The sequence below is a fragment of the Somniosus microcephalus genome, chromosome 9, assembly GCF_052327205.1.
Source record: "Somniosus microcephalus isolate GS21.2 chromosome 9, FLI_Smic_1.0, whole genome shotgun sequence".
Lineage (NCBI taxonomy): Eukaryota > Metazoa > Chordata > Chondrichthyes > Squaliformes > Somniosidae > Somniosus > Somniosus microcephalus.
In genome coordinates, this window is record NC_140995.1 from 96443722 (window position 1) to 96732079 (window position 288358).

The following is a 288358-nucleotide window of genomic DNA, read 5'->3' on the forward strand; positions in this document are numbered from 1 at the left end:
CTAATTTACGCAATTCCAGCAAATAATCAGCATTGCTTTCATGCTGTAGCTGCCTTCTGTCGTAAAATTTAAATCGTTCCGCTAGCATCAGCGGCGTGGGGTTTAGATGATCTTTCAGGACAGTAACAATCTCATCGAACGTCTTATCCGCCGGTTCATCTGGTGATAACAGGTGTTTCAATTGCCCGTATGTCTTCGCACCCATTAAATTTAATAATGTTAGAGCTTTATCTTGGTCACGAATTTTATTGGCCTTACAATAATTTTTTACTCTTTCAACATATATGGCCCAATCTTCGAGGTCACTATCAAAGGTGCTAATATTCCCGTGTTTAGGCATTGTAGATTTGCAATTTCTCAGATTTTTTTTTTTTTACTGCTATCCAAGATGGCGGCTTCCCGCTCTTGCCGTCGTCCTCCGCCCACAAAATGGCGGTTTTCCCGCGCTTGGCGGTCTTCACCCGTCCCCCAACGCCGTCTCCCTTCAGCCCCCGAGTGCGGCCCTTATCTTCGCCACGATCGCCCGAGTGCGGCCCTTATCAGCGGATGCGATCGCTGGATCGCGAAGCGGCTCTCGGCTCTTATCAGGAGATGCGATCGCTCCGTTGAAACGCCTCCCGCTCGAAGCGGCTCTCGCGCCCTATTCCTCCAGCTCCCCCAGCCCCGTTCGTGCGGCCAACGCGGTCGACTGCCTGTCGCGTCGCTGCCCGGCTCAGACAACGGCTTACCCACCACCAAGCTGGAGAAGAAGCTGACGGTCGCCGATGGAGGCTCCGAGGTCAGGATGTCTTCCAGTGGGGTGGAGAGGGTGGAAACCTCTCTGCAACGTCCTGGCTGTGGACGAAGCTGCCGTGGAGTGACTGCCGCAGGGTCCGAATCAGACTCGTCGCCAGTGTTAAATCTGTGAGTTGTTCAAGTAATTAATACTCAGACTTAATCAGTAACAATAAAACAGGTCTTTACTGGTTGGAGGTAGGGACTATACGTAGGTCTTTACTTCATGCCCACAGGCGGGAACTGAGGGGAGATCAGTACCCACAGTACTATTTATACCCCTATGGCCAGGAGTGGTACTGCGTATCACTACGCCCAACAAGTAGTGCAGTCCTGTCCATAGGTTCAAAGTAGCACACATATTACATACACAACAATGGGGGCTGTACTGACAGTCCCCCTCACACTTGAGTATCTTAGAGAGAGGGAGGGGAGGCTGTGAAGAAGAGGAGAAAGTGCTCGCAGAGGGAGGAGGAAGAGGGCCAGGAGGGCTCTCAACAGGAGGCCTTACCCACCTAGGGTCTTCCGAGAGCACTTCTCTTATATTCACTTAAGTGAGGAGCAATGTATTAGGATGCTCCACTTCACCAAGGAGGTGATCACAGAACTCTGCCACCTCCTGCAACCAGGCCTGCAGCCTCAGAGCAGGGTAACCACGGCTCTCCCAGCAACCCTCAAGGTCACTGTGGTACTCAATTTCTTCGCCAGCGGATCCTTCCAGTCTGCAGCAGGAGACATAGCTAACATCTTCCAGTTCACCATCCATCGCTGCATCCGAGGGATCACTGAGGCTCTGTACTCCAGGAGGAGAACATAAGAACATAAGAAATAGGAGCAGGAATTGGCCACTTGGCCCCTCGAGCCTGCTCCGCCATTCAATATGATCATGGCTGATCTTGGGCTCAAAGCCAGTTCCCCACCCGTTCCCCATAACCCTTCACTCCCTTATCTTGCAAAAATCTGTCTATCTCCACCTTAAATGTATTTAATGACCCAGCCTCCACAGCTCTCTAGGAAAGAGAATTCCACAGATTTATGACCCTCTGAGAGAAGACATTCCTCCTCATCTCAGTTCTAAAAGGGCGACCCTTATTCTAAAACTGTGCCCCCGAGTTCTAGATTTCCCCATGAGGGGAAACATCCTCTCTGCATCTACCCTGTCGAGCACCCTCAGTATCTTATATGTTTCAATAAGATCACCTCTCATTCTTCTAAATTCCAAAGAGTATAGGCCAAGCCTGCTCAACCTTTCCTCATAAGTCAACCCGCTCATCTCTGGAATTAACCTAGTGAATCGTCTCTGAACTGCCTCCAATGCAAATATATCCTTCCTTAAATAAGGAGACCAAAACTGTACGCAGTACTCAAGGTGTGGTCTCACCAATACCCTGTACAGTTGTAGCAGGACCTCCCTGTTTTTATACTCCAACCCCCTTGAAATAAAGGCCAACATTCCATTTGCCTTTTTGATTACTTGCTGTATCTGCATGCTAACTTTTTGTCTTTCATGCACAAGGACCCCCAGGTCCCTCTGAACTGTAGCATTTTGTAATCTCTCTCCATTTAAATAATAATTTGCTTTTTTATTTTTCCTGCTAAAATGTATAACCTTGCACTTTCCCACATTATACTCCATCTGCCAAATGTTTGCCCACTCACTTAGCCTGTCTATATCCCTTTGCAGATTCTTTGAGTCTTCTGCACAACTTGCTTTCCCACCCATCTTTGTATCATCCACAAACTTGGCTACACTACACTCCATCCCTTCATCCAAGTTATTAATGTAGATTGTAAATAGTTGAGGCCCCAGCACCGATCCCTGTGGCACCCCACTAGTTACCGTTTGCCAACCGGAAAATTACCATTTATCCCGACTCTCTGCTTTCTGTTAGTTAGCCAATTATCTATCCATGCTAATATATTACCCCCAATTCCGTGAGCTCTTATCTTATGCAGTAACCTTTATGTGGCACCTTATCGAATGCCTTCTGGAAATCCAAATACGCCACATCTACTGGTTCACCTTTGTCCACCCTGCTCGTTACATCCTCAAAGAGCTCCAGCAAATTTGTTAAACATGATTTCCTTTCATAAAACCATGCTGACTCTGCTTGACTGCATTATGATTTTCCAAATACCCTGCTATTGCTTCCTTAATGAAGGACTCCAGCATTTTCCCAATGACAGATGTTAGGCTAACTGGTCTATAATTTCCAGCTTTCTGTCTCCCTCCTTTCTTAAATAGGTGTGTTATATTTGCGGTTTTCCAATCCGCTGGGACCTCTCCAGAGTCCAGGGAATTTTGGTATATTGCAACCAATGCATCCACTATCTCTGCAGCCACTTCTTTTAAGACCCTAGGATGCAGGCCATCTGGTCCAGGGGACTTAGTCCCATTATTTTACCAAGTACTATGGGGGAGAAATTTGGTATCACCCCGTTTGGGGCGCTAGTATTGGCAGTGCGCAAAGTTTAGCGCCAGGCACAATTTATCGCCACCTTGAGCAATATTGGGTTGCAGCGCCCCTGAAGGTGATTGCGGCGCTAAATCAGGCGCTGCACGATAGTCTTAAGGCGCTAACCCGGCGGTGCGACGCAATTTCTCCGCGGGTGGGCACAGCGCAGGTGCTGTCAATTATCGATTTCACCCAGACACGCTGGCGCCGGCCAGCTCTTAAAGGGGTGGATCGATTATCATCTGCAGCCACACTCTGCGCCTTGTAGGCCTCAAAATCGGCGGCAACCTACCTGTGGCGGGCAAAACTTCAACCACATGGAGAGGGCCAGGGGGAGAGCACAGTGCTTCAGCGAGGGGGCATTAGATGCTCTGGTTGACGCGGTGGAGTGCCGGCGATCTGTGCTGTACCTGGAGAATGGCAGGAGGCCTCAACACACCGAATACCGCAGAGCTTGGAGGGAGGTTGCCCAAAGAGTCACCTCCAGCAGCATGGTTCCGAGGACTCCTGTGCAATGCAGGAAGAAGTTCAACGACCTCACTCGGATCGTCAGGGTGAGTGCCTTTTTCAGAATCATCTTCATCCCTCCATCTGCACCTCACTTTATGGCCAGAGGGTGTGCAAAGCCCCAATGGCCAGCTGTCATCCAGCACCCATGGCCCTTTCTGGAAACACACATGCACATTCAGCTCAGTGCATAATATAAGGGAGGCATGTCATGCCAGATCAGGGCAGCGTAATGTAAGGGCTATTCGACCATGGGAGGCATGTGATGCCAGATCAGGGCAGCATAATGTAAGGGCTATTCGACCATGGGAGGCATGTGATGCCAGATCAGGGCAGCATAATGTAAGGGCTATTCGACCATGGGAGGCATGTGATGCCAGATCAGGGCAGCATAATGTAAGGGCTATTCTTCCATGGGAGGCATGTGATACCAGATCAGGGCAGCATGTTTCATCACACCCCGTCCTTTGTCTTGCAGGCCAAGCTGGCGAGTAACCGCAGGCAACAGCTTCGGACCGGAGGAGGCTGGCCTCACCTGCAGACCCTTACAGACCTGGAGGAGCGAGTCCACCAGATCGTCGCAAGCCGGATGAGTGGCCCCGTCGCCTCTGGAGATGCCGACCCCAGTGTGGACAGCGATGGTAAGGTCATCACCTTTTTGACCTCTCTCCTTCCACTTGTTCCCCACACCAGCATGCTTTTTCACTCTCGACCCAATTCAGAGCGTTGCAGCACTCATGCATCCTTTGCTGCCACCCTGTCCTTTCGCTAAAGCCACTCTTGAACCTCCCTGCTTTCAGATGCTGCATCACAAGCTCGGGAGGCGGGCCCTCAAGCTGCCACTGTGACTGACTCCGGAGGCGACGAGGAGGAGGAAGCCGGACCATCCGTTCAACCCTCAGGCGAGCCAGCCCATCTCCAGACTGGGGAGACTCCTTCCCTGGCGGGGAGCGGGGGTGAATGCTCTGAGGAGGATCCAGCTCCAGGACCCAGCGGCCTGCAGCAACACGAGGGAGGTAGGGAAGCTCGGGGGCTGTCTCCCCGGAGGGCGAGTTGGGCCACGAGTGCTGCTGCACAGACTGCAGAAGAGATGCGTGCCCTCGCTGAAATGAGCGCCCAGGCTGGGCTGAGGCACATTGAGCTCATGGCTGCAGTGGGAAGGATGCCCGAATCCACTGAGACACTGGCAAGGAGTGTCCAAGACCTCGGCGTAGCACAGGCAAGGAGTGTGCAGGACTTTGGCACAGCACTGGCAAGGATTGTCCAGGGCTTCAGCAAAGCAATGGCACCTGCCACGCAAGTGCTGAGTGCTGCCACGCAGTCACTCGCTGGTCTCATGCAGACGTAGATTGAGGCCACGTGAGCACTGACTGCTGCCACCCTTGCTGGATCGGGCAGGATTCCCCGGGGCCCTTGCCACACCACAGCAGGCCAGCAATCTGTGCGCCAGCCGATTGCTGCGCATGCTGCAGTGCTGCCCCGTCAGAGTGCCAGTGTGTCGGCCGACCAGGGAGCTGCTGTCCGCTCTCAGGATGACAACATTCCTGATGCCACCACTGGCACTTCTCCACTGCAGCTGCCACCACCTGTAGGACAGACTGCTGCCGCCCATGCAGAGTTGGAGCAGTCAACAGCCGGGCCCTCCAGGCCCAGAGCTCGTCCAGGCCGTCCCTCAGGGGCATCTGCAGTTTCGGACAGTCAGCAGGCCTCCCCCAGCCTTGCTGCAGCCACTGGGGTCCCATTACGGAGGAGCTGCAGGGCGAGAAGGGGCCAATGCCGAAAGGGAAGCAGATCACCATCGAGGGAAAAAAGTAGAAGGTGCTGCTGATTCCTGTTATTTGTTTCATTCAAGGCTGAGGATGTCTGAATGTTAGTTATGTTTTGGACAGTCTCCTGGGTGTGAGAGCCACTTATGTTTTGGACAGTCTCCCAGGTGTGAGAGTCACTTATGTGGCAGTCTGTTTGTTTTGCTTTTTGTTGCCATTGCTTTGTCATGCTGGAAGGAAGCACATTTTGTTAAATAAACAACTTTCTTTATTCACAATGGCCATGTCTGTTCTTTGCACAAATTTTGCCCTTGACCAGCTTAGGGTTGGCAGAACAGTTCCATTCATGTTCTTGGAATGGCAGCAAGCATTCCCTGAGAGGGGCCTAGAAGCGACTTGCTATAAGCCTCTGACGGATGGCCCTTGCAGTTTGTGCCTCCCTCCCGTCTTGGTGCAGCTGCTCCTCCTCCTCCTCCTCTGCTGGTGCTTCAATGTCTGGTGGCATTGGCTGGGTCCTGAGGATTGCCAGGTTATGCAGCATGCAACACACGACCACGAAGTGGGAGACTCGCTCAGGTGAGTACTGAAGGGCTCCTCCGGAATGGTCCGGACAGCGGAACCGTTGCTTCAGCACGCCGATTGTGTGCTCAATGATGTTCCTGGTCGCTTGATGGCTCTCATTCTAACGTTCTTCAGAAGGGGTGCTGGGCGAACGGAGCGGGGTCATCAGCCAGGGGCACAGAGGATAGCCCTTGTCCCCGAGAAGCCAGCCTCCTGGGTGAGCCGGGGCCTCGAAAAGGTCTGCCACAGAAGTCTGGTGCAGGCTGAAGGCGTCGTGGCTGCTGCCTGGAAAGTGGGCATTCACAGTGAGTATCAGCTGTCGGTGGTCACAGACCAGCTGCACATTCAAAGAATGGAACCCCTTTCGGTTGCAGAAATCCTCCGCATTCTCTAGAGGTGCCCACAAAGCCACATGCGTGCAGTCAATGGCGCCCTGCACCATGGGGAAGCCCACTATCCTTGCGAAGCCCTCTGCGCGCTCTCGCTGCTTGTCCGGGGTCATCGTGAAGGAGATGTACTGCTGTCTCCTTTTAAAGAGGGCATTAGTCACTTGACGGATGCAGCAATGCACCGCGAACTGTGAGATGTTGACAATGTCCCCAGTAGCGGCCTGAAAGGAGCCGCTTGCATAGAAGTTTAGAGCCACAGTGATCCTCACAGCCACCGACAGAGATGTCCTGCACCTTAGTTGAGGCTGCAGATCTGGCTGAAGCAGGTGGCAGAGCTCAGTGACCACCTCCTTACTGAAGCGCAGCCTTTGGAAACACTGCTCCTCCGACATGTTGATATATGAAAACTGCTGGCGGAAAACCCTGGCAGCGTAAGGTCTCATGTGGCGATGTCTGTTGGCCCTCCTCCATCTGGCCATGCCTGCCACTCTATCCCTGCGTCTCTGTGCCCTGTCAATATGATTGAGAAGCATGACGTTCCCATCCAATGCAGCCCCCATAGTAAGTGCGCACTGAAAGTTATGCTGTTTGAGGAGCTCACCAACTGCAAAGTGATGTTCAGAAGGCTAAAGTTCCTCTGCCAGTGCTGGCTCACTGCAGAAATGGCTCTCCGTGTGTAGCTGAGCAACTCTCTCTCTCAAAGAAGTTGTGTTCCAAAAATGGCTGCCACTAATAATCCAGAACAGTCCCCTTTAAATAGCGCCCCCCCGAGCCCGACAGTGACTGGGAAACATTCCAGGTAACCTGTCCTTGTTAGCGCCAGGTGGAACGGAGGGGGGCGCCACTGAATTTCCGGTCCGGGGCGCCCCAAAGGCGTTGCACACTGAAATGATGTCATGATCTGTGTGCGCCGGTGAGCGGGCGCTACGGTTTAGTGCTGGCGCTAAATGTCCGCTCAATATGGGAAGAGACGCAGGGTTCGCTGCGCCCGGGCACTAGTTGGTTAGCGCCCCACTTCTCAACCTCTTTAGGCGCTAATGGGTGGTGCAACCAACCGAATTTTTCCCCCTATTTCCCTAGAGATAGTGATTGTCTTTAGTTCCCCCCTCCCTGTGGCCCCTTGATTATCCATTTTTGGAATGTTGTTAGTGTCTTCTACCGTGAAGACAGATACAAAATATTTGTTCAGAGTCTCTGCCATTTCCCCGTTCTCCATTATTAATTCCCCAGTCTCATCCTCTAAGGTGCCAACGTTTACGTTAGCTACTCTCTTCCTTTTTATATACCTTTAAAAGCTCTTACTATCTGTTTTAATGTTTCTTGCCAGTTTTCTCTCATAATTCATCTTCTCTCTCTATTATTTTTTTAGTCACCCTTTGCAGGTTTTTAAAAATTTCCCAATCCTCTGGTCTCCCACCAATCTTGGCAAAATTGTATGCCTTCGTTTTCAATTTGATACCATCCTTTACTTCCTTAGTTAGCCACAGATGGTGCTCCCTTCTCTTAAAATCTTTCTTTCTCACTGGAATTACATTGTCTTCTCTCTGAACAGAGAGAAGCAGGACAAGCGTACATGTGGCTTTGCCAGGATAGCGGGCTTCCCCATGGTGCAGGACGCCATCGACTGCACCCACGTGGCTTCACCAATACTGAGATCTTCCGTAACCGCAAAGGCTACCGCTCTCTTAATGTGCAGTTGTTGTGCGTCACGCCCAGCGCATCATGATGGTCAATGCCTGCTATCCTGGCAGCAGTCATGATGTCTTTATCCTGCATCAGTCTAGTGCACCAGCAAAATTCCAGCCATCGCATCAAACCCAAGTGTGGCTGCTCGGAGACAAGGGCTATCCGCTCTACACCTGGCTGATGACTCCCCTCTGTAAACCCATCACTCATGCCCAGCAATCTTATAATGAGAGCCATGCTGTCACCAGGAACTTCATCAAGCAGACCAACGGGCTGCTGAAGCAACGCTTCCGCTGCCTTGACCACTCAGGAGGAGTGATCCAGTACTTGGCTGAGTGGGTGTCCCACTTTGTGGTGGTCTGCTGCATGCTTCACAACTTGGCCATCATGAAGGTGCAGCCCTTGCCACCAGGGATTGCGGGACCACCTCAGGAGGAGGAGGAGGGAGAGGAAGAGGAAGAGGAGCAAGGGGAAGAGGACGAGGAGGAAGGGAGGAGGCAGGCAGCAAATCCCTCTTCTAGACGGGCTGTCCGTGACCACTTCATTAGACTCCGATTCGAGTGAATGAAACCACAGATTCCCGTTGCTCACCACATCCCCATCATACCATCCCTCTATCTCAGAACATCACAGCACCCTCCTGGGTACAAAGCTGAAATAAGAGCCACCACAAAACAAACATTCCAAACAAAATTAATAAATTCATCAGTATTCAATTAACATTACAATATGAACTAATCACCCTTGTGCAATCCCATAGTGCCTGTTGTTCGTGTGCCCTTTCCTAGTCCAGTGCTCCTACACAGTGCTCCCCCCAGTGACTGTAGCATAGCTGGTGGAAGGCTGCTGAGTTTATGCAGCCACGATGGCAGCAGTCTGAGCTTGGGTGGCAGCAAGCTAAGATTGCATGAGAGCAGTCTGATCTTGCATGGCAGCAAGCTGAGTCTGCAGGCAAGCAGTCTGCACTTCCTCTGCAGCACTGAAGCATTGGGTCATTTCCACCTGTGCTGCAATGGAAGCCACGACATCGCCCATCACACATAGCATCATGGCTGGTTCAACAAGGTCTCTCCTAGAGTTGTCCAGTCTGGAAATCAAGGGCTCCAAGCTCTGCACAAAGCCCTGTCCAATGTTCGGACCGGATTCCTCCTTGCTTCTTGACATTGCCGAGAGGCTTGCTGGCAGGCTTGCCATTGCATCCAGCAATTCGGTATGCATGGCCATCACCCTTCTACTGAAGGCTGCCCCATCAAGGCCATCATCTGAGTCATGTGCAGCAGAATGCATGCGCAAACTTGCCCTCCAGGGAGCTGGCCTCCACGCTATCCTTTCCCCCTGGCCTTGCTGCAGCCCAATTGTGCCCAGTGCCTCACCATGTGCAGATACCACATCTATACTACCCTCTACATTCTGCACAGTGGCAGTTTCTGAGCTAATATCTGCGAGTGCCAGATAGAATCATAGAAGTTTACAGCACAGAAGGAGGCCATTCGGCCCATCACGTCTGTGCTAGCCGAAAAAGAGCTATCCAGCCTAATCCCACTTTCCAGCTCTTGGTCCATAACCCTGTAGGTTACGGCACTTCAAATGCATATCCACTCTATCTAGGCCCCTCATAATTATATACACCTCAATTAAGTCTCCCCTCAGTCTCCTCTGTTCCAAAGAAAATAACCCCAGCCTATCCAAACTTTCCTCATAGCTAAAATTTCCCAGCCCAGGCAACTTTCTCGTAAATCTCCTCCGTGCTCTCTCTAGTGCAATCACATCCTTCCTGTAATGTGGTGACCAGAACTGTACGCAGTTCTCTAGCTGAGGCCTAACTAGTGCTTATACTGTTCAAGCATCACCTCCCTGCTCTTACTGTCTATGTCTCGGCAATAAACAAAAGTATCCTGTATGCCTTCTTAACCACCTTATCTACCTGTCCTGCTACCTTCAGGGATCTGTGGACATGCACTCCAAGGTCCTACTGTTCCTCTACACTTCTCAGTATCTTACCATTTATTGTGTATTCCCTTGCTTTGTTAGCACTCTCAAAGATTTTTTTCTAATTCATTCTCGGAACATGGGCATCACTGGCAAGGCTGGCATTTGTTCCCCGACTCCAATTGCCCAGGTTTTGATGCAACTGAATGGCTTGCTGGGCCACTTCAGAGGGCAGTTAAGAGTCAACCTCACTGGTGTGGGACTGGAGTCACGTAGAAGCCAGACGGCATAAGGACAGCAAATTTCCTCACCCAAAGGACACTAGTGAACCAGTTAGGCTTTTACAAAAATCCAACAGCTTCATGGTCGCTTTTATTAATACCAGCTTTTTATTTTCAGATTTTTAAAACAGAATTCAAATTCTCAAACTGCCCAGGTGGGACTTGAGTTCACTGTATTATTAGTTCATGGTGTCAGGATTATTAGTCCAGTAGCATAACCACTACACTACCTTATCCATCTCTAAAGTAAGGTCCTGCTGGGAGTTGAACCCAGGATCTCCTGTTTACTTAGACAGATGCAGTGACGTTGTGTCTTCTTCTTCTCCACTCTCCTCCATGACTTCGGGGATATGCTGGCCTGCTGGCAGTTCTTGGTTATCTGAAAGCAGAAAGGCACAAGAGTCGGGTTGTGGTGAGGGGAGGGGGGAAAGCATGATATCCATGTATACACCATCAGCAGCTTGTAAGTGAGAAGAGATTGTGGGATGAGGGGCAATTGGAATGTGAGAAGAAGGATTAGGAATGACCATACCATTATTGTCACCAAGGGCTTCAACTTCACCCATTGCCACGGCCTCAGTGACATCCCCGCCAATGATATAGAGCACACTCTCCTCCAGTTGGTTCAAGGCCTCTGAAGTGGCGTGGTTGCTTGCTGTCTGCCGCTGCTCCTGGCCCACCTTGGCCTGCAAGAGAAAGGGAAGTGTGTCAGTGAGTGTGGTGCAATGTGTTTGGGTGATGCGCCTGCCATAGTTGAATATCTGTCAGTATGTGCAAGGTGTGAGATGTGGGTATGAGTTTTGCAGCAGTGGTAAGGTTGTGAGGATGAAGTAAAGCTATGATTGTGAGGTATGAGTGGTGATAGGTAAAGATTTTTGGTAGGTAAGTGACGGGGGTGTGGTGCATTGAGCAGTGTGTGAAGCTTGTGGTGTAGATGGTGGGATATGGCATTTGCTGAAGCCTTCACTCACCTTGACCTGCCATGTGATGTTATTAAACTTCTTTCGGCACTGTATCCAGGTCCTCGGCACGACACTGTTGGCCATGATGTAGGCAGCTATCTCTTGCCAGAGCCTTCTGCAAGTGGGCTGCGATGGCTTCCTGCCACCCTGTGGAAACAGGCCAACCCACCTTCTCTCCACTGCTACGACCAAAGCCTGAGAGCCGCATCTGAGAACCTTCTGGCTCATTCTCTGTGTTGCTGTTGTTGTTGCTGTGCCATGGCTTCACACTGCAATGTCAATGAGGTGCTGCTGCATCAAAGTAGTGGAGTGAGACTAGGCCAAACATTACTGGCCATTAGACTGTACCTGATATTGGCCCACCTGTTGAGCGCTAAGCCAATCAGCAGCATGTTTAGCGCTCAGATCAGCACTCCAATCATGTAAATGAGCAGGCAGCATGAATTTTGTGTGCTAGCTGCACCACTTTGAATGGGCGCAGGGAAATAGCGCTGGCCCTGGACACCGCGCTTTTTCAGGCTGTATCCAATTTCTAGGCCATTGATTTTCTGATGCTCTCAACTCAGGAACAATGCAGAATGCGGAATTGTTTCTGTGTGACTTCTCTGGCTGTTACTTCTGGGTTTGGCTCTCATTGGGCCATAATTTGCGGCACCTACGGGTGCATAAGAGGTGTGTACGCGCCCATAAGGGCAGTGCAAGTTCTGGGTTTTCGCGCACAAAGGGCATGCGCGAAAATCCAGAACTTGCGACCTGTCAAGTCTTGACAGATCATTCACATCCCCGGGAAAAGAGCAGCCATGGGCAGAGAGTTTCTGCCCAGCGAATGCCCATGAAATTCTTACGCCTGCTTTTTCTAGCGTAAGAGTTTAAAAAAACATAAAAATACATTTTTATCAATAATTTATACATTAAAAAACCTTTACAATAAGGTAAGTTTGTATTTAGCCCATTAAAACATTTAAATTTATTTTTCAAAAAAATACATTTTTGTTTAAAATATTTAATTAAATGGCATTCTAATTAATTTTAAATATGTATTTTTTTTATTTATTTATTTGATGTGTAGATGTATTTTGGGGGGTATTCCCATTCATGCTTATGGGGTTTCTGTGCATACAGAATCCCCAAAAACATGAATGAAGATCCCCTTCTTTTATTGGTTGGGCTGGCCCACGTGATCTCAGGGGTGCTTGTGAACCACATGCACCGCTGGGATACATGGGCTTCTGCCTGTGGGTACCCAGAGAGGCCCAGGACTGCGAGTCTCTGTACCTCCCGGACCACCAGGTATGCAGGCATTTCATTTGCCGATCGGAGGCATTTCCCTGCAGGAAGCCTCCGACAGCAAATTCAGGGCCAATATATCAGTCACAAACAGTGCAAGTTCCAGCCGTACAGTGGACTCGCTCTGAGACTTCTTGGTGGGGAAGCAAGACTTTGTGTGGGGCAGCAGCTATTCAAAGACAAAGGTGTGAAGGAATAAGCCATATAACCTATTCAAAAAAATACACTATCTTACGAAAGAATTCTGACCTTATTAAAACATGAAAACTGGGTTTGGAAATTTAGAACCCTAACTATGAAATAGCTATGAAAGAATTCTGGCTATTGAGATAAGACAGTTGTTGACCCTGAATAAATAACCTTATTGAAACAGAAGGTGCATGGCTCCGACAGGCTGACCTTTGGGAACAAAAACAATGGTTCACTCTGGATAAGGTGTTCGAATTTAAACTTCGTAAAGATGGCACATAAGATAAGGAACATCTGCCCTCGTAAAGATGACATAAAATAAGGAACGCCTGCCTTTCACACAGTTCTATATGGTGACCCTAGAACACTTGGAGATGAGACAAGTTTCTGGCTGATGTAGCAGTAAGAATTGCAGAGGTCGGCAAAAAGATGATAAGTAACTTGCATCAGCAGAAACTTTAAAGGAAATACAACTGGAAAAGGTTATAAATATTGAAGCTTCAAATGGGATATCAGACTCGCTTTAATCGGGCAAAGTGATTCTCAGCTTCAGAGGCGGCTCTGTAGTCTCCAACTCTTTGTACCTCGGGGATCAAAGTTATTTGATATTGATGGATATCCTGTATAGAAACCTTTAAGAACTGTAATACTGTAGCGAAGTTAAGATTTAAAAGTAAGATTCTCTGCTAAAAAGATAGTATTTTTTCTCTTTTTAGAACTGTTAACGTTGCGATTGACTGATTCACCAACTGTAAATTGCATGTCAGTTCTTTAATAAATCTCTATATTTTTAGAATTGTCTCACATAAGTCTTCTGTATCAATAACTCGCAAACTCAATTTCTGTACACTCTTTGGTGAAGAGTTACAGAATTCTGAGGGAGTTTTCCGGACCCTCATAATATCCGGGATGTTACAGTCGAGCTAAAGTTATTAAAAGCGCTATCTGGAGGATGGTAACATTCTCGCGTTGTTCCTTTCCTTTAGGGAGAGATAGCCCAGACCTTTAGACCCAATTAAGCATCTTTAGGATTCGGCTACCTCAAACTTTAGTTGAAAGTGAAAGTCTGAGAAATACGCCTGATCCAGGGTAGCCCTAAAGGGGCTAGGACTAGTAAATATCCCCTCAAAGGAACCATTGAAGTTTTTATTGTAGCCTGCATGCCAACCCCACAGGCTCTGCTGCAGAGTTCCTAGTGGCAGAGATCCTAAGCTCAGTTTTAGTCATGAATATTCAGACTTCTGCCATAGATACTCACCTGACTGGCATCAACGCCTCTCTCCACTGCTGCTATGGCCACCTGACAGGCATCAAGTGGGAAAATAACTTCTCTCCTCTTGGTAACATGCTCTACCAGGACTATCGGCAAACCTGGGAGCCCTGGCTTTAATTATCTTCATCTCTGACAGTGGAAAAACTATTCCAATGTTGAACTATGAAAAAGTGCACCTCACCTTTAAATCACATAAGTCCCGCCAGACATCCTGTCCTCCCAATGGACCAGCTGCCAATGTAGAGTGCAAATCACGCTGACACCTTGGCCTAGAAATTCAGTTGGGCGCGCCAGCTGTTAGCGCCTTAGGAGGAGTAGATCTCGAGCGCTAGGCACTTAGCGCCCGGGTGCAGCGCGATCTGCGCCTCGCCCCAACTTCAGTACACATTTAGCGCCGGCGCAAAGTCTTAGCGCGCGCCCTGCTGCGCGCGCAGATCATGACGTCATTTCGTCGTGCAACGCCCTTTGTGCGCCCCGAACTGGAACTTCACTCGCGCCGGCCCATTGTGCGCCGGGTGGCCCTAACGACTGTGAAGTGGAACGGTACACAGCCGAGGCGGGCCGCAGGGAGCGCTAATTAAAGGGCCATCCTGTACTAGAAATGGTACGGCTGGCTGGCTGGGGAAGGAGGAGGAGGAGGAGGAGGAGGAGGAGGAGGACGACGACGACGAAGACGACGACGACGACGTCGTGTGCCGGGAACACATAACAAACTGATGCAGAGAAACCCTCCCCAAAACCACAAATACACCAGTGTCGGCCTTTGAAAAAAACAAATCCACCCTCCCCCTTTAAGAGCTCACCGGAGCCAGAGTGTCTGCCGTCAATCAGCAGCTCGCCGCACCTGCCCTGCGCCCAACTTCCGGTTTAGCGCCCCGGCCCGCCGGCTTAGCGCCTAAAGAGAGGCATGCAGCGCCAGTTTTAGCACTCGAGCAAACTCTTAGGGCGAAGCTAATGAATATCGGAGAAGTGGCCTCGATTTGGCGGCGGGTGCAAACTTTAGCGGCCGCCCGACTTTACCGCCCCAAAAGTGGCTACAATGAATTTCTAGGCCCTTGTCTTTGATATTAAAATGAGGCCCACCACAAAATTGGTTCGGGCCTCCCGCTAACATCATTGGGCTGGAGGTTACAAATGCCCCGCCCACCATCCGATATACGCGGCAATACAAAATCGGCCCCTCCATTTATCCACAGAAGTTTTATCTTTTGATGTGCCCTTTTTTCACGCTATAGGGATATAACTATTTGATACTCTATTTATTGGTAGTTTGTATACAAACTTCTTGAAAAGTAAATCATCAAGGTATGAGTGACCTGAACTTTAAGTTATATTTTTGAGATTACTGTAACCCTATTTTTAGTGAAGTCCATAAAAGACTGCAGTATTTGTGATAAGAATAAAGCTGGTACATCTCCAAATTTTCATCTACTTATTTGTTTGTTTATTTCCGTGTATTTATTTTTAAAGTATAGTTAAGAAAGGATTAATAAGGGAGATATTTTGAAGGTGTTTTGTATCTTTTTCATAAAGTTATCCAGCCGTGTTATCCTTACCGCCTGGAGGGAGCTGTCAACACACAACATCTTCTGTCATGCTGCCTTACTCTCTTTGCCTCCGCGCATTGCCGTTCCACCTCTTCCTCCATAAGGATGACATAGAGAGGTGAACCTGAAAGGATAATTACTAATCCTAGCCCCTTTAGGGCTACCCCGGATCAGGTGTATTCTCCAGACGTTCATTTTCAACTAAAGTTTGAGGTAACCGAATCCTAAAGACGCTTAATTGGGTCTAAAGGTCTGGACTATCTCTCCCTAAAGGAAAGGAACAACCTAAAAATGTTACCGTCTTCCAGATAGCACTTTTAATAAGATTAGCTAGACTGTAACGTTTTGGATATTATGAGGGTCCAGAAAACTCCCCCAGAATTCTGCAACTCCTCACCAAAAAGTGTACAGAGATTGAGTTCACGAGTTTGATACAGAAGTATTATGTGAGACAATTCTAAAAATATATAGATTTATTAAAGAACCGACATATAATTTACAGTTGGTGAGTCAATTGCAACATTAACAGTTCCAAAAAGAGAAAGCTTTACAATTCTTTTAGCAGAGAACCTACTCTCAAACTTTGCTACCGTTTTACAGTTCTTAAAGTTTATTCAGGATAGCCACCAAAATCAAATACAGAACCTTGATCTCCAAGGTACAAAGAGTTGTAGATTTACAGAGCTAGCCCTGAAGCTGAGAATCGCTTTGCCCCTTTAAGCGAGTCTATTATCCCATTTGAGAGTTCAATATTTATACCCTTTTTCCAATAGTATTTCCTTTAAGATTTTCTGCTGATGTCAGCTAATTATCTCTAGTCATTTTTCTGTTGACCCTTTGCAGTTCTTACAGTCACCTCAGCTGGTAGCAGTACAGAACTATGCCTCCTCTCTAGGTGTTCTAAATTTATCAATAAAAAACGGCATAACAGCAGGTGCGCTCCACCCAGTATCACCTTTACGAAGGCAGATGTTTGTTACTTTTATGTGTTCCTTTACAAGGTGTAACTATTGTCTTGTTCCCAAAGATTCAGACTCCCGGGAGCCTTTAACCTTCTGTTTCAATAAGGTTATTGACTCAGTGTCAACAACTTATCTTATCTCAATAGCCAGAATGCTCTCACAGCTTTTTCATCATTGGGTTTCTAGATTTCCAGACCCAGTTTGTCATGTTGTAATAAGGCCAGAATTCTTTCATCGAATGGTGTCTTTTTCTGAATCGGTTATTTGGCTTATTCCTTCACAAACCAATGGGGAATGCTCTACCTTCTCCAGTCATAATGAATATTTGGGGCAGTGGAGGGAGGTGAGGGAGTCGAAACTGTAGGGATGAGGTGAAACTATAGCAATATGGGAGGGGGGGTCAGGTCTAAGTCTCCATGAGAAAGACTGTGAAAAATGGGTTCAAAAAACATCTGCAGCCAGAAATCAGCAAACAAAGCTTGTTTTCTTCAAAGCTCTCAAACTCCTCACTTCCACTTGAATCAGTTGACTGGGACAAGCAGCTGCTCCTGTTTTATACGGGTCTAAATTTCCCAGAGTGCGGTAGTGGCATAAAAGCAGGAATTCCTGGACATCATGCCACCAGATGATGGCACTCCTGTGCAAGTGAGGCTCGGGCAGGCGGATCAGCAAAGTTACCAAAAAGGCGGAAGAATCTCCCGCCAAGTGCATTAATGGAGCATGAGTGGCGCAATACGCTAAACGTGAGTTTCCTAGATCTTTTTTAGCAAAATAACGGTGAAAGAAGGATGTAAGATTGTAAGGAAATTCAGGGCCATGTACTCTTCAGTTTCATGAACTGGGTGAAGAGAAACAAGCTGCTAGGTGTGCATCTGCAGTCATTCTGAGTTTGCAGAAGGTTTGTTGTGGGAGCCTTAATTATTTGACATTTCCTATTGAATTAAGACTGTTATATTAGATCTACAGAGCAGTCAGTTCAGCAGTTTTAAGTCTTACAAGGGTCAGTTTTCCAATTGTTATCAAAATGCTTTGTGCTAGAAATTGGTATGTGCTGTGCCTGTTTTTTAAGTAAAAAATGGCACAAAGCATAGCAATTTAGCAGTGGGGCACCTGTGCGCCACCTGCACAAGCATTGGCCCCACTGCCAAGTTCATGGAGCCCATATTTAGGCAGCCCAGGCGGGGTGCCTGCCACAGTTGAATAGCCTGCCATTGATCTCTGTCTAGATTCACACAACAAGAAGCATCTGCAACCATCTTCAGCCCGAAGTGCCGAGTGGATGATCCCTCTCAGCCTCCTTCTGAGGTTCCCACCATCACAGAAGCCAGTCTTCAGCCAATTCGATTCACTCCACGTGATATCAAGAAATGGCTGAGCGCACTGGATACAGCAAATGCTATGGGCCCCGACAACAGCCCAGCCTTCGTGCTGAAGACTTGTGCTTCAGAAATAGCCGCACCTCTAGCCAAGCTGCTCCAATACAGCTACAACACTGGCATCTATCCGACAATGTGGAAAATTGCCCAGGTATGTCCTGTCCACAAAAAGGACAAATCCACTCTGGCCAATTACCACCCCATCAGTCAACTCTCAATCATCAACAAAGTGATAGAAGGTGTCATTGACAGTGCTATCTAGCAGCACTTACTCACCAATAACCTGCGCACCTATGCTCAGTTTTGGTTTCACCAGGACCAATTCAACTCAATTCAATTCAAATCGCTTTATTGGCATGACAAGTTACATCTTATGTTGCCAAAGCATCGGAAAACATTCATGTTTGTTCACAAAAATACAGATCTATCCATACAGTGTATAAACAGATATATCCCTGAGTGTATAAATATACTTTCATATAATTTATATATACTCTTATCTTATCTTTAGTGTTTATGGCAAGCTGTAACATAGTGTGCCGCTAGTGTTACACAATTTCTCTCTTCCCCTAGTAGGTATGGGAGTTTTTGGTCGTCATTCAAATTTCTGAATTCCGGGCATATTTTTGTAAATTTTGGGTAGAAATTCTCCCTTATGCCCTGATATTTTCTACAAGCTGTGAGGAAGTGCATCTCTATCTCCACCATTCCCTGACTGCAGTGAGAGCATATCCTGTCCTCTCTTGGTAGCCGGGTCTGCCTGTGTCTACCTTTTTCGATCGCCAGGCTATGTTCACTAAGTCTGTACATTGTCAAGATTTTTCTCAGTTTGCTGTCCTTTACCATGGTCAGGTAATCAGCTATGTTGTATTGTCTGTTTAGGGCCAAGTAGCAATTGAGTTTGCTTTGGGTTTTTGTTGTTTCTGCCCAATATGTCAGATATTTTTCCTTTTGCTTAGCGACGATTGTGTTGGGTCGAATTCTTTGTGTTACGCTGTCACTGTCCTGGGGCTGGTTATTGTTAGTAGTGTTAGTAGTTACTTCACTGAGTCCCAGGACTAGTTGACTGAGGGTATTCTTCTTTATGGTCATCTCTTGGCATTTCAGGGCGTCGTAGTGATAGCATTGGGGGTTGCTCATTTCTAAGTGTTTCCAAAATTTGGTGGCTCTTTTTTGGATAGTGATTATTAATGGATATTGGCCTAGTTCTGCCCTGCATGCATTGTTTACTGTTTTCCTTTGAGTCCGGAGGATACTTTTACAGAATTCTGCATGTAGGATCTCAATTGGGTGTTTGTCCCATTTTGCAAATTCTTGTTGTGTTAGCGGTCCCCACACCTCACTGCCATAGAGTGCAATTGGTTCAATTACTGATTTGAAAATTTTGAGCCAAATGCTAATTGGGATTTCTATTTGGATTGATTTTTTAATGGCATAGAAAGCCCTTCTTGCTTTCTCTTTCAGTTCATTCACAGCCAGTTTGAAGTTTCCCGTAGAACTGATTTTTAAGCCCAAGTATGTGAAGTTAGTGGTTTGTTCAATTTTGGTTGTTCCTATTATGAAATTTATTTTGGGTCCCTGATGTCTGGATCTTTGCTGGAACACAAGGACTTTGGTTTTTTGGGGATTTATTGTCAGGGCCCAAGTCTGGCAGTACGATTCCAGCAGATCCAGGTTCTGCTGTAGACCCTCCTTAGTTGGTGACAGCAGAACCAGGTCATCTGCATAGAGGAGGAATTTAACCTTGGATTCATATAGGGTGAGGCCGGGTGCTGTAGATTGTTCAAGTAGGTTTGCCAATTCATTTATGTAAATATTAAAGAGTGTCGGTGAGATTGGCGAGCCCTGCGTCACCCCCCGCCCCTGTGGGAAGTATTTTGTTTGTTTGTCTCCAATTTTAACTGCACATTTGTTGTTTGTATACATTGATTTAATTAATTGGCTCCAGACCTCATTACAGCCTTGATTCAAACATGGACAAAAGAGCTGAATTCCAGAGGTGAGGTGAGAGTGACTACCCTCGACATTAGGGCAGCATTTGGCCAAGTGTGGCATCAAGGAGCCCTAGTAAAATTGAAGTCAATGGGAATCAGGGGGAAAACTCTCCACTGGCTGGAGTCATACCTAGTGCAAAGGAAGATGGTTGTGGTTGTTGGAGGCCAATAATCTTAGCCCCAGGACATTGCTGTAGAAGTTCCTCGGGGCAGTGTCCTAGGCCCAACCATCTTCAGTTGCTTCATCAATGACCTTCCCTCCATCACAAGGTCAGAAGTGGGGATGTTTGCTGATGATTGCACAGTGTTTAGTTGCATTCTCAACTCCTCAGATAATGAAGCAATCCATGCCCGCATGCAGCAAGACTTGGACAACATTCAGGCTTGGGCTGATAAGTGGCAGGTAAGATTTGCGCCACACAAGTGCCAGGCAATGACTATCTCCAACAAGAGAGAGTTTAACCACCTCCCCTTGACATTCAATGGCATTACCATTGCCAAATCCCCCACTATCAACATCCTGGGGGTCACCATTGACCAGAAACTTAACTGGACCAGCCACATATATACTGTGGCTACAAGAGCAGGTCAGATGCTAGGTATTCTGCGGTGAGTGTCTCACCTCCTGATTCACCAAAGCCTTTCCACCATCTACAAGGCACAAGTCAGGAGAGTGATGGAATACTCTCCACTTGCCTGGATGAGTGCAGCTCCAACAATACTCAAGAAGCTCGACACCATCCAGGACAAAGCAGCTCGCTTGATTGGCACCCCATCCACCTCCTTAAACATTCACTCCCTCCACCACCGGCATACTGTAGCTGCAGTGTGTAACATCTACAAGAAGCACTACAGCAACTCGCCAAACCTTCTTCGGCAGCACCTCCCAAAACTGCAACCCCCACCACCTAGAAGGACAAGGGCAGCAGGCGCATGGGAACACCACCACCTCCAATTTCGGCTCCAAGTCACACACCATCCTGACTTGGAAATATTTCATCGTCCCTTCATCATTACTGGGTCAAAATCCTGGAACCCCCTACCTGACAACACTGTGGGAGTACCTTCACCACACGGACTGCACTGGTTCAAGAAGGCAGCTCTCTACCACCTTATCAATGGCAATTAGGGATAGGCAATAAATGCTGGCCTTGCCAGTGACGCCCACATTCCGTGAATGAATTTAAAAAAAATTGGCCACACCACTGAAGGGCTACTGGCTCTCATGGAACTGTATCCAAGAGAGGAGGAGGAAAGAAAAGAGCCACAAATCTTAGCAACTAAGGGAATAAGAATTTAATTTTACTGAGAATAACAAAGTGCTTTAAAATCTTTGCTGTGCTATCTTGATGATATCATGTAGCTTCAGTACAAAACCATCTTGTTTTGCACAAATTCTGATTAGACACTGGAACAAAATGCAGTGAGACTCCTGGAGGAGAAAATCTCACTCCACTTCACTTCGGAGTCACTTTGGGCCTCCACGCTTCATTTACATTTCAAGTGTAGCATTGATGCAAAGTGGCTTTGGCCTTAGATCAATGCTAAGCATGTGGAGTGTGAATTTACTGTGAACCATATGATTTTACTACATGGAGGGGTTGTGAAAGTAGTGCGTTTGTTGCAGCAATATCCCTCACATGTTAAATGTGTCACAACATAAATACTATTCGACTAACAGATCAAGTTTTGTTGTAATGCGGCAGTTCTGAGAATTTGAATTTCTACCCAATGCAAACATCTGTCCTCAGAAAGAAAGATTATATGAAGAAATGCCAGACAGAGTAACATCAAATCGAAGGCAGGATTCTCAGGGCCGGTTCTCCAAAGTTAGCAGATGTAGGTCTTGATGAATATAAATACTCTCAGTGTAGCACTGAGTGAGTCATACATTCGGCAACAGGTGTGTTGCATCAAAGACAGCAGTTTGGCACTCTTTACACAATGAAGGCATGTATGCAGCTGTATAGAAAAAGCAATAAGCAGCAGAAAGTACTGCAGGCTGCATGTTTTATATATGCCACTATTGTTCTAACATGCTGTGCATATTAAATGTGATCAAATGGTCCATATACAATGCTGACATTTTGCTGCACTATTCTTTGTTGATGACACAGTTCCTTTAGGTTGCTGCCATTGTTGCATTTGCCTTTCAGCCCAGAGACTGTCCATGGCAAATACTTGTTATAAATGCATTTTACCTCTTTGCTATTTGATTGACTTGGCTGTAAGAAGAATGCTTATCATACATCAAGAAGTCTAAATAAATAATATTTCTACATTCTGACTGTTTTCATTTTAACTACAGGAGCCTATCCTATACTTATTATGGTGGTGTGCTGTCCATATTACAGAACTTAAGAAGAGTGCAAAATGATCATTGGAGTGATACAGGAACCAGCTTTAATATGTGAATATGCTCTGTGGAGAGAGAAGCAGAGTTACAGGCCCCGATATTTACGGGAGGCGGAGAAGAAACGCATTTGTGGGGAGGGGGGTAAACCCGGTAATGCCGGGACCACAGAGGTCCTGTTGAATTTAACAGCAGGACCTCATTATCATCTTTTTACTCCATTTCCCGCTCGGCAGCCAGCCAGATTGAGAGGTTGGCCAGCTGCCGGGTGGGAAAGTCTGTGATACAAGGCAGCAGCCGAGGACCATTGGGGACGGTCCCTGGCAACCGGGAAACACCGCGGATTGGTTGGGGGTGAGTCGGACGAGCAATTAGGAGGGGAGGGGGGCTGGGAGAGCTCACAAGTTTGCGGGGGGGGGAGGGTTGACTGATCGCGGTAGAAGTTTTGCTTGAGGGGCCCTGGGAAGCACTCCTGCTCCTCCTGACCCACAAGCAAGGCTATAAAAAGCACTTACCTGCTCGTTCCGGCTGCTCCCAGCACTCTCTAGCTGTCGGCTTTCCCAAGCCCTGGGAAACCCAGACAATCAGCATTAAATTCAAATGGCTGCTAAAATCTGAGGGTCGAAGCCTCATTAATATAATGATGGACCTGCCTCTCCAGAGCAGATTACTCAGACACCCCCAAACCCACCGCAATTAAAACGGAAGTAGACCCGTTCGCGGCGGGTTGTGGTCGGTGTTTGTAGATTTGCCAATTTAACCCGTCCCCTGACCCTCTCACACCCGCTGTGGGGGTATTAAATGTCCCCCCAATGTTTCAGTTCGATGACCTTTCATCAGCACCAGCTCAGAGACTGGCACCATACGTACTTTAGAGGTGTCTTTATGTGGTAAATCACCTGGTAAAAGTTTGCAGGAATCAGAGCAGGGGGATATGACCCCACAGGTACCGGCTCATCGGAGGGCGAGATCGCATATGAGCTGTGCTGCAGAGGATTCAATTCAGACTTCAAGGGCCCAGTCTACTGAGGAAGGCTGATGGGAATACACCAAGCAACACTCGGTTCATGCAGAGCATGGAGACCATTCTTTGTTGGTGCTCAGCTCCAACAACACCACAGTGGTGGCCCCCATGATGGAGTCTCTGCTGACAGCTCACACTGCTGCCATGGAAGTTCAGACATCTGCCACCTTAGCTCTAGGAGCCAGTGTTGATAGGGGCTTCCAGAGTGTCACATCACTCCTGCACTTTGTTCTCGTACAGAACCGAGGAGTGCTGAGGCACAGCCCCAGGAGAGTGGCCTTGGCTCCATTGGAGAAGCACCTGATGTCCTTTAGCAGAATGACAACATGCCTGGTCCCCCAGCACCCATTCCACCAGTGCCCTTGTTAGTGCCAGCTGAGCACACTGCCCCGAATCATGCCAAGGTGCTGCAGCCTGCAGTCATCCCTCAAGGCCCAATGCTGTTTGAGGTTGCCCAACACCGTAGAACCCTTATTTAAATATCATAATTAGCATTTTTATTACTTCCAGTGTGTTCCCTGGAAGCCTATGGAGGAGCCCAATCCATCATGACGCTTAGCGCACCTCCGGCATGGAATGAGTGTGTGCACGCCGCCAGCCATGTTGGGACCTTAGGCTCCCATATTATGCCTGTAAAATGAGCGCAGTTCAATCGAATTTCTTGGCCAAGGTTTGTATACTGATGAGCGTTCATAAAAATAGAATGAATTTGTCAGTAATTGAATAAATAAGGCTAGTTGATGATCAGGTTATTGATCTAAAGACATAAAAGTGTAAAAAAGGAGAAGCCTTGGGGCACATCTGAGTTAATGAAAAGAGTCAGAAGGTGAGCCATCATCAACAATGTAAATAAAGCAATTTGACAGGAAACTATAAAGTAATTTAAGCTGCTTTGATGGGAGCCTATATCCTGGCAATGTGTTTTGGTAATGCCAGACTTTATCAAATGCTTTGGAGATGTAAAGGATAATGACCATTGATTCACTAAAGTATTGAAGAGCAGACTTATGAAACCTAGGCAACAAGGTCACCAGTGGAACATTTTTACACGAGACTAAAATTTCCAAGGTGATGGATCATTTGAAAGTTAATTGCAGCTTCCAGAACTTTAGAAATTAACATTATAAGGAGAGTGGGGATGGGGGTATATATTTAAAATCTGACATAGTCTGCACCAATGCTCAGGCAGTTCATTCCACATCCATACCTGCCAATGGTAGATGGAAACTTCTGATTCCTGAATGTTCTTGGTCTGATTCTTCCTTATTCTTAAAGTTGACCTGCATTCATGTTTCACGCAATTATAGCTGTGAGCAGTGGCCTAAACTCCCTAACAATCTATGGAATTGAGATTATGAGGCAATTCATGGAATTGGGTTTAGATTTTGGTTTTGCTAATACAGACGTTTTATGAGTTCTGAAGCCAATACTAAAACCCAAAATGCTGTGTACTCATGTTGAAGGTTAAAAGAATGGCCAATCATAGAATACATTTTTACTAAGGTATCAGAAACTGTAAATTCTAGATCTGTTAAACAGTCCTTTGAAATCTTTGGAACAAAACACACATTTGCAGAATGAAGTATCAACAACATTGTTTTGGGATGGGGAAAAGTCCTACAAATTCCTCTGATAATCCAAATTCTAAGATCTTTGGAGCCAAACACAAATCCTTGAAAACTCTGCTGCTCATTTCACATTCATTATTTATTGCATTATGATTAGTAATAGTACCCCGATCAGCTGAAAGACTTTGGCTGCAAAGTTAATGTAGGAGGCAGGATGGTGGCAGGAGAGCTGCTTTCCGGGTTCCAGTCATGAACCTGGCTGCAGCCACTCTGTAAACGGGATTTTCCCTTGATTGGCCTTCTTAAGACCGCCCTGCAGGCTTCCCAGCCAATTAACAGGAAGTGGGTCTAATGACGTCATTTGAAGGCGTGTCATCAGCCGGTTTCCTTAAAGGGACAATGTCCACATGGAGTTTGACAGTTGTTCTGTCAGTGTTTGACAGCATTGAGGTGCTGCAAACACTGGCAAGCACCGCACAAAGGTGAACGCTTGCACGCAAGCTCTCCAATGACTCCTTCCATATGCTTATGGAGGGAGTCACAGCACGCAGGGAGGTTCTCTTCCCTTCCAAGGGCGGAAGAGACTTCCCCAGGAGACTAACACAGCCTGGTTGCACATTGCACAGGAGGGCAAAAGCAGGGATGTCGTCAGGGGTCCCTGGCTCCAGTGATGCCAACCTTTCAATGATCTCAGTGGATCATGAAATGTTACTGCAAAGCCACACTCAAACTCACCCTGCTGTGCCACTCAACACACCCCCATCACTCTGCCTTCCATACCCTTCTCCTGCACATCTTTACTCACACCAACTTACCTTGCACCTCCACCTAACTCTCTCTATCTACTTTATCACTTCCCCATCTCACTAGCCACCCCTCGCACTCACCCTCAACCTACTGCAAGCATACCAAATAACAACACACAAGGGTAAGCACTTGAGAGGTTTAGCCAATGTCCATGTGAAGTTTCTGGTGATGTGTTGTCATACAGTGAAATCTATTTTTCCAAAACTGTGCCTTATTGGACAGATCTGAGCGCACCTTGAGAAGTGCCTTACTGAGTTCCAGTGATTGTTCAGACATAACTTCCCCCCATTACCCCACCCCCCGCTATCATGATGAGTGTGCATGGAATGGCTTGGACATTAAAGGGATGCTTCATGGTGCTAGTGTGGGATGGTGTCAACCTGACACATCATGTGGCAACCAGAGTTTACAACGTCAAGTGAAGAAAATCTGGCCATGGTGATGCCATCGCTGGCCTCCCGGGCAGCAATTTGTCAGGGGATGATGCCCTGTGTCCAGTGCCGCATCAAGTGATGGCGGAGAAGGTTGGTGATGTTGGTGTTCCTGGTGATGTTGGTGTTGGGGCTGATCGTGGAAGGATTCAGAGGACCAATTTCTGATTTTTTTCAAGGGCACCGATGTTGCTGAACTAGATGGCATCTGCAAGTGAGACGACAGAAGCGATCTGTCAATGGTGAGAGAGGTTGTTCCAATGAGGTGGCACTGGACATATAGTTGGCTCTAAACACTTGCAAGCTAAAGAAACCTCAATATGTATTACAAATGCAGTAACCAACAGTTTCTGCGCTCTGAAACTGACCATCTGCAAATTGGCATCCTTTACCCCACTTCTGCAACTGTCAGCTTATCAGAAACATCAGAGAATATAAGAACATAAGAAATAGGAGCAGGAGTAGGCCATTCGGCCCTTCGAGCCTGCTCTGCCATTCAATGAGATCACGGCTGATCTTCTGCCTCAACTCCATTCACCGGCCTTATCGCCATACCCCTTGATGCCCTTACTAGTCAGAAATCTATCGACTTCTGGTTTGAATATACCCAATGACTGAGCCTCCACAGCCCTCTGGGGTAGAGAATTCCAAAGATTCACCACCCTCTGTGTGAAGAAATTTCTTCTCATTTCATTCTTGAATGGCCTACTCTTTATCCTGAGGCTGTGGCCCCTGGTTCTAGACTCCCCAGCCAAGGGAAACATTCTCCCAGAATCGACCCTGTCAAGGCTGTAATAATTTTGTATGCTTCAATGAGCTCCCCTCTCATTCTTTTGAATTCAAGAGAATACAGGCCTAGTTTACTCAATCTCTTCTCATATGGCAGTTCCACCATCCCAGGAATCAATCTCGTGAACCTTTGTTGCACTCCCTCTATGGCAAGTGTATCCTTCCTTAGGTAAGGAAACCAAAATTGTACACAGTACTCCAGGTGTGGTCTCACCAAGGCCCTATATAATTGGAGTAAGACTTCTTTACTCCTGTACTCAAATCCTATTGTAATGAAGGCCAGCATACCATTTGCCTTCCTAAGGGCTTGCTGCACCTGCACATTCACTTTCAGTGACTCATATACAAGGACACTCAGGTCCCTTTGAGCATCTGCATTCCCCAATCTTTCATCATTTAGGAAATACTCTGCCTTTCTGTTTTTTCAACCAAAGTGGATAACTTCACATTTATCCACATTATATTCCATCTGCCATGTTCTCGCCCACTCACTGAGCCTGTCAAGATCCCATGAAGCCTCTTCACATCCTCTTCACAACTGACACTGCCACCTAGCTTTGTATCATCAGCAAATTTGGAAATGTTACATTTAGTCCCGTCATCCAAATCATTGATATAGATTGTGAATAGCTGGGGCCCAAGCATAGATCCTTGCGGTGCCCCACTAGTCACAGCCTGCCATCCTGAAAAAGACCCGTTTATCCCTACTCTTTGTTTTCTGTCTGTTAAGCAATTCTCAATCCATGCTAGTATATTATCCCCAATTCCATGTGCCCTAACTTTGTTCACCAACCTCTTGTGTGGGACCTTATCAAAGGCCTTCTGAAAATCCAAATACACCACATCTACTAGTTCCCCTTTGTCTACTCCACTAGTTGCATCCTCAAAGAACTCCAATAGGTTTGTCAAACAGGATTTCCTTTCATAAATTCATGTTGACTCTGCCCAATCTTACTATTAGTTTCTAAGTGCCCAGTTATTGCATCCTTTATAATAGATTGCAGCATTTTTCCCAACTACTGATGTGAGGCTAACAGGTCTGTAGTTCCCCCTTTTCTCTCTCCCTCCTTTCTTAAATAGCGGGGTTACATTTGCTATCCTCCAATCTGCAGGAGCTGTTCCAGAATCTATAGAATTTTGGAAGATGACAACCAATGCATCCACTATCCAAATGGCCACCTCTTTCAAAACCCTAGGATATAGGTCATCCGGTCCTTGGGATTGATTTACTTTTAGTCTCATTAATTTTGCTAGTACTGTTTTTTTACTAATAATAATTTCTTTATGTTCCTCATTCTTGCCACACCCTTGGTTTTCTCGTATTTCTGGGAGGTTTTTTGTGTTTTCCTTCATGAAGACAGAAACAAAGGGCTCAAATTTCCCAGAGCCATGGAGGTGGGAATGGAGGCGTGTGGGGTGTTAAAATTGCAAAAAGTGGCGGGCGGGCCCAACCCCACCTCCAAGCAATTTTCAAGAAATTGTGTTTACTGCTCCCGTCTCCGTCCCGCCTCCAAGAGGCAGGATAGGCTCTTAAGGTGCTTAACAAGCACTAAATTGCCTCTATTATCCCATTTTGAAAGGCACTTGTGATTTTAACCCTTTTCCCATGTGAAGCACTCCTGCTCTGAAACACGATGATGAAACCTGGCGGGAGCACAATTGGATTGCTGACTATTAGCTGCAGCTCCACCATTAAATAGGATATTTGATCAGCCATCATTTGCAGGTGGCAGGACTTTGTTGTCTCAGGTCTGGGGAACTTTTAGAAGGCATAACCACAGCTGTGGATGTTTGGAGCCTGACACCCATCTCCAGTGTGACCTCCTGGGAAACCCCTCTCGCCACCTTCACTGAGCGCTTCCTCAACTGAGGCATATACCAGAAGCATGGGAGCCATTTATTTCCTTCCCTTCTGGACATCAGATGAGGACGAAGAACAGCCACGGCACCAGCAGAACCCTGAACAACAGCAGCACCAACAACAGCAGCACCAACAGGAGCACCAGGCTGCTGCTCACTCACCTGAAGCTGCACAGGCCAGAAGGGGCCAGCGCATGGAAGCCCATCGGCGCAGGAGATATCCCCCAAACAGGGTCTGCAGACGCAGGGTCAGTTACCTCAACATGTCTGAGCAGCAGTGCCAAAGGCGGCTCCGACTTTCGTGAGAGGTAGTGGGTGACATCTGCGCAATGCAGCAACAAGACCTGGAGCCCAGAGGACCAGGTGGACACCCCTTACCAGTGGCCGTCAAAGTTGCCACCGCACTCAACGTTTTTGCCTCCGGCTCATTCCAGGGATCAGCAGCAGACATCAGCGGCATCTCCCAGGCGGCCGCACACACTTGCATCACGCAGGTAACCGATGCCCTCTTTGCCATTGCGCACAATCACATCCATTTCACCAAGGATCAAGCAAGTCTCAAGGTGCGTGCGTTTGGATTAGCTAATCTGGCAGGCTTTCCAAGAGTGCAGGGCGTCGTTGACTGCACACATGTGGCCCTTAAGGTACCCCATCGCAATCCAGTTATTTTTGTCAACCGCAAGGGCTTCCACTCCCTCAACGTTTAGCTGGTGTGTGAGCACAAGAAGGAAATTTTGCATGTTTGTGCCAAGTACCCTGGCAATTGCCATGACTCCTTCATACTGCACCAGTCTAGTGTGCCTCCGCTATTCAGGCCGCCAGACCAACTTAACGGATGGCTACTTGGAGACAAGGGCTTTCCCCGGAAGACGTGGCTAATGATGCCATTGAGGAGTCCATCCAACGAAGCTGAGGAGAGCTACAACTCCAGCCACATTTCCACCAGATCCATAATCGAGCAAACCATCAGTTTGGTGAAGATGTGCTTCAGATGCCTGGATAGATCAGGTGGAGCCCTGCAATACTCAGCATCCAGGGTCTCCAGAATCGTCGTGGTTTGCTGTGCACTTCACAACATGGCACTGCATCGTGGCTTGCAGATTCCTGAGGACCAAGCGGCTCCTCACATATCCTCCTCAGATGAGGAGGAGGAGGAGGAGGAGGAGAGCAAAAACGAACATCTTGAAGAGGTCCATCAACCAGTGGCTTTTTAACATTAAACATCAAATTTCACCCAAGTGACTACCCTTGTGACTATTTGTGCAGTATCTTTCTCTTACGCATGCTCCTACGTGGTGCTTCCCCTGTGGCTTCAGCAGATGTGGAGGCCCCTTGCTCAGTTTCTTGCTGCTCCTGTCTTGACACCTTTGGCGGCGTCCTCTGGGGTTGCGAACCTGTGAGGGCTCGCCAACAGTCTGCTGCTCCTGCGGCTGTGCAGGGGTTGAGACGCCAATCTCAGTTGGGTGGGGACTCTGGTGGGGCTCTGACCGAGGGCTCTGCAGTTGCATGGAATTGTGAGTGCTTGGAGAGGAGCCCCCACTTCCTTGATGTCTGCCACCAACTTCCCTCTCATGAGTCAGGTCCCCCTCAGCGCTTGCAAGTGGCTTGAGAGCACCTTGCTGCACATCAGGGGGGCCATGGGGACCTGTATCTGCACTGGCAGTCCTACTCAGAAGGACTTCCATGAAGGTCTAGTTTCTCTGTTCAGTAGATGACCATCGCTCCTCCAGAGATGACATTATATTCAGAATACTCACCATGTTTTCTGCACTCTGGCGACTTATCTCCTCCATGGAGGTTGCCATCCTTTCCATGGTGATACGTTCATGCGCCAATGGCTCCACAAAGGCTCTGCTCATGCTCGCAATGGACTCCTCCATTCGCTCCAGACTTGCAGCGACCCTGGAGACAAAACCTGCCAGAGACTCCTGCATCTGTTCCTGGAGTTCCAGCACCGCTGATCTTATGGATGGACCCAGAGGCAGAGGGTTGACATGCAGCTGAGCCGAGCTGGGAGAGTCCTGTGCCCCCCGACTAGAACTCTCCTCTGCTGTCCCTGTCCGCACAATCTGCTGATGCTCACTTGTGAGTTGTGATACACCAGGTGACAACACTGCACTGTCTCGCGAAGGTACCACCGAGGTGTGAGTGTCTGCGCTGGTGCTGGGTGCACTGCATTCTGCTGATGCTGCGCCCTCAGATGTTGCAGCTTCCTCTGAGGAGTCTGGATGCTCAGGCTCTTCCTCCTGGCTAGTGGGGACGGGTGCTTGCAATGGTCCTGTGGGGGAGTAAAAGAAAGAGCCAGAGATGTGATGCCAAGGTTACATGCACATTTCATATTGCAGATGATCCTAAGTCCATCTGTTAGAGCTTCAGAATCATTATCAGCGACTCATGCAATGTCAATGAGAGAGATGGAAAACTATTCTGTCACCAGCTTGCTGTGATGCACCCGTCTGTCCATCCCCCACTTGTGTATCGTCCTCCACTCCCACGATCTCCAGGACCGCCTCCTCCCAGGGGGTGAGCTGGGCTACTGATGGTGGCCCTCCTCCTGTCCTCGCTCTTTCCCTCTTATTGTGAGCTCTCTTTTCCTGCAATGAGGGCAACAAATGGAGCTTGAGTGATAATGAAGGAATGAGTGTAGAAAATCCATAGAATAGATGCTTAGAAGGAGACAAAGATGGAGTAAGGTGGCGAGACCAAGGGCCCTCCCTGTGTGTTGTAAGTTGTTTTCATAGCATCACAGATAGGGAGTGTGAGGGCCGCATAGTCGAATAGTTAGGTGAATGTGAGCATAGAGAGAGAGGGAATGGGTAAGGGTGCATGGATGTCAGTGTCAAGTGGGATGTGGAGGAAGAGATTGCTAAAGCTGAGTGCTGGTGAGGAGAGGCAATGGGGATCAGGGTGATGGGAAATTCATACTCACTTTTCCAGTGCGCAGAAGGTCATGAAACCTCTTCCTGCACTGAAGCCAGGTTCTGCGGGTTATCGACAAAGAGTTGACCTCCTGGGCCACCTGGATCCACACAACCTTGGTCTGCTGGGGAGACTTCTTCCTCCCTGAAGATGGGATGAGCACCTCTTTATTGGCTCTTGCTCCCTCCACTAAAGCTTGCAGGGCAACGTCATCAAACCTGGGAGCAGACCTAGGTCTCTCACTGGTCATTCTGTCTCCAGGTCCCTCTAAAATGAAAGGCCAAAAGGTTGGCAGTCTGCAGAAGAAGCAAGGCTTGTTGCAGACCTTAAATGCAGCAGCAATGATGACGTCATCGGAGGCGAGTTTCAGACTGAAAAAACTAATTGGGCCATGTGTTCCCATATGCTGGAACTCAATTGCCCACTTAAGTTAAAATTGCATCATTCTCCCACATCGATTTAGAATTGGGTGGCTAACACAAAAAGTAGATTACACGACCCTAGCCTGCCCCAGTGACAAAATCCAGCCCAAAGTATTTATTTAATTTCTCTGCCATTTCCTCATTCCCCATTATAAATTCTCCCGTCTCTGACTGTAAAGGGCCTACATTTACCTTCACCAGTCTTTTCCTTTTCACATACCTATAGAAACTTTTACAATCCGTTTTTATATTTTTCGCTAGTTTGTGCCCATATTCCATTTTCCCTTTCTTTATCAATTTCTTGGTCCCCCTTTGCTGATTTCTAAAAAAATCCCAATCCTCAGGCTGACCGCTTTTTCTGGTAACTTTTTAAGCTTCTTCCTTTGACTTAATACTAGCTTTAATTTCTTTTGTTAGCCATGGTTGGATCACTTTTCCTTTTGGGTTTTTATGCCCTAGAGGAATATATGTTTGTTGCAAATTATGCATTATTTCCTTGAATGTTAGCCATTGTATGTCCACCTTCATACCTTTTAGTGTAGTCTCCTAATCTACTATGGCCAACTTGTCCCTCATACCCTCATACATTTCCTCTGTTTAGATTGAAGACCTTAGTTTCAGATTGGACTACATCACTCAAACTTAATGTAAAATTCAATCATATTATTGTCACTTGTCCCTAAAGGCCCCTTTACCACATGATTATTGATTAGCCCTTTCTCATTACACAGTACCAGATCCAGTGGTTTCTCCACATACTGATCCAGGAAACCATCTCGCATGCATTCCAAGAATTCGTCCTCCACACCATTAGTGGTAATTTGATTTGCCCAGTCAATATGTGGATTAAAGTCCCTCATGATTACCGTGTTGCCCTTGTTACATGCACTTCTAATCTCTTGTTTGATACTGTGCCCTACTTTACCACTACTGTTTGGTGGCCTATACACAACTCCCACCAATGTTTTCCACCCTTTGCTGTTTCTTAGCTCCACCCAAACTGGTTCCAGTTCTACATCACGATCTGCCAAGCCAAGATCTTTTATCTCTACCGTACCGATCTCATCCATTATTAACAGCGCTACGCCACCTCCTTTTCCTTTTTGTCTCTCCTTCTTAAATGTTGAGTACCCTGGAGCATTCAGTTCCCAGCTTTGGTTACCCTGCAACCATGTCTCTGCAATGGCAATTACATCATACCCATTTACTTCTATTAGGCCATTAATTCATCCACCTTGTTGTGAATCCTACGTGCATTTAGATAAAGTGCCTTCAACATTTTTTCAACTTTGCCTGCTTAATATTTTTCTGCACTTTGACCCTCTTTACTGTTGGCCTTTGCTTCTGCTCCCTACTAGTTTTGCTGACTACTTTTCTAACTTGCACTTCCAGCTTTGTTTCTCTCTGTTCTGGGCCCACACTTAGGTTCCCAGCCCCCTGACAAATTAGTTTAAATCCTTCCCAACAGCATTAGCAAACCCCCCGCAAGGATATTGGTACCGGTTAGGCCGACGTGTAGCCCGTCCAGCTTGTACACGTCCCACCTTCCCCAGAATCGGTCCCAATGCCTCAGGAATTTAAATCCCTCCCTCCTACACCATCTCCCCAGCCACACATTCATCTGGCACTCAGAGCACTCAATTCACACCAGGGTGAGCTGGCGAGTTCCCCAAGCAGCACGTAAAATTGGTAGGAAGCTTCAAAATAGCATTAAATTGGCTCTTAACAAGCCATTTAATGAGCTCAATTGTCTCCCCCGCTGCTTGGTGTCGGGTCAGTTCCCAGTTGACAGACCGACACCTGGGAGACAGCGGACCCGCCTCCAAACCCGCCTTCTGAGCGCCGGCAAATTCGCAGCCTTGTCTCCACACTTCATATATGAATCGGAATAGTAATGAACAGCAACCTATTTAACCATGGAAGGTATCACAGCTGAACATGGATCCTGTCCTAACCCACCATCCACACATTACACTTGGCAGCAATGGTTGCATTTGGGAAGCAGGAGTCCTGCTTAATTTTCTCCCTCCCTAGCACAGCAAAAAATGCCTGCCATGCTTGACACAGACTGCAAATTGATCCAGGGGCTTTCTGGAGGGCTAAGCCCTCCACTCCAACCCCAGCAAAGAACTGTCACTATTCACACAAATTAGAGTTTTCTGTTTGCTTCAAAATGGAGCTGTAATACCTGAATTTTCTCTCCTATTTTAGAGTAAAAATGCCATTATCTCGATGGATAGAATTCAGTGCAGGATCTGATTATGCCGGGTTCTGTCTCTTTATCTGCCCATGCAAAGTTCCACTGATAGCGGTGGTTGGGGCACGTTACGTCTGCCTGTATATAGATGGTGTATTAGGATGCCATGCAAATGAAAGAAATACATAGTATTTCCCCATCATTTATGACAAAACTACAAAGGTGCCTGTGCACCCGTGGCATCCAGCATTGCTAAAAGCGTCACTGGAGATTTGAAATTTAAACGGCTGGTTTTAGTAGTGAAATTCACTGAATTAGCAAAACTAACAGAGCCAAAAAGTGGGCATTTAAAATTGGAGTTATTGCTATTCCAATTGCCCTGCGGGCTCACTTATTCTACGGTAAGCAAGTTCCTTCACATCACCTGAGGCAGGAGCACAGCTGGCACCAGTGCCCACTCAAAATATTTAAATGCCTCTGACTCAGTGGGCTGGATTTTCATTGAGGAGTCGGGTAGGAGGCGGGACTACAACTTTCGGGGTTGTGGTCCCGCCTCCATCGAGTTCTAGCCAACCCACACAATTTTGACTTGATTGACCTTGTTGAGCCCACCCAGCAGGCTCAGCAGGCCAATTAAGGGCCACCCGGCAACAGGCGACGTCACAGATTGATATTTCATCTGTCAAGACCTTTTGCCAGATGAAATATCAGCGTTTCACAGCTGTTTGAAGCTGTCAAACACTGACAATCTGTACTCCAGGTTAATTCCTCCCTCTCAGGCTGCTTTAAAGATCTCCCCGGAGCAGAAAGCTGAATGCTGCAATTTTTGACAGCTCGCAGCCATTCTGCTTTCTGTGCCGGTGAGATGAGGGACTCCCGAGACCTGAAGGAAGGAAGGCTGTAAAGGTAAGTAAAGGTATGTAAAACTTATTTAAACACTTTACACACACCAAACACACTCACCTTTGCACTCATGCACCCATCACTCACCTGAACACCGAACATCTTGACCCCTCCAAGCCCTTCATCCCGACGGTTCGCCTCCTCTAACTTGGCATGGTTTGGAGTCGTCCGGAATCCCAAACTTCACCATTAAAAATAGGGATTAGGCTAAAAACTGCCTGTTAACTACCTGTTAACTGCCGCCGTGATATCGGCCATCTCCATTTCTCTGCTCCCCTCACTCACTCCAACCTACCTCCCTCTGAACTTGCAGCACTCCATTCCCTTAGATCCAACCCTGACATTGTCATTAAACCCGCTGGCAAGGGTGGTGCTGTTGTTGTTTGGCAAACTGACCTCTACCTAGCGGAAGCTGAACGCCAACTCTCCGACACCTCCTCCTACCTCCACCTGGACCATGACCCACTACCGAACATCAAACCACCGTTTCCAAGGCTGTCACTGACCCCAACTCCTCTGGAGATCTTTCCCCCGCGGCCACCAACCTCATAGTTCCCCAACCCCGCACAGCCCGCTTCTACCTCCTTCCCAAGATCCACAAACAGGACTGCCCTGGTAGACCCATCATTTCAGCCTGTTCTTGCCCCACAGAACTTATCTCTTACTATCTCAACTCTATCTTTTCTCCCCTGTCCAGTCTCTTCCCACCTACATCCGCGGCTCTTCGGCCGCCCTCCGCCACTTTAACAGTTTCCAGTTTCCTGGCCCCAACCGCTTCCTTTTCACCATGGACGTACAATCCCTCCACAACTCCATCCCCCACCAGGATGGCCTGAGGGTGCTCCACTTCTTCCTTGAACAGAGGCCCATCCAGTCCCCATCCACCACTACTCTCCTCCGCCTGGCTGAACTTGTTCTCACATTGAACAACTTCTCATTTAACTCCACTCATTTTCTCCAAATCAAAGGTGTTGCTATGGGTACCCGCATGGGTCCTAGCTATGCCTGCCTTTTCGTGGGATATGTGGAACACTCTTTGTTCCAGTCCTACTCAGGTCCCCTCCCTCACCTCTTTTTCCGATACATTGATGACGGTATCGGTGCCATTTCCTGCTCTCGCCCCGAACTAGACAATTTCATTCACTTTGCCTACAATTTCCACCCTTCCCTCACCTTCACATGGTCCATCTCTGATTCTTCCCTTCCCTTCCTCAACTTCTCCGTCTCCATCTCTAGGGATAGTTTATCGACCAATATTCACTACAAGCCCACTGACTCCCACAGCTACCTGGACTACACTTCCTCCCACCCCACCTCCTGTAAGGACTCTATTCCATTCTCCCAGTTTCTCTGTCTCTGCCGTATCTGCTCCGATGATGCCACCTTCCACACCAGTGCTTCCGACATGTCTTCCTTTTTCCACAACTGAGGATTCCCCTCTACCATGGTTGACACGGCCCTCGATCGTGTCCGTTCTATCTCCCGCACTTCTGCCCTCAACCCTGCCCCTCCCTCCTGGAACCACGATAGGGTTCCCCTTGTCCTCACCTTTCACCCCACCAGCCTCCACATTCAACGGATCATCCTTTGCCATTTCCGCTACCTCCAAAGTGGTCCCACCACCAAATGCATCTTCCCCTCCCCTCCCCTTTCAGCATTCCGTAGGGACCGCTCCCTCTGAGACACCCTAGTCCACTCCTCTATCACCCCCAACAGCCCTTCCCCTTCGCCTGGCACTTTCCCGTGCAAGCACAGGAGATGTAACACCTGCCCCTATACCTCCCCCCTTCCCACTGTCCAGGGCCCCAAACACCCCTTCCAGGTGAAACAGCGATTTACTTTTACTTCTTCCAATCTAGTATACTGTATTCGCGGCTCACGATGCAGTCTCCTCTACATTGGGGAGACCAAACGCAGATTGGGTGACCGTTTTGCGGAACACCTCCGTTCAGTCCGTAAGGGTGACCCTGAGCTTCCGGTCGCCTGTCATTTTAATTCACCGCTCCATTCCCACTTGGACCTCACCATCCCTGGCCTCTTGCATTGTTCCACGGAAGCTCAACATAAACTCGAGGAACAGCACCTCATCTTCCGATTAGGCACTTTACAGCCTTCCGGACTCAATATCGAGTTCAACAATTTCAGATCATAACCTCGGCCCCCATTACATTTTTACTTATATTTTTTTCCACCCCTTTGTTTTGGGTTTTCCCTCCCCCACCTTTCCTTTTTTTTCTCTATCCCACATGGCAGCTGTCTCTTATCCTGCCAGTACACTTCACACCTAATCTGAGCCGTCTTTTGTCTCCACTGTCCTATTAGCACCTCGTCTGGTTTTGAATACCTCTTCATGTCTCTTTTACTTCTTTTGTTCTATCGCAGCCCTGACTTCGATCTATTTTATTTCCTTTCCAGTTTTTAAAAAGGGCTTCGACCCAAAACGTCAACTCTAATTTCTCTCCACGGATGTTGCCTGGCCTGCTGAGTTTTTCCAGCATTTTCTGTTGTTATTTAGGTTCGATTTTATGATCATTTTGCTGGCTAAACGAGAGTAAAATGGGTGTAAATGAATGAATCTCCCCCCATTTAGCACCCCATTCATTTCTGCAGTTAGGTTGTCAAGTGGCGCCAGAAGCATCCACCAGTTTCCCATTTCAAACCATTAAATGATGTCCTGATTACATTATTTAGATGTCCCTGCAATTTCCTGGAGTAGCATGGATTCCTAAGGGTTGCCTGAAGCTTGCTTACAAGTGGAACTACGTGCAAAGAGGTCTATGAGATAACTTACTGTGCATGCTGAATCTGTTTGTCTAGCTTTTTCAGTGTTTTCCCCTTTTTTTCCCAGTCAGCACTTAATTGCTCAGGAGACAATACAGAACAAGAACTTGTACAAAACCTTAGTTAGACTGCCACTGGAGCATTGTGTGTATTTTTGGACATACCATTATGAGAAGGGTAGAAAGATTTAGGGCTCGATTCAGGTGCGGGGAGTTGTCGGGTTCCCCGAATTCGGTGTTTCCCACATGAATCTAAATGGGTCTGTGAGATTGATGCAATTTTCACCCAATTGGCCAATTGATTTCCAACATGTAGGAAGCCTTGGCAATTGAGTATTTCCAGTCAGAAAGTTGCAGAATATGACGTCATCATTGCTGCTGCTTTTAGGCACACAGCAAGCCTTGCTTCTTCTGCAGGCTTCCACGCTTCACCATTGAGATGGCACAGGAGCCTGTAGGAGCAGTGGCCAGCGGGAGGGCAAGAGCTGCCCCTAAATTTGATGAGGCTTCACTCCAGGCATTGCTGGATGGTGCTAGGGCCCACAGGGAGGTCCTGTTCCCTTCTTCAGGGAGGAAGAGGCCTCCCAGTCAGACCAAGGTTGTGTGACTACAGGTGGCTGGTGAAGTCAACTCCTTGGGGCTCACACGGCGCACCTGGATGCAGTGCAGGAAAAGATTCCATGACCTTTATCGCATTGGAAAAGAAAGTACTGTATGAAGTTTCCATCACCCTCAATCTGATCCCCATTGCCTTTCCTCACCAGCACTCAGCTTTAGCAATCACATCCATGCACCCTTAGCCATTCCCTCTCTCTCTATGCTCACATTCACATAACCATTCCACCATGCAGCCCTCACACTTGCAAGATTCGCGAAATTTTCAGTAAATAATCACGGAGGAAAATAGGGTTAATAAAACAGCTTTATTGACCAAAAGAAGCTTATACAGAGAAACCTTTGATAAAAGGGCACACAAAAGGCCGCCAGACCTCGTGACCAGCTTCTGGGACCATTTGAATTTCTGTTACTGCAAGCCAGACAGGCTTGTGGATTGAGGGCATTAAAAGCCCGCGAAAACCAGTTTCGGGAAGCCGAAACTCATGGAACTAAGCATACATATTGATTAGATTACAAGTACAGGACAAATTTGGGTGGCAGGATGAGACCCATCAAGAAATGGGCGGACAATTGAACGAACGCTTAAGCCCATTACACTGTGATGTAAGAAAAAGGAGGCTTACCATCAAGTAACTTTAAAGTAAGCTTTAAGTAACTTATAAACACACTATATACAAGAGAGGTCTTTACCATGCCTCTGGTAGAAGCCTCTTACAATACTGAACAGACCAGTATTTATACCAGTCCAACAGGAAGTGACACATGACAGGAAGTGAGGTATGTACACAGTTCATAGTTCATAGTTCACAGTTCACAGTTCACAGGAAGTGATGACATAACTTCCCGGAAGTTATTATTTTTATCACATTCTTCCCTCCTGCAGGTTTAGGAGGCTGTGGTCTACCTTTTGGTCCGCAGCCGCCGAACAAGGAAGAGTCGCACCCGTTTGGATTCCCGTCGTAGAGGGTCGCTGGTCCGCTTACATGCGGTTGGCCATTGGCCAGAGTCCGTGTGGCCTGGATTGCCCTGTGAAGGGTCGGGGAGATCATGGCTTCGAGTACGAGCCCCAATAGGTTCAAAGTCAGACTGCCTCTGTTCAGAGGGAGGTGCAGAGCTGGTCTGTGGCAGACCAGTACTTTCATGCGTGGTACTGGGAGGGTCGCAACCTTGAGCACGGGGTTCTACCGGCACCAAGCTAGTTGGTGTCCGATCAGGATCCTGGAGAGGGGTACCCGATAGGTCCCAAGAGTTTCCTGGTGAAATGCCATCACCCGATGTCCCACTAGGTCCTGGTGGGCAGGGAGCCAGATCCCGTAATGATACGGTAGATTCTCGGCCGTCGGAATATCGTATGTTTGCATAGGTGGGGTTGGCATCGGTTAGTTCGACCTCATCTACAAGAGGGTCCAAGTCCAGACGAATAGGTCTTAGGATTTTCTCCATGATGGGTGGTTCCCTGGATCCTTAATTCCGAGTTTGTCCGAAGGTCTAGTATTCGTGAGTGTAAATACTAAGTTACTTAAATTGATGTAAGAAAAAGGAGGCTTACCATCAAGTAACTTTAAAGTAAGCTTTAAGTAACTTATAAACACACTATATACAAGAGAGGTCTTTACCGTGCCTCTGGTAGAAGCCTCTTACAATACTGAACAGACCAGTATTTATACCAGTCCAACAGGAAGTGACACATGACAGGAAGTGAGGTATGTACACAGTTCATAGTTCATAGTTCGCAGTTCACAGTTCACAGGAAGTGATGACATAACTTCCCGGAAGTTATTATTTTTATCACACACTGTACAAAGAGAAGCCGTTTAACAGCCATCCAGGGCAATCTCCAGACCGATCAATATACAAACCAAGTTACGGTCACAAAGCAAAGACATTATCGGCACAGGAAGGCCAGTTCAGCTATCACCGACTCCCGTTATGAAGACAAAACACCCCTGCAGAGAGTTCTGCCCGCCAAAATTATTACAAAGACAGGACTATGATTTGGCGGGAGATAAGAATGTTCCAAAAAGGTATAACTGTGGATTGAAAAAGTCCATCAGGGGCACTTCGGTTCGGACCTTCGGAACAATTTCGGTTCGAACGTGTTCGGTGTTCGGCCAGGCAAGGCCCGGCCACAACGGGAAGACGACGAGGGAGGCCCGGGTACTTTTGTCGGGAGATCATCGACGGCCCAGGCCGGAGAAGAAGGCACTCAGGTCCCGGAGCCCAGGATCCAGTTCTTCAACATCACATCGGTAATGGATTCATCCGTGTGCATCCAGTTCTTAAAAATCACATCGGTAACGGATCCATCCGTGGCGAGCGCTCACCAAGGCTGTATCGGCTGCCCATCGCAGGAGAACCAAGAGGAAAACAAGCTGCGCAGCTGCGCCAGAAGCTTCCAAACCCACGTGACGACGGAAAGCTGTGTCGAAAGGCTGCAAAGCCTTTTTCGCAATTCTTAAAGTGGTGAGCATGATCCCGAGTCCCTCAAATCGAAACTTAGTTAGGTTTAGGGGAGGGGGTTAAGGGTAATTGTAATGTGTTACCCCTTTCACGATGTGCCGTGTGTTCCCCATTTCTATAGAGTTAAGTTTATAGATGTGTGCATGCTTGTAGTTGCTTTAATCTGTGCATATGACATGTATTTTATAATGCTGCAAACTGTTCAATAAAGGCATCCATTTCGTGCTATTCGAACTGGTCTATTGAGTTTTTCTCTGCACTACAGCTCCCTGCACCTAAGTCCAAGGTCTAGAACCGTAGGGGCGAGTGGGTCGAACCACTCATGGGTAATTATTGCAAGAAGCCTGGCAGGAGACCAGAGCAAGCAAGAGAAACCCCCTACAGAGATGGCGACCGCGGCAGGACCTTGGCAGCAGGAATGTAGTGTTTTAGATCAAGGTCTGAATAAACGAAATGTGATGGATGAGAGAATAGCGGATTATGTTTTTGGGAAGGTAAACCTTACAAAACAGTGGATATCTGACCTATTAAGAGATAGGCGCCTGCTAGACGCAGCCATCAAGTGGACAGAAAGCAAAGAGCACAAAAGATCTGTAGAAAAAGCGGTCTGGCTGATGTGCTACAAGAAGCAAGTCCAGCTTTTGGACCAAGTCGTTGTAGCACAGACGGCCCAGATCAAACGGTTACTAGCAGAAGTAGAGGAAAATGTTGCAGAAGGAAAGAGACTGATTGCATCGCTCAATGCGCTGAATCAGGAACGCCACTCCGTAACCAATCGCCATGAGACCAAGATAGATTACTTGGAGTGTCAGGTCACTGAGGCCAAGACCAGTGAAGGAAGAATAAGAGACAGGTGTGTCCGCCTAGCTCAGCAGGTAAAGGCACAGGAGGAGAGTATTCTGGGAGCTAGAGCAGCGTACAAGATGGCCATCGAGGATAGGCCTGAGAACGCCGACCATAGCGCTTGCCAAAGGGAGCTAGAGGACCTGAGATCGGCCCTAGCGAAGGCAAACGGCTTGGCGTGTCTCATAAACCCACCAGCGAGCCATCTACAGTTAGCCAGGGAATCCAAAAGACTGATTCCGTGAGAGGCAGTTGGGGTACCAACCACCGAGCCCTCGGCACCTCCCAGCTATGATGAGTCTTGGGTTGCGGGGGAGGAAACGGTGGAGTTAGTCGAAGCGATTCCTGAGGTAGAGCAACCCCAGGTAGTAGGGTCGAAGCCGGCACCGATGTGTCCCGCTCGACACCGGAGGCTCGGTCCGGACGAAGCGAATGGTGATGACGGACCCCTCATGAATCAGATCATAATGCCCCACAGCGCACAACAGCTAAGGGCAATGATAAGCCACATCCCAAAACTCTCCGAGTCAGGAGATCCCTCCGTCCATTTTAGGGACGTGGAGCAGACCGCAGCAGTTAATAACTGCGACAGGGTAGAGCAGACCAGAATGCTGCTGTTCTCCCTGGACAGCTCGATCCTCCAGTGTCTCTCTGATGAGAGCAAGAGAGGGCACAGGGAGTATGAGGTTTTACGGGACGAGGTCCTGGAGGTTATGGGGGAAGATGACGGAAGTCTGTTCCTCCGATTGGGTAGGGCGGTACAGCTAGAGGGAGAGCCCCCACGGGTTTTCGCCAGAAGGTTGTGGCCAGTGTATCGGCGCAGCTGCCCGGGCGGGCCGGCCCGGGATGGGCTGGACGCTGGTCAAAGGGCTCATTGGCTCCGGTGCCTGGTCACCAATTGCTTGCCACAGGTGAGGGAGCAGGCCAAAACATGGTTTGACCCCAATAACCCCCGCTCCACAGAGGAGATAGTACTTGATCAGCTCACGATAGGTTACAGGAACAGCAGGAGTAAGGAAGTGCCTCCCCTGAAGGGAAAGGCCTGCAGCTCCTGTTAAAAAAGAGTGGCGTCAGGAGGAGAATCGCCCTCCCCAAGCCAAGAATAGTTGTTACGGGTGTGGGAAGGAAGGTCACTGGCGCCGGGACTGTAAAAATCCCTGGAAGGATTTAAAGGGAAAAGCTCCCTCAGCCCCAGCCCAAATGCCCATCCTGGAGAAAGGAGCCGATGTGTCGATCCATCCCGCTGCGGTCGAGTCAGTTTTAGAGGCAATGCGGTCTCTAATGACCTTGCAGGGGAAGGTGGCAGTCGCCAACAGCCCTGTTGCTCCCCCAGCCCCAACCGCAGCGCCCCAATGACTAAAGCCCGCGCAGCCCGTCTACCTGTGTCCGCTCCGATATGACGCGTGGAGAAGACCCCTTGTGGAGATGGAGGTAGAGAAGGAAAAAGGTAGTTACCTGTTGGATACGGGGGCATCATGTACCGTGATCCACACAGCTAAACCTTTTGCCTCACCTCTGTCTACCCAGGCTCCATTCTCATTAGCGAGTTTCACAGGCAAAGAACAGGCTGGCGCGTTCTCCATCCCGCTCTCCATTCATTTGGGAGCACTCCACACCACATGGACGTGTATCCTGATGAAGTGGAACAAGGGGGGTGGTAAAGGCATCCTCGGGTCTGATTTCTTGGTGGAACACGGGATCCTCGTGGACCTTAGAAATCACTGTCTCTGGGGAGCCGAGAATGGGTTAGGCAAGGTAGTCGTGATCCCAGAGAAGGGAGGAAAGGGGACCCTGTGCACCATGAAGCCGTCAGGAGGTTACGACCTCGAGCTTATGGTCGCGGACGTCCCAACGGACTTGCAAGCTTTTGTGTCGGACAATCTGACCGCATTTGCCACCCACAAGCACGACTGTGGGAGGGTCACCGGGTTTGAGGTCAGCATAGACGGGGACCCCATGATCCGACCCCAAAAGCAGTATAACTTCCCCAAGGAAGCAGAACCCGACATGGAGACAGCAATATCTTCATTGGTGCAGCAGGGCGTGTTGAGGCCAATAGCCACTCACGTGAACTCCCCATTATGGCCGGTAAGGAAGCCGGACAATTCATGGAGGGCCACGGTGGACTACAGAGTCCTCAACAGTAACATCCCAGCCTGCGCGCCCACGGTAGCAGCAGTTGCCGACCTAATAGGGAGTATTCCAGCAGCCGCGACCACGTTCACGGTGCTGGATATCTCGAACGGTTTTTGGTCCATTCCGTTGCGGCGGGAGGATCAGTACAAGTTTGCCTTTACTTTTAAAGGGCAACAGTACACTTGGAACTGCTTGCCACAGGGTTTCCACAACAGCCCCAGCACTTTCCATCAGTGCATGGCAGGAAGTTTAAAGGAATTTAGCCAGCCCAATCAGATAGTGCAGTATGTGGACGACTTGCTCCTGTTCACGGATTCAAGGGAGGAGCACGGCCCACTATTGGCCGAATTATTGGAGCTACTGGAAAGGAAGGGTTTTAAAGTAAACCCAAAGAAAGCACGGATCGGCCAGCAGGAGGTGAAATTCCTGGGTCTGACCATCCGCGCTGGGGAAAGAGCCATAGATAAGGCTAGGCGGGAATCGGTGCAAGATTTGCTGATTCCTAACACAGTAACGGGTGTGAGGTCCTTTTTGGGACTGACCGGGTACTGCAGGGATTTCATCGAGGACTATGCAGCCACAGCAGCCCCGCTACTCCGACTCTTACACAAGGGAGTCGAGCGGTCTTGGGATGAGGGTTGTCAGGCAGCATTCGAGAAGTTGAAAGGGGACCTGCAGACCGCGCCAGCCCTAGGGGCCATAGATGGGGGGAGGAGTTTTTCCTGGAAGTAACCGCCAGTGGAGACAGCCTGAGCGCCGTGCTGCTCCAGGAGCGACACGGCAAGCTGAGGCCGGTTGTCTACTCCTCCAGGGTGCTTACGGATGTGGAGAGGAGTTTTTCCAATTGCGAACGGCATCTCCTGGCCACGCATTGGGCTGTGAACAGATCAGCGATCTTCACAGGAACCTCTCCCATCACTCTCCTCACCCACCACACACCCACAAAGATGCTTCTGGATGGAAGAATTAAGGATGGGACTGTAAGCAGCGCTCGGATTGCGCGCTGGACCCTCCTCCTTTCCCAGATGGATCTCAAGGTTAAAGGTCTTTGCGAGCCGAAGCTCGCGGCCAACGTGGTATATCCCGGAACAGCCCATCGGTGTTCCGTCGAAGGGGTATGGGAGGTCAACATAGGTTTACGGGCCGGGATACACCCCACAGGCCGCGAGATCTACGTAGACGGTTCCAGCACGGTATCTGCTGGCGAACGACTCACAGGGTGTGGAGTTTATGACCCCGCGGCAAACATTGCCCTGGCGATTAGGCTCCCCCGCACTATGAGCGCACAGCAGACTGAACTGTCCGCCGTGGCGTACGTGGTTACCCACCCCGAGATCTTCCCAACCCCATACACGATTTGCTCGGACAGCATGTTCACATGCAATTCGTGTACGGAATACCTGGCCATTTGGTCTCGTCGCGGATATACCTCCGCGGACGGACGACCTTTAACAGTTAAGCCCTTGCTGGAAATGATCCTGGCAGCAGTGGGGGAGGAAGGGGAGGTGTTCATCCACAAGGTGAAGGCTCATTCCACCACAGAACCCCGCAGTCAGGGTAACCAGCAGGCGGATGTGCTAGCCAGGGAGGGTGCCCGCAATGGCATTTTCTGGGACCCCTATGGACCCGGACCCGTGGCAGCGATCCGAGGCAGGGAGGGGACTCCAGGGAACACAGGGGTGACACCGCCCCTAGACCTAAAGACCGTCCAAACCCTGGATCCCGCCCTGAAAACAGTCATCAATGCTATTGCTGAGGGCAAGCAGGTAGAGGGTCCGTACAGTACGGCAGCCCTCTCCGTCAAGGAAGGCATGTTGTTGCAGGAGGAACAGTGGGTTGTGCCGCAGCAGCATCAGAGGGAATTCCTTCAACTGGCCCATGAGGGTCCAGGGGCAGGACACCCCGGGCCTGAGGTTACCTGGCAATGGGTAGAGCAGGCGGGATGGTGGCCGGGACTTCGAGACGATGTCCGCGAGTTCTGTGCAAGCTGTCTTGTGTGCGCTGCAAACAACCCAGACCCCCAGAAAAGGAAGGTGCCCATGGGGCACATCAGGAGGGTAGAGGGACCATGGCAGTCGATACAGGTCGACTACATAGGGCCCTTGCCCACCGCCCAGGGAGGCTATAAGTACTGCCTTGTCCTGGTGGATGTGTTTACCAAGTGGGTAGAAGCCTTCCCGTGCAGAACAGCTACGGCGCTGGGTACTGCCAAGATCTTGGTACGGGAAGTGTTCTCACGGTGGGGGCTTCCCCGGTTTGTTGATTCCGACCGAGGGAGTCATTTCACCGGCCAAGTGATGCAGAACACCCTCATGCTCTTGGGCATTGAAGGGAAGTGGCACGTAGTGCACAATCCCCAGTCATCCGGGATTGTTGAATGCATGACCCAGACCCTCAAGGAAAAGCTGAGGAAAGAGGCAATGGGCTCGCCCCAGAAGTGGGTGGAGATCCTGCCTCTAGTCCTCATGGGGATCCGGGCCAGCCAGTCCAAAAGTACGGGGCACTCCTCGCACGAGTTAATGACTGGGAGGATCATGCGAACACCCACCCATGTACTAGCCCCGGTGCTCACTGAGGGCCAGCTCCAAGAGGTGAATCGGGACAAGTTCGTCCAAACCCTTTTGGAGCGCCTGAAACAGGTTTATGAGCAAGTGGCTGGGAACATGGGGAGACAGCATCAGGGCAATCGACTGTTGCTGGAACCCCGTAAGAAGCAAGAGTGGGAAGTCGGAGACCAGGTCATGGTTAGGAACTATGCCCGAGTAGGGAGTCTAGAACCACTGTACATGGGGCCCTACAGCATTGTAGACAAGGCCAGCCCCATGGTGTACGCAGTGAAGGTGCCCCGACGTACTAAATGGTTTCACATTAACCAGTGTAAACTGTTTAAGCCGGGTGCACGAGGGCCAACAACATGGGCCAGGTCTGAGGACAGAAATCCTCAGCCTGAGACAGGGTCACAGACCACACAGGCTGGAACTGTAGCCTGCGTGAGGGGAGGAGTCATCCCATCGGAGTGGGAGGTCTCCCCGTTAGTTTGGGATTCGGACGAGGAAGAGCCCGAACAGCTCGACCCCGCCCCTGACCCGATCACGGAGGAGGAGTCGGAAGACAAAGGTCCCGCCCCCCACTCAAGCATAGGGGAGGTAGGGATTGGGGGCGGAGACTCACTACCTGTAGGGACAGGTGGGGTGGAGTCGGATGCCACGGATCCCAGCCCCAGGGGGGCGGAGCCTGAGGGAAGGGAGCCAGAGCCGGCAGCTGTGGTGGGACCACAGGCTGAGACAGTGGAGGTCCCGATCCCCGGTCCATTAGCCCTGGGAGCCTCGCCCAAGGTGCCCCCTCGTAGGTCGGCTCGGACGCCTCAGCCCAGAAAGTTTTGGTCAGATTCTCCTTACTTCCCCCAACATCGATCCAGGGTAGCCCAGGAAAGACACGATTCCCGTCCAGCAGCGACAGGCTGCGGGGGATCAAAGCCGAAGGTCAGTGCAGCCACACCACAGGGAGCGGCACGCTGCAGCCCTCACAGGAATTAGGTAGGCCGCCCGAAGGAGGGCGGCACTGTACATAAGTTTAGGTATGTTAAGTTTAGGTAATGATAAGTTAAGTTAAGTAATTTTAATGTTAGTTTAAGGCATGTAAAGTTTAAGATGATGGGGATGTTTTAAAAGGTAGTTTTCGAAGTCTGCCCAGTATGTGTGTTTGTTTGGAAGCGGGGTCAAGGGACCCCAGCGTCCGTTTAATTAGGCCAGCGCCTATTGGGAGCCTGGCTACATCATCTTGTCGGTTACAGAAACCAGGAATACAATGGAGAGAACGCTACGTACGAGTGGGTGAAGAGACCCCCGCTTAGGCTGCTATGTATTAAAGGATAAAGCGTCCCTCCACTCTTGGTTTTGGTTACTATATGATTTAAGTGTATGAATACTGTTGTGTTATAACCGTTGATCGGTTTTCTATTTTTGATTAATAAAATGTTTATGCAGGTGGTATAAGGGGTATCGGCCCCTTTCACATCTGAAAGATGAATGTGTTATAGTTTGAGGTAGTACTGCCTATGGTTGTCCAACTGTACACAATGTATTTTTCTGAAATGGGAACTGCATGTGTCGTGGGGGTCATAGATAGTTAATTACCAGGAATGTTTGGATGTAGGGAATCAGGGAAAATTTGCTCACCAAGGGTTATTGATATTTAAGCAAGCTATCAGTATCACAGGAAGGACTGCAAGATTCGCGAAATTTTCAGTAAATAATCACGGAGGAAAATAGGGTTAATAAAACAGCTTTATTGACCAAAAGAAGCTTATACAGAGAAACCTTTGATAAAAGGGCACACAAAATGGCCGCCAGACCTCGTGACCAGCTTCTGGGACCATTTGAATTTCTGTTACTGCAAGCCAGACAGGCTTGTGGATTGAGGGCATTAAAAGCCCGTGAAAACCAGTTTCGGGAAGCCGAAGCTCATGGAACTGAGCATACATATTGATTAGATTATAAGTACAGGACAAATTTGGGTGACAGGATGAGACCCATCAAGAAATGGGCGGACAATTGAACGAACGCTTAAGCCCATTACACTGTACAAAGAGAAGCCGTTTAACAGCCATCCAGGGCAATCTCCAGACCGATCAATATACAAACCAAGTTACGGTCACAAAGCAAAGACATTATCGGCACAGGAAGGCCAGTTCAGCTATCACCGACTCCCGTTATGAAGACAAAACACCCCTGCAGAGAGTTCTGCCCGCCAAAATTATTACAAAGACAGGACTATGATTTGGCGGGAGATAAGAATGTTCCAAAAAGGTATAACTGTGGATTGAAAAAGTCCATCAGGGGCACTTCGGTTCGGACCTTCGGAACAATTTCGGTTCGAACGTGTTCGGTGTTCGGCCAGGCAAGGCCCGGCCACGACGGGAAGACGACGAGGGAGGCCCGGGTACTTTTGTCGGGAGATCATCGACGACCCAGGCCGGAGAAGAAGACACTCAGGTCCCGGAGGATGCACCCAGTTTCTTCAACATCACATCGGTAACGGATCCATCCGTGGCGAGCGCTCACCAAGGCTGTATCGGCTGCCTCCATCGCAGGAGAACCAAGAGGAAAACAAGCTGCGCAGCTGCGCCAGAAGCTTCCAAACCCACGTGATGACGGAAAGCTGTGTCGAAAGGCTGCAAAGCCTTTTTCGCAATTCTTAAAGTGGTGAGCATGATCCCGAGTCCCTCAAATCAAAACTTAGTTAGGTTTAGGGGAGGGGGTTAAGGGTAATTGTAATGTGTTACCCCTTTCACGATGTGCCGTGTGTTCCCCATTTCTATAGAGTTAAGTTTATAGATGTGTGCATGCTTGTAGTTGCTTTAATCTGTGCATATGACATGTATTTTATAATGCTGCAAACTGTTCAATAAAGGCATCCATTTCGTGCTATTCGACCTGGTCTATTGAGTTTTTCTCTGCACTACAGTTCCCTGCACCTAAGTCCAAGGTCTAGAACCGTAGGGGTGAGTGGGTCAAACCACTCACGCGTAATTATTGCAAGAAGCCTGGCAGGAGACCAGAGCAAGCAAGAGAAACCCCCTACACACTCCCTCTCACTCTGATGCTTTTAACACAACTGACAACACACAGGGAGGGCCCTTGGCCTTGCAACCTCACTCCATCTTTGTCTCCTTCTAAGTATCTATGCTATGCAATCTCTGTACTCACTCCTTCATTCTCACTCAACCTCCACTTGTCTCCCTCATTGCAGGAAAAGAAAGCGAGCCAGGAGAGAGCGAGCCAGGACAGGAGGAGGGCCGCCCTAATTAGCCCAGCTCACCCCCTGGGAGGAAGGCGTCCTGGAGATTGTCGGGGTTGACACAGATGCGGAAGTTGGGTAAGGAGAGCCAGGAGCATACCCGCAAGCTGGTGACAGAATAGTTTTCCATCTCTCTCATTGGCATTGCATGAGTTGCTGATAATGATTCTGCAGCTACATCATATGAACTTATGATCATCTGCAAAATGCAATGTGCATGTAACCTTGGCATCACATCTCTAACTTTTTCCTTGACTCCCCCACAGGACCATCGAGGGCCCCCGTCCCCAGTGTGCAGGAGGAAGAGCCTGAGATGCCAGACTCCTCAGAGGAATCTGCAACCTCTGAGGGCGCAGCGTCAGCAGAAATAAGCGCACCCAGCACCAGCGCAGACATTCACACCTCGGTGGGACCTTCGGGACATAGAGTAGAGTTGTCACCTGGTGTATCACAGCTCACAAGTGAGAATCAGCAGATTGTGGAGACAGGGACAGCAGTGGAGAGTCATCGTCGGAGGGCGCAGGACTCTGGCAGCTCGGCTCAGCTGCATGTCGACCCTCTGCCTCTTGGTCCATCCATAAGATCAGAGGTGATGGAACTCCAGGCACAGATGCAGGAGTCTCTGGCAGTTTTGTCTCTAGGGTCGCTGCGAGTGTGGAGCGAATGGAGGAGTCCATAGCGAACATGAGCAGAGCCTTTGTGGAGTAATTGGTGCATGAACGCATCAACATGGAAAGGATGGCTACTGACGTGGAAATGATTTCTGCCTCCATGGTAAGGCTGGCTACGGTAGAGGAGAGGAGGGCTATGGCCATGGAGGAGGTTAGTCATAACCTTGGCATCACATCTCTAACTTTTTCCTTGACTCCCCCACAGGACCATCGAGAGCCTCCGTCCCCAGTGTGCAGGAGGAAGAGCCTGAGCAGTCAGACTCATCAGAGCTTAGGATTACTTGCAGTTGTCAGGATGCTGGTCAAATAGCTCGGAATCTGCAGGGTTTGGCCATTGTCGATGCTCAGGTAAGAAGCTGTGAGGCAAAAGAGTTTGATTTACTAGGCTAAGCAAATCTGGCCAGGGTGAGTGTGTTCCTTGCATCCTGGGCAGCAATGTTCTCGCGTAATGCTGCCACTGGTTGATGGGCCTCTGCAGGATGCTCGTTTTTGCCCTCCTCCTCCTCCTCCTCCTCCTCATCATCATCATCTGAGGAGGGTATGTGAGGAGCCACTTGGTCCTCAGGAATCTGCAAGCCACGACGCTGTGCCATGTTGTGGAGTGCACAGCAAACCACGACGATTCTGGAGACCCTGGCTGCTGATTACTGTAGGGCTTCACCTGATCTATCCAGGCATCTGAAGCGCATCTTCAGCAAGCCGATGGTTTGCTCGATTATGGATCTGGTGGAAATGTGGCTGGAGTTGTAGCGCTCCTCAGCTTCATTGGCTGGCCTCCTCAATGGCGTCATTAGCCAAGTCCTCAGGGGATAGCCCTTGTCTCCAAGTAGCCATCCGTTAAGTTAGTCTGGCAGCCTGAATAGCGGAGGCCCACTAGACTGGCGCAGTATGAAGGAGTCATGGCAGCTGCCAGGGTACTTGGCACAAACATGCAAAATCTCCTTCTTGTGGTCACACACCAGCTGAACATTAAGGGAGTGGAAGCCCTTGCAGTTGACAAAAATACCTGGATTGCAATGGGGTGCCCTAAGGGCCACATGTGTGCAGTCAATGATGCCCTGCGCCCTTGGAAAGTCTGCCAGATGAGCTAATCCAACCGCTTGCGCTGTCACATTTGCACGATCCCTGGTGAAATGGATGTGATTGTGCACGAGGGCATCGGTTACCTGCGTGATGCAAGTGTGTGCGGCCGACTGGGAGATGCCGCTGATGCCTGCTGATGATTCCTGGAATGAGCCTGAGGCCAAAAAGTTGAGTGCGGTGGTGACTTTGACGGCCACTGGTAAGGAGTGTCCACCTGGTCCTCTGGGCAGCAGGTCTTGCTGTATCATTGCGCAGATGTCAGTCACTAACTCTCGCGAAAGTCAGAGCCGCCTTTGGCACTGCTGCTCAGTCATGTTGAGGTAGCTGACCCTGTGTCTGTAGGCCCTGTTTGGGGGGTATCTCCTGCGCTGACGGGCTTCCATGCACTGGCCCCTTCTGGCCTGTGCTGCCTCAGGTGGGTGAGCAGCAGCCTGTCGCTCCTGCTGCTGCTGCTGTTGCTGGTGCTGCTGTTGTTCCTGGTTCTGCTGCTGCTGCGCCTGGTGCTGGAGGTCCTATAATGCCAAGAAGGGAAGGAAAAAAATGCTTCTGGTAGATGCCTCAGTTGAGGAAGCACTGAGTGAGGGTGGCGAGCGGGGTTTCACAGGAGGTCACACTGGAGAAGTGTGTAAGGCTCCAACCTTCCACAGATGTGGTTAAGCCTGGTAAAAGTTGCCCCAGGCCTGAGACAACAAAGTCCTGCCACCTGCAAATGATGACTGATCAAATCTCCTCTTTCATGGTTGACCTGCAACTGATAGTCAGCAAGCCAATAGTGCTCACGCCAGGTTTCACAGGTGTGATCCCCACCAGGCGCGTTTTACGTGGGAAAAGGGTTAAACAGGCAAGGGCCTGTTAAAATGGGATTATAAAGGCCAATTAGTGCTGTTTAAGGGCCCTAAAGTCCAGTCCCACCTGTTGCAGGCGGGACTGATTCGGGACCATCAAATACGCCGGGGTTAAAATGGCTAGGTGTCGGGAACCAGGCAGGGGGGGGTCCCAACCCCCAGGTTTTGCAATTTTAACCCCCCACACGCCTCAAAGCCTGCCTGACGGCTGAGTTAAAATTGAGCCCTTAGTGTGAATTCACTAGGGTGTTAACAGGATGCAGAGTTACAGTTATAAAAAGAGACTTGAGAAGCGAAGACATTTTGGTGAGAGCTCAGAAGGTGAAAAATTGCTCCAATGGAGTCTTTGAGGTGATGATAAAGGAATTTATACAGTGGGTAATTAGAATGTCGAAATGTCTGCCATCAATCGTTTTAGAAGCAGAGTTCTTTTAAAACCAAATGTTTCTTGTTGAGAAGGAATATTGAAGAATATGGAGAGCAGAATTAGAATAGATGATTCATGTGGAAAAAGAACATCAGTGCAGACTTGATGGGCTGACTGGCCTGTTCCTGTATTATCACATTCTATAATTGAAAGGTCTGAAGTTCACAACAACAAATGCTGGAGTACTTGCATCACTTCCCAGCTTGGGCCAACAAGAGGCACTCCCAGTCTCACTGACTGCTGCCAGTGCCTTTTAGTAATTTCCTAGTGAGTTGCATTCAGGTTGAGGCAAGTCAGCTTTTATTTTTACTTTCGCCGAATTGAAACCTTCTGAAAACTGCTTCATTGAGCATCATCTCAGGGAACAGGCCAAACTCAACTCAGTTCTATTCGATTCAGATTTAGACAACAACAGGGTTCATTTTAACCTAACCCGCCCAGTGTAAAACTGCTGACATTGAAGTCAATGGAACGTAAAACTGGGCGGGTGTGAAATGGGCGGCTGATCCAATCCCGTCAGTTTCCCGCTGGGCGGGTTAGACTAAAACTACCGCCGCCAACCCCCCACCCCATCAGATTTCAAACATTGAGTTGCTGGTTGAAAGGTAGAAGCTCTTCCTCCACGCTGGTCAGCTGTCTGCTGTGTTTTCTGCATGTCATTTATGCTTTATATACAAGGATTATTACAACTAATTAACACAATTTGTAAGAATGGCACTTACAAGTTGGAAGTTGGAAATTCATTTGTTGTTATATTTCACTGTTCAGCCAATTAGCCTTGACAGAAACAAAAGCTGTGAATTTTAACATTGACACCATCATTATAACAGTATTAGATTTCTTCATTACAGTATAGGAGTGGAATTCAAGGCTGCTGAAAAATCCAGATTGCACATTCAAGTCATGGCTGTACATGTTTCTTTAACAACACATCCTGTTCAAATAGGTGTCCTGTCAATGCATTGCAATTTTATGCAATCTCATGCAGAAATTAATGTCTTTTGATTCCATCAGCTACAATCAAAGCAATTCATTTTGAGCAGATTGAACATTTTGCCATATTCGCCCTCAGTGATGTGGCTAATGCACAAGCAATGATCCAAGGGTCACATTCCTCTTCATGTAGAACACAGCAGTCACCTGTTGTCAATTATGTTCGAGGGGTGCATTTACAGTGCGACTGTAACTTTGGTGAAATGTGGTTTGACTTCGCACTGACATTGCAGTTATTGTGCAGATGCAGCTTGAATCCAGAATCTTTGCCCCACCTGCCCCTGCAACCAAATGAAGTTACACTCTGTGGAGGAGACTTGGTTCAAGTAAGATGTCCTGGGCGCTGGCACTTCCCCTTCCCTGCACCTTAAAAATCAAGAGATTTGGTATAGAAATGCTGAGTTGCTGTTTGTTTCAAACAGATACCAATATAGATTGACAGTTAGTTTATAAACCTCATTAGTGGTTCTCTTAAGCCACTCCACTCCACTCCGCTCCACTCCGCTCCCACCCTCACCTCACCCTCTTCAGCCGCTCCTCTCCCGGCCTCATCTCGCCCTCTTCAGCCGCTCCGCTCCCAGCCTCACCTCGCCCTCTTCAGCCGCTCCGCTCCCAGCCTCACCTCACCCTCTTCAGCCGTTCCGCTCCCAGCCTCACCTCGCCCTCTTCAGCCACTCCGCCCCCTGCCTCACCTCACCCTCTTCAGCCGCTCCGCCCCCAGCCTCACCTCACCCTCTTCAGCCGCTCCGCCCCCGGACTCACCTCGCCCTCTTCAACCGCTCCACTCCCGGCCTCACCCTCTTCAGCCGCTCCGCTCCCAGCCTCACCTCACCCTTTTCAGCCGCTCCGCTCCCAGCCTCACCTCGCCCTCTTCAGCTGCTCCGCTCCCGGCCTCACTTCACCTCGCCTCACCTCACCCTCTTCAGCCGCTCCGCTCCCAGCCTCACCTCACCCTCTTCAGCCACTCCGCTCCCAGCCTCACCTCGCCCTCTTCAGCCGCTCCGCTCCCAGCCTCACCTCACCCTCTTCAGCCGCTCCACTCGCAGCCTCGCCCTCTTCAGCCGCTCCACTCCCAGCCTCACCTCGCCCTCTTCAGCCGCTCCGCCCCCGGCCTCACCACACCCTCTTCAGCCGCTCCGCCCCCGGCCTCACCTCACCCTCTTCAGCCGCTCCGCCCCCGGCCTCACCTCACCCTCTTCAGCCGCTCCGCTCCCGGCCTCACCTCACCCTCTTCAGCCGCTCCGCCCCCGGCCTCACCTCGCCCTCTTCAGCCGCTCCGCTCCCAGCCTCACCTCACCCTCTTCAGCTGCTCTGCTCACAGCCTCACCTCACCCTCTTCAGCTGCTCCGCTCCCGGCCTCACCTCACCTCGCCTCACCTCGCCCTCTTCAGCTGCTCTGCTCCCGGCCTCACCTCACCTCGCCTCACCTAACCCTCTTCAGCCGCTCCGCCCCCGGCCTCACCTCGCCCTCTTCAGCCGCTCCGCTCCCAGCCTCACCTCACCCTCTTCAGCCGCTCCGCCCCCAGCCTCACCTCACCCTCTTCAGCTGCTCCGCTCCCGGCCTCACCTCACCCTCTTCAGCCGCTCCGCTCCCAGCCTCACCTCACCCTCTTCAGCTGCTCTGCTCACAGCCTCACCTCACCCTCTTCAGCTGCTCCGCTCCCGGCCTCACCTCACCTCGCCTCACCTCGCCCTCTTCAGCTGCTCTGCTCCCGGCCTCACCTCACCTCGCCTCACCTCACCCTCTTCAGCCGCTCCGCCCCCGGCCTCACCTCGCCCTCTTCAGCCGCTCCGCTCCCAGCCTCACCTCACCCTCTTCAGCCGCTCCGCCCCCAGCCTCACCTCACCCTCTTCAGCTGCTCCGCTCCCGGCCTCACCTCACCCTCTTCAGCCGCTCCGCTCCCGGCCTCACCTCACCCTCTTCAGCTGCTCCGCTCCCGGCCTCACCTCACCTCGCCTCACCTCGCCCTCTTCAGCCGCTCCGCTCCCGGCCTCACCTCACCCTCTTCAGCTGCTCTGCTCACAGCCTCACCTCACCCTCTTCAGCCACTCCGCTCCCAGCCTCATCTCGCCCTCTTCAGCCGCTCCGCTCCCAGCCTCGCCCTCTTCAGCCACTCTGCTCCCGGCCTCACCTCGCCCTCTTCAGCCGCTCCGCTCCCAGCCTCGCCCTCTTCAGCCACTCCGCTCCCAGCCTCACCTCACCCTCTTCAGCCGCTCCGCTCCCGGCCTCACCTCACCTCGCCTCACCTCGCCCTCTTCAGCCGCTCCGCTCCCGGCCTCACCTCACCCTCTTCAGCTGCTCTGCTCACAGCCTCACCTCGCCCTCTTCAGCCACTCCGCTCCCAGCCTCATCTCGCCCTCTTCAGCCGCTCCGCTCCCGGCCTCACCTCACCCTCTTCAGCTGCTCTGCTCACAGCCTCACCTCGCCCTCTTCAGCCACTCCGCTCCCAGCCTCATCTCGCCCTCTTCAGCCGCTCCGCTCCCAGCCTCACCTCGCCCTCTTCAGCCGCTCCACTCCCAGCCTCGCCCTCTTCAGCCACTCCGCTCCCAGCCTCACCTCGCCCTCTTCAGCCGCTCCGCTCCCAGCCTCATCTCGCCCTCTTCAGCCGCTCCGCTCCCAGCCTCACCTCGCCCTCTTCAGCCGCTCCGCTCCACTCGCAGCCTCGCCCTCTTCAGCCACTCCGCTCCCAGCCTCACCTCGCCCTCTTCAGCCACTCCACTCCCAGCCTCACCTCACCCTCTTCAGCCGCTCCACTCCCAGCCTCACCTCACCCTCTTCAGCCGCTCCGCCCCCGGCCTCACCTCGCCCTCTTCAGCCGCTCCGCCCCCAGCCTCACCTCGCCCTCTTCAGCCGCTCCGCTCCCAGCCTCACCTCGCCCTCTTCAGCCGCTCCACTCCCAGCCTCGCCCTCTTCAGCCACTCCGCTCCCAGCCTCACCTCACCCTCTTCAGCCGCTCCGCTCCACTCGCAGCCTCGCCCTCTTCAGCCGCTCCGCTCCCGGCCTCACCTCGCCCTCTTCAGCCACTCCACTCCCAGCCTCACCTCGCCCTCTTCAGCCACTCCGCTCCCAGCCTCATCTCGCCCTCTTCAGCTGCTCCGCTCGCAGCCTCACCTCACCCTCTTCAGCCGCTCCGCCCCCGGCCTCACCTCGCCCTCTTCAGCCGCTCCGCTCCCAGCCTCACCTCGCCCTCTTCAGCCGCTCTGCTCACAGCCTCACCCTCTTCAGCCGCTCCGCCCCCAGCCTCACCTCACCCTCTTCAGCTGCTCCGCTCCCGGCCTCACCTCACCTCGCCTCACCTCACCCTCTTCAGCCGCTCCGCTCCCAGCCTCACCTCGCCCTCTTCAGCCGCTCTGCTCACAGCCTCACCCTCTTCAGCCGCTCCGCCCCCAGCCTCACCTCACCCTCTTCAGCCGCTCCGCTCCCGGCCTCACCTCGCCCTCTTCAGCCACTCCGCTCCCGGCCTCACCTCACCCTCTTCAGCCACTCCGCTCCTGGCCCCACCTCGCCCTCTTCAGCCGCTCCGCTCCCAGCCTCACCTCACCCTCTTCAGCCGCTCCACCCCCAGCTTCACCTCGCCCTCTTCAGCCACTCCGCTCCCAGCCTCACCTCACCCTCTTCAGCCGCTCCGCCCCCAGCTTCACCTCACCCTCTTCAGCCGCTCCGCTCCCAGCCTCGCCCTCTTCAGCCGCTCCGCCCCCAGCCTCACCTCACCCTCTTCAGCCGCTCCACTCCCGGCCTCACCCTCTTCAGCCGCTCCGCTCCCAGCCTCACCTCACCCTCTTCAGCCGCTCCGCCCCCGGCCTCACCTCGCCCTCTTCAGCCGCTCCGCCCCCGGCCTCACCTCACCCTCTTCAGCCGCTCCTCTCCCAGCCTCACCTCACCCTCTTCAGCCACTCCGCTCCCAGCCTCACCTCACCCTCTTCAGCCGCTCCGCTCCACTCGCAGCCTCGCCCTCTTCAGCCACTCCGCTCCCGGCCTCACCTTGCCCTCTTCAGCCACTCCACTCCCAGCCTCACCTCGTCCTCTTCAGCCACTCCGCTCCCAGCCTCATCTCGCCCTCTTCAGCCGCTCCGCTCCCAGCCTCACCTCACCCTCTTCAGCCGCTCCGCCCCCGGCCTCACCTCGCCCTCTTCAGCCGCTCCGCTCCCAGCCTCACCTCGCCCTCTTCAGCCGCTCTGCTCACAGCCTCAGCCTCTTCAGCCGCTCCGCCCCCAGCCTCACCTCACCCTCTTCAGCTGCTCCGCTCCCGGCCTCACCTCACCTCGCCTCACCTCACCCTCTTCAGCCGCTCCGCTCCCAGCCTCACCTCGCCCTCTTCAGCCGCTCTGCTCACAGCCTCACCCTCTTCAGCCGCTCCGCCCCCAGCCTCACCTCACCCTCTTCAGCCGCTCCGCTCCCGGCCTCACCTTGCCCTCTTCAGCCACTCCGCTCCCGGCCTCACCTCACCCTCTTCAGCCACTCCGCTCCTGGCCCCACCTCGCCCTCTTCAGCCGCTCCGCTCCCAGCCTCACCTCACCCTCTTCAGCCGCTCCGCCCCCAGCTTCACCTCGCCCTCTTCAGCCGCTCCGCTCCCAGCCTCACCTCACCCTCTTCAGCCGCTCCGCCCCCAGCTTCACCTCACCCTCTTCAGCTGCTCTGCTCCCAGCCTCGCCCTCTTCAGCCGCTCCGCTCCCAGCCTCACCTCAACCTCTTCAGCCGCTCCACTCCCGGCCTCACCCTCTTCAGCCGCTCCGCTCCCAGCCTCACCTCGCCCTCTTCAGCCGCTCCGCCCCCGGCCTCACCTCGCCCTCTTCAGCCGCTCCGCCCCCGGCCTCACCTCACCCTCTTCAGCCGCTCCGCCCCCGGCCTCACCTCGCCCTCTTCAGCCGCTCCGCTCCCGGCCTCACCTCACCCTCTTCAGCCGCTCCGCTCCCGGCCTCACCTCACCCTCTTCAGCTGCTCCGCTCCCGGCCTCACCTCACCCTCTTCAGCCGCTCCTCTCCCAGCCTCACCTCACCCTCTTCAGCCGCTCTGCTCACAGCCTCACCTCACCCTCTTCAGCCGCTCCGCTCCCGGTCTCACCTCACCCTCTTCAGCCGCTCCTCTCCCAGCCTCACCTCACCCTCTTCAGCCGCTCCGCTCCCGGCCTCACCTCACCCTCTTCAGCCGCTCTGCTCACAGCCTCACCTTGCCCTCTTCAGCCGCTCCGCTCCCGGCCTCACCTCGCCCTCTTCAGCCACTCCGCTCCCGGCCTCACCTCACCCTCTTCAGCCACTCCGCTCCTGGCCCCACCTCGCCCTCTTCAGCCACTCCGCTCCAAGCCTCACCTCACCCTCTTCAGCTTCTCCGCTCCCAGCCTCGCCTCACCTCACCCTCTTCAGCCGCTCCGCTCCTAGCTTGGCCTGGCCTCGTCTTGTCTCATCCACTTCAGCCACTCCACTCCGCTTCTGGCCTCGCATCATCTCCATTTTAAAATAATTTACTCACACACTATCAAAACTCATGAAGCTACCAAGTACTGCAAAGTCCTGGCCAAGGGCCTCCAATGGACGGGTAACCACTCTTCCCTTTACAGATGACCAGCAGCAGTAAAGTCCCCAGATGCAAGACATAAATTTAAGGTTTAAATTAACCAATCTAAGGAGTACTTTCTGGTCACGTGTGGCCAGTTTGAACATGGCCCTGTACCCTCCTGCGCACAGCACTGTTAATTTACGAGATTGGTTAGTTTATGAGACGTTGTGCGGCGATTTGAGGAGGATCACGTCAATCATTAGCAGCAGTTGGCGAACAGTAGAAATTTTGTCATGCGAGTGATGGTTGAAAGTGAGGAGGCGCTCAGAGGAGTCACTGGTTTCTGGACATGTTGCCGACTGCGCTTATTTCGCGGACCCTTTGCGGACCACTGGAACGTCTTTGTGGATCGCAGTTTGAGAACACTGGTTTAGCCATTCATTGTCTGATCTAGCTGGACCACATCTAGCACTACTGGGCCCTGTTCTCCTCTGCCAAAATGCCTTACCATTCCAGGAGCAATGCAAGGATAACCTGTGGCTTATTTTCTCCATTATTAACAGACTGCTGAAACTCCTCTACCCTACCCCCTCCACCCTCACCTCCAAAAAGCACGAGGAGGTCATGGACTTCTTTGTCACTAAGTTTAGCAGCCTCTGCTGCTTCCCCCCTTTCTCTTGCCGACCAGCCAAGATTTCCTCCAAGATTCCCCCTTGCCCTAGCCCTGCAGCCAAATCCTTCTCTAGTTACTCTCCTATCTCCCTTCATTCCCTCTCTGAGCTCACCTTGTCCATGAGACCCAGCTCCTGCTCTCTTGATGCTATTCCCACTAAACTGATGACCATTTAGCTACCCTTCCTGGCCTCCATGCTAGCTGACATTATACACAGACCCTTTCCTCACAGACTGCCCCCCTCCCTTTCAGAACTGCTGCCATCGCCCCCTCCTCAAAAAATACAGCTTGAACTCTTCTGCCCTTGCAAACTACCACCACATCTCCAACCTCCCTTTCTTCTCCAAAATCCTTGAACGCATTGACGCTTCCCAAATCCGTGCCCAATTCCACGTTTAAACCTCTCTAATCAAGTTTCCGCCACTGCTATAGCACTGAAATGGCCATAATCAAAGTCACAAATTACATCCTCTGACTGTAACCCTCCTCCTCCTTCTCAATCTCTCTACAGCCTTTGACATGATCAATCACACCATCCTCCTCCAATGCCTCGCCCCCAATTGTCCAGCTTGGTGGGACTGCCCTCGCTTAGTTCCACTCTTACCTTTCAATCGTAGTCAGATAACATCCAGCAATGGCATCTCTTTCCACCGATGCACCGTTACACCTGGAGGATATGTCCTTGGCTCTCACCTATTCCTCATCTATATGCTACTCTTCAACAACATCATCGGAAGGCATGATGTCAGATTACACATGTACGCAATCTACCTCTCCACCAGCTCTCTCAACCTCTCCACTGCCTCTGTGTTGTCAGACTGCGGTTCAACATCCAGTCCTGCAAGAGCTGCAATTTCCTTCAGTTAAACATTCTGAACACTGAAGCCATTGGGCTGGATTTTGTTAGTGTGGGCGGGCTGGGGCATGTTAGGTGGAAATAGTGTCAGGACCCCGACTCCTAAGTGAATTGTTGAAAAAGTGGGATTTTCCCCTAATTGGGCAATTGATTTCCTGCCTGTGGAGCCCCTGGCCCAATGAGTCTTTTCATACAGAATGTCGCCTCCAATGACATCATCAATGCTGCTGGATTTAAGGCCTGCAAGCAGCCTTGCTTCTTCTGGAGACTGCAAACGTTTTGCAAATTGTATGAAGGAGTTGATTTCCTGAAATTGTCCACGATCAAGCAAAAGTGTGCACCTCGGTTTGATGAGTCCTCCCTCCAAGCTCAGGTGCACGGAGCCAGCTGTAATAAGGAGGTGCTCTTCCCTTCCTCAGGGAGAAAAAAGCCACCCCAGCAGACAAAAGCTGTGTGGCTGCAAGTGGACGAGGAGGTCAACTACATTTCAAAGAGCCGCAGAACCTGGCTGCAATGCAGGAAAAGGTTTCATGGCCTTCTCCGCACAGGAAAAGTGAGTGTGACTTTCCCATCACCTTCAATCTGATCCCCATCGCCTCTCCTCACCAGCACTCTGCTTTGCCAACCTCTTCCTCCACATCCCACTTGACACTTACAGCCCTGCACCCTTACCCATTGCCTCTCTCTCTAGGGTCACATTCACCTAACTATTCGACCATGCAGCCCTCACACTCCCTATCACTGTGATGCAATGACAACAACAACTTACAACACACAAGGAGGGTCCTTTGTCATAGAAACATAGAAACATAGAAGATAGCAGCAGGAGTAGGCCATTCGGCCCCTCGAGCCTGCTCCGCCATTCAATGAGATCATGGCTGATCATCCAAATTCAGTACCCTGTCCCTGCCTTCTCCCCATATCCCTTGATCCCTTTAGCATTAAGAAATATATCTAACTCCTTCTTGAATATTTTTAATGAATTGGCCTCAACTGCCTTCTGTGGTAGAGAATTCCACAGGTTCACCATTCTCTGGGTGAAGAAATTCCTCCACATCTCTGTCCTAAATGGCTTACCCCTTATCTTTAGACTGTGACCCCTGGTTCTGGACTCTCCCGCCATCGGGAACCCTATTGTCCCGACATCTCTGAGAGGTTATTTGTGTCCTCCTTTATGAAGACAGAACCAAAGTATGTATTTAATTGGTCTTCCATTTCTTTGTTCCTCATTATAAATTTCCCTGATCCTGACTGCAAGGGACCTATGCTTGACTTCACCAATCTTTTTCTCTTCACATATCTATAGAAGCTTTTACAGTCAGTTTTTATGTTTCCTGCAAGCTTACTCTCATACTCTATTTCCCCCCTCTTAATTAATCCCTTTGTTATCCTTTGCTGAATCCTAAACTGCTCCCAATCCTCAGGTTTGCTGCTTTTTCTGGCCAATTTATATGTCCTCTCCTTGGATCTTATGCTATCCCTAATTTCCCTTGTTAGCCACGGTTGAGTCACCTTTTTTGTTTTATTTTTATGCCAAACAGGGATGAACAAATTCTGTAGTTCATCCATGCGATCTTTAAATGATTGCCATTGCCTATCCACCGTCAACCCGTTAAGTAATATTCCCCAATCCATCCTACCCAACTCGTGCCTCATACCATCATAGTTTCCTTTATTTAAATTCAGAACCCTGGTCTCTGAGTCAAATACTTCACTCTCCATCTTAATGAAGAATTCTATCATATTATGATCGCTCTGTCCCAAGGGGCCTCGCACAACAAGATTGCTAATTAATCCTTTCTCATTACATAATACCCAGTCTAAGATGGCCTGATCTCTAGTTGGTTCCTCAACATATTGTCTCCTTCTAAGCATCTATGCTATGGATTCTCTACACTCACTCCTTCATTCTCACTCTAACTCCACTTGTGGCCCTCATTGCAGGAAAAGAGAGCCCACAATAAGAGGGATAGAGCAAGGACAGGAGGAGGGCCACCCTCAGTAGCCCAGCTCACCCCCTGGGAGGAGGGGGCCCTGGAAATCGCCGGGATCGAGGATGATACCCAAGTGGGGGATTGACAGGCGGACGCATCACAGCAAGCTGGTGACAGAATAGTTTGGCATCTCTCTCATTGACATTGCATGAGTCACTGATAATGAATCTGATGCTCAAACAGATTGACTTATAATCATCTGCACTATAAGCTGGTCTTCGTCTGAATCTGATGTCCAGGAGGAAAGGAATTAAATGGTCGCCATGCTTCTGGTATATGCCTCAGTTGAGGAAGTGCTCAGTCAAGGTGGGGAGAGGGATTTCCCAAGAGGTCACACTGGAGATGGGTGTCAGGCTCCAAACTTCCACAACAATGAGTAGGCCTGCTAAAAGCTCACCCAGACCTGAGACAACAAAGTTCTGCCACCTGCAAATGATCATCTGTGAAACCTCCTTTGTAATGGTGAAGTTGCAGCTGTTAGTAAGCAATCCAATTGTGAGGCCGCCAAGATTACCTGGCGTGTTCCAGAGGAGGCGTGGAGGATGCGGGAAATGTCTAAAAATCAGAAAGGCCTCTCAAAATGGGATAATAGAGGCAATTAAGGGGCTGTTAAGGGCCTTAAGGGTCTATCCCGCCTCTTGGAGGCGGGATGGAAAGGGGGTCAGAAAACACGCATTTGGGAAAATTGCTCAGAGGTGGGATGGAGGAGGGATTGGGCCCGCCATTTTTGGCGATTTTACCACCTTGCCGCCTCCTCATGCTTGGCAAAATCGAGCCCATTATCTTTGCTCCCCCTCTCCCCGCACCACAAACTCGCCGCCAATTCCATCTCTCTCCATGGCCACTGTCTCAGGCTGAAGCAAAACATTTGCTATCTTAGCATTCTACTTTATCGCGAGCTGAGCTTCTGATCCCATATCCTCTCCATCACAAGACTGACTACTTCCACCTCTGTAACATCGCCCATCTCCACCCAACTGTTGCTGGAACCCTCAGCCATGCTTTTGTCACCTCCAGACTCAACTGTTCTAATGCTGTCGTGGCTGTCTTCCCATCTTCCACCCTGCATAAACTTGAGTTCATCCAAAACTTTGCTACCTGTACCTTAACCTGTACCATATCCCGTTCACCCATCACCTCTGTGCTCGCTGACCTACATTGGCTCCCAATCCACCTATGCTTTCATTTTAAAATTGTCATTCTCATGTTCAAATCCCTCCATGGCCTTGTCCCGTCCTATCTCTATAAAATCCTCCAGCCCTACAACCTATGTTCCCTATAATTTTTTTTGGCCCTCTGCAGTGCCTTTCAGGGTCTGCGCGCACCATTCAAAATAGTGCGCATGCGCGTATTTTACATTGAAATGTCAGCAAGCTGGCTGCATGGGTTCCCTGGAGCAGTGTGTGGCCACACACCTTACAGGGAACACTGCCTACAACCCTCCAGGAACTCTACATTCCTCCAACTCTGGCCTCTTATACAGAAAACTTTGTGCTATCCGGCACCCACGGGACCGAGCTGCTGCCATTGCCTAAAAAGTGCCGTACTCTCCAGAGTTAATGTTGAGAGATACGGAGATTCTTATCTCCGTATTTGACAACAAACACTGTTGCTTAGCAACAGCTTCTAAACACTCGGGTGTGGCCCTAAAGCTCTGTAGCTGAAGCTGTTGCTATAGCTACAGACCTTGCACAGCTTGACTGTTCAAACAAAGCAAAAAAACAAACAAAAAGAATAAAAAACGGCTGCTGATTTTTGCCGGTGGCTCCAGATTGCCGGATAGCTCACCTCCGGATAGCACAAAGTTTCCTGTACATCCTCCACTCGCTTCGTTCCATCATTGGCGGTCATGCCTTTAGCCATCTAGGTCCAAAACTCTGGCCCTGAAACCTCCCCACCTCTCTCTCCTTCTTTAAGACCTTCCTCTTTGACTAACCTTTTACTCACACCTCCTAATATCTTCTCCTTTGCCTTGGTGTCAGTCAGCCTTTGTCTGATTATATTTCTGTGACATGCCTTGCAACGTTTCCCTCCATTAAAGACACTAGACAAATGTGAGCTGTTATTTTTGTGCTTTAGTGTTCTTAGCATGGTGCTTTGGTTGATAGAGGCATGTATCAGGATTTCAAGTGTTCAATTTGCAAGACACATGCCTGATGTGCACTCCTGCCATGTGAAGCTCTGTGTTGGGAACAATAAATCATAAAATTTACAAATAGAGAGGACAATTTTCACTTGTGAACTATCCAAGCAATCTCATTGGGAAAACACAAACTACATTTTATCCCATTCCAAGACTTGAACACATATAATGTTGGCTCCAGTGTAAAACAAAGGAAGTGCTGCATTGTTGGAGATTCAGCCCTTCAGATGAGATATCAAACCGTGGCCCTGACTGCCTGTTCTGGTGGCTTAAGTGGATGTTAAAGGTCCCATGGCATTATTTAAAGAAGAGCTTTTCTCCTCACGTTGTGGCCAATAGTGTTCGCTCAACAAATATAACCAAAAATGGGTGAATTAGTCATTCATCTGATTGTTTGTGGGATCTTGCTTGTGAAAAATGGCTGCCAGTTTCTTGACATAACAACAGCAATTGGCACTTCAACATTCATTGTATCTGAAGGGCTTTGAGACATTTATGAGAAATGTATTTAAGGCATTATGTAATGCAAATCTTTTACATGACTGACAATGACAAATTACATTTATTCAACAGATTTAACAGTATTTCTAGAGTAATTTGTTATATTTTGCCTATTTATTTACCTAATCTGACATTCATTTAAATGATAATCATTAAGTGTAGGTGAAACAATAACAGGCCGCCTCCTTCAAAGGAGTGCTTAGTCACTACGTTCAAAAATCCCTGAGTTGGGATAAATATAAAACAGACTCAAATACAGACTATATATACATGCAGATATATACAGTATTTCAATAAGTTGTCATGGAATAGTTCCAGCTCAGTGCATGATTACAGCTTTATCCAACTGCAAATGAATGTTAAAACTGTAGAGAAAGCTTCAGCCTTAACATTTATATCAAAAAGATTCACTTTCAAAGGCTTGTTATTGTGCCCGCTTTAACTTCAAACTGTATGGTAGCCTGGCAGACAATATATTTACAAATATTAACAAGAGAAAAGAAATAAGATGTTTACAGGTATGTCTCCTGCTCCAGTCATATACATTTGGTAGATCAATCAATGTCACCTTGTCAACTTGTGCTTTAATTACACATTCGGCCTTGCAGTGCCCATTTTCTGGGCGCTGCCTGGTCTACTAAGCCTTCGGTATGGCGGGCAGGAAGTGTGCGCACATTTCTGGTTGGAATTGTACTGCCCGCCATATTGGGATAGGACCAAAAATAGGCATCCTTTACCCATGCCTAAAGCAGGTGTTAGGCCTCCGCTTCAAGATTGGTTTGCAGGCTGCACTCAGGCAAACCAAACCTTGGGATCACCTGCAAGCTACAAGGTAAGTGTTTTACATTTGCTTACCTTCATGTGTAGCTTAGAGGAACAGGAGTGCTCATCCCGACTCCATCTTTAACAAAAGCTCGCCGCCGCTCCTACCATCCCCACCACCAATCACCGCCACTCCCAACGTCACCCAATCGCCAATGCTCCCGACCCCCGGCCTCCTCTCCTGACCACCGATCCTCTCCCCGAATGCCCAGATCCGACCCCCAGCACAACCTCCATCCCCGGCAAAACCCCCGACCCCAATCCTGGACCCATGGCTTGACCCCAGCTCCGACCTAGATCCCCAACCTGCTTACTTGAGGGCCGTTGCTAGCATTGCAGTGGTCCAATCTTGGTCTTCTTTTCACCGGTAGGCTGTTGCGCCTCGCCGGCTCCATTATAATGAGGCCCGAGGCCCAATATCGGAGGTGCCTCGGGCCTCACCATTCAGGACCCTGCATCACACATGTCCAAAAATGGATGGGCCCAAATTTCTAGTCCATCGATTTTGTGTGAGAATAAATTGTGGAGCTGCAAATGCTGTCTATTGAATAAAAATTGTGTCCATTGCTGAGAAAAAAATCAGAGGTAGACAGAGAAAGCAAGTGGGGCCCACAGAGACTAACAACATTAAGGGCAGGCACTAATCCAGCTTCCTATATGCAGAATTTAAAAAAAGGAAATGGGATAAAGCATAATGAGGTAATGAGATTGTCTTACCCATTCCAGCAGCAATTAGTGCTGATTGGAAGCTCCATTGAACATGACTGAAGTATAATGATGATAGTGTTGATATTGTCTCACTATCAGCACACTGCAACTCATAAGGTTGAAATCTCCATATTTTAATCCCTGACTGCTGATGACATATTGATAGCAGTTTATCATCTTCCCCTTCCAGAATATTTATGCACCAAGGTTTATTTTCAATATATATCACCAATACCTTGAAAACTGCTTCGAAGTAAATGACATTTAGTCATGCATAGTCCAACACACACAACCAGAGTTATTTCATGTTAATAAAGAAAATATTTGCAGTTGGTTAGCCCGTCTTTTTTTTGACAGTGAAATTGATGCACACACAAAAACAAGGAAGGGCAGCAAATATGTAATTTTGCATTCCTTTTAATTTTAACCAAGCACTATTTTAGTTGTAATAACAACAGGCTATTAACAAAGATGCCTTTGTGGAGCTGAGGACAGATTGTAGGTGCAGAGACTGGGAGCAGCAAGTTCTTTCTTTAATCTGAATAAGGCCTTGAAACTCAGTGTCAGTCTGTGATGTATTTATAGAATTTCCTGTTATTTTAGTGAGTGTTATGGTTCAGTTTAGGATTTTTTTTTATGCCTGTCTTTTTAAGTTGGGAATTAACTCATTTGGTGAGTTGGTTGTGGAGACAGCTTGTATTACCTGGTTTTACAAAGAAAGTTTGAGTATGTGAGCAAGTGTCATCCTTTTTGAAGTGTTAGGCATTTTTCTTTTCTCCTCACTCTCCCATTGTCCTGCTGTAGAAGAGGATTTTGGGATGTGTTATAATATTTCCTTTAATTTACAGCAGCTGAAACAAATATTCTTGCTGTCAGTTATCGTCTGGAAGGAACGGAATTGGTCGCGGGCTAAATTCCTTAAATTTGTTCACCTCTGGGTGGTCCAGCACTGCAGGGGTTTTGTGAACAACATCATATGGAATTTATTCATTGCAGCACATTTCCACTAATTCTGTACATGTCTTGGAAATATTGTTTTTTAATGGCACAAAGCTCTGCCTGCTTCCAGCATTGTTTCCACCCTTGTCCATCATTGCCGGATCTACATTGATCTGCTCTGTTGAACGTTCAGCAGATTGCTGAGATAACTGGGACTGAGAGGCACCGTCAGGGACTTAAGAACATAAGAACATAAGAATTAGGAGAAGGAGTAGGCCATACGGCCTTTCGAGCCTGCTCCTCCATGCAATAAGATCATGGCTGATCTTCTACATCAACTCCATTTTCCCACCCAATCCCCATATCCCTTAATTCCCCTAGAGTCCAAAAATCTATCTAAGCCTTGAATATACTCAACAACAGCATCCAAAGCCCTTTGGGGTAGAGAATTCCAAAGATTCACAACCCTCTGAGTGAAGAAATTCCTCCTCATCTCAGTCTTAAATGGCCGACCTCTTGCCCTGAGACTATGCCCTCTAGTTCTAGACTCTCCAGCCAGGGGAAACAACCTCTCAGCATCTACCCTGTCAACCCCCCTCAGAATCTTATATTTTTCAATGAGATCACCTCTTATTCTTCTAAACTCCAGAGAGTATAGGCCCATTCTACTCAATCTCTCCTCATAGGACAACCCTCTCCTCCCAGGGATCAATCTAGTGAACCTTTGTTGCACCGCCTCCAAGGCAAGTATGTCCTTTCTCAGATAAGGAGACCAAAAACTGTGCACAGTACTCCAGGTGTGGTCTCACCAACGCCCTGTACAATTGCAGTAAGACTTCCTTACTCTTATACTGCAATCCCCTTGCAATAAAGGCCAACATAGCATTTGCCTTCCTAATTGCTTGCTGTACCTACAGGCTAACTTTCTGTGTTTCTTGTACGAGGACACATAAATCTCTCTGAACACCAACATTTAATAGTTTTTCACCGTTTAAAAAATATTCTGTTTTTCTATTCTTCCTATCAAAGCGAATAACCTCACATTTCCCCACGTTATACTCCATCTGCCACCAAGGACATTAAACTAGTAAATGGGTGGGGGGGGAGGGCTCAGGGGGGAACTTGCAGTACAAATAGTAGTTGAAAAACAAATGAAAGGGAAGAGAGTAGAGTAGTAGACAAAAATTGTGCTTTATGCACTACAGGGTAAAGTGAAAACTAAAAGATGTAAAATGATTAAACCAGGAGAGAGAAATAAGAAACATGTGAATAAAACATTAGAGCTGAAGGACAGGCTAGTGTGTGTGGCCCAAATAAGCGTTCTTTATACAAACACACAAAGTATAAGGAATAAATTGAATTAACTGCAGGCACAAATTCAAATTGGAGGGTATGACATGGTAGCCATTACTGAGACATGGCTGCAAGATGGCCAGGATTGGGAACTAAATATATCAGGTTATAAGGTCTATAGGAAAGATAGGGAAGATGGCAGAGGGGGAGGAGTAGCTTTAGTGATTAAGGACGAAAACACGTCAATGATAAGAGAGGATGCAAAGAGAGGTAAGCAGCCAGTGGAGACCTCATGGGTTGAATTAAGAAAAAAGAAAGGATCTAAGACTGTAGTGGGAGTTGTGTATAGGCCTCCTGGTATCAGCTCTGAAGTGCTAGATTGTATAAATGCAGAGATTAAACAAGCATGTAGAAAAGGCAGAGTGGTTTTAATGGGGGATTTTAACTTTCATATAGATTGGGAAAAGTAGACTCCGGGATAGTTTTCTACAACAATATGTCCTAGAGGCAACAAGGGGCATGCCCTATTAGATTTAGTAATGAGTAATGAGCCTGATTTAGTAAACAGCCTAACTGTGTGTGAACATTTATCCAATAGCGATCATAACATGATCGAGTTCAATGTAACGTTTGAAAGAGAGAAAAGCGAAATAGCTACTAAGGGGTAGATTTTCCTTAAGCTGTCGGGAAGGAGGCGGGACTTCAACTTTCGGGTTTTAGTCCTGCCTACATCGACATCCGGCCAATCTGCACGACTTTCCCTTGATTGACCTTGTTGAGCCCGCCCAGCGGGTTCAGCAGGCCAATTAAGGGCCACCCGGCAACAGGTGATGTCACAGACTGAAATTTCATCTGTCAAGAGTTCTTGACAGATGAAATATCAGTGTTTCACAGCTCTTTGAAGCTGTCAAACACTGACAGTCTGACTTCTAACCTGAGTCCTTCTACACAGACTCAGTTAGAAGTCTCACCGGCAATGAAAGCTGAAGGCTGTCACTTTTGACAGATCGCAGCCATTTTGCTTTCAGTGCCGGCTGAGTGATGGACTCCCGAAACCTAGAGGAAGAAAGGCTGTTAAGGTAAGTACAGGTAATTTAAACTTCTTTAATCACTTTAGACACATCAAATACACTTACCTTTGCACTTATGCACCCATCACTCACCTGAACACCGACATCGCGACCCCTCCAAGTCCTTCAACCCGACGGACCGACTGCTCTAACCTGGTGTGGTTTGGAGCCGTCGGAAATCCCACATGACACCCCTCAAAATAGGGATTAGGCTAAAACTGCCTGGCATTAATCCCTTCCCGCCTCGGGTCGGCGGGTCCCAGTGTGGGGCGGGTACCCACCTCCTGTGAAACTTACATGGAGGCGAGTTTTGGGAGGGATGGTGTCGAGGCCCCTGATTTTGGGATTTTCCCCTCCCCACATGCCTGAAACCCCACCTGATGGCTCGAGGAAAATCTACCCCTAAGATTCTAGACTTAGGTAAAGGCCGACTTTAACAGGATGAGGCGGAGGCTGTCCACAGTAAACTGGGTAAATCTGTTAATGGGCAAAATGACAGGAGATCAGAGGGAGATGTTTAAAAAAGAATTGAATGTGATACAGAATCTGTTTATTCACCTGAGGGGCAAGAGCTCTACTTGCCAAAAATACAGCCATGGTCAACTAAAGAGGTAAAGGACAGCATAAAGCTCAAGGAAAGGGCATACAAAAATACAAAAAATAGCACAGATCCTGGCGAATGAGTACGATACAAACATAGAAACGTAGAAACATAGAAGATAGAAGCAGGAGTAGGCCATTCGGGCCCTCGAGCCTGCTCCACCATGAAGGGGGTGGTGTGTGCCCAGTCAGCTCTGCCCCTGACTGTCTCTGAGTGGTTCGAATCGCTCCCACACCCCTGGGTTCTGGACACCGGACTTAGGTACAGGCGGCGATACAGAAATAGAGTGGACAACTGGTTTGGTACAAGAAAACCATAATTTTATTAAAAGGCACAACAATATTACAACACTGGAAAAATCACTAGAATAATTACAGGCATATAAAGTTACACTTAGTTGGGAATGGGGAACACACGGCACAACGAGGGAACAATCACGTTAATAATCCCCCTACCCTTGTCCCACCCCCAATACCTAACTAGATTGAGCTAAGAGGGGCCAGGGATTTATGCTCACCAATGGGGTTTCCTTGACAGTTCGATTAAGCCGGTTGTGGTTTTGGGGTTCGCTCTTTGTGTCCTTTGGGGCCTGCCATTGTCACATGGTCCCAGGGCGCGGCAGTGGAGTCATCCGAGTAAAGTACCCCCTTTTTCCTCAGCTTAAAGTGTAAAGTCTTTGTTGGGTACTTTACCTTGCAGAATGATTGTTCTTCTGGTGGTAGTCTGGCCGTTGAAGGTTTTGTTGTGGTTGGGGTTTGGTTGGCAGTCTATTTTGTTACCGCGGTGCTCGTGGTCGTCAGATGCCCCTTCTATCCATGCATCGAATGTCAGCTTACCGGGGTTTGTGCCCGCTCATCCCCAATGCTTCTTTTTCGCTGCCCTTCTCTGCTTATCGGCCTTGCCGTTCATCTCGTCTCGCATGCCCGCGTATGTCCCCCGGTGTTGCAAAGGGCGTCCTCGGTGTTAGAGCGGGAAGAGAAGAGCAAGCGGGGAAGAGAGCGAAGAGAGACCTTGGCTACCGGTGGGCCTGTAATTATACCGGTTCTTCAAAACCCCTATCTGCGCGCCAAATCAGGTCAGTTCTTTGTTTAATTTTGGCGGGCTCGTCTAAAGTGATTACAGTCATCCACTTTAACTGCTTTTGTGGCGGTTGCCTCCTTGCTTAACGGCTTCAATATCCTGGCTGTTTGTCATTTATGAATGTTTAATCGTCTTTTCCTGGCTTGGTGGCTCCTTTGAGCGGTTACCGGTTATGTATGCAAAAAGTTAATGGCCTCAAGATTATGTCTATCCTGAGTTAACTGTTTCGAGATGAAGGATGTATATTGTATGTTTACCTCGCTGTCTGGCTTTAGAAAATGACAAAGTCTTCCACACAGATCCATGCATGTTAAGTTTCGTTTCAGGATTTGAACGGGCCTGCCTTTTGCAGGGCTTTGCTTTTTATAATCCTGCAGGCCTCGGTCATGAGGTTTCAGAAGCCATTTTCTTTGGGTACCCCTTTTAATAACTTGTCCAAAATCAGGGTCCCTTTCTTAGCAACTTTTGAGGAATGTGGGAATTTTGAGAACCCTACACTCCCCCCTGTTGATACTAAACTCGCTTTAAGTATCATACTTTCAAGGTGAGCAAAATTCCCGACCCTCCATAGTCAATCTTCCCTTGTAATTACCTATCTATGATCCCATGACATATGCATTTCCCATTCTTTAAAAATGTAGTGTACCTAAGCATACATAGGCAGAATTCAGTCATTTACACACATCCAAGCATGGAGGGGGTCCAACACCCCTGCACCACTTGGTACACATACATCTTTATTAAAAACAACACGTCGAAAATCTTTATTAAAAATAACAAAAACACAAAGAAAAAAACAATCTTTATTCAGAAGCACACAAAAAATTCAAACAGGCGTATCTCCTTCCACCTTGACATAATATTCCTTCCAGGTCCTTTGGTTTCAGAATTCTAGTATTTGGCCTTTTCCCTTGCACTGAGTGCACACTAGGTACAATACTATTCCCAGCTGGCAAACCACGAGGATGTGGGAAGCCAGTCTAATCCATGAAGGGACCTCTATGTTCTCAAAAATGTCCCATCAGGGTGGGACCACAATATCCAATATTTTGGCCCCTATCTCTACCATCTTCTGCTCCAGAGTGTAGAAATGTTTCTGTGAGACTATTACTGCTTTGAGTATTTTGGTAAGATGTTCTAGGAGAGGGGGGGTTTCGTAGCCGAAATGTGCCACATACTTTTGTAGGTTGGTGAAATTCTCTTTTACAGTGAGGTGAACAGTGGAGGGTTCAGGAATGGGGGCAATCCGTTCCTGGGCCACTTGAACTTCTGCCTCGGGTTTAAAGCAGAAACTGCTGTCCCTTACCGGACACCAGCTATGCTGTCCATGCTGGTAGTGGGGTGCACCTGTGGTGACACAATGGCCCAGATATTCAGGTCCCAACGCATGAGTAAGCACGGAGTACTCACGCGTGGACCCGATGGAAGTGCCGGTTTCTTGCATGCACTACGCATGCGCGGGAAACCGGCATTTCCAATCCTCTGAACGAAGGGGTTCAGAGGTCGAACGCGTGCGCGCGGGAGTCTGCGCGTGCGCGTTGAACTTCCTTTTTTTTTACAGGTTTTTCCGTGCGTGAAGGCCTCTACATTTTACACATTTAAAAACCAGATGTGAGGACTTCATTTTAAAAGGTAAGTGGTCAATTAATTAAAATTAGAATTTTTTTTCCACAGGTTTATTATTTTTAAAAACTTTAAAGTAAGGTAAGTGTATTTTTAGCCCTGTTTTTTAATAAAATTATTTTTTTCAAAAATTTAAATTATTGTTTAAAATAGTTATTTAATGTTATTTATAGCTTATTTAAAAAGTGTGATTTTTAAAAAATATTTATTTGAAGGGTAAGTACTGTTTTGGGGGCCGGAGTTTTCATTAGTTTGACAGTTCTTTCTGTCAATCTCATGAATGGGCTTTTCCCTCCTCCGATTGGTTGCCCATGGCTCACGTGATCCCAGCGGACGCATCGCACTAACTACGCCGCTGGATCACGCAAGCACAGCGCGCCGGGAGCTGGACAGGGCCACAGAGAGGAAATCCACGCAGGCCCAGGCCTCAACTGCTGGTGCGCTAGGTAAGTGTAGGTCGGGGGCTTGCACCCGCGGGAAGCCCCCGACATGAATTTCTGGGCCAGTATGTCCCACCTCCTATATATGCTACCTGTGGGGGAACATGGTCTTGTGCCATTACCTCCATGGTACAGTTTATATGGCGTGCGCCAGCAGCTTTAAACCCGCACTGTGGTTTTGAATAGGCGTTCAAGTGCTAGGGACACAGTATTAAGTGTGCTCCCCAGCTCCGGCACCCCGAGAGGTCAGTACCTGTCATAGCGTGCTCCCACTTTATGACATAAGGTGGGACCGCTGTAAAACGGATGTGTGCACCCCCTTGAATGACTCCAGTGTTCTCTACCCTGTGTACCGGTGTGGGTCGGGCTGTCCCACTCATGACCGGCATCCTCACTACTATCCCCATGATGGTGTGGTTAGAGCACCCACATTCTACTAGGACAGGGTAGGCCTCAGAAGCTAGCCGGAGTTGACACGGGCTCAATGCATTCTCAAATGGATGGAGGGCTGCGAGGTGCTTGTTGCTGATCCAGGAGGGGACTAAATCCTGTTTTAAATCCTCCAGGTTACTGCGGCCCTCGCCTAGCAACCATGCCCTGTACAGTACACACACCTCGTTCTGTGCAGCCTGATCTGAAGCATTTCTGTCCTCTCTTATAAGGGCATTCACAGTCTTTGCGTGCTTCTCCATCTCAGCAATGATCTCTTTTAAATGGACCGTCATGGCCTAGTCCTCATGTAACTTTGAGCCTAATACCTTATTTTCATCCATTAGGATTTTCCTCAATTGTGTTTTTAGACCGTTTATCTGTGTCTGCAATTCTATGGCATCCAGGCTGTTTATAACAGAGGACCCTGTGTTAAACACTGTGAAAACATCATTCCAGGCTCCCCTTCTTTGTCTCCCCGCATTACCAAAAAACTCATGGTGTGTGGTGTACAGTTCTGTTTTGTCTACATTGGCAAAATCGAACTCGTAGAATTTCCTAAACATCTCTTTTAACAGGGCCGGTATAGCTGTTCTGTCTCTTTGAGGCACCACTCTGGTAAGTGTACCTCGGTGAGGTTTAAAATCACGGAGGCTACCGCGTAGTGTACCCCTTGGTATAGCACCTGATCCGTCGGCACTACTACCAGCCCATTCCCTGGTCCCTTGGTGGCGGCAGGGCACCCCTCCCTGTGTGGCCTTGCAGCCTGGGTCATGGGCAGGGGCTTTCGGGGGCGGGTCACAAGTTCAGTGGCATTCACTGGGATCGGGGAGTATGGGACCGCGCACGCCTTCAGGCTGGAATCCCACTTCACCCCCTCCCCGGCATCTTGCCATTGCCGCTGGAAAATGATGGATATGCCTATGGGGCAGACCTTCTCTGACCCCCACATACAGACATAAATCCCCTGATCCGGCTCCCACCACTTGTCCCAGCACACACTCAATCACCCGTGAGTCCCTGTAATCGTCCGATGGGTATTGTTCCTCAACCATTCCCACTCGACTGCGGGGTTTCCCATATCCTTGCTCCGTTTTCTGAGCCACCACCACCTATCCAAAGGAATCTGTCCCTTGCATGTTAAGTATACACGTTTCCCTATGGTGACACTGACATGTGTGGCAACGACCTGTACCCTGGGGCACAGGAGGGAGGCCTCCCCGTACGTGAACCCGGACTGGCTGGAGTACTGAGTCGAATTGGACCCCAGACACCCTGGCCACCTTCCCTCGTGGAAGTAGATGGCGAGCTCCTCCGCATCCCGTTCGCCACCTCCATCGGTAACGATCGGTGGTCTCTCTCCTGAGCACCCATAGACGTGGGAGTCCTGTAGGATTCGCAAAATTAATATTGTCAGATAAGGGTCCTTTGGCAGAAGAGGCCTTTACTTTTAAAAGACTATTTTAAAAGAAGCCCAGAAAAGGGACACATAAAATGGCCGCCAAACCCTGTGACTAGCTTTCTGGACACTTTAAAATGGTTCCTGCAGTCCCCAGACAGCCTTTGTGGATTCAGCCCACAGTAAGTTCTGGAAGGCCGTTTCGGAGAAAACCAAACCAGACACAACCACATACATATGGATTGGATGCAGATCCGGTCAGATCGGCCTGTAGATAAAGGCCATCTAAATGTTTACCCAGACAAAGGGAAACAGTTTTATATTCATAAGGGGAGCATCAAAGACCCATTAAAGACATCAAGAAGACATTCAAAACAATACGAGGTCATTCCAGACCAGAGATGGCCATCACCGGCCATCCCGAAAGCAGTTTAAATATAATGACTACCCCGTTGTGATACAAGCCCGCCAAAAGTTAAACAAAGACTAACCTTGATTTGGCGGGAGATAAAGGCTTCTTTGAGAAGTATAACTGGAGTCCCGGGTAGCCATCGGAGCGAGCAGCCTGACGCGCTTTTGAGCTTGTCCTTTTGAGAACCGTGGAGGAACGTCGATCCAGAGACCGAGAAGGTGATTCGAGTCTGCGTCCCGCCCCGGGGTAACCATCGGGAGATCATCGACAAACCCCGGGCCGTTGACGAGACAAAGGACCGCAGCCCTACAGAAGAAATCTAGCTGAAAATGGTAATCAGCTAGACTCTGCGAAGAGACCTCTTCAACCATGGTCAAACAGGTGGTCGCCATCCCCGCCGACGTCCAGGCCTGCCAGTGTCCAGCCTGTCCATGACCTTCACCTCGAGGAAGAAGAGAGAGTGTTGCAGCCCGCAGCGCTGGCCACGTGGAGACATGACGCCTGAAAGGATCAAAACGCAGACCTGTTTCAAAACTCTATACTTTCCAACTGGATTGGTGAGCATGTTTCTGGCCCCTCACAATCTGATCTAGCTAGGCTTAGGGGGTGGGCATTTAAGGGGTAATGAGTTGTTGTCCCTCGATGTTCCGTGTGTTTCCCCATTTCATGATGACTTTTGTAAAGTATAATATGCCTGTATCTGTCTCAGTTAGTAATGTATTATGAATTTGTTTTTCCCTCCCATGTACCCTTTTATTGACTTGCATTTGATTTGTTTTACTCTATGCAATAAAATTTCATTTTGTTTCCATTAAACCTGGCCTAGCGAGTATTCTCTACATTGTAGTTCCTGCATCCAAGACCAGTGTCTAGAACCTAAGGGGCGAGTGGGTCGAACCACTCAAGGTTTTACTGTGCAAGAGAGAGAGGCCTCTAGAGAGAGAAACCTCTGTGATCTAAAACCCCTTACAGTCCTCCACGTCACCTCGCTTTCCAATGCTCATTCCTATCAGGGTGAGTAGGAGTACGCCCTACTTCATCCTGAAATCCTCTCCTGCAAAGAGACACAATAGCATACAGCCAGGTCCCAAGGAGATTCTCTGGCTTGGGTGAAGCATAGTCGAGTCTTGCGACCTCGACTCAATACAAACACTCTTAACAATACTACTACTTATATAAACTACCAATCACCTCGTTTAAACTTAAACTAAACACCCAAACTTAACACTATCACACTTAAATTACGTAAACTATGTACATCCGCCGCCCGTCTCCGGGCGGCCAGCCTAATTCCTATTCGGGCTGCGGCACACCGCTCCCTTCGGTGTGGCCGCACTGTCCTGTACTTTTGGTCCCTCGCAGCCTGTGGCTGCTGGCTGGGGACCTCTGCCCTCAGACCGATCCCTGACTCGAGAGGCTGCCCTTTTAAAATGGGGAGCCGGTGACCACGGTTTCCTTGGCTGGGGCGTCCACGGGGACCTTCTGGGGACTTTGGCGGGTGGGGTTTTTCTGGCTGGTGGTTCTTTAACCTGAGCCACTGCCCCCTCCAGTGCGGTCTGTGGGTTTTCCACTACCGCTGGCTGGGGATCTTCCTCCTCAGGCTTTACCTCTCCCGAACCTGGGCGAGGGGCAGGTAACTCTTTGCAGCCTGGTGCTGCAGGCTGAGGGTCCCCACCTTCAGGTCCCACCTCATCTAAACCTGGGTCAGGGGCGGGGTCTCCATCCTCGGGTCCCTCCTCATCTAAATCTCAGAAGAGTGGGGGAGTGTCCCAATCGGTGGGCGGGATGGCCCCTCCCCTTAAGCAAGCCACAGCGCCTGTCTGTGCAGTCTGTGAACTTGCTCCTGCTGCAGGCTGAGGATTTCTATCCTCAGACCTTATCCCAACTGGCTGTTCTCTCCTCTCGGGCTTAAACAATTTACATTGATTAATATAACTAGCAGCCTGTTTTAAAGCCTCGTCCGCTGCCCCGAACAGGCCTTCTATGGACTCCCCATTCTTTCTCCTTACCAGGGTGACCTTAAGGATGGGATCTTGTGCTTAGGTCCGGGGCCAAGACTACCCCCTGTGTGCCTCCCTTGTCCCGGATTGCGACTACCGAACCTGTCTGACAGGGGTCCCAAGACTCCCCTTCCATAGCGCTCTGCTTGGCCACCTCATTGGTCCTTTGGTTACCCTCCCACGTGGTAGGGAAGGTTCCCAAATCTATGGCCAAAGGTTTGGCCATTCCCCAGCCTGCTCGTTCCCTGTAAATCCCATTAGGCTAAATGGGACCTTGTTAAACCTGGGTGGATTGTTCGGGTCTTCCGAATGGACCACCGTGCTGGAAGCTCCAGTGTCCACCGAATATCTCCCCTGCTCTGTCTCCACCTGCATCTTAACACAGGGCCTGCTCCCCTCGTCGTTTTCAGGGGGACACAGGTCGACAGGCTGCGTTGGTTCTAGTCAGGACCGTGGGTTGGATGGGGCTGATGGTGTCAGAGCACCAGTAGTAGCTGCTACTCTCCCTTGGCCCGTCAATAGGGTCCTCATCGCGTCCAAAAATGACTCCACCGTGGCGGGAGGGATCCCTAACTGTCTTTTGGGCTGGGGCTGAGGAATTCTTTCCTTTGTTATCCTTCATAGGGTTTTTGCACTCCTTCCTCCAGTGTCCATCCTTCCCACACCCGTAACAATTGAGCTTTGTGCTTGAAGGGTTATTCCCTTCCTGATGCCACTCCTTTCTACCCTGTCCGGGTTTTGCCTCATGCACCTTCCCCTTAGGTGGGTGTGCATCGGTTCCCCTACCGTTCTTATAGGCTAGGGTCAACTGTCTGATCACCGTATGTTCGGTGGTCAGGGGATTCCTAGGGTTGAACCAGACTTTCGCCTTGGCCCGGACCTGTGGGCAAGCTGTTTGCCACCAGGCAGCGGAGCCAGTGGGCCAGCTGATCCCGGTTCGGGAACGCCCGGTTAGGTGCCCCAGGACAGGCACTCCTGTACAGCAGCCATAACCTGTCCGCGAAAGCCTGCGGGGTTTCCCCTGCGAGCTGCCCTGTCTTCTCCACACGGGAGAACGGACTTCCCTCATTCATCCCCGTGGCCTCCAGTACTTCATCCCTGAGCTCCTCATACCCACCCTGCCCCCTCTTACACTCGTCAGAGAGGGATTGGAGGAGCTTACTCTCCAAAGACAACAGCAGCATTTTGACCTGCTCAGCATCATCGCATTCGTTGATGCTGGCTGCCTGTTCCACTTCCCTGAAGTGGACCGAGGGGTCCCCTTTCTCGGTGAGCCTTCGGATATGGCTCACCATAGCCCTAAGCTGTTGGGTGCTGTAGGGTAATAGGAACTTGTTTTGGAGGGGTCCTTCTTCCTCGCCATTAATGGGTGGGCCGAACCTCCGATGCCGGGCTGGGCACATCGGTTCTGGTTCCAGCCTCTCTTGTGGGGGTTGTTCCACCTCCGCTTCTACACCTAACTCCACCCCCCCTTGCTGCCAGACCTCGCTAAAACCTGGCGCTACAGGTGGTGGTCGTGGGACCTCCTGTTCCTCAACCGGGTCACCCCTTGGCACTACGTGTGGTGTCTGAACCGTTCTCCCCTCGTTCCCTGTAAAATCCGCCTGGCCTGCCTTCGGGCTTATGAGGCACACCATGCCCTTTGCCTTACTTAGGGCCAGGCTCAGATTCTCTATTTGTTCCTTGCAGGGGGCATGATCTGCATCTTCAAACCCCTGTTCGCTTGCCAACTTATAGGCTGTCTTTACTTCTTTTACTTTCTCCTCCTGCTCTCTTACTTGTCTCGCTCGGCGGGCGTTCTTTTCCCGTAACCTCAACTCACTGCTCTTGGCCTGTAGGTATTCCAACCTGGCCTTATGTTCCCCCATTAACTGTACCCTTTCCTGGTTTAGGGCCTGCAAAGCTACCAGTAACTTCTCCCCTGCTAGAGCCTTGTCCTGGACCTCCAGGGCTGACTCCCTTATCTCGGCTGCCTGTGCTGCAACGAGCCTGTCCAAAAGCTGGACCCGCTTCTTGAAGCATATCAGCCAGACTGCCTTCTCTAGGGATTTCTTGTGCTCCTTCCCTTCTGTCCACTTAGCTGCGGCATCTACCAGACACCCAGCCTTTAACAGATTGGTGATCCACTTCTTCGTGATATTCACCTTACTAAACACATAATCAGAAATCCTTTCCTCCATCATGGTTTGCTCTTCCGAACCATTGTCTACTGTATCGCACCCCTGTTGCCGGTATCCTGCCACGGTCACCATTTCTGTAGGGGGTGGCATGTGCCCAGTCAGCTCTGCCCCTGACTGTCTCTGAGCGTTTCGAATCGCTCCCACACCCCCTGGGTTCTAGACACCAGACTTAGGTACAGGCGGCGATACAGAAAAACGAGTAGACAACTGGTTTGGTACAAGAAAACCGTAATTTTATTAAAAGGCACAACAATATTACAACACTGGAAAAATCACGAGAATAATTACAGGCATATAAAGTTACACTTAGTTGGGAATGGGGAACACACGGCACAACGAGGGAACAATCAAGTTAATAATCCCCCTAACCTTGTTCCACCCCCAATACCTAACTAGATTGAGCTAAGAGGGGCCAGGGATTTATGCTCACCAATGGGGTTCCTTGACAGTTCGAAACCTGTCGATTAAGCCGGTTGTGGTTTTGGGGTTCGCTCTTTGTGTCCTTTGGGGCCTGCCGTCATCACGTGGTCCCAGGGCATGGCGGTGGAGTCGTCCGAGTAAAGTACCCCCTTTTTCCTCAGCTTAAAGTGTAAAGTCTTTGTTGGGTATTTTACCTTGCAGAATGGTTGTTCTTCTGGTGGTGGTCTGGTCGTTGAAGGTTTTGTTGTGGTTGGGGTTTGGTTGGCGGTCAATTTTGTTACCGTGGAGCTCATGGTCATCAGATGCCCCTTCTATCCATGCATCGAATGTCAGCTTACCGGGGTTTGTGCCCGCTCATCCCCAATGCTTCTTTTTCGCTGCCCTTCTCTGCTTATCGGCCTTGCCGTTCATCTCATCTCGCCTGCCCGCATATGTCCCCCAGTGTTGCAAAGGGCGTCCTCGGTGTTAGAGCGGGAAGAGAAGAGCAAGCGGGGAAGAGATTGAAGAGAGAACTTGGCTACCGGTGGGCCTGTAATTATACCGGTTCTTCAAAACCCCTATCTGCGCGCCAAATCAGGTCAGTTCTTTGTTTAATTTTGGCGGGCTCGTCTAAAGTGATTACAGTCATCCACTTTAACTGCTTTTGTGGCGGTTGCCTCCTTGCTTAACGGCTTCAATATCCTGGCTGTTTGTCATTTATGAATGTTTAATCGTCTTTTCCTGGCTTGGTGGCTCCTTTGAGCGGTTACCGATTATGTATGCAAAAAGTTAATGGCCTCAAGGTTACACCTATCCTGAGTTAACTGTTTCGAGATGAAGGATGCATATTCTATGTTTACCTAGCTGTCTGGCTTTAGAAAATGACAAAGGCCTAGAAATTCAGTATAGCCACGTTTGGGGCGCTACAGCATGGCGTTCGCTAACTTTTGCGCCCGGCGCAACTTAGCGCCACCTTCGCTGATATTCAGTTGCATCGCCCCAAGAGGTTGCTGCTGCGCTAAAGCAGGTGATGCACGACTATCATTAGGTGCTAAGCCGGCGATCCGGGGTGCAAACACCGAAGGCGGGCGCAGCGCAGGTGCGGCGAGGTGCTCATTGAGGGCAGACAGTCAGACGCCGGTCAGCACTTAAAGGGGGTGGGTGGAATGGCTTGGCTGCCACGCCCTGCACACTGCAGCCCTAAGGCAAGGCCTGAACACTGGTTCTGGAACAGCTCCACGCCCAGGAGAATGGAAAAGGCCATGGAGAGAGCGCAGCGCTTCGGCGAGGGTGACCCGAGGCTGCTGGTTGGCGCAGTGGACCGCAGGCGCCATATCCTCTTCCCTGAGGGTGGCAGGAGGCCGCTGCCCGCCGAATATCGGAAAGCATGGAGGGATGTGGCAAACAGGGTTACGTCCAACAGCGTGGTTGGCAGGACACCAACCCAGTGCCGGAAAAAATTAAACGACCTCACTCGGATTGTCAGGGTGAGTACCCTTTCCAGTATCCTCCTCATCCCTGCATGTGCACCTCACTTTATGGCCAAACAGGTCTGAAAGCCCTAATGGCCAGCCCTCATCCAGCAACTATGGGACTGTCATGAAAAGCACTTGCGCAATCAGGGCTTTAGACACTGTCAGGGATATTCGACCATGAGAGGCAGTGTGGGCAAGATCAGGGCCTGACACTGTCAGGGCTAATCGAACATGGGAGGCAGTGCGGGCAAGATCAGGGCTTGACACTGTACTTAGAGGCGGTCCTTTCTCTTGCAGGCCAAGCTGGCGCATAACAGAAGACAGCAGCGACAGACCGGGGGAGGCCGTCCTGACCTGAAACAGCTAAGCGACCTCGAGCAGCGAGTGGAGCGGATCATGGCAGGCCGGCTGAGTGGCCCCGTCGTCACTGGAGATGCTGACCCTGTTCTGGGCACCAATGGTAAGGTCATCACCTTTTTGACCTCTCCCTTTCCACTTGCGCCTCACACCAGCATTCTTTGCCACTATCGAACCAATGCAGTGCACAGCAGCACTCATGCCTCCCTCGCTGCCGCCCTGTCCTCACTCTAAAGCAACTCTTGTGCCTCCCTGCTTTCAGATGGTGACTCGCCAGGTGAGGAGGCGGCCCCTCAAGCTGGCACTGTGTCCGAGTCAGACATAGAGGAGGAGGAAGAGGAAGCCAGCCCATCAGGGACACCCTCAGCCGAGGCAGCCCATGGCCATGGTGGTGACACGTCTTCCCTGGAGGGGAGCAGGGGGGAAGGGTCGGAGGATAGTGAAGCTCCGGGGACCAGCGGGCTGCAGCAACGCAGGAGGGGTGGGGAAGCTCGGCGGCCTTCTCCCCGGAGGGTGAGTGCGGCCTCCAGTCCTGCTATGGTGAGCGCAGAGGAGGTGCGGCTCATAGCGGAAATGGGCGCCCAGGCTGAGCGCAGGCACACTGAGCTCATGGCTGCAGTGGCAAGGATGCCTGACTCCATAGAGTCACTGGCAAGGAGTGTGCAGGAATTCGGGGCAGCACAGGCCAGGAGTCTGCAACAATTCAGTGCAGCACAGGCCAGGAGTCTGCAGGACTTCGCGGCAGCACAGGCTAGGAGTCAGCAGGACTTCGCTGCTTCACAGGCGGCTTCTAGCCAAGTGCTCAGTCGTGCCGTGCATTCACTGGCTGCTATCATGCAGACACAGACCAGGGCCACACGGGCACTAGCTGCTGCCACACTCGTTGGATCGGCCAGGCATCGCCGGGGCACTCGCTGTGCCGCAGTAGCCCAGCAGTCTGTGCCTCAGCAGATTGCTGCACATGCTGCAGTGCTGGCCCGTGCGCATGCCAATGTATCAGCCGACCAGGGAGTGCCTGTGATCTGTCAGGTTGGCAGCACTCCTGCAGCCAACACTGTCACTCCTCCATTGCAGCTGCCACCAGCTGTTGGACAGACTGCTGCCGCCCAAGCAGAGTTTGAGCAGTCAGCAGCCGGCCCCTCCAGTCCCAGAGCTGGTCCAGGCCGACCCCCAAGGGCATCTGCCGTCTCATCATCTGACCCTCAGCAGCCTTCCCCCAGCCTTGCTGCAGCCACTGGGGTCCCATTGAGGAGGAGCTGCAGGGCGGGTAGGGGCCAGTCACGGAAGCGAAACGGATCACCCTCGCAGGGGAAAAAGTAGAAGGTGTGGCCAAATGTTTTGTTTTACTTATAAAAGCCGAGACTGGTGTATTTGTTTCATGTATAAAGGCCGAGACTGCTGTATTTGTTTCATATTTAAAGGCCGAGACTGGTGTATTTGTTTCATATATAAAGGCTGAGACTGGTGTATTTGTTTCATATATAAAGGCCGAGACTGCTGTATTTGTTTCATATTTAAAGGCCGAGACTGCTGTATTTGTTTCATATTTAAAGGCCGAGACTGGTGTATTTGTTTCATATATAAAGGCCGAGACTGGTGTATTGGTTTCATATTTAAAGGCCGAGACTGGTGTATTTGTTTCATATATAAAGGCCGAGACTGGTGTATTTGTTTTACTTGTAAAGGCCGAGACTGGTGTATATGTGTTTTTGGGGGGGGTTTGTCTCCATTAGTTTGTCATGTGGGAAGGGCACAGAGGTATCACAGTAAAAAAATTTCTTAAATCGCACTGTCCATGCTTTCTTTTGGAAGTCCTGGTTGCCCTGCTCGGCTGAGGGCTTGTGGAGCGGCTACATTCATCTTCTGCCATTGGCACAAGCCATTCCCTGAGAGGGGGCCTAGAACCGACTTGCAATAAGCCGCCGACAGGCGGCCCTTGCACTTTCTGCCTCCCTCCTGTGCTAGTCCTCCTCCTCCTCCTCCTCCTCCTCCTCCTCCTCTGGTGGTCCTCCAATGTCTGCTGGCAGTGGCTGAGTCCTGCGGATAGCCAGGTTGTGCAGCATGCAGCACACGACAACGAAATGGGAGACTCACTCAGGCGAGCACTGTAGGGCTCCCCGGAACGATCCAGACAGCGGAACCGTTGCTTCAGCACGCTGATTGTTTGCTCAATGATGTTCCTGGTTGCTTGATGGCTGTCATTGTATCCCTCTTCAGCAGGGGTGCTGGGCGCACAGAGCGGGGTCATCAGCCAAGTGCACAAAGGATAGCCTTTGTCCCCGAGAAGCCATCCTCGTGGGTGAGGCTGGGCCTCAAACATGTCTGCCACAGGAGTCTGGCGCAGGATGAAGGCATCATGGCTGCTGCCTGGAAAGCGGGCATTGACAGCTAGGATGAGCTGCCTGTGGTCACACACCAACTGCACGTTGAGCAAATGGTAGCCCTTCTGGTTGCGGTAATCCTCGGCATTCTCTAGAGGTGCCCGCAAAGCCACATGCGTGCAGTCAATAGTGCCCTGCACCATGGGGAAGCCCGCTAATGCTGCAAAGCCCATTGCACGCTCTTGCTGCTTGTCAACGGTCATGGGGAAGGAGATGAACTGACGTCTCCTTCTGAAAAGGGCATTGGTCACCTGGCGGATGCAGCAATGTACCGCAAACTGGGAGATGTTGGAAATGTCCCCAGTAGCGGATTGGAAGGAGCCGGTGGCATAGAAGTTGAGAGCCACCGTCACCTTCACTGCCACCGACAGAGATGTCTTGCTCCTCAGCTGTGGCTGCAGATCTCCGCGAAGCAGGTGGCAGATCTCAGTGCCCACCGCCCTTCTGAATCGCAGCCTCCGAACACACTGCTCCTCAGACATGTTCGGATATGAGAACTGCTGGCGGTATACCCTGGGTGGGTAAGGCCTCCTTTGCCGACGCCTGTTGCCCCTTCTCCGTCTGGCCATGACTGGCACTCTCTGACGGTGTCTCTGAGCCCTTTGAATGCAATGGAGAAGCCCAACGTTTCCACCCATTGCAGCCCCCATTATATGTTTCCAATCAATGCTATGACACTGAAGTTAAAGACAAGTGCAAAGCTGTGGCCTGAAGCCACAAGTACCTGTGCGAGTGTTGAGCCAAACCAGAGAGCTCTCTACCTTTGTCTCTCTCCAAAAATCCGTCTCTCACAAAGAAGGAGTGGTGCAAAATGGCTGCCATTTATACTGCAGGAGGAGTCCCCTTTAATTGGCGCCCCCCGCGCCCCGCAACGACTGGGAACCATTCCTCTCTACCAGTCGCTAGGGGCGCCAGGCGCACAATAGGCCGGCGCCACTGAATTTCCAGTTCGGGGCGCACAAAGGGCGTTGCACCATGAAATGACGTTAGGATCTGCGCGCGCAGCTGAGCGCGCGCAAAGGTTTTGCGCCGCCGCTAAATCTTAACTGAAGTTCGTGAGAGGCGCATATCGTGCTGCGCCCGGGCGCTAGCCGCTTAGCACCCCACTCCTCCTCCTCCTAAGGCGCTAGCGGCTGGCGCAAACAACTGAATGTCTTCCACACAGATCCATGCATGTTAGGTTTTGTTTCAGGATTTGAATGGGCCTGCCTTTTGCAGGGCCTTGCTATTAAAATCCTGCAGGCCTCGGTCACGAGGTTTCAGAAGCCACTTTCTTTGGGTACCCCTTTTAATAACTTGTCCAAAATCAGGGTCCCATTCTTAGCAACTTTTGGGGAATGTGGGAATTTTGAGAACCCTACAGCCATTCAATGCGATCATGGCTGATCATCCAAATTTAGTACCCTGTCCCTGCTTTCTCCCCATATCCCTTGATCCCCTCAGCCTTAAGAAATATATCTAACTCCTTCTTGAATATATTTAATGAATTGGCCTCAACTGTCTTCTGTGGTAGAGAATTCCACAGGTTCACCACTCTCTGGGTGAAGAAATTCCTCCTCATCTCTGTCCTAAATGGCTTACCCCTTATCCTTAGACTGTGACCCTTGGTTCTGGACTCTCCCGCCATCGGGAACAGCCTTCCTGCATCTAGTCTGTCTAGTCCTTTTAAAAATGTATAAGTTTCAATGAGATGCCCTCTCATTCTTCTAAACTCTAACGAATATAAGCCTAATCATCCCAATCTCTCTTCTTACATCATTCCTGCCATCAGTCTGGTGAATCTTCACTGCACTCTCTCCATGGCAAGAACATCCTTCCTCAGATAAGGTGACCAAAACTGCACACAATACTCAAGGTGTGGTCTGACCAAGGCCCTGTACAACTGCAGCAAGACATCCTTGCTCCTGTACGCGAATCCTCTCGCTATGAAGGCCAGCATACCATTTGCCTTCTTAACCGCTTGCTGCACCAGCATGCTTACCTTCAGCGACTGGTGCACAAGTACACCCAGGTCTCGTTGCACTTCCCCTTTTCCCAATCTATTGCCGTTCAGATAATAATCTGCCTTCCTGTTTTTGCCACCAAAGTGGATAACCTCGCATTTATCCACATTATACTGCATCTGCCATGCATCTGCCCAATCACCCAACCTGTCCAAATTGTACTGGAGTTTCTCTGCATCCTCCTCACAGCACATGCGCCCACCCAACTTTGTGTCATCTGCATATTGGAGATATTACAGTACATCTAGTTCCCTCATCTAGATCATTAATATATATTGTGTATAACTGGGGTCCTAGCACCGACCCCTGCGGTACCCCACTAGTCACTGCCTGCCACTCGGAAAAAGACCCGTTTATTCCAACTCTTTGCTTCCTGTCTGTCAACCAGTTTTCTATCCAAGTCAGTACCTTATCACCAATCCCATGTGCTTTAACTTTGCAAGCTAGTCTCTTATGCGGGACGTTATCGAAAGCCTTCTGAAAGTCCAAGTACACCACAGCCACTGGTTCTATTCTACCAGTTACAAACTCAAAAAATTCCAGTAGATTAGTCAAGCATGATTTACCTTTTGTAAATCCATGTTGACTTTGTCCGATCCTGTCACTGTTTTCCAAGTGCTCTGCTATTACATCTTTTATAATGGACTCCATCATTTTCCCCACTACTGATGTCAAGCTTACCAGTCTAAAATTCCCTGTTTTTTCTCTACCATCTTTTTTAAATAGTGGGGTTACATTAGCTACCCTCCAATCCATAGGAACTGTTCCAGAGTCTATAGAATTTTGGAAGATGACCAACAATGCATCTACTATTTCTAGGGCCACTTCCTTACGTACCCTAGGATGTAGATTATCAGGCCCTGGGGATTTATCGGCCTTCAATCCCGTCAATTTCCCTAACACCATTTCCCTACAAATACTGATTTCATTCAGTTCCTCCCTCTCATTAGACCCTATGTTCCCCGACATCTCTGGGAGTTTATTTGTGTCCTCCTTTGTGAAGACAGAACCAAAGCATGTATTTAATTGGTCAGCCAAGTCTTTGTTCCCCATTATAAATTCCCCTGATTCTGACTGCAAGGGACCTACGTTTGACTTTACCAATCTTTTTGTCTTTACATATCTATAGAAGCTTTGACAGTCAGTTTTTATGTTCCCTGAAAGCTTACTCTCATACTCTATTTTCCCCCTCTTAATTAATCCCCTTGTTCTCCTTTGCTGAATCATAAACTGCTCCCAATCCTCAGATTTGCTGCTTTTTCTGGCCAATTTATATGTCCTCTCCTTGGACCTTATGCTATCCCTAATTTCCCTTGTTAGCCAATGTTGAGTCACCTTTTTTGTTTTATTTTTATGCCAAAAAGGGATAAACAAATTCTGTAGTTCATCCATGCGATCTTTAAATGTTTACCATTGCCTATTCACCATCAACCCTTTAAGTAACATTCCCCAATCCATCCTAGCCAACTCGTGCCTCATACCATTGTAGTTTCCTTTATTTAAATTCAGTACCCAAGTCTCTGAATCAATTACTTCACTCTCCATCTGAATGAAGAATTCGATCATATTATGATCGCTCCGCCCCAAGGTGCCTCGCACAACAAGATTGGTAATTAATCCTTTCTCATTACTTAATACCCAGTCTAAGGTGGCCTGATCTCTAGTTGGTTCCTTAACATATTGGTCCAGGAAACCATCCTGTATACACTCTAGGAATTCCTCTTCCACAGTATTGTTACTAATTTGGGTAGACCTATCTATATGTAGATTAAAGTCACCCAGGATAACTGCTGTGCCCTTATTGCATGCATTTTTAATTTCCCGTTTAATGTCATCCCCAACCTCAGCATTACTGTGTGGGGGTCTGTATACAACTCCCACTAATGTTTTCTGCCCCTTGGTATTTCTCAGCTCAACCCATACAGATTCCACATCATCAGAGCTAATATCCTTCCTTTCTATTGTTAATCTCCTCTTTAACCAGCAATGCTAACGCACCGCCTTTTCCTCTTTGCCTGTCCTCCCTGAATATTGAATACCCCTGGATGTTGAATTCCCAGCCTTGGTCACCCTGGAGCCATGTCTCCGTAATCCCAATTATATCATATCTATTTACAACTATTTGCACAGCTAATTCATCCACCTTATTATGAAGGCTCCTTGCATTAAGACACAAAGCCTTCAGGCTTGTTTTTTTTAACACTCTTAGACCTTTTAGAATTATTGTTTACTGCGGCCATGTTTGATTTACACCCTTGGTTTCTCTGACTTCCATTTTTGCTTTTCTCCTTCCTGTCTTTTGCTTCTATCCTTGCTTCCCTTTCCTCTGTCTCCCTGCACAGGTTCACAACCCCCTGCCATTTTAGTTTAAACCCTCCCCAACAGCACTAGTAAACACTCCCCCTAGGACATTGGTCCTAGTCCTGCCCAGGTGCAAACCGTCCAGTTTGTACTGGTCCCACCTCCCCCAGAACCGGTTCCAATATCCCAGGAATTTGAATCCCTCCCCCTTGCACCATTCTTCTAGCCATGTATTCATCTGAAATATCCTTCTATTTCTACTCTGACTAGCACATGGCACTGGTAGCAATCCTGAGATTACTACCTTTGAGGTCTTATTTTTTAATTTACCTCCTAACTCCCTATATTCAGATTTTAGGAGCTCATCCCGTTTTTTCCTATATCTTTGGTACCTATATGCACCACGACAACTGGCTGTTCACCCTCCCCCTCCAGAATGCCCTGCAGCCGCTCCGAGACATCCTTGACCCTTGCACCAGGGAGGCAACATACCATCCTGGAGTCTCATTTGCGGCCGCAGAAATGCCTATCTATTCCCCTTACAATAGAATCCCCGATCACTATAGCTCTCCCGCTCTTTTTCCTCCTGTCCCATGCAGCAGAACCACCCATGGCACCAGGAAGTTGGTTGCTGCTGCTTTCCCCCGATAAGTTATCCTCCCCAACAATATCCAAAGCGGTATATCTGTTTGAGAGGGGGATGTGCACAGGGGACCCCTGCACTACCTGCCTGCACCTATTACTCTGCCTGGTGGTCACCCATTCCGTTCCTGCCTGTGGAGCCTTTACCTGAAGTGTGACCAACTGATTAAACGTGATATCCATGACATCCTCAGCATCGCAAATGCTCCAGTATGTATCCATTCGCAGCTCCAGCACCACAATGCGGTCTGCCAGTAGCTGCAGCTGGATACACTTCCAGCACACATGGTCGTGAGGGACACAGGAAGTGTCCCTGATTTCCCACATAGTGCAGGAGGAGCATGCCACAGGGCTGAGCTTTGTTGCCATGATTTACCCTTTAATTAAATTAAATTAAATCAATATCACCAATTATACTACAATTAAATGATATACTCAAGGGCCCTTGTTTCCTAGCACTCCCTGCTACACAACAGAGACCTTAGATACTATAACCACAAAATTAAGACCTTCTAAACTTTATAAACTATGAACCTTGACTGTCAAACTATAGAGTAGTATAAGTACTCACCCAATCAGCTGCTTCCTCCTGCCCGCATCACGTTTTGAATCATGACATGGCTCTGGAATGCCGCCGCTGGTCTGCAAGATTGGTAAGCCTCTGTAAAAAAGCCCGTAAAAATGAGATTAAATACTCACTGAACCTCCACTCTCACCGCTCCCGACATTGGCCTGTGAAAAACAGCCTGCAAAAGTGAGTTTAAATACTCACTGAACCTCTGTTCTCACCGCTGCCGACACTGGCCTCTCAGCAAAGGGGCACAAAAGAGCTACAAAAAGGGATTATGAAAAGAAACTTGCAAGGGATATCAAAATCAATACAAAGAGTTTTTACATTTACATTAGGAAAAAGAGCGTAGTCAGGAGCAATGTTGGTCCCTTAAAAACTGAAAGTGGTGATATTGTCAATGGCAATGGGGAAATGGCGGACATGTTGAATAATTACTTTGCGTCAGTATTTACAGTAGAAGAGGCTAGCACACCGGAAATCCCAAAGAAACTAATATTGAATCAGGGACAGGGACTGTAAATTAACAGTAATGAAGAAAATAATTTCACTAAAGAGTGACAAATTGCCAGGACCAGATGGTTTCCATCCCAGGATTTCACAGGAAGTAGGTGAGCACATTGCAGATGCCCGAACTATAATCTTCCAAAGTTCTCTAGATTCAGGAATTGTTCCTTTAGATTGGAAAATTGCGCATGTCACTCCACTTTTGAGTGGCGACAGAGGAAAATCAGTGAATTATAGACCAGTTAGCCTAACATCTGTTGTCGGGAAATTGCTAAAGCCTATAATTAAGGATAGGGTGACTGAACACCTCGAAAATTTTCAGTTGATCAGAGAGAGCCAGCATGGATTTGTAGGTCATGCCTGACAAACCTGATTGATTTTTTTGAATAGGTGACTAAAGTAGTGGACTGTCATGTCTATGGATGTTATTTTTTTTTAATTCATTCACAGAACATGGGTGTTGCTGGCAAGGCAAGCATTTATTGCCCATCCATAATTGCCATTGAGAAGGTGGTGGTGAGCTGCCTTCTTGAATACAACTGAATGGCTTGCTAGGCCATTTCAGAGGGCAGTTAAGAGTCAACCACCTTGATGTGGGTCTGGAGTCACATATAGATAAGGATGGCAGATTTCCTTCCCTAAAGGACTTTAGTGAAACAGGTGGGTTTTTACAATCCGGTAGTTTCATGGATCATCATGATCATCAGGAGCAGCACCAGGCATACCTAAACATGAGGTGCCAACCTGGGGAAGCTGCAACACAGGACTACATGCATGCTAAAAATTGGAACCAGCATGCTATAGACAGAGCTAAACACTAAGCAATCCCACAATCAACGGATCAGATCAAAGCTCTGCAGTCCTGCCATATCCAGTCGTGAATGGTGGTGGGCCATTAAACAACTAATGGGAGGAGGAGGCTCCAAGAATATCCCCATCCTCAACAATGGTGGAGCCCAGTATGTGAGTGCAAAAAACAAGGCTGAAGCATTTGCAACCATCTTCACCCAGAAGTGCCAAGTGGATGATCCATATCACCCTCCTCTTGAGGTCCCCACCATCACAGAAGCCAGTCTTCAGCCAATTCGATTCACTCCACGTGACATCAAGAAATGGCTCAGGGCACTGGATACAGCAAAAGCTATGGACTCTGACAACTTCCCGGCTATCGCGCTGAAGACTTGTGCTCCAGAACTATCCACGCCTCTAGCCAAGCTGCTCCAGTACAGCTACAACACTGGCATCTATCTGACAATGTGGAAAACTGCCCAGGTATGTCCTGTCCACAAAAAGCAGGACAAATCCAATCCGGCCAATTACTGCCCCACCAGTCTACTCTCAATCATCAGTAAAGTGATGGAAGGTTCATTGACAGTACTATCAAGTGGCACTTACTCACCAATAACCTGCTCACTGATGCCCATTTGACCGAGTGTGCCATCAAGGAGCCATAGAAAAACTGAAGTCAATGGGAAACAGGGGGAAAACTCTCCACCTGCTGGAGTCATACCTAGCGCAAAGGAAGATGGTTGTGGTGGTTGAATGTCAATCACCACAGCCCCAGGACATTGACAGTGCTATCAAGCGGCACTTCCTCACCAATAACCTGCTCACTGATGCACAGTTTGGGTTCCGCCAAGACCACTCGTTTCCCGACCTCATTACAGCCATGGTCCAAACATGGACAAAGGAGCTGAATTCCAGAGGTGAGGTTAGAGTGACTGCCCTTGACATCAAGGCAGCATTTGACTGAGTCTGGCATCCAGGAGCCCTAGTAAAACTGAAGTCAATGGGAATCAGGGGGAAAATGCTCCACTGGCTGGAGTCATACCTCGCACAAAGGAAGATGGTTGTGGTGGTTGAAAGTCAATCATCACAGCCCCAGGACATCGCTGCAGGAGTTCCTCAGGGCAGTGTCCTAGGCCCAGCCATCCTCAGCTGCTTCATCAGTGACCTTCCCCCCAACATAAGGTCAGAAATGGGGATGTTCGCTGATGACTGCACAGTATTCAGTGCCATTCACAACTCCTCAGATAATGAGGCAGTCCATGCCCGCATGCAACAAGACCTGGATGACCTTCAGGCTTGGGCTGATAAGTTGCAGGTAACATTCACGCCACACAAGTTTTTTTATTTTTTATTCATTGATGGGATGTGGGCATCGCTGGCTAGGCCTGCATTTAGTGCCCATCCCTAATTGCCCTTGAGAAGATGGTGGTGAGCCACCTTCTTGAACCACTGCAGTCCATATGGTGTAGGTACACCCACAATGCTGTTAGGAAGGGAGTTCCAGGATTTTGGCCAAGCGACAGTGAAGGAACGCGATACAGGTCCAAGTCAGGATGGTGTGTGGCTTGGAGGGGAACTTGTAGGCGGTGATGTTCCCATGCGTCTGCTGCCCTTGTCCTTCTAAGTGGTAGAGGTCGCGGGTTTGGAAGGTGCTGTTGAAGGAGCTTTGGCGAGTTGCTGCAGTGCATCTTGTAGATGGTACACACTGCAGCCACAGTGCGCCGGTGGTGGAGGGAGTGAATGTTGAATGTGGTGGATGGAGTGCCAATCAAGCGGGCTGCTTTATCCTGAATGGTGTCGAGCTTCTTGAGTGTTGTTGGAGCTGCACTCATCCAGGCAAGTGGAGAGTATTCCATCACACTCCTGACTTGTGCCTTGTAGATGGTGGAAAGGCTTTGGGGAGTCAGGAGGTGAGACACTCGCCGCAGAATTCCCAGCCTCTGGCCTGCTCTTGTAGCCACAGTATTTATATGGCTGGTCCAGTTCAGTTTCTGATCAATGGTAACCCCCAGGATGTTGATAGTGGGGGATTCAGCGATGGTAATGCCATTGAATGTCAAGGGGAGATGGTTAGAGTCTCGCTTGTTGGAGATGGTCATTGCCTGGCACTTGTGTGGTGCGAATGTTACTTGCCACTTGTCAGCCCAAGTCTGAATGTTGTCCAGGTCTTGCTGCATATGGACACGGACTGCATCAGTATCTGACGAGTCTCGAATGGTGCTGAACAGTGTGCAATCATCAGCGAACATCCCCACTTCTGACCTTATGATGGAGGGAAGGTCATTGATGAAACAGCTGAAGATGGTTGGGCCTAGGACACTGCCCTGAGGAACTCCTGCAGTGATGTCATGTGATTGAGAGGAATGACCTCCAACAACCACAGCCAACTTCCTTTGTGCTAGGTATGATTCCAACCAATGGAGAGTTTTCCCCTTGATTCCCATTGACTTCAGTTTTGCTAGGGCTCCTTGATGCCACACTCGATCAAATGCTGCCTTGATGTCAAAGGCAGTCACTCTCACCTCACCTCTTGAGTTCGGCTCTATTTGTCCATGTTTGGACCAAGGCTGTAATGAGGTCAGGAGCTGAGTGGCCCTGGCGGAACCCAAACTGGGCGTCAGTTAGCAGGTTATTGCTGAGTAAGTGCCGCTTGATAGCACTGTCGACGACACCTTCCATCACTTTGCTGATGATTGAGAGTAGACTGATGGGACGGTAATTGGCCGGGTCGGATTTGTCCTGCTTTTTGTAGACAGGACATACTTGGGCAATTTTCCACAATGCCGGGTAGATGCCAGTGTTGTAGCTGTACTGGAACAGCTTGGCTAGGGGCGCAGCTAGTTCTGGAGCACAAGTCTTCAGTACTATTGCCAGAATGTTGTCAGGGCCCATAGCCTTTGCAGTATCCAGTGTCTTCAGCCGTTTCTTGACATCACGTGGAGTGAATTGAATGGGCTGAAGACTGGCATCTGTGATGCTGGGGACCTCAGGAGGAGGCCGAGATGGATCATCCACTCGGCACTTCTGGCTGAAGATAGTTGCAATGACTGTCTCCAACAAGCGAGAGTCTAACCACAGCCCCTTGACATTCAATGGCATTACCATCACCGAATCCCTCACCATTAACATCCTGGGGGTCACCATTGACCAGAAATTTAACTGGACCAGCCACATATATACTGTGGCAACAAGAGTAGGTCAGAAGCTAGGTATTCTGCGGTGAGTGTCTCACCTCCTGACTCCCCAAAGCCTTTCTACCATCTACAGGGCACAAGTAAGGAGTGTGATGGAATACTCTCCACTTGCCTGGATGAGTGCAGCTCCAACAACACTCAAGGAGCTCGACACCATCCAGGACAAAGCAGCCTGCTTGATTGGCACCCCATCTACCACCTTAAACATTCACTCCCTCCACCACCGGCATACCGTGGCTGCAGTGTGTACCATCTACAAGATGCACTGCAGCAACTCGCCAAGACTTCTTCGGCAGCACCTCCCAAACCCGTGACCTCTTCTGCCTAGAAGGACAAGGGCAGCAGGTGCATGGGAACAGCACCACCTCCAAGTTCCCCTCCAAGTCACACACCATCCTGACTTAGAAGTATATCGCCGATCCTTCATCGTCGCTGGGTCAAAATCCTGGAACTCCCTCCGTAACAGCACTGTGGGTGTACCTTCACCACACGGACTGCAGCGGTTCAAGAAGGTAACTCACCACCACCTTCCCAAGGGCAATTAGGGATGGGCACTAAATGCTGGCCTTGCCAGAGATGCCCACATCCCATGAACAAATGTTTAAAAAATCATTACTGATACTACCTTTTTGATTTTACTCCAGATTAACTGAATTTAAATTTCCCAGTTACTGTGGCAGAATTTGAACACCTGCACTGCAGGCCTTTGGATTACTAGTCCAGCAACATAACCACTATGCTACCGTTCCCACTATATGGACTTCCTGAAGGCATTTGATAAAGTCCCACATAAGGGACTGTTCGCTGAGATAGAAGCCCATGGAATTGAGGGCAAATTATTGACCTGGTTAGGAAATTCGCTGAGCGGCAGGAGACAGAGTGTAGGGTAATGGGTAGGTACTCAAATTGGCAGGAGGTGACTAGTGGTGTACCGCAGGGATCTGTGTTGGGGCCTCAACTATTCACAATATTTATTAATGACTTAGATGATGGCATAGGAAGTCATATATCCAAAATTGCCGATGACACAAAGATAGGCGGCATTGTAGGCAGTGTAGGTGAAAGCATAAAATTACAACAGGATAGAGTAAGTGAATGGGCAAAACTGTGGCAAATGGATTTCAATGTAAACAAATGTGAAGTCATCCACTTCGGACCTAAAAAGGATAGAACAGGGTAATTTCTAAATGATAAAAAGCTAAAAACAGTGGATATCCAAAGAGATTTGGGGGTTCAGGTACATAGATCATTAAAATGTCATGAACTGGTACCGAAAATAATCAAAAAGGCTAATGGAATGCTGGCCTTTATATCTAGAAGACTAGAATACAAGGGAGTAGAAGTTATGCTGCAGCTATACAAAACCCTGGTTAGACCACACCTGGAATACTGTGAGCAGTCCTGGGCACCACACCTTAGGAAGAATATATTGGCCTTGGAGGGAGTGCAGCGTAGGTTTACCAGAATGATACCCGGACTTCAAGCGTTAAGTTACGAGGAGAGATTACAAAAATTAGGGTTGTATTCCCTAGAAATAGAAGGTTAAGGGGTGATCTAATCGAAGTTTTCAGGATATTAAGGGGAACAAATAAGGTAGATAGAGAGAAACTATTTCCGTTGGTTGGGGATTCTAGGACGAGGGGGCATAGTCTAAAAATTAGAGCCAGACCTTTCAGGAGTGAAATTAGGAAACATTTCTACACCCAAAGGGTGGTAGAAGTTTGGAACTCTCTTCCACAAATGGCAATTGATGCTAGATCAATTGTTAATTTTAAATCGGAGATTGATAGCTTTTTGTTAACCAAAGGCATTAAGGAATATAGGCCAAAGGTGGATATATGGAGTTAGGTCACAGATCAGCCATGATCTCATTGAATGGCGGAATAGGCTCAAGGGGCTGAATGGCCTACTCCTGTTCCTATGTTCCTATGCTACTGCCCACTCACTTAAACTGTCTATATCCCTTTGCAGACTCTTTGGGCTTGATTTTAACGCAGCCGACATGCGGGCTTTTAGGCGTGCGGGGGGTTTAAATCGCAAAACCTGGGGGTCGGGACCCCCCCCCGCCTAGTTCCTGCCTCCACACCATTTTAACCTAGGTGTGTCTGATTGGCCCAAATCAGTCCCGCATGCAACAGGCGGGACTGGTCTTTAGGGCCCTTAAACAGCACTGATTGGCCTTTATAATCCCATTTTAACAGGCCCTTGCCTGTTTAACCCTTTTCCCACGTGAAATGCACCTGGTGGGGATGACGCCTGTGAAACCTGGCGTGAACACTATTGGCTTGCTGACTATCAGCTGCAGGTCAACCATTAAAGAGGAGATTTGATCAGCCATCATTTGCAGGTGGCAGGACTTAGTTGTCTCAGGCCTGGGGCAACTTTTACCAGGCTTAACCACACCTGTGGAAGGTTGGAGCCTCACACACTTCTCCAGTGTGACCTCCTGCGAGACCCCTCTCGCCACCCTCACTCAGCGCTTCCTCAACTGAGGCACCTACCAGAAGCATGGGAGGCCTTTTTTTCCTTCCCTTCTTGGCATTAGAGGACCTCCAGCCCCATTCGCAAAATGACAGATGCCACAATTGCAGAAGTTGCCATCAGAATTTTTATGAAAAACAAACAACTGATGGCACTTTCACAAAATACACAGCATTTCACCCAAGTGACTACCCTTGTGACTATTTGTGCTTTATTTTCCTCTTACGCCTGCTCCTACGTAGTGGTTCCCCTGTGGCTTCAGCAGATGTGGAGGCCCCTTGTTCACTTTCCTGCTGCTCCTGTCTCGACATCTTTGGCGGGCGTCCTCTGGGATGGCGAGCCTGTGAGGGCTCGCCGGCAGTCTGCTGCTCCTGCGGCTGTGCAGGGGTTGAGACCTCTAACTCCGTTGTGTGTGTACTCCGGCGGGGCTCTGACCGAGGGTTCTGCAGTGGCATGGAAGTGTGAGCGCTTGGAGAGGAGCCCCCACTTCCTTGAGGTCTGCCACCAACCTCCCTCTCATGGGTCAGGTCCCCCTCAGTGCCTGCAAGTGGCTTCAGAGCAGCTTGCTGCACATCAGGGGGGCCATGGGGACCCGTATCTACAATGGCAGTCCTACTCAGAAGGACTTCCATGAAGATCTGGTTTCTCTGTTCAATAGATGCCCATCGCTCCTCAAGAGATGTCATTCTATTCTGAACACTCACCATGTTTTCCATACCCTGGCGACGAACCTCCTCCATGGCCGTAGCCCTCCTCTCCTCTACCGTAGCCAGCCTTACCACGGAGGCAGCAATCATTTCCACGTAGGTAGCCATCCTTTCCGTGTTGATGCGTTCATGCGCCAATGACTCCACAAAGGCTCTGCTCATGTTCGCTATGGACTCCTCCATTCGCTCCACACTCGCAGTGACCCTAAAGACAAAACCTGCCAGAGACTCCTGCATCTGTGCCTGGAGTTCCATCACCTCTGATCTTACGGATGGACCCAGAGGCAGAGGGTCGACATGCAGCTGAGCCGAGCTGGCAGAGTCCTGCGCCCTCCAACGAGGACTCTCCACTGCTGTCCCTGTCTCCACAATCTGCTGATTCTCACTTGTGAGCTGTGATACACCAGGTGACAACTCTACTCTAAGACCCGAAGGTCTCACCGAAGTGTGAGTGTCTGCGCTGGTGCTGGGTGCGCTTATTTCTGCTGACGCTGCGCCCTCAGATGTTGCAGATTCCTCTGAGGAGTCTGACTGCTCAGGCTCTTCCTCCTGCACACTGGGGACGGGGGCTCTCGATGGTCCTGTGGGGGAGTCAAGGAAAAAGTTAGAGATGTGATGCCAAGGTTACATGCACATTGCATTTTGCAGATGATCATAAGTCCATATGATATAGCTTCAGAAACATTATCAGTGACTCATGCAATGCCAATGAGAGAGATGGAAAACTATTCTGTCACCAGCTTGCGGGGATGCTCCTGCCTGTCCTTCCCCAACGTCCACATCTCGGTCAGCCCCGGCAATCTCCAGGACGCCTTCCTCCCAGGGGGTGAGCTGGGCTAATGAGGGCGGCCCTCCTCCTGTCCTGGCTCGCTCTCTCCTGTTGTGAGCTCTCTTTTCCTGCAATGAGGGAGACAAGTGGAGGTTTAGTGATAATGAAGGAGTGAGTGCAGAGATTGCATAGCATAGATGCTTAAAAGGAGACAAAGATGGAGCGAGGTTGCAATACCAAGGGCCCTCCCTGTGTGTTGTCAGATGTGTTCAAAGCATCAGAGTGAGAGGGAGTGTGAGGGCTGCATGGTGGCATAGTTCTGTGAATGTGAGCGTAGAGAGAGAGGGAATGGGTAAGGGTGCATGGATGTGAGTGTCTAGTGGGATGTGCAGGAAGAGATTGCTAAAGCTGAGTGCTGGTGAGGAAAGGCAATGGGGATCAGATTGAGGGTGATGGAAACATCATATAGTACTTACTTTTCCAGTGCGAAGGAGGTCATGGAATCTTTTCCTGCACTGCAACCACGTTCTTCATGTGAGCCCCAAGCAGTTGACTTGACCTGCCACCTGTAGCCACACAGCCTTGGTCTGGCTGGGAGGCCTCTTCCTCCCTGAAGAAGGGAACAGGACCTCCCTGTGGGCCCTAGCACCATCCAGTAATGCCTGTGGTGAAGCCTCATCAAATTTGGGGGCAGATCTTGCCCTCCCGCTGGCCGTTGCTCCTGCAGGCTCCTGTGCCATCTTAATGGTAAAGTTTGGGAGCCTGCAGAGGAAGCAAGGCTTGCTGGACCTTAAAAGCAGCAGCAATGATGACGTCATATTCTGCGACTTTCTGACTGGAAATACTCAATTGCCAAGGCTTTCCACACGCTGGAAATAATTTGGCCAATTGAGTTAAAATTGCATCAATCTCATAGACCCATTTAGAATCGTGTGGGAATCACTAAATTCGGGGAACCCGCCAATTCCCCGCACCTGAGATAAAATCGACCCCAAATGCCCTCCTCACAGCTTACTTTCCCACCTAGCTTTGTATCGTCAGCAAACTTGGATACATTGCACTCGGTCCCTTCATCTAATCATTGATATAGATTGTAAATAGCTGAGGCACAAGCACTGATCCTTGCAGCACCCCACTGCCAAACGGAAAATGATCCGTTTATCCCTACTCTCTGTTTTCTGTCCATTAACCAAGCCACTATTCATACCCCCAATCCCATGAGCCTTAATCTTTTGTAGCAACCTTTTATGTGGCACTGTGGCAGAGCCACCAAAGGACTCAGAGCGGTTGTACATAATTCCTTTAACAGCAATGTAGTTACTGCCTGTGCCTGTACCTTTAATTACACTGTTTGACTGTACAATGTCTAGTTACCTTTACAGCGCGGTTTCAACGTGATGATGTCATGCCGTTAGTCACGTGATGCCCCAATGGCGGGAAGAACGTGATGACGTCATGACGTCAGTCTTCTGACCAGAGGATCAGTCCTCGTGGAGCCCTCAAGGAGAGTAGACCTGTTATTGATGTGTTCTAGCAGTTTCCAGTTTAAACTTGTTTCGTTTCATTAAAGTTCATTATTTTAATTGCCTGAGTCGAACTCAGTCTTTTTGATAGGAACCTCCGTTCCTACATTGGTGACCCCGACTTCTACGAACGATTTTTGTGGAAGATTCGACATGGACACGAACGCCGTCACGCTGAAACTGCCACAGTTCTGGGAGCAACAACCAGACGCCTGGTTTATCCAGGCTGAAGCCCAGTTCGCCATTAGGAACATCATCACGGATCAGACCCGTTATTATTACATGGTCTCCGCCCTCGACAGCGCAACTGCATCACGGATCATCAGCCTCCTCGGTAGTCCTCCTACTCACAGCAAGTATGATGCAATTAAGGCGCGGTTGCTTCAGGTTTTCGGGCTATCAAAGTCGGAGTGTGCTCGCCGGCTCATCACGCTGCCCGGCTTCGGGGACTCCAAACCGTCCGAGCTCATGAGCCAAATGCTCACGCTCTTGGGTGCTGAACCGGAATGTTTCCTCTTCCGGGAGCTTTTCCTCTATCAACTGCCTGAACAGGTTCAGGCTGCCCTAGCCAGATCCGACATTATAGACTGCGCCAAGCTTGCGGCCGAAGCTGATAAGATTTTCACGGTTACCCAGCAGTGCTGCGCGGCCACGAGGCGCCCATCCCCCACAGACGCGGTCCCGGTTTCTCCTACAGCAGGCTGGTGCTCCTACCACACCCGTTTTGGCGCGAAAGCACGAGGCTGCCGTTCCCCCTGCAGTTTTTTGCCCAAAGAAAACCCAAGAAAGCGCAGGCGGCGTCCCTGGCGACGGACGACCAAGTCTAACGGGCGTTCCGCGGTGGCGATGGCCGTCGGTTCTACGGGGAAACTCCTCTATATCACCGATTCCCCCGTGGGCTGCCGTTTTCTTTGTGACACCAGGGCGCAGTGTAGCATTCTACCTGCGTTGAAGCTCGACATGCAGACCAGGAACCTCGGTTTTTCCCTCGTAGCGGCTAATGGCGCAGCAATTCGAACGTTCCGAAAGTGGCGGGTCGAAGTCTGTTTCGGCGGTCAGCGCTTCTTTTGGGAATTCGTCACGGCCACAGTCTCACAGGCTATCCTAGGGGCGGATTTTCTGTGTGCCAACAGCCTACTCGTCGATGTCCGGCACCGCCAGCTGATCAACGCGGCCACCTTCCACTCGATTCCGTGCTACCACGGTTCCTCCGTGGCGTGCTCCATTGCCTGTGCTTTCCCTCCTCCAGATGACTTCACGCGGCTCCTCGGGGAGTTTCCGGAGCTGACAAGGCCCACCTTCTCCTCTTCGGCGACGAAACATGGTGTGGAACATCACATCACCACTACTGGCTCCCCGGTTTATGCGTGGGCTAGAAGGCTCGAACCCGGCAAGCTCGCAGCTGCGAAGGCGGTGTTCGACACGATGGAGCGGCTTGGGATCATTCGGTGATCCAAGAGTCCCTGGTCCTCGCCTCTCCACATTGTGCCGAAACCAGACGGCGGCTGGCGGCCATGCGGTGACTACCGACGCCTCAACGACGCCACCACTCCAGATCGGTACCCGATCCCGCATATCCAGGATTCCTCGGCCCATTTGGCAGGAAAGTCTATCTTCTCTAAAGTCGACCTCGTCCGTGGATATCACCAGGTTCCAGTGCACCCACAAGACGTCCCGAAAACCGCAGTCATCGCCCCTTTTGGCCTCTTTGAGTTCCTGCGGATGCCATTTGGCTTAAAGAACGCAGCACAGGCGTTCCAGCGTTTAATTGTCTCCGTTCTTCGAGACCTGCGTTTCATCTTCGTCTACCTTGACGACATTCTCATCGCCAGTGCCAGCAAGGAGGAGCACATCTCTCATTTGCATTCCCTCTTTACGCGCCTCAGCCAACACGGTTTAATCATCAACCCGGCCAAGTGCCAGTTCGGCCTGCAACAGATCGACTTCCTGGGACATCGCATAACATCGGACGGCGCCGTCCCTTTGTCGACGAAGGTTGAGGCGGTTACCTCTTTCCCGCAGCCGTTGACAGTCAAGGCCTTGCAGGAGTTCCTGGGGATGGTCAACTTCTACCACCGTTTTGTCCCCAAGGCGGCTCAACTCATGCAACCTTTGTTCAGGGCCCTCAAGGGCAAGTCCGGTAAAGATCCAATCAGCTGGACAGCTGAGATGGTCCAGGCATTCGGTGACACCAAGAACGCTTTGGCCAACGCAACCATGCTGGCGCATCCACTTCCAGGTGCTACCATCGCCCTTACCACCGATGCGTCAGACTACGCCATCAGTGCAGTGCAAGAACAGTGGGTCAACGGCACGTGGCAACCGCTGGCGTTTTTCATCCGTCAACTACGAAAGAATGAAAAAAGTACAGCGCCTTCGATAGGGAGCTACTGGCCCTTTTCCTCGCCATTCGCCATTTTCGGTTTTTATTGGAGGGGCGTCCCTTCGCGGCTTTTGTCGACCACAAACCCCTTACGTTCACCATGGCCAAGACCACCGAACCGTGGTCCACTCATCAACAACGTCACTTGACGTTCATTTCCGAATTTACCACGGACATTCAACATGTGTCTGGTAAGGACAACCTGGTGGCAGATTGCCTCGCCCGTGCGACGGTCCACGCGGTGTACCTGGGGATCGACTACGCCCTCATGGCTGCAGATCAGGCCTCAGACTCGGAGGTCCAATCATATAGAACCGTTCCCTCTAGCTTCCAAGCGACCGATGTCATCTTCCAGGCCACAGGTGCCACGCTCCTTTGCGACGTTTCCATGGGATTTCCTCGATCTATCGTGCCAGTCGCATGGTGCCAGAAGGTTTTTGATGCCATACACGGGTTGTCGCACCCGGGGATGAAGGCTTCGCAGCGGCTTATGTCGGCTAAGTTCGTCTGGAAAGGTATGCACATCGATGTCCGTGACTGGGCTAATACCTGCGTCGTATGCCAAAAGGCCAAAGTCCAGCGTCATGTCAAGGCTCCAGTGGCTGCGTTCACTATTCCGGAGCGTCGTTTTGACCATGTGCATGTGGACCTCGTGGGGCCGCCTCCGCCTTCTTAGGGTTATACTCATCTCCTCACCATAGTGGACCGCACCACTAGGTGGCCAGAGGCAATTCCTTTGGTTTCCACCATTTCGGCAGACGTCGCCAGAGCTTTCATCTCCTGTTGGGTTGCCCATTTTGGGGTACCAACGGACATCTCTTCTGACCGCGGGCCGCAATTTTCCTTGGAGCTTTGGAATGCTGTGGCTCAGGGGCTCGGCACCAAACTTCATCGCACCACCGCCTATCATCCACAGGCAAACGGCCTTTGCGAGCGATTCCACAGGTCGCTTAAAGCCTCTCTTCGGGCCAGTCTTCAAGGTGCAGGATGGGTGGACAGACTCCCATGGGTCCTTTTGGGTCTTCATACGGCGCCCAAAGACGACCTACAATTGTCTTCAGCTGAACTCGTCTATGGCCAGCTGCTCCGTTTACCAGGGGATTTCCTCCTTTCTCCCACAGAGCCATGGTCTGCCTCCCAGCAACTCGTTCGCCACCAGGAAGCGGCCAGATGCTTCGCTCCGATACCTACGTCCAATCACGGTTTGCAGAACTCCTACGTGCCACCGGGACTGAAGAATGCGGAGTATGTCTTCATCCGCCACGACGCTCACCGGGATCCGCTCAAGCCCCCTAACACTGGTCCTTTCCACGTCATCGAACCAGGAGACAAATCCTTTTCAGTCGACGTCGGAGGGAAGCCGGATCACATCTCGGTGGACCGCTTGAAGCCGGCTCACCTGGACCTGGACCACCCTGTCGTAGTCGCTCAACCACCCAAACGTGGCCAACCGCCCGCAGCCGCCGCACCAGATCAACCAAAGCTGCCTGCCAACTCGACCGCACTCGCCGCGCCTGCTCAGCCACAACCGACTGCCAACTCAACCACCGGTCGTCAACTTCCTCTACCAGGGTATCGAAGTCGATCGGACAGGCTTGTCAGGCCTCCTCCTCGCCTCACTTTTTCCGTTAAAGACAATTCTGGGGGGGCGCATGTGGCGGAGCCACCAAAGGACTCAGAGCGGTTGTACATAATTCCTTTAACAGCAATGTAGTCACTGTCTGTGCCTGTACCTTTAATTACACTGTTTGACTGTACAATGTCTAGTTACCTTTACAGCGCGGTTTCAATGTGATGACGTCATGCTGTTAGTCACGTGATGCCCCAATGGCAGGAAGAACGTGATGACATCATGACGTCAGTCTTCTGACCAGAGGATCAGTCCTGGTGGAGCCCTCGAGGAGAGTAGACCTGTTATTGATGTGTTCTAGCAGTTTCCAGTTTAAACTCGTTTCCTTTCATTAAAGTTCAATATTTTAATTGCCTGAGTCGAGCTCAGTCTTTTTGACAGGAACCTCCGTTCCTACAGCACCTTATCTAATGCCTTTTGGAAATCCACTGGTTCCCCTTTATCTACCCTGCTGGTTACATCCTCAAAAAACTTAAATAAATTTGTTAAACACGATTTCCCTTTTGTAAAACCATGTTGAGTCTGCCTGATGATATTATGATTTTCTAAGTGCCCTGTTACCACTTCCTTAATAATGGTTTCCAGCATTTTCCTAACGACTGATGTCACACTAACTGGCCTGTAGTTCCCTGTTTTCTCTCTCCCTCCTTTCATGAATAACGGGGTTATAGTTGCTACCTTCCAACCTGCTGGGACCATTCTAGAGTCTAGGGAATTTTGCAAGATCACAACCAATGCATCCACTATCTCTGCAGCCATATTGTCCTGTGTGGAAACATTAAGACACTTCTGGTATAACGTATGTGTGAATTTTAAATTTGGGGGCTGGAATTTCTCAAATGACAGGAGGACATTTTATAGCCCCAAAATTGCTAGGCTTGTGATTCCAGCATGATTCCGGCGGTTATGCTGCAAACATGTCGAATGGGTCCCTCCAATGCTGACACCTCTGGAGTTTGCTGTTTCAGTGAGAGGGCACCTCATTTGCATGGACCAGGCAGGCACAAGCACTAATTGGGACACATTTCCAGCTCGCACCTGCCCATGCACCTGGAAACCCCAGTGCCTGCCCATCCGTTGGGGGGGTGGGTTTTTGCCTCAGTCCCCCAATCCCCCCATAATATCTTTAGCTCCCTCAGCAAGGGAGAAGATCTGCTAATATATCTTTTTAAATTAGAAGCCTGATATGCCACCACTCACTTGCATAACTTGCCACCACACAAATATTGGTCCTGACTGTGTAGCAGGAGTGGGAACTCACAGCTTAGGGAGTCCCCGCCCCGGCCATGCCTCCTGCCCATCACTTTCCTTACAAGGGAGAGACGATGTTCTGGCAACAAGGAAACCTCCAGATCTAGCGGCGACCCAGTGTAACCAGGGATCCACCATTTCCCTGGGGTTCCTGCCCATCTCTTGTCGGAGTCATGGTGCAAGGCCAGCAGAACTTGCGTGCAATTTCAACCTCTATTTGTGGCTGTAATGGCTGGGCTGACATAATCAAGAAATTGAATAAAAATCCCAAAAGAAGAATAGCTCTGGTCACTATGTGTAGTAACACTGTGAATTCATTGAAGCTGAATGTGCTTATGATTTGGGCATAGGCATAGCAACAAGGAAATGTAGGGAGAAATTGAATTACCTTAAAACTTCGGCATAACTAAAGGCAGAACTACTAACTTTTTCCCCCAACATGTGTGGGGCTGTAGCTCTTAACAAAATCTCTGTTTACACCAGTCAGGAGAATGAGCCTCCTATTCCAAAATATGAGTGAGGAGACAAACTCTACGTGGGGCTCGGATCCATGGTTATTGGCAGGAATCCCTCCTCTACCTTATACAATTGAATATTCTTGACAGTCCAGACAGTGGGGGGAAATTACTTGTGGTGAATGGACAGTGTATTAAATTGGAATAAAATTCTGTCTGCAGCCTTTGACACAGTTGACCAAACCAGCCTCCTCCAACACCTCTCCACCGTCGTCCAGCTGCGTGGGACTGCACTCGCCTGGTTCCATTCTTATCTATCTAATCGTAGCTGGAGAATCACCTGCAATGGCTTCTCTTTCCGCTCCCACACTGTTACCTCTGGTGTCCCCCAAGGATCTATCCTTGGCCCCCTCCTATTTCTCATCTGCATGCTGCCCCTCGGCGACATCATCCGAAAACACAATGTCAGTTTCCACACGTATACTGATGACACCCAGCTCTACCTCACCACCACCTCTCTCGATCCCTCCACTGTCTCTAAATTGTCTGATTGCTTGTCCGACATCCAGTACTAAATATTTGGAAGACCAAAGCCATTGAGCTGGATTTTGCTTGAGGAGGTGTGTCGGAGGCGGGACTACAACTTTTGGGGTTGTAGTCCCGCCTCCATCGAGTTGTGGCCAACCCACGCGATTTTCACTGGATTGACCTTGTTGAGCCCGCCCAGCGGGCTCAGCAGGCTAATTAAGGGCCACCCAGCAACAGGTGACGTCACAGATTGACATTTCATCTGTCAAAAGTTTTTGACAGATGAAATATCAGCGTTTGACAGCTGTTTGAAGCTGTCAAACACTGACAATCTGTACTCCAAGTTAATTCCTTCCTCTCAGGCTGATTTAGAGATCTCTCCAGAACAGAAAGCTGAATGCTGCAACTTTTGACAGCTCGCAGCCATTCTGCTTTCTGTGCCGATGAGATGAGGGACTCCCGAGACCTGAAGAAAGGAAGGCTGTAAAGGTAAGTAAATGTAAGTAAAACTTCTTTAAACACTTTACACACACCAAACACACTTACCTCTTCACTCATGCACCCATCACTCACCTGAACACCGGACATCTCGAACCCTCCAAACCCTTCAGCCCGACGGCCCACCTTGCTAACTTGGCGTGGTTTGGAGCCGTCAGGAATCCCACACTTCAGCAATAAAAATAGGGATTAGGCTAAAAACTGCCTGTTAACTAGCTGTTAACAGGCAGTTAAATGGCACTAATCCCCTTCCCGCCTCGGGGAGGCGGGTCCCAGCACAGGTCGGGTATCCGCCTCCTTTGAAACTGGCATGGAGGCGGGTTGGGGGCGGGATGGGTTCGTGCCCCCCGATTTTGAGATTTTAACCCCCCACACGCCTCCAATCCTGCCTCCACGGCCCAATGAAAATCCTGCCCATTGTCTTTGGTCCCCGCTACAAACTCTGTTCCCTAGCCCTGCTCCATCCCTCTCCCCGGCAACTGTCTGAGGCTGAACCAGACTGTTTGCAACCTTGGTGCCATGTTTGACCCCCAGATGAGCTTTTGACCACATATCCGCACCATCACTAAGACCGCCTATTTCCACCTCCTGAACATCGCCCGACTCTACCCCTGCCTCAGCTCATCTGCTGCTGAAACCTTCATCCATGCCTTTGTTACCTCGAGACTTGACTATTCCAACGCACTCCTGGCCAGCCTCCCATGTTCTACCCTCCGTAAACTTGAGGTCATCCCAAAACTCTGCCGCCCATGTCCAAACTCACACCAAGGGCGCTAACAGGAGGTGCAAAGCAACCAAATTTTTAGGCCCAGGTGTATTTAGGTGTGCTAAAAGGAATAGAAAGCTAAGTGAGCAATCTGAAAGCATTTGCAAAGCTAGCTAAGCAGCCACTTAACCAGTTTAAGTTTTCTGTTGTGCGATGGTCCAATTGTGGAGTGCACGATTCATGGAAGAAATTGAGGCAGTCAGAAACCTTTATTTGGAGATGAAAATCTGCAGGTTACAGTTGATGTCATTAATGGTTGTTTTAGTCCTGTCCTAATAAAGTTGATCAGAACTATACATCAGTATGCTAACATTATTACTTCATTGTATATTTATTTAAATTGCTAATAAATTAAACTCTGCTCTTCGTTTGTTAGTTCTTGGCAAGTGCATCTAATTCAGAAAACTCAAATGTGCATTGTTAGAAAATCAGATTTGATTAGTATCTACAACTGGATCACATGGTCTTATACAACCACATTTATTGCTGAATTGGATGAGTATATACTTGGATGTGTTTATACTTTCAAAATCTCTCCTGCCCAATTCATCAATCTCTATTTCAGCAAATCACATAAGTGATTCTAAGAACTCTGGAGTTGTGCTTTAGTTATTTACAAAACACAAGTGATAGAATGTAACTTCTTGACCGCAGTTCTATAGAAATTACACGTGCACTAATGCAGTTCTAGGGAGAACACTCTGGGGGCAAAATTCCCCCAGAGGGCCATTTGGGGAGCTAACTGGAAAAAGTTTCAAAAGTTAGCGCCCGGCGCGAATGATTCTGAGCCTCACCTAATTTCCCTGACATTGCCCCAGGAAGGGAGAGGGGACCTAAATCAAGCGCTAATGTCGTCAGTGGGGCGCTACAGGGGCGCTAACACCAGAGAGCTGCCGAATTTCAGGTGAGTTCCAAACAGATTTGATCACTCGCACTGCTTCTTTGCAGCTCTTAAAGGGGAAGTCCGATCATTCACCAGATGCTCATTTGCAGCTTTGCTTGCTTCGAGGAGAACAGACACAGACTGCAGACCCTTTTCATTGCTCTGAGAAGAACTGCCTGATAGCCAACAAATCACACCCTAATGCAAAGGAAGATTCCTTATTCAGCAGCAAACTCTGAAATCTCAAAACCACTTCCAATAATCAAAAGGGCTCTTTGCTTTTGAGCAGCAAAAAGTTTGGTGTCCTGGCCGACACAAAAAACAACTGGAAGTGGACGCCTTTATTAGCGTTCCTCCACAGGCCTCCCGACTGGAAAACGCCTGCCGAACCTGTCGCTAAAAAACAGAGGCAGGCATAAAATGGGAAATTTGCATGACGTCATGATCTCCAGACGCAGAAGACCGGGGCGAAAACCGGCAGTGCCGCCGCTATCCTCCTGCCGGATTTTGCGGGAGGCGCGGTTATTGCCTCGGCGCGGGGGTTGTTTGGGGGGCGTTGGTTGGGGGCACAAAGCCATTTGCACCCTGTTAGCACCTCCCATCAGAGGCACAAATGAGGGGAATTTTGCCCCCTCTGAATCTTGCAATCCACGCACACATGATGATTCCTCCAATTACGCTGATGTTGCACTGGAGGGAACTTGAAAGAGTATTTGAATCTTTAGGGCAGACATTGCAGTTTCTATTTAACAGTGAAAAATGGTAGGGCTAGAAATTCATCTACTTACCACCGCTACATAACGCCATGAAATGGCGATAAAATGGCGGTCACCGCTCTTTCGCCAGCTGATGGCGGTTCCTGCGCCTTGGAAAAAAATGGCGGCGGGGTGACGTCAATTGGTGTGCAATGCCGACTTAACATCACCAATGATAACTTTGACCATAGCGATGAATTTAGCGTTACATAGAAACATAGAAGATAGGAGCAGGAGTAGGCCATTCGGCCCCTCGAGCCTGTTCCGTCATTCAATGAGATCATGGCTGATCATCCAAACTCAGTACCCTGTCCCTGCCTTCTCCCCATATCCCTTGGTCCCTTTAGCCTTAAGAAATATATCTAACTCCTTCTTGAATATAGTGAATGAATTGGCCTCAACTGCCTTCTGTGGTAGAGAATTCCACAGGTTCACCACTCTCTGGGTGAAGAAATTCCTCCTCATCTCTGTCCTAAATGGCTTACCCCTTATCTTTAGACTGTGACCCCTGGTTCTGGACTCCCCCGCCATCGGGAACATCCTTCCTGCATCTAGTCTGTCTAGTCCTGTTAGAATTTTATAAGTTTCAATGAGATCCCCTCTCATTCTTCTAAACTCCAGCGAGTATAAGCCCAATCGACCCAATCTCTCCTAATATGTCATTCCTGCCATCCCAGGTATCAGCCTGGTGAATATTCGCTGCACTCCCTCCATGGCAAGAACATCCTTCCTCAGATAAGGCGACCAAAACTGCACACAATACTCAAGGTGCGGTCTCACCAAGGCCCTGTACAACTGCAGCAAGACATCCTTGCTCCTGTACTCAAACCCTCTCGCTACGAAGGCCAACATACCATTTGCCTTCTTAACCGCCTGCTGCACCTGCATGCTTCCCTTCAGCGACTGGTGCACAAGGACACCCAGGTCTCGTTGCACTTCCCCTTCTCCCAATCTATTGCCATTCAGATAATAATCTGCCTTCCTGTTTTTGCCACCAAAGTGGATAACCTCACATTTACCCACATTATACTGCACCTGCCATGCATCTGCCCAATCACCAACCTGTCCAAATCATACTGGAGTTTCTCGGCATCCTCCTCACAGCACACACACCCACCCAGCTTTGTGTCATCTGCAAACTTGGAGATATTACATCTAGTTCCCTCATCTAGATCATTAATATATATTGTGAATAGCTGGGGTCCTAGGACTGATTCCTGCGGTACGCCACTAGTCACTGCCTGCCACTTGGAAAAAGACCCATTTATTCCAACTCTTTGCTTCCTGTCTGCCAACCAGTTCTCTATCCAAGTCAGTACCTTGCCCCCAATCGCATGTGCCTTAACTTTACACGCTAATCTCTTATGCGGGACCTTATCAAAAGCCTTCTGAAAGTCCAAATACACCACATCCACTTGTGCCCTAAGCAGGCCAGGTTAACCTGCCGTGCAAGCAGGCTGACAGTGGCGATGTCTGCAGCTGTTAAAGGGACACACGCATCATTCAGGTAAGTTTGAAGTTAAGGGTTTGGACTGTTATTTTTTATTATATTGAATTCGTGGCTTGCTGCAATAGATGTGTAAAGTTTTTTAAGTGTGTAGGGAGTGTTGCTGGATGCTTGCAAAGGCTGGGATGGTAAATGAAGGCCTATGAGAAGACAGAGCATGCTGCGAATACGCAACTGGTTACGCAATATCCGTGGAGAGAAAAACAAAGTTCACATTTCAGGTCGACATGCTGCCTGATCAACTGAGTATTTCCAGCATTTTATGTTGTCATTTCACATTTACAGCATCCACTTGCAGAGGAAGACACAGAAGAGGAAGAAGCCACAGAGGAGGATTCAAATGAAGGATACACCCCAGCCAGCCCCTTTGTGGCCGGGATATCTGGGATGGAATCATCTGCTTATAGTCCCACTGGCTGGACAGGCTGCCTTTTCTTGTTTACCCTCATGTGAAATGAGGAATGCATAAGGGTGGAGTTGTGCTGACAGAAGGGCGGGAAAGCAAGAGGTACATGCCAGAAGGAGGATAACGTACGAGGACACCATCATCTTGTATCCTTTCAGCCTCGCCGCTGGCCAAGGGCTCAACCATGCCCCTGCCAGGAATGGCCTGCACCGTCCCCTCCAAAGGGTGAGGAGAGGCTAGGAATGGGAGATGTGCCTCGTCATTGGTGCAGATTGTTGTTAGGTGAGTGATTTGGGGTCCTGCATTGAGCAGTGTGTGAGGCTAGTGGTGCAGTGGTAGGTGACAGCTTTTGAAGATGCATTCACTGACCTTAACCAGTGGTCTGAGGTCATGAAGTTTCTTTGGGCACTGGAGCCAGGTCATGGGGGCGAAACTGCTAGCAGTGACTGCCTTAGTGATGCACTTCCAAATTTTTTCCTGGAGAGCCTCCTGGCCCCTGTGGGTAGAGGGCCGCTCTTGCAGTGTTGACCCCCTGCACAAAGCTGGAGTGCTGCATGTCAGATCCTCGCTGCCCCTTCGCTGGCTTGCTGAGCCATTTATGTTAGTGCTGAGGCAGTTTTCCCATTTGTTGAGGTTAGGAAGATAATTCAGCTTTAACAGCTGAATATTCGCATTTGGAACTTCTTTTAAATATTGACTATTTCTTAAAAGGCAGAAAGGGCTGAAACATGTATTGATTCACTGCATTTTATTTTGTATTGCTTCTGTGTGCATGGCCCCTTTAATTCTCAGACCTCTTCATTACCCACAATTCCCTGTGAGCTTCACAGCTTCGCTCACAGAGGCTGTGGGAAGCTGCAATGTCGGACCTGGACACAAACTTCACCTTGAATCCCTCCAGCAACACCACCAGGACAGCATTGCATGGAAGGTGAGCGCTGCGCCACCTATCCCCATGCCCCCCAGACCGCTTGGTTAGCGTTGCAGCCATTTCCAGCAGCCGTTAACTGTAGTTGCCGATAACACTGCAACATTGCTGCCGAACACAAATCTTTCCCCCCCATTTTTGAACAAGGCAAGGGAATACACAATGAATGGTAGGACCCTAGGAAGGACAGAGTATCAGGGGGACCTTGATGTGCATGTACATAGATCCCTGAAGGCAGCGGGACAGGTAGATAAGGTGGTTAAGAAGGCATATGGGATACTTGCCTTCATTAGCCGAGGCATAGAATATAAGAGCAGGGAGGTTATGATGGAGCTGTACAAAATGCTAGTTAGGCCACAGCTGGAATACTGTGTGTGTATTAATTTCTTTGTGGGTTCAATGATGAGACATTTATGAAAGAGAATGGCCTAGAAATTGAGGTTGCGCTGCGCCGGGGCTTAACGCCGGAAATTTAGCGCCGGTGCTAAGTCGCGCTGTGCGCGCCAAAAATTCAGTAGCGCCGCGCCCAAACGGCTGCCGGCGCTACTGAAGGCTGTTTGCGCCTGAAAACTGGCGCTACGCGCCGCATTGCGGCGCTATTCCGGCGCTGCGGCGCCCGATGCGGTGCGGCAGGCTCGGGAAGTGCAGGCCTCCTCCTTCAGTTAAGGAGGCGCTGCCTGCACCCGCCCGCTGGCCGGTAAAATCTTCACAAAAATGAGCCCGGCACCTCGGGGAAGTGCCGGGCTCGCAGCCGAGAAGCATCTGTTCCGCGGGGGGGTGGGTGGGGGAGTCCGGGAAGGGAGGTGCGGGCAAGCGGCCGGCGGGAAAGCGGCCGGCCGCCGCTCCACCTTTATGCGCCGGCGCAAAGTCGTACAAGACTCTGTTGCCAGAGTCTTAGTTGCGGCTGCCACGGGCGAGGCGGCCGCAACTGAATTTCGGCGCTGGGGCCCGTCACCACGGCAACTGGGACGCTGCGCACACCGATGACGTCATCGGTGCCGGCGCAGCGCTACCGGTGTAATGCCGATGTTGGGCCCTAGTCAATTTCAAAACCGGCTGTAAGTCCAGCGCAATGCCCTCTAGCGCCGCAAAATGGGCGCTAAGCCCACTCAATTTCTAGGCCAATGTCTTTTAATCTAAAGTCTGTTCAACTCTTTCTAACAGCATTTACAGGAGACATCAAGCTAGTGATGCATCTAGAACGAAACTGAAACTAAACACCTGCTTGTCTCTCACATGACCTCTGCTGGTCAGGCATAAGTAATCAATACATGCAACTATGCTGGTAAGGCATGATAATCAAAAAGGCAAATAACATCACTATTTGCTGATATCATTACATCTCCCTTTCTTAAAACAAAAGTATTTTACTTTTAACTAACAACATGTTTTCTTTGTATTAATCTGCATTTTAACTGTAACACTTAATGAACTTACATTATCATTATCATGATCAAGGTTTTTTAACCTTGCTTTGTGTGTTCACATGAAATATGTCAATACACTAGAACTTGAAGAAAGAATAAGATAACATTACTTCCTTCTATAACAATAGTCCTTAAATTTGCTCAATGAGTCTCTCAGGAGGCTTCACGTGTCTTGAGGATTTTCTGATTGATTGTCCTTGAATCTGAGTCGTTGCCTCAGATGATTGGTTCTCAGCTGTGTGATCAGGTTGTTCAACAGTATCAGTCTCTTGACCTGCTGTGGCTGGTCCCATGAGAAGATCTCGACGATTTCTTCTCAGAACAGCACCCTCATCTGTCTGAATGGTGTATGATCTTGGTTGAACTTCACTCAGGACAGTTCCCTTCTGAGTCCATGTGTTTGTTTTGTCTTTGAACCTTACTTGGTCACCAGTGTGGAGTTCAGGTAGGTTTTGTGTTCCTCTGTCATAGTAGTACTTTTGCTTTTCTTTCTGTTGCTCTTTGAACTTCCTCACTTTCTCCCCCTCTTTTGTTTTCAGGAGGTTCTCCGGGATGGGTCGGTTTGACCTTAGCTGACGTCCCATCAGGAGTTGGGCTGGTGACATACCATACTCGAGCGGTGATGTGCGGTATACAAGCATGCTCTGGTAGAAGTCAGTTCCACTGTCTTTTGCCTTGTACATCAGTCTTTTCACTGTGTTTGCGGGCTCTCCTGGGTCAACAGCTCTGGACAACGTGTCTGCTGTATACATCAGCTTACCCGGTGTGTACGCAACATTCAGTTCATCATAGACTGTCTCTCCTTCGCTTTCCACAATGAGGACTCTCTTTACCAGGTTCAGTCTCTCACAGGCTTCTAAACCGAGTATGGCTTGCACCTCCTTTGTCACCACGATTAATGCTAACGTGTGCTTTCTGTCCTTGTGTGTCACTTTGACAATGCATCTTCCTTTCACTGGTATTTCAGTATCTGTGTATCCTGTCACTTTCACTTTGATTCCATGTATCTTTGGTCTGGGTCTAATTTTCTTAAAATCAGTCTCTTATATCACATTAACTTGTGCTCCAGTATCCAATTTAAATGGAATGTGTATGTCATTCACTTTTAGTGTCAACATCCAGTCTCTTTCTTCTTGTTTGTTTTCAGACACCACATCTACATTGAACTCCTCTATGTCGCTTTCATCTACTGCATGGACCTTGCTTTGTTGCACTTGGTTCTTGCAGCAACAGGCATAATGGTTGTTTTTGTTGCAACTATTGCCTTTTTACCATATGCTGGACACTTTTTTGGTGGATGCTGTGTACCGCATCGAATACATGACTTTCGATTATCCCTTTCATTTTCGTTCGCTGGCCACGCCTCTTTTTGCACATTGGCGCTCGTTTTGTTAAACGGTTTGTATTCGTTCTTTCTCACTGCATCCACGTTGCAGCTATTGTCACTGAACAGCTCCTTTGCCTGCAACTTCACAGTCTCTGTAGCCCTACACAGTGCTATGGCTTTTCCCAGGTCTAGATCTTGCTCTCTTAGCAGTCTTTCCCTTAGACCATTATCTGGAATACCACACACCAGTCTGTCTTTTATCAGCGAGTCTGTCAGTCCCCCAAATTCACATGTTTTGCTTTGGTTTCTCAGTTCAGTCACATACTGATCAATAGTCTCACCCGTTTTCTGTACACATGTGAAAAATCTGTGCCTCTCAAACGTCACGTTACGTTTAGGTATGCAGTAGGCCTCAAACTGTTCCATTATTTTATCTAGCTTCATTTTGTCTCCATCAGCAGTGAATGTGAAGTTATTATACACCTCCAGCGCTTCATCACCCATGACATGTAAGAACAGTGACGATTTATTTTTATTACTTTGCTCGTCAGCTCCAATTGCCGCTAAATACAACTCTAAACGTTGTTTGAATCTCCTCCAATTTTCAGCCACATTACCTGTTAACTGAAGCGTCACCGGTGGGTGTAATCCTTCCATTTTTTCACTTCGTTAGCTATTCTCCAAGGTAAGTAACGATTTTCTCTTTTGGCTTGCTAATATGTGGAGAGCTGATTTAACTTCAGATTTTTTCTCTTCATCTCTTTCAATCACTTCTGACACCATGTATTGATTTCTTTGTGGGTTCAATGATGAGACATTTATGAAAGAGAATGGCCTAGAAATTGAGTTGACGCCGCGCCAGGGCTTTAGCGCCGGAAATTTAGCGCCGGCGCTAATTCCCTTGCGCGCGCCAAAAATTCAGTAGTGCCGCGCCCAGACGGCTGCCGGCGCTACTGGCGGGCGTGAGTGCCTCCCAATGGGCGCTGAGTGCCGCATTGCGGTGCTAATCCGGCGCTGCGGCACCCGATGCGGTGCAGCAGGCTGGGGAAGTGCAGGCCTCCTCCTCCCGTTAAGGAGGCGCTGTCTTCACCCGATCGCTGGCCGTTTGATTTTTTCAAAAATGAGCCCGGCACCTCGGACAAGTGCCGGGCTTGCAGGCCAGACGCATCTGTTCCGCGGGGGGGGGGTGGAGGAGTCCGGGGAGGGAGGTGCGGGCAGGCGGCCGGCAGGAAAGCGGCTGGCCGCCGCACGACCTTAATGCGCCGGCGCTAACTTGTGTAAGACTCGGTTGCCAGAGTCTTAGTTGCGGCTGCCACGGGCGAGGCGGCCGTAACTGAATTTCGGCGTTCGGGCGTGTTGCCACGGCAACCGGGACGCTGTGCACACCGATGACGTCATCGGTGCCGGCGCAGCGCAACCGGCTAACGCCGATGGCAGCGCCGAAGTGAATTTCAGAAACGGCTATCATTGCGGCGCTAGGCCCTCTAGCACCGCAAAATGGGCGCTAACCCTACTGAATTTTCAGCCCAATATCTTTTAATCCAAAGTTTGTTCAACTCAGTTCAACAGCATTTACAGGAAACATCATGTTAGAAATCCATCTAAAGCGAAACTGAAGTTAAACTCCTGCTTGTCTCTCACATGACCTCTGCTGGTCAGGCATAAGTAATCAATACATGCAACTGTGCTGGTAAGGCATGATAATCAAACAGGCAAATAACATCACTATTTGCTGATATCATTACAGTGTGCAGTTCTGGTCACGACACTATAGGAAGGTTGTGATTGCATTGGAGAGGGTGCAGAGGAGATTCACCAGGTTGTTACCTGGGCTGGAGCGTTTCAGCTATGAAGGGGGACTGGACAGGCTGGGGTTGTTTTCCTTAGAGCAGAGAAGGCTGAGGGGGGACCTGATTGAGGTGTACAAAATTATGAGGGGTATAGATAGGGTAGATAGAAAGGAACTTTTCCCCTTAGTCGAGGGGTCAATAACCAGGGGGCATAGTTTCAAGGTAAGGGGCAGGAGGTTTAGAGGGGATTTGAGAAAAAACTTTTTCACCCAGAGGGTGGTTGGAATCTGGAACTCACTGCCTGAAAGGATGGTAGAGGCAGGAAACCTCACAACATTCAAGAAGCATTTAGATGAGCACTTGAAATGTCATAGCATACAAGGCTACGGACCAAGTGCTGGAAAATGGGGTTAGAATAGTTAGGGCTTGATGGCCAGCACAGACACGATGGGCCGAAGGGCCTCTTTCTGTGCTGTATAACTCTTTGACTCTAGGATTCGTCAATAGTTATAAAAGTGTCTCTTACCTAAATAACTTAAAGCATCAGACCTGCAGTTCCTCCTCCAGTTGTGCCGATACCTTGTGACTTCCGGTACTGCTGCACTTCAATTGCATGGGGTAAATCTATGCCAGTGCATTACTGCATAAATGCAGGAAACTCTCATGAGCTGGTCTTTTGCATGGGGGCGGAGCTATGTAGATTCGCACGCAACAATGTTTCAGCGTAAAAACTGGCATAAATCAGTTTGCCATGAATTTCCTTGGCAAGAAAATGGCACAACTTCACTCTTGCACGTTAGTTGTGCTAAAAAGTCCTGTGAAATTCCAGGTCTGCATGCCTTATCTACATGATTGTGTTGCAAATGTGATGCACCGTGAAATGTGCATTTATAGAGAATTACACAGAAATTACAGCACAGAAACAGACCGTTTCGGCCCAACTGTGTTGGTGTTTAACCTCCACACAAGCAGTAGCCCTAATCCCATATGCTCAGCCTGTTCCCATATCCCTTTAAACCCCTTTCCTTCAACCACATCATTCATCTATTCTTAAAAGTTGACATGGTCTCTGTAGTGTTTGTAACCTGTACCAGCTTAAGAGGATACCTTAAGGTGATGGACTACTTTTTGATGGCTCCTGTACATTATAGTACCGGTGGTGACCACACCGGTATATAAACCCTGTGGAGCAAAGTGTATTCCAGTTCAGCCCTGACCCTCAGTTACTAAAGACCTGTTTAAGTATTTCTGTAGTCTGTGTCCAGTTATTCAGCATAACTACATTTGAAAGCACAGACTCAACAGTGGCGACGAGTCTGATCTTACCTAGCGGCAGTTGCATCAAAGGAAGCTTCGCCTCTGAAACGGGCGTCGAACAAGGACATCCACCCTCAACATCCTGCTGGGCACTGCATAGCACGGGAGGCAATCGGGAACCCGGGTTGGGTTCTGGCCACGAAGTCTAACATCAGTAAACATCCCTTCGACGACAGCGGCGGGTAAGCCCGATCGAGCGGCACGGGGGGGAAGTCGGCCGAGTTGTCAGTAAGAGAAGGGGAGGGAAACGACGAAAAGGGCGGAGAACACGACCGCAGCCGGTGTCAGGGGCCGGACTGCAATCGGGGCAGAGACACGCAGCAGCCAGAAAAGCATTTATGTCCACAAGGACCGCGGGAGCGGCGGGGAACAAAAGCAGCAGCGTCGGGGAAAATAAAGGACCGCTGGGAGGCGAGAACGGCAACAGCGCAGTAATCGCCATTTTTAGTCGGCGGGGGAAGAAGACAAGTGCGGGAAAAGCCGCCAAGCGCGGGAAGCAGCCATTTTGAAAAATAAAATAAAATAATAATCATAATCCGAAGGAAAGGAAACTCAACAAGAATGCCAACAACGGGTAACATCACTGCTTTTGATAGCGATGTGGAAGATTGGGCCACTTATGTGGAACGCGTTGAAGTTTACTGTACAGCGAATGAGGTACCGGTGGATAAGAAAGCACTAACCCTATTAAACTCGATGGGTGCGAAGATGTACGGGTTATTAAGGAACCTTGTAACACCAGATAAACCGGTAGGAAAGAGTTTCGCGGATATTGTTACTATCCTGCAAGAGCATTTAAACCCCATGCCGCTGCTGATAGCGGAATGATTTAAATTCTACATAAGAATTCAACTTAAAGAGGAAAGCAACGCTGAATTCTTAATCGAACTGCGCAAGTTATCAAAGTACTGTCAGTTCGGTACAGGACTAGCAGACGCACTGAGAGATAAGTTTGTGTGCGGGCTCCTAAGGGAAGAAACCCAGAAGCGACTGCTAGAGGAAAAGGATCTTACGCTGGACAAAGCTTTCAGCATTGCAGCATCGCACGAGGCAGCAGCACGAGGCACTGCAGAAATGCAGCAAAGGCCATTGGAATTCAGCACCAATGAAATGGCATTGGGCGCAGTAAAGTGCTATCGTTGCGGAAGGACAACGCATGACCAGAACCAGTGCTGGTTCAAAGATAAAGAATGCAGGCAATGTGGCAAACTTGGTCACATAGCGAGAGTATGCCGGTCAGGAAAGAAGACCAGCAGCAAAAAGTCGCCGCAGGAGAAGTACAAAAAAGTACACAAGGTGACAGAGAACAGTTCGGATGAACAGAAGACGGATTCAGACTCCAGCAGTAAGGAACTGGGTTGTCTAAAAATACATAATGTGGGTAACACAGCAGACCACCAAACTATCTGGGTCATGCTTCGGATAGCAGGAGTCCAAGTGAAGATGGAATTGGACACTGGATCGGCATTGACGGTCATGAATAAGCAAGATTACAAAAGGTTATTCTCACACATTCCCCTGAGGGATACGGAGATTGTATTGAAAACATACACGGGGCAAAGAGTATACCCCATCGGAAAGATAAAGGTAAATGTGGTCTACAATGGTAAAGAAAGTCAGGAAATGGACTTGTATGTGTTACCTGATGGAGGTCCGCCACTACTGGGACGGGAATGGATCCGGAGAATAAATGTGGACTGGCATTCCATACAAGCACTAACTGTAGATTCCTGTAAAGAGGACGACGTCAAACCTAAATGACTGTCCAAAATATTGGACGATGCTAAGGAGGTGTTCCAACAGGGACTGGGAACACTGAAAGGAATTACGGCAAACATCAAGGTTGAAGAACATGCAAACCCAAAATTTTTCAAAGCCAGACCGATACCTTATGCGATACGACCTGTTGTGGAAGCAGAGCTGGAAGGGCTAGAACGTTCAGGAGTACTGTCAAAGGTGGACTGGAGCAAATAGGCCACACCCATTGTTCCCGTCATGAAGCGTTCGTTGAGCAACAAGCCGGGGGAACCTGGGAAGGTTCGCATCTGTGGCGATTTCAAGATCACTGTTAATCCGGTTCTTCACACGGTGCAATATCCGCTTCCGCGGATTGAAGATATCTTCGCTTCGCTGTCTGGCGGGAAACACTTTACCAAGATAGACCTGGTGCAGGCGTACCTACAGATGGAAGTTGATGAAGCGTCACGCCAGTATCTCATGATCAACACACATAAGGGCTTATATCGGTATAATAGACTGGTTTTTGGAGTGGCATCGGCTCCAGCGATTTGGCAAAGGGCCATGGAGCAGGTATTGCAGGGAATTCCAGGCACACAATGCTGCCTGGACGACATTCTGATTACAGGAGATGATGATAAGGAGCACCTCGCGAATTTGGAGCAGGTGCTCACCAGATTGAAAGAATATGGACTCAGAGTTAATCGCCAGAAATGTGAGTTCTTTCAAAAGCGAATCTCGCACTTGTAATGATATCAGCAAATAGTGATGTTATTTGCCTGTTCGATTATGATGCCTACCAGCATGATTGCATGTATTGATTGCTTGTGCCTGAACAGCAGAGGGCATGTGACCGAGAGAAGCAAGGCAGTTAGTTTAGTTTCGGTTTCGTTCTAGATGCATCACAGCATCGTGTCTCCTGTAAAAGCTGTATAAAAGAGTTGAACAGACTTTAGATTAAAACTCATTCTCTTTCATAAATGTCTCGTCATTGAACCCACAAAGAAATCAATACATGGTGTCAGAAGTGATTGAAAGAGATGAAGAGGAAAAATCTAAAGTGAAATCAGCTCTCCACATACTAGCAAGCCAAAAGTGAACATCGTTGCTTACCATTGGAGAATAGCTAACGAAGTGAAAAAATGGAAGGTTTACACCCACCGGCGACGCTTCAGTTGACAGGTAATGTGGCTGAAAATTGGAGGAGGTTCAAACAACGTTTGGGGTTGTATTTATCAGCAATCGGAGCTGACGAGAAAAGTAATGAAAGGAAATCGTCACTGTTCTTACATGTCGTGGGTGATGAAGCGCTGGAGGTGTATAATAACTTCACATTTGCTGCTGATGGAGACAAAATGAAGCTAGATAAAATAATGGAACAGTTTGAGGCCTATTGCATACCTAAACATAACGTGACGTTTGAGAGGCACAGATTTTTCACATGTGTACAGAAAACGGGTGAGACTATTGATCAGTATGTGACTGAACTGAGCAACAGAAGCAAATTGTGTGCATTTGGGGGACTGACAGACTCGCTGATAAAAGACAGACTGGTGTGTGGTATTCCGAATAATGGTCTAAGGGAAAGACTGCTAAGAGAGCAAGATCTAGACCTGGGAAAAGCCATAGCACTGTATAGGGCTACAGAGACTGTGAAGTTGCAGGCAAAGGAGCTGTTCAGTGACAATAGCTGCAATGTGGATGCAGTGAGAAAGAATGGATACAAACCATTTAACAAAACGAGCGCCAATGTGAAAAAAGAGGCGTGGCCAGCGAACGAAAATGAAAGGGACAATCGAAAGTCATGTAGTCGATGCGGTACACAGCATCCACCAAAAAAGTGTCCAGCATATGGTAAAAAATGCATTGTTGCAACAAAAACAACCATTATGCCCGTTGCTGCAAGAACCAAGCGCAACAAAGCAAGGTCCATACAGTAGATGAGAGCAACATAGAGGAGTTCAATGTAGATGTGGTGTCTGAAAACAAAAAAGAAGAAAGAGACTGGATGTTGACACTAAAAGTGAATGACATACTCATTCCATTTAAATTGGATACTGGAGCACAAGTTAATGTGATATCAGAGACTGATTTTAAGAAAATTTGACCCAGACCAAAGATACATGGAATCAAAGTGAAAGTGATAGGATACTCAGGTACTGATATACCAGTGAAAGGAAGATGCATTGTCAAAGTGACACACAAGGACAGAAAGCACACGTTAGCATTAATCGTGGTGACAAAGGAGGTGCAAGCCATACTCGGTTTAGAAGCCTGTGAGAGACTGAACCTGGTAAAGAGAGTCCTCATTGTGGAAAGCGAAGGAGAGACAGTCTATGATGAACTGAATGTTGCGTACACACCGGGTAAGCTGATGTATACAGCAGACACGTTGTCCAGAGCTGTTGACCCAGGAGAGCCCGCAAACACAGTGAAAAGACTGATGTACAAGGCAAAAGACAGTGGAACTGACTTCTACCAGAGCATGCTTGTATACCGCACATCACCGCTCGAGTATGGTATGTCACCAGCCCAACTCCTGATGGGACGTCAGCTAAGGTCAAACCGACCCATCCCGGAGAACCTCCTGAAAACAAAAGAGGGGGAGAAAGTGAGGAAGTTCAAAGAGCAACAGAAAGAAAAGCAAAAGTACTACTATGACAGAGGAACACAAAACCTACCTGAACTCCACACTGGTGACCAAGTAAGGTTCAAAGACAAAACAAACACATGGACTCAGAAGGGAACTGTCCTGAGTGAAGTTCAACCAAGATCATACACCATTCAGACAGATGAGGGTGCTGTTCTGAGAAGAAATCGTCGAGATCTTCTCATGGGACCAGCCACAGCAGGTCAAGAGACTGATACTGTTGAACAACCTGATCACACAGCTGAGAAACCATCATCTGAGGCAACAACTCAGATTCAAGGACAATCAATCAGAAAATGCTCAAGACACGTGAAGCCTCCTGAGAGACTCATTGAGCAAATTTAAGGACTATTGTTATAGAAGGAAGTAATGTTATCTTATTCTTTCTTCAAGTTCTAGTGTATTGACATATTTCATGTGAACACACAAAGCAAGGTTAAAAAACCTTGATCATGATAATGATAATGTAAGTTCATTAAGTGTTACAGTTAAAATGCAGATTAATACAAAGAAAACATGTTGTTAGTTAAAAGTAAAATACTTTTGTTTTAAGAATGATATCAGCAAATAGTGATGTTATTTGCCTGTTCGATTATGATGCCTACCAGCATGATTGCATGTATTGATTGCTTGTGCCTGACCAGCAGAGGGCATGTGACCGAGAGAAGCAAGGCAGTTAGTTTAGTTTCAGTTTCGTTCTAGATGCATCACAGCATCGTGTCTCCTGTAAAAGCTGTATAAAAGAGTTGAACAGACTTTAGATTAAAACTCATTCTCTTTCATAAATGTCTCATCATTGAACCCACAAAGAAATCAATACAGTACTGTGGCCACGTCATTGACCAGGAGGGGCTCCATAAGTCACCTGATAAGATCGAAGCTGTTGTGAAAGCTCCCACTCCGGAAAATGTATCCCAGTTGAGGTCGTTCCTTGGGTTGGTTAACTATTACCACAAGTTTCTTCCAAATTTATCCACGGTGTTACACCCGCTGAACACTCTTTTGCAAATGGGAGTACCATGGAAGTGGAGCGAGGATTGTAAGCGGGCTTTTCAAAAAAGCAAGGCACTGATCACCTCTAAGGAAGTGTTGGCTCACTTTAACCCAACGCTGCCTATTCGCTTAGCTTGTGATGCTTCTCCATATGGTATCGGGGCAGTGCTCTCACATAAGTTGCCAAATGGCTTGGAAAGGCCAGTCGCGTTTGCATCCAGATCATTGACCTCCGCAGAGCGCAACTATGCTCAGATAGATAGGGAGGCTCTCAGCCTCGTGTGGGGAGTTAAGAAATTTAACCATTACCTGCAAGGCCAAAAGTTTACGCTGCTGACAGATCACCAGCCATTGGTTTCCATTTTTAACCCTAAGAAGGGTGTTCCGGTTATGACGGCACAGAGGCTTCAGAGATGGTCCCTTTTCCTAGGGGCACATCAATATGATATCAAATTCAAAGGTACAAAGCAACATGGTAATGCTGATGGGCTGTCGCGCCTGCCACTACCTACAGCGGAAGAGGCACCGGCAGTTGACCCTGTCGAGATATTTCACTCGACCATCATCGAATGCTTACCAGTCACCAATGCGAGTATTGAGAGAGAGACCCGAAACGACCCGACACTGTCTCGGGTCTACGATTTGACAGTGAAGGGATGGCCAGCACATGGCGACCCACTGTTACCAGCATTCTCAGCCAGACGAGAACAGCTGTCCGTCTGTCAAGGAACATTGATGTATGGAACAAGGGTGGTTATTCCTCCTAAATTAAGGGAGAGAGTTCTGAAGGAACTGCATGAAGGTCATCTGGGGGGAGTCAAGATGAAAAGCCTTGCTAGGGCTTATGTGTGGTGGCCAGGTATCGACAAACAAATAGAGGATCTGACTAAAAGCTGCTCAGGGTGCCAAAAAGTTCAAAACGCACCTCCAATTGCACCGCTGCATCCGTGGGAATGGCCTTCAACCCCATGGCAACGTGTGCATATCGACTTTGCAGGTCCATTCATGGATTCCATGTTTTTGATAGCGGTAGACGCACATTCTAAATGGCCAGAAGTGATTAAGATGTCGACCACTACCTCTGAAAAGACGATCGCAGTTCTAAGAACCATATTTGCAAGGAATGGGTTGCCGGAACAAATATGTTCAGACAACGGACCACAGTTCGTGTCAGAAGAATTCCAGAAATTCATGAAAAAGAATGGGGTGAAACACTATACATCTGCCCCATATCATCCGGCTACCAATGGGTTGGCCGAGAGATTTGTACAAACGTTCAAAAAGGCGATAAAGGCCATGAGCGAAGACCATATTCCACTACAACACAAGGTGGACAATTTCCTGATGGCATATCGAAACGCCACGCATGCAGTGACAAATCAAAGCCCTGCCATAATGTTCTATAACAGGAGGTTGCAGTCCCGGTTGGATTTGTTAAAACCCAATGTGCGTAGGGAAGTCGAAAACAAGCAATTCCAGCACGTAAATAACAAGGCCACTCGGAGTTTCGAAATAGGACAACCAGTGTTGGCCAGGGACTATAGGAATGATAAATGGCAATCCGGAACAATTCGTGCCCGAAAAGGACCCTTGATGTACACGGTAGACGTTGGAGAGAACGTAATAGGACGTCATGCTGACCAACTTGTGGAATCGAGAACAAGGGTCGACCCCATGTCTACGGCAGAGACACCAGTTGAAGAAGTTATTGAGCCTGTAGCATCTACCTCAGACTCGAAAGTACATGATGATGTTCAATCCATAGGAGATCAAATGGATGAGTCACCCCAGCAACGAGAACCAGAGACCCCTGAAAGGCGTTATCCGGCCCGGATCAGGAGGCCTCCTCAGAGACTGAATCTTTGAACAGTTTTGTGTGAAAATTGTATATATGTTATCCATGTAATGTTTAATTTGGGGTGTACACTGTTAAGCTAAAAGGGGAGGAATTGTAGTGTATGTAACCTGTACCACCTTAAGAGGATACCTTAAGGTGATGGACTACTTTTTGATGGCTCCTGTACATTGTAGTACCGGTGGTGACCACACCGGTATATAAACCCTATGGAGCAAAGTGTATTCCAGTTCAGCCCTGACCCTCAGTTACTAAAGACCTGTTTAAGTATTTCTGTAGTCTGTGTCCAGTTATTCAGCATAACTACATTTGAAAGCACAGACTCAACAGTCTCTGCTTCAATCGCTTCACTCGCTGGTAGTGCATTACACCGCCTCACAACCCCAATATGGCAAAGTATGAGCGTGTGCTCATCGGGTTTCCTTCTCTACTCCTTACTAAAATGTATGAACCCACAGAAGCAGCAAGCTGAGCCCTCTCAGCAACAAGCCTCACCGCAGCACGAAGCTTCATCGCTCCTAGAAACCGACACCAGCCCAGAGACACATATATGGGGTTTCATTGATTAAGAGGAAAAAGCGCTGGGTGGATGACTTCATTTGCATGTGGAAGTGGAAGAGGTAGAGGCTGAAGAAAAACTGGCAGCTACTAGGTGGAGGCCTAGCTTTGGCACGATGTCTGTTAAGTTCCTTCATGATGTTGGTCACATGGGGGCTTGCTATAAAACAAAGGATGCTTCAGAAACATGAAACGGTGCATTCATCACTTGTCTTTTTACAGAGCATAATACTCCCTAGGCTCACTATCATCAAATACTCATTTATGATGTTAAACTGAACTGAAATGGATATTGAGAAAATGAAACTGAGTGATAAAAAAATGTATCCAATGTTCCAACAACTGACTGCAGCATTCTACATTCAATTCTAAGAAAACAAAAAGTCCGAAACATACCTTCTATTACAAATTACTTAAAATGTTACAATATATACAATCCTCGTAGAGGAATAAATAATATTGTTTACTATTTATTAAACTAAAAGACATAATTGGGTAAAAATTGGACCTCGTGCCTGTTTTAAGGGAGTAAATCAAGGCCCAATTTCGGGGAACAATGTCCTGTGCCCCAAGGACTCCTGAAAAACGTCTGACCCGAAATTGGGTTGGGCCACTTTTCAGGCGTCCCTGGTGGCTGCTTAAAACAGGCGTTAGGTTTCTTACATATGTCAACAAGAGGCTTAATGACTGTTTTAGGTCCTCTCACAGTGAGCAGTGATGAGCTGATCAGGCTCCTCCTGCTCTGTTCAGGACTCTTCAGTGGGTGCTTCGGCCGCCAACTAAAAGTACATGGGGGAAACATTTGGTTGTTCTGCGCCTCCGGTTAGTGCCCTAACGGGGCGCAAAGCAACTAGCGGCCAGGCGCGGCGATGTTTGCTAAACACTACCGCCACGATCTCCTGCACCCGCAGATCATGAAGTCAGTTGAGTGTGCAATGCCCCGGTAGCGCCCCGGACCGGATATTGAGTAGCACCCCCTGTCTTACCGCCTGCCGCTAGCAACGACAGGTTGAAGGGAGTGTTTTGCAGTCAGGAAGAGACTGGGGGAGCGCTATTTAAAGGCGACCACTTCCTTCCTTTTTTGTCAGCGACATTTTTGCACCACGCATTCTGAGAGAGAGAAAGAGACTTCTGGAGAGATTCACTGCTGTGTGAAGGAGTTTTGGGTACTAAGCAGCACTTTGCAGGTTTATTTTGATTTGATCTTCCTTGCATCGATTTAGAAGAGACTGTGGGTCTGCACTCTGAGCTCTTTCCCTGCATCTCTCCATTGTTCTTTCCAGCAGATTTGATGTACAGGTCTCTCCAGGCCGAGATTCAAAGCTGCAATGAGCAGGGTGTGGATGGAGAGCAAAATCAACCCGCCCCTTTAAGAACTGGTCGGCGCCAGTGTGTCTGTGTTCCATTGCTGACTGACATCACATGAGCTTCGTCAGCGCTCTGAGGTAGCGCCTTGGTCCTCGGTGTTAGCGCCTTAAGAGAGGTGCGTAGCGCCTGATTTAGCGCTCAAATCACCTCCTGGGGCGATAGAGGCCAAGTTTGCAGTCAGAGGTGAAAATTAGCAACAGGTGCTAAACTTTGCGCCCGGCCAATAATTGCGCCCCAAACGGGGCGATACCGAATTTCTCCCCGCATATTTTTAATGTAAATTTTTACATAAACCTTCCTGTGGAGCCAAGAGAAGCAAGAGTTCTCCCCCAACTCCACAGTCATTGCGATCGGCACCCCGCCACCCCCACTGCCCGCTCCAAGCACCTTCCTGGGACTTACCTTCAGGCCTCTGCTGGTGAAGCAAGCAGCCCGGCACTCCTGATCTACAAATGCGCGTGCTGCCTGGAGAGGCGTGACAGGCCTTGGACATCTTGGTTGGTGCATTGCTGAGTCTTGGCCTGGGAACAGGCCTAGACACATTTCTACCTCAATATATGTTCAATGGAACAGTGATACAAAGTGCTGGCCAATAGAGAGGTCTGGGGTTATAGTGGATATAGCCTTCGGGGATTTTTCTATGTTAAAGGTGCTGCACATTTGCATGATGTTGTAAATCTATAAAGTCAACAGTTCAATGCCTAGCTGCAGTGAAAAAGGATAGATAGGTACTGGGTTTCATTAGCAGAGGGATATAGAGTATAAATCTTTCTTATTAGTTCCTGTGATGTGGGCATCGCTGGCAAGGCCAGCATTTATTGCCCATCCCTAATGGCCCTCGAGAAGGTGGTGGTGAGCCTCCTTCTTGAAACGCTGCAGTCCGTGTGGTGAAGCTGCTCCCATAGTGCTGCTAGGGAGGGAGTTCCAGGATTTTGATCCCATGATGATGAAGGAACGGCGATTTATTTCCAAGTCTGGATGGTGTACGACTTGGCGGGGAACTTGCAGGTGATGGTGTCCCCATGCGTCTGCTGCCTTTATCCTTCTAGGTGGTAGAGATCGCGAGTTTGGAAGGTGTTGCCGAAGAAAACTTGGCAAGTTGCTGCAGTGCATCTTGTAGATGGTACACACTGCAGCCACGGTGTGTCAGTGGTGGAGGGAGTGAATGTTTAAGGTGGTGGATGGGGTGCCAATCAAGTGGGCTGCTTTGTCCTGGATGGTGTCAAGCTTCTTTAGTGTTGTTGGCGCTGCACTCATTCAGGCTTCAGAGATGCCTTGCAGATGGTGAAGAGACATTGGGGAGTCAGGAGGTGAGACACTCGCTGTAGAATACCCAGCCTCTGACCCGCTCTTGTAGCCACTGTATTTATGTGGCTGGTCCAGTTAAGTTTCTGGTCAATGGTGATCCCCAGGATGTTGATGGTGGGGGATTCGGTGATGGTAATGCCGTTGAATGTCAAGGGGCGGTGGTTAGACTCTCGCTTGTTGGAGACAGTCATTGCCTGGCACTTGTGTGGCGCGAATCAAAAGAGGTTGTAGTGTTGCTGATGATCAAAGGTGTCTTGGCAGTTAAAGTTCATAAATAATACACTTGCCAGACACCATCTGGGGTATTATGTGCACTTCTGTTCACCTAACTATAGAAAGGATTATTATTGCCTTTATGAGGTTGCAGAGATGAAACATAGAAGATAGGAGCAGGAGTAGGCCATTCGGCCCCTCGAGCCTGCTCCACCATTCAATGCGATCATGGCTGATCATCCAAATTCAGTACCCTATCCCTGCTTTCTCCCCATACCCCTTGATCCCTTTAGCCTTAAGAAATATATCCAACTCCTTCTTGAATATAGTTAATGAATTGGCCTCTACTGCCTTCTGTGGTAGAGAATTCCACAGGTTCACCACTCTCTGGGTGAAGAAATTCCTCCTCATTTCTGTCCTAAATGGCTTACCCCTTATCTTTAGACTGTGACCCCTGGTTCTGGACTCCCTGACCATCGGGAACATCCTTCCTGCATCTAGTCTGTCCAGTCCTGTCACAATTTTATAAGTTTCAATGAGATCCCCTCTCATTCTTCTAAACTCCAGCGAGTACAAGCCCAATCGACCCAATCTCTCCTCATACGTCATTCCTGCCATCCCAGGTATCAGCCTGGTGAATCTTCGCTGAACTCCTTCCATGGCAAGAACATCCTTCCTCAGATAAGGTGAGCAAAACTGCACACAATACTCAAGATGTGGCCTCACCAAGGCCCTGTACAACTGCAGCAAGACATCCTTGTTCCTGTACTCAAACCCTCTCACTACGAAGGCCAACATACCATTTGTCTTTTTAACCGCCTGCTGCACCTGCATGCTTACCTTCAGCGACTGGTGCACAAGGACACCCAGGTCTCGTTGCACTTCCCCTTCTCCCAATCTATTGCCATTCAGATAATAATCTGCCTTCCTGTTTTTGCCACCAAAGTGGATAACCTCACATTTATCCACGTCATATTGCATCTGCCATGCTTCTGCCCAATCACCCAACCTGTCCAAATCATCCTGGAGTTTCAACACAGATTATTCTAGATAAAGAATTGAGGGACAAATCTCCTCGGCTGTTTCTCTAGAGTGCCACTGTAACTCTGGTGGTCTTTTGAGATCCAGACCTGATTTGGGAATTCCTGCTTAGCCTTGTAAGGGATGGAGCCTCAACCCACCCCTTACAAGGCCAACCATGCCAGCGGAGGCTGGGCAGGGGGAGACCACTTCCTGCGCTAAAAGATTATGCTTTGCCAGCCCTTAAGGGACTGGTGTATCTCTAGAGACTGGAACGCTGAGTCAGATGAGGTTGCCAGCCTCCAGGAGGGACAAACAGAGCCACATCATGGTGGTGGTGGTGGTGGTGGTGATGGACGGAGGCTGGGTGGGGGTGGCTGCAGGGGCGGTGGGTGAGGGTGGTGGGGGGGTTGGTCACCGCCTCCCGCTGACAACTGGTGGGTGCTAGAATTTCTGGGAGCTTGAGGCAGATACATCTATAGTGATGCATTTGTGTCTGCCAGCCCCATGCCAATATGGTGCTTCCTTTTGACCCCACCACCTCTGGTGGAGTAAGCACTGGGAGGCATCTGTGGGTGTGATTCCAGCATAACTGTCGGGATCATGATCCATGGATTTTCAGCCCTTTTACGTTATGAGAAATAATTTAATAGAGTTGGACATCCTTTCTTTGGAAATGAGAAATCTTCTCGGTATCAAAGTGATGAAAGGAATTGAAAAATTGGTCAAGAAAATCTTTTCACTGTGGTGAAGGATTCAAAAAAGGACAGGGGGCATCAGTTAAAATTAGCAATCAGGAGTAGGGGTAGTTAGGCAGACCTTTGTTTGATCCACAATATAGTAGACTTGTGGAATACGTTACCGAGGAAGGCAATTGAAGGGGAAGAATTATATGAGTGTAAGATACAAAGAGAGAATAGATTGAGGAATGTGATGAGAAGGTGGGGTTGATCTATGAAAAAAGGATGGGTTCACTGCTGTCATCTCTAAAAGCAGTTCAATTGGGATTGGCAACCTTCTAGGTTTGTCCTGGAGTCTCCAGGAATTAAAGATTAATCTTCTGCTGAGAGCAGCCCAGGAGAGATATCATAGAGTCATAACCAAAATAAATCATTTTCTTTGAATACTTTTGTTTATTAATTATAAAAATATTGGAGATGCGGAAAAAGCTGTTTAAACCTATAGTCAAGAATCATCCAATCGGATATAAAAGAGTCTGTTTGCTTTCCAATTGGTGTAGGGAGGCAGTGTGCAGCGTGGATGGGCATATGGGGCAAACAATGACAGGAGTGCGAAATACATCCAACCAGAGTTGGCAACCCTAGCTTGAATCTAAAAACAAGTTCGATGTTTTATTGCCTGTTCATGTGGATGTATGTGGTCATAGACAAAAAATCCAAATCCAGTATAGCTAGGCTATATCTACCAATCCATCTGTGTGAATTTGATATACTGAGTCTCACTTTAACTATGATATAAATGTCAGTTTAGTTTTAGACAATTGCAGAAAGCAGGCCCGAGGCAATCAAGAGGTTGTATTTTTAACTGCACTACCTCTCAAATATCTGGAGCAATCGACACATTGTTAACTGATTCATGCCGCAGGAGAATTTTTGCAATAGCGAATAAACTATTAATAACTACATTTATCATGTGAGTTGTCCTAGTTTCAGCCTTTCCCATATATAGCAGCACTCACAAATGCCACTTACTGTAGAAACTTCCACTTGTTGAGGAGACCGTGTTAGGCGGGGGGGGGGGGGGGCGGGGGGGTAGGCGGTGGGGGAGAATTTCCACACAGTGAGTTGTGCCACTGCTACAGCATTAAAACAACATTTGCGCCTGTTATATTTTCCTGGCTCAGCTCAATTGCATAACAATCAGAGTAGTCATTGGCATAATCCCTGTATAAAATGGGTGTGGTATATTGCAGGGTATGGAAACTGGGGTGTAGTCTTTAAAAAGGCAGATCAGCCTGCACACTTCAGCAGCAGACTGGGGTGACAATGAGGTAAGGAATGAGCACTGCTTGGCTCACTTACTTGATTCTCAATAAACTTCATTGTGTGTCTCATCATTTTGTTAATCACACTTTTTAAGAATATCTACACCAGAACCATCTAGAGCAAGCAGCCAAACAATGCACCCAGACACAGAAGTATAACATAAATTAATCTCCTTTCATTGGTCTTAGTGTTACTCTTCCTCGCTGAGCAACATGGAGGCATACTTTGCATAACAGCAACATGCCACATAATAGCTTGACATCTTGGCCTAGAAAATAGATAGTGAGTTTGAGAAAGAAGCACTGGATTACACACAAGTTACAAGTGGGGAGCAACAAACTGAGGTGGTACCAGAAGAACAGGAAATGGCAGGCCATAGCATTAGCCCCAAGCATTTTCCTGCTGGGTGGACCAGGGATTGGTACCCCACTGGCCTACCTTCAGTAGGGAGTTGATGGGTGAGCAAAAGAACTTCACGATGTCTTTTGACACTGTTCTGAACATCTTGCAGTGTCTGTGCAGTAGTGCACCTTCAACATCTGTGTAGCCAGATGTGGCAGATTCACACAATTGCAATGCACCTTGATGCATCTGCAGTAGATTGCCTAGGTACAGAGTGATACAGTTTCCCGCATGAACACTGAGTGAAGCTATTAATATCTTGGGCTCCAACTTACAGAAGTCCATCAGTGCCCATTTGGATAAGCTAGGGATCGGTATATTCACACTATTCAATGATGCCCTTCACATTGTCTGTTCCACTTAGAACACTGGTCATTCTATTTAGGTGCTGTTCAAGGATTTCTCAAGAGAGTTATCAGTAGGGCTGATGAGAGTAGCCTTGTCTTTTTATCAGCCATTCAGTTTTCCTCATCCATCAGATAACCTAGACATAATGGACTGCTGCATAATGAAGGTACCATGTGTGCTCCCTGGATAATAGACATTTATTTAAATTATGATGTTTCCGTGGGCAGATAGTGCCTGAAGATTAATTAAATAACAGCTCTGTTCATGTAGGCAACAGGGCTGATGTGAAGATCACAATGACCACATAGGGACCATCTGCCTCACCTTGGACTCTTAGCAACCCTGCCAACTGATGAAAACTCTGTGCCCTGTCCAACTGATGGCTCCTTTCCATAGGGTAAATGATGAAGGTAATTCTCTGTGTAAGCATGGCACTTGTCACTTGCTTGATGTATCTATGGACATCGGATGGGCTGGTATGACCCCATGTGCTGGCTTGGAATGATGCGGTGGCATAAAAACTGCATTGGGGACCTTCACAGGAAAAGCTCATCCTGTTCTCAAAGTTATCAGCAGGTAATTCTGGAGGAGATGGTGGAGCCTCCCTTGTGAAGTGGAAGCAGTGAAGACAGTGTAGTGTATGTACCCGTCTACCTTTAAGAGAACTATTGTATGTAACCGTCCACCTTTAAGAGAACTACTTTAGGTGTTGCACTACTTTGTTGGCTTCTGTATACTGTAATACCGACGGTGACCACACCGGTATATAAGTGCTGTGTCAAGATTTATTGGGCAGATTCACCCGGACCTTCGAATAGTAAAGTCCTGTTTTAAGTTACTCTGGTAGTCTGTGTATTAATTAACTAAACAACCCACAGACTTTACAGTGGCGACGAGTCCGATCGTACCCTGCGGCAACAATACTTCCGAAGCAGTTAACGAGCGTCGAGAAGAGGCAACCGCCCTCGTCATTCTGCTGGGAGAAAACTCGAGTCTACAGAGCTGGAAAGGAGGAAGAATTCAGAGACAAAGACTTCCAACAGCAATAGGCACTGACTGTCCCTTCTGCCACGGTGAGGAGTGAGCCGATCAGCACGAGAAGCAAGCCGGCCACGGTGACTGTGAGTAAGGGAAAAGTAAAAAGAATAACCGGAGGATAACGGCGGTGCACTCGACCACGGTCGAGGGGGAAAGGAGCCGGACAGAAGTCGGGCCCAGAGGCGCTGAGACTGGGGCAGCGTGGAGCAAGGAAGCCGCGGTACAGACAGGCTGGGGACGCAACGGCGTCGTGAGACAGCTAGACCGCGACCGGCGAAAAAGGCCGGGCAGCGACCGAAGCCACGAAGCGCTGCGACCTGGAGCGTAGGCGCGGGAAGATATAAAAACTCAGCCGCAGCCGGGGAGGGAAGCACCGGACTGCGAGAGGGCTGGGAGGCGTGATTGGGAGCCGAGCGAGCGGGAGAGGCAGAGCCGACCAAGGGAGACTGAGCGAGAGCCAGTCCAGCGGCTGAAACTGTTCGCCGTCAACGGGGTGTACCCAGCGCCGGTAGAGCCGAGCGAGCGGGAGAGAGACAGAGCCCGAGCAAGGGGAACTGAGCGAGAGCCAGCCCAGCGGCTGAAACTGTTCGCCGTCAACGGGGTGTACCCAGCGCCGGTTGCCCTGCCGAGAAAAGGGAAAGCACTGAAGCCGACGCGCAGGCTGTGAACCTGAAAGCCAGTGGCCGTCGCCCGTGGGGAAAGTGTACCCCTCCCGCCAGGGGAAGAAACGCGGGAAGCCGCCATTAGGCGGAGAAGACAGAAGCAGGGAACCACCGTTGAAGTGGGCGGGGAGAGAAGATAAGCGCGGGAAACCGCCATTTTTCGCGGGAACCGCCATCTTGAAAAAAAAGAAAATTTAAAGAAATAATCCGTGGTGTTATCAGGAAGAGAGGAAGATGCCTAAGCGTGGTAACATCAACGATTTTAATTCCGAGGTAGAAGACTGGGCCACGTATGTGGAACGCATTGAGATCTATGGTGAGGCCAATAAAATAGAAGAAGATGACAAAGCTATAACCTTGCTAAACTCGATGGGCGCGAAGACATACGGGCTCTTGAAGCATCTACTAGCACCAGCTAAACTGGCGGATCAGACTTTCGATGATATTGTGACTGTTCTGAAGGATCACTTGAACCCCACACCGTTGATGTTGGCGGAACGATTCAAATTCTATGCGAGAACGCAACGGAAAGACGAAAGCAACGCAGAATACTTGGTCGAACTGCGTAGACTAGCGAAACACTGCCAGTTTGGAGGGAATCTGACAGAGGCATTGCGAGACAAGTTCGTGTGCGGGTTGTCAAAGGAAGGAACGCAAAAGCGACTACTCGAAGAGAACGACCTTACACTTGACAAGGCTGTCCTTATTGCTGCATCGAACGAAGCCGCAGCGAAAGGAACGGCGGAAATGCAGCTAAAGGCAGCGGCACTCAGTGTGCAGCAAATTATTTCGGGTACAACGAAATGCTATCGTTGTGGGAAGACAACACACGACCAGAACCAATGCTGGTTTAAAAACCAGGAATGTAGGAAATGTGGCAAGCTCGGCCACATAGCTAAGGTATGCCGGTCAGGAAAGAAGACCAACAATAATGAGTCACCACAAAAGAGGTACAGGAAGGTACATGAGGTGACTAGGAAGAGTCCAGATGAACAGAATTCGGACTCAGACTCCAACAGCAAGGCAATGGGTAGTCTGAGGAGTCATAATGTGAGTAAAGAAGCTGACCGACAAGCTATCTGGATCACACTACAGATTGCAAAAGTCCAAGTGAAAATGGAAGTGGACACCGGATCAGCGTTGACGGTCATGAATAAGCATGATTATAAAAAGTTATTCAAGCATATTCCCCTACGGGATACGGAACTAGTATTGCAGACATACATGGGGCACAAAGTATACCCCATCGGAAAGATAGAAGTCAAGGTGAGATACAAGGACAAAGATCACCAAAGGATGGACCTGTATGTGTTGCCTGAGGGAGGTCCACCACTTCTGGGACGGGAGTGGATCAGGAAAATAAAGATAGACTGGCATTCACTAAACACCATGACGGTAGATTCCGGAAAGGAAGATGTCAAACCTGAACGGTTGTCCAGAATATTGGACAAAGCTAAAGAGGTATTCCAGCAAGGACTGGGAACACTGCGAGGAATTAAAGCAAAGGTTAAGATTGCAGAACATGCAAGCCCAAAATTTTTCAAAGCCAGATCGGTACCTTATGTGATACGACCTGCTGTGGAGGCAGAACTGGAAGAACTTGAACGATCAGGGGTACTGTCAAAAGTGGACTGGAGTGAGTGGGCCACGCCCATTGTTCCCGCCATGAAGTCTTCACCAAGTAACAAGCCAGGGGGACCGGGGAAGGTCCGCATCTGCGGAGACTTCAAGATCACAGTGAATCCGGTACTTCACACGGTACAATACCCGCTTCCGCGGATTGAAGACATCTTTGCTTCGTTGGCTGGAGGGAAACACTTCACCAAGATAGACCTGGCACAGGCATACTTACAAATGGAAGTCGAGGAAGAGTCGCGTCGGTACCTCACCATCAACACACACAGAGGCTTGTATCGTTATAATAGACTGGTTTTTGGGGTAGCTTCGGCTCCAGCAATTTGGCAGAGGGCCATGGAGCAGGTATTACAAGGAATTCCAAGCACGCAGTGTTACTTAGACGATATCCTGATTACGGGACAAGACGAGGAAGAACACCTCACAAATTTGAAACTGGTGCTCACTAGGTTGAAGGAATATGGCCTTCGAGTTAATCGCAAGAAATGTGAGTTCTTCCAAAAACGGATCTCGTACTGCGGTCATGTCATTGACCGAGAGGGGCTGCACAAGTCACCTGACAAGATAGAAGCTGTCGTGAAGGCCCCCGCTCCGGAAAACGTATCACAGTTAAGATCATTCTTGGGGTTGATTAATTATTATCACAAGTTTCTGCCGAATCTATCCACGGTGCTGCATCCGCTGAATGCTCTGTTGCGGAAAGAAGTACCATGGAAGTGGAGTGAGGAATGTAAAAAGGCCTTTCGCAGAAGCAAGGCGTTGATTACCTCTGAAGAAGTGTTGGCTCATTTCAACCCAACGTTACCTCTTCGTCTAGCTTGTGATGCTTCCCCCTATGGAATTGGAGCAGTACTTTCACACAAGTTACCAAATGGCTCGGAAAGGCCAGTGGCATTCGCGTCCCGATCATTGACCTCCGCGGAGCGAAATTATGCTCAAATAGATAGGGAGGCCCTCAGCCTTGTGTGGGGCGTAAAGAAATTCAATCATTACCTGCAGGGCAAGAAGTTCACATTACTGACAGACCACCAGCCGTTGGTGTCCATATTCAACCCTAACAAGGCCGTTTCCACCATGACAGGGCAAAGGTTACAGAGGTGGTCCGTGTTACTTGGGGCACACCAATATGACATTGAATACAAAAGGTCCAAACAGCATGGAAATGCTGATGGGTTATCGCGCTTGCCATTGCCGATAGTAGAAGAAGCGACTACAGTGGACCCAGTAGAGATGTTCCACTCATCCATAGTGGAATGTCTACCAGTAACAAATTCGATGATCGCAAACGAAACAAGAAATGACCCGACTCTCTCACGAGTCTATGATTTAACGGTGGAGGGATGGCCAGCACAGGGTGAACCAACGCTGCCAGCATTTTTGCAGAGAAAAGAACAGCTGTCAGTGTGTCGAGGAACCCTGATGTGTGGATCTAGAGTGGTGATTCCACCCAAACTTCAACAGAAGGTGTTAAAGGAGCTGCACGAGGGACATCTGGGTGGAGTGAAAATGAAGAACCTAGCAAGAGCGTTTGTGTGGTGGCCAGGCATTGATGGGGACATCGAAGAAATCACTAAGAGCTGTCTAGGATGCCAGAAGGTCCAAAACGCGCCACCACAGGCTCCTCTGCATCCATGGGAGTGGCCCTCATCTCCTTGGCAAAGGGTACACATCGACTTTGCTGGTCCATTTATGGACTCAATGTTTCTAATAGTGGTGGATGCACACTCCAAGTGGCCGGAGGTAATAAAGATGTCCACCACCACTACGGAAAAAACCATCACAGTGTTAAGGACCATGTTTGCTAGGAATGGGCTGCCGGAACAGATCTGTTCTGATAATGGACCGCAATTTGTGTCCGAAGAATTCAAGAAATTCTTAAAGAGCAATGGGGTTAAGCACTACACGTCAGCCCCATACCATCCCGCCTCCAATGGATTGGCTGAAGGGTTTGTCCAGACCTTCAAGAAGGCCATAAAGGCCATGGGTAATGAAGTCATTAACTTACAACATAAGGTGGATAGCTTCTTGTTGGCGTACAGGAATGCAACACATGCGGTCACAAATCAAACTCCCGCCATGATGTTTTTTAATAGACGACTAAGATGCCGGCTGGATTTGCTTAAGCCAAACATCAGAAGGGACGTAGAGAACCGGCAATTCCAGGGCATGAATGAAAGGCCAACTAGATCTTTTCAGATAGGTCAACAAGCTTTGGCCCGGGACTACCGTACCGAGAAATGGCAGCCTGGAACTATTGGAAAAAGGCTAGGGCCGTTGATGTATACGGTGGACATTGGGGACAGTATAATAAGGCGCCATGTTGACCAGATCATAGGGTCAGCCACAAATGGCCAACCTACTCCACCACCTTACACGGTTAATGTTGAGACAGAGATACCCAGAACACCTACCTCCGATCTGGTAATACTGGAATCAGATGAACCTGACACTGTCCTTCAAGCCGAATCGACCTTGCCAGAAGCACCTACTACCCCACCGGGAGTTACGACACCACCGAGGCGTTATCCGGACAGAGTCCGGAAACCTCCAGAGAGACTGAATCTGTGAACTGTCTTGCATAAAGTTGTATATATGTTATAATGTATGTTTAATGGGGAATCAGTATGTCGTAAGCTAAAAAGGGAGGATTGTAGTGTATGTACCCATCTACCTTTAAGAGAACTATTGTATGTAACCGTCCACCTTTAAGAGAACTACTTTAGGTGTTGCACTACTTTGCTGGCTTCTATATACTGTAATACCGACGGTGACCACACCGGTATATAAGTGCTGTGTCAGGATTTATTGGGCAGATTCGCCCGGACCTTCGAATAGTAAAGTCCTGTTTTAAGTTACTCTGGTAGTCTGTGTATTAATTAACTAAACAACCCACAGACTTTACAGACAGTTCTCCTCTGAGATACCCAGGTAGGATCGTCTGGGACAGTAAATGCAGATCCTGGGGTAAGGATGGATATAAATAACACATGCCTTTCTAGTGCCTTCAAGAAGTTAAATACTTCATCTAAATCACATAGTGTTGTTGGCAGTCCCCAAAAAATTCCCTTCAAAACATTTTGACTTGCTATAAGTTAAATTGCAACTTACAATTACCTTATGAAAAGGAGTGGTAAGTAAAAGCCTTGCAATACAAAGATCTGCCCTGCACAACAAAAGAACTTAGTTCCCAGAGGGAAATGCAGAATAAACTAAAGGCCCTAAATTCCAGAGTTATTGCTCCACCACTGGAAGTGCAGCAGAGCAGGACACCCAGCTGCTGACTTCATAGGGCGTTGATGCCATCTCAAATCACAGGGCCGAGGTCATTTGAATAATCAGGGTGGATGGCCTATGCCTGTCGAGGCACTACAGAAGTGCCTGCTCTGAAGGCATCCTGGAAAATAGAAGCAGCACCCTGGTACTCAAAGAAGGGAGCAAAGTCACTTAACGGGCTGAAGATTAAAGTCTCAAAAATTACATTCTCTATGAGGGAACAACATCGGTTATTATTTCCCTCCGCTGCGTAGGGTCATCCTAAAGCCCGGTAGAGAACGCACATCTGCTCTCAGCAGGTGTGTGTTCCACTGGGCCTATTGGATGGGATACTGGCCACGATTCCCAGGGTAGCCCAGGAATGCCCCCAGACCTGTCCCTAAAGTCTTGCTTATACACGCTGGGCGTGGGTGGTCACCTCGCCCACCTTCCCCCGACAATAATTTGAACCACACGTTTCATAGGACAGAACCCTTGTGGACAGGGGTTCAGCTCCAAATTTCTACCCAATCATGAATGATCTATCCATTGTTCTCCCTCCCCCACCCCAGGAATTTCCGCCCCTAAGATTTCAGTGATAAAAATGAAACTTTACAACTAACAGTCAAAGGGGTGTACAGCTTTAAGAAGTTTACTTCTATGGTCAGACCAGCCAAAGACTATGTGCCTTTTCTATATGGGAGAGCTGCACTACAGAGAAGGAGCTGGCCATACAATGTGAAATTCAGTGTGGGACCATTTATCATCAACTGTGAAACTATAGTGAGGCTTGCGCTAGACTCCAGGGCAGCCTTCTCTACACTTCTTCACTGCAAAATCTGCTGCACAGCGCATTTGCACAAGGGCCTGTTATACCCATGACCAGTCCTCACTAATGTGAGGCTCCATGTCACCAGTGGAGGCGAGCAACATTGGAGCTAATGTGTGTTGGCAGGTTATTTGGCCATGAAGAACATCACAGGCAAGCCCAGTCCATTACTGTCCTGATCGGATATTTATATATGCACTTTCCAGCAAGACGTCATTGGATGGTGACTAGGTGTGGTAACCGGGCTGATTTTGTGCACCTCTATGATGATGTTTAAGTTCTATGATCACCCTTCCTGAGATTAGCTCAGACTGAGGATCAAAGCTGGGATCTTCCTGATTATCATCACAGCCGCAGTGCATTTATATACTGAGCTATCGAGGAAGGTATTACATTGTTTTTGAAACTATTGTCAATCTATAGTTGCTCTGAGTCACCATCTGATGGTATTTTAGGCAACCAGTTTGTTTAGTATGCAGGGGAATCATCAAAGAATGATGATTCCCCTGTTTATTAAAGATTGCTGGCTTACAACTACAAAAACGTGATCCAATTGGCTGATGGCTCCATCCTGATTTTCTATCACACTGTATTGCTACCTTTTGATTTTTGCCAATAGAGGGCACCCTTTCATTATCCATTACCCTACTTCAGTCACTGCAGGAAAGACTATCTATTAATTAGAAATGGCTCAATAATCTTATTTGAGCCTCGGTCTTCTCCACATTAACACGTACCGCAAACCGTGCAAAGAAAGCACTCGGCTGAAGAAACTGTGCTGTTTCTCACTTCCAGTGGTGACTGTTATAAAAATGAGCTGTTGGCACCGAAACTAACCTACTGCTTTGCATATTCATTAACACAACCGGTGAATGTTTTGTTTAATGCAGTACATAATCTATCACTGCTGACACAAGTAACAACATCGCCACCTCATAGTACAAATGGAAAGAAAGAATCTGCACATGTTGGAAATCAGAAAACAAAACCAGAAAATGTTGAAAAAATGCAAGGGGTGCAAGAAAAAATAACTAATGGAGAATGCCCAATTAGTATTTTTTTATAGTTGCATAAACATGATTTGTGATGATTATCTCAGTAAAGCAAAGAAAATTCATTAAGGCAATAAAAGTGCATGGCAATTGCTGAGTAGGATGGAGGTGGAAAAACAGAGCCGTTTGGCAAAGCACCTGATCTGCATTTGGTCTCCCAGTTAGAGAGAAGTCCACACCCCGCCACCTCCACATTTGGAATGATCTCCCGAGATGTGCTTGGTGGTAGAAATTTGCACAGAAAATGATGAGAAATGATTTGGAGAATCCAGAGTATGGATATTCAGCTCTTTTCACATCATTCTTCAGGCCTCCAATACTCTTTCCATGTGAGACAGCAATTTATGTGTACTTCTTCCAGTATACGGTATTCACTGATCGTGGTGTGGTCTGCTCTACATTAGGAAGACCATATGCAGATTAGGCAACCATTTTGCTGAAGGACTCAGGCATTGTAATCGGATAAGAATAAGGCAATCAAAGCCCTATCAAACCAGCATAGTCTGCCTCATTAACATTTGGGGGCTGTTGCCCAATTAGGGAAATCTGTGTCACATAGTTGACATAGTTGTACTCAATGAATCATATCTTTCAGCCAACATTCCAGACTCCTCCATTACCATTCCTGGGTATGCCCTGTCCCACCTGCGGGGTAGAGTAGTATACAATCAGATGGGCTTGGCCCTGGGAGTCCAAAACATTAACTTTGGATCTCATGAAATCTCATGGCTTCAGATCAAACAAGGTCAAGGACACCTCCTGCTGATCACTACCTACCGTCCTCCCGCCCCCACCCCAACCCACCAGCCACCTCAACTGAAAAATTAGTACCTTCCATATTGAAAATCACTTGGAGAAAACTCTGAGAGAAGCAATGGATGGCACAGAATATACTCTTGGTGGGGGGCTCCAATGTCCAGCAGTAAGAGTGGCTCGATAGTACTATCATTGATTGAGCTGGCTAAGTCCTGATCAACATAGCTGCCAGGCAGGCAGGGCCTGCGTCAGGTAGCGATGGAACCAATAGGAGGAAATAACCTACTTGACCTCACCCTTGTCAACCTACCTATTGCAGACATGTCTGTCCACGATAGTATTGGTAGAAGTGACCATGACATAGCCCTTATGAAGCGAAGCCTTGTCTCCACTGTGGGGACATCCTCCAGTGTGTAGTGTGATCCCTACCACCATGCTAAGTAGGAAAGATCTTGCAGTCAAAACATGTTCAGCAACTGAAAACAAGCAAATCCTGTGAAACATGTCTTGCCCTTCACAAACTCACTCTGCAAAAGTATCTCACTGATAAATGTTTGCCAAAATAGCCAAAAGATTGCCCCCAAAGCACCCTAGCAGCTTAAAACGACTAACCAGTGACTTATTTAATGGAGGTGAGGACTCCTTTAAATACTGCTTGTGAAAGCTGCTTGCCAACTGTTCTCATCATGATTTGCTGGCCGGGTTAAGGAAATGACGTTTCAGGAGTGCACGAACACCAATTTAACAAAAGGGTCCTATTTCAGATGTAGGACCCTTATTAACGCATCTAAATGCTGCCTGCATTTGTTTCTGACGGCTGCCAGGGAAACCTATAGACTGACCGAACCAACATGGCATCACGTGCACTTCCAGTATCATTCAGACGTGGAACATTGCGTTGCAGAATGCAACTTGGTGATGCCCGTTTTGGACCCGGCCCATCGCTACCGCACGATGTAAATGTGAATATTTGGCTAATTACCATCCTATCAGCCTACTGTGAATCATCAGCAAAGTGATGGAAGGAGTCATTAACAGTGCTATCAAGCTGCATTTATTCACCAATAACCTCCTCACCGATGTTCAGTTTGGGTTCCGCCAGGTTCACTTGGCTCCAGACCACATTAAGCCTTGGTCCAAAATTGTGGACAAAAGAGCTGAATTCCAGAAGTGAGGTGAGAGTGACTGCCCTCGACATCAAAGCAGCATTCAGTCGAGTATGGCACTCTCTGTGCTTTTGCATCCAGATCAGTTTACGTTGCAGTTTACTGTAGCAGGTACGACTGTTCATTATTTTCTATGTTAGCTGTGGCTCAGTTGGTAGCACTCTCACCTCTGAGTCAGAAGTTTGTAGGTTCAAGTCCTACTCCAGAAACTTGAACACAAAAAAAAATCTAGGCTGACACTCCAGTGCTATGCTGTTGGAGGTGCCGCCTTTCAGATGAGATGTTAAACCAAGGCCCCGTCTGCTTTCTCGAGTGGATGTAAAAGATTCCATGGCACAGAGGAGCAGGGGAGCTATCCCCAGTGTCCTGGCCAATATTTATCCCCAATCAACATCTCTAAAAAGCAGATTATCTGGTCATTATCACATTGTTGTTTGTGGGAGCTTGCTGTGCTATTTCCTACATTACAACAGTGACTACACTTCAAAAGTACTTCATTGGCTGTAAAGTGCTTTGGGACGTCCTGAGGTCGTGAATGGTGCTATAGAAATGCAAGTCTTTCTTTATATTCCGAAGAGAGATAGTTAGGCCTGTAGCTACCAAAAAGCTACATGGTTCACTTATCCATTTACTGGTTAAAAAATCTGGTTGGCAGTTTCTTGCTTAGGTGACTGTCTAGTGAAGTGCCTTCAAGGAAGATAATGTGAGGACATATGATATAGCCAGTGTTGCAGCTTGACCAAACAGTAATGCAGCACGCTGGCATAGTGGTTAGCACTGTTGCCTCACAGCGCCAGGGACCCGGGTTCGAATGCGGCCTCGGGCGACTGTCTGTGTGGAGTTTGCACATTCTCCCCGTGTTTGCGTGGGTTTCCTCCGGGTGCTCCGGTTTCCTCCCACAGTCCAAAGATGTGTGGGTTAGGTTGATTGGCTATGATAAATTGACCCTTAGTGTTAGGGGGATTTAAATACGTGGGGATAGGGTGGGATATGTGTTGGTGTAGTGGTTACGGGGATCGGGTGGGATATGTGTCGGTGCAGGCTCGATGGGCCGAAATGGCCTCTATCTGCACTGTGGGGTTTCTGTGATTCTGTGAATAGAGCAGACTGAATGTACCTTTTACTATTTACTGAGTAAATGGGTGGACATTACAGCACATTGTCTTTCACTTTCAGTTTCGGGTCCTGCCATGCAGACAAAGTAAAACCGAGCCCCCCAGCACCCCCTTCAGGTAACACCCGGGAACTGGGACAAACTTAATTGAAGCAAAACTCAAAACACAACACTCCTTTCCCCCAGATAAAACCCCTTAGTCCTCCAGGTGTCTGGGACGGAATCTAACCCAACTTGAGCGCCGCTGGACAGGCATAATCGGGGTGCCACTGCTAGCCGCAGGATAACCTTCCTCCATGGCTGATGACTCCGTGACACCTTCTGTCGATGTGGCTTCCGTCGTTGTTGCAGGAAGCAGGCCATCACTGCCTGGCAGAGGTGGCGGAGACAATGGCCTAGCCTGTGACGTCTCTGTTACTCTCACTGGAGTACGACCCCATAGCTGGTCTACGTGGTGTCTGTGTAACTGGCCATCAGGTGTATGGACGCTGTATGACAGGGGACCCGTGGCCTGCTCCACCACGGCAGGCATCCATTTGTCTCCTCCTGCATAGCAACGGGCAAACACAGTCTCTGACGGCTCGAACTGCCTGGTGGTGCCCTGGTGCTTCTTAGCCAGCTCTTCTTGCTTTGTGTGCATCTCATCCCTGTAGTCCGGGTGTAGCCGGTCCAGTGCAGTCGCCAGCCGGTGACCCATCAGCATCTCGGCAGGGCTCTTCCCTGTTGCTGAGTTTGGTGTGGTATGCTGTGATAACAGGAACCTGGCCAATCTGGTTTGCCAGTCCCCCACCGATATCCTCACCAGTGCCTCTTTTGTGGTTTGCACCATCCTCTCTGCCTGCCCATTAGAGGAGGGGTGATAGGGCGCTGTGGTCACGTGGCGGATCCAATTTCTGCCTGCAAAAGCCTTGAACTCCGCTGACGTGAAGGCTGCTCCATTGTCCGAAACCAGCACGTCGGGGACCCCATGTGTGGCAAACAGCAAACGCAACGCGTTGATCACTGCACTGGATGTCATGGAGCTCATGATAGCCACCTCCAGCCATTTCGAATGAGAATCCACCACTATCAAAAAGACCTTCCCCTGAAATGGCCCTGCAAAGTCAATGTGGTGTCTTGACCATTTACGAGTGGTCCACTCCCAGGGGTGAAGGGGCGCCTTGGATGGGCTATGGCGAGTCAGCTGACATGTCTCACAGCTCTTTACCACCTCCTCCATGTCTCGGTCCAACCCCGGCCACCAGACGTAGCTTCTCACCAACGCCTTCATGTGCACAATCCCAGGGTGTGAGTCATGCAGCATTTTCAGCACCTCCTCTCTTGCGGCGGCAGGAACCACCACACGGCTTCCCCAGAGCACGCAGTTCTTGTGTGCAGACATTTCATGGCGCCTCTGAACCAAGGGCTTGAAATGCTCCTCCTGGACCTCGGAGGGCCAGCCATGCAGCAGCCAGCGTAGCACCCGTGATAAGACTGGCTCTTTCTGTGTGAGGCTGCCAATCCGCTGGGCATGGAGTGGGGCCTCCGGAACCTCCTCCAGTAGCAGCACCTCCAGGGGTGGTGGCATCTCAGCCATCGGCCGGTTCAAAGGCAAGCGACTCAGAGCATCAGCATTAGCCAGCATCTTCCCAGGCCTGTAGCAAAGTTCATAACTGTAGGCCTCCAACATCAGACTCCACCGAAGCATACGCGGTGATATGATCTGGGGCATGGGCTTGGAGTGATGCAGGAGCCCCAAGAGTGGCTTGTGGTCTGTGTAGATGATGAACTGTCTCCCTAACAGGTACTGGCTGAACTTCTTTACCCCAAATATGATGGCTAGGGCCTCCTTGTCAATCTGGGCGTAATTACATTCTGTTGTTGAGAGTGTTCTTGAGGCAAAACTGATAGGCGCTTCCCGGCCATCTGGCTCTATGTGACCCAACAGAGCTCCCAGCCCGTATGGTGAGGCATCACACACCAACACCAATGGCTTGTTTTCATCATAGTGTGCCAGAACCTTATCTGCTTGTAGCAGTTCCTTTGCCTGTCTGTAGGCTGTTTCATGAGCTGAGGTCCAGTTCCACACTGTTGCTTGGTCTAACAGCCTGTGCAGTGGCTCTAAGATTGTGGCTTTGCCCTTGAGAAAACAACTGTAGAAGTTTAACAGTCCGAGGAATGCCTGCAGTTCGGTCTTGTTCTTGGGGGTGGGAGCGCTCCTGATAGCCTCCACCTTCTCCGTAGTCGGATGCACACCGTCTTTGTCCACTCGGAATCCCAAGAACTCCACCCCATTGGCAGCGAACACACATTTCTCCTTCTGAAGGCATAGTCCTACCTCAGCCAGCCGGCGTAGTGCTTCCTGCAGTCGCTCATCATGGGCTTCCTGTGTCTTGCCTGTAATCAGTATGTCATCCAAGTAAGGCTGAACTCCTGGAACACCAGCCAACAGGGTGTCCATGAACCTCTGAAAGATTGCCACAGCCGTAGACACCCCAAACTGCAGCCTTGTGGCTCGGAAAAGTCCTCTGTGGGTGTTGATTGTCAACAGCTCGGCTGACTCTTCATCCAGGACCAGTTGCTGGTATGCTTGCTTGAGATCCAGCTTGGTGAACAGAGTGCCTCCAGCCAGTGTTGAAAACAGCTCTGTAACTGTTGGTAAGGGATACACATCTGGTAACACAGCAGTATTAACCGTACATCTGTAATCTCCACAGATTCGCAGGCCCCCATCCTTCTTTGCAATGGGCACGATAGAGGTGGCCCAACGGGAGTTCCTTCACTGGCAAGAGAACCCCTTGGTTCACCAGCTTATCCAGGGCCTCATCCACCTTCTTGCGCAACGCAAAAGGAACTGGTCGCGCCTTGAAGAACTTAGGCGCTACCCCTGGGTCCACTTTGATTGAGGCTGGCGGTCCCCGACAGGCCCCGAACTCACCAAAAACCTCTTCATAGTTCTCCAACATAGGCATTATGGGCGGTCGCTGTACCGTGTGTACTCTTGTCACTTCAACACCGAGGGGCTCAAACCAATCTCTGCCCAGCAGGCTTGTGCCCTGCCCCGCCACCACATAAAGTGGAAGTGTGTCCTTGACTGCCTGATACTTAACTTCCACATGAATCATACCCAGCACCTGGAGTTGAGCTTGGGACCACTGCCGTAGCACGCCACTGACCTGAGCCATCGCCGGGGGTTCACTTGACCAAAGCCTATTGTAAGTCTCTTCACTTATCAACGAACACGCTGAGCCTGAATCCACCTCCATGCAGAGTGGTGCCCCATTCATGATCACATTTGCTGAGTATCCCCACCGTCTGTGGGGTAGCTGCTCAGCTTCTGTGGTATACACTGTGTACTCATCGTTGTCCTCCAGTGTCAGGGTGTGTGTCTGCGATGCTTGTGTTGGCTCTGCTGCAGCAGCCTGAGCTTTCTTCATGCAGACACGAGCTATGTGTCCTCTTTTCTTACAGAAATGACATACCGCTGACACAAATTTGCATGTAGTGGAACCATGGAGAGCCCCACAGCGGAAACATTTTCTTCCTGTCTCTTTAGTTGCCTCCATGTCTCTCGCAGCAGCAGCTGCGTGTGTGGTCTTGTGCACCTCCTCGGTGGCCTGAGATGGTGCTGCCTCTGTACGGAGCATACGTGTATTCATCGATGCAGCCTCTGCTGCTAAAGCCTTCTCCTCGGCCAGTCGGAACGTCAGGGCCTTCTCCGCTAACAGCTGTCTCTGCAATGCCGAGTCCAGCACTCCACACACAATCCGATCATGGAGCATATTGTCTAACTGGTCACCAAAATTACAATGTAATGAGCGTTTCCTCAACTCAGCAATGTAACTTGAAATAGATTGTCCAGGCTGTTGTTTACAATTGTGAAAATGGAAACGCTGCACAATCTCTGAGGGTTTTGGGTTAAAATGTTTCTGCAGCTTCTCAATCAAATCAGCATAATCCACCTCACTAGGTTTACGAAGAGCCACCAATGAACGCAGGACGGAGTAAGTAGCAGCTCCGCATACACTTAGCAACACTGAGCGCTTCTTCTCTTCTTTGTCAATATTATTGGCCTCAAAGAAACACCCCAGTCTTTCTGCATATTCCTCCCATGAACTGTCCTTATCCCCAGAGAACTCTTCAATACATGCCAAGGTCATCATAGTTTTAATGTGCACTGTCCCTTTAAGATCCACGGACTTTTTTCTTTTTTTAAAAATTATTTTTCTCCTCCGGCCAGAGTTACAGTAGCTACACTCATGGTAGTTGCCTGGCCCGCACAATATTCTGTCCGCCGTCTACGTCGCAGCTAGCCAACTATCAAAATGCCGTTGATGTTGTTAGCTGAGTGGCCCACTCGTCGCAATTTCCAATATCACGGCTGTAGGTTTGCATGTCTATCTCCGTCCTTCTAGAGAGTTCAACAGCCGCCTCGTCGCCAATATTGCATCTTGACTGAACAGTAATGAATAGAGGAGACGGAATGTACCTTTTACTATTTACTGAGTAAATGGGTGGACATTACAGCACATTGTCTGCATGGCAGGATCTGAAACTGAAAGTGAAAGACAAAGTAAAACCGAGCCCCCCAGCACCCCCTTCAGGTAACACCTGGGAACTGGGACAAACTTAATTGAAGCAAAACTCAAAACACAACAGCCAGTAGCTGAAATACAGCCATTAGGATTTTCTGTTCAATCCATGGGCCTGCTACAAAGTACCTAGATATTGAGCATGGATACATAATTTCCAGGCCATAGGGAATGAGGACTTATCTCCGGGGTTGGTCTGAGACACTGAAACCAAGAAAAATATCTAGAGTAAAAACCTAAACACATAACAGCTCAATTGTGGTTGGTAAGGGGTTTTAGCTTTTGCATCCCAACTTAAATCCCGCCAAGGTGGTGCCCGTTAAAGACTACCTTTTGTAAAGAAAATAATAACACAAATTGATTAAGAAATTAATAATAAATAGTTGATCAAGATATAATTTTGCAGAGAGATGCAAAGGCTAGACAATAATGTGTATATTGCCAGGTCCAGGAGAGTAATCTCTCTAATACCTACCTAACTGAGGATGGAAAAGCAGAATACTTTTATGCCTATTAAGCAGGTGAACCAGTGATATAGCACCATTATTGCAAGATTGGCTGTGAATTTTGCATTCCTACAAATGCATTAAAAGAATAACTTTCATTTAATGCACTAAAGTAAATTAAACTCTTTTGTTAAATAACTGTAAGAGAGGGCACATTCAGGTGTAACTTAACAGCCTATGAAGTCAAATGGCTGATACTTCCTGCTGCATCGTAAATGTCAGAATGTATTTGGCTTGCTGAGAATTGTGCCCAGTTATTTGATTATACTGTAATCACTGGAGGTTTACACAAATCCTGGTAACAAAAACGGGTTATATTTATATGTGAACAAATAGGCTAGTTAATATTTCAGTCGCTTATTTGTGGAAAGGTATGATTGACTGAGAAGACCTTAAATATTTCTCATTTTGCCATTAAAAGAAGCAAGGTAGTTTTATAAAAAAATATAGGGTGCTAGATTTCACAGATAGCCTTCCAATGCATATTTAATATTTCTTCTTAATTACAAAGATGCTACCTTATTGAAAATAACTGCAGATAGTACTCCAGCAATCGTTCACCATTTTTCTTATTTTTCCTTAACTCCCCCAGCAATACTTGCTCTCTCTAATTGAAATATTTATTCATTCACAGGATGTGGGCATCGCTGGCAAGGCCAGCATTTATTGCCCATCTCTAGATGTCGTTGAGAAGGTGGTGGTGAGCCGCCTTCTTGAACCGCTGCAGTCCGTGTGGTGAAGGTACTCCCACAGTGCTGTTAGGTAGGGAGTTCCAGGATGTTGACCTAGCAACCTTGAAGTAACAGTGATATATTTCCAAGTCAGGATGGTGTGTGACTTGGAGGGGAACTTGGAGGTGGTGGTGCTTCCATACGGTTGCTGCCCTTGTCCTTCTAGGTGGTAGAGGTTACGGGTTTGGGAGGTGCTGCCGAAGAAGCCTTGGCGAGTTGCTGCAGTGCATCTTGTAGATGGTACACACTGCAGCCCTGTTGCACTGGTGGTGGAGGGAGTCAAATTGTAAGGTGGTGGATGGGGTGTCGATCAAGCGGGTTGCTTTGACTTGGATGGTGTTGAACTTCTTGAGTGTTGTTGAAGCTGCACTCATCCAGGCAAGTGGAGGGTATTCCATCAAACGCCTGACTCGTGCCTTGTAGATAGTGGAAAGGCTTTGGGGAGTCACAAGGTGAGTCACTTGCCACAGAATACCCAGCCTCTGACCTGCTCTTGCAGCCGCAGTGTTTGTGTGGCTGGTCCAGTTAAGTTTCGGGTCAATGGTGATGCCCAGGATGTTGATGGTGGGGGATTCGATGATGTTAATGTTGTTGAATATCAAGTGGAGGTGGTTAGACTCTCTCTTGTTGGAGATAGTCATTGCTTGGTATTTGGGGGTGCGACTGTTACCTGCCACTTATTAGCCCAAGCCTGAATGTTGTTCAGATCTTGCTGCAGGCAGGCATGGACTACTTCACTATCTGAAGAATAGTGAATGGAACTGAACACTGTGCAATCATCAGCGATCATCCCCACATCTGACCTTATGATGGAGGGAAGGTCATTGATGAAGCAGCTGAAGATAGTTGGGCTTAGGACACTGCCCTGAAGAAGTCGTACAGCAATGTCCTGGGGCTGAAATGATTGGCTCCAACAACCACAACCATCTTCATTTGTGCTAGGTATGACTCCAGCCAGTGGAGAGTTTTTCCCCTAATCCCAATTGACTTCAATTTTACTAGGGCTCCTTGATGCCACACTTGGTCAAATGCTGCCTTGATGTTGAAGATAGTCACTCTCACCTCACCTCTGGAATTCAGCTCTTTTGTCCACGTTTGGACCAAGGCTGTAATGAGGTCTGGAGCCAAGTGGTCCTGGTGAAACCAAAACTGAGCATCATTGAGCAGGTTGTTGGTGAGTAAGTGACGCTTGATAGCACTGTCGATAACACCTTCCAGACTTTGCTGATGATTGAGAGTAGTCTGATAGGGTGGTAACAGTAGCTGCTGATAAATGGAAATTGCTTTCTGAGCAGGACTGTCTGCATGAATCACTTGAATCTATGCAAAATACTCTGACGGCTCTGTTAGTATGAAGGTGTTAGTCACATCTGTGCAGTCGCTGATGAATGGTTGTTTACACTACAGCATTACAGTCTACCGTGAGCATCTGCAACACAAGGTTTGCACTAATCCAAAGCTGGCAGCAGCCTTCCAACTTCTCCATGTCCGACAGCATCTATGAACTTGCTTGAAAATTAACAGAACTCCTCATCTGGAATTAATAGATGTATGTTTGGGGTTCTTGTTCTTGATCTGTCTTCTCATGCAGTGAGGGTACATTAAGCGGGAAGTTCCTATAGTTATGTTGACACACAGTGATACACATATGTCAACATGCAGGCCTTTGCAGCTGTCATGTCATTTACATACATCATGCAGCTTAATTAGATAGGAGAGATATTTTGAGATGCATGCATGTAAGTATGTGAGAGATGTAACAGTCCAAGGTGATGACTAAGGGGGAGAAATTCCCCTCCTTTACACCTACCGTGGGGGGCGCTAATGGGGCGCAAAGGCCTTTTCGCCCGGACCTCCCAATTATCATTTCCATTGACTTTAATGGTGGAATTGACTGCATCCTGGTGTAAGTACCAGGGCCTCCACTGCTGATCCATGATAAAGTTCCCAGGGTCAGGGTGAAATTACTTGTTTTATAACAATGGGATGCGTCCACATCACTACAGGCAAATCTAGGGCACCTACCTGGTTAGAGAGGCTGGAAAGTCTGATGCATGTAGCCAGTTCCAGGTGCATGCAGCATCTCTTCTGGAAAGAAGTTATTGGTTCCCGCCACCACCCCATCACCCACCCCCAAAGACCCCTTTGTGAGGGAGCTACTTTAAAAAGTTTTTCTTTTAGAAAGACTTATTTCTTCAGGGATCCTGCCCATGATTCCATGCTGGACCCCCAAGTTGGCTTTACTTCAGTTATTTGGCAGATAGGTAGGCCTGGCCTCATGAGATGTACCTCCACTGGTAGGAAGAGAGAAAGACACTCAATTGAGTACAGTGGAGGGTGTGGTGGGGGGAGAGGAGAAAAACTATTTCAGGGCAGCGAGGCATCTTGGACTCTGCAAAAAGGAGTGGGATAGTTGATTAGTTAGCTGACGTTACAAAACAGCCTACCATCTGATTTTCCTGAGCAATGTCATGGGAGAACCACTTGCATTAGAACAAGTGGCAAAGATCAGAACAAACTTTTAAGTAGAGTTACGAAAAGGGGAAGATCTCATTTTATAGAATCTGCATTATTACACGTGGCACACCACATGTGTGAGGCAATCACATCTGCACATACATGTGGATGTTAGTGTGGAGATTTCACTTGGCATAACATATGTCCCAGAATAGAATCGCACAAGGAGATATCTTTTTAATTAAACTTGAAAAGTACTGTATAATATTAACTACATTGTGAAAGAAGCTTAAGGAGAAAAATGATGTCATCAGATTTTCTGATCTGTGTGACTCACTGTTTTTTATATAATATTTTTATCTACATAAAGTAGAGTAATAAGATAACTTACATCAAAGTATTTGGGTCAGAACATACAGGATAATGGATGACTGCCAGTGAGTAACTAATTCAAGGGTTTTTCTTACATCATAAACTGTAATGTCTAAGTTCAGAGTGTGGCAAAACCACCAATGATCTTCTGTACAAATGCATAACTGTCTTTAACCCAATGCTACAGCATCTGTGTTTGTTGGCTGAGTGTAAATAAGCTTTCTGTAAAAGCCCTGAAACAACGTGATGACGTCATCACATTGGTCACGTGATGCCCCGAACGGCGGGAAACGTGATGACGTCATGACGTCAGAGAGTGGGAGGTTCTAAGACCAGACCTCGTGTAACAAGCTGCTGAAAAGACCTGTTTGCTGTTGCTCCTGCATGTTTTTGTTTTGTTCACTTGTTTGATTAAATTCAGTTGAATTATTGAACTGACTCGACTTCAGTGCTTCAGTTAGGGATAGATCGATTCCTACATTGGTGACCCCGAAGCTTCGCGGACGATTTTCGCGGAGGAAAGTTCGAGAACAAGATGGATGTGAACGCAGCGAGTTTGAAGCTCCCTCAATTTTGGGAACGACAGGCAGCCTCCTGGTTCGTGCAACCGGAGGCTCAGTTCCAACTTCGGAACATCGTGCTGGATCAGACCCGTTACCTTTACGTGGTCTCCGCACTGGACAGCTTGACGGCTTCCCGAATCATCAGCCTGCTGGAGAACTCGCCCGTGGATGACAAGTATGAAACGCTTAAGGCGCGCCTTATGCAAATATTCAGTCTCACAAAAGCGGAGCGCGCACGACGTTTGCTCGCACTCCCCGGGTTAGGCGACACTAAGCCTTCCGAGTTGATGAGCCAAATGCTCACACTCCTCGGGTCTGAGCCACAGTGTTTTCTGTTTCGGGAACTCTTCCTGAGCTAGCTCCCTGAGCAGGTACAAGCAGCCCTCGCCAGGTCGGAGGCTACGGACGGCGTAGCGCTCGCGGCCGAAGCCGACACCATTCACGCGGTGATGCAACAGTACTGTGCCACTTCGAAGTGTCCCGCCTCGAGGAACCCCGCCTCGGCACCTCCACAGACCGGCCTCTGTTACTGCCACGCCTGGTTCGGACCGAAAGCCAGATACTGCCGACTCCCATGTAGTTTTGTGCCACCGGCACCGAGAAAGCAGCAAAACCGTGCGCGAGAACGGAAGAACGACACTGAGGTCGGGTTCGCGTCCACAATGACGGTTGGTGATTCCGGGAAATTGTTGTATATCACCGACTCCATTTCGGGCCGGTGGTTCTTGTGTGACACGGGCGCCCAGTGCAGCATCCTCCCCGCTTCACCCCTCAACGTCGGGTCCGGGAGGTGTGGTACTCCACTACAGGCCGCCAATGGCAGCGCTATCTGTACGTTTGGGATGCAGCGAATCCGGTTGTGTCTCGGCGGGCAACACTTCCACTGGGAGTTTATAACCGCCAAAATACCACTAGCAATCCTCGGCGCTGACTTTTTCTGTGCTAATAACCTACTGGTCGACGTACGTAATCGCCGCCTGATTCACGCCGCCTCATGGGCCCCCATCCCCTGTTTTCGGGGCTCAGGCGTGGCCCCCGCGCTCGCCTGCGCTGAGTCGAGGCCCGACGACTTCACCCGCCTGCTCAAGGAATTTCCGGAGCTCACTCGGCCCACCTTCTCGGCGACGACCGCCAAACATGGTGTTGAGCACCACATCGCGACGACCGGCCCCCCGGTTTATGCCCGCGCTCGATGTTTGGAGGCCAGTAAACTCGAGGCCGCGAAGGCGGAATTCTCTACCATGGAGCGGTTGGGCATCGTTCGCCGGTCCGATAGTCCCTGGTCGTCTCCGCTGCATATCGTGCCAAAGCCAGGCGGTGGGTGGCGGCCCTGCGGCGATTATCGGTGCCTCAATGAGGTCATGACTCCGGACCGGTACCCGATACCGTACATCCAGGATTTTTCCGCTCATTTAGCAGGCAATTCGTTTTTTTCCAAGATCGACCTCGTCCGGGGGTAACACCAGGTGCCCGTCCACCCACAGGACGTCCAGAAGACGGCGGTCATTACCCCGTTTGGACTTTTCGAATTCTTACGAATGCCTTTCAGTCTCAAAAATGCGGCGCAGGCGTTCCAACGCCTCATGGATTCAATGCTACGGGACCTCAAATTCCTTTCCGTGTACCTTGATGACATCCTCGTCGCCAGCGCTTCAAAGGAGGAGCATCTACGACACCTGTGCATCCTTTTCCGCCGCCTCCAGGAGCATGGCCTTATAATTAATCCACACAAGTGTCAATTCGGACTGAGGCAAATCAATTTTCTGGGCCACCGCATCACGGCAGAAGGGGCACTGCCACTCCGGGCGAAAGTGGCAGCCATCGCTGCGTTTCCACAGCCACAACCCGTCAAAGCGCTCCAAGAATTCCTCGGCATAGTAAATTTTTACCATTGATTTGTCCCCCGGGCCACACAGCTCATGCGGCCGCTCTACGAGGCACTCCGAGGGAAGCCGTTGAAAGAACCTGTGTCTTGGACGCCAGAGATGGACTGCGCTTTTGGGGACATGAAGGAGGCCCTCGCTAACGCGGCCATGTTGGCGCACCCACTGCCTGGCGCCACCATCGCGCTCACGACGGATGCGTCGGACTACGCCATCGGCACCGTGCAAGAGCAATGGGTCAATGGGACATGGCAACCGCTGGCATTTTTTAGTCGCCAGCTGCGTAGTAACGAACGTAGCTACAGCACGTTCGACCGGGAGCTGTTGGCGTTGTTCCTGGCCATCCACCACTTTCGTTTTTTATCGGAAGGGCGCCAATTCACCGCGTTTGTCAATCACAAGCCCCTGACGTTTGCCATGGCCAAGACGACTGAGCCACGGTCAGCCCGGCAGCAACGACAACTCACCTTCATTTCTGAGTTTACCACCGACACCCAGCACGTGGCTGGGAAGGATAACGTAGTTGCCGACTGCCTCTCACGTGCGACCGTCCAGGCCGTCCAACTGGGGCTCGATTATTCGCTCATGGCAGCTGACCAAGCGACTGACCCGGAAACGCAAGCTTTCCGCTCTGATTCGTCCTGCCTGCAGCCAGCAGATGTGCCTTTCCATTCGGCCGGCACCTTCTTGCTCTGCGACGTCTCCCTGGGAGACCCACGCCCGATCGTTCCGTTGTCCTGGCGCAGGAAAGTATTCGATGTCATTCACGGACTTGCACACCCGGGCGTGCGGGCTTCACAGAAATTGTTAACGTCCAAATTCGTCTGGAGGGGAATGAGAAAAGATGTGCGCGACTGGGCCAAGACCTGCGTTGTGCGCCAGAGGGCGAGGGTACAGCGCCACGTCAAAACTCCTGTCGCCGTTTTCGAGGTACCGGAGCAGCGATTCGATCACGTTCATGTCGACCTCGTGGGCCCACTACCGCCATCACAAGGGTTTACGCATCTTTTGACAATCGTCGACCGTACCACCAGGTGGTCGGAGGCCATTCCTTTAATGTCCACCACCTCCGCGGATGTCGCCCGAGCTTTTCTTTCATCCTGGGTTGCTCGTTTCGGCGTTCCATCGGACATTTCGTCGGACCGTGGGCCGCAGTTTTTGTCTGCTTTGTGGAACGCCGTTATTATGTCCGTGTATGATTGAGACACGGACAGCAGGAGTTGAACAAAACAAGTCTTTACTGAAAGGAGCCAATCGGGAAACTGAAACTACAGAGGCTGACTAGCGCCTTTTATACAGGGGTGGTCACTGCCGATACTGCAGTCTGAGACCAGTTATTCTCTTAAAGGTACATACAAAACAATTCCTCCACTTTTAGATAAATAGTGCATAACATTCATTTAACAACTAAATGATAACTAATTACAATCACAATTACGGTTGCTAGATACATTGGTTAAGTTTAAGCAATTATAAGTTCAGTCTTTGAGGAGGCTTCCTGATTCTGTCTGGATAACGCCTCTTTGGGGTATCAGGTTCCTCTAGCAAGGTTGAGTCAGGATCAATGTCGTTGTTTGGTTCATCTGCTTCCAATATCACCGATTCTGCGGTAGCTGCAATTGGAACGTCGATTTCATTACCAGGTGTATCAGATCGTGGTGTGGAGTTGCCGTTTTCCAGTGACTGTAGAATCTGGTCAGCATGGCATCTTACAATGCTCTCCCCAACATCCACGGTATACATGAGAGGTCTTTGCCGTGTACAAATCATTCCTGGTTGCCATTTCTCAGTGCGGTAGTCCCGGGCCAAAACTGGTTGACCTATCTTAAAACTCCTGGTCGGCCTTTCATTCATATTCTGAAACTGCCTGTTCTCCACATCTCTTCGGATGTTTGGCTTAAGCAAATCCAAGCGGCATCATAGTCTTCGATTGAAGAACATCATGGCTGGAGTTTGGTTGGTAACCGCATGTGTCGCATTCCGGTAGGCAAACAAGAAGTTGTCCACCTTGTGTTGTAGGGGTATATCTTCATTACACATTGCCTTGATAGCCTTCTTGAATGTTTGAACAAACCTCTCGGCCAATCCATTAGTGGCTGGATGATATGGGGCAGATGTGTAATGCTTGACACCATTGTTCTTTAAGAACATCCGGAACTCTTCAGACACAAACTGTGGTCCATTGTCAGAGCAAATCTGTTCAGGCAGCCCATTCCTGGCGAATATGGTTCGTAAAACTGTGATAGTTTTTTCTGTGGTGGTTGAGGACATTTTTATTACCTCTGGCCACTTTGAATGTGCATCCACCGCAATTAAAAACATCGAGTCCATGAATGGACCAGCAAAATCAATATGCACCCGTTGCCATGGAGATGAGGGCCACTCCCATGGATGTAGAGGAGCTTGTGGTGGGGCGTTTTGGACCTTCTGGCATCCTGCACAGCTCTTGGTCATCTCTTCGATTTCTCTATCGATTCCCGGCCACCACACAAACGCTCTGGCTAAGTTCTTCATTTTTACCCCACCCAGATGACCCTCATGAAGCTCATTGAGCACTCTATCCATCAACTTAGGTGGAATTACTACTCTGGATCCACACATCAAGGTTCCTCTGCACACTGACAGCTGTTCTCTTCTCGGCGAGAATGCTGGTAGCAGTGGTTCGCCTTGTGCTGGCCATCCCTTCACCGTTAAATCATAGACCCGTGATAGTGTCGGGTCATTCTGTGTTTCCTTTTCTATGTTTGCATTCGTCACAGGGAGACATTCGACTATGGTCGAGTGGAATAACTCCATTGGATCCACTGCACGGCCTTCTTCTTCCACCGTCGGCAACGGTAGGCGTGACAATCCATCAGCATTCCCATGCTGTTTAGTTCCTTTGTACTCGATGTCATATTGGTGTGCCCCTAGGAAAAGGGACCACCTCTGCAGCCGTTGCGCTGTCATTATCGGTACGCCCTTCTGAGGGTTGAAAATGGAGACAAGAGGTTGATGATCGGTTAGTAGAGTAAATTTTTGACCGTGCAGGTAGTGATTGAACTTCTTCACCCCCCACACTAGGCTGAGGGAATCTCTGTCAATCTGGGCGTAGTTACGCTCGGCAGAAGTTAACGAGCGTGACGCAAAAGCTATCGGCCTCTCTAAACCATCAAGGAATTTATGTGACAGTACCACCCCAATGCCGTAGGGAGATGCATCACACGCCAGTCTGATTGGCAGTGCTGGGTTGTAGTGAGCCAATACTTCTCTTGAAGTGATTAAGTCCTTACTCTTCTGAAAGGCCCGCTTACAGTCATTGCTCCATTTCCATGCTACTCCCGTTCATAGCAGGGCATTCAGTGGGTGCAGGATTGTTGACAAATTCGGCAAAAACTTATGGTAGTAATTCACCAATCCGAGGAATGACCTCAGTTGCGACACATTTTCAGGCGCTGGGGCCTTAACAACTGCTTCAATATTGTCAGGGGACTTATGTAACCCCTCTTCATCAATCACGTGGCCACAATACGATATCTGTTTCTTAAAAAACTCGCACTTGGGGCAGTTGGCTCATAGCCCATGTTCCTGTAGTCTAGTGAACACCTGTTCTAGCTTGTTAAGGTGTTCACTGTCATCTTCACCTGTCACAAGGATGTCGTCCAAGTAACACTGAGTCCCCGGAATCCCTTGCAGGACTTGTTCCATCGCTCTTTGCCATATCGCTGGAGCTGATGCTACTCCGAATACCAATCGATGATACTGGTAAAGACCTTTGTGAGTGTTTATCGTGAGATACTTCCTAGAGGATTCTTCAACCTCCATCTGCAAATATGCTTGTGCTAGGTCAATTTTTGTAAAACGCTTCCCTCCAGACAGTGAGGCGAAGATGTCTTCTATCCTTGGAAGAGGATATTGTACTGTGTGAAGGACTGGGTTCACCGTCACCTTGAAATCCCCACAGATGCGAACCTTCCTTGGCTCCTCAGACTTATTGCTTAACGTTTTCTTCATGACAGGAACGATGGGTGTCGCCCACTCCCTCCAGTCGACCTTAGACAACACGCCTGCCTTCTCCAGATTCTCCAGCTCTGCCTCGACGGCTGGGCGAATTGCATATGGTACCGGTCTTGCTTTGAAAAACTTGGGAATTGCATTCTCTTCTATTTTTATCGAGGCGGTTACACCTTTAAGAGTGCCCATTTCTTGTTGAAATACCTCTTTGGCGTTAGCTAAAATTGTTGACAATCGTGCAGGAGTGACGTCTTCATCTTTTTTACCATCCACCGTCATTGCATAAATGGAGTGTCAATCTAAGCTTATCTTCCTGATCCATTCACGTCCCAATAACGGTGGTCCACCATTTTGCAGTATGTAGAGATACAATTTCCGTATTTTCTTGCCGTTGTATTCGACAGGCACCCTTATTTTTCCTCTGGGGTATACTTTTGCCCCGTATACGTCGTCAAGATGATGGATGTCTCTCTCAAGGGTATGTGTGAGAATAGCCGCTCGTAGTCTCATCGATTCATGACGGTTAGCGCTGATCCTGTATCCAATTCCATTTTAACTTGGGACCCTGCTATCGTGAGGGTGACCCAAATGGTTTGGTGATCCTCTTTTGCGATTACATTGTGAAGTTTGAGACAGCTTAGCCTCCTGTTCCCGGATTCACTATCGCTCATCTGGTCTTCGGAACTACTGTCCGTCATCTTTTGTACTTTCTTGTACGGTTCCTTAGTAGCCTTTTTGTTGTCGCTGGTCTTCATCCCAGACCTGCAAACTCGTGCAATGTGTCACATCTTTCCGCATTGCCTGCATATTTTGTCCTTGGACCAGCAGTCCTTCTGGTCATGGTTAGTTCTGCCGCAGCGATAACATTTTGCAAATCCCCGTGTCATTTCGTGGGTGCCGTGTTCCTGTGGCTTTTGTTGAATTACCGCAGCTCCCCTGGCTGCTGCTTCATACGATACTGCCACGCTGAAAGCCTTATCTAGCGTCAGCTCTTTCTCTGAGAGTAACTTCTTCTGTGTTCCTTCACTCAGGAGTCCACAGACAAATTTGTCCCGTAGTGTATCTGCCAGTCCTGCTCCGAACTGGCAGTGCTTTGATAGCTTGCGTAGTTCCGTAAGGTACTCAGCATTGCTCTCATCTTTATGCTGAGTTCTCCTGTGGAATTTAAATCTTTCGGCTATCAACAGCGGTGCAGGGTTTAGGTGTTCCTGCAGGACAGCAACAATTTCATTAAAACTCTTCACCTTAGGTTTGGCTGGAGTAATCAGGTCCTGCAATAGGCCGTACGTTCTAGCGCCCATTAAGTTTAGCAATACCGATGCCTTTTTCTCATCGGCTATTTCGTTTGCCTCGCAATATACCTCCACTCTTTCCACATACGTGGTCCAGTCCTCTATTGTGTTATCAAAGGCAGTGATACAGCCAGTCTTCGGCATCTTGAAAATCTAAAATGGCGCCTCCCGCGCTTTGCCTTCTTCCCCGCTGATTAAGATGGCGCCTCCCATGCTTTTGCCTTCTTCCCCGCTGTTGCTAGCGCTGCTTTCCACGGTTTCCGTTGCAACCTGCAGCTCCTCGCGGTTTCCTGCGCGTTTAATATTTCTTTTTTTTTATTATTTTCCCGTCGTGGAACAACCCTGTGGGACTCTTGCCTCCCTCTTCTCGGGTCTGTACGCAGCCCGGCTTCGTAGCACCGGCCCCGCCCTGTGTGCTCCACCCTCTCTTTCTCCTCTTCCTGACAATGCTGCTCGGCCCCGTTGCAAGCCACCCGCTCGAGTTCGCGACCACCGCAGCCCAGGAAGGATCAGTGTACTACCTGCCACCAGCCCGATTAGCTGAAGCACCGTCGACAGGAATCAGGCCCCGCTTTCGACAGCTTCTCCAGCAATCTTCAACTCCGCTGACTCAGGGGCGGATGCCCATGGTCGACGCCCGTTTCTACTGCTTCTTTCTTCCTTCTGGCCTCGACCTCTGCTCACTTCGCTGCAGGAATGGATCTCAGGAGGTGGTGCAGACTGTAGGTAAGTTCGTATCTGCTCGTCGCCAGTATTATGTCCGTGTATGATTGAGACACGGACAGCAGGAGTTGACCAAAACAAGTCTTTACTGAAAGGAGTCAATCGGGAAACTGAAACTACAGAGGCTTACTAGCGCCTTTTATACAGGGGTGGTCACTGCCGGTACTGCAGTCTGAGACCAGTTATTCTCTTAAAGGTACATACACAACAGCCGTGGTTTCAGGTTTGGGCACCAAGCTCCATCGGGCCACGGCTTATCTTCCGCAGGCCAACGGGTTATGCGAACGCTTTCACCGCTCTTTGAAGGCGTCGCTGCTGGCCACCCTCCAATGGACCGCATGGGTGGATAAGCTGCCATGGGTGATGCTCGGGTTGCGCACAGCGCCTAAAGAGGACCTGCAGGCATCGGCCGCTGAACTAGTTTATGGCCAGCCGCTCAGGGTGCCCGGCGACTTTCTTCTGTCACCGACGCGTCCGTGATCAGCAGCTGAACAACTGGGGGCTCACCGGGCTGCAGCGCACTCTTTCCGGCCCATTCCGACTTCACAGCATGGACTGCCCACATCACATGTTCTGCTGGAGCTTATGAGGGCTAAATTTGTTTTCGTCCGACAGGATGCCCACCGTAGTCCTCTCATGCCTCCATACGCAGGCCCTTTCCGAGTACTGCAGGCGGGCGCCAAGAGTTTTCTAGTGGACGTCAGAGGTAAACCCGACCACATTTCCGTGGACCACCTCAAGGCTGCACACCTGGATCTCAAACAACCTGTCGAGGCAGCGCAGCCGCCACGTCGTGGCCGACCGCCCGCGAGCGCCGCGCCTGGCCCGTTGGCCCCGCAACCCAGCTCATCTCCTGCACCATCCATTCCTCTCCGGGAATATCGGAGTCGCTCCGACAGGCTTGTCCGACCTCCTCTGCGATTGACCTTTGCGATTAAAGACACTTCTGGGGGGGGGCATGTGGCAAAACCACCAATGATCTTCTGTACAAATGCATAACTGTCTTTAACCCAATGCTACAGCATCTGTGTTTGTTGGCTGAGTGTAAATAAGCTTTCTGTAAAAGCCCTGAAACGTGATGACGTCATCACATTGGTCACGTGATGCCCCGAACGGCGGGAAACGTGATGATGTCATGACGTCATAGAGTGGGAGGTTCTAAGACCAGACCTCGTGTAACAAGTTGCTGAAAAGACCTGCTTGCTGTTGCTCCTGCATGTTTTTGTTTTGGTGTGGAGATGCCGGAATTGGACTGGGGTGGACAAATGTAAGAAATCACACAACACCAGGTTATAGTCCAACAGCTTTATTTGAAATCACAAGCTTTCGGAGCGCTGCTCCTTCTTCAGGTGAAGTGGAGAAATGCATAAAGACACAGCTTATATAGTCAGAGAATCATGTCAGATGTTTACAGGTAACCTTTCCAACTGCCATTAATCACACCTCGGCAGAGAGATAATCACAGCAGTCAAAGGTGTGAATGGTGTCCAAACAGGTCAGTCAGGGAAACATTACATCAAAGAACAATGAGGTGGGGTCACAAGGGGTCAAATATTGCAGATGCTGGGGTCTGTATGAAAAACAAAAAAACAGACAAAAAACATTTTTTTTGGCTGGAAATCACAGCAGGTCCGGCCGCATCTGTGTAGAGAGAACAAGCCAATGTCGACTCGAGTCTGGATGACCCTGCATCAGGTGGGGTTACATGTAGCGTGACATGAACCCAAGATCTCGGTTGAGGCCGTCCTCATGAGTGCGGAACTTGGCTATCAGTTTCTGCTCGACGATTTTGCGTTGTCGTGTGTCTCGAAGGCCACCTTGGAGAATGCTTACCCGAAGATCGGAGGCTGAATGTCCTTGACTGCTGAAGTGTTCCCCGACTGGGAGGGAACACTCCTGCCTGGTGATTGTTGCGCGGTGTCCGTTCATCCGTTGTCGCAGTGTCTGCATGGTCTCGCCGATGTACCATGCTCCGGGGGCATCCTTTCCTGCAATCGTCGAGCAGAAACTGATAGCCAAGTTCCGCACCCATGAGGACGGCCTTAACCGAGATCTTGGGTTCATGTCACGCTACATGTAACCCCACCTGATGCAGGGTCATCCAGACTCAAGTCGACATTGGCTTGTTCTCTCTGCACAGATGCGGCTGGACCTGCTGTGATTTCCAGCCAAAAAAAATGTTTTTTGTCTGTTTTTTTGTTTTTCATACAGACCCCAGCATCTGCAATATTTGACCCCTTGTGACCCCACCTCATTGTTCTTTGATGTAATGTTTCCCTGACTGACCTGTTTGGACACCATTCACACCTTTGACTGCTGTGATTATCTCTCTGCCGAGGTGCGATAAATGGCAGTTGGAAAGGTTACCTGTAAACATCTGACATGATTCTCTGACTATATAAGCTGTGTCTTTATGCATTTCTCCACTTCACCTGAAGAAGGAGCAGCGCTCCGAAAGCTTGTGATTTCAAATAAAGCTGTTGGACTATAACCTGGTGTTGTGTGATTTCTTACATTTGTTTTTGTTTTGTTCACTTGTTTGATTAAATTCAGTTGAATTATTGAACTGACTCGACTTCAATGCTTCAGTTAGGGATAGATCGATTCCTACAAGAGTAAGGCGAAAACCACAAATGCTGGAAGTCAGGATATGTTAAAGAGCTTAACTCCATCATGCACGCTTCCCTAGCTGCTCATAACTGCGAGTGCACCCACAAACTGTAGGATATACAAACACTGCTGGTGGTAGAGAAAGGAAGCAAAAGTTTCATTCAAATATTAAAATCACAGTTATTAGTATGCAGATAAGTTCTTATGCAATGTCCCACGCTTGTTGCCAGGAATAGACTGCAGGAAGATATCAATGGAATGGTCAGGTAGGTAGAAAAGTGGCAAATGGAAGTTCAATCTGGAGAAGTGTGAGGTAATGCATTTGGGGAGGGCTAACAAGGCAAGGGAATACACAATAAATGGTAGGATACTGAGAAGTGTAGAGAAACAGAGGGACCTTGGAGTGCATGTCCACAGATCCTTGAAGGTAGCAGGATAGATAGATAAGGTGGTTATGAAGGCATACGGGATACTTTCCTTTATTAGCCGAGGCATAGAATATAAAAGCAGGGATGTTATGCTTGAACTGTATAAAAAACTAGTTAGGCCACTGCTAGAATACTGCGTGCAGTTCTGGTCACCACATTACAGGAAAGATGTGATTGCACTAGAGAGGGTACAGAGGAGATCTACGAGGATATTGCCAGGACTGGAGAATTTTCGCTGTGAGGAAAGATTGGATAGGCTGGGGTTGTTTTCTTTGGAACAGAGGAGGCTTAATTGAGGTGTATAAAATTATGAGCAGCCTAGAGAGTGAACAGGAAGCATCTATTTCCCTTAGCAGGCAGGTCAAAAACCAGGGGGCATAGATTTTGAAGTAATTGGTAGTAGAATTAGAGGGGAGTTGAGGAGAACATTTTCACCCAGAGGGTGGTGGGGATCTAGAATTATCTGCCTGAAAGGGCGGTAGAGGCAGAAACCCTCATCGCATTTAAAAAGTACTTGGATAGGCACTTGAAGTGCTGTAATCTACATGGCTAGGGACCAAGAGCTGGAAAGTGGGATTAGGCTGGATAGCTCTTTTTCAGCTGGCACAGACATGATGGGCCAAATGGCTTCCTTCTGTGCCATAAATTTCTATGATTCTATGAATGCACTGCACTTTAGTCTCACCTTAAGGTGGGCCTTATGGAGCAATTGTGGGGAAGCGGTTATTGCCTTTGACAAAAAAATCAGTATTTAAAGGGAGTATTCTAAGTGCTGCAATTTGAAACTGGAAATTAGAATCATAGGCCTAGAAATTGAGTTTGCGCTGCGCCGGGGCTTAACGCCGGAAATTTAGCGCCGGTGCTAAGTCGCGCTGTGCGCGCCAAAAATTCAGTAGCGCCGCGCCCAAACGGCTGCCGGCGCTACTGAAGGCTGTTTGCGCCTGAAAACTGCCGCTACGCGCCGCATTGCGGCGCTATTCCGGCGCTGCGGCGCCCGATGCGGTGCGGCAGGCTCGGGAAGTGCAGGCCTCCTCCTTCAGTTAAGGAGGAGCTGCCTGCACCCGCCCGCTGGCCGGTTAAATCGCCACAAAAATGAGCCCGGCACCTCGGGGAAGTGCCGGGCTCGCAGCCGAGAAGCATCTGTTCCGCGGGGGAGGGGTGGGGGAGTCCGGGGAGGGAGGTGCGGGCAGGCGGCCGGCGGGAAAGCGGCCGGCCGCCGCTCCACCTTTATGCGCCGGCGCAAAGTCGTGTAAGACTCTGTTGCCAGAGTCTTAGTTGCGGCTGCCATGGGCGAGGCAGGCGCAACTGAATTTCGGCGCTGGGGCCCGTCACCACGGCAACCGGGACACTGCGCACACCGATGACGTCATCGGTGCCGACGCAGCGCTACCGGTGTAACGCCGATGTTGGGCCCTAGTCAATTTCAAAACCGGCTGTAAGTCCAGCGCAATGCCCTCTAGCGCCGCAAAATGGGCGCTAAGCCCACTCAATTTCTAGGCCATAGAATCATAGGAACTTACAGCACAGAAGGAGGCCATTTGGACCATCGTGCCTGTGGTGGCTCTTTGAAAGAGGAGTCGTGCTTTAGTCCCACATCACTGCTTTATGTCCGTAACCCTGTAAGTTCCTCATCCTCAAGTACCTGTCCAACTCCCTTTTAAAATTATTTATTAATAATTCAGCTTCCACCACCTTTCAGGTAGAGCGATCCAGATCACAACAACTCTGAGTGAAAAAATGTCTCCTCATCTCCCCTCTAGATCTTTTGTCAATGATTTTAAAACTATGACCTCCGGTTATTGACCCACTTGCCAGAGGAAATCGTTTTTCTTTATCTACTCTATAGAAACATCTCATCATCTTGAAAACCTTTATTGGGTTACCTCTTAACCTCTGTTCTAAGGAGAACAGTCCTATCTTTTCCAACCTTTCCTCATAACTGAAGTCCCTCATCCCTGTTTGTAGTGTATGTACCCGTCTACCTTTAAGGGAACTATTGAATGTAACCGTTCACCTTTAAGAGGACTACTTTCAGGTGGCACTATTTGTTGGCTTCTGTATACTGTAATACCGATAGTGACCACACCAGTATATAAGTGTTGTGGCATGATTGCTGGGGCAGATTCGCCCGGACCTTCGAATAGTAAAGACCTGTTTGTTTGTTACTTCTGAAGTCTGTGCACAACCCACAGACTTTACAGTGGCGACGAGTCCGATCGTACCCTGCGGCAAGACTACCAAAAGCAACGAAGAGCGTCGAAGAGAGACAACCGCCCTCGTCGTGCTACCAAAAGAAAACACGAGGCTGCAACAACAGAAAGCAGGAAGACTAACAACAAAAGCTGTATCAGCAACAGGCACTGACTACCCTTCTGCCATGGTGTGGAGTGAGCCGACCAGCAAGAAACAAGGCGGCCGACGAAACTGTGAGTAGGGGAAGGTGTAGAAGTATCCGAAGGATAAGGGCAGAGCACTCAACCTCGGTCGAGGGGGAGCTGTGCCGGCCAAAAGTCGGGTCCAACGGCGTCGGGTGACAGCCGGACCGCGATCGGCGGGAAAACTCCGGGCAGCGACCGCAGCCACGAAGCGCTGAGCCTGCGAGTAGGCGCGGGAAGAGAAACCCAGCCGCAGCTGGGGAGGGAAACACCGGTCTGCAAGAGGGCTGGGGAGGCGAACGGGAACCGTGCGGGTGAGAGCTGGGTGCGGAGAGAGAGACTGCGAGGAGCCAGTCCAGCGGCTGAGCTGTTCTCCACCAACGGGGCACTCAGAGCCGGCAAAACCGAACGTGCGGGAGTGGGAGAGAGACACAGCCGAAAACGGGGTGAGAGACTGCGCGAGAGCCAGTCCAGCGGCTGAACTGTCCTCCATTAACGGGGTGTACCCAGCGCCGGTAGAGCCATGCGGGCGGGAGAAAAAGACAGAGCCGAGTAAGGGGAGCTGTGCGGAAGCCAGCCCAGTGGCTGAACCTGTCCGCTGTGGGGAAAGCGTACCCCTTCCACCAGGGAAGAAACGCGGGAAGCCGCCATTAGGTGCGGAAGACGATTGAAGTGGGCGGGGCGAGAAGGAAAGAGCGGGAAACCGCCATTTTCGCGGGAAAACCGCCATCTTAGAAATAAACAAATAAATAAGAATACTTGAAGAAATACTTGTGTTGTACCCAAGGAAAGAAAGATGCCTAAGCGGGCGGACATCAACGAGTTCAATTCGGAGATAGAAGACTGGGCCACGTACGTAGAACGTATTGAGATACATTGTAAGGCTAACAAAATAGCTAAGGAGGAAAAAGCTTTAACCTTACTTAACATGATGGGTGCGAAAACATTCGGGGGGTTGAAGAATCTTCTCTCACCAGCTAAACCGGCAGATCAGACTTTCGATGATATTGTAGCAGCGCTGAAGGATCACTTGAACCCCACACCGTTGATGCTGGCTGAACGATTCAAATTCTACGCAAGAACGCAGAGGAAAGACGAAAGCAATGCGGAATACTTGGTCGAACTGCGTAGGATAGCGAAATACTGCCAGTTTGGAGGGAATCTGACAGAGGCACTGCGTGACAAGTTCGTATGCGGATTGTCCAAAGAAGGAACGCAGAAGCGACTACTGGAAGAAAATGACCTCACACTGGACAGGGCTGTCCTCATAGCTGCATCGCATGAAGCTGCAGCGAAAGGAACGGCGGAAATGCAGCTAAAGGCGACGGCACTAGGGGTGGACCAAATTACTTCGAGCACAACAAAATGCTACCGTTGTGGGAAGACAACACACGACCAGAATCAATGCTGGGGTAAAAACCAAGAATGCAGGAAATGTGGCAAGATCGGGCACATAGCTAAGGTATGCCGGTCAGGAGCAACGTACAACAATAAGAAGTCACCACAAAAATGGTACGGAAAGGTACAAGAGGTGACTAAGAAGAGTCTGAGGGAACAGAAGTCAGTCTCACACTCCAAATGCAAAGGACTGGACAGTCTGAGAATTCACAACGTGAGCAATGAAGCTGACCGACAAACTAACTGGATAACGCTACAGATTGCAAAGGTCCAAGTAAAAATGGAAGTGGACACCGGATCGGCGTTGACGGTCATGAATAAGCATGACTATAAGAAATTTTTCAAGCATATTCCACTACGGGATACGGAACTAGTACTACAGACATACATGGGGCACAAAGTATTCCCCATCGGAATGATAGAAGTCAAGGTGAGATACAAGGATAAAGATCATCACCGGTTGGACCTGTATGTATTGCCTGAGGGAGGACCACCACTTCTGGGACGGGAGTGGATCCGAAAAATAAAATTGGACTGGCAGTCCCTAAACACCATGACGGTGGATTCCGAAAAAGAGGATGTCAAACCTGAACGGTTGTCCAGAATATTGGACGAAGCTAAGGAGGTATTCCAGCAAGGACTGGGAACGCTGCGAGGTATTAAAGCAATGGTTAAGATTGCAGAAAATGCAAGCCCAAAGTTTTTTAAGGCCAGATCAGTTCCTTACGCAATACGACCAGCTGTGGAGGCAGAACTGGAAGAACTTGAACGATCAGGGGTTCTGTCAAAAGTGGACTGGAGTGAGTGGGCCACGCCCATTGTTCCCGTCATGAAGTCCTCACCGAGTAATAAGCCTGGGGGACCGGGGAAGGTCCATATCTGCGGAGATTTCAAGATTACTGTGAATCCGGTGCTTCACACGGTACAATACCCGCTTCCGCGGATTGAAGATATCTTTGCTTCGTTGGCTGGAGGGAAACATTTCACGAAAATAGATCTGGCTCAAGCATATCTACAGATGGAGGTCGAGGAAGAGTCACGCCAGTACCTCACCATCAACACTCACAGAGGCTTGTATCGCTACAATAGACTGGTCTTTGGGGTAGCTTCGGCGCCAGCAATTTGGCAGAGGGCCATGGAACAGGTGTTACAAGGAATTCCAAGCACGCAGTGCTACTTAGATGACATTTTAATCACGGGAAAAGATGAGGAAGAACACCTCACGAATTTGAAACTGGTACTCACCAGGTTGAAGGAGTATGGCCTTCGGGTTAATCGCAAGAAGTGTGAGTTCTTCCAAAAACGGATCTCATACTGCGGTCATGTCATTGACCGAGAGGGACTGCACAAGTCACCCGAAAAGATAGAAGCGGTTGTGAAGGCCCCCGCCCCAGGAAACGTATCACAGTTAAGATCATTCTTGGGGTTGATTAATTACTATCACAAGTTTCTGCCAAATTTATCCACGGTACTGCATCCGCTGAATGACCTGTTGCGGAAAGAAACACCATGGAAGTGGAGTGAGGAATGCAAAAAGGCTTTTCGCAGAAGCAAGGAGTTGATTACCTCTGAAGGAGTGTTGGCTCATTTCAACCCAGCATTACCCCTTCGTCTAGCTTGCGATGCTTCCCCGTACGGAATTGGGGCAGTACTCTCGCATAGGCTACCAAATGGCTCGGAAAGGCCAGTGGCTTTCGCGTCCCGATCATTGACACCCGCGGAGTGAAATTACGCCCAAATAGATAGGGAGGCCCTCAGTCTTGTGTGGGGCGTGAAGAAATTCAACCATTACCTACAATGTAAAAAGTTCACATTGCTGACAGACCACCAGCCGTTGGTGTCCATATTCAACCCAAATAAGGCCGTTTCCACCATGACAGCACAAAGGTTACAAAGGTGGTCCGTGTTACTTGGGGCACACCAATACGAAATTGAGTACAAAAGGTCTAAACAGCATGGAAATGCTGATGGGTTGTCACGCTTGCCATTGCCGATGGTAGAAGAAGCGAGTATAGTGGACCCAGTAGAGTTGTTCCACTCATCCATAGTGGAGTGTCTACCGATAACAAACTCAATGATTGAGAATGAGACAAGGAATGACCCGACTCTTTCACGAGTCTATGATGTAACGGTGGAGGGATGGCCAGCACAGAGCGAACCAACACTGCAAGCATTTGCACAGAGGAAAGAACAACTGTCAGTGTGTCGAGGAACCCTGATGTGTGGGTCTAGAGTGGTGATTCCACCCAAACTCCAAAAGAAGGTGCTAAAGGAGCTGCACGAAGGACATCTGGGGGGAGTAAAGATGAAAAATCTAGCAAGAGCATTTGTGTGGTGGCCAGGCATTGATAGAGACATAGAGGAGATCACGAAGAACTGCCTAGGATGTCAGAGGGTTCAGAACGCGCCACCCCAGGCTCCTCTGCATCCATGGGAGTGGCCCTCATCGCCTTGGCAAAGAGTACACATCGACTTTGCTGGTCCATTTAGGGACTCGATGTTTCTGATAGCGGTGGATGCCCACTCCAAGTGGCCGGAAGTAATTAAGATGACCACCACCACGACGGAAAAAACCATCGCAGTGTTAAGGACTATGTTTGCTCGGAATGGCCTGCCGGAACAGATCTGTTCTGATAATGGACCACAATTTGTGTCCGAAGAATTCAAGAAATTCTTAAAGAGCAATGGGGTTAAACATTACACGTCAGCCCCATACCATTCCGCCTCAAATGGATTGGCTGAAAGGTTTGTCCAGACCTTCAAGAAGGCCGTAAAGGCCATGAGTAATGAAAATATAAGTCTGCAACATAAGGTGGATAGCTTTTTGTTGGCATACCGAAATGCGACACATGCGGTCACAAATCAAACTCCCGCAATGATGTTCTGTAATAGACGCCTAAGATGCCGGCTGGATTTACTAAAACCAAACGTCAGAAGAGACGTAGAGAACCGGCAATTCCAGGGCATGAACGACAGGGTCACTAGATCTTTCCAGATCGGTCAACGAGTTTTGGCCCAGGACTACCGTACTGAGAAATGGCAGCCTGGAACTATTGGGAAAAGGCTGGGGCCATTGATGTACACCGTGGACATTGGAGACAATATAATAAGGCGCCATGTTGACCAAATCATAGGGTCCGCCACAAATAGGCCACCGACTTCACCACCTTATCCGGGTGATGTTGAAACTGAGATACCCAGAACACCTACTTCCGATCTAGTGATACTGGAGTCTGCTGAACCTGACATGGCTTTTCAAGCCGAATCGACCTTGCCAGAAGCACCTCCTAGCCCGCCTGAAATGACGACACCACTGCGGCGTTATCCTGACAGAATCCGGAAACCCCCGGAAAGACTGAATCTATGAACTGTCTTACATAAACCTGTATATATGTTAGAATGTATGTTCACTATGGACTTAGTAAGTAATAAGCTAAAAAGGGAGGATTGTAGTGTATGTACCCGTCTACCTTTAAGGGAACTATTGAATGTAACCGTTCACCTTTAAGAGGACTACTTTCGGGTGGCACTATTTGTTGGCTTCTGTATACTGTAATACCGATAGTGACCACACCAGTATATAAGTGTTGTGGCATGATTGCTGGGGCAGATTCGCCTGGACCTTCGAATAGTAAAGACCTGTTTGTTTGTTACTTCTGAAGTCTGTGTATTTATTAACTGCACAACCCACAGACTTTACACTGTTAACATCCTGGTAAATGTCCTCTGTACCCTTTCTAAGGCCTTTACACCTTTCCTGAAGTGTGGTGCCCAGAATTGTCCACAATACTCCAGCTGAGGACTAACCAGTGATTTGTAAAGTTCTAGCGTGATCTTTTTACTTTTATCTTCTTTCTCTATTTATTAACCCAAGTACCCCATATGCTTTTTTAACCATCTTATCAACTTGCCGCGCCACTTTTAAGGATTTGTGTATATGGACACCAAGGTCGTTCTGCCGATCTACAATTTTCAAATTTGTGCCATTTATAGTATACTGTCTTTCCATATTAATCCCCCCAAAGTGTGTCACTTCACACTTCTCTGCATCGTATCCACCTGCCACGCTTCTGCCCATTTCACCTGTCTATGTCATCCTGAAGTCTATAACTATCCTCATCACTATCTACTACTTTTGCCAAGTTTTGTATCATCTGCAAACTTTATAATGCTGCTCCCTTCACCTGAGTCTAGGTTGTTTATAAAAATTAAAAGAGGAATGGACCCAAAATTGACTCTAGTGAAACATCACTGCAAATGTGAGTGCAAATTTGTGGTACAGTGTATTTTTGCTGCTCTTTGTGTGCAAGGTTATTTTTCTAGGTTTGGAACAAGAGTTTTGTTGGAGATATTTTTAGTTGCATCACCTATACTTTGTAACTTGGACATTCCAATGGGAACTTCATTACTTTTGTCATATTTGGAGGAACAAGAGGAGGAAAGGGGACGTGAGATTGCACCTGAGATGGACTACTCACATAGGCAAAGGGACACCTGTCTTGGTTGATCTGAGGAAAATTGTCTTAGTAGACTATGTTTCACTCAAGAGGTAGTGACCGAGTTTTACCATTCCCAGTTTTCACAACAGGGATGGCATTGCCAGTGGCTTTCAAGGTCACCACAAAATCAGGGCTTTGGTACCTGTTACCTGTTTTATTCATTCATGGGATGTGGATGTCACTGGCAAGGCCAGCCTTTATTATCCATCCCTAATTGCCCTTGAGAAGGTGGTGGTGAGCCGTCTTCTTGAACCACTGCAGTCCGTGTGATGAAGGTACTCCCACAGTGCTGTTAGGGAGGGAGTTCCAGGATTTTGACCCAGAGATGATGAAGAAACAGCAACATATTTCCAAGTCAGGATGGTGTGTGACTTGAAGGGGAACTTGGAGGTGGTGGTGTTCCCATACGCCTGCTGTCCTTGTCCTTCGAGGTGGTAGAGGTCGCGGGTTTGGGAGGTGCTGTCGAAGTAGACTTGGTGAGTTGCTGCAGTGCATCTTGCAGATGGTACACACTGCAGCCACGGTGGTGGAGGGAGTGGATGATTAAGGAGGCAAATTTCCACAAAGGTGGAACTTCAATGGAAGAGCTGAGGATACTCTGAAGAAATTATGTAAACACGGCTTACACTGTTTTACCGGGTTTCCATTGCTCTTCTGTTGAAGCTATGGCAGCTGCGTAAGAAAATCCCACAAAAGTTCATCCCTGAAATTCCTTTCATGTTAGTTTTCCAATCTAAACCAGTAGGCACAAAATAGTATTACTTTTTAATAACTTCAAAAATATTATTTTTTTAAAATGATGCTCAAGTTTCAGACATGTAAAGCCAGTAGCCATCCAGCATCAGGGCGTGAAATGTAGCAATGGTGACATATATACAAAGGTCCTGCACAAACAGAGAGATAGTTTGTCATGTGTTTTACATTTTACAGGGTACATCAACTCAGGAAACATATGGGTATTTACTTTTTAAGTATATGTAACTGTGCTCTATATAATCACCAATCTTGCATCTAGCATGAATTCATAAAGAATGGGAAAGTGTTATGTCAGACTTTAAAGTGTCACACTTGCAAAGCAGCTGGCAAGGTGGGAAGCAGAATGGGTGTTATTGGCTGCACTATAGTAATGTAAAAGTGCCTAAATAAGAATGACTCATGGATTAGATGTCATTGGCCCAGTAATTCCTGTCAAAACGCGTGAGTACGGACGGGGTACTCACGCATGTGACCGGAGGAATTGCCGGTTTTCAGCATGCACAACGCATGCGCTGAAAACCGGCATTTCCTGTCCTCTGACCCAAGGGGTTAAGAGGCAGAACGCGTGCGACTGCACAGGCAGCGCTTGCGCAGTGAAATTCCTTTTTTTTTTTCAGAGTTGCCCGAGTCTAAAGGCCTCCGGTTTTTACGCGTGGAAAAACCAGATGTAAGTACTTAGTTTTACAGGTAAGTGAGCTTTTAGTACAATTTAGAAAAAAAATTTCCACAGGTTTATTATTTTTAAAGAATTTACAATAAAGTAAGTTTAGTTTTAGACCCTATTTTTAAAAAATTTATTTTTTTCAAAAAATTGATTAATTGTTTAAAACATTTTTTAAAACTTATTTATAGTTAATATAATCAGTGGGATGTTTTTTTAAATTTTATTTAAAGTTTAAGTAGTGTTTTGGCAGCCCATACTTTTCATGAGTTTGACAGTTCTTACTGTCAAACTCATGAATGAGTTTCCCCTCCCTTGATTGGCTGCACAGTGCTCACCTGATCCCAGCCGGCACATCGCACTAACTACGCCGCTGGATCAGGTAAGCACATCGCGCCGACATCTGAACCGGGCCAGTGACAGGAAATGCAAGCAGGCCCGGGCTTCAGATGTCGGCGCGCAGGGTGAGTGCACATCGGGGGCTTGCACGCGTGGCAAGCTCCCGATCCTAATTTCAGGGCCATTGTTTGAAGGAATCATAGAATAGTACAATGCAGAAGGAGGCCATTCGGCCCATCAAGTCTCTGCTGGCTCTTTTGAAGAGCAATCCAGTTAGTCACACTGCCCCGCTCTTTCCTGATATCCCAGCAATTTTTTTTCCTTCAAGTATTTATCCAATTCTCTTTTGAAGGCTACTATTGAATCTGTATCTACCATCATATCAGGCAGTGCATTCCAAATCCTAAACACTCGTTGCATAAAAAGTTTTTCCTCATGTCGCCTCTGGTTCTTTTGCCAATCACTTTAAATCTGTGCCCTCTCATTATCGACCCTTTAGCCATTAGAAACAGCTTTTCTTTATTTAATCTATCTAAACACTTCATGATTTTGAACACCTCTATCAAATCTCCTCTTAGCCTTCTCTGCCCTAAAGAGAACAACCCCAGCTTCTCCAGTCTATTCACGTAACTGTATTCCCTCATCCCTGGAACTATTCTAGTAAATCTCTTCTGTACCCTCTCCAAAGCCTTCACGTCCTTCTTAAAGTGTGGTGCCCAGAATTGGACACAATATCAGGTCTATTTGTTATAGTCTGTTACCCTTCTAGCATACTGATTGCAGAGAAAGTGATGATTTATGTTTATATAATAAGAATCAGCCACTCAAACTGTGTGAAAGCACAATGTGCACTGCACTTAACACCTCTGCACTAAAATGTCCCCAGAGCCTTGTATGTCCATCACTGTAACACAAGAGAGCAGCAACCTGATAGATTTGATTGTAACCTGATCTTCTAATAACACATCAATGCCATTTAAAGATAGACAGATTTCAATTCCTCAGAGATCCTGGTTTGTTATCTTCTGATGCTTCGTGTCTATCTGACACATGCTCTGCGGATTATTACAGCTTAGAGCAGTGTATTTCTGTGAAAGGAATTCCACTCACCAAAAACTATAAATTGAATTTTAATCAGATGCAGTCAATCAAATAAATCTTAAGACAAATGAACTATGACTTTGTTACAGGCCAGGACCTTGTCAGTATAGTAAGAAAGAACAATAATGGATGTGAAGGATCACAAGAAGTAAGAAAGCTAAGAAAGAACTGATAAAGCAAAAAAAATATCAGTTAATAACTTATGATATATAATATACTAATTATGCTGCAGGATGTGTATTGGATTTCAGCTTCATGAGGGGCAGCTGCCGTGTACAGAGGACAGAACGTAAAGGTCTCTGTCTGAAGATATGGTCAACAGAGTGACCTAGCTATAGGAAATGATAATCATTATCCTTTTAATATAAAAATGAATACAAAATCCAAACTGTCCTTATGTTTTGAATGAATTGAATGGAGCAGGACATGTTGTTGGAATTTTCCTCATCGGTGCCATTGCTGATGTAAATGTGGCAGTTGTTGCTGACCCCAGTGAATGTTCTGTGGTCAAATGAGTGACTGTATTTGTCCCTTCCCACTGTCCAGGGCCCCAAACATTCCTTCCAGGTGAAACAACGATTTACTTGTACTTACTTGTACTTCTTGCAATTTAGTATACTGTATTCGCTGCTCACAATGTGGTCTCCTCTATATTGGGGAGACCAAACGCAGATTGGGTGACGGCTTTGCAGAACACCTCCATTCAGTCCGTAAGGGTGACCCCGAGCTTCCGGTCGCCTGTCACTTTAAGTCTCCGCTCCACTCCCACTCTGACCTCTCTGTCCTCGGCCTCTTACACTGTTCCAATGAAGCTCAACGTAAGCTCGAGGAACCGCACCTCATCTTTCGATTAAGCACTTTACAGCCTTCTGGACTCAACATCGAGTTCAACAATTTTCGACCATAACCTCGGCCCCTATCATTTTTGTTCTCTCTCTCACATGGCAGCTGTTGATCATTCTGCCATCGCCATTTACATTTCATCTAGAGCCATTTTTTGTTTCTTAACTTGTCCCATTACTATCTCCTTTTGCCTTGCACCATCATCCCTTTTGACCCTTAGGGGGAAAAATTCGGTTGCTTTACGCCTCCCGTTAGTGCAAAATTCAGCGGGAGGTTAGCGGCAGTGGTAACCGTTAGCGCCACCGATGATGACATCATCGCCATGCGCAGCGTTCCGCTCGCGCCCCGGACACGATCTTCGGTAGCGCCCCCTGGCTTACTGCCGGACACTATGTTCGACGGGGTCAGGGAGGCCTACCTGCGGCCGGGGCGGCGCTATTTAAAGGTGAGGTGCCGGGCGGCCATTTTTGTCGCTGGCCGCCTGCCAGCACCTGCCTCCGCTGCCGAACCTCGGCCTCCTGGTCCGCCCCCCCCTGCGGAGTGCCGGCTGTGCTCCGTGAGCCCAGCACTTCTCTTGAGTGCCGGGCTCTTTTGCTGGCACTCTGATCCCCGGTGGCCCAGTTGGGCCCCGGGTCATGCTGATCAAGGCCCCTCCCCTTTAAGAAGGGGAGGAAGGCCTGCAATACCACGATACTCAATCTTTCCCCCTTAATCACTCCTGCCTTCCATCCTATCACAGACCTTCCCTTTTGTTCTTTTTTCCCCTCCTCCCTTTCCCTGCCCCTACACTTGCTTAAAAACCTGTTACATCTCCAACTTTTTCCAGTTCTGATGAACGGTCATCGACCTGAAATGTTAACTCTGTTTCTCTCTCTACAGATGCTGCCTGGCCTGCTGAGTATTTCCAGCATTTTCTGTTTTTATTTCAGATTTCCAGCATCCACAGTATTTTGCCTTTGTATGACTGTATTTGTAAGTAGACTTCTGGCAGCATTGCTGCTTCTACTTGTGGACTCACAGTTTGGGGGAAGGCAGGACTTGGATGCCTGAAGCAGCATAAAGAGACAGACGGCCTCACAGAATAACATGTTGGTGCCTCTGAGAACCTTGCAAAAATTTACTACTGTGTAAACCCTCAGCAATTAGCCCTGCTTTCATTTAAATGACTTTTAAACTTTTGGACATGTAATGCATTCCCAGTAATGCAGGGGTTGTTAACGCCCAGCATTGCTGAGGCAGTATAGATGGAAAATGCAACATCGTTATATGATGTCACATGGGCCAGGATTTTGCAGTAGGAATAATGGTGAGGCTATCAGCGTTCACTGTTATTAAGGAGTAAATCGGACAGCAATTTCCAGCATCCGCATCTGTGCATTCATACACAGAAATCAAGAAGTTGCTGTCCAATTTGCCCTGCTCCTCCACAAGCTTCACTCGATAGACTCAGCATTCAAGCACATGAATAGCTTGAAGTTGCGATACTTATCCACTGGATATCCACTAAACAAGCCCAGAAAAGGTTAGGGCTTGTCCATTCGAGTGTAAATGAATTTCTAACAACATGATAAATCTTAATTACTGCTAAAGAACATCGCTAGCCCTGAAAATTTATTAATTCCTTCAGATTTTAATTATTGTTGGAAATTTTAAAAAAAATGAAAATAAAAACTTTTTTTTACTTTTTCTTTCTGTCTCTTTATCTCTCTCTCCTACTCCCATTTTTCTTTCCCTCTCTTTATTTTGCTTTCTGTACATGATTTTGGTATTACAGTTCCTGGTTTAGACTCTGTGTGCCTCAGTAAGGATTCTTCAATCTGATTGGTTGAAGCAACACGCTGTTGCTTTCCCTGTTCACACAGGTCCCAGAGCCCCTGTAGAGGGTGCTGCACTGTTTCGGATTCCCAGTGACCTTAAGTTGCTGCTCAAAAGCCCACGAAAAGTCTGTGGGCAGCTGTAAGCATAATGAGCGCCGTTCATTCGCCTCTGACTGCAAAATCCGGGCCATCATCATTACCATCTCACTTAAGTATTGTATTTGGGCAGGCATTTCCAGTGTCCAGCGGCAGTATCACTGAAAAAATGGCTGATTCAAAAATGGGCGGAGATCCAACATGATGTGTTCCCACTCAATTTTTCATCTCTGCCTGTCCAGTACCACCACAAAGCCAGTGGTAGAGAAGAGGAAAGTCCTGCCTCCTGTATATTCAACCTTGCTATTACAGCTATTGACATTGTGAGCCTCTATCTAGCTGAATATTGTTGTGTATGTAATATGTGTGCTACTTTGAACCTATGGACAGGACTGCACTACTTGTTGGGCGTAGTGATACGCAGTACCACTCCTGGCCATAGGGGTATAAATAGTACTGTGGGTACTGATCTCCCCTCAGTTCCCGCCTGTGGGCATGAAGTAAAGACCTATGTATAGTCCCTACCTCCAACCAGTAAAGACCTGTTTGAGTTATACGTTTAAGTCTTTGTGTTAATTGTTCAATACAATACACATACTTAACACTGGCGACGAGTCAGGTTCTTACCCTGCGGCAGTTGAAGAGAGGTTTCAAACATCACCACCCCACTAGAAGCGACAGGCTTTAGGACTCTGAAGCCTCCATCAGCGACTGAGCACTGGAGTGCAGCAAACATCCTGACAGCTTCCAGCGACTGACAGAAGTCTTTCTGCAGTTTCCTTGTTCAACCTAGGTGGTGGGGTAAGCCGTGCAGTGTTGGCTGCAAAGACAGGGCTGGGGAAGTTGGAGAAGATAAGGGCGATCGCAATCCCTGATAAGAGCCGCGGTGAAACGCGCGAGCGGGTGAGCCAGAGGCCGGGAGCCGCTTCAAGTGCGAGGCGCAGCGCGGGCCAGCGATCGGAACCAAAGATAAGGGCCGCACTCGGGGGCTGAAGGGAGACGGCGTCGGGGGACGGGTGAAGACCGCCAAGCGCGGGAAAACCGCCATTTTGTGGGCGGAGGACGACGGCAAGAGTGGGAAGCCGCCATCTTTGATAACAAGTAAACAAAATAAAATCTGAGAAATTGCAAATCTACAATGCCTAAACACGGGAATATTAGCACCTTTGATAGTGACCTCGAAGATTGGGCCATATATGTTGAAAGAGTAAAAAATTATTGTAAGGCCAATAAAATTCATGACCAAGATAAAGCTTTAACATTATTAAATTTAATGGGTGCGAAGACATACGGGCAATTGAAACACCTGTTATCACCAGATGAACCGGCGGATAAGACATTCGATGAGATTGTTACTGTCCTGAAAGATCATCTAAACCCCACGCCGCTGATGCTAACGGAACGATTTAAATTTTACGACAGAAGGCAGCTACAGCATGAAAGCAATGCTGATTATTTGCTGGAATTGCGTAAATTAGCGAAATATTGCCAGTTTGGAACGGGACTGACAGAGGCACTTCGAGACAAATTTGTGTGTGGTTTATTTAAACAGGATACACAAAAGCAACTGCTCGAGGAGAATGAGCTGACGCTTGAGAAGGCGGTCACTATGGCAGCAGCACACGAAGCTGCAGCGAGAGGCACGGCAGTAATGCAGCTACGGTCACCGGAGCTCAGTGCACACAAATTGGGTGTGAGTTCTGGCAAATGTTATCGTTGTGGAAAGACAACGCATGATCAGAACCAGTGTTGGTTTAAAAACCAAGAATGTAGAACTTGTGGTAGGCTTGGACATATAGCTAGAGTATGCAGGTCAGGGAAGAAGACCAGCAACAAGAAGTCACCGCAAGGAAAATATGCAAAGGTACACAAGGTGACCGAACAGGAGTCCGATTCAGATGCTAGCAGTAATGAACTGGCTAGCTTAAGCTGTAATGAACTGGCTAGCTTAAGAGTACTCAACGCTGGTAAGGGTGCAGACCTCCAGACAATTTGGGTCACTCTTCAGATAGAAGGAGTCCAAGTAAAACTGGAATTGGACACTGGATCGGCATTGACGGTCATAAATAAGAAAGATTACGGAAAGTTATTCCAACATATTCCCCTACAGGATACGGGGATTATATTGAAAACATACACGGGGCAAAGAATGTACCCCATCGGGAAAATAGAGGTTGCAGTGGTCCACAAGGGCGAAGACAGTCAAATAATGGACTTATATGTGATATCTGAAGGAGGTCCTCCACTACTAGGACGGGAGTGGATTAGGAAAATGAATATGGACTGGCATTTCCTACAAACAATAACGAGTGAGAACTCGGTGAAGATAGTCGGCCCAGACTCTGGAACGGATGATGGTAAGCCCAACTCAGGTGCAAAAGACAAAGTTTCAGCACAGAATTCCACTGAGCAACAACAACATAGTTTAACTGTGGATTCTGAGTCTGGCAAGTCTACTGATGTGCCCATTTCTGAGGGACACCGGGCTCGAACTCAACTCCATTTCAAACTACAACAGCAATTAGAACAAATGCTTCGCCGTTGTGAGCAAGAGTTGAATGCAACGAAAGAGTTCTTTGATATAGAGTTGGAGAATCTGGAAAGACAACAGAAGCAGCTGATGGAGAAAATGGAGCAGGAGCACACAAAACGTCTGATGTCAGAGGAGTTAACGGTCAGCCAACTCCTGCATATGCTGAAGGACAGGACTCTGAAATGGGAAAAACTTGAACACGAACTTCAATATTCAAACGAAAGGGGTTCGGAGCTCTCAAAGGTTATTGGAAGAGCTGAGGTGGCAACACAGACTGAGATGACTGCAACAGAGCAGCCCTTGGATGCCAAAAGTACGCTGACTCACGTCAACGTAGAACAACAGACCGCTGAAACAGCTGCTCCGGTAGAGGGATTGAATAGTCCGATCAATCAATCTCCAAAAGAAGTTGAAGTAGTAAAATCTCAAATGAGGTCATTAGTAAACGACTTGCTGAAAGCCCAGAAAAAGCTGGATGAAGAGGTACGCATGAAGAAGTCTCTTCAGGAAAGATGTCTGGACTTGGAACAAAAGCTGGCTAACGCCCAGCTGGGTATGGAGGAAATAGAAGACCCTCTCGCTGGCCTAGATCAGGACGACACCGAATATTACTATGTCCTGTCCTGCCCAACTTGTAACTTCGACTCCCACCATACAGAAATCATGGAGGAGCACCGAAAGTCTACGGAACATCGGGAGAAGGTGGCTCTACTACGGAAAAAGGAGGGAGAGAAGGAGGAACTGCGCATGCAGCTGGCAGCTGACAGTGGAGCCCAGAGAGTCTCCAAGAAGCAGAAAAGGAAAAGTCGAAACAGAAGATGACCCATCTGAACCATTATTACCTCTACCAGATCACACACGTGGTCCCTCCGAACGGAGCCAATTCAGTTCGGAAGTTCAAACTGTTAAATCCATGGAAGGACTATTGAATGAGTCACTCCAGCAACGTGAACCGACTCCACCACAGAGATTGAATCTGTGAACTGTTTTCCGCAGAGACTGAATCTGTGATCTGTTTTGACATGAAGTTATCTATGTATCTATGTTATTCTGTTATGTAAACCTGAAGTTATATATGTATATATGTTATTACGTTATGTTAAATGGGGAGATGACTGTAAAGCTAGGAAGGGAGGAATGTTGTGTATGTAATATGTGTGCTACTTTGAACCTATGGACAGGACTGCACTACTTGTTGGGCGTAGTGATACGCAGTACCACTCCTGGCCATAGGGGTATAAATAGTACTGTGGGTACTGATCTCCCCTCAGTTCCCGCCTGTGGGCATGAAGTAAAGACCTATGTATAGTCCCTACCTCCAACCAGTAAAGACCTGTTTGAGTTATACGTTTAAGTCTTTGTGTTAATTGTTCAATACAATACACATACTTAACAAATATGTGTTAATATATACTTACATTTAAGTCTATTATAACTCTGCTTGTGCTCTTCTCATTGTAAAAGGGTCATTAAAGCCTCACTGGCTGATGCACATTCTTCTCATTATTGGGAGCTTTGTTTCAAATAATGGGCATCCCTGATTCCAGATTATATACCATCAATTTAATACTTGTTTACACAGTTGCAGAAGGGTTTGTCTCAAAATGTGATCCCAGTTCTCACTATAACCTATTCAAATTGTTGTGTTGAACATATGCATATGCCTGCAAATATAAACGAACCAACTTTTAAAAAGCATAATAATTAAAGAAAGAAAAAGACTTGCATTTATATGGCGCCTTTCACGATCACCGGATGTCCCAAAGCGCTTTACAGCAATGAAGTACTTTTGAAGTGTAGTCACTGTTGTAATGTACAACTCTTTAAAAGTGTATGAAGTATTTTCAGACATTTTGATGTGAGAAATTGCTATATAAATGCAATCATAATTTTTTTTTAATTTTTATTTTATTTTAAGGAATGCATTTCTGAATGTATGTACATTTTGTAAGTGCATAATGCCTAACACATGCATGATTGCAGCATGCATATGTGCAAATGTACCTTTTTAAGTGTAATTATTCAGAGGAGCTGTCTCATATGTTTTTAGTTCTGAGGTCGGGTCTTACACCTGAAATGTTAATCTGTCTTTTCTCTTTACAGATGCCAACTGACCTGCTGTGTATTTCCTGCATTTTTTGGTTCTATTTCAGATTTTCGACATTTGCAGTTTTTTTTCTTTTCATTTCCTCTGTTTAACCTTGGCTGGCTGCTGTCTATGGTTGATGAGAAAGAAAGACTTGCATTTATATAAAGTTTTATCTCATCTTTCACATATGTCTCATAGAGCTTCACAATTACTTTGACAATCAGTGACTGTTGTTATGGAGGCAAACCCTCATCTACCCCAGCAGCATTCTCCCGTGGGGAATCTGATCTCAGTCTATGCCTACACTTAACTTTCAACTCTGTTTCCAAACAAATATTTACCTAGCTTTTCCTTGAAGGAGTTAACCAACCCAGCATTAATCCCTTTTGTTGGGAGTCTATTCCAGCTAGCTAATATTTCAGGTGGGTAAAGGTTCCTCTAATCTCTCGTCTTGGTTGAGGCTAGTTAATTTTACGTGGAATCTGCCAGTTATATTGAACTATAGAAATTTACAGCACAGTCGGAGGCCAGTCAGCTCATCTGTGCTGTCCTTTTGCTAGAAAAATCCAGAATTAGTCCCACCACCCTACTCTCTCCCCATAGTCCTATATCTTCCTATACTAAATATGTATCTATTTATTTCTTTAAAAATGCAACTGTTTCTGCCTGTGGCAAAACATTTCATGTTCTAACAATAGTTTCCCTGCACAAATTTCTCCTAACCTCTGTCACACATCACAAGATACTTAATGGCAGAGGAAGGCCATTCTGCTCATTGGAAGGCATCTATCCATAACTCCCACTTGCTGCATCTAGTTGATTCTTAAATAATTCCAGGGTTTTCACTTCCCCAAACTCTGTTCATTCCAAGTGTTGATCATTCTTTGCATGAAGAACATCCTAATATCAATAATAAAGTTACCTTTTATTAGTTTGAACTAGTTGTCCTACTCCCGCTATTTAATTTAAAGCAGTATTCTGGATTTATCTTTTCCATTCTCTTAACTATCTTAAATATCTCAGATGCATTATTTCAAGGCTGAAAAGCCCGAGACTTTCCAGTTTTTCCTCATAACTCACACCTGTAACATTAGGGATCAGCCTTGTGGTTTTTCTCTGCACTGCCTCCAGCATTTGAATGTTTCTCTTATTTCTTAGTGACCGGAACTGGACACAGTACTCAAGTGCACAGTGTGATTTGACCAGAGTACTGTACAGTTTCCTTCGACTTGTATGCTACTGTTTTGGCTATCTAGTTCAACATTACATTGGCTTAGTTGATTGCTGCTTGGTATTGCCTGGACATGTTGAGCATCAAATCTACTAAGACTCCTGGGACTTTGTCAACCTCATCCTCAGCTATTTCAGCACCATTCGTGAAGTATGTATCTTGCCCCATTTAATTTGCAGTACTTTACTTTTGTCTGCATTAAATGTCTTCTGTCATTGTACTACCCACTCACATATTTTGTTTAGCTCATGTTGCAGATTCTGGACTGCCTCCTTCGATTCCACTCTTCATCCAAGTTTGGCATCATCTGCAAATTTAACCAATTTTTATTGAGTTTCAGAATCTAAATCATTGATGTAATTTAGAAATATTATTGGTCCGAACACAGAGTCCTGGGGCACCCCACACAGTACTGCCCCCACCCTGACATTATCATCAGCATTGTCCGCATGCCCGATACGAGACTCCCAAAACAAGCGCACTACTCGGAACTCCGGCACGGCAAGAGAGCCCCAGGTGGGCAGAGGAAACGCTTCAAGGACACCCTCAAAGCCTCCTTGAAAAAGTGTAACATCCCCACTGGCACCTGGGAATCCCTGGCCCAAGACAGCACAAAGTGGAGGAGAAGCATCCAGGAAGGCGCCGAACACCTCGAGTCTCTTCGCCGGGAGCAAGCAGAAGCCAAGCGCAGGCAGCGCAAGGAGCGCACGTCAACCCAAGCACCCCACCCACCCACCCCTTCAACCACCATCTGCCCCACCTGTGACAGAGACTGTAGGTCCCGCATTGGACTCATCAGTCACCTGAGAACTCATTTTTAGTGTGGAAGCAAGTCATCCTCGGTTCCGAGGGACTGCCTAAGAAGAAGAAGAATCATCAACAGTACCCACTGCTTTCTATCCTTCAGCCAGTTTCTTATCCATACCCAGGTTTTGCACTGATTCTCAATCGATGTTCACTTAATTAGTAACCTTTCACATGGAAGTTTATCAAATGCCATTTGCAAATCTAAGTACACAACGTCATTGAGTTTACCACAGTCAACTTAGGTTGTCACTTCCTCAAAGAAGGAGGTTGATCAGGCAGGATCTGCCTCATCTAAAGCCATGTTGACTGCTGTTTACTAAGCTTGCTGTTGTACAGATACTCTTCAAGTTTACTCCAAAAGATTGATTCTGTTATTGTGCGTGGAACTGAAGTAAGACTAATGGGTCTGCAGTTCTCTGTGTCTGTTTTGTCACCATCTTTGAATATGAGCAGCACATTAGCCTGTTTGCAATCTTCTGGTACTTCCTCACAAATCTCTCTTGTCCCTCTCAACACTCTGGGATAAATACCTTGGTGATTAATTTATTCCTCACTCGCTTAGTCACAATTTGAATTGATGACCCCTCATCACTGATTCCCTAACCAGAGGAAGTAGTCTTTTTCCTATTCATCCTTTCAAAACCCATCATAATTTTAAGAAGCTTTATTAATCCTATGCAGCCTCCTCTGTTCCTGTGGAAATAGAATCAGTATTTCACGTCACTCCTCATAACTAGAGTTTCTCAGCCTTGGCATCATTCTATGTTCACACTCAAGCCAAATAGGCTTCTTTCATTTCCATCATCTATCCCTCTCAGTATTTTAAAGATTTTGACATGTCCCCACTAATGCTTTAATGTCCTTTTAAGGCAAAGTGCCCAAAATTACAAGTAATATTCAAAATGTGATCTTAGCAGTGATTTTACCAGATTAAAGTAATTTGTTTGGATTAATAGTCAAATTCCCTTGAGCTGTGTCTTCAAATTTAATAACAGCTTCACATTGAATGGAAATTTTCAATAAATGAATAATAATCGCTCCCAAATCCTTTGCCTTTACCACCTTTGTTGATGGACACCTTTCATTTTGTGTAAATGTCTTATGCCTCCTGTTCCAATATGCATCAGTTTACATTTATGTCTACATTAAAATCCATCTCCATGGAGGACTGGGGTTTTTACATGATATGTTTGCCGAGGTTGAGATAGTGCAGAATGATGGGATAAAAGTCACTTCTGCCTGTGGGTTGTAAGCATCTTTTGTGAAATGAGTATCAAACCAGTTCCTGGTGGTTATGGACCCATTGAACAAAACTGCACTTTATTTTAAACAACGGGGCACAAAATTCACAGTCTTGTTCAGAAAAGCATAGGGTGGCTGATGTGAGAAATGGAAAATGCCCTGTTTGTGAAGTAGGGATTGTTGTTCTGTTGCTGAGGCTAGTGAACCTTGTCAGGGCAAATCGGAAGGAGTTTTACCCTGCATCTAACCAGGGCATGTGGGTACTTGATGCTGACATTGGGTACTTGAAATAGTTTAACATACCTCACCTTGATGAACACAAAATTCATTAAAAGGATAAAAAAATTTTTTTAATGAATTTAATAAAAAAACTATTATGAATATGTGGACAAGTTCTGACGAAAGGTCATCGCCCTGAAACATTAACTGTTTCTCTTTTCACAGATGCTGCCTGAGCTGCTGAGTATTTCCAGTATTTTCTGTTTTTATTATATGAATATATTTGATATTCCCCAGCTATTCTGCTAAGTATTCAGGTCTTTTGGAATTGTTTTTATTTCTCTTGTACTTGGCCAATTAACTTGGCATCATCAACAAAGTTATATAACATTATTATTACAAGAAGCATATTGTTCCACGAAAGGAGAAGGTTAGAAGAACTCTTTTTATGGAGAAGGTTGTTAGAAACAGTAGTGAAATCAGCTTTTAAAAAGGAGTGGTTAAATATTTGGAAAAGAAACATTTTAAAGGATATAGGGAAAGGACTGGGGAATAGGACTAAGTGGATTGCCCTTTCTGAAAGTTGGCACAGGCATGATGGCTGAATGCCCCCCTTCTGTGCTGTAAGATTGTCCGATTCTATGATTGTGTAAACAGCAGGGGACCGAGAACAAACCCCAGCGGCATTCCACGTGACTCCACCCCCAGCAGTTTTCTCCATTTATCACCATCTTCTGCTTCCTATTGGCAGAAACTGTTTCATTACGGCTAGTGAACCTTCATTTTCTTTAAAACTCTCACAAGTGAACATTATCAAATATCTCCCAATTATCCTAGTTGAACTAAATCATATCCACAAGATAGCTGCCTCCTCAAAGAATTCCAGTAGGTTTCTGAGGCAGTAAGTGGCATTATTAATCTGTTTTGAGACCTTAAAGAGATGCTATTATATGGTTGTAACTCAGCCGTCCCTGGCTCGCCATTCACAGCCTTTTCTCACCGTTGGTCCAGAGTGATATCCTAATAATGTTTAGATAACTTTCTACATTCTTCCTGAAAATATCCAAAATTCCCTTGACATGTTTGGCAGCAAGAATGTCAAAAATTCAGTGTTCCTTGGCCAGCTTTAATTTTATCAAAATTGGAAAATTGATCAAGATCCAAATCCAAACTGAATATGCATGATATTTTATCTGGTGTATGCATGCTATTACTGGCTATGTACCCTGTACATCACAACCCTGGCAGTTGTATTTGATGGAGTATTTAACCTTCTTCCAAAAGTCATGAAATAATCTAGGAATGCGATACCATACAGCACTGTTTAATGGGCAATGACGAGAACATACTATAAGACAAGTATGGTCCGTCTTTAAAAATGGTGTTCATTATGATATCACTAAATCACAGATTTCAAGTGGGTTTCAGGCAAATACTTTTAATACCATTCTGTGAATGTCACCCTATCACCATCTGTGTTGTCATTCCATCACAGAAACCAGCAAGTGAGTAAAATGTGGTTACTCAGTTGTCAAGCGTTCAGATTTTGATACCCTATTTTTAGTCAATGTTACCGTTGATGACTAAAGTGCCTTCATCCACCAAAAATGAGAGCTGCGCATCGGCACAAAATCTAGTTTCATAATTCACATGGCCCAGATACCAGACTAACAATAATAAAACTAACTAGCTTATATTATAAATTGTAGCAGTTAGAAGGGAGTGGTCCTGAAGTTGTAATCCAATCTTTGGGTACTAACGACATCTGCTTGCATAGTTTAATACATTATCAAAACTTTTGTTTTTAATCATGCTTTATAATGACGGCCTTTTTACCATAGAACCATAAAAGTTTACAGCACAGCAGAAAGCCATTCCTCCCACAATGTTTGTGCTGACTCTGCTAGAACCATTCAAGCTAATCCTGCTGTTCTACTCTCTGCCCATGGAGTTGCATCCTTTTTTCTGTTTCAAAATATTTATCTACTCTTCCTTTAAAATCCAGCAATGGTTTCTGCTTCAATTATTCTCTTTGGAAAAACATTCCATACTTGAAGTACTTTCTCCATAGTGTAAAGAAATTGTCCTAACCACTCTCTTCACTCTATTAATAACTATTTTAAATTGATGATTATTCTGTTATTATGTTTGCAATATGCATACTAAACAACTTATTTTATTCGAATCTAGTACTTTGAAAATACATTTTGCAATGCTTTTCTACCAGTGATGCAGATTACAGATGATCATTGACTTTCAGCTTTTGCTTATATCACACTACCTTCACTGCACACTAAAAACATATATTTAAAAAATATTTAACATAACACATCCAGAATGACCACTGGGGGAAGTTGGTGACCCAGTGGGGGTAAGTATGGGAATGAAAATCGTGTGGATTCTATAAAAGGCGGCTGATCTGCTCTGCAAGTTTACCGTCCAAGTGGTGAAAGTAAAAATTCTTCCAGTGGTTGCACATTCTCCTTTCACCTCTGGGAACAGCATTTGAAATTGATAGGATTAGATGTAAGGCTGGGTTGATCCCCTCCAGTAATGTCTATCTAGTTAATCTCACATTGTTCAGAGTGTTTTTATTTACAGTTTTTAGCAGTGCACTGTATTAATGATAAAGTATAGAGCTGGTGAGATTGGAATAGTGTGTTTCCGTTGTTTTGGGTTGCTTTAAAACAATGTTGTGTGCCGTGAACAACAGGATAATTCCCCTTTCCTCCCTCAGGGAAAAGAACTACTACTAATAAATTGGTTCCAGGTGCAACCAGCTCCAGAGTTCAGGGCAGTGGAGTAGTTCAACAGCACAAGTTGTCACCTGGACTTGGAGACCACAAAGATAGCTGGTACAACATAGAAACATAGAAACATAGAAGATAGGAGCAGGAGTAGGCCATTCGGCCCCTCGAGCCTGCTCTGCCATTCAATATTCAATGTGTTCATGGCTGATCATCCAAATTCAGTGCCCGGTCCCTGCTTTCTCCCCATACCCCTTGATCCCTTTAGCCTTAAGCAATATATCCAACTCCTTCTTGAATATATTTAATGAATTGGCCTCTACTGCTTTCTGTGGTAGAGAATTCCACAGGTTCACCACTCTCTGGGTGAAGAAATTCCTCCTCATTTCTGTCCTAAATGGCATACCCCTTATCCTTAGACTGTGACCCCTGGTTCTGGACTCCCCGACCATCGGGAACATCCTTCCTGCATCTAGTCTGTCCAGTCCTGTCACAATTTTATAAGTTTCAATGAGATCCCTTCTCATTCTTCTAAACTCCAGCGAGTACAAGCCCAATCGACCCAATCTCTCCTCATACGTCATTCCTGCCATCCCAGGTATCAGCCTGGTGAATCTTCGCTGAACTCCTTCCATGGCAAGAACATCCTTCCTCAGATAAGACGACCAAAACTGCACACAATACTCAAGATGTGGTCTCACCAAGGCCCTGTACAACTGCAGCAAGACATCCTTGTTCCTATATTCAAACCCTCTCGCTACGAAGGCCAACATACCATTTGCCTTCTTAACCGCCTGTTGCACCTGCATGCTTACCTTCAGCGACTGGTGCACAAGTACACCCAGGTCTCGTTGCACTTCCCCTTCTCCCAATCTATTGCCATTCAGATAATAATCTGCCTTCCTGTTTTTGCCACCAAAGTGGATAACCTCACATTTATCCACGTTATATTGCATTTGCCATGCTTCTGCCCAATCACCCAACCTGTCCAAATCATCCTGGAGTTTCTCGGCATCCTCCTCACAGCACACACGCCCACCCAGCTTTGTGTCGTCTGCAAATTTGGAGATATTACATCTAGTTCCCTTGTCCAGATCATTAATATATATTGTGAATAGCTGGGGTCCAAGGACTGATCCCTGCGGTACCCCACTAGTCACTGCCTGCCACTCGGAAAAAGACCCGTTTATTCCAACTCTTTGCTTTCTGTCTGCCAACCAGTTCTCTATCCAAGTCAATACCTTGCCCCCAATTCCATGTGCCTTAACTTTACACGCTAATCGCTTATGCGGGACCTTATCGAAAGCCTTCTGAAAGTCCAAATATACCACATCCACTGGTTCTCCCTTATCTATTTTTACCAGTTACATCCTCAAAAAATTCCAGTAGATTAGTCAAGCACGATTTACCTTTTGTAAATCCATGTTGACTTTGTCCGATCCTGTCACTGTTTTCCAAGTGCTCTGCTATTACATCTTTTATAATGGACTCTAGCATTTTCCCCACTACCGATGTCAGGCTGTAATTCCCCGTTTTCTCCCTACCACCTTTTTTGAATAGTGGGGTAACATTAGCTACCCTCCAATCCATGGGTACTGTTGCAGATTCCATCGAATGTTGGAAGATGATCAGCAATGCATCTACTATTTCTATGGCCACTTCCTTAAGTACCCTAGGATGTAAATTATCAGGCCCTGGGGATTTATCGGCCTTCAGTCCCATCAATTTCCTTAACAGCATTTCCTTACAAATACTGATTTCTTTCAGTTCCTCCCCTTCATCAGACCCTATGTTCCCTGACATCTCTGGGAGGTTATTTGTGTCCTCCTTTGTGAAGACAGAACCAAAATATGAGTTTAATTGGTCAGCCATTTCTTTGTTCCCCATTATAAATTCCCCTGATTCTGACTGCAAGGGACCTATGCTTGACTTCACCAATCTTTTCAAGATAGGAATGGGAAAGCATTCAGTAGGAATGATCTTCTGAGCTTAAGGTTAAGGTACATGATTGAAGCAAAGTTGATGGAGCTTTCAGTCTACTTCTGACCTCTGCTGTTCCTGACCTGAGGGTGCTTGATGGTGGTATTGAGTGTAAAGAGCAGAATCTCTTATCTCATCCCTCAGCACTGGCATCACTTACCTTGATCAATTAGAAGGCTCTCCAGGAATAATGAGTTTTATTTAAAAATAAGAAATAGGTAGCAGTTAGTTTAAGGCAGCAATTAATTCTGAAAGTTCTGCAGAGAGTTCACTCACATGGTTTATGAGAGGTAATTTTCCAATATGTGCTCAGAAAATTGCTCCCATTGTGTCAAGAGAATTGTTTAATTCAATTACTGCATTTTTTTTCTAGTCATGGGTAATCTGTCCTGCAACCAAATTCCAGGGCAGGCACAACACAAGTTCTGCCTGTCAAAGTCATTTCCTCCTGAGTTTTTATCTCTGATGCTTATTCAGACTGTCACCGGGGCATCAGTAACCTCAGTCAATCTGTAGTACACAGATGTATAAAGCTGATGACGGATGTATTGTTTGCCACAGTTAGCATAGACACTCAGCAACAGCATAAAAGGGGACCATGCATTTTTCAATATCGCAGGATTCCCCAAAGTCCAGGACATCATTGATTGCATCCATGTCCATGTTACCCTATGTGCCCCTACATACAATAGTTGTGCATTCAGGAACCACAAGGGACATCACTCAATGAAGGTACAGCTTTTCTATGACACTCTGCACAGGATCATCCACATGAATGTCTATTTCCCTGGCAGCAATCATGATGCTTTACTTTAAGGCAACCATTATTGGGAAAAGCACATTAATAAGAGATGTTACAAGTGGCCACGGAAGTCTGTACTTCAGACGTTTCTGCTGCTGCTGCATGGTGAATATTATGTCCGTGAATGATTGAGACAGAGACAGCAGGAGTTGAACAAAACAAGTCTTTACTGATGGAAGTCAATAGTGAAACTGAAAACAACAGAGGCTCACTGGCACCTTTTATACAGGGGTGGTCACTGCCGGTACTGCAGTCTGAGACCAGTTATTCCCTTAAAGGTACATACACAACAATTCCTCTCCTTTTAGATAAACAGTACATAACATTCATTTAACAACTAAATGATAACTAATTACAATCACAATTACGGTTGCTAGATACATTGGTTAAGTTTAAGCAATTATAAGTTCAGTCTTTGAGGGGGCTTCCTGATTCTGTCTGGATAACACCTCTTTGGGGTATCAGGTTCTTCTGGCAATGTTGAGTCGGGATCAATGTCGTTGTTTGGTTCATCTGCTTCCAATATCACCGGTTCTGCGGTAGCTGCAATTGGTACGTCGATTTCATTGCCAGGTGTATCAGATCGTGGTGTGGAGTTGACGTTTTCCAGTGACTCTAGAATCTGGTCAGCATGGCGTCTTACAATGCTCTCTCCAATGTCCACGGTATACAGGAGAGGTCCTTGCCGTGTACAAATCGTTCCTGGCTGCCATTTCTCAGTGCGGTAGTCCCGGGCCAAAACTGGTTGACCTATCTTAAAACTCCTGGTCGGCCTTTCATTCATATTCTGAAACTGCCTGTTCTCCACATCTCTTCGGACGTTTGGCTTAACCAAATCCAAGCGGCATCGTAGTCTTCGATTGAAGAACATCATGGCTGGAGTTTGGTTGGTAACCGCATGTGTCGCATTCCGGTAGGCAAACAAGAAGTTGTCCACCTTGTGTTGTAGGGGTATAACTTCATTACACATTGCCTTGATAGGTTTCTTGAATGTTTGGACAAACCTCTCGGCCAATCCATTAGTGGCTGGATGATATGGGGCAGATGTGTAATGCTTAACACCATTGTTCTTTAAGAACCTCCGGAACTCTTCAGACACAAACTGTGGTCCATTGTCAGAGCAAATCTGTTCAGGCAGCCCATTCCTGGCAAATATGGTTCGTAAAACTGTGATAGTTTTTTCCGTGGTGGTTGAGGACATTTTTATTACCTCTGGCCGCTTTGAATGTGCATCCACCGCAATTAAAAACATCGAGTCCATGAAGGGACCAGCAAAATCAATGTGCACCCTTTGCCATGGAGATGAGGGCCACTCCCATGGATGCAGAGGAGCTTGTGGTGGGGCGTTTTGGACCTTCTGGCATCCTGCACAGCTCTTGGTCATCTCTTCGATTTCTCTATCGATTCCCGGCCACCACACAAACGCTCTGGCTAAGTTCTTCATTTTTACCCCACCCAGATGACCCTCATGAAGCTCATTGAGCACTCTATCCGTCAACTTAGGTGGAATTACTACTCTGGATCCACACATCAAGGTTCCTCTGCACACTGACAGCTGTTCTCTTCTCGGCGAGAATGCTGGCAGCAGTGGTTCGCCATGTGCTGGCCATCCCTTCACCGTTAAATCATAGACCCGTGATAGTGTCGGGTCATTCCGTGTTTCCTTTTCTATGTTTGCATTCGTCACAGGGAGACATTCGACTATGGTCGAGTGGAATAACTCCATTGGATCCACTGCAAGGTCTTCTTCTTCCACCGTCGGCAACGGTAGGCGTGACAATCCATCAGCATTCCCATGCTGTTTAGTTCCTTTGTACTCGATGTCATATTGGTGTGCCCCTAGGAAAAGGGACCACCTCTGCAACCGTTGTGCTGTCATTATCGGTACGCCCTTCTGAGGGTTGAAAATGGAGACAAGAGGTTGATGATCGGTTAGTAGAGTAAATTCTTGACCGTGCAGGTAGTGATTGAATTTCTTCACCCTCCACACTAGGCTGAGGGCCTCTCTGTCAATCTGGGCATAGTTACGCTCGGCAGAAGTTAACGAGCGTGACGCAAAAGCTATCGGCCTCTCTAAACCATCAAGGAGTTTATGTGACAGTACCGCCCCAATGCCGTAGGGAGACGCATCACACGCCAGTCTGATCGGCAGTGCTGGGTTGTAGTGAGCCAATACTTCCCTTGAAGTGATTAAGTCCTTACTCTTCTGAAAGGCCCGCTTACAATCATCGCTCCATTTCCATGCTACCCCCGTTCGTAGCAGGCCGTTCAGTGGGTGCAGAATTGTCGACAAATTCGGCAAAAACTTATGGTAGTAATTCACCAATCCGAGGAATGACCTCAGTTGCGACACATTTTCAGGTGCTGGGGCCTTAAGAACCGCTTCAATTTTGTCAAGGGACTTATGTAACCCCTCTTCATCAATCACGTGGCCACAATACGATATCTGTTTCTTAAAAAACTCGCACTTGGGGCGGTTGGCTCGTAGCCCATGTTCCCGTAGTCTAGTGAGCACCTGTTCTAGGTTGTTAAGGTGTTCACTGTCATCTTCACCTGTCACAAGGATGTCGTCCAAGTAACACTGAGTCCCCGGAATCCCTTGCAGGACTTGTTCCATCGCCCTTTGCCATATCGCCGGAGCCGATGCTACTCCGAATACCAGTCGATGATACTGGTAAAGACGTTTGTGAGTGTTTATCGTGAGATACTTCCTCGAGGACTCTTCAACCTCCATCTGCAAATATGCTTGTGCTAGGTCAATTTTTGTAAAACGCTTCCCTCCAGACAGTGAGGCGACGATGTCTTCTATCCTTGGAAGAGGATATTGTACTGTGTGAAGGACTGGGTTCACCGTCACCTTGAAATCCCCACAGATGCGAATCTTCCTTGGCTCCCCGGACTTATTGCTTAACGTTTTCTTCATGACAGGAACGATGGGTGTCGTTCACTCGCTCCAGTCGACCTTAGACAACACGCTGCCTTCTCCAGATTCTCCAGCTCTGCCTCGACGGCTGGGCGAATTGCATATGGTACCGGTCTTGCTTTGAAAAACTTGGGAACTGCATTCTCTTCTATTTTTATCGAGGCGGTTACGCCTTTAAGCGTGCCCAGTTCTTGTTGAAATACCTCTTTGGCGTTAGCTAAGATTGTTGACAATCGTCCAGGAGTGACGGCTTCATCTTTTTTACCGTCCACCGTCATTGCATGAATGGAATGCCAATCTAAGTTTATCTTCCTGATCCATTCCCGTCCCAATAACGGTGGTCCACCATTTGGCAGTATGTAGAGATACAATTTCCGTATTTTCTTGGCATTGTATTTGACAGGCACCCTTATTTTTCCTCTGGGGTATACTTTTTGCCCCGTATACGTCGTCAAGACGATGGATGTCTCTCTCAAGGGTATGTGTGAGAATAGCCGCTCGTAGTCTCGTCGATTCGTGATGGTTAGCGCTGATCCTGTATCCAATTCCATTTTAACTTGGGACCCTGCTATCGTGAGGGTGACCCAAATGGTTCGGTGACCCTCTTTTGCGATTCCATTGTGAAGTTTGAGACAGCTTAGTCTCCTGTTCCCGGATTCACTATCGCTCATCTGGTCTTCGGAACTACTGTCCGTCATCTTTTGTACTTTCTTGTACGGTCCCTTAGTAGCCTTTTTGTTGACGCTGGTCTTCTTCCCAGACCTGCAAACTCGTGCAATGTGTCCCATCTTTCCGCATTGCCTGCATATTTTGTCTTTGGACCAGCAGTCCTTCTGGTCATGGTTAGTTCTGCCGCAGCGATAACATTTTGCAAATCCCCGTGTCATTTCGTGGGTGCCGTATTCCTGTGGCTTTTGTTGAATTTCTGCAGCTCCCCTGGCTGCTGCTTCATATGATACTGCCACGCTGAAAGCCTTATCTAGCGTCAGCTCTTTCTCTGATAGTAACTTCTTCTGTGTTCCTTCACTCAGGAGTCCACAGACAAATTTGTCCCGTAGGGTATCTGCCAGTCCTTCTCCGAACTGGCAGTGCTTTGATAGCTTGCGTAGTTCCGTAAGGTACTCAGCATTGCTCTCATCTTCATGCTGAGTTCTCCTGTGGAATTTAAATCTTTCTGCTATCAACAGCGGTGCAGGGTTTAGGTGTTCCTTTGGGACAGCAACAATTTCGTTAAAACTCTTCGCCTTCGGTTTGGCTGGAGTAATCAGGTCCCGCAATAGGCCGTATGTTCTAGCTCCCATTAAGTTTAGCAATACCGATGCCTTTTTCTCATCAGCTATTTTGTTTGCCTCGAAATATACCTCGACTCTTTCCACATACGTGGTCCAGTCCTCTATTGTATTATCAAAAGCAGTGATACAGCCAGTCTTCGGCATCTTGCAAATCTAAAATGGCCTTCTTCCCCGATTTAACAAAATGGCGCCTCCCGCACTTTGCCTTCTTCCCCGCTGATTAAGATGGCGCCTCCCACGCTTTGCCTTCTTCCCCGCTGTTGCTAGCGCTGCTTTCCACGGTTCCCATTGCAACCTGCAGCTCCTCGCAGTTTAATATTTCTTTCTTTATTATTTTCCCATCGTGGAACAACCCTGTGGGACTCTTGTCTCTCTCTTCTCGGGTCTATATGCAGCCCGGCTTCGTAGCACCGGCCGCGCCCTGTGTGCTCCACCCTCTCTCTCTCTCCTTCCCGACAACGCTGCTCGGCCCCGTTGCAAGCCACCCGCTCGAGTTCGCGACCGCCGCAGCCCAGGAAGGATCAGTGTACTACCTGCCACCAGCCCGATTAGCTGAAGCACCGTCGACAGGAACCAGGCCCCGCTTCCGACAGCTTCTCCAGCAATCTTCAACTCCGCTAACACAGGGGCGGATGCCCACGGTCGACGCCCGTTTCTACTGCCTCTTACTTTCTTTTCTTTCTGGCCTCGGCCTCTGCTCACTTCGCTGTAGGAATGGATCCCAGGAGGTGGTGCAGACTGTAGGTAGGTTCGTATCTGCTCGTCGCCAGTATTATGTCCGTGAATGATTGAGACACGGACAGCAGGAGTTGAACAAAACAAGTCTTTACTGATGGAAGTCAATAGTGAAACTGAAAACAACAGAGGCTCACTAGCACCTTTTATACAGGGGTGGTCACTGCCGGTACTGCAGTCTGAGACCAGTTATTCTCTTAAAGGTACATACACAACAGTGAACAGCAATATATTGATTCCGTACATCACAACAGCACTGATACACATAGCGGATTGCTCTACAATAGCTATCAACTGTTGATGATTGTTTGGCACAGTCGCCAAAGACTGCAGCAAGCATGCTCAGAAAGCATTTCACAGCAGAATCCGTGCCCTTCAATACTAAACAAGCTCCTTTGCTGGGAACTTTTCTGTGCACTGTGCTATTGCTTTCACACACTTGTTGCCTATGATGTTCTTGTTGCCAACAAACTTAGCAACCCTTTTAATGGCAGCTTCAGCCACTTTAAGGGCCCCACCCCATTCTGTAAGTTCCCAGGAGTAGGCCTAATCAGTGCTTGCAATGAGTGTATAACAAAGCCAATCCAGAAACATTTGTTTTAGCTGTGTGGGCCTAAAACACTCACAATGCAGCAATGCAGCAGCCTTAGAGCTGGGATCACAAATTCTGCCCTTGATGTATCATGGGGCAGTAATTCCTCCCCAAACGCGTGAGTACGGAAGGGGTACTCACGCGTCTGGCCGGAGGAAATGCCGGTTTTCAGCATGCACAGCGCATGCGCTGAAAACCGGCATTTCCTCTCCTCTAACCCAAGTGTTGAAGAGGCTAGTGCGTGCGCTGTAGGGGGCAGCGCGTGCGTCTTGGATTTCCTCTGTTTTGGGGGATTTGCGCATGTGTAAAGGCCTCCGGTCTTTACGCTTGTAAAAAGCACACGTAAGTATTTATTTTTACAGGTAAGTGGTGTTTTAGTGTAATTTAGAAAAAAAAATTCCACAGGTTTATTATTTTAAAGAATCTACAATAAGGTAAGTTTAGTTTTAGATCCTTTTTATTAAAAATGTATTTTTTTCAACAAAAAAAAATTATTGTTTAAATTATTTTTTTTTACTTATTTATACTTAATTTAATGATTGGGATGCTTTTTAAATTTTTATTTAAAGTTTAAATAGTGTTTTGGGCCCCTGTAGTTTTCATGAGTTTGACAGTTCTTACTCTCAAACTCATGAATGAACCTTCCCCTCCCCTGATTGGTTGTACAGTGCTCACCTGATCCCAGCCGGCACATCGCACTAACTACGCCGCTGGATCAGGTAAGCACTGCGCGCTGACATCTGAACCGGGCCTGTGACAGGAAATGCAAGCAGGCCCGGGCTTCAGATGTCAGCGCGCAGGGTGAGTGCAGGTCGGGGGCTTGCACGCGCGGCAAGCCCCCGACACCAAGTTCTGGGCCCATGTGGTACAGATGTAAGACTCAAAAATATGGCTTATACAAGGTTGAAATTCCTCTGTGTACAATTTTTAGTGCACTGTTTAATGCATTTGTATTAAAGTCCTGTGTGTGCTATTTTAATGATAACCCACTTTATTTAAGCAGGTTAATGACTTTGTTAAAATAGCAGACATAAAAATTTGAGGTAAAACACATTCACCAGTGCACTAAACATAGTGCAGAAAAGAATTTCAACCCTGAGATTTTATAGTAATTCAAACTTGTTACATTTTGCATAGAATGTGCAATCTGTATAAAAGGTACTTATCTAATAATAATCTTTACAATTCATTTGCAGAATTTTTGGCACAGCATTGTCAGTGTAATGAGACATATCACAGAGTACATGTGCACAAACTTATTTTCGTACTAGTTTTGCAGAGTTGGTAACTGCACCTGATTATACAACATACTCGGCTTTCCTTTCCCAGCCATTACCCTGCACACATCTGCACACAGGCACAGACAGTGCTCATAACTGGAATTCTTGGGACTGTCTGGTTTCCCAGGGTCCTTGGGGGATATAGACTGTGCACATTTGGAATAAGAGAATGTGCATGTTTTCATCAACAGAAAAGACCTGCTTTCTCTGAACTTACTGCATACTTTCAATACTTCATCACTCAGATGTTTGGCAATGTCATAATATCCTACCATGAGTCCTCTGTTCCATCTCAATTGGCACTACCACTTCTCTTTGCGAGTTTACACGGTTGGCTGGCGGACAACAGCCATAGCTTGAAACCTTGGTTTCCTCCTATATACTGGCACACCTGCCAAAGAACGGTACAATTAGATGCAACATTTTAAAATGCATACATAAACTATTAAATCCATTAGTTGCCTCTTTGTGAAAGTAGTGAGTATATTTAAACTCCTGACCTTGACATACTGTTCTCTACACTCCTCATATAAGCAGGTTCCAATGCTCGATTCTACAAGTTCTGATGAATGTTTGTACCTGAAATGTTAGCCCGTCTTTCTCTTTCAAATGCTGGCTCTATTTTTTACTTTAGAGATCTTAGCAATTGTGATTTAACTTTTTATCAACACATTCATATGCCCTAGTTCACTCAGAGTGCAAGGATAAGCACTTTTGGAATAGGAAAAGTCCATTATAAAAGATGTAAAAGATGTAATGCACTTGGAAAACAGTGACAGGATCAGACAAAGTCAACATAGATTTACAAAAGGTAAATCATGCTTGACTAATCTACTGGAATTTTTTGAGGATGTAACTGGTAGAATAGGTAAGGGAGAACCAGTGGATGTGGTGTATTTGGACTTTCAGAAGGCTTTCGATAAGGTCCCGCATAAGAGATTAGCGTGTAAAGTTAAAGCACATGGGATTGGGGAAAGGTACTGACTTGGAGAGAGAACTGGTTGGCAGACAGGAAGCAAAGAGTTGGAATAAATGGGTCTTTTTCCGAGTGGCAGGCAGTGACTAGTGGGGTACCACAGGGATCGGTGCTCGGACTCCAGCTATTCACAACTAGATGTAATATCTCCAAGTTTGCAGATGACACAAAGCTGGGTGGGCGTGTGTGCTGTGAGGAGGATGCAGAGAAACTCCAGTATGATTTGGACAGGTTGGTGATTGGGCAGATGCATGGCAGATGCAGTATAATGTGGATAAATGCGAAGTTATCCACTTTGGTGGCAAAAACAGGAAGACAGATTATTATCTGAATGGCAATAGATTGGGAAAAGGGGAAGTGCAACAAGACCTGGGTGTCCTTGTGCACCAGTCGCTGAAGGTAAGCATGCAGATGCAGCAGGCGGTTAAGAAGGCCAATGGTATGTTGGCCTTCATAGCGAGAGGGTTCGAGTACAGGAGCAAAGATGTCTTGCTGCAGTTGTACAGGGCCTTGGTGAGACCACACCTTGAGTATTGTGTGCAGCCTTTTCTGAGGAAGGTTGTTCTTGCCATGGCGGGAGTGAAGCGAAGATTCACCAGGCTGATACCTGGGATGGCAGGAAAGACATATGAAGAGAGATTGGGTCAATTAGGCTTATATTTGCTAGAGTTTAGAAGAATGAGAGGGGATCTCATTGAAACTTATAAAATTCTAACAGGGCTAGACAGACTAGATGCAGGAAGGATGTCCCGATGGCAGGGGAGTCCAGAACCAGGGGTCACAATCCAAAGATAAGGGGTAAGCCATTTAGGACTGAGATGAGGAGGAATTTCTTCACCCAGAGAGTGGTGAACCTGTGGAATTCTCTACCACAGAAGGCAGTTGAGGCCAACTTATTAAATATATTCAAGAAGGAGTTAGATATATTTCTTAAGGCTAAAGGGATCAAGGGATATGGGGAGAAAGCAGGGACAGGGTACTGAATTTGGATGATCAGCCATGATCTCATTAAATGGCGGAAAAGGTTCGAGGGGCCAAATGGCCTACTCCTGCTCCTATCTTCTATGTTTCTATGTTTCTATGAAGGGGGAGAACTTCCGCGGGATTCTCACAATCTACTGCCATCGCTTCAGCAGAAGATCAACGAAAACCCTGGCGAAATGACAGAAGCAGCCATTTTTAACCTTTTACCTGGGATGCTGCCAAAGTTACGGCAGTACAAATGGGAGAGCCCTCTGTAGAAATTCCAGGTGTAAAAATCCCCCTCAACCATCTGAACTCTCCAGGAGCAACATAATTCCACAAAGCATGGAATGAGACGAGACCATTTAGCCCATTAAACCACCTTCCCAGAGACTATGACGCAAATGTTATGATTTAGTACTCCCAGCGCAGAGCTTTGCACGATCAGTGCACATATCAGGAATTTTATTAGACAGAAGATTGTGTGGACTGTGAATTGGGTACACTGACCCCCACACTGGAGTCCTCAATATACATTCCCACCATGAAATTAACCTTTATGTATAGATGGTCTTATTACATACTCTACTCAACCCTTTCAGCTTCCTGTGGAAATCAGTTACAGGTAAAACATTCAAAAGATTCAAATGAAATTAATCACTCATTTCTAAAAGTAACCAGACAACAGTTACAATTCATACTGTTCAATTCGGACCAGTTTTAATCCGCTAATGATTCATCTGTGGCTCCACGAACACAGGAATCATTGTATTTCATATAGGCTTTAATTACCTCTGTCTATCTTTATCTTCATAATTTTCAGCACAGTACTTAAACAGATAATTATCCAGCTCTGCTTAAAAGAGGTTCATCAACGCAGCACGAATTCTTTTGCTAAGAGTCAATTGTACATTACCACCTTTTTGGGGGGAAAATAATTCTAATCTGTGACCAATAGTCATAAGATAACAACATAGGGAAAGAAGGTATGAAACACAAAAAGACCCTTTGCCCATTAATCCTATTCCTTTTATAGATCATGTACTGTGCTTTACACTCTTGAACTATTTCTGTAGTTTCGTCTGGGGTGTTTCAGCTTAGATATTCCACACATAATTTGAAAAGGGAGCTGGACAGGTACATGGGGATGAGGAAATTACAGGGTTACGGGCAAAAAGCGGGGGTGTGCGACGAAGCATGACTGCTCTTTCAAAGAGCCAGCACAGGCACGATGGGCCGAATGACCTCCTTCTGTGCTGTACGTTTCTGTGGCTGGAATTTTTACCTGGAGACCCGCTGGGAGCAGGGGAGCCCGGTAGAGTGCGGGAAAATCAGAAGTCCGCGTTTTCCTGCACGCTGTGGAGTTTTAACTCCACAGTGTGTGTGTGACATCTTGGACAGATTCCCCGTCTGGAAGTCAACCTGATTGACAGGGTGACTTCCAGTTTGGAGGGGAATGTTGGACAAGAGTCCACAACCCCAAGTAGGTGCGAGCCCCGACCCTGGGGGGGGGGTCCAATCCCAGGGGCACCGATCCCTGACCCTGGGGGAGGGGCTCTAATCCCAGGGACGTCCGATCCCGGGGGGGGTCCGATCCCTGACCCCGGGGGTTCCGATCCCTGATCCCAGGGGGGTCTGATCCCCGACCCCAGAGTGGAGACCCAATCCCTGACCCCGTGAGGGGGTTCTGACCCCTGACCCCAGGGGGGTCTGATCCCTGACCCCAGGGGGGTCTGGTCCCTGACCCTGTGAGGGGGTCTGATCCCTGACCCCAGGGGGGTCTGATCCACGACCTCAGAGTGGGGACCCAATCCCTGACCCCGTGAGGGGGTTCTGATCCCTGACCCCAGGGGTTCCGATCCCTGACCCCAGGGGGGTCTGGTCTCTGACCCCGTGAGGGGGGTCTGATCCCCGATCCGGGAGGGGGTACCAATTACTGACCAAGGGGGAGTCCGATCCGGGGATGGAGGGGGGATGATTCCAATCCCTGACCTCGCGGGGGGGGGGGGGGGGGGGAGGGGGGTCCTTTCCCCGACCCGGGGGAGGGGTTTTTATGCGTGGGGAGCTGATGGTGGGGGAGCTTAGGGGGCCGGGAGGAAGCACTCCTGCTCCTCCCGGCCCACAAGGATTGTTCCCCGAGGCTGTCCTCACCTCGCTGCAGCTGCTGGGATTCCCGAGGCCTGGAATCCCTGGCCGGCCACAATTAAACCTGCGAAGCAGAGTAAATCTGTGACTTCCAGACTCATTATCATATTTAAAGTGCCAAACCACCTCCTGGGAGCGGGTTGGTTGCTAGCCCCCCAACCTGCCTCCATTAAAACTGGAAGTGGGCGGGTTGAATGAGGGGTGGGGTCAGGATTCAGATTTTTAACACTTTAACCTCTCACCCGACCCCAACCCACCTGTTTTATGGGGTAAAAATTCCCCCCTATGATGCGATGTTATATCCAGCTCCTCAACTACCTCCCACTGTGTCTTAAATAACAACAGAAAATGCTGGAAAAACTCAGCAGGCCAGGCAGCATCCGTGGAGAGAGAAACAGAGTTAACGTTTCAGGTCTGGGACCCTTCATCAGAACTGGAAAAAGCTGGAGATGTAACAGATATTAAGCAGGTGCAGAGACAGGGGCGGGGGGGCTGCGGTGGGAGGGGAGAAAGGAATTGAAGGAACATATTGTGCTTTTGTAAGAGGCAGGAAAGATAAAATGTTGCAAATGGGAATGGCAAAATCATACAGCATGAAAAATGGGGGCAGGGGTTATAGTTTGAAATTGTTGAACTCGATGTTGAGTCCAGAAGGCTGTAAAGTGTCTAATCGAAAGATGAGGTGCTGTTCCTCAAGCTTACGTTGAGCTACATTGGAACAATGTAATAGGCCGAGGACAGAGAGATCAGAGTGGGAGTGAAGCAGTGAATTAAAGTGACAGGCGACCGGAAGCTCAGGGTCACCCGTATGGACTGAACGGGGGTGTTCCGCAAAGCGGTCGCCCAATCTACGTTTGGTCTCCCCAATGTAGAGGAGACTGCATTGTGAGCAGTGAATACAGTATACTAAATTGCAAGAAGTACAAGTAAATCGCTGTTTCACCTGGAAGGAGTGTTTGGGGTCCTGGACAGTGGGAAGGGAGGAGGTAAAAGGGCATGTGTTGCATCTCCTGCGCTTGCACGGGAAGGTGCCAGGTGAAGGGGAAGGGCTGTTAGGGGTGATTGAAGAGTGGACCAGCGTGCCGCAGAGGGAGCGGTCCCTTCGGAATGCTGAAAGGGGAGGTGAGGGGAAGATTCATTTGGTGGTGGGATCACGTTGGAGCTGATGGAAATGGTGGAGGATGATCCGTTGAATGTGGAGGCTGGTGGGGTGAAAGGTGAGGACAAGGGGAACCCTATCATGGTTCTGGGAGGAGGGGAAGGGGTGAGAGCAGAAGTGCGGGAAATGGAACGGACAGGGTCAAGGGCCGTGTCAACCACAGTAAAGGAGAATCCTCGGTTGAGGAAAACGGAAGACATGTCGGAAGCACTGGTATGGACGGTGGCATCGTCAGAAGGTTGCAGGCTTCTATCTGTCAAAGATCATTTTCTTCATGTTCATAATTACTGTCACTAGGAAGTTCACGTCACTGACTGAATTTTTCCATTAGTTTTAATTTTCTCACCTTAGCTGGGTGGATAGTCTGGTCCATCAGTCATGTCCTAAGGGGATCTAATCTCAAGCCTCTGCTGCTGCCATTTTCGAGTGGAAATGACTGTTGGCGGCGATAGTATTGTATGAACGCTTATCCTGCTCACATCAAATTCTTTGCTCTCCTTTTTTAATGGAGGTGTTAATCTGTTTCACCACCAGTAAAATAGCGAACAGCAGATAAAGTTCATGTGGCAGCGGTGCCAGCGGTAATTTCTAGCCTGCTGTAATTTGCCATTGGAATGCAGGTGACTTGCCTTTGAATTTCCTTTTCCTCCATGTCCGTTAGTACCTAGCCTTCATTAGCATTGCCCCTAGTAACACAGGGGTAATTTTACAAACTCATGCTCCTAATGTGGGGGAGAATATATCAGGAACTTTTCCCACAAATTTCTATACATTAAAAATCATAAGATTTCCTGAATTGCTGACATGCACAGGGCACGATTTCATAACGTTACCGCGCATGGCTAAAATCGCAAATTTCCTATGTGGGGGACTCTGGTCATGAACCAAATTCTTATTGCTTCACAGCAAAGTCTACTGCAAAATGGAATCTAGAATCTAGAAAGGTTGTTTAATCTACTCTACCTAATCATTTTCAGAGGGGGAAGCACAGAAACTGCCATAAGCTAGGACCAATCGTTCTCTCAGCTCACGTGTCTTCTGTTTGCTACAGGGAAGTCAATTGTGTGGTTAAACCTTCAGCTGCTGAGGCCCTAAGCTCTGGAATTCCCTGCCTAAACCTCTCTGCCTCGCCACCTCTCTTTCCTCTTTTAAGACACTCCTTAAAACCTACCTCTTTGACCAAGCTTTTGGCCATCTGTCCTAATTTCTCCTTAAGTGGCTCGGTGTCAAATTTTATTTTATATCACTCCTGTGAAGCGCCTTGAGACGTTTTACTATGTTAAAGGTGCTATATAAATACAAGTTGTTTTATTGTTGTTGTTGTTGTTAATGGTAGGACGTATGAAGGAACAAAATCAATTAAAGAGGATGAAATTGGTAGTGTTTGAAAATGAAATGTTGTCAAGTGTGATGGAAGGAAGCTGTCTACAATCACTTTGGGGAAGTGTACAGTACTGTTTTTGAATATCTACAGGAGATTATCCTGAGTCCATGCCGAGGTGCACTGGACCACCTGGGCACACTGAATACAGGGAAATCGGTGAGTCAGAGTACGCACCTGTAAAGGCATCTGCTAAATTTTCCTCCATTCATTCCTATTAATTCTTTTAGTTAAAGACTGGTTCCAAATGACATCAGCACACAGTGGCCACTTTGTTTAGATGCAGAGGGCCCCCGAATTTGCTCAGGGGCCCTTGTCATAGGAATCCAGAGGAACAACAACAACTTATATTAATGGCTTTAACGTAGTAAAACCTCCTTCCCAGGAGTAATATAAGACCAAATAAACTTGACACCGAGCCACATAAGGAGGAATTAGGACAGATAACCAAAGGCTTGGTCAAAGAGATAGGTTTTAAGGAGCGTCTTATAGGGGGAAAGAGAGGTAGAGAGGCGGACAGATATAGGCAGGGAATTCCAGAACTTAGGGCCTAGGCAACAGAAGGCACGGCCACCAATGGTTGAGGAATTATAATCAGGGATGTTCAAGAGGACAGAATTAGAGGAGCGCAAATATCTCAGGGGGTTGTGAGAAGATTACAGAGATCAGGAGGGGCAAGGCCATGGAGGGATTTGAAAACAAGGATGAGAATTTTGAAATCGAGGCATTGCTTAACCGGGAGCCAATGTAGGTCAGCGAGCACAGGGGTGATGGGTGAACGGGACTTGGTGCGAGTTAGGTCATGGGAAGCCGAGTTTTGGATGACTTCAATTTTATGTAGGGTAGAACGTGGGAGGCCAGCCAGGAGTGCATTGGAATAGTCAAGTCTAGAGGTAACAAAGGCATGGGTGAGGGTTTCAGCAGCGGATGAACTGAGGCTAAGGCGGAGACGGGCGACGTTACAGAGGTGGAAATAGGCGGTCTTAGTTATGCTGCGGATATATAATTGGTCAAATATGATACTAAGGTTGCGAACAGTGTGGTTCAGCCTCAGACAGATGTTAGGGAGAGGGATGGAGTCAGTGGTTAGGGAACGGAGTTTGTGGCAGGGACTGAAAAAATTGGCTTTGGTCTTCCCAGTATTTAATTGGAGAAAAGTTCTGCTCATCCAGAAGTGGATGTTGGACAAGCAGTCTGACAATTTAGAGACTGTGGAGGGTTTGAGAGAAGTGGTGGTGAGGTAGAGCTGGGTGTCATCAGCGTACATGTGGAATCTGATGCTGTGTTTTCGGATGATGTCGCCAAGGGGCAACATGTAGATGAGAAATAGGAGGGGGCCAAGGATAGATCCTTGGGGGACATCAGAGGTAACGATGCGGGAGTGGGAAGAGAAGCCATTGCAGGTGATTTGCTGACTACGATTAGATAGATAAGAATGGACCCAGGCGAGTACAGTCCCACCCAGCTGGACGACGGTGGAGAGGCGTTGGAGAAGGATGGAGTGGTCAACCGTGTCAAAGGCTGCAGACAAGTTAAGAAGGACAAGGAGGGATAGTTTACCTTTGTCACAGTCACAAAAGATGTCGGCCTAGAAATTCAGTTGCGTTCGCCAGCCGTTAATGCCATAAGAGGGGTATATTTCCAGCGCTAGGCACTTAGCGCCCGGGCGCAGACCGATCTGCGCCTACGCCCAAATTCAGTTGACATTTAGCGCCGGCACAAAGTGTTTGCGCTCGCTCAGCTGCGCGCGCAGCTTATGACGTCATTTCGTCGTGCAACGCTGTTTGTGCGCCCCAAACCGGAAATTCAGTGGCGCCCGCCCAATGTGGGCGTGGCGCTGTTAAGAACTGTGAAGTGGAACGCAACAGAGGCCCTGTGGGCCTCGGGGAGCGTTAATTAAAGGGCACTTACACTGACCTATAAAGCCCAGCCATTTTGCTGCAATGACTTTACTGCTTTGGATTTCTGGACAGAGACCAAGGGACAGAGCTTACTGATTTGGGACAACATAGGAGAGGTATTTTTGGCTTCTGGCCAGAGCTTTGACATTTGAATCATTGTGATTTCACTGTTTGCAACTTTATTATGGGGGCTGTATGGGGGTGCAACCCTCAGTTGCAGCATTATGTGCGAAGGGCTCGCAGACGCTGTGAGAGAGGGCCAGCCATGCCTAGACGCAGAGGGGCCATCAGGCGTCGGCAACGTAGGCCTTACCCACTCAGGCAATACCGGCAGCAGGTGTCCTATCTCACCATGACTGCCGCGCATTGTGTTAAGAGGCTGCGCTTCAGAAGGGAGGTGGTTGCAGAGATCTGCCAGCTGCTTCACAGAGATCTGCGTCCACAGCTGATGTGCAGGACGTCTCTCTCGGTGGAAGTGAAGGTCACGGTGGCTCTGAACTTTTATGCAAGCGGCTCCTTCCAAGCCGCTGCTGGGGACATAGCGAACATCTCCCAGTTCGCCGCGCATCGCTGCATCCGGCAGGTCACCGATGCACTTTTCGCGAGGAGACACCAATTCATCTCCTTCCCCATGACCCTACAGAGGCAGGAGCAGCGTGCAGTCGGATTTGGCAGGATCGCAGGCTTCCCCATGGTGCAGGGCGCCATTGACTGCACGCATGTGGCTATGCGGGCACCTATCGACAATGCCGAGGATTACCGCAACCGGAAGGGCTACCATTCCCTCAATGTACAGCTGGTGTGTGACCACAGGCAGCGCATCCTAGCTGTCAATGCCCGCTTTCCAGGAAGCAGCCACGATGCATTTATCCTGCGCCAGACTACTGTGGCTGACATGTTCGAGGCACAGCCTCCACCAAGGGGATGGCTTATCGGGGACAAGGGCTACCCTTTGTGTACATGGCTCATGACCCCGCTCCGCGCGCCCAGGACCCCAGCGGAGGAGGCATACAACAAAAGCCATCAAGCCACAAGGAACATCATAGAGCAAACGATAGGCGTCCTCAAGCAACGGTTCCGCTGCCTGGATCGTTCCGGCGGATCTCTACAGTATTCGCCGGATAGAGTCTCCCAGTTCGTCGTCGTGTGCTGCATGCTGCACAACCTGGCTATCCGCAGGACTCAGGCACTGCCACCTGACATTGCACCACCACCTCAGGAGGACGAGCAGGAGGACCATGAGGAGGAGGAGGAGGAGGAGTACCAGCCCAGGAGGGAGCCACAAGGTCCAAGGGCCGTCCGCCGGCGGCTTATTGAACGACACTTCTAGGCCCCCTGTCAGGGAATGGCCTGTGGCAATGAACGCACCTGAAGGCAGCCGCTCCGCAAGCCCTCAGCCGGTTAACGCAACAACCACTTGAAACATGACACCTGGACATGCTGAATAAATAAAAAGCTTTATTTCACAAACTCAGGGCCCTTCCCACATGAAACAGAAAAACAGACGAGACCCCCAAAAAACGGTCAAAAACATCTGTCACTCCCAAAACCTGGGGAGGACTAACAAAACTTGCCCATCCAAATGGCCTTCATCATCGGCCTTACAAAAATAAGCCCCCCCCTCCACAACACAAACACCCCCATAAAAACAAAAAATGCCTTGATCTTCGGCCTTACCAAAATAATCCCCCCCCAGAACACAAGCCCCCCCATATAAAAAAAAACGCTATCACCACACTCTACTGGGTGTGCCGAGAGGGCGAGTCCTTAGACAGGCTTCTCCGGCCCCTGCCCGACCTGCTGCTCCGCCTCAACCTGGGCCCTGTGGCTGTGGCAAGGCTGGGGGAAGGCTCATGAGGGCGACAATGCGTGTCGGCAAATGCCCTTGGGGGTCGGCCTAGACGAGGCCCGGCCCGGGAGGGGCCGGCTGGTGACTGCTGCAGCTGTGGCTGGCCAGCATCAGTCTCAGCAGCAGCTCGTCGCACCTTGGCTGGGGGAGTGGCAGTGTCGGCTGCACCAATGGGGGCAAGCTGGCTGATGGCAGGCGCGCGCTGTTCGCCAGAGACACTGGCACTCGGCCGGGCTGGCAGTGCAGCAAGCGCAGCAAGCTGGTGGAGGCCAGACCGCTGTGCTGCAGCAGGGCGGCGGGTGCCCTGGCGATGCTTCCGTGCCACAGCGAGTGTGGCAGAAGTGAGTGCCCGAACTGCCCTGGTATGTGCCCGCATCAGCTCTGCCAGTGTCTGGACGGCACCACTCATGTACTCGCGACTCGCGTCCTGCGCTGCCACGAGTTGCTGGACACCCCTGTCGTGCGCTGCCGCGAGTTGTTCAACCCCCCTGGCCTGTGATTCACCGAAAGCGACCACACTATGAGCCAGGGACTCAATGGCCTGAGGCATCTGTTGCACAACCCCCATGAACTCCTGGTGGCGCCGCTCCGACGCTGCCGACATTTCATCGAGGAGGCGCACCTCCTGGGCGAGGACCGTCTCCGGACTGGAGGGCGGACTCTCCCTCTGGGGAGAAGGCCGCCGTGCTGCCCGACCCTTCCCGCGTGCATCAACACCACTGGGCCCAGGAACTGCCCTCCCCTGCAACACTTCCCCCTGGCTCTCCTGCAGGCCAGACGTCTCCCCTCCATTGCCATCCCCTGGCGCGGATGAGGGTTCCCCCGATGTGCCGCCTTCCTCCTGGTCCTCGTCGTCCTCCTCCTCCAAGGGCCTGGCACTCTGAGCTTGAGGGACCACCTCCTCCTCACCAGCTGAAAGCAGGAAGGCACAAGAGTAGCTTTAGAGTGAGGACAGGGCGTCAGCGAGGGAGGCCTGAGTGGTGGCATTATGCGCATTTGTCGGACAGTGGGAAAGGATGTAGATCTGAAGCGCAAGGGCAACGAGAGAGGTCCAACCGGTCATGTCCTTACCAGTGGGTCCCAGTACAGGGTCCGCATCTCCGATGGCAACAGGGCCAGTCACCCGGCCACGCATGAGTCGAGCCACGCTCTCCTCCAGCTCACTGAGCGCCTGGTACTCGGGACGGCCTCCACCGGTGACAGACTGGCTCCTCAAATTCCGCGCCAGCTTGGCCTGCAAGAGAATGGACGGCCTGTAAGTACAGTGTGGTGCCCTGTTGCTGTGTGCACTGCCTCCCATGGTGGAATAGCTTGGCCAGTGTGGTGCCCTGCTGCTGTGTGCACTGCCTCCCATGGTCGAATAGCTTGGCCAGTGTGGTGCCCTGTTGCTGTGTGCACTGCCTCCCATGGTCGAATAGCTTGGCCAGTGTGGTGCCCTGCTGCTGTGTGCACTGCCTCCCATGGTCGAATAGCTTGGCCAGTGTGGTGCCCTGTTGCTGTGTGCACTGCCTCCCATGGTCGAATAGCTTGGCCAGTGTGGTGCCCTGCTGCTGTGTGCACTGCCTCCCATGGTCGAATAGCTTGGCCAGTGTGGTGCCCTGTTGCTGTGTGCACTGCCTCCCATGGTCGAATAGCTTGGCCAGTGTGGTGCCCTGCTGCTGTGTGCACTGCCTCCCATGGTCGAATAGCTTGGCCAGTGTGGTGCCCTGTTGCTGTGTGCACTGCCTCCCATGGTCGAATAGCTTGGCCAGTGTGTTAAGTGCAGAAAGTGCTATTGATTATCATGCCAGTGCCATAGCTGCGGGAGGAGGGCTGCCCATTAGGCCTTTGAGGTCCCTTTGCCCATAATGTGAGGTGCACATGCAAGGATGAGGAGGACACTGGAAAGGGTACTCACCTTCACCAACCGAGTGAGGTCGTTGTACTTCTTCCGGCATTGGTCCGCACTCCTGGGGACATCGCAGGTGGATGACACCCTGTGGGCGATTTTCTTCCATGCTTTCCTGTACTGCCTCCTGGGAGCCTTCTTGCCACTGTCCGGGCACAAGATCTCTCTTTTGTTTTCCACACCATCAACCAGCACCCTCAGAGCATGCTCTGAGAAGCGCTGCGCTCGTTCACGGGCCCTCTCCATGGCTTCAGGCGCTATTTTGGCCCACCAGCAGTGTTGAGGCCTAGCTGCAGAGCTCCACTATGCAGGGCGTGGCAGCAGTCAAAGTCGACCCTTCCCCCTTTAAGAGCTGGCCGGCGTCAGGGTGTCTGCTGTCAATCAAAACATGCCCGCACCTGCGCTGCGCCCGGCCTCGGCGTTATCAGGCCGCATCTCCGGCTTAGCGCCTGAAGATAGCATTGCAACGCCAGTTTCAGCGCTCGCCCAAGCTCTTGGCCAAATCTACTGAATTTCGGTGAAGTGGCCTACACTTTCCGGCGGGCGCTAACTTTAGCGAACGCCCGACTTTAGCGCCCCAAAAGTGTCCAGACTGAATTTCTAGGCCGTCATTTGTGACTTTGATGAGAGTTGTTTCGGTACTGTGGCAAGGGCGGAAACCTGATTGGAGGGATTCAAACATGGAATTGCGGGAAAGATGGGCACGGATTTGGGAGGCAATAACACATTCAAGGACTTTGGAAAGGAAAGGGAGGTTGGAGATGGGCTGATAGTTTGCAAGGACAGAGGGGTCAAGAGTTGTTTTTTTGAGGAGAGGGGTGTTGAAAAGTGCACTAAATCAGTTACACTGTGTCCCTGCTGATTTGGAGATTTTCTGATCAGTGGGGCTTTGGCCAGGGGAAGTATCTCGGACCCCCAAAGAAAAGGGAGGTTTTATTTATTTAATAATTAATGGACCAGCACCCTTGTACAGGATAGATGGCAGGTGTCCCGTGGGGGTGGCAGCTCAGGTCTGTGCAACTACCTCAATGGCGGGCCGTGCCAGATTTTCCCAGTGCATGGGGAAAGCACGTGTCAGAGTTGTGCCAATAGTGGCGCGTGTGCCCGCAGGTCCCATGCACATGAGGTGCCTTCTGCTGACCCTCTCTGCAAACTCTGACTGGGTCAGTGCTGCAGGGCGTGATCCCAACAGTTATCCTGGGATTTCAGCCAATGGAATTTCAGGGCTTTTAGAATGTGGAATTCTCTGCTATAAGAGAATTTGACAGTTTCTTAAAAAATAATCTATTACTATTTACCCAATCATATTCCTTCATAATGTTAAAGACCTCTATTAGGTTACCACCTCATCCTTAACCTTCTCAATGCAAGCACAAAAAACCCTAACTTCTCGGCCCCTATTTTGGATTGACCATCACCACAATAAGCGCACTCATTGTGTTAAATGAATAATGGGACTGCACTGGCCAGTGGAAGTCACAGATAGTAGTCACAGAATCAAGTTGGCTCACCCTCCCTTCTGACATGGAGGTGAACAGTATTAGAGCAAGACAATGGATGAATTGGGGAAAATATTATGCAGAAATCCTTTTTAAGGAAACTGACATTTGTGACACATACCTATGGTTATAGCATCTCTGATAAAGTAAATAAAAGTGGTACCAGAGAGAGAGACTGAGAGAAATGTAGTGCCATTCCAAGTTAGATATTATACTGGCATTGTTGACTCCACAGAAACTGTAAAGTCCATTTGCTTCAAAGAAAAAAAAAGTATGTGCCGACAATAGACCTCGGGAATGATCAATGTTAGGCTTTCTGTTCCTTTTTGATCCCATTTCTGACCTCTTTCACTTTATCTAACTTAAATCAGCAACAGGGTGTTAATTATGGGGTAAATAAGCAGTTACTTCCTAAAGCAAATCAGTGAGAATTGGGTTTGTTTTGGAGGTCTCAGGGATCACAGTCCTGGGTTTCTTCAGGTTTCAGTTTACCAGGCTGAAGATACTTAAAAACATTAAGAAAGAGGAGCTGGGGAGTGATCATTTTACAGCTGACCTGGGGGATCCACTCTCATCCGTTGAGCACGGTTTATGTAATCAACCTTACACAGATAAAACTCTGACAAGTTAACTCTGCCACATTTCGAATCAAAAAGTGCCTTTTGTTGACCTTATCTCAACCAGTATGTCATTCCCTACTTAGCTGGCAGCAGTGTTTAAGCAATTTTGCCATTATATTTTCAGAAGCCTGCATTCATATCAACTGATTTTCACAACTCAAAAATTACATTCTTTAGAAATCTAATAATCTGTTACACTAGATATCTATGTAGGAATTGTGTTTGGAATGAAAAACCTATGAATATGTATGAATTAAGTCTAAACAAGAGAAAAAAGGAGCCAGTCTAAAGCACTGGACGGCAAATTTGCTTGAAGATGTTTGCTTATTATTGGAAGTTTCTCATTTAATTAAAGTATTTATATTACATAGATTTGTTGTGGGAAGAATATGTCTTAAGGTATAAAAAGTTCCCCGCTTTAACAAAAAACTGTAAAACTTTTAACACATTAACTACTGAGCAATGCTGCATCACTTCATCTGCAGGTTTATGACAGCTGGCACTGATTTTGTATCCCTTATAGTTTTACTAATTGTTAAGATGTTGTCTTTGTTAGCATCATTAAACTGTATCACGTTGAGCCCATGCTTAAATGTTTGCGTGTATTCTGCCCCATTCAAATTGCTAATTTGTACTTAATGCGTGCGTGTCCTCAAGATCCTTTGATGTCAGTGCAATCGGTCTATATTTAAATAAATTTGATTTACATTAACCCCACATAAGAGAGTGTGAAGACTGACAAAGTTTAATGTGCTCACATGCTCATGGCATTGGTTCATTAACTATCTGTTCTGTTATTTCTGTGTGCATAATCTGTACCGGTGTTTTATAATTCAAAGAACAGCAGGGCTGTAAAACATGAAGCCCAACTCTTTGATTTAAAGGTACATGTGCAACAGGATTGAAAGGAATATCAATTATTTTCTTGGTTGTGAACAAAGACAGCAAACATCCAGATAACTGCTAGTCTGCTTTATTCTTCTCAGTAACGGTAGACTGGTAGAAACAAAGCATTGTGGTCTATCGCAAGATGTTTATGTTTTGCGTTGTACAAAATCTTCATATTTGTTTTATAAAAAATCTCAAATGACTTTTGAAAAGAAAATTTTAGACAAGCATATCACACAATAATTAATAAATATGAGCCTTGGAGTCACAAATACTTCAGGCAAATCTCTATTATTCTTTCCTGAGCTTTTGGGTTTTGGAATTATATATTTGACATTAAATTAAACAATCACAATTTTGCTTGCATGAAATCTACTTTATTAGAAGCCATAAATATTATAACAACACTGGGGAATAATTAATCATTCAATAACTACCATGACAAAATTAAGTGATACTGAGTCAAGGAATATAGCCAAAGTGAAATAAAAACTAGACCCAGTTGCCTCTCCCCCGTACTATTTAGGGAAAATGCATGTTCCAGCAAAATCTCCAAATCCACGGAGATTAATTCCTGGAAGAAAACCAAAGCCATAAAATTGGTTCCATACAGAGGTCTTAACCTTCGAATCTACCTGTACTTCAGTTTCTTCTAAATATTTTAGTGTAGATATTCTCTAACGTGGAACCAGAATAAAAGAGAAATAAATTATGAAGAGTCATGGGATGTGATTTATATTCCGCCAGTGGGCTGACCCAATAACTCAAGCAATAAATTTGTTTCAATGTGTTAGAGAGCGGTAACACACTGACGCTGAAGTGGTGTATGAATGGTTATCTGATCGCTGAAAAGTGCCACTGCTTTGAAATGAACTTGTATGTATAACTCATTGTAACACAAGGATTACAACAATGTACCAGAAGGTTTTAGCTTCATTGACATTTTATTCAAAAAATAGGTCTGTCAGATGTTAGCATTATCAAAGCCATTGACTAATGTCTTTTGCAGAAAGAGGGAAGGAATTGAGGAATGAGATTCACAAAACACTGGCATAAATCCCAGAATCCCACGTAAAAAAAAAACATTTGACTCATTAGTGGCCCTGATCATTATCTATCAAAATGACAAACAAAGGTAACTCTGGTAAATACAGATTACTCAAACCGAAGTGATATGAAGGTAAATATCCAGTGGATGGTATGGCCCTGAGTTTTCATAGGGCCATTTATGTCGGTGTTGCACCCCTCAGCTGGGACTTGTGTTCACTGATACTGTCCAATGCTCACCCCAACATAATTGACAGAGTCAGCTCATCAGCATGTCCTTGGGTGGTTCATTGGTCCAAATTCTGTTTAACGTGGGAGTATTCTGCTGGGGGAGCTGGACAATTAGCAGTGAAGCCTTTAAAAAGTCAGAAACGGCTGCAGATTGCAGCAGCAGTTGAGGGGCAAGGTGCGGGGTGGGGGGTGGGGTGGAGGGGACAAGGATGTGGGGGTGGGGTGGATGAGCGTGTGGGGGTGGGGTGGGGTGGGGGGACGAGGGTGTGGGGGTGGGGGGGACGAGGGGGTGGGGGTGGGGGGACAAGGCTATGGGGGTGGGGGAGTGGGGGGGACGAGGGTATGGGGTGGTGGGTGGGGGATATGAGGGTGTGGGGGTGGATTGGGGGGACGATGGTGCGGGGGTGGGAGGGTGGGAGGATGAGGGTGCGGGGGTGGGGGGGACGAGGGTGCGGGGGATGTGTGTGTGGGGGTGGGGGGACAAGGCTATGGGGGTGGGGGAGTGGGGGGGACGAGGGTATGGGGGTGGTGGGTGGGGGATATGAGGGTGTGGGGGTGGGGTGGGGGGACGAGGATGCGGAGGTGGGGGGGTGGGGGGACGAGGGTGCGGGGGTGGGTGGGACGAGGGTGCTGGGGTGGGAGGGTGGAGGGGATGAGGGTGGGGGGGACGAGAGTGCTGAGGTGGGGGGGTGGGGGGGATGAGGGGGTGGGGGTGGGGTGGCGTTGGGTGGGACCCAGATGTAGGGGGGACGAGGGTGGGGGGTCGAAGGTGAGGGGTTGGCGGGATGAGGGTCTGGGGTCGGGGCACGACAGTGTGGGGGGGTGGGGGGACGAGGGTGCAGGGGTTGGGGGATGAGGATGTGGGGGGACGAGGGTGGGGGTGGGGGGATGAAGGTCTGGGGTGGGGGTGACGAGGGTGCGGGGCGGTTGGGGGGACGAGGGTGCGGGGGTTGGGGGATGAAGGTGTGGGGGTGGGGTGTGGAGACGAGGGTGTGGGGGTGGGCGGGTCGAGGGGGTGGGGTGGGGTGGGTGGGGGAGAAGCAGTTAAGTAGTAAACTATTTGCTGGACTGAATTCACTGTCAGGTATATGAGGACTCGTGTGTGGTTTTATAGTACATTTAAAACATGTCTTCAGAGATCTAGCAGAGGTACTCAAAGGACAGAGTAGGGCATCACAAAGAAACATAGAAGAAGGAGCTCAAAATTTCACAGAAACTGGCTGACAAGCCCTCCTAAATGAGATGCAGCCAAGGACAGACAGATTGCTTGGAGGAAACGTCAAAAAACAATTTTTGCTCGCCATGTGAAGGGAATTGACAGCAGCACTGAGTGCCAACTCTCCCACCCCCAGGACTGCAGATCAGTGTTTTCCTTGGGCATAAAACCAACAGGAAAGCTATCCATTCCAATTTGCAGGCCAGTAAAGTGAATTGCACTGACTTTAGGCACCAGAAATGTCAAAAACAGTGAGGAATTTCAGGACTTATAGTTGCTTTTAATCCACTGCAAAAAAAGCTTTCTATTGTTCCTACTTTCAAATCCTACACTATCTTAATTCTACTTTTATCAATGCCATTCCATATTTACCAAATTCAGTGTACTAATAGTACATGGGGGAAAAATTGGGTTGTTTAGCGCATTCTGTTAGCGCCCCCGGGGGGTGCTAATGGGGCGCAAAGTCTCTAGCGCCCAGGCACGGTGCCACTAATGCCTGCCACAAAATTCAGCGGGAGGTTAGCGGTGGCGGTAGCCGGTAGCGTCCTGTGGTGCTGCGCCGCAGGTGATGATGTCATCGGCGTGCGCAGCGCCCCGTTCGCTCCCCGGCCGCAAACTTCGGTTGCGCCCCCTGACCTACCGCTGGACAATATGTCCGACAGGGTCAGGGTGGCGTTTTTGCAGCTGCGACGGCACAAGTTAAAGGGTGGGTGTCAGGCGGCCAATTTTTTTGGCCAACTGCCAGCACCTGCGCCCTTCCCCTTTTTAATTCGAGGTGCCCACTCCTCTTGAGTGCTGAGCTGCTTTCCCGACACCCCGCTCCCTGGTGGTCCAGCAGGGCCCCGGTGCGCGCGGCGCTAGGCCCCACCCCTTTAATCAGTGGAGGGAGGCCTGCAATACCGCGGCGCTATGTGCGCTGTTGCACGTAGCACTGCGATACAGGAGACTTTGGTTTATCCGGAGGTTGTACGTCTGGAAACCTCGATCTACCAGCAGAAATCAGGAGCCGTTTTGTTAGTTTTTTTTCTTCTCGTGGCTTTTTTTTCAACAGTCAGGCTCTGGAAAGTCTCTCTGAAGCTGTTGCTAAGATACAGAGATGCTTCTAAGGTATGGCCGACTGATTAGAAGCTGTTGCTAAGCAACAGTGTTTGTTGCCAGATACGGAGCTGCAAATCTCCGTATGCGTCAACATTGTCCGGCAGTTTTGATAGATCAGCAACAGCTCGGTCCCGTCGGTGCCGGATATAACAAATTTCCTGTATTTAGTTGTAGCAGCCTAAGAAGGAGGGGGAGCGCTTCCAATAGCGCCCCGCCTCTTGCTTGGGGCACTACCACTGAATTTATGGCACATGGGCGCTAAAAGTCATGCCCCGGTGACGTTAGCACCCCAAAGGAGGTGACACTGAATTTCTCCCCCATGTGTTTTAAGAAAAGAAATGAATTGCAGAAAATTAACTTTTTATTTGTTAATGCATCCGTAGGTAAGCAAGTGCAATCTACATTTTATTAAGTTTTATTCAAAGGGACAAAGCCCCATTTCAGTATATAAATATATAAAGTCTATAAATATGCATGGCTATTTAAATTCGTTTCTGGTACATGTTTGCATGAGTTGCAGGAATTAGATCAGGACATCGAGGCAGACGTGGCAGGTGTACAACTTAATAAATTTAAATAAAATTTCAATAGCACCAATTCAGGTACTCATAGAACTGGTTGATACTGTAGGCTAGAACATTGCCATTTCACCTCCAGACCTGAATTTGGATCCAGTACAACATAGAAATGAAGATCTTTGTTGTTAAGTCCGTGAATGATTGAGACACGGACTAGCAGGAGAGAAACAAACAGAACTTTACTGGTGAAAGGCATAAACGAATCTAACAAAACAGAGGCTCTCTAGCGCCTTTTATACAGGGGTGGTCACTGCCGGTACTGCAGTCTGAGACCAGTTATTCTCTTAAAGGTACATACACAACAATTCCTCCCCTTTTAGATAACAGTACATAACATTCATTTAACAACTAATGATAACGAATTACAATCACAATTACTGTTGCTAGATACATTGGTTAAGTTTAAGCAATTATAAGTTCAGTCTTTGAGGAGACTTCCTGATTCTGTCTGGATAACGCCTCTTTGGGGTATCAGGTTCTTCTGGCAATGTTGAGTCGGAATCAATGTCATTGTTTGGTTCATCTGCTTCCAATATTACCGGGTCTGCGGTAGCTGCAATTGGAACGTCGATTTCATTACCAGGTGTATCAGATCGTGGTGTGGAGTTGACGTTTTCCCGTGACTCTAGAATCTGGTCAGCATGTCGTCTTACAATGCTCTCCCCAACGTCCACGGTATACATGAGAGGTCCTTGTCATGTACAAATCGTTCCTGGCTGCCATTTCTCAGTGCGGCAGTCCCGGGCCAAAACTGGTTGACCTATCTTAAAACTCCTGGTCGGCCTTTCATTCATATTCTGAAACTGCCTGTTCTCCACATCTCTTCGGACGTTTGGCTTAACCAAATCCAAGCGGCATCGTAGTCTTCGATTGAAGAACATCATGGCTGGAGTTTGGTTGGTAACCGCATGTGTCGTATTCCGGTAGGCAAACAAGAAGTTGTCCACCTTGTGTTGTAGGGGTATATCTTCATTACACATTGCCTTGATAGCCTTCTTGAATGTTTGGACAAACCTCTCGGCCAATCCATGAGTGGCTGGATGACATGGGGCAGATGTGTAATGCTTAACACCATTGTTCTTTAAGAACCTCCGGAACTCTTCAGACACAAACTGTGGTCCATTGTCAGAGCAAATTTGTTCAGGCAGCCCATTCCTGGTGAATATGGTTCGTAAAACTGTGATAGTTTTTTCCATGGTGGTTGAGGACATTTTTATTACCTCTGGCCACTTTGAATGTGCATCCACCACAATTAAAAACATCGAGTCCATGAAGGGACCAGCAAAATCAATGTGCACCCTTTGCCATGGAGATGAGGGCCACTCCCATGGATGCAGAGGAGGTTGTGGTGGGGCGTTTTGGACCTTCTGGCATCCTGCACAGCTCTTGGTCATCTCTTCGATTTCTCTATCGATTCCCGGCCACCACACAAACGCTCTGGCTAAGTTCTTCATTTTTACCCCACCCAGATGACCCTCATGAAGCTCATTGAGCACTCTATCCGTCAACTTAGGTGGAATTACTACTCTGGATCCACACATCAAGGTTCCTCTGCACACTGACAGCTGTTCTCTTCTCGGCGAGAATGCTGGCAGCAGTGGTTTGCCATGTGCTGGCCATCCCTTCACCGTTAAATCATAGACCCGTGATAGTGTCGGGTCATTCCGTGTTTCCTTTTCTATGTTTGCATTCGTCACAGGGAGACATTCGACTATGGTCTAGTGGAATAACTCCATTGGATCCACTGCAAGGTCTTCTTCTTCCACCGTCGGCAATGGTAGGCGTGACAATCCATCAGCATTCCCATGCTGTTTAGTTCCTTTGTACTCGATGTCATATTGGTGTGCCCCTAGGAAAAGGGACATCTCTGCAGCCATTGTGCTGTCATTATCGGTACGCCCTTCTGAGGGTTGAAAATGGAGACAAGAGGTTGATGATCGGTTAGTAGAGTAAATTTTTGACCGTGCAGATGGTGATTGAACTTCTTCACCCCCCACACTAGGCTGAGGGCCTCTCTGTCAATCTAGGCGTAGTTACACTCGGCAGAAGTTAACGAGTGTGACGCAAAAGCTATCGGCCTCTCCGAACCATCAAGGAATTTACGTGACAGTACCGCCCCAATGCCGTAGGGAGACGCATCACAAGCCAGCCTGATTGGCAGTGCTGGATTGTAGTGAGCCAATACTTCCGTTGAAGTGATTAAGTCCTTACTCTTCTGAAAAGCACGCTTACAATCATCGCTCCATTTCCATGCTACCCCTGTTCGTAGCAGGGCGTTCAGTGGGTGCAGAATTGTCGACAAATTCGGCAAAAACTTATGATAGTAATTCACCAACCCGAGGAATGACCTCAGCTGCGACACATTTTCAGGCACTGGGGCCTTAACAACCGCTTCAATTTTGTCAGGGGACTTATGTAACCCCTCTTCATCAATCACGTGGCCACAATACGATATCTGTTTCTTAAAAAATTCGCACTTGGGGCGGTTGGCTCGCAGCCCATGTTCCCGTAGTCTATTGAGCACCTGTTCTAGGTTGTTAAGGTGTTCAGTGTCATCTTCACCTGTTACAAGGATGTCGTCCAAGTAACACTGAGTCCCCGGAATCCCTTGCAGGACTTGTTCCATCGCTCTTTGCCATATCGCCGGAGCCGATGCTACTCCGAATACCAATCGATGATACTGGTAAAGACCTTTGTGAGTGTTTATCGTGAGATACTTCCTAGAGGACTCTTCAACTTCCATCTGCAAATATGCTTGTGCTAGGTCAATTTTTGTAAAACGCTTCCCTCCCGACAACGAGGCGAAGATGTCTTCTATCCTTGGAAGAGGATATTGTACTGTGCGAAGGACAGGGTTCACCGTCACCTTGAAATCCCCACAGATGCGAATCTTCCTTGGCTCTCCGGACTCATCGGTTAACGTTTTCTTCATGACAGGAACGATGGCTGTCGCCCACTCGCTCCAGTCGACCTTAGACAACACGCCCGCCTTCCCCAGATTCTCCAGCTCTGCCTCGACGGCTGAGCGAATTGCATATGGTACCGGTCTCGCTTTGAAAAACTTGGGAACTGCATTCTCTTCTATTTTTATCGAGGCGGTTACGCCTTTAAGCGTGCCCAGTTCTTGTTGAAATACCTCTTTGGCGTTAGCTAAGATTGTTGACAATCGTCCAGGAGTGACGTCTTCATCTTTTTTACCGTCCACCGTCATTGCATGAATGGAATGCCAATCTAAGTTTATCTTCCTGATCCATTCCCGTCCCAATAACGGTGGTCCACCATTTGGCAGTATGTAGAGATACAATTTCCGTATTTTCTTACCATTGTATTTGACAGACACCCTTATTTTTCCTCTGGGGTATACTTTTTGCCCCGTATACGTCGTCAAGACGATGGATGTCTCTCTCAAGGGTATGTGTGAAAATAGCCACTCGTAGTCTCGTCGATTCATGACGGTTAGCGCTGATCCTGTATCCAATTCCATTTTAACTTGGGACCCTGCTATCGTGAGAGTGACCCAAATGGTTCGGTGATCCTCTTTTGCGATTACATTGTGAAGTTTGAGACAGCTTAGTCTTCTGTTTCCGGATTCACTATCGCTCATCTGGTCTTCGGAACTACTGTCCGTCATCTTTTGTACTTTCTTGTACGGTTCCTTAGTGGCCTTTTTGTTGTCGCTGGTCTTCTTCACAGACCTACAAACTCGTGCAATGTGTCCAATCTTTCCGCATTGTCTGCATATTTTGTCTTTGGACCAGCAGTCCTTCTGGTCATGGTTAGTTCTGCCGCAGCGATAACATTTTGCAAATCCCCATGTCATTTCGTGGGTGCCGTATTCCTGTAGTTTTTGTTGAATTTCTGCAGCTCCCCTGGCTGCTGCTTCTTATGATATTGGTGTGGAGATGCCGGAGTTGGACTGGGGTGGACAAATGTAAGAAATCACACAACACCAGGTTATAGTCCAACAGCTTTATTTGAAATCACAAGCTTTCGGAGCGCTGCTCCTTCTTCAGGTTAAGTGGAGAAATGCATAAAGACACAGCTTATATAGTCAGAGAATCATGTCAGATGTTTACATGATATTGCCACGCTGAAAGCCTTATCTAGCGTCAGCTCTTTTTCTGCGAGTAACTTCTTCTGTGTTCCTTCACTCAGGAGTCCACAGACAAATTTGTCCCGTAGGGTATCTGCCAGTCCTGCTCCGAACTGGCAGTGCTTTGATAGCTTGCGTAGTTCCGTAAGATACTCAGCATTGCTCTCATCTTTGTGCTGAGTTCACCTGTGGAATTTAAATCTTTCTGCTATCAACAGCGGTGCAGGGTTTAAGTGCTCCTGTAGAACAGCAACAATTTTGTTAAAACTCTTCGCCTTCGGTTTGGCTGGAGTAATCAGGTCCCGCAATAGGCCGTACGTTCTAGCGCCCATTAAGTTTAACAATACCGATGCCTTTTTCCCCTCTGCTATATCGTTTGCCTCGAAATATACCTCTACTCTTTCCACATACGTTGTCCAGTCCTCTAATGTATTATCAAAAGCAGTGATACAGCCAGTCTTCGGCATCTTGCAAATCTAAAATGGCGCCTCCCGCGCTTTGCCTTCTTCTCCGATTTATCAAAATGGCGCCTCCCGCGCTTTTCCTTCTTCCCCGCTGTTGTTAGCGCTGCTTTCCACGGTTTCCTGCGCGTTAAATATTAATTCATTTTCTTTTATTATCTTCCCGTCCTGGAGCGGACCCTCTGGGACACTTCCCTCCCTCTTCTGAGGTCCGAACGCTGCCCAGCTTCGAAACACCGGCCGCGCCCTGTATGCTCCACCCTCTCTCTCTCTCTCCTTGCTTCCCGACTCGCTGCCCGGCCCCGTTGCAGCCCAGGAAGAATCAGAGCACTACCTGCCACCAGCCCGATTAGCTGGGAAACCACGGACCGAGGAACCCAGCCTGGCTCTGGACAGTCTCTCCTGCAAGTTTTGAAATCGATGATTGACGGTCGACGCCCGTTTCTCGAGTTTCAATGGCCTATTTTTTATTTCTTCTGGCTCCGACCTTCAACACGTCATCGGAGCTGCTGCTGAGTTGCAGGTAAGTTCGTTTCTAACTCGTCGCCAGTGTTAAGTCCGTGAATGATTGACACGGACTAGCAGGAGAGAAACAAACAGAACTTTACTGGTGAAAGGCATAAACGAATCTAACAAAACAGAGGCTCTCTAGTGCCTTTTATACAGGGGTGGTCACTGCCGGTACTGCAGTCTGAGACCAGTTATTCTCTTAAAGGTACATACACAACATTTGTCTGCAAGAGTTGAAGTGAAATGAGGGGGTTCTAAGCCCACAGCATCAAGCTGTTGATTTGCAGCCTTCCTCAGGAAGGATGGTAATGCAGATGGAGAAATTCCATTCATGCAGTGGATGGCAGTCTTAGGTTGGAGTTATGACACATCATCAGGGCACAGCAAAGGGAGCTCTGTATCTGATCCATGTTATACTTGACCGAGGAGATATTTATCATAGAATCATAGAATGGTTACAGCACAGAAGGAGGCCATTCGGCCTGTCAAGCCCGGCTCTCTGCAAGAGCACTTCAGCTAGTCCCACTCCCCCGCCCTTTCCCCGTAGCCCTGCAATTTTTTTTCCTTCAGGTACTTATCCAATTCCCTTTTGAAAGCCACGATTGAGTCTGCCTCCACCACCCTTTCAGGCAATGCATTCCAGATCCTAACCACTCGCTGTGCAAAAAAGTTTTTCCTCATGTCGCCTTTGTTTTTTCTGCAAATCACCTTAAATCTGTGTCCTCTGGTTCTCGACCCTTCTGCCAATGGGAATAGTTTCTCTCTATCTTCTCTGTCTACACCCCTCATGATTTTGAACACCTCTATCAAACCTCCTCTCAACCTTCTCTGCTGTAAGAAGAACAACCCCAACTTCTCTAGTCTATCCACATAACTGAAGTCCCTCATCCCTGGAACCATTCTCGTAAATCTTTTCTGCACCCTCTTTAAGGCCTTCACATCCTTCCTAAAGTGCAGTGCCCAGAATTGGACACAATGCTCCAGTTGAGGCCGGACCAGTGTTTTATAAAGGTTCATCATAACTTCATTGCTTTTGTACTCTATGCCTCTATTTATGAAGCCCAGTATCCCGTATGCTTTTTTAACTGTTTTTTCAACCTGCCCTGCCACCTACAATGATTTGTGCACATATACCCCAGGTCTCTCCGTTCATGCACCCTAAAAATATATAAATGTTGTTTCTCCAAATAGTGCCTTCCCAATTATTAATAAATATGAAAAAAATATTAAATAAAGACTTTCTTTGATGTTGCCAGTGAAGTACCACAAATCAATGCAAGGAACTTTCTCGGGGATCCTCCCGATCATCCGTTGTAACTTCAGCAAAGATCGGCATAAATCACGCTTATACGTGTATCCGGGGTGTCCATCAATCTTTAGTGAAGTTATGGTGGCCAATTAGGAGAACCGCCAAGGAAATTTCCAGTGCAAATGTCAAGAAGGGGTTGCGATATATAACAAACTTTGTGATGGAAAAATGGGTTTGTGCCATGGAAGCATGGAGCTAACGTAATTTTGCAGTGATGCAAGATGATTAAAATTCAGCCCTTTATACACTTAACAAAAACAATATCTGGCAGTGACTTCAGGCAATAATTCATTTTAAGGTCTGGTGGTATCCACAGATCACTTGAATTTTTATTCTTAGGGGGAAAAATTTGGTTGCTTTGTGCCTCCCGTTAGCGCCTGGGCGCGGTGCCGTTAACGCCTCCCACGAAATTCAGTGGGAGGTTAGCAGCACTGGTAACCGGTAGCACCCTACGACGCTGTGCCTCCGGCAATGACATCATCGCCGTGCGCAGCGCCCCGTTCGCGCCCCGGCAGCAAACTTGGCTCGCGCACCCTGACCTACCACCGGACGCTATGTCCGACAGGGTCAGGGGGGCGTTTTTGCAGCCGGGGCGGAGCAAATTAAAGGGCAGGTGCCGGGCGCCCATTTTTTTGGGGCCGCCTGCTAGCACCTGCCCCCTCTCACCTCCTTCTGCGGGGTGCCGGCCACGATCCGTAAGCCCGGCTCTTCTCTTGCGTGTTGGGCTGTTTTCCCGGCACCCCGCTCCCCGGTAGTCCAGCAGGGCCCCGATGCATGCTGCGCTAGGCTCCTTCCCTTTAATCAGGGGAGGAAGGCCTGCAATACTGTGGTGTTACGTGCAGATGCGTGTGGTCCTGCTGCACATAGTGCCGCGATATTCAATGGGAGTGCTCCAAGAGGGAGGGGGAGCATTTTCAATAGCACCCCGCCTCCTGCTTGGGTCGCTACCATTGAATTTTGGGCACGGGGGTGCTAACATTTCGGGGCACTAACCCAGCGATGTTATCGCCCCAAAGGTGGGACGAGCCAATTTTCCCCCCAAAATGGCTACAACTATCGGTTTGGCTTTAAAATTATACTGCACAAATATTAACAGATAAATCCTTATTCTGTTCATAAAAAATTCCATGGCTGGCTGTTTTAGCAGAGGTATTAAACCATTTAAATTAATTTCATATCAATTAACTAACTATTTGTGTCGAAGTCTTTGCACAGTGCAATGTTCAAACCTAATTAAAATGAGGTTTAATTCCTAGGAGGAAAAATTCAGTTGTTTGCGCCTCCTGTTAGCGCCTTAAGAGGGCGCTAATGGGGTGCAAAGCAACTAGTGCCCGGGCGCGACGATGTTTGCGCCGCTCGCGAAATTAACTAGACAGTTGGCGGCGGCGCTAAACACTTCCGCCACAATCTCCTGCGCCGGCCGATTGTGACGTCAGTCAAGTGAGCAATGCCCCGGACCGGATATTGAGTGGTGTCCCCTGCCTTACCACCTGCCACTAGCAACGACAGGTTGAGGGGAGCATTTTGCTGTCAGGAAGGGACTGGGGAGCGCTATTTAAAGGCGACCGCTTCCTGCCTTTTTTTGCTGGTGACATTTTTGCACCACGCATTCTGAGAGAGAGAGAGAGAGAGACTTTTGGAGAGATTCAACGCTGTGTGAAGGAGTTTTGGGTACTGAGCAGCACTTTGCAGCTTCATTTTGATTTGCCCTTCCTTCTATCTATTTAGAAGAGACTGTGGGGGCTGCACTCTGAGCTCTTTCCCTGGGTCTCTCCATTGTTCTTTCCAGCAGATTTGATGTACAGGTCTCTCCAGGCTGAGATTCAAGGCTGCAATGAGCAGGATGTGGATGGAGTGCAAAATCAACCCTCCCCTTTAAGATAAAAACAAAAAAATGCTGGAGATACTCAGCAGGTCAAGCAGCATCTGTGAAGAGAGAAACAGAGTTAATGTTTCAGGTCGATGACCTTTCTTCAGACCTCCCCTTTAAGAACTGGCTGGTGCCAGTCTGTCTGTGTTCCATTGCTGACTGACATCACATGAGCTTTGCCAGCGCTCTGAGGTAGCGCCTCGCTCCTTGACCTTTGCGCTTTAAGACAGGTGTGAAGCGCCTGATTTAGCGCTCCAATCACCTCCAGGGGCGATAAAAGCCAAGTTTGCCGTCGGAGGCGATACTGAATTTCCCCCCCCCCTCCCCATTTTTTCATTTGATTGATTTAAAGTATATAAATATTTTACCTAAATCTAGTACAATAATACTAAAAGCTCACAAAAAATATTAAAAGCTGAAATGAAACACAAATCATTGAGCCTTTAGTACACTTAAAAGGGGGAGAAATTGGGTACCTTTGCGCCTCCTGTTATTGCCTTCGGGGGGCGATAACAGAGCGCTAATCACTTACAGACCGGGCGCGGTGAGAAGATCGACTCCCGCCATATTCGGCGGGAGGTTTGTGGATGCGGTATGGCGTTGTGCCCCGATCTCCTTTGCCCGGAGATCGTGACGTCATCACCATACACATCGCCACAGTAGTACGCCAGACCCGAACTTCCATTCCGCCCACTGCAGCATGGCCAGGCAAAAACAAGGCGATGTGGCCGAGGTAAGTAACAAAAAATCTGAAATAATGTTTCTGGTTGTTTTTCAGTTTTCTTCTCCAGCAATCGATCAGCCTGGCACTCTGCTGCAGTGCATCGGGCTGATCGGGCCGGATTGCGGCTGCCGTTGGGGACCAGGTAAGTTTTCGCCTTGCAGAACCTGCAGCGATGGCCCTTCCCTTTAAGGGAGAGAAGGAGCCTTCCAACGCGGCAGTGCTGCACGGCCCATTGTGCAGCGCTGCTCACCTACTGCCCTGTCTGCTGCCTGCTGCGCTCCAGGAAGAAAGTGGAGCGCTTGATTTAACGCTCCACTTACTACCTGGAGCGCAAAATCAAATGTTTTAAAGTTGAAAGACATTAGCACCTGGCGCTAATTTTTTCAACTTTTAAAAGTTAGCGCCCCAAACGGGGCTATAATGAATTTCTCCCCCTTAGTCTGAGAATAATTTCAAAAAGCAAGTTTCTTTTTATCTATTTTAAGCAGTTTTCTACCATCACTGCTATCAAGTCTCTATAGAATTAACAGATTAATTGTTGATATCTGGTCTTTGATGCATGTCTTGTACATGTCATCTAAGAGCTATCTAAAAGCTAACAGATCATTAATTATCCTCCTGCCTCAACATTCAGTATTTGGCATTGCCATATCCCTGCTGTGCTTTTATTTCTGACTATGTTAACAGTAATTAAATCATTACACAGGGCATAAAGCTTTTAGATCCTTTATACACAAAACCAACTAACAGGGCTAGAGGCACGACAGCCCTGCAGGGATTGTCCCATAAATCCTGCCATAAACTTGTGTTTTCAGTAAACATCAGTTTAAATTCAGGCAATAAATTCCTTTCATCAATTTGTAATCAAGCTATATTTTCAATTTACATTCTTTTCTGTCGAGAGGTCCACTGTGCTCTTTGGCAGTGCTTATGAACCCCAAAGGTAGTCAATTTCAACTCGTTACAGCATTTAAAAAATTACTCCTTGGGGTGAAGAATGCAAGTAAAGTTTCCATTGCAAAAAGTAGCCACAGCATGTGGTGTGCGTATATTTTAGAACATAGGGACATTTTAAAACCTTTGATACAAACAGATCCTACACTTTAGACTGTATATAATTTTGTTGGCAGATATCTGTCTTACGTGAAAATTGTGGCCTGGGAACGTCCTTGAAGGTGCTCCCACTCCACTGACGTTACTTCGTCAGAAGTGCAGTTAGAACCCCCGAGTTTCCGTTGCACTTCTGTTGCAGTAACACCAGCAGAATGGGAGCAACTTCAAGGAACTTCCCAGCCTTGTAGTTCTTTTGAAGCTTCAAAGACTGGTGTTATTTTCCAAACTATGCCATCATGTTTGTTAAGCAAGCTCATGAAGCCAGTGTTAAATCTATGCAACATGTTTGCTAAACCTGAATTGTTGCTTTCCCCATTTAAGTACAGATTCGGATCAATATACTTTTAACGCTTGGCTGGAATGGAATTGTATCCCAGAATGCATTGAAGGCAGTTTTCTACAATCACTTTTAGTTGTTCCAAAATGAGAATTCTGAATTGTCCTTAAAGACTATGGGGGAGAAATTCATTTTAGCCAGTAAAGTTGCCGGTGTCACGGGAACTGGAGTTAATGGTTGCTGAAAATGACCGCAACGCTAACGGAGCAAAATTCGTCTGGGGGGATGGAGATTGTTAGCGCAGCGCTTACCTTCCGTGCAACGCCATGCAACACTGTCCTGGTGGAATTACTGGAGGCATCCGACCCAAAGTTCCTGTGCAGGAGCGGCATTGGAGCTTTGCACAGCCTCTGCAAGTGAGGCTGTAGAGCTCGCAAGGAATTGTGGGCAATGAAGAGGTCTGAGAATTAAAGGGGCCATGCACACTGAAGCAATACAAATTAAAATGAAGTGAAACAATGCAGTTTTCAGCCCTTGCTGCCTTTTAAACAAATATTGATTATTAAGAAGAAGTCCCAAATGTGAATATTCAGCTCTTAAAGCTGAATTCCCTTCCTAACCTCAAAAATTGGGAAAAATGCCTCAGCACTAACACAAATGGCTCAGCAAGCCAGCGAAGGGACACCCATGCAAGACTGGCCTTCTACCCACAGGGGCCAGGAAGCCCTACAGAAAGAACGATGTGAGACCAGATCACCGAGGCCATCACTGCCAGCAGTGTTGCCCCCACCACCTGGCTCCAGTGCTCGCTGGTCAAGGTCAGTGAATGCATCTTCAAAGGCCGTCTCCTACCAACTGAACCACTAGCTTCACACACTGCTCAATGCATGACCCCCACCCACAATCACTCACCTACAAACAATCTGCACCAATCACGAGGCACATCTCCCATTCCTAGCCTCACCTCACCTCCTTGGAGGAGAAGGTGCTGGCCATTCTTGGCAGGAGCATGGCTGAGTCCTTGACCAGCGGCGGGGCTGAAAGGATGCAAGGTGCTGGTATCCTCGTACATTATCGTCTTTCTGGCATGCACTTCATGCTTTCCCGTCCTCCCATCACCACAACTCCACCCTTGTGCCTTCCTCATTTCACACACCCAAGAAATGCAGCCTGCCCAGCCAGTGGTTGACCAAGAAGAGGGAGAGGAGAGTGAAGAAGAAGAAAAAGCACCATCACTGTTTGACACTCCCAGCCACCAGCTCCTCGAGGTCAACCAGCAAGGCCATTTGCAGTGTCCCCCACTGAAAGTCAGCAGCCTTCCACCAGCCATGCTGCAGCCACTGGGGTAGCACTGCATGACATCAGTAGGATAGGCAAAGGCACACACAAGACAGTCACTAAGAGAATGCATACGGGTGATTCGTTGATTTCTTGATGTCATATTGGATGGATAGGTGTACATAGGTGGATTGGAAAGTTTGCTTTGTGGTGGCTTTTATTCCAGCATTGTGGCCAAGAGGACATTGTGATGGTCAGTAACAGAGGGAAGGTAAGGTGTGGGACTAATGTTGAAAGGGGAATTGGGGTTGTGGTCACTGGGACCGCAGGCGGATGATTCCATCCCGGATATCCCGTCCAATAAGGAATTGTCTGGGATGCATCCTTCTGTCTGATTCCTCCTCTTCTGCTTCCTCCTCTTCTGTGTCTTCCTCTTCCCTCTGCAAGTGAATGCTGTAAATGTGAAATGACAGCAACAAATGCTGGAAATACTCAGCTGGTCCAGCAGCATCTCGACCTGAGACGTGAACTCTGTTTCTCTCTCCATGGATGTTGCATGACCTGCTGCGTATTTACAGCATGTTCTGTCTTCTCAAAGGGCTGCATTTACCATCCGAGCCCTTACAAGCATACAGCAGCACTCCCAAAACACTTTAAAAAACCGTTCACATCTATTGCAGCAAAGCACTACTTCAGCAACATTTTTTTTTAAAGTCCAAAATCTTAAATCCAAACTTACCTGAACAATTTGTATGTACTTTTAAGAGATGCAGACATCGCCACTGTCAGTGTGCTTGCAGGTTAACCTGGTGTGCTTAGGACCCAGCGCTGAATTCGGGGCCAGGGTCAAAGTTCACGCTTGAGATGTTAAGTTGGCGTTGCGTGCCGATTTATGTCACAATGCCACCATTATGTCCGGGATGGCACTGCCAGTTACCAGCAGCACTAAGGTAAGGACGAAAACGGCAGCCACCATGGGACCCGCCAGCAGCTGGCGAAAGAGCGGCAGTCGCCATTTTAGTGCCATTAAGTGTCGCTAAGGCCACAAATTTCTAGCCCAATGAATCCTTGGTGCAGAGCAGGCTAAGAGGAGGGTTAGTAGAGATGTTTAAAATCATGAAGTATTTAGATAGAGTAAATAAAGAGAAACTGTTTCCATTGGCTGAAGGGTCGATAACGAGAGGACACAGATTTAAGGTGATTGTCAAAAGAACCAGAGGCAACATGAGAATCATAGAATCATAGAAATTTACAGCATGGAAGGAGGCCATTCGGCCCATCATGTCTGTGCCGGCCGAAAAAGAGCTATGCAGCCTAATCCCACTTTCCAGCTCTTGGTCCGTAGCCTTGTATGTTATGGCACATCAAATGCATATCCAAGTACTTTTTAAATGAGATGAGGGTATCTGCTTCTATCACTCTTTCAGACAGTGAGCTCCAGACCTCCACCATATTCTGGGTGAAAAATGGTCTCCTCAACTCCCCTCTAATCCTTTAAATCTATGCCTCCTAGTTATTGACCTCACTACTAGGGGAAATAGGTCCTTCCAATCCACTCTATCTAGGCCCCTCATAATTTTATACACCTCAATTAAGTCTCCCCTCAGCCTCCTCTGTTCCATGGTGAAAAACTTTTTTACACAAGGCATCGTTAGGAGTTGGAATGCGCTGCCTGATAGGGTGATAGATACAGATTCAATAGTGGCCTTCAAAAGGGAATTGGCTAAATACTTGGAGAAGAAAAAATTGCATGGATATGGGGAAAGAGCGGGCTGTGTGGGTCCAACTGAATTGCTCTTCGAAAGAGCCTGCACAGACTCGATGGACCAAATGGCCTCCTTCTGTGCTGTATTATTCTATGATTCTATGATGACCTAGAAATTAGAGTAGGCTGGAAATCTGCCGGTGCCACCAAGGTCCAAAGTTAACGGCTGCCCGAAATAATAATGCAGGCAGCACCGGTATTTTGGTGCTGCCTGCTAATTTTAATTAGCGCAGCGCAAAACCTGGAGTGTAACACTGGATTTCTGGTGGTAGTTTCAGCAGGAGGCCCAATGTAGCGTGGCCGTAGCATCCTTGGAACAAGAGCAGTGTTGTCTTAAAGCTAGCCTGTCATTTTAGAAAGCAGTGCCAGTCCCTAAAAGGGGAATTGCCTTCTAAAATGAAAAAAATTCAAATCATTTAAAAATAGGCATGCTTTAGCCCTTAGAGCTCAACTGCCTTCTGAAAAAAATTTAAACATTAAAAATAATTCCCAAATGGCAGTCTTCAGCTCTTAAAGTTGAATTGCTTTCCGTACGTAAAAAAATGGTAAAAGAGCTTCAGCACTGACACAAATGGCTCAATAAGTCAGGGAAGGGGCACTGAGGGTCTTGCACGCAGCACTCCAGCTTTGTGCAGGGGGCCAACACTGCAAGAGAGGTGCTCTACCCATAGGGGGCCAGGAGGCCCTCCAGAAAGAAGGATGAGGGACCAGACCACCGAGGCCATCACTGCCAGCAGAGTCACCGCCACAGTGTCACTCCCAACTGGCTCCACTGCGCCACAAAGCTTCATGACCTCAGACCAGTGGTCAAAGTCAGTGAATGCATCTTCAAAAGCCATCTCCTACCAACTGCACTTCTAGCCTCACACACTGTGCATTACACGACCACCCCCCAAGCCTCCCATCACTCATCTACCAACAATCTGTAGCAAACATGAGGCATACTTCATAACCCTAGCTTCACCTCACCCCCCTTGGAGGAGGCGGTGCTGGCCATTCTTGGCAGGGGCATGGTTGAGCCCTTGGCCAGTGGCAGGGCTGAAAGGATACAAGATGCTGGTATCCTCGTACCTTATCCTTCTTCTCACATCCCACATCCCCCTCATCCCACAATATCTTCTGAATTACAAGGTACACATGATGTAAGCATGCAGCACTTGCTTTCCCGCCCTCCCCTCACAACAACTCTACCCTTGTGCCTTCCTCATTTCACAAAGCCAAGAAATCCAGCCTGCCCAGCCAATGGTTGCCTAAGAAGAGGGAGAGGCGAGTGAAGAAGAAGAAACACCATCACTCGATTTGACACCCCCAGCCACCAGCTCCTCGAGGTTGTCCTGCAAGGCCATTTGTAATGTCCCCCACTGAAAGTCAGCAGCCTTCCACCAGCCATGCTGTAGCCACTGGGGCAGCACAGTGTGACATCACTAGGATAGGCAAAGGCACACACAAGACATTCATTAAGGGAATGCACAAGGGTGATTAGTTGATTTTTTGATGTAATATTGGATGCATATATGGATAAAGATGGATTGGAAAGTTTGCTTTGTATTGCCTTTTATTTCAGCATTGTGGCCAAGAGGATGCTGTGATGGTCAGTAACAGAGGGAAGGGAAGGTGTGGGACTAATGTTGAAATGGGAATTGGGGTTGTGGTCACTGGTACCGCAGGCGGATCATTCCATCCGGATATCCTGGCCAGAAAGGGGCTGTCTGGGTTTATCCTTCATTCTGCTTCTTCCTCTTCTGCTTCCTCCTCTTCTACATCTTCCCTTTATGCTTCTTCATCTACCCTCTGCGAGCGGATTCTGGAAATCTGAAATAAAAGCATAAAATGCTGAAAATAGTCAGCAGCTTAGGCAACATCTCAACCTGAGACGTTGGGTGGAATTTTAACTTTAAAAAAATGGGTGGGTTAGAGCGGGGAGGCTAGTTAAAGTTTTTAAAAATCGGAACCCCGACCTGAACCCACCTCCAACCCACGCACTTCCAGTTTTAACAGAGGTGGGATTGGGGTGGGGGGGGTGGCAGGCAGCCAATTCTCCTCCATCTGGCCCCCAATCCTCTTCTGATGCTACCCTCCTGCTCCTCCATTTGCTCACTTGCATTTCAGGGGCCAGCACAGTCAACAGCAGCGCTATGGCCCTTACCAAAATGGCAGCTGCCGTGTCCTTTGCCAAGTGTGGCCAGAAGCGAAGCGGTCTCCACAGAGAAGCGTGCAAAAAGGGCACAGCAGTCATCATGGGTGACTTTAATCTACATATAGATTAGGCTAACCAAATTAGTAACAATACTGTGGAGGAGGAATTACTGGAGTGTTTACAGGATGGTTTCCTGGACCAATATGTCGAGGAACCAACCAGAGATCAGGCCATCTTAGACTGGGTATTATGTAACGAGAAAGGATTAATTAGCAATCTTGTTATACGAGGCCCCTTGGGTCGGAGCGATCATAATATGATCGAATTCTTCATTAAGATGGAGAATGAAGTAATTGACTCAGAGACTAGGGTCCTGAATTTAAATAAAGGAAACTACGATGGTCTGAGGCACGAATTGGGTAGGATTGATTGGGGAATGTCACTCAAAGGGTTAATGGTGGATAGGCAATGGCAAACATTCAAAGACCGCATGGATGAACTACAGAATTTGTTCATCCCAGTTTGGCATAAAAATAAAACAAAAAGGTGACTCAACCGTGGCTAACGAGGGAAATTAGAGATAGCATAAGATCCAAGGAGAGGACATATAAATTGGCCAGAAAAAGCAGTAATCCAGAGGATTGGGAGCAGTTAGGATTCAACAAAGGAGGTCAAAGGGACTAATTAAGAAAGGGAAAATAGAATATGAGAGTAAGCTTGCAGGGAACATAAAAACTGACTGTAAAAGCTTTTATAGATATGTAAAGAGAAAAAGATTGGTGAAGTCAAGCGTAGGTCCCTTGCAGTCAGAATCAGGGGAATTTATAATGGGAAACAAAGAAATGGCTGACCAATTAAACTCATATTTTGGTTCTGTCTTCATAAAGGAGGACACAAATAACCTCCCAGAAATGTCGGGGAACATAGGGTCTGATGAAAGGGAGGAACTGAAAGAAATCAGTATTTGTAAGGAAATTGTGTTAGGGAAATTGATGGGATTGAAGGCCGATAAATCCCCAGGGCCTGATAATCTACATCCTAGGGTACTTAAGGAAGTGGCCCCAGAAATAGTAGATGCATTGCTGATCATCTTCCAACATTCGATGGAATCTGGAACGGTACCCATGGATTGGAGGGTAGCTAATGTTACCCCACTATTCAAAAAAGGTGGTAGAGAGAAAACGGGGAATTACAGACCGGTAAGCCTGACATCGGTAGTGGGGAAAATGCTAGAGTCCATTATAAAAGATGTAATAGCAGAGCACTTGGAAAACAGTGACAGGGTCGGACAAAGTCAACATGGATTTACAAAAGGTAAATCGTGCTTGACTAATCTACTGGAATTTTTTGAGGATGTAACTAGTAAAATAGATAAGGGAGAACCAGTGGATCTGGTGTATTTGGACTTTCAGAAGGCTTTCGATAAGGTCCCACATAAGAGATTAGCGTGAAAATTTAAGGCACATGGGAGTGGGGGCAAGGTATTGACTTGGATAGAGAACTGGTTGGCAGATAGAAAGCAAAGAGTTGGAATAAACGGGTCTTTTTTCGAGTGGCAGGCAGTGACTAGTGGGGTACCGCAGGGTTCGGTCCATGGACCCCAGCTATTCACAATATATATTAATGCTCTAGACAAGGGAACTAGATGGAATATCTCCAAATTTGCAGATGACACAAAGCTGGGTGGGCGTGTGTGCTGTGAGGAGGATGCCGAGAAACTCCAGGATGATTTGGACAGGTTGGGTGATTGGGCAGAAGCAAGGCCGATGCAATATAATGTGGATAAATGTGAGGTTATCCAATTTCGTGTCAAAAACAGGAAGGCAGATTATTATCTGAATGGCAATAGATTGGGAAAGGGGAAGTGCAACGGGACCTGGGTGTCCTTGTGCACCAGTCGCTGAAGGTAAGCATGCAGGTGCAGCAGACGGTTAAGAAGGCAAATGGTATGTTGGCCTTCATAGCGAGAGGGTTTGAGTACAGGAACAAGGATGTCTTGCTGCAGTTGTACAAGGCCTTGGTGAGACCACATCTTGAGTATTGTGTGCAGTTTTGGTCGCCTTATCTGAGGAAGGATATTCTTGCCATGGAAGGAGTTCAGCGAAGATTCACCAGGCTGATACCTGGGATGGCAGGAATGACATATGAGGAGAGATTGGGTCGATTGGCTTGTATTCACTGGAGTTTAGAAGAATGAGAGGGGATCTCATTGAAACGTATAAAATTCTGGCAGGACTGGACAGACTAGATGCAGGAAGGATGTTCCTGATGGTCGGGGAATCCAGAACCAGGGGTCACAGTCTAAGGATAAGGGGTAGGCCTTTTAGGACAGAAATGAGGAGGAATTTCTTCACCCAGAGAGTGGTGAACCTGTGGAATTCTCTACCACAGAAGGCAGTAGAGGCCAGTTCATTAAATATATTCAAGAAGGAGTTGGATATATTTCTTAAGGCTAAAGGAATCAAGGGGTATGGGGAGAAAGCAGGGACCGGGTATTGAACTTGGATGATCAGCCATGATCGCATTGAATGGCAGAGCAGGCTTGAGGGGCCGAATGGCCTACTCCTGCTCCTATCTTCTATGTTTCTATGTTCTCGCAGCAAACTAGCGTTAATGGCCAACGCACAGGTTTGGAATTTCTAGGCCTATGATTCTAAATAAAGGCACGTTGCGCTGCTTGTAATCCTCCATTGACAAACACTGTTTCTTTGCCTGGGCAGTTGCATCTTTTGGTTAATTCTTACCTTACCCACTACCTCCTTGAGTCTGTATTATGCATGTAAATGTTTGGTTATTATGTGTGAGTGTGGTAACGAAGTCAAACCACTTTAATTACTCTCTTTAGTTATGATTTGGCTTTTTTTATGACTTCTTTTACATTTGGTCGCCTGTCAACATTACACTTCCTTAAGCCAGTACTGGCAAAGTGGGTCGACTGACTTCCTGATTTTTCTCCCATCCCCATGCAGAATTATTCTGCATTTTTGCATTTGAGGGCAGAATTTTGTCACATTCTTATCAGCACAACTTTTACATTTTAATCAAATCTGTGAATGGTTCCGCCCCATGAGTGGCCTTTAATGTGATATGCTTACAAAATAAATAATGTCCTCAGTAGATATGGGTCTGTCTGCAATTAATTATTAAAAGAATGTTTATTTGGGATTAGCAGTTGGGCAGCCAGAATTATTCATTTTTTAAATGCACTTTCTCAATTGGGTCTACTTTGGACATGGATTTCCCTAAACACACGTAATGCCCACAAAAATTGGGGAAAAATTAGCACAGGGTAAATCCCCACTTTACATATGTTATGCTGTATCTCTTTACATTGTTAATACAAACAAACTGCAGGCCAAATAAACAAGCATGGATCCTCCCCGTACACATAGTCAATCCATCAACAAATCACAGCTGAAAATGCTGGTGATTAAGGACAAATTGTGGATGTCGAGAGCGGAAAACTGCCTCAAGATATGTTGTTTTTTTAAGTGCCATTAAAATAGGATTACTTTAATGGTGTAGGAGTTATGCATAGTTTTTCATTGAATAAACTTTGTTATTCAAATAATTGTTGCACAATTCATATAATTGTTATAACTGTATTTAATATAATATCCCAGGAGTGAGGAGCTCTTTGTTGTCTTATGAAATTTGATGTAACTCCCATTAATTGTGGCTCTTTGATTAATAAAGAACCCATAAATAACCAATTTTATAAAGCATTGCCCACCCTTTTCTGTATGACTCCAAAAGACAGTGTTATAAGAGTACTTAAGAATAAGCCTACAAGTAATTGTAATTTACATAGAGTCAGCTTGTATATAGTGGAATTTCCTGCAGTAGAATTTCTGGGAAATAGCAAAGAAAAAGTCATTGTTAATTAAACACGTTTATGGATGAATAAAGACATACAGGTTAATAAGGTTTAATCCATGATTTTGGTTCAAAGGACTCTCATTATGGAAATGTTTAGTTGTTGATCTGGAAGCTGTTTGAAAACACATTTATGTCCTAGATTAGGGCATTAATTCCTCAACCTTATATTTGTTGTGAAAGGAGAACGGTAAAAGAAAAGCCAAAGTGAATCAATTAAAAGGGAACAGCTCTTTCATTTCTTTTCATAATAGAAAGGTTGAAAGCCTGTAATCCATTTCTCCCCCACACTGAGAGCATTGACCCTTATCACATCCTGCTATTGCTTCCTCAGCCAGTGATGTCTGAACTTCTGGTGCATTAGCCCCTGTCATGATGCCCTTTTGGCTCATAGTCTGAGGAAAGTCAGGCAAGAATTGGGACTGAAGCTGACCCAAAATCCTTCAGTCAGTGATTTAACCAACGTCAGAAAAGTTCAGAGGGGATCACTTTCAATTAAAAAGTATATCAACGGGGAGAGATTAGGGAAAATACCTAACTGCTCTAAAGACAACAAGGTCAGGGAACTGACAAGATGAGCCAGTGAAGTCGCAATGACCCAGGATGCATATGAAAACACCTCTTAAAGAGAGCTCATTTGGAAGGTTAAAAAGCAGTGACTGATTATCAAAATGAGTCTTGGAAAGGAGATGATGGGTGGACAATAATGTTCTACTTATATTAGGACATTTCTGTCCGTACGTTAGTTCACCTTTTGTTATGAATTCACTTTTGATATTACGCATCATCTGGTTCGCACACATAAGGAAAGATTGTATAAATGGGCAATGAAATCATTCTCATGTGTAACATGCATTGTTACCTTTAATGAGACCTCACTGCGAGCAGAGTACAGCATATTCCCTGGTGTAATGAAAGGAACTAAAGCTATTTCTACATACCTAATACTTTCCATTTGTTGACAGTTATATATTATTTAGATTCTATCTCTATTTGTGCTACCAAACCATTTAAAGATAATTGTTATCTGAATAACTGTCTTTTCGTGCTGCATTAACACAGCCGATAACCCATTTATTTTAAACAGGTTAACTACTGTCTTAAAATAGTGCACAAAAGGAATTATACATGTAAAGCAATGCACCTACAGAGAAAATTAAATTCCCAGGTCATTAGATGGAGTACAATGATAATTACATCAATATGATGATGTTAGCACAATATTAATCCTGACTAGTGTAAATTCTATTTTCTTTAAATGTAAAAATCAAACCAATTCAATATTGGAAAAACATTAATGTTAAAATTTGCTCTGTAACAGATAAAAGAATAGATTTAATGAATTAGCTTTCCTAATGAAGTCTTCGCATGTCAGTACAATATCATGGTTTGTCAAGTGCACCTGCACCGTTTTCTGTGCATTAAAATGAATAGCTTTCAAATCAGTGGACGCAAAATCTAGTGGGTCCCTCTGATCTCTGTGCTCGAATTCCGGATATGTGCTCTGTGCTGGGAGTGCAAGTTTATAAAATCTACCCTGAGAGGAATTTTAACCTCCTGGGAGTGACAGCAGGAGGCCCAGACAATTTTAATGGCAGGCCTCATTTACATTTCCTCGGCCAGCTGCCCAGGTGAAGATTGGGCAGCCCGCAGGCCAACTTTTGGCACTCAGTTGAGTTACAGAGTGGGGGAGGGGACGGTTGGGAAGCCCAGGGCAGCAGAGAGAAGAATAAGAACATAAGAACATAAGAACATAAGAAATCGGAGCAGGAGTAGGCCAATCGGCCCCTCGAGCCTGCTCCACCATTCAATAAGATCATGGCTGATCTGATCCTAACCTCAAATCTTCTATCACTCTGCATCCACCCGAACCCATGTGATCTCCCGGGAGAGGCGAAAAACCAGATAAAGACCCAATGGCCAATTTGGGAGAAAAAAATCTGGGAAATTCCTCTCCGACCCATCTAGGCGATCGAAATTCTTCCAGGCGATCACTCTGTCCCTATATTTTCTACAGTACTTACCTTCTGTAAAGGCGATCTCCACCCCAGCCAGGAACAGGAATAAAACCATCTCCTGAAATCTAACAGAATTAGAACACAGTAGGAGCAGAACAAGGCTACACGGCCCCTGGGCCCGCTCCACTACCCACAGGGCCATGACCATTCCGAACCCAGACTCATGTCCAATTTCCTGCCCGCTCCCCGTAACCCTTTATTCCCTTTACTTCTAGGAAACTATCTATTTCTGTTTTAAATTTATTTAATGATGTAGCTTCCACAGCTTTCTGGGGCAGCAAATTCCACAAACCTACCACCCTCTGAGTGAAGAAGTTTCTCCTCATCTCAGTTTTGAATGAGCAGCCCCTTATTTTAAGATTATGCCCCCTAGTTCTAGTTTCACCCATCATTGGGAACATCCTCACCGCATCCACCCGATCAAGCCCCTTCACAATCTTATATGTTTCAATAAGATCGCCTCTCATTCTTCTGAACTCCAATGAGTAGAGTCCCAATCTACTCAGCCTCTCCTCATATGACCACCCCCTCATCCCCGGGATTAACCGAGTGAACCTTCTTTGTACTGACTCGAGAGCAAGTATGTCTTTTCTTAAGTATGGACACCAAAACTGTATGCAGTATTCCAGGTGCGGCCTCACCAATACCTTGTACAACTGCAGCAATACCTCCCTGTTTTTATATTCCAACCCCCTAGCAATAAAGGCCAACATTCCATTGGCCTTCTTGATCCCTTGCTGCACCTGCATACTAACTTTTTGAGTTTCGTGCACCAGGACCCCCAGATCCCTTTGTACTACAGTACTTTCCAGTTTCTTGCCATTAAGATAATAACTTGCTCTATGATTTTTCCTGCCAAAGTGCATAACCTCACACTTTCCAGTATTGTATTCCATCTGCCAAATCTCTGCCCACTTACTTAGCCTGTCTATGTCCCTTTGCAGGTTTTTTATGTCCTCCTCACTCACTACTTTCCGTCCCATCTTTGAATCATCTGCAAACTTTGATATGTTACACTCGGTCCCCTCCTCCAAATCGTTAATGCAGATTGTAAAGAGTTGGGGACCCAGCACTGACCCCTGCGGAACACCACTAGTTACTGGTTGCCAATCTGAGAACGAACCATTTATCCCAACTCTCTGCTTTCTGTTAGAGAGCCAATACTCCACCCATGCCAGAATATAACCCCAATCCCGTGATTTTTTATCTTGAGCAATAATCTTTTGTGTGGCACCTTGTCAAATGCCTTTTGGAAGTCTAAATACACTACGTCCACTGGTTCCCCTTTATCCACCCTGTATGTTACTTCCTCAAAAAACTCAAGCAAATTTGTTAAACATGACTTCCCCTTCATGAAACCATGCTGAGTTTGCCCTATTAAATTATGTTTATCCAAATGTCCCGTTACTGTCTCCTTAATAATGGACTCTAACATTTTACCAACCACAGATGTTAGGCTAACAGGTCTATAGTTTCCAGCCTTCTGCCTACTACCCTTTTTAAATAATGGTGTTACATTAGCAGTTTTCCAATCTGCCGGGACCTTTGCTGAGTCCAGTGAGTTTTGGAAAATTATTACCAATGCATCCACAATCCCTACCGCTACTTCCCTCAAGACCCTGGGATGCAAGCCATCAGGTCCAGGGGATTTATCCGCCTTGAGTCCCATTATTTTACCAAGTACCACTTCCTTAGTGATTTTAATTGTATTTAGTTCCTCCCCCCCTAGAGCCCCCTGTTTGTCCAGTGTTGGGATATTCTTAGTGTCCTCTACTGTAAAGACTGATACAAAATAATTGTTCAGTGTTTTTGCCATCTCCATGTTTCCCACCATTAATTTCCCGGTCTCATCCTCTAAGGGACCAACATTTACTTTAGCCACCCTTTTTCTTTTTATATAACTATAGAAACTTTTACTGTCTGTTTTTATATTTTTTGCTAATTTACTTTCATAATCTATCTTCCCTTTCTTAATCAATCTTTTTGTTATTTTTTGCTGTCTTTTAAAGACTTCCCAATCTTCCATCCTCCCACTAGATTTGGCTACCTTATATGCCCTTGCTTTTAGTCGGATACTATCCTTAATTACTTTACTTAGTCACGGATGGCTATCTTTTCTTTTACACCCTTTTTTCCTCAGTGGAATATATTTTTCTTGGAAGTTGTAAAATAACTCCTTAAATGTACACCACTGGTCATGTACCATCTTACCCTTTAATCTATTTTCCCAGTCCACTCTAATTAATTCCGCTCTCATACCTTCATAGTCTCCTTTATTCAAGCTCAGCACGCTTGTTTGAGATCCAACCTTCTCACCCTCTAATTGAATATGGAACTCAACCATGTTATGGTCACTCATTCCAAGGGGATCCTTTACTAGGACATTTTTAATTAATCCTGTCTCATTACACAGGACCAAATCTAAGGTTGCTTGCCCCCTGGTCGGTTCAGTTACATACTGCTCAAGAAACCCATCCCTAATACACTCAATGAACTCTTCCTCAAGGCTGCTCTGCCCAATTTGATTTGTCCAGTTAATATGATAATTAAAATCCCCCATAATTATAGCTGTTCCCTTATTACAAGCCTCAACTATTTCCTGATTAATACTCCGTCCAACAGAGTTGCAACTGTTCGGAGGCCTATAGACTACACCCACTAGTGTTTTTTTCCCCTTATTATTCCTTACCTCCACCCAAACTGTTTCACTATCCTGCTCCTTTGACCCAATATCATTTCTCTGTATTATAGTGATTCCTTCCTTTATTAACATAGCCACCCCACCTCCTCTCCCTTCCTGCCTGTCCTTCCTGATTGTTAAATAACCTGGTATGTTTAATTCCCAGTCATGGTCACCCTGCAGCCATGTTTCTGTAATGGCCACAAGATCATACCCATATGTCATTATTTGTGCCGTTAACTCATTCATTTTGTTACGAATGCTACGTGCATTCAGATAAAGAACTTTCAAATATGTTTTGTAACACTTAGTTCCTGTTTTTTCCCTTTTTAGTACTTTATTTTTTACTCCATACCTTCTGTCCCTTCCTGACACATTCTGTTTTTTAATTCCCCCACTGCTACCTAAGTCTATGACCTTCTCTGTTGTCATTTCTATGATTTGCTCTCTAGAAACCTCCCCCCCACTAATTAGTTTAAAGCCCTCTCTGCAGCCCTAGCTATATGATTCGCCAGGACTCTAGTCCCAGCACTGGCCAAGTGGAGTCCGTCCCAACAGAACAGCTCCCTCCTGTCCCAGTACTGGTGCCAGTGTCCCAAGAAGCAAAACCCATTTCTCCCACACCAGTCTTTGAGCCACGCATTTAACTCTTTAATTTTATTTATCCTAGCCAAATTCGCTCGTGGCTCAGGTAATAACCCAGAGATTATTACCCTTGAGGTTCTGTTTTTTAATTTGACCCCTAGCTGCTCATACTCCTTTAACAGAACCATCTTCCTTGTCCTATCTACGTCGTTTGTACCAACATAGACCACGACAACTGGATCCTCCCCCTCCCACTGCAAGTTTCTTTCCAGCCCAGAAGAGATGTCCTTAACCCTGGCACCAGGCAGGCAACACAGCCTTCGGGACTCCCGCTCTTGACTGCAGAGAACCCTATCTATCCCCCTAATGATACTATCCCCTACCACTACAACATTTCTTTTTACTCCCTCCACTTGAATGGCCCCCTGTACCACGGTGCTGTGGCCAGGTTGCTCATCCTCCCTGCAGTCCCCGCTCCCGCCCTCACAGGGAGTAAGAACCTCGATCCTGCTGGACAAGAACAAGGGCTGCGTCTCCTTCAACACTACATCCTGGATCCCTGTACCTTCCTCACTCGTAGTCACACCGTCCTGTCCCTGACCACGGACTACATCTGCAGTAATTAACTTCATAGGTGTGACCATCTCCTGAAACATAGAGTCCAGGAACTTCTCCCCCTCCCTGATGTGTCGCAGTGTCCGAAGCTCGGTCTCAAGCTCCATAACATGGAACTTGAGTTCCTCTAGCAGCAAACACTTGTCGCAGATGTAATCACCGTTAGCCTCAATGGGGTTCACTGGCTCCCACATCTCGCAACAGTAACACATCACCTGCTCCATTCTATATAATTAATTAAATTTCTTATTATTAGTTATGAAGACCCTGCCCGGATATATATGATAATATCACACCACTATTCAATAGGACTTACCAACTTAAAGGTATGAAAGAGAAGAGAAGGAAGAAAACCAACCAACCAGCTGATCACCAACCTCCTCCTTGAATACTGTCTGTGGAGCCTGTTTGGTTGACTCGTCTCGCTGCTCCGCCTCCGCAGTGCTGTCTAAGCCTGGGAGTGGGGAACAAAACAGAGCAAAAAACACACCCTCACCTCCCACTTATCCGAACTCTCCCGCTTAGCAAAACTCCAACAGAATGAAAGAAAGAGTTGCATTTATATAGCACCGTTCACGACCTGAGGCTGTCCCTCAGGCGCTTTACAGGCAATGATAGTACCTCTGAAGTGTAGTCACTGTTGTAATGTAGGAAACACGGCAGGCAATTTATGCACAGCAAGATCCCACAGACAGTAATGTGGTAATGACCAAATAATCTTTTATTTAGTGATGTTGATTGAAGGATAAATGTTGGGCAAGTCAAGGGGGAGAAATCTCCTGCTGTTCTTTGAAATAGTGCCATGGGATCTTTTATGTTCACCTGAGAGGGCAGACGGGGCCTCGGTTTAACGTCTCATCTAAAAGACGGCACCTCCGACAGTGCAGCACTCCCTCAGCACTGCACTGGAGTGTCAGCCTGGATTTTGTGCTCAAGTCTCTGGAGTGGGACTTGAACTCACAACCTTCTGACTCAGAGGCGAGGGTGCTACCCACAGAGCCACGGCTGACACGTTCCTTGTGGGGCCTAGAGAAGCACTCCTGCCCCTCCTTCCCTCACCAGGAGAAATTTAACACTTCCCTTACAGAATCTGTTCTTCCTGCAGAACAGGCTTAACTGAGCAGGTTGGCTGTGGCAGGTGACCTGCTCAGTCGGTGGTTGAAATGCCATCAGGGTCCTGTGTAAGTCGTAGGATGCTGATTTGCATAAATGTTTGAGGCTCCCGCCTGATTCAGACTATCGGCTCAACCATTTGAAAAAACAGAGATGTTAAGTTTACCATGGGTGGGAATGGAGCAGGCAATCGATCCACTCCATTTTAACTCCCGCTCTGCCTGGTTTCCACCAGGCAGAGAGGGAGTTAAAATACCCCGGTAAAGCATGTTATTTCTGTTTGTGTAGCTGATACCATGCATAACTGAGCAAAATTTTAATTTGGTGTTATTAAGAATAGTGTTGCACACCTAAATTAAACTCAATGGGGGAAAAATTCGTTAGCGACCGTCGCTAACATCACCTGGGCACTAAATTTAGCGCCCGGCGAAAAATAGCTCCACTTCCTTCTTAGAGCGCTAACCCTGAATATTGGGGCGGTGCGTTCTGCAGCGCTACGCACTGGGCCACGTAGCACTGCCGCATGGAAGGGCTCTTCCCCTCATTAAACGGGAGGGCCAAAGCCCACAACTCTGCGGGCTGCCAGATCGCGGCACGGACCCCGCGTTGAAAGACGCAACGGGCCGCGACAAGAAAGTCGCACAATTTTTTTCCCCCCGCCCACCACCTCCCCTTTACTTACCGCCCCGTGAGCCTCCTGCCGCTTTGTTCCCACCCCCTGAATTGGTCGCTGTCATCGCCCGGCGCAGATTCAGGTGGGAGCGGGCCAATTTTGCAGGCGGGGTGAAAACGGGGCACTGTGCACAGTGATGATGTCGTCATCGCCTGCGCAGCGAAGCGGGGTGCTACTGGTTACTGCCGTCGCTAAACTCCTGCTGAATTTAGCGGGAGTCATTAGGGGCACCGCGACCGGGCGAAAAGTCATTTGCGCCCCGTTAGTGTCCCCAGGTGGGTTCTGACAAAGGGTCATGGACCTGAAACGTTAACTCTGCTTCTCTCTCCACAGATGCTGCCTGGCCTACTGATTATTTCCAGCATTTTCTGTTTTTATTTCAGATTTCCAGCATCTGCAGTATTTTGCTTTTGTATGAGGGTAGATTTCTTCTGCTTATATGTGTTAGTGATACAGTAAACATAGCGGGAAGATCACTTTTTCAAGTGAAATTGTAAAACTGTTCCAAAACAACGTGTTTATTATATCACTAGAAAGGAACCAGTAGAAATCTTTCCCCAATGTAAGATACCAGTGATATTCGGTTTTACAAGTTTACTTGTTACTTAACGACATTTTAGACCATCATCATATTTGTGCCCAATTGGATCAAATTCCCTCCTTCCTTTCTAATTTACAATATTTTGCTGTTTATAATGACAGTTGGCATCTATTTTACACACTGATCTTTTTGAATTATGTTTTCCTAACAGGAACCAGTCTAACACAGATCTACCTCAGAGGCAGATATCATGAAGGTGCCTAGCCAAAAACATGCTAGTAAAATGTACCAAAAAGAATAAGTTGCTATAGTGAGACCTCTATTTGAAACTTAAGCAATGTAAAAAAGAGAAAGGGCGTAAGTCTTAAGAAATTCTGTGAACTAAAGATCTAGGGCGTGCTTAAAATACAATCAATAAGATTTTACTGATTTCAATTCTGGCATTTAGCTCCTTCTAGATCAAATCCCAATTAACATTAACTGTATCTCTGCTAAGTAGTTAAACAACAAAGAGCAAGGATGACTTAAACATTAAAGGATAGAAACTCCAATCTCTGGGGAGTTGTCACAAATTGGGACCAAACCTGGATCGGATGGGCGTTGGGGCCCTATTTATATTAAGCTGAAAATTCAGCCTTGCGGCCCACGGTGCTTCTTCTGTCCACTACCACACATTAGTTTGGGGGCATAACTGGGGGCATTCCTGGGCTACCCTGGGAATTCCGCCCAGTTTACCCCTGTTAGGCCCGAGCGGGCATGAGTTCTGTTGTTTGTCTACGAGAGGCCACAAAAACATAAAGCAACAATGGTAATCAATCGCAGAGGAATCTTCTTATTGCTGGCCCACCATTCCCTGTGGAGATTTTCTTTTTAACACTTACTATTTTGTCCCAATAAGGGCCTTAGGCTTCTTCCCTAAAAGTGGTATTGGAGTGACAGCGTGCTGCTCCGAATTTTCAGTGGCAAAGCAAGCGGTTCCATTTGTTCAGGCAGGGGGCACCTACCCCAAATATTAAAATGGCCCCGTTCTCAGGATTTGGAATGGGGTCATTGGGATGTACTCCCGTTGTATAATTACTATCCTGAATGGGTTTGAGGAAGTTCCAAGCTGAACTGTTTACCACAGCAGACTATTAACAACGCTCTCTTCTCCATACCATTCTGATGGTCTATCAGAAACACTTGTATTCTTAAAAGATTAGCATGAAAACCAGAATATTAATAAAGTGAGTTACTGGATAGAATACTTAACAAATTACTGCATGTCCACCATGAGCTGTATCAATGCTCTTTCACAGAAGTTTGGTGGTCTCAACTTTTATGACCTCTGACACATTTTCCCATTACTCGTGTCCTGTATTGCATCTGGTCTTTAATTCTCAATTTGTATTTGTTGCTTTGGGTATTACTGTCAATTTCCTGAAAGTTCTGCAGTTTATTTTAAACATTTTTTTTGTCTGTGCAATTATCTTCAAATTGAACACATTTGTTAAACATTTTATCTATTAAGCAACACCATAATTCGAAGGCCAAAGAGATCCAGTCTATCTGTCAAGAAGGTGGAAAAAGGAATATAAAGATTTGGAAAGGTTAATATTCTTTGTTTTCCTCCATTCTAGAAGCCAATTTCTTTCTCTTTTGAGGTCACTCGTGCCATGAGCCAATCCTGCATCTAAATGGTAGGCAGATAAATTGGTTTCAGGCTTTTGCCAATGCTGCTCCTGACCCACTCACTGTGCAAGAGGACCATTGGTTGGTCTGCAATCTAATTTTCCTTTCTTTCCATTACAGAAGCACCTTCCCTCCATTTGGTTTCTGCCTGCGAATATCCAGCTAAGATCGAGAATTCATTCTGTGGCATATGACAAGTTATGGGAGGGAAAACTGGCATCCTGTGACTCTATGGTGCAGGGGTTCCATGCAGTTTTGCAAGGCACCTCTCAATTGTCCTGAAAGTCAAAGATGTATCAATAAAAACTGGTATCAAACAATTTGAATGCGTGTGATAAATCTAAAGCTGTATGCATTGCTTAACAGGGAAAAATTGTCCTGATGCAGCAATTACGTAATTCTGGTTATGATAGTTTTAATTTATGGTATCTGTAACCTCTTTTTTATAATCAGCATTCCTTGAATTGACATCCTACTCCAAGGATTTCAAGTTGTTTATTATTTTTTACAGCTTTCTTCAACAAAGACATGGTATGTGTCACAAATGATACAAAACAGTTCATTGCTCATTACAAGCCAAAACACAATGGGGCTCAGGTTTCCCCACAGAGATGTCTAATTGTATCAACCAAATTCCTTAGCACTTGCAACACACCATTGGTTTTATGCCCTTCTTTTCACCTTGCAAACAAATTAGTAACATTAATACTAACCAATACTGCAATCCTCCCAAACATTGAGTGAGATTCTCTCAACTCTACATCTGCAACATTTAGATTTAATCTAACCTGAGTTTCTGAGGCTGACCATGGATGACTATTCAGTTAAAAATATTTACCAGTCTTTCCTGTGTTAGTGCTCAATCTTCACTTTCTCTGTCAGGAACTGTGGGGCACTCTTCATTTGTAGAATTTCCATGTGGAGGATCCGTTCTCTGCTGTCAAACCAGTGAATTCATGTAATTGCCAATTAACTGCAAGATACCCAAGCGCAATAAGTAGAAAAAAAGTTGCAGGGATGCATGCCCTTAACTGGGCTTAACATAAACTTGTCTGCATTTACTTATTTCTTGCCTCATCTCATGAAGGCACTGGGAATCATTTCCAATTTTGCCACCGGGGCATTAACCTGGTAGAGCAGATCACCTGTCAGTTGTAGAACCCACGCGGTTTTTGTTCCGATCAAATCAATGGAATGAAAATCGGGCGGTCTTTCTAAAGTGCAGGCGATCTGCTCCCCCAGGTTAGGTCCAGGCAATCAAGGCGAAACCTTTCCCCACTGACTCTCACTGGGGTTTGGCTCTACAGATGGTGGCAGGCAGGCGCTAACTTACCCAACAAGCCCTTCTTTACCTGTGAGCTACAACAGAGAGTGTCAGCAGGCTATTCACCCATGAGAGCTGCTAGAATTGAGCCTGATGCTGTCTTTGTCCAGGAGGGGGGTCACTGAATCAGAATCAGGAGCAGAACTTGGCTGATTCCTCTACATTTTTAGGCAGGGTGTGCTGATGTCAATATAAGATCCTCCACCACTAACAATGGTGAGATCAGCTGAACATGAGTCAGGGACTGAAGTGTGGCCTCACTGATCTACATGGTTTGGTCCCATGTCACATGGTGCAGCTTCCCATTCATATGGAGCTGTGTATCTGTGTTTTATATTGATATACAAATACATACAGGATGATCACTGACTAAGGAAGTTAATTTATCATTAAATGTTACAAGGAATTCATTATGAGGCACAAATAGATTTTCAGTTGTTTTGTTTTGTGTGCAGTAGTATGATCTCGCTGCAGTTTCAATTTTGGGGGGGGATCAACAGACATGCTCTTTTGGTTTCAAAAATTCGAGAACAAATGGCCAGATAATCAAATGATTAAATAACCTTTGTAACTGCAGTATTTTTTATATAATTTCTGATCCAGTTGCACTGGGTACAAGATGTTGTAAAATTACATTCATATTGCATTCACCTGGTATTATTTAGTGCTCAGCATGTAGATTGGAAATAGGTGCAATTATAATCATTTGCCATTTTTACAGTTATAATTGAGGGTGCAATTGCTATTTGATTAATAATCCCTACAACAGTAGTCATGAATATTTATTAATGAAACTGTTGGTTATAAAGAAATCATGTTGTGCCTTTGGATGACTGAACGACTTTGAAGACTTAACCACAGACATGTTTTTGCAATTCATTAAACATAATAATAGGCAAATGTACAGGCCCTTTGGTGCTAGCAGGCAAACAATTTAAGTTGCGATGTATTTTGCAGATACAAATGGGTTTTGGAAATTGCATAACACGGCACTTGTCATCAATTGTGGCTGCAATCAACCGATGTGACTTTTTAAAATTTCTGTCAGATCAAAAGTTTCCCAAAATTGTACAGCCTCTGTTTACTGGCCAGCATACCCTTTTGATAAAGTCCTTAATACAACAAAAATGACATGGCTCTCAATGCGGAAAAGGACCCCTCATATTGGAAAAAGATGTGCTATAATAATTTGAATAATATTAACAATTTCAAGACATTTTTACAAACAAAGTATTTTTGCTTCTGCTTCTGGCATTTGTGTCTCACTGATGAAAGCCAGGCGTCCCAGGATTTTCTACTGTTGCATTTAAGTAGATGGCTGCTGTTTCATTCCATGGTGCCTTTAAATGAAGCCCAGGACTCAGTTGCTGGCCTACTATTTCAAATTAATCATGAATATGTTGATATAGTACAATATTTTCCAAAATGTTCATATTGAACATGCTCTGTCTGTCACTAATATTTTTTAGATAATTTCCATTAGTTTTTACTGGTATTTAAATCCTGCGACTGTTCTATGATAAAGCAAAATTCGTATTGGCAAAAGAAATTAAAATGGTACACTTTGCACAATAATTCTAGATTCATCACAGGGGGGGAGAAATTGGGTGCCTCTGGGGGTGATCACTTACTGACCAGGCGTGGCGAGAAGATCGACTCTCGCTATATTCGGCGGGGGGTTTGTGGCGGCGGTATGGTGTTGCGCCCCGATCTCCTTCGCCCGGAGATCATGACGTCATCGCTGTGTGCATCGCTGTGCTAGTGCCCCAGACCCGAACTTTGGTTCCGCCCCCCGCAGCATCGCCGGGCGAAAATGCCGGCAGCTGCAGGAGACGTTCACTGGGAGGCCGGGCACTTCAAGGATGATACTTAAAGGCGAGGTGGCCAAGGTAAGTAATAAAACATCTGAAATTATGTTTCTGTTTTTTTTTTCAGTTTTGTTCTCCAGCGATTGATCAGCCCGGCACTCTGCTGCAGTGCATCGGCTGATCGGGCTGGATCGCGGCTGCCGTCGAGGTCCTGGTAAGTTTTTTCCTTGCAGAATCTGCAGCGATGGCCCTTCCCTTTAAGGGAAGGAAGGAGCCTTCCAACGTGACAGTGCTGCACGGCCCATTGTGCAGCGCTGCTCACCTACCGCCCCGCCTGTTGCACTCCAGGAAGGAAGTGGAGTGCTTGATTTAGCACTCCACTTCCTTCCTGGAGCGCAAAACCAAATTTTTTAAAAGTTGAAAGACATTAGTGCCTGGCGCTAATTTTATCAACTTTTGAAAGTTAGCGCCCCAAACGGGGCTATAATGAATTTCTCCCCCTAGAATGTGTTGCTTGATGGTAATTTGTACTAAATATATCAGGGGAAAAATTCAGTTGGTTTGTGCCTCCTGTTAGCGCCTTAAGAGGGCGCAAATGGAGCGCCAAGCAACTAGCGCCCGGGCGCGGCGATATCTGTGCCTCTCGCGAAATTGACCAGACATTTTGCGGCGGCGCTAAACAATACCACCCCGATCTCCTGCGCATGCAGATCTTGACGTCATTCGAGCGTGCAACGCCCTTGTGATGCCCCGGAACGGAAACTGAGTGGCGCCCCCCTCCTTTCTGCCTGGTGCACCCAACGACAGGTAGACTGGAACGCTTCCCAGTCGCTGTGGGGCTGGGGGGGCGCTATTTAAAGGGAGCCCCTTCCTGGCTTTTTGTGTGGTAGGCATTTTTGCACCGCTGGTTCTGAGAGAGAGAGAGAGATTTTGAGAGAGACAAAGAGAGACTTCTGCATTGAGTCAATGCTGTGTGAAGTAGTTTTGGCTTCTGACCATAGCTTTGCAGGTACTTTGGTTTTTGACCTTCATTACTTTGATTGCCAAGAGACTTGGGGGCTGCACTGATTGGGGGCATCATTCTGCGCCAGCAGATTCGGAGGCCACAGACACGCAGAGAGAGAGTGGCAATCATGGCCAGATGGAGGAGGGCCAACAGGCCTCTGTACAGGAGACCTTATCCTCCCAGGGTATTTCGCCAACAATTCTCATACATTAATATGTCTGAGGAGCAGTGTTTGCGAAGGCTGCGCTTCAGCAAGGAGGTGGTCACTGAGCTCTGCCATCTGCTGCAGCCAGATCTGCAGCCTCAACTGAGGAGCAGGACGTCTCTGTCAGTGGCAGTGAAGATAACAGTGGCTCTCAACTTTTATGCCACTGGCTCATTTCGATCAGCTACTGGGGACATCGCCAATATCTCCCAGTTCGCGGTCCATTGCTGCATCCGTCAGGTCACAAATTCCCTCTATAAAAGGAGACGAGAATACATCTCCCCATAACCCCGGCCAAGCAGCATGAATGCGCTATGGGCTTTACAAGGATAGCGGCCTTCCCCATGGTGCAGGGCGCCATTGACTGCATGCATGTGGCTTTGCGTGCTCCGCATGAGAATGTAGAGGATTTCCGCAACCGAAAGGGGTTCCATTCCTTAAACGTGCAGTTGGTCTGTGACCACAGACAGCTGATACTCGCTGTCAAAGCCTGCTATCCTGGCAGCAGCCACGATGCATACATCCTGCACCATCTAGTGTGGCAGACCTATTCCAGGCACCGCATCACCCAGGTGGTTGGCTTCTCGGGGACAAGGGATATCCACTGTGCACCTGGCTGATGACACCGCTCCGTAACCCCAACACCTCTGCTGAGCTGTGGTACAACGAGAGCCATCAAGCTACCAGGAACATCGTTGAGCACACATTCGGCGTGCTCAAGCAACAGTTCAACTGTCTGAACCATTCTGGAGGAGCCGTGCAGTACTCGCCTGAGCGAGTCTCCCACTTCGTTGTTGTGTGCTGCATGTTGCATAACCTGGCAATCCTCAGGACCCAGCCAATGCCACCAGACCTTGGAGCACCACCAGAGGAGGAGGAGGAAGAGGAGGAGAAAGAGGAGGAGGATGATCATCAGCAGCACCAAGGCGGGAGGGAGGCCCACAATGTAGAAACTGGAAGGGCCGAGCGTCAATGGTTGATAGCAAGCCGCTTCTAGGCCCCTGCTGAGGAAATGGCTTCTGCCATTGAGAACAACATGAATGAAACCAACCCGCAACCCCTAAGCCGGCCAAGGCAGCAATGATTGCAAAGACCAAACATGTACATTTTGAATACAAAAACTTATTTATTTTACAAACTCTGTGTGTGTCATTTCCTCATGACAAGCTAATAGAAAGAAACACAAAAAAAAGCAGTCATTCACATAACTGGTTCTCACAACCTGGAGATAATGCCCAAAACACTAAACAAAAGTTTGACCACGAACCTCGGCCTTTAATAAAAAAATGAACAACATTTTGTCACGTCTCCTACTTTTTGCCCTTCGAGGGTGATCTCCTTCCCTTGCACACTTCCCCCCTTCCCACCCTGCTGCTCCTCCGTAATGGGACCCCAGTGGCTGCAGCAAGGCTGATGGAAGGCTGCTGATTGTCAGAACCTGAGACTGCAGATGCCCTTGAAGGACGGCCTCGGCCAGCTCTGGGCATGGAGGGCCCGGCTGCAGACTGCACCAACTCTGCATGGGCGGCAGCAGTCTGTCCTACAGGCGGTGGCAAGTGCAGTGGAGAAGTGACAGTGGTGGCAGCAGGAATGCCGTCATCTTGAGAGAGGACAGAAACTCCCTGCTCGACCGACACACTGGCACTCCCACGGGGCAGCACTTCAGCAACCGGAGCAATCTGCTGGAGCACAGATTGCTGGCCTGCTGCGGTGCGGTGAGAGCCCCGGGGAAATGTGTCCGAACCAGCGAGGATGGCAGCAGTCAGTGCTCGCGTGGCCTCAATCTGAGTCTGCATGAGAACAGTCAGAGATGGGGTCATGGCAGCCAGTGACTGAATTGCAGCACTAAACATTTGCGTGGCATCCGCCTGTGCTACAGCGAAGTGCTCCACACTCCTTTCCAGTGATTCAATGCATTCGGGCACCCTTCCCACTGCACCCATGAGCTCAGTGTGCATGTCCACCGCCTGGGTGTTCATTTCAGTGATCAGCCGCTCCTGCTCTGCGTCCAGTGCAGCAGGACTCACTGGCCTACTCTCCCTCTGGGGAGAAGGCCCCCGAGCTTCCCTACCCCCATCGCGTTGCTGCAGCCCGCTGGGTCCTGGAGCTTCACCCTCATCAGGCCCTTCCCCCCTGCTCCCCTCCAGGGAAGGCGTGTTCCCAGTGTGGGCATGGGCTTCCTCAGGAGAGGGTGGCGCTGATGCTCCGGCTTCATCTTCCTCCTCGCCTGCAGCTTCACTCCCACTGGCAGCTTGAGGGCCCGTCTCCTCAGCTGGTGAATCACCATCTGAAAGCAGGGAGGTACAAGAGTGGCTTTAGCGTGAGGACAGGGTGGCAGCAAGGGAGGAATGAGTGCAGCGATTTAGTGATTTGGATTGAAAGTGTCAAAGGCTGGTGTTGTGAGGGACAAGTGGAAGGAGAGAGGAAAAAAGGTGATGACCTTACCATTGCTGTCCAGAACAGGGTTGGCCTCTCCAGTGGCGACGGGACCAATCACCCGGCTTGCCACAATCCTGTGGACGCGCACCTCAAGATCGCTGAGGAGTTGCAGCTGAGGCCGCCCTCCACCCGTCCATTGCTGCTGTCTCCCATTATGAGACAGCTTGGCCTGCAAGAAAAAGGTCGGCGTCTGAGTAAATATACAGCCATGGTCTTGCCTGATGTGCCTCCCGTAGGTGAATAGCCCTTACTGTATGCAGCCAAGATCTTGCCTGATGTGCCTCCCATAGATGAATAGCCCTTACTGTATGCAGCCATGATCATGCCTGATATGCCTCCCATAGTTGAATAGCCCTTACTGTATGCAAAGTGTAGAATGTGCATGTGTGTTTGATGAGAGGGCCATAGGTGTTGGCTGAGTGTTGGGCATTGGGGTTTTAAGATCCTCTGGCCATAGAGTGAGGTTGAGATGGAGGGATGGAGAGGTATTGAAAAAAAGCCACTCACCCTGACGACCCGAGTAAGGTCGTTGAACTTTTTTCTACATTGTATTTGGGTCCTGGGCACCATGCTCCTGGAGGAGACGCTCTGTGCCAACTCCCTCCACATTCTTCTGTAATCGCGCGGCAAAGGCCTCCTGCCACTCTCTGGGTACAGTATTGATCTTCTGCGCTCCACCGTGCCAACCAGAGCCTCCACGGCCTGCTCGCTGAAGCGCTGTGCTCGCTCCCTGGCCTTCTCCATAGTCCTTGGCTGCAAGATTTAGTCACAGGTCTCTCCAGGCCGAGATTCAAGGCTCCAATGAGCAGGGTGTGGCTGGAGAGCAAGATCGACCCTCCCCTTTAAGAACTGTCCGGCGCCAGTGTGTCTGTGTTCAATCGGTAACTGACACCACCTGCGCTGCGCCCGCGATCTGAGTTAGCGCCTCGCTCCTCGGCCTTTGTGCCTTAAGAGAGTTGTGTAGCGCCTGATATAGTGCTCCAATCACTTCCAGGGGGCGATAAAAGCCAAATTTGCCGTTGGAGGCGATAATTAGCGCCAGGCGCTAAACTTTGCGCACGGCCAATAATCGCGCCCCAAAAGGGCGATACTGGATTTTTTCCCCATCAAGTATTGTGATATTTAAAATAGGTATAGTATTTGATTTAGATAGTAGTAAATGAAAAGGTATTTATCCAGGTTTTCTCACATTAAAGTTGAAGCAAAGAGCAAAAATGAGCCCGAGAATGCTAAAACTTGGATAAGTACATTACAACCAATTGCTGATTATCTGTAATTGGAAATTTTTTACTTTTTTAGCATTACTGGCCTGTAATTTATCATCAGCTGGCCCTGAAGAAAGCTGCCTAGAAAGATCTCGCGATCTCTGTGGTGAAAGGTTTGGCTTTTTCGACGCGCAACTGAGGTCAGTGCAGTGTAGTGGGAATTCCATAGCGTGAGCTGCCGTGACGTCAACAAGCTGTCTAAGCAGCCAATCACAATGCAGAATTTTCACAGACAGGGAACCAGGAAGTGAAGAAGTGCCTTTTATTCTGACTTTTTAAAAATGTTATAGAGAGCGAAACAAAGATTGGGGCTCTCTCATGGGGAAAAGATAAAATGAAATAAATATGAACAAACTTTAAAAAAATATAATTAAACTTAAAGGTCTAGAAATTCGGTGGGCTGCGCCACCAATTAGCGCCTAAAGAGGGCACTCAGTGGCTTTAGCGCCACTGGCCACGCCTCCCACGATATTTAGCTGGGGCGCTAATGGCGGCGTTAGCCTGTTGCACTGCGCCACCACCGATGACGTCATCGGTGTGCGCAGCGCCCCGCTACTGCCCCGATCGCGATATTTGGTAGCGCCCGCCTCTGTAGCGCCGTTCGCAAATCGCGCCCGGTTCATGGGGCCTACCTGTGGCGGGAGTGGCGCAAATTAAGGTGGAGGTGCGGGGCGGCCGTTTTTTTCAGCGGCCGCCTGCCAGCGCCTCCGTCCCCGGCCTCCGGGCTCTTTTGCCGGCACTCGCGATCTCTGATCGCGCTGGTGCAGGCCCCTCCCCCTTAAGAATGGGAGGAAGGCCTGCAGTGCCGCAGCGTGTGGCGCTGCGGCACGTTGCGCTGCGATATTCAGTTTCAGCGCCCTAAGAGGGACGCGGAGCACCTCGAGCAGCGCCCCGTGTCCCTCTTGGGGCGCACAAGCTGAATTTCCGGCGGTTGCAACTGCTCTGATCGCAGCGTTACCGTTTGCGGCTCCACCGAATTTCTCCCCCAAAGTTTCTTAAAATTTGTCAAATTTTATTATGATGGAGAAATTTGACAGTCCACAAAACTAAATTAGTTTTTCAGGGCCATAATGTTTTTTTAGCAGGCAATACACTTTTAAAACCTGTTATTCCTAATCCAAAAAGGTCTAACTTTTAATGGGTTAACAGCAATATTACTGCGGAAAGGCCCAAGTTTTCGTCAGTTTCACTGATTTCACAGATTACACGGATTGCCGGCTATGGGGATGCGGGTGGGTGGGAGGGGCCACAACGCAGACAGTGTTGGAGCAGTGAATGACTGACCGCAACTTCAGGATTTCCACGTTAGGATGTGCATGTGCTTCATCCTCAAGTTGCAGTTCCAAAGGGGTAATAACGACGAACACTGTTAGATCGCTGTTATTACCCACCGCAGATTCTGGGTCCATTACATTGAAGATGCTCACTCCACCTTTTATCCTCTTTAATTATTTTATAATATTCTTTGGGCTGAAATTCTTCTGCGTGTTAGAGATAAGAGACATACTAAGTCAGGCCGATTTTGTTGGAGGAGGAGGAATGGCAACAGAAGAGGGTCAGGGAGATGTGAGGGTCTAGAAATTCATCTCGGATGGTTGCGCAAAGCGGGCGGTGTGGGATCGACTGCCCGTTATACGCAGCGTCTGTTATTCAGCTCCATTGACTGCAGTAGAACTGAATATTGGGCGCTGAGTATAACGGGCGGCCGATCCGATGCCGCATGTTTTGTGCCATCGCCCGAGATGAATTTCTAGGCCAAGGTGATCGAAGGAAGACCATCATACCTGCTGTGGTGTATGTGCCTTTAAGAGCCCCAGGTGTGCGTAATGCCGGTAATTGCCACTTGGGCTATATAAGCCTGTGTATTGTGTATATCCTTTAGAAACCACCCCCCCAGACTTGCTTAGTAAATAACTATGAACCAACTCCTGTCTTCAGTGTCTTTATCTACACACGGACACTACAGTGGCGACGAGGTGGAAACGGACTTACCTGCAATTCGGCAGCACCTCAAGGACATCGATTCCTCCAGCGTCCAGAAGACTCAAGGAAGTAAGAGAAACTGTGGTTTCACCAGCTGGCCAAGCTGGTGACAGGTACTGCGCTAATCCTTCCTGGGCGTCAGGCTGGAGCTCCAGCGGCGGGCTCTACAGCTGAGACAGGCAGCGAAATCGGAGGCAAGCAATAACGGACTGGGAGGGTGCACTCGAGAGACGGCCGGCGCGGCAAGCAGGTCAGCGTTTAGACCTCCGTCGGGAACGAGTCTCCAACAGTGAATAAACGGAAACCACAGCGTTGTTATCGGTAGCAGCGGCGGGAAAGCGCGGGAAGCGCCATATCGTTGCTACAGAGAGGAAAAAATAAAGCGCGGGAAGTGCCATATCTTTTCTGAAATGCCTAAATCTGGTAATATTGAGGCTTTTGATGGCGAAATAGAAGATTGGACCACATACGTGGAAAGAGTAGAGGTTTATTGCACTGCAAATGGAATAACAGATGAAAAAAAAGCTTCAGTACTTCTGAACTTAATGGGCGCGAAGACATACGGGCTGTTACGAAATTTAATCACTCCAGCCAAACCAAAGGACAAGACTTTTAAAGAAATTGTTGATACCCTGCAGGAGCATTTAAACCCAACACCGCTGCTGATAGCAGAACGATTCAAGTACTTCAAGAGAAATCAACACAAGAATGAAAGTAACGCTGATTACTTAACCGAATTAAGAAAGCTATCAAAGTACTGCCAATTCGGAGCAGGACTATCGGATTATCTTCGAGACAAATTTGTTTGCGGTCTCTTAAGTGAAGGAACACAAAAAAGACTGCTTTCTGAAAAAGATTTAACATTGGACAAAGCTTTCAGTATGGCTGTATCATACGAAGCAGCAGCAAAAGGAGCTGCAGAGATACAACAAGAGACACAGGACTTCGGCACCCATAAAATGACACAGGAGTTCGGAAGATGTTATCGCTGCGGCAGATCCACCCATAACCAGAGGGACTGCTGGTTCAAGGGCAAAGCATGCAGGCAATGTGGTAAGATTGGACACATTGCACGGGTATGCCAATCTGGACAAAATAAATCCACTGACAGAAAACAAAAAATCAATAAAGAAAAGTACAGGAAGGTACAAATGATGACGGACAATAGCTCCGAAGACCAGAATAGCGATAGCGACTCCGGAAACAAGAGACTAAGCTGTCTCAAATTACATAATGTACTTGCCAAAGAGGATTACCAAACCATTTGGGTTACCCTCACAATAGTAGGGTCCCCAGTTAAAATGGAGCTAGATACAGGATCAGCTCTAACCGTAATAAATCGACGAGATTACGAGAGGCTATTTTCGCATATACCTCTAAAAGACACATCCATTATCTTAAAAACATATACGGGGCAGAAAGTCTACCCCAAAGGAAAAATAAGGGTGCCTGTGGTATACAACGGCAAAGAAATACAAAAGTTGTATTTATGCATTCTACAAGATGGTGGTCCACCGTTGTTGGGATGTGAATGGATAAGGAAGATACGTTTAGACTGGCACTCCATTCAGGCACTGACGGTGACCAGTAAGGAAAAAAACAATGATGACATCATACCTGAACGATTAAAAGACATCTTGGCCAACGCCAAAGAAGTGTTTCAAGAGAAACTAGGAACCTTGAAAGGCATCACCGCCTCAATAAAAGTGGAAGATACAGCAATTCCAAAATTTTTTAAGGCAAGACCGGTGCCATACGCAATACGTCCGGCAGTCGAGGCAGAGCTGAAGAATTTGGAAAAGGCAGGCGTATTATCCAAAATAGATTGGAGCGAATGGGCAACACCCATCGTTCCAGTCATGAAAAAAACATTGAAAAATAACTCTGAGGAACAGAAAAAAATTTGCATCTGTGGGGACTTTAAGGTGACTGTAAACCCGGTCCTTCACACGGTACAGTATCCTCTTCCGAGGATAGAAGATATTTTTGCCTCACTATCCGGAGGGAAACGTTTCACAAAAATTGACTTGGCACAGGCATATCTACAGATGGAGGTTGAGGAGACCTCTAAAAAGTATCTCACAATAAACACACACAAAGGCCTGTACCAGTACAATCGACTGGTTTTTGGAATAGCATCAGCTCCAGCTATCTGGCAAAGAGCTATGGAGCAAGTCCTGCAAGGGATTCCGGGGACTCAATGCTACCTAGACGACATCCTTATAACAGGAGAAAATGACAACGAGCACCTTGCCAATTTGGAGCAGGTGCTCACTAGGCTGAAAGAACGGGGCCTACGAGCAAATCGCCCCAAGTGCGAATTTTTCCAAAATCAGATATCATATTGTGGCCACATAATTAATAAGGAAGGGTTGCATAAGTCACCTGAAAAAATTGAAGCAGTTATAAAAGCCCCAGCACCTGAAAATGTTTCACAATTAAGGTCATTCCTGGGATTAATAAATTACTATCATAAATTTTTACCGAACTTATCAACTATTCTACACCCTCTTAATGATCTTCTACAGACAGGAGTGATTTGGAAATGGAACGAAGACTGTAAACGTGCCTTCCATAAATGTAAAGACGTAATCACATACAAAAAAAGTTTGGCTCATTACAACCCATCACTACCAATCAGACTGGCGTGCGATGCATCCCCTTACGGCATAGGAGCGGTATTGTCCCATAGATTCCCTGATGGCTCGGAACGGCCGATAGCTTTTGCGTCACGCTCATTGAACCCAGCTGAGCGTAACTATGCCCAGATAGACAGGGAAGCACTCAGCCTGGTATGGGGAGTGAAGAAATTCAACCATTACCTACACGGACAAAAATTTACCTTGCTGACTGACCATCAACCCCTCATCTCCATATTCAACCCTAAAAAAGGTGTCCCCATTATGACGGCACAAAGACTACAGAGGTGGTCCCTTTTTCTAGGGGCACACCAATACAACATTGAATACAAAGGGTCAAAACAGCATGGGAATGCTGACGGTTTATCACGCCTACCGTTGCCAACGATAGAAGAGGCACCTACAGTAGACCCAGTAGAGATATTCCACTCTACCATAGTGGAATGTCTACCGGTGACAAATTCTGCCATTGAAAGGGAGACAAGAAATGACCCTACTCTCTCACGGGTCTACGATTTAACAGTGAAGGGATGGCCAGCACATGGCGAACCACTGTTGCCAGCATTCTCGCAAAGAAGAGAACAGCTGTCAGTGTGCCGAGGAACCTTGATGTGTGGATCCAGAGTGGTGATTCCACCCAAACTCCAGGATAAAGTGCTAAAGGAGCTTCACGAGGGGCATCTGGGTGGAGTGAAAATGAAGAACCTAGCTAGGGCGTTTGTATGGTGGCCAGGTATCGATGGAGACATCGAAGACATGACCAAGAGCTGCCTCGGATGCCAGAAGGTCCAAAATGCTCCGCCACAGGCCCCTCTACATCCATGGGAGTGGCCCTCATCTCCCTGGCAAAGGGTGCACATCGACTTTGCTGGTCCATTTATGGACTCAATGTTCTTAATCGCAGTTGATGCACACTCCAAGTGGCCGGAGGTAATAAAGATGTCCTCCACCACCACGGAAAAAACCATCACCGTATTAAGGACCATATTTGCCAGGAATGGGCTGCCGGAGCAGATATGTTCTGATAATGGACCGCAATTTGTGTCCGAAGAATTCAGAAAGTTCTTAAAGAACAATGGGGTAAAGCAGTACACGTCCACCCCATACCATCCCGCCACCAATGGATTGGCTGAAAGGTTTGTCCAGACCTTCAAGAAGGCCATCAAGGCCATGGGTAATGAAGACATAAAACTTCAGCACAAGGTGGATAACTTCTTATTTGCATATAGGAATGCAACGCATATGGTTACTAACCAAACTCCCGCCATGATGTTCTACAATAGAAACCTAAGATGCCGGCTGGATTTGGTCAAGCCCAACATCCGAAGGGACGTGGAGAACCGGCAGTTTCAGGGCATGAATGAAAGGCCAACTAGGGCCTTCCAGATAGGCCAACCGGTTTTGGCCCGGGACTACCGTACCGAGAAATGGCAGCCTGGAACTATCTGCACATGATTAGGACCACTGATGTATACCGTGGACATCGGAGACAGCATAATAAGGCGCCATGCTGACCAAATCATCAAGTCATCCAAAAAGGGACAACCTACACCACCACTCTATACATCTAACGATGAAGTAGAGATACCCATATCTACCTCCGATCCGGTGATACTGGAGCCCGATGAACCCGACACTGGCCTTCAAGCCGAATCAGCCTTGCCAGAAGAACCTACTACACCACCAGAAACTACTACACCCCCGAGGCGTTATCCGGACCGAGTCAGGAAGCCTCCTGAGAGACTAACTTATAATTAATTAATACAGCAATGTATATTATTTTGCATATAACATGTAATTAATAATTACTTAAAATATGATGTACTAGTTAGCTAGAAGGGGAAGAATCACAGAAACCCCACAGTGCAGATAGAGGCCATTTCGGCCCATCGAGCCTGCACCGACACATATCCCACCCGATCCCCGTAACCCCTACACCAACACATATCCCACCCTATCCCCGTATCCCCACGTATTTAATCCCCCCTAACACTAAGAATTGTGGTGTATGTGCCTTTAAGAGCCCCAGGTGTGCGTAATGCCAGTAATTGCCACTTGGGCTATATAAGCCTGTGTATTGTGTATATCCTTTAGAAACCCCCCCCAGACTTGCTTAGTAAATACCTATGAACCAACTCCTGTCTTCAGTGTCTTTATCTACACACGGACACTACACCTGCAACATTCTCAGGCATTGCCTTTTCCAGAGACAAGCCTATGAGAAAACTATAGATGAATTGTGCCATCTGTTGGAACTAGGCTTGTAGCTACAGAGCAACAGCAACACCTTGCTGCCAGTTGTGGGAAGAGAGATCATAACATTATACAATACTAGCTGGAGTGCCCGGTGCTGCCGAGGCTTTTTCGAGGGCATGTTGTTGTTGGAAGAGAGAGAGAGAGCGACTGGGGGGGGGAGAGAGAGAGAGCGACTGTGGGGGGGGAAAGAGGGAGAGCGACTGGGGGGGAAGAAAGAGAGCGACTGGGGGAAAGAGAGAGAGCGACGGGGGGAAGAGAGAGAGCGACTGGGGGGAAGGGGGAGGGGGAGAGGGAAGGGGGGGAAGGGGGAGGGGGGGAGGGGGGAGAGGGGGGAGCGGGGGGAAGGGGAAGGGGAGGGGGAGGGGGGGAGGGGTGTAGAGGAGGGGGGAGGTGGGGTGGAGGGAGGGGGAGGGGTGGGGGAGGAGGGGGAGGGGAGGAGGGAGGGGAGGGGGGAGTGAGGGGTGAGGGGGAGGGGGGGAGGGAGAGAGAGTGAGGGGTGAGGGGGAGGGGGGGAGGGAGAGAGAGTGGGGGGGGAGGGAGAGAGAGTGGGGGGGGAGGGAGAGAGAGGGGGGGAGGGAGAGAGAGTGGGGGGGGAGGGAGAGAGAGTGGGGGGGAGGGAGAGAGAGTGGGGGGGAGGGAGGGAGAGAGAGTGGGGGGGAGGGAGGGAGAGAGAGTGGGGGGGAGGGAGGGAGAGAGAGGGGGGGAGGGAGAGGGGGGAAGGGAGAGGGGGGGCAGGGAAGAGGGGGGAAGGAAGCGAGGAGGCAGGGAAGAGGGGGGAAGGGAGAGGGGGGCAGGGAAGAGGGGGGCAGTGAAGAGGGGGGGCAGGGAAGAGGGGGGGGCAGGGAGAGAGGGGGGGAGCGAGAGGGAGGGGAGAGAGGGGGGACAGAGAGGGAGGGAGGGGGAAGGAGAGAGGGAAGGAGGAAGAAACCGGGCAGCCCAGACTAAAGATGGCGCTGTTCGGGCCCACATTGAAGTTCCGCCATGATCAAAGATGGCGTCACGAGGAAATTGTGGTGCCGTCAGGATCAAATATGGCACTGTGGTGTCGCTGCATTGAACTGCTGCCAGGATGAAAGATGGCCGAGCCCAGTTGCCGGGGTAACCCTCCTCCCCTCCCGATCTCCAGAGCCGGTTGCCGGGTTAACCCTTGAGAGGCGGGGGGACCGAGGAGAGGGGATAGGGGGCGGGGGCAGAAGGAAAAAAAAGCTGTCTGCCAGCCTTCAGGGCGGGTGCAGCCAGCCTTGAAGGTGCGTGAAGAAGCCGGCGGCCATTTTCTCATGTCGGTTGGAAGCACGGAAAATGTTTTTTTCTTAATTAAAAACTGCAAAATTTCTTTACTTTTAAAAAAAGTAGCTGCAAGGTACAAAATCGGAAATCTTCTAACTTTTTATGTTCTTTCCTTAAAAACTTTCGGTTTTTGTATATCTTCTAACTTTATATCTTCTTTCCTTAAAAAACTTTCGCCTTTTGAAAACCGAAAGTTTTTTAAGGAAAGAAGATATAAAGTTAGAAGATATAAAAACTGAATTATTTATTCTCTATCTCTTCACTTACGTTGCAATAGTTGCTGCAGTCACTCCAGTGCTCGCGAAGACTAAAGTAACTTTTATTTATTCTGTCTTATTAAGCATCAGGCCCCACCCACACACGCCATAGGATTGGTCAACCATCACGTGATGGGGGAGACCGAAGGGGGGGGGGTGAGAGGTGGGAGGAGCTTGCCACAAAACAATTGCCTAGGGTCCAGCATGGCTGGCAACAGACGCCCAGGCTTAGAGGCCTACCTGCAAAAACGGGGAAAGGTAGGAAAATTAATGAGATTAGATAAAAGATTTAGAAAGTAATTAACTTTTTTTTTAAACAATTTCTGAAAGTAATTAACTTTTTTTGAAAAGAATTTCTGTTTTAAAAGGAACTTTTTTTTTTAAAGACGCAGAAAGCGGGAAAAAGAAATGAAAAGTTTGGAATCAAGATGGCGGCGACTCACCTCGGTTCAGAACGATAAGGCCCGCCCACACAGGCACCGATTGGTGGACCGTCAGGTCACCGAAGCGTAGGATTGGTCAATCGTCCCGTCACTCGACCGTAGGAGGGCCCGGCCGCACGCGCCAGGAACCCGCCGTACGATTGGTCAACCTCGACGTCACTCGATGCTAATGAGCGGATAATGAGCGGAATGTTGAACATTTTTTGGATACCACGGGCGCAATTTTTGTCCGGCCGAAACATAAATATGCTTAGGACGGTTCTGGAATCATCAGCTTTCTTTCGACGTAACGCATGTGTAGGTACGCTCTATAACTTTCGAGTTAATTCAAGACAGACAGACGGAATGACAGACAGAAGTATCCTTTTATATATATAGATTAATTATCACACAGAAAAAAGCCATTCAGCCCTTTGATAGTACTCAGCCAGTGGACCTGAGTGGCCTGCTGGTGAATGATAAGAGAGTTGGTGAGAATCATCTAGTTTACACTTCACCACAGCATATCAAGGTCACGGTTAGTGGCCCCGAAACTCTGTGTAACTGCCCATTAGGACCTTCGATGCTGATTCTGGCTCCCTCCTTAGACTCCCAATGGCAGGGGCCCACACCACTATTAGCATGTCTGGGATATCCACCTATTGAAGGGGTCAGAAAGTTCAGCTAAAGGGAGTGCCAGGCCCCACTTGGAAAGCCTTCCGTTTTGCCCAGTTAAAATTTTTTAAAAGATTTACCAGACCTTCTTCAAGGGCCCAGGCCATGGTCTCGGCCTAAACCCCTAGGTGGTCCCTACATGCATCATTGAGCAGCCTTATACCAGGCATATCTCCACCAATGCTATAATACATCGCTCAGAAGGCTCGAAAGTTGGGAAGTTTTGTCATAGGTAGTCTCTGCACCAGCTCTGCCTCTTCTTATTATGCCAATGGCCATATTTGGAGTAGGCAAAAGGCTCCCAACAGACTATCCAGAATCTCTGACATAAATTTTCAGCCTTTCCAGCAGATTCCCACTGAATTTATGATGGGCATATGCTGGATGGGCTTGGACTTGGCGAGAATCATCCAGCTTGCACTTCACTACTGCATGTCAAGGTCACAGATAGCAGCTGTCAACTTCCAGGGCCAGCTTGTTTTATTTCAGCAGACACCACGGGGGGAATTTTGCCAGCCCTGGGGAGGTGGGTATGGAGGTGGGACTGCCGGAAAAATGGCAGAAACTGGGAGCGGGTACCGAACTTGCTCCCAACCCGCCTCAGAGCCACCTTCCCGGGAGGCGGGTCCCTGATTCGAGCAGGGACCCGTCTCCTCGAGGCGGGAAGAAGATTAGAGCCAATTAACTGCCTGTTAACAGATAGTTAACAGGCGGTTAAGAAGCTTATCCCCATTTTACCCCTGCAAGTGTGGGCTTCCCGCCAACTGCGAACCTCGCCAGGGTCAGCGAGGCGAGCAGTGGGTCTGCGGGGGTGAGAGGGATCGAAAAGTCCACTGTAGAGGTGAGTGATGGGTGCAAGTGTGGAGAGGTAAGTATGAGAGATGAGTGTAAAGTGTTAGAAAAAGTTTACTTACCTTTGCTTCTTCCTGCAGGCCTCAACCCTTGGGGATCTGGAGGTGCCTCATCTCAATGGCAGAGATGACAGAATGACTGCTGCAGTCTCAGATGCAGCAGCTGTCTGATTTCTGCTATGGAGAGAGGTTTGGTGAGTCTTCAGTACAAGGACTCACCTTAGAACAGAGATTGTCAGTGTTTGACAGCTTCTCAAAGCTGTCAAACGATGACAATTCATCTGTCAAAACATTTTTGACAGATGAAACGTCATACGCTGACGTCCTCTGTCACTGGCTTTCCCTTAATTGGCCTGCTAAACCCGCTGGGTGGGCTTAACAAGGTCAAGCAAGGGAAAATAGCATGGGTTGGCCGGACGTCGTTGGGGGCGGGACTGAAACCCGACAACCAGCAGTCCCACCCCCAACGCGCCCCCATTGAGAAGCACATGTGGAAAGCAGACACTTCCTCGAGCAGACACTGATGGGCCAATTTTCTGAATGCACTTTGCAGGTAGAGAGCCGAGGCCACCAGCCATGTATATGGGGAATTCACTGGTACACTGTTTGCATTTGGCAAATCAGCCCTATACTATGCTAGAACAATAATTGCAAAGTTTCGGCTACACTCAGATGCCTTATGATATGGTCCAATTGGCAGAATAGTAGCAATGGGCTGCATGCTGCACAACAAGCTATGCTCTGATTCAAGAGTTCCTCCCTGGAGGCTGCCTTTAAATTTAATTGTATTGTTATGTTTTTTTGATTTCTTTACTTTTATTGTAGATATTTTTGGCTTCCATGTTTCAGACTGCTCTTACAGTGAGTCCTGTCTCTCTGGGTTTCTTATACACTTACAGTAGTTATTAAACTTAGCTACTTCCTTGAGTAGTAGAAAGTAATGGCCAATGACTTTTGTGTTAAACTACGGTACAAAGAATATTTTGAAACAGTAGTTCCTTTTTCTTCTCGCCATCTACGGAGAATTTGGTCTGAGTATTTCTCTTCAAAGATTTCAGACAAATACACTGATTTGAACAAGACAGGTTGATAAATACCTTTTAAAAAAATGATTGGGACCAAGCCAGCTTAAATAACTGTCAAATTAAAACAAGCTGCCAAACAAACACAGGGGTGATTTTAACTCGAAAACCTCAAAACATATTTGTCTGCCATTTTTTTCTGATGAACTGAAATTGTTTTATGTCCAAAATATATTTTAAACAAATTAAAGTATCAATAATTACATATCTTACAATAACACAAAGACATTTACCCATTAAATTATCCTTTGTGTTTTTTAATACCTTCATTAAAGTTTTTCCTTTAAGCCTTCAATCTCTCCCAAAAGCTTACGTTCAACTCAATATTTTTGCTCAGAGCCTTGACTATCAGCTAAAGGCAGATCTTGCAATCTGAGCATGTGCAGTGGCTGCAATTTCCAAAGAACAATCAGTTGCATTTTGTCAGCCTAAGGTGCAGGAGGAGCAGTCTTTGGCTGGGCCCTCATGTGCGCGAAAACCTAGAAGACATCAGCCAAAATTATCTCAGCAGTCAGGGCAGGGAAGTGAGCAGCCTGCCTCTACCTCCGCTGAAGCCACAGGGGTTGCATGGCATTGGAGTTACAGGAAGAGGAAGATTAAAGATTCCTAGATGCACAAGGGTATGCACATGGGTATGTTACAAAATGTAAGATTGTTAAGTTCCTGTTTGCTTTTTGAACCACATAAAATTATTTCTTTCCACCACTTTCCTGTCCAGTCCATTTTTGCCTGCTGCCTGGCAAGTAGCCTTGTCAGTTGGAGTGAATGGTAAGACATTACTTAACCTTGAGCAATGGGTGTGTGTGAAAGGAATGGTTTGGTCATTTTAGGACTGTTTGTGATGGCAGGGGTTGGGGGAGAGGAAGTTGGTTCAGCATCTGGGTACCATATGGGTGCACTGGTGCAACCTAACTAAATCACGCCATTAAGAGGTCATCCCGGGCGCTGCTGGTGCCATGTCCATTTGAGGTTCCTCCTCCTCATATTCCTCCTGTTCCTCCTCCTCCGCCAAAGAGGCTCTGCACTCAGTGCCTTGCTCCTCCAACAACTCCAAGCCTCGCTGCTGCACTATGCTGTGCAGAGCGCAGATTACCACAATCATTCTGGAGACCCTGGCTGGTGCGTATTGAAGGGCTCCTCCAGATCTGTCCAGGCACCTGAAGCGCATCTTCAGCATCCCGATTGCTTACTCAATTACACATCTCATTGTCATTTGGCTGTCATTATAATGCTCTTTGGCCTCATTGCTTGGCCTCCTCAAGGATGTCATCAGCCACGTCTTCAGTGGCTAGCCCTTGTCTCCAAGCAGCCAGCTGTAAGTCTGGTTGGAAGTGCAAAGAGCTGAGGGAGGGTGGACTGGCACAGGATGGATAAATCATGAGCTTCCAGGGAATCTGGCACACACATGCATGATGATCTTTTTGTGGCTGCAGATGAGCTGCACATTGATGGAGTGGAAACCCTTACAGTTCACAAACACTCCTGGGTGATCTGGGGTGCCTTGATGGCCACATGTGTGCAGTCGATGATGCCCTGCACCTGTGGGAAGCCAGCCAGAGCCACAAAGCCGAGCGCCCGCTTAGTCTGTCTGGATTCATCAGTGGCAAAGTGTATATAAGTACCTGCCTCGTCAAACATGGCATCAGTCACCTGGGTGATGCATTTGTGGGTGGCTGACTGCGAGATCCTGCAATTATCTCCTGCAGATCCCTGGAAGGAGCCTGGGGTGAAGAAGCTGAGGGCGGTGGTCACTTTGACAGCCACTGGTAACACGTGTCCACCAGGTCCATTTGGCAGCAGGTCTTCTTCCAGCAGGCTACAAATGTCTGCCATGACCTGATGCGATAGCCTGAGTCTCCTGAGGCACAAGTGTTCAGTCATATCCAGGAAGCTGCCTATATAACCTGTGTTGGGGGTATTGCCTCCTGCAAGATGCACCCCTGTGCTCATCCCCTCTCTCCTGTGGAGCGACAGGTCAGTGAGGGGAAGGCTGCTGCTACTTCTGCTAGTGTTGCTGGTGTTGTTGCTGCTGGTGCTCATCTTGGTCCCCATCTGAGGTCCAAAGTGAAATAGCATAAGTGGCATCCTAGCTGATCTGATATGTGACAGAAGTAAAATGGAAGTCAAAGGCACAATCCTCCAATATAGTGAGAGTGACCTGCAATGTAGAGAGAGTGACTTCCAATGTAGTGAGAGTGACCTCCAAAGTTGTAGAAATCACCTGCAAACTCTGAAAGCAAACTCTCAGCACAAATGGTGTCAGCAAAAGCCTTTCCATTAGGCAAGGAAGCAGGGTTGAGGTCTGAGTATATATGGGATATTTTTAACTGTGATTTGTTCAGCTCCCACAATGGCCGCTCTGCTCACGCCTTGCTTTCACTGGCGAAGTTCAGCAAGCTCATGAATCCCGTGGACAGCCAGTAAAAGCTACAACATCAGGTAAAAAAGGCTGTTAATAGCCTCTTAACTATCTCTAAATTAGTTTAATTAGGTAACCCGCCTCTCCCAAGGGGGCCTCTCGCGCGCTGACTAACGTGCCCGAGTGAAAGGTGGAAGCCGGCGGGTTGAAGCCGGCTTCCTGACACGCTGTCAATTTCAGCGCTTTTAACTACCCGCCCGCTCGCAAACCCGCTCACTCTTTAAAGTAACAATTCAGCCCACATTGTCCCTTTTATTTACATTTAATCACTGCTTATATAAAATTTGTCTATACAGCTGCTGTGAGTAAATGAAATGTTAATTATTCAATGTTGCATGGAATTTACCAGAATCCCCATATGGTTTACTTTGAATATTAACCTGATAACAACGTAACCTAATTTGTAGTTCTCAGGTTTGTATCCAAATAAATACATTGGGACTATTATCTCAGGTAGTTGATGCTTTCTGAGGTAATCTATGGAAGCATTTACAACTGGCATTAAGACTGGCTATTTTCAAAGGATGTATGTTGGAAGCCCAGGCTCCTCCCAACCATTTTCCAAGAGATGCTTGAAAATAAAAATACATTTGATCAAAGCAGGCATGTGTTTATTTACTGTTTCAGAGGTTTAGGGGCACAGAGAGTGGGATTTGTGTATATTTATGTGGCTGTGATATTTATTTATCTAAGGAAAACAGATTTTTTTCTAGGAACCAATCACAAGACAATTAATTCAATGTTTGCATATAGCTAGTTAAAACTTACAAACCAATGCTGCCAGACTCAAGACTGTCACACCACTGTCCGTCCTTTTTCCCACTGCAGAGAGCCAAAACATTCAACAGGCAGCCAAACCCCACACTACAGCCCTAGGCCTTCTCAGATTACCCCCTTCTCAGTGCTGCCAGATCACAGAACCATCCCCACCCCCACTCTATCTGCATAAGCCAAGCACCTTCACCGCCCTGCAGTGAATGTTCTGAACCTCTACCCTAGTGCTGCCAAAGCCCAGGACCATCCTCTATGCTGCCAAAGCCCAGAACTGCAGCCCCCACTCCTCCAACCCCCCAGTGCTGCTAAACATCACAACTCCCCTCTTCAGTATTGCTAAACGACAGGTCCCTACCTCTAACCTGGCATATTTTACATGCAGTTGTGCTGTGTATCTTCAGCTTTAAAAAAGGAAAGGATAAAAAATGGATTACAAGAATATTTAAGGTCACTAACTTATTTTTAAAGAATAATGGTTGTGGAATTCAATCCCCAAACTACTGCTAAAAATTCAACAGTACTATGTAATAAAGACAGAATTTGACTTATTCTTTCACTGTAAACCAGCGGCCCTGATAATACATTGTGTATGACATGATATACGACTCCTATTGTTATAAAACAGTGTATCCTCTGACTCGGCATAAACATAACAGATCGACTGGTTTATAAAAAAGTGGTAATATATTTAGAATATTTTCCTACATTGTAATATTAGTGTTCACCCATCAGTGGGAGAGACTTGAACATTGTGAACATATGTGAACATAGTGCAAAAATTTCCTCATAAGTTGTGCTCCATCATTTGTTTAAATACTCATTAAAAAGTGAACTTGTTGATGTGCTGCAGGGGGTCAAGAATTTAAGTCTGAGTCCAGACAATGCTATAAAGTGAAATACGGTATAAGCTGAGGCAGCTTGGGACGTACTTAAATTTGGGCCTGTGCACCGAACTATCCCAAATCTGCAATGTGAGAGTTACCATTAATAGTTTATTATATTACACCTTGTCAACGGTTCAGGCACATCATTATTTTTCTTAGCTTTACTCGCCTCAAGTGAGTTGAAGAAAGAATCATATGTTTTAGTATTTCCTTTTTTCTTCTTCTTCTAAATAACACTGGAAATAATTTTCTTGCGAAAAGCTCTGAAACGCGTAAATAAATCATAAAGTCGGAAAAGGTTAAAACCATCATAAGAGGTCTAGATTTTATAATAAACAACAGGCAGGCAGTTTTTTTTCCCTGTGTATGCTAGCCATAAGGTATTTTAAAATTATTTGTTTCAATGTTGATATTTGCATTGCAATAATGTGCTGCAACCAGGACAACCAGGACAACAGGCTCTCTGGAACTCTGAAATAAAGATTAAAAGGAAACTACAGCCACTCAATGTATCAAAAAAGCTAAAAGACAAAAAACAACTAATAAAATTAAGTAAAATGGCTCAAACTTACTAACAATGTGCTTTATCCTGTCCTATCTTGTGCCAGAGTTCTCCTGTAATTGCAAAGATTATAGCAATCAATTTCAAGGGGAAGAATTGTGCAATTCCTTGCATTCGATGGAATCTGGAACAGTACCCATGGATTGGAGGGTAGCTAATGTTACCCCACTATTCAAAAAACGTGGTAGAGAGAAAACGGGGAATTACAGACCGGTAAAACTGACATCGGTAGTGGGGAAAATGTTAGAGTCCATTATAAAAGATGTAATAGCAGAGCACTTGGAAAACAGTGACAGGATCGGACAAAGTCAACGTGGATTTACAAAAGGTAAATCGTGCTTGACTAATCTACTGGAATTTTTTGAGGATGTAACTGGTAAAATAGATAAGGGAGAACCAGTGGATGTGGTCTATTTGGACTTTCAGAAGGCTTTCGATAAGGTCCCGCATAAGAGATTAGCGTGTAAAGTTAAGGCACATGGGATTGGGGGCAAGGTATTGACTTGGATAGAGAACTGGTTGGCAGACAGAAAGCAAAGAGTTGGAATAAACGGGTCTTTGTCTGAGTGGCAGGCAGTGACTAGTGGGGTACCACAGGGATCGGTCCTTGGACCCCAGCTGTTCACAATATATATTAATGATCTAGACAAGGGAACTAGATGTAATATCTCCAAATTTGCAGACGACACAAAGCTGGGTGGGCGTGTGTGCTGTGAGGAGGATGCTGAGAAACTCCAGGATGATTTGGATAGGTTGGGTGATTGGGCAAAAGCATGGCAGATGAAATATAACGTGGATAAATGTGAGGTTATCCACTTTGGTGGCAAAAACAGGAAGGCAGATTATTATCTGAATGGCAATAGATTGGGAGAAGGGGAAGTGCAACGAGACCTGGGTGTCCTTGTGCACCAGTCGCTGAAGGTAAGCATGCAGGTGCAGCAGGCGGTTAAGAAGGCAAATGGTATGTTGGCCTTCGTAGCAAGAGGGTTTGAGTACAGGGACAAGGATGTCTTGCTGCAGTTGTACAGGGCCTTGGTGAGACTACATCTTGAGTATTGTGTGCAGTTTTGGTCGCCTTATCTGAGGAAGGATGTTCTTGCCATGGAAGGAGTTCAGCGAAGATTCACCAGGCTGATACCTGGGATGGCAGGAAAGACATATGTGGAGAGATTGGGACGATTGGGCTTGAACTTGCTGGAGTTTAGAAGAATGAGAGGGGATCTTATTGAAACTTATAAAATTGTGACAGGACTGGACAGGCTAGATGCAGGATGTTCCCGATGTTCGGGGAGTCCAGAACCAGGGGTCACAGTCTAAGGATAAGGGGTAGGCCATTTAGGACAAAGATGAGGAGGAATTTCTTCACCCAGAGAGTGGTGAACCTGTGGAATTCTCTACCACAGAAGGCAGTAGAGGCCAATTCATTAAATATATTTAAGAAGGAGTTGGATATATTTCTTAAGGCTAAAGGGATCAAGGGGTATGGGGAGAAAGTAGGGACCGGGTACTGAAATTGGATGATCAGCCATGATCGCATTGAATGACGGAGCAAGTTCGAGGGGCCGAATGGCCTACTCCTGCTCCTATCTTCTATTTTTCTATGTTTAGCACCTTACCATTCAGGAAAGAACATTCAACATGCTGAAAAACAACTTGAATGAGACGTGTAAGTTTTTAACAAATCCACTTTTTCTACTTAAAAGATTACATGTGTACTTGGAAATGCATTATAACATTCAGACATTAGGGGGGTGATTTTGCCAATGAGGGCGTGTTGGAGGCGGGACTGCTGCTTGTTGGGTTTCAGTACCGCCTCCATCGACTTGTGGCCAACCCATGCTATTTTCCCTTGATTGACCTTGTTAAGCCCACCCAACAGGCTTAGCAGGCCAATTAAGGGAAAGTCAGTGACAGAGAACGTCAGCGTATGACTTTTCATCTGTCAAAATTTTTGACAGATGTATTGTCATCGTTTGACAGCTCTGTGAAGCTGTCAAACACTGACATTCTCTGTTGTTTGATGAGTTCTTGTATTCAAGACTCATCAAACCTCTTTTGTGAGCAGAAATCGGATGGTTGTTGCATCAGGGAATGCAGCAGCCATTCTGTCATCTCTGCCGGTGAGATGCGAGAGTCTCCGCATCCCCAACTGTTGAAGCCTGCAGGAAGAAACAAAGGTAAGTAAACTTTTTTCTATCATTTTCCACTCACCTCACATACTCACCTCTCCACCCTTGCACCCATCACTTACCCTCACAGCGCACTTTTGCACCCCTTCGGTCCCCACAGACCCACTGCTCACCTCAGTGACCCTGGCGGGGTTTCCTGACGTCGGGAAGCCAGCGCCTCTGGTGGCAAAATGGGGATGATCCTTAGTGGCTGTAATCCCCTTCCTGCCTCCAGGAGATGGAACCCGGCACGGGTCGGCTACCCACCTCCTGGGAAGATGGCATGGAGGCGGGTTGGGAGCGGGATGGGCACCCACCCCCAGATTCTGCCATTTTCCCGGCAGTCCCGCCTCCAAACCCGCCTCCCCAGGGCTGGCAAAATCCAGCCCTAAGTTTGCGGACCTGGCAAGTAATCCCTCACATAGATATTTATCTTCTAACAGTTTAAATTATTTGCAGTTGTATTTGTATGAAACGTCTCTGTATGGTATTACGGTCCATTTGTTAACCCGTTTACTTTACAAATGAGTTAATAAACGTGTCAAAATAGCGCACAGAAGAATTTGATACCAATATATTAATGTACTCATTACAAATACTATTGAGAGTACTTTCAATTCTCAATTCTCTTTGTTTTATCTTCAATAGCTCTTTCCTCCTTGAATTCTAGCCTCCGCAACTACCTCTGGTGACCTCTTGCATAGGCTTAATTACACTGCGGGGGAATTTTGCCAGCGCTCAGGGGGCGGATTTGGAGGCAAGACTGCTGACAAAATTGCAAAGATTGACAGCGAGTCCTGAACCCGCTATCAACCCGCCTCCATACAATCTTCCCTGCGCAGGGACCCGACACCTAGCGGTGGGAAGAGGATTATAGGCACTTACCTGCCTGTTAACAGGTAGTTAACAGGCAGTTAAGAGGCTTTTTTCAATTTTGCCAGGTCGACTGCAGGCTTCCCGATGTCCGGACACCACGTCAGGGTAAGTGTGGCATGCTGTGGCTCTACTTTAATGTTCCTTCATTGATGACAGCTGCAGAAGTGGTGTGAAGGATTCAATGGTACACTGGTGAGTTTCAGAGGTAAGAAAATGTTGGGAAAATCATTTTTAATGTAATGTGATGAAATATTTCCATTCATCACTGCCTGTGACTGAGATCGGTTTCAGTGTCATTTCCCTTCCCCCAGACCTCATTGTATTGTGTACTGGAATGTGCTGTATTGTATACTGGAATGTGCTGGAATGTGCTGTGTGTAGGGCTCCGCCCATACCTGGCCCCGTTTGTAAGCTGGCTTCAGTCTAGCCCCAATCTCCAGAAGGACGACATCTCTCTCGCTTACGTGTTTCGTTCTAAGTTAATAAAAGCCTTGTTTTGTTCTGCTACCTTCGAGTCTCGGAATTATTGAGGCACATCAATTTTATTAACTTATTTTTTCAACACTATGGATCAACTCCTGAAACCCGAACGTTTGGATTTGGATCAACATGCTCCGGACGCATCAGCACGCTTCGGACACTGGTTTGAGTGTATGGAATTCTTCCTGGACAATTCCGCAGCCGTCAAAGACGCTACAAGGATGAGACTCGGAATTCTGCGGAATTGGGTAAGCCACCGGGTTTACCCCCTCATCCAAGATGCCGAGATGTACCTGGCCACCTGCGACATCTTAAAGGCGCATTACCAGCAGCCTACGAATGAGGTGTATGCTAGGCACCTGCTCGCCACCCGCGCACAGCGACCTGGGGAATCGGTGGAGGAGTTCCTAAGCACCCTGAAAATGCTTGGCAAAGACTGCAAGTGCCGAGATGTAAAAGCCGCGGTGTACACTGACGAGCTTGTTCGCGATGCCTTCATCACAGGCCTCAGCTCCACTTACATCCGGCAAAGACTGCTGGAAAAAACGGGGTTGGACCTGAAACAGGCTGCGGACACCGCGCGATCCCTGGATGTGGCCCAGAGAAACTCAGACGCCTACTCTTCAGCCCGCGCCGTCCACGCCGCCACGTGTGCACCGAGGGCGCCGCCATCTTGGAAGGCATCTTCCCCGCCCGACAGCCCGACACCGGCTGGGCCCCGCTCTCCCCACAGAAGCCCTACGACAGCCTCGACGCGTCAGGGACCCAACTGCTACTTCTGCGGGCAGCCAAAGCACACCAGAAACCTGTACCCGGCGAAAGGCACCACCTGCTTTAAGTGCGGTAAGAAGGGGCACTTCGGGAAGGTGTGCAGAGGGAACCCCGCCGGAAAACCCGCCACTGCCGCGTGTGCGCCGTGGGAGCGGCCATCTTGGACGCCATCTTGCCCGACCTCGTGGGGTCCGCCATCTTGTGAGCAGACAGCGTGGATGCCATCTTGTGTCGATCAGGGCCCTACAGTGGCATCGGTCACAGTGGACCAGACCAGGCCGCACCCACTATCCAGATCAATGGTGGACATCGAGGTAAACGGGTGCCGGGTTAAATGCTTAATTGACAGTGGAAGCACGGAGAGCTTTATCCACCCAGAACTGGCACAACAACTCTCCCTAAAGGTGGTCCCTACTCAGGGTACCATCTCTATGGCTGACAAAACCCAGACATCGACCATTCTGGGTTACTGCACGGTACAATTGTGCGTTAACGGAACTGTATATGATAATTTTAAAGTATTAATCATGAAGAACCTATGTGCGAGCGTGATCTTGGGCCTGGATTTCCAGTGCAACCACCAAAGCATCACGCTCAAGTACGGTGGGTCCCAGCCGCCCCTCACAGTGTGCGGTCTGGCTACCCTGAAGGTAAAGCCGCCTTCGCTATTCGCGAACCTTACCCCTAACTGCCGGCCAATAGCGACCAAAAGCAGGAGGTACAGCTGGGAGGACAGGCGGTTTATCGCGACCGAGGTCGACAGGCTCCTGAAAGAGCGCATTATTGAACGCAGCAACAGCCCGTGGCGCGCCCAAGTGGTAGTGGTAAGGGGTAGCGAGAAGAAATGGATGGTGATCGACTATAGTCAAACGATCAACAGGTACACCCTACTAGACGCCTACCCGCTACCCCGCATATCAGAAATGGTGAACCAAATCGCCCAATACCGGGTGTTCTCCACCATCGACCTCAAGTCAGCGTACCACCAGCTCCCTATCAGACCAGAGGACCGCCCGTACACCGCCTTCGAGGCGAACGGACGCCTCTACCAATTCCTCAGAGTCCCCTTTGGGGTGACGAATGGGGTCTCGGTCTTCCAGAGGGAGATGGACCGCATGGTCGATGACCACCACTTGCAGGCAACCTTCCCCTACCTCGACAACGTCACCATCTGCGGTCACAACCAGCAGGATCACGACTCGAACCTCGAGAGGTTCCTGAAAACCGCACAAAAACTCAACCTCACCTACAACGAGGACAAGTGCGTTTACAACACCACGCGCCTCTGCATACTAGGCAGCGTGGTGGAGAATGGGGAAAGCGGACCAGACCCCGACCGATTGCGCCCCCTACGGGAGCTGCCCCTGCCCAACACTCCCAAAGCCCTGAAAAGATGCCTGGGGTTATTTTCTTATTATTCCCAATGGGTCCCCAACTACTCCGACAAAGCCCGCCCCCTCTTGAAAGCATCCTCTTTCCCGCCCTCTGCTGAGGCCCACGCCGCCTTCAAAAGCATTAAGCAGGATATTGAGCGGGCCACGCTACAGGCAGTGGACGAGAACACTCCATTTCAAGTGGAAAGTGATGCGTCTGACTTCGCCTTGGCGGCCACCCTCAACCAGGCGGGGCGGCCCGTAGCTTTCTTCTCGAGGACCCTCCAAGGGCCCGAGATCAGACACTCCTCCGTGGAAAAGAAGGCCCAAGCCATCGTGGAGGCAGTGCGCCACTGCCGCCACTACCTAGCCGGCAAACGCTTCACCCTACTTACCGACCAGCGGTCGGTAGCGTTTATGTTCAATAATAAACAGAGGGGGAAGATTAAAAATGATAAGATTCTTAGGTGGCGGATCGAGCTCTCCACCTTCGAGTACGACATCATTTACCGGCCAGGGGCCCTTAACAAATCCCCTGACGCCCTCTCACGAGGGATGTGTGCCAGCGCCACCGGGGATCGGCTACAGACCCTCCACAACGACCTCTGCCACCCAGGGGTCACGCGGCTGTTCCACTTCATAAAGTCCCGTAACTTACCCTACTCGATTGAGGAAGTTCGGTCCCTGACCAGGAACTGCCGCACTTGCGCTGAGTGCAAGCCTCGGTTCTACCGTCCAGATAGAGCCCACTTAATCAAAGCTACACGGCCCTTTGAGCGGCTCAGCTTAGATTTCAAGGGCCCCCTCCCATCCGTCGACCGCAATGTTTACTTCCTGAACATTGTGGACGAATACTCCCGGTTCCCATTCGCCTTCCCCTGCCCAGACATGACCAGCGCCACGGTCATTAAATGCCTCAACAACCTGTTCTGCCTGTTCGGTATGCCGAGCTACATCCAAACAGATAGGGGGGCGTCCTTCATGAGTGAAGAGCTACGCCAGTACATGCTGTCCAGGGGGATTGCCACGAGCCGTACCACCAGCTACAACCCCCGGGGTAACGGCCAAGTGGAGCGAGAGAACGGGACAGTATGGAAAGCAGTCACTCTAGCTCTAAGGACCAAGGGCCTCCCTATCTCCCGCTGGCAGGAAGTCCTCTCGGATGTGCTCCATTCGATACGGTCGCTATTGTGTACGGCCACTAATACCACGCCTCATGAATGAATGTTTGTCTTTCCCCGGAAATCCACCTCAGGCGTATCCATGCCGTCATGGCTCTCCACCCCAGGTCCGGTACTCGTGCGAAGGCATGTGAGGGGCCACAAGACGGACCCTCTCGTGGAGCCAGTACACCTACTCCACGCCAACCCCCAATACGCATATGTCCGGCACGCCGACGGAAGGGAGGACACCGTGTCCATAAAAGACGTCGCCCCAGCCAGCATCGACAACAACCACGGCAATAGCGGCAACAACGATCACAGCAACTCTTACCCACCCACTACTCTTTCATCACCCCCAGAAGAACACCGATCAACGGCACCCCCACCAACTACCCCTTCAACAACCCTGGCGGCACCCCCGGCAGAGACCCAGGAGGCTACCGGGGACACCCAGCTGACACCCGCGGCACCGCAACAGCCACGTCGGTCGCAGAGGACTATCAAACCCCCGAACAGACTAAATCTATAGAAGGGGTGAATGTGATGAAATATTTCCATTCATCACTGCCTGTGACTGAGATCGGTTTCAGTGTCATTTCCCTTCCCCCAGGCCTCATTGTATTGTGTACTGGAATGTGCTGTATTGTATACTGGAATGTGCTGGAATGTGCTGTGTGTAGGGCTCCGCCCATACCTGGCCCCGTTTGTAAGCTAGCTTCAGTCTAGCCCCAATCTCCAGAAGGACGACATCTCTCTCGCTTACGTGTTTCGTTCTAAGTTAATAAAAGCCTTGTTTTGTTCTGCTACCTTCGAGTCTCGGAATTATTGAGGCACATCACTGTGGCTCTACTTTAATGTTCCTTCATTGATGACAGCTGCAGAAGTGGTGTGAAGGATTCAATGGTACACTGGTGAGTTTCAGAGGTAAGAAAATGTTGGGAAAATCATTTTTAATGTATTTAGACTTTTACATAGGTAATAAGGTTTGAATTGTTTGTGTAGTCCCACCTCATTGGGAGAACCTCTCTCACCAATGATAGATCGCTTCTGTAACCTCACCTGCAGCTGCCATCTGTTTTATCCTAAGGAGAGATTCTCTGGAGAGCCTGGGTGCAAGGGCTCACCTTTGTACAGTGATTGGCAGTGTTTGCAGCACCTCAATGCTGTCAAACACTGAAAAATCATCTGTCAAAAAAAATGAGTGTGTCCCTTTTAAGAAAACCAGCAGATGACGCGTCATCAGCTGACGTCATCTGACACTGGCCATCTCTTAATTGGCTGGCAAGCCCGCAGGGCGGGCTTAATAAGGCCAATTGACATAAAATTACGTCTGTGCTTCGGGCGTCATTGGGGGCTTGGTTCGGAACCCGCAAGTCAGCTGACCCGCTCCCAACTCGCACCGAAAGGTAAGATCGCGCCCTGCATCTCAGATCACCTAACCAGAACATATATTTGTCTCTAAATTGCTGACTTTAAAAAAAATACAGGTGCACGATCCCTTAGCCGAAACCCTTGGGGCCGGCTGTGTTTCGGAATTCGGAATTTTTCAGATTTCAGCACGGATATAATGCTTATAAATGGACCTTTAGAGAGGGTGCAGAGAAGATTCACCAGGATGTTACCTGGGATGGAGCGCCTCAGCTATGAAGAAAGACTAAACAGGCTGGGGTTGTTTTCATTGGAGCAAAGAAGGCTGAGGGGGGACCTGATTGAGGTGTACAAAATGATGAGGGGCATAGATAGGGTAGATAAAGAGGAACTTTTCCCCTTAGTAGGGGGGTCAATAACAAGGGGGCATAGATTCAAGGTAAGGGGCAGGAGATTTAGAGGGGATTTGAGGAGGAACTTTTTCACCCAGAGGGTGGTTGGAATCTGGAACTCTCTGCCTGAAAGGGTGGTAGAGGCAGGAACCCTCACAACATTCAAGAAGCATTTGGATGAGCACTTGAAATGCCATTGCATACAAGGCTATGGACCAAATGCTGGAAAATGGGATTAGACTGGACAGGGATTGATGGACGGCGCAGACACGATGGGCCGAAGGGCCTCTTTCTGTGCTGTAAAACTCTATGACTCTATGACTCTAAGAGGCAGCCATCGGGTTTACCCTACAACTATACCACTAGTAACCTGGCTAGGTAACCAGATTACTATAAAGAAATAGTTAACAGCAATGTTTCCTCAAAGTTGCACACGGCCACGCAGTAATCTGCAAACTCCCGCGCAAGCTGCTCAAGCTTTTACACTGGAAATACCGAGAGACGCTCCACGAAAAAACTTTCGGTTTTCAGAGCTTTTTGAATTTCGGAAGTGCGGATAAGGGATAGTTGACCTGTATTATAATTTTGTGATCCTTGTACAACGCTTGCATTCTAGCTAAATAATTAAATCCTGGGAAACTTGAACCAAACTTGGCCCTATTTTCCAGCATTGACAACTACAAAGTTTTAAAAGTCACATCAGCCCACTGATGGGATATTATAGCCCTGCTTTGGTAGGCCACAGAGAAAATATATCCCTTATTATTGGATATAGTACAGTCCAAAGCTAACTAAAGCTCTGGATTTGATGAGGGATGGACTAATCTGTGCCAGAATCCACACTCTGCAAGATGGAAGAGACGTGGCCAGGCTGTCAGTCCTCTGCAAAATTATGGCTGGAACAGCATCACAAGAGTTGCTGGCACTGAAGTCAGACCCCCAGGGTTATGCCAGGAACACAAGCTGTTGCAGCTGCACCTCAACTAACTGCATAAATCCAAAACAATATCTAACAGAATTCCAGTGGTAAAGCTTCATCTACCTGTAGAACTTTCTCACAGGTCTCATCGTCACTTGGAACCATGTCCATTTCATGCAGAAGCTTATTAGACCAGGTTTACTGGACCATAACTCATCCCCTTGGTCTTGAGGCAATGTGTATGATGATGCAGGAGGTTGACTAGCCTCCTATGAAAAATATAATTGATAATAACATATTTTTCTGACTCCTTATGTGCTTATATTACACATACAGTATTTGCTCTTTCCTAAGATATTCCTATTTCTAACACATTGTCAGTATATTTGGCCCTTCCTGAACCCCTTGGACTGTTGGAAAATGAATTATCTGTCCACGTTTATTATTAATATTTTCATTTTACATTAGAGTCCTAAGGATTGCAGGATTAAGAGTAATTATTTAGGCCTAATATACTGGTGTGTCCACTGTTCTTTAATCTTATCCACACATTCTCACATAGGCATCACATGTACCTTACTGTGGAAGTCAGTTCTATCGCTTGATTCCTCTCATGTGGTCCTGGTGAGAACACACTCCTGAAAACTGTAACCTCTAATTTTAATAAATGTATTAAACCATGGTCTGCCATTGCATTATGATTAAACACATTTGGGGTAATTCTGTGATCCAGCATTTGTGGGGGGAGGTTGTGGAGAGCAGTAATTGCAGGAAATGCATCTCAGGATCTGAGGTGCTGTTCTTCGAGCTTCCACGTTAGCTTCATTAGAACAGTATAGGGAGCCAAGGACAGAGAGGTCAGAGTGGGAGTGGGGTGGAGAATTTTGCTTTTGTATACAATGTAAATTGGACTACCTATATCCACCTACCTAGTAACTTCCTCAAAACAGACAACCAGCCTGGTGAAACATGACCTTCTTTTCCAAAAGTTATATTGAGAGTCTCTAATAACCTCTTCTCTGTCAAGGTGCTCATATAGTGTATCTCTAATCTTTGCTTCTAGCATCTTGCTTATACAGAAGCTCAAGCTAATAGGCCTGTAATTTCCTGATTCTCAATTATTACCCTTTTAAAATATCAGCACCACAAAGGCCTCCCTCCAGTCCATGAGAATGTGATGAAATATTCCATTCATCACTGCCTGTGACTGTGGTTGGTTTCAGGTTTCCCCTCACCATTGTATTGCCTGTGACTGTGGTTGGTTTCAGGTTTCTCCTCACCATTGTATTGTATATTGGAATGTATGGAATGTGTTGTGTGTAGGGCTCCGCCCATACCTGGCCTCTATGTAAGCCAGCTCAGTCTGGCCTCATATCCAGTACTGCAGAGCTCCAGATGGAAGATACCTCTCTCCACTGCGTGTTATCTTCTAAGTTAATAAAAGCCTTGTTTTGTTTCGCTAACATCGAGTCTCGGGATTATTGAGGCACTTCAGAGAATATTCCTAAACACCAGCAAACTGTTAAATATATGAACAGGGGGCTCGGAAACCACAGCTCTATTTCTTTCAGCACCATCGGGTGAATGCTATTTGGGCCAGCAGCCTGATCTGTTTTGAGATCCCTTAATCTAGTCAGGACTATATGTGCATCCACTTTGACATTTTCAATTTCAGCATCAACCCTAAGATACATTATTGGTATCTCAACATCATCTTCTGCAGTAAAGACTGATACCATTTAAACCTCTGCCATATCTTGAGAGTCCACCCGAATCTATCCTGAGGAATCCTTCAATGGCCATATGGAATCCTTAATGACCCTCTGACTCCTAAAATAGCTGAAAAAAACCTTGCAGTTGCTATCACAGTTATCCACTATCATCTTCTCCAATGTCCTTTAGCCTGCTCTGATAAGACCTACTTTTAATCTGCAAAAATATTTTTGCTTGAGTCTAATTTTCTTTGCACATGACCCGTTAAGCAATTAGGCTTTGTTTGACCATGTGCCCTTATTTTAACTCTCGAGAAATACATAGCTTCCTTGTGCATTAGGATTATTTTGAAGGTATTCCATTTTTTTCTGTGTTGGTGATGTCTCTACCTAGAAGGACTGCTCGAACAAGCTGGTCGAAGTCATCTGCCACCTTTGCAAATCTAGCCCTCTTGAAATCTGGTACTGTACCAGCGTTACATTTTCTAGATTATGTACTCAAGTCTCTGGAGTTAGGTTTGAATCCAAAACCTTCTAACTCAGATGTATGAGTGCTACCACTGAGCCATGTCTGACACCTATTTGTTACACATAACTTCTTTCAAGGACAAATACTAAACAAATGCTCCTGTAGCTATGATTCTCAGAAACTATTATGTCATCTCATAACTTTTCTGCCTCAATTCATGTCCAGCCAACATTGAGGTCAAATAACATCTGATTGATTGGCTGTGGCAGTTTTGGCTTGCTACTGATCTGATTACTTCTCACAATGATCTTTCCCATCCTCCCACTGACCTCATTGGTTCAGATAGTTTCTGACCCACCTTCCACTGATCTGATTGTTTTTTATAAGTTCTAATCCATCCTTACAACTGATTCGATTGGTTAATACTGAAAAACGCCAATTTGTGTGAAAAAAATGGATTTTTTTGTAAAAGTCTGACAAAGGATTTTGCCCCTGGCAATGGTGGGCTACCCTCTTGGTAGTAGAAATCCTAATGTCATTGTAATGGATGAACCCCAACCCAGGAAGGCCTCTCTGCCATGAAAATGGGCTTGGAGGAGAATTCCTGTCTGACTTTCATCTTAAAACATTGATGGTGACATTTCCAGTGTATATTTCCAGTATATATTTCCAGTGTACATTTCCAGTGTACATTTCCAGTGTATATTTCCAGTGTATATTTCTAGCACATTTCTCAGCATAGTGAGAAACCAAGGTGGGGGCTGAAGGGATTTTCAAATGTATTTTGAGCAATTTTATTGGTTTCCATTTTGTTCCTTACTACTTTTACTATTGGTAATTTATTGTTGACTGCCGATTCTGGAAGGGCGTTTTTTGTAATTTGTGAATGGTAGTTTATGTTATCATTTGCCACTTGGTCACTGACATGTTCCATGCAGTTGTAATTTGTTGTTATTTTTATGGACATGACATTTGAGCCAATTAGATACAAGTGCAGTGCATGTTTTGCATATCAATTGTGACCCCTGTGGCGTGACAAACAAAAGTGTGGACTAGATAAAAGTTTTTATATACAGTAAACGCTTGTTTAAATGGCATTTGATCATCCGGAATTCTTTAATAACTGGCAAAATAGATAACCGGTAATCTTGCCAAATCCATTCATTTTTTGTTTTTCTAAGTCCAAGTTTCCCGCGGTGGCCGAGTTAGTCAGTGGCTTTTTTTTTTGTGTTAAAAATTGCCTACCTCCCTGTTATCCGAAATTTTTCATCAACCGGCACCATCCTGGTCCCGTAGGTGTCGGATACGAAAGAGTTTACTGTATAGTGATATTTACCATGCAGTTTGTGAAATCAATTGCATAATTACACAGATTAGAGAATCACTAGACTAAGTGCGAAAGATAAAAATATTCGCCTGGAATTTGCGCTAGGGTTCCCCCAATCTTGGACCGTAACTTCGAAGGAAGATCGGCAGAACTCCGGGAGAAAAAGTGTCAATGGCTAAAATCTCCAGGGTTGTCGCCACTCTTCCACCAAAGCTACAGCGAGAGACTGGGAGAAACCCAAGGAAATTCGCCCACGCTATGTTTTTCAGGACGACAATTTGTGTATTTTATCGGGACGGATATTCCGATCCTTATGGATGGGTACGCGCTGTGTACCCACCCGTAGGGCCATCGGAAATGCCGGTTTTAGGCATGCACTGCGCATGCGCTGGAAACCGGCATTTCCGATCTGTCAAGAAAGCTCTTGACAGATCCTTCGGCTGCCCTGGAGAAGGGCCTCTGCGGGTGGACAGTTCCGCTTTTTGGAGACCCTCCACCCGCAGAAAACCTTTACAGTTCTTGCACCTGGTAAAAGCGTAAGGCCTGCTTTTACCAGGATAAGAGTTGAAAAAAGTTTTTTTTTAAATTTCCACTGATTTATCATTTAAAAATACTTTAAAAAAAGGTAAGTTTATTTTCAGCCCCGTAAAAAAGTTTAATTTTTTTTTTCAAAAATTTGAAGTTTTGTTTATTGTACTTTCAAGTCATTTTAAAAATGTGATTTAAAAAAAAATTTATTTAAAGTTTTACTATGTTTTGGGGGTGATCTCCATTCATATATTTGACAGGTCTTCCTGTCAAATGTATGAAGGGAGATTCTCTTCTTTGATTGGCTCCCCCATGGCTCACGTGATCCCAGGGACGCTGCAAACTACCTGCACCTCTGGGATACGTGGGCCCTGCGCACCAGCAGTTTGGAGAAGCCCAACATCGGAATTGTGCGTGTTCTGGGAGCCCTCAGGTAAGGGTGCAGATTTTTCCAGATCGCTGTCCTCCGCCCGCGGGAGGCCTGCGATCGGAATATCTGGGCCATCGTGTCTTTCTGCAGATTCATGAATTTAAATGATTACATTAGTTAAAGACTATTCTCCATGACCTTTAAAATAAAGCTACCAATAAGATCCAAACAGGGAAACAGCCACCACTCTGAATTTCAGCAGAATACAGGTAAATGGAAATGATTATTACTAATTGACTTCCTCTATTTGCTCCATCGACACCAATACTTCATCAGGAAAAAAGTTGCTGATCTGATAATTGGACTAGCAACAAACTTATCTGAGATCAGAAAATGGCCAAGAATAAAATTGTTCAGAAACCTTCATATTAATATTTGTCTTTCACCATAGTCACAAATCATTCATTGATTTCAAAGCATACAACTCAGCAATGGTGATGCCTAATCCTTCTTTAATACTTAAGTAGAGATACTGTTTGGTCAAGGTTCGTGTGTGCTCGTTTCACCTTAGTGTACACTATGCTTCACAAACAGAGGATCAAGCTTGAACAGCCACACTGTGTGTCCTACTACTCATGTACGGTTTACTCAAGCTGCAGTCCACATTTCCCAGTCATACAAGAAGTCCTGAGATCAAAGTGCTAGGAACAGTTCTACTGAGAGCTTACCATGAGATCAGTGTTAGATATATATGTGTGTGTGTGAGGGAACAGTGGGGATCATTGTGTAAACTCATTGCTTTTAAAGTAACGGCGATCAGATTGATCACCCTTATCACTCTCAGGTCTCCGGGGTCAAATTAAGGTTTCCTTTAAAATAAGTTTCCTCAGCCTTTTCTTCATATGTTCAGTTCTATCAATCAAACATTTACTAGAAGCAATCAACTCCACATAAATGCAACTCAAGACTCACCATTTGCTTATCATTACCTGCAATAAATTGCAAATTTCTTGTCTGCAGAAGCATTTTTATTAGGCTTCTATATCTAGCTAACTCATATCTAGAACAAAGTGCTAATCCCCACTATGCTTTTTCAGAAAAAGAGCCATGTTAAAAAAATACCCCCCCGTCAACTGTTAACGTGATTTATCATGCACAGAAAATCATATTTTGACATACATTAATGACTTGGACTTGGGGGTACAGGGCGCAATTTCAAAATGTGCAGGTGACACGAAACTTGGAAGTGTAGTAAACAGTGAGGAAGGTAGTAATAGACTTCAAGAAGATATAGGCCCAACATTTGCGATTGGAGGCTTCCTGCAGGCGGATGCCTCCGACCTGTAAAATATCTGCACATTAACCTGGTGGCCCGGGAGATACGGAAACTTGCGATCCTCTACCTCTCTGGGTACGCGCGAGCAGAGGCCCACGTATCCCAGGGGCGCAGGAGGTTCGCAAGCACCACTGGGATCACGTGGGTCAGCCCAACAAATAAAAGAAGGGAATCCCCATTCATACTTATAGGAGTTCCGTACGTACGGAATGGGGATCGCTTAAAAAATACACACACATGAAATAATTTTTTTTTAAATGATATATTTAAAATGAATTAAAATGCCATCTAATTAAATATCTCAAACAAAAATTTAATTTTTTGAAGAGAAAAAGATATGTTTTAACAGGGCTAAAAATAAACTTATCTTATTGGACAGGGTTTTTAATGTATAAATGAGTGATAAAATTTTATTTTTCTATTTTTTAAAAACTCTTATGCTGGTAAAAGCAGGCCTTATGGGCGGAAGTTGGGCAAATAGTGCAACTCTCCACCTGCAGAGGCCCATCTCCCGGGGATGCGGAGGATCTGTCAAGAAGATCGCAAGTTCTGGGTTTCAGCGCATGTGCTTCGCATGCCTAAACCTGGAGCTTGCGCGGACCCTACGGGTGCGTACGCACCTCTTAACCACGCGTGGGTGTCGCAAATTACAGCCCATAGACAGGCTGGTGGAATGGGTGGACACATGGCAGATCAAATTCAATGCAGAGAAGTGTTAGGTGATACATTTTGGTGGGAAGAATGAGAAGGGACAATACACACTAAATGGTACAATTTTTAAAGTGGGTGCTTATGCATAAATCTTTGAAGGTGGCAGAACAGTTTAACAAAGCTGTTAATAAGCTAAGAAGCACCAAGGGGCAGAAAACATTGATGGGAGTTGTCTATAGGCCTCCAAAGAGTAGTGGTAATGTAGTGGACGGCATCAAACAGGAAATTAGCGATGCATGTAACAAGGGTACTACAGTAATCATGGGTGACATAAATCTACATATAGACTAGCCAAACCAAATTAGCAATAACACTGTGGAGGATGAATTCCTGGAGTGTGTACGAGATGGTTTTTTAGACCAGTACGTTGAGGAGTCAACTAGAGAACAGGCTATCCTAGATTGGGTATTGTGTAATGAGAAGGAGTTAATTAATAATCTTGTTGTGCGGGGTCCTTTAAGGAAGAGTGACCATAACATGATAGAATTGTTCATTAAGATGGAAAGTGAAGTAGTTCAATCCGAAACTAGGGTCTGAAATCTAAACAAAGGAAACTACGAGGGTATGAGGAGTGAGTTGGCTATGAGAGA

General features: G+C 47.8%; 1 protein-coding gene across 1 annotated transcript; it reads right to left on the minus strand.

The window, feature by feature from the left end:
• Positions 1-10633: 10633 nt before the first annotated feature.
• LOC147112547 (uncharacterized) lies at positions 10634-211272 on the minus strand. The gene is made up of 5 exons (XM_085998194.1): positions 211191-211272; positions 210365-210527; positions 209916-210205; positions 10882-11035; positions 10634-10728 (listed from the first exon to the last, which is right to left on the minus strand). The coding sequence occupies exons 2-5, from the start codon at positions 210426-210428 to the stop codon at positions 10634-10636; spliced, it is 603 nt and encodes a 200-aa protein (XP_085854320.1). The 5' UTR covers positions 210429-210527; positions 211191-211272.
• Positions 211273-288358: the final 77086 nt, after the last annotated feature.

Excerpts from the sequence above, each read along its gene's own strand:
- LOC147112547 (XM_085998194.1), bottom strand. The coding sequence starts at position 210,428 with ATGCGTGGCCGGGTGACTGGCCCTGTTGCCATCGGAGATGCGGACCCT. Across the intron at positions 11,036-209,915 it reads AGACGGTCCTCGCCCAGGAG|GCCAAGGTGGGCCAGGAGCA; the intron begins GTGCGCCTCCTC and ends TTTCTCTTGCAG. Across the intron at positions 10,729-10,881 it reads AGCCCTTGGTGACAATAATG|ATAACCAAGAACTGCCAGCA; the intron begins GTATGGTCATTC and ends TTCTGCTTTCAG.